Source organism: Ctenopharyngodon idella, chromosome 16 (assembly GCF_019924925.1).
Source record: "Ctenopharyngodon idella isolate HZGC_01 chromosome 16, HZGC01, whole genome shotgun sequence".
Taxonomy (NCBI): domain Eukaryota; kingdom Metazoa; phylum Chordata; class Actinopteri; order Cypriniformes; family Xenocyprididae; genus Ctenopharyngodon; species Ctenopharyngodon idella.
This window is the reverse complement of record NC_067235.1, coordinates 23,833,102-24,079,433: the sequence shown is the minus strand read 5'-3', so window position 1 is coordinate 24,079,433 and position 246,332 is coordinate 23,833,102. Positions and strand designations below refer to the sequence as shown.

The window sequence follows — 246,332 nt, the reverse complement described above, 5'->3', positions numbered from 1 at the left end:
ATCAGCAGGTCATTATATGCAATACCGAGAAAACATTAAAAGTGAAACAATTTCTGTAAATTCAGTGGTCAAGTGCTCTCACATCTCAATTTTCCTTGTTATTATAGCCATTTAACTAGTGGCTGGTGTGAGCAATTCCACAAATCAATAAGACTTTACGAACATATATAAGTGATGGCTTTTTTTAGAAAGGAAAATTGAAAAGATAAAAAAGGAGATTTGGGGAGAATCAATGAATATGTAATTATCAATACAGATTACGTAATCAGTTACTACCCATCACTGTGCAGTAGGGTGTTAATATAAGCCGTACCACAGCTTTTTATCACTAAAATGCATCCTTAGTCAATACTCACATTATTCTATAGGTGCATGATGATAAACAATGCAACAGATACACATTTACAAGTTGGACATACATACTACACCAAAAATTGTTCAAATTTGGTTTAGTTGCTACATCAGCTTTAGCTTTGTTACGACACAAGTTATTCATCTCTGAGCCATGTTTCCCCTCTCCTTTCTCTGACAGAGAGAGATTTTGGGGAAACTCAAGCAGTAAGACCCTTATCTCAAGGCACCATGCATAAAAACGAACCATCTCTCACCATGCAAGAGCACTACATCATGAAAAAAGCTGCTCGGTAGTTCGTACACGACCACAGCCTGGGGTTCGAGCCAGCTGGCTACAACAGGCGGTATTAGGAATGTTGGGTTTAGTTATTCAGTGCCTAGCGTTGATGATTAAAGAGACCCAGGCAATGGGCAAGACCTACTCTGTGTGCAAGCGTTAAAGAGAGCAAGCAAGAAAGGGGGCTGAGGGAAAGTAGAAAAATGAGTAAGAATATAAGAGAAAATAAAGCGTTCACTAGAAACTTCCTTCCTTAGGATTGTCTAGTACAAGCTGTATCGCTGTAGATATGCTTTTGAAGTTTTTTTCTTTTCTCTGTTCTGAGATCTTGGAGCCAGAGCTGTGTTAGTGCGGCTGCGAGCGAGGCTTTCTTAGGCCAACTAAAGCGACTGAACGTCTGCCGTCTTGCTGATACATATTCATACCTGTGAGCTCCCCTCATGAGAGAACGGGCTTTTGAACCTGCGTCTCACAGATGTGCTCTCAAGTCTCAGACAACCTGAAACTATGACAGGCTACAAAACTTCCAGGAAAAAAAGAGAAATTATAGAAAAATGGCTGACTATCTTCATATCTCAAATGAATTGAAGACGCTTGCGTGCGAGGAAGGGAGAGGATCAGTAATCTCGCTGGCAGATGATCATAGTGGGTCGAAAGGTGTGGGGAGATGTTCTCACTGATCAAATTGAATTAGCGGTTCCTACGGTGAGGCTCTGACAGCCTCTCGCTCAAAGATACCACTCGTCTGTTCTTGTGATGGAAAGACTGAGGAATAGGATTGAGGGACAGGAGAGTAATAAGGAAATTAAATGAATTACTGAAAGTTTGAATATTCAGTCTTTGGCTAGTTGTGGTTTTAATATTAGTAACAGCAATGTTTCAAAGTTCATGTTAAAATTCAAAAGTGTGGAGATTTTTGCAATAGAATGCTGCAGGGATAATGTATTTTTGTAGACCAAAGCTTGGATACGAGTTATCATTTTAGCACTTCCAGTTCCAGTGTCCTGAAGTCAATGGGTTTTTTTTAAAGGGTTTTTGGTTAAATGCATGAAATAAGGTCTGTGGTTAACACAAGCTCAAGATATTTTCACATTCATTTTCACAAGCTTTTAGTGGTCTTGAAAAAGGAAGTTGCTAACAAGTGGCTAAATATGACTACAGGGGCTGTTTGGACATTAAATGTCATCACACCGAACAGGAAAACAACTAAAAAATCTTGTTGTGTTTATAACCGTGCTCTTACAAACTATTCTAACTCAAACTTTCAGGGAAAATGTAATTTTAAAACAGACTGAAATTGTTGTTGGAAGCTTAGTGATGACCTTGTCTTTAGTTATGCCATGTATTTGTGGTATTACCCTGCTAAAAAAAAAAAAAAAAAAAACCCAGTTTACTGGTTTTAGCTGGTTCAAAATGTAATCCCAGCTGGGTCAAACTGGTCTTCAATGCCAAAACCCCCTCTAAAACCAGAAGAGCGGCAAACTATTTTTGACTTGTTTTCCAGGAAAAGAGAGGCTAGGGAGAGGCTGTAAATTATGAATACATGTACAGTACTGCTATAGCTAATTTTGTCCATTTTTAAGAGTAAACTGGCATTTAGATGACTTCAAAGCTAATAGCCATGGCCTAAAAACCATAAAATTGATGAAAATGACAAAATGAGCTCAAAGGCCATAAAAATGACATCCAGCATTGTTACTTATCCCACAGCATTTCATCACATTGTCATCCTAACTGACCTCTGACTAAAGAAGCTGATTGGTGGATTTGGTTTGAACCACTAATCAGAGGCATTCACTGAGTTATGTATGAGAAAGGGGCTGTAAGCTAGTGTTGGTCCGTGCGTGCATGCATCCGCCTCTGATTAGAGTCTGATGGAGACCCCGGGGAGCTAATCAAAATGAAAGAGAAACTGAATGAGGGAGAGTGCGAGAGAGAGAATGTTTTAATCAGAGTTTTTATTTTGGTTGATGGTGTGTGTAAATCATGCCCTGGCCTGGCTCTCGAAACATCAGTGGAAGTCCTGGTGATCAGAGCTGTGAATGAATGCCTTAAGTGGGTATTTTTGCTGAGGGGAGAGGAGTGGGGGGGCCGGGGTCCTGGGTTGCGCTGGTTATGGAACATTAGGCACAGCGCCTGAACAAACAACGCCCGCGGTCTGCTGAGGTTTGTGTTCTCCTGCTTTCATGGGCACCTGCTTCAGAACAAACACAGCCCAAAGTCCTGGCTCTTAAAGATTCACACAAAACAAAAGGCTTACTTTCTACTTTTCTAGGAATTAAAATGTGTATTTTTTATAAACCCTTTTATTCATTTTGTAGCATTTAGCGTAAATAGGAAGAATGGTATTTTTGTACTTAAGACAGCAACAACCCCCAAATCAGGTGGTTCAAGGCAAGCATAAACTGTTAGTAGGCCTATATAGCCTACCTTAAAAAATGTTAATTCGGTGAATGTAATAGAAGTAGGGTGACCACCCCTTCCTGCTTTGCGTTGTACCGCACAGCATTTTCACTTCTTGTCATGCACGTGGCATATTGAGAAAATGTCCCGCATTTTCATCAGTCTGTTGGTTTTTAATTATCATAGCCTATTAGGAAAACGTGCGTGCGTTCTTTTGCCTTTTTAAGAAAGCATTTTATTTATTCTTTTTGCTGCGTAGTTTTTCACCTATATTTAACAGCGCTTCGACAGAAGTATCCTATCCACTGGTTCAAAAGAAAGGAGTAAACATGGTCACTAGTAGGTTGTGACGGCCGTCAATCCAAATGTGGAGCGGAGTTGGACTTGTTCAGAACTGTTTCCAAAATAGGGTGACCAGACGTCCCCGTTTTCCGGCGAGAGTCCCGGTTTTTGGTGTTCTGTCCCCGACTGGAGCTGTCCCAGGAAATGTCCCCGTTTTACAGTTCGTTCAAAACAACCCGCAGATACATTGCAAAAAGACCGACGAGCATACAGCAGCCTGCTGGAGAAATTGTGTAGTGATCATGTTCACCAACAGAGGGGGCTGTGCAGCTACACTTGGTCGCGCGCGCGCCGCTACTTCATGAGGAACTTAATCTGGATCTGGATCTGGACCAGAGCAAAGCGCTATTATCGTCAAATATCAAAATAAACATCATTATCGGTTTCAAGGTAGTAACATACTAACTATTCATGTTAAACTAATACTGTTTGTATGTTTTATAACAGGGCCTCAACAGGGTGCGAGATTGTTTTGCACAATTTTAAACGTCCACAAAAGTTCCGCAGTCACAATGCAGCAATTTCCACACACACACGTCTTAACTACGTGAAGGTACACTCAGATATGAATAAATAAAAAATAAAATAAAATCATGCACGTACTTTGTGCTTAAAATGAGTCTAAAATGCAAAGTAATAGCCTAGTTAAAAATAGTTAAAACAGTTTTCAATTTCTGTATACAGTAGCTAAAACAGCTTGTGAAAATTAAAATATATATTTATCTTATATTTATGTTGTTTTATTTTTGTAATGTAATGTGCTTTTGTAAAGTCATACTAATGTTATAATAGGCATATTGTTTTGAACTGCTTTTACAGTGGTTACTATTAATTGTGTAAAAGTTTTTTTTTTTTGTGAATTGTATTAAAACCAGAGCAAAAATCCTAACAATAAAACTAAATCATAATTATTAATGTAATAATAGCCTATAAGGAACTAACAACAATTAAAAACAAAAACATTCAAAAATTTTGGTGATATCTTGACCACTCAAATAGGAAATGTCCCCAGTTTCCATTTCAGAAATCTGGTCACCTTATTCAAAAATAGTTATCTGCATGATGCCTGCTGCCTTTAGGGTCAGTGATGTTGAATTTAAATGACATGTAAAATAAAGACATGTTATGTTACATTGAGATGTAATGGTGTTTTCTGGAAGGGACTAAATAATAAAGTATTTTTATCAGCTGAAAGGCAGAATACAAATTTGGTTTGTTTGATGGTGGTCACCCTAAATAGAAGGTTTAATTTATGTCACTTCTAAGAGTATATTTTGTTTTGATTTAGTTTTCTTTGTTCTCAGTTCCTTCCTGAATTCTTGTCAATTTCCTCGTTTGGTAATTAGTCCCATCACACCTGTTCTGTTTCAGTTCATCATCCTGTCTATTTAAGCTCTCAGTTTCCTGTGTTTCATTGTCCGGTATGAGTGTAGTATTAAGTGTAGTTGTTATTCTATTTCTCCTACGTGTTCCCATTTCTGATTAAAAGGCTCTTTGTTTATCTCTGACTTGTGCGTGTGTGACTACACCTTACAACGTGCTCCAATATACACATATTTTCCCCACAATAAGCTGATATTTTTTTCCCCACAAGAGCCTGCAGGCAGATCAGTGGGTAAAAGCTCTGTAAAGCTTTGCAAATCTACATTTGCACTGACAAATGAAACAGGGAATCAGTTCTGAGAATAGCATGTTTGACAGTATTTAGTTAAAAGCGAAAGAAAAGTGATCAAAGTTTTCCACCTCAAGCGTTTTTGAGAAATGAAAGCCTAATCAATATCCATACCGCTCTGCTGTGTGTCGAGGGCTAGCACTAGCTTTGTACCTCTGAGACCTGCAGGACTGCATTTGTGAGGTCCTTTGTGTGCTGCTATTGCAGAGGTAATGGTTTAGCTTTACGTTATTGCTTGACAGGAATGTGCTGCTGTATCCACAGAATTCAATTAGGAAGCCGAAGCAATTCCACAATCACTACACTGGCCTTTTCACCCCTTCTCTCCCTCTCTCATTAGTTCCCATGTATGTTTCTTGTTGGTTCTGTTGCTCTCTCTCGCTTCATAATTCGCTAACACACACACACACTAATGTTGCAGAACATTTCGCACCCGTCCCTCCTGCTGATCCCTCCCTTGTCAAATTAGCTCCCTTTTGTTTATGTGTCATTTCCCCTGTAATGTTGTTGGGTTCAGATCCATTTGTGGCATCCATATTGTTTTCTTAATGCAATTTAGATCTGACAAACAAAATCATGCAAATTTAACCATTTTTCAGAGCAAGCGAGAGTGATAAGAAACAGGCAAAGAGAAAAAGAGAGGAATGTCTTTAGTCTAAAGCTTTCCTCCATTTTCAGCTCTTTCTGACAAAGTGCCACGTACCCAACTTTCAGTTCTGCATCATTAAACCTCAGAACCAATTTACTGCTGAAAGTGCCTAATCACAAGGATAGGCCTTTCACTGCTACATAAATCACATGTCAGGAGGTGCTTTTCATTTTTCATCAGTCCTACTTTTTTTTCTCCTTCACTCAAACCCTCCCTTCCAACATTCCTGCCCTTGTGTTTTTCCTCTCCACACTGCAAATATAGCTTGTTATTTGTTATTTTTTAGTTCTATCAATTCAATTACACAGACTGAAATGAGAAAAACCAAACCACATTTAATCATGTTCGGCCAATTTTTCACATTTACCTCAACAAAATGGTTACATGTTTTTTAACATGAACCAGCTTTTTTTCATGTACAATATACTTGCATATTACACTTTTATTAGATACAATTTGAGCTGATAATTTTGTTTTTATGTCACGCATATGCACAGTACAAGAAAAAAATAATGTGCATTGTAAAATCTAACAAGTTAACACGTTTTATTTGAGGAAACTGATTGCTTTCAACCAAATAAGTAAATTACGGGATTAGGTAAAAAGATTAAAATCATAACTACATTAGCTCAGTTTTTTTATACAGTTAACAAATATAGCTAGCAAATACACAGTACACAGGCTCTACCCTTCAGCACAATGGTAACCCCCAAAACTCCAACATGACAGAAACCCCTTTAAATCTCAACATAATCTAATATTAATCACTAACAGATATACTATAATGCTTAATTCCAATTTTTTTCTCTTTATACAGGCTAAAGCAAAACAAAATGTGCTGTAGCTCAGTTTATGTGTGGGATCAAGGTTTGAAGGTTAAATGGAACGCTATTCTCCGTGACTCAACAATAAATATCATAGGTAAGACTAATGAAAACTTTTAACACAACTAAAAACACTATTACATACCACCAACAGCTAAGCCTTCAATTTTTGCTGAGACCTATATAATATTCAAGTGCATGAGCCATTGACCATTTCCTAAACAAATAGTGAAGAAATCACAGGCAGAACCTCAAATAAAAGTAGAAGTAAAAGTGGAAATAAAAATGTATTTAAAATATAAATGCTTTATAATGTAAAGAACATATTTATTAGAAATTATATAAAATATATTTATGAAAATATATATTAAAGATGAGTTAAAAACTAACATCAAATTTACTTTTATCTTTCAATGTGTCTTCTTTTTTCCACACTTGTCTCTTTCACCCACATGTTGTCTGCCTAATCTTCTTCATTCTCTCTTCGCCTGCCTTCTTTCATCTGTTTAAAGTCTTTCTTCCTGCATTCTCTCTGCTTTGCTTCACATCTATCAGTATTCTCTCATTACAAGGATTTTTTCTCTAAACACTCGGCAGAGATTTTGTTTGTCTCCTGTTTGTGGAAGATATATTAAGTTTTATCCTCTGCAACTCTCAAACAGTTTATGCTTTTTATGGAATGGAAGCAAGTTTGTTACACAACAGTGACACACATGATCTACTTGACTGTGACTGTGGCTAAACGAAACGTGGATAAAACACTATTAACCAGATTTTATCTCAAAAAACATCTCAACATAATTTTCCTTCCTGTTTGTGGGTAAACAAAGAGAGATGTCTCTCTATTGCAAATGTTGTCTCACTTTTTTCATGCTGTTTTTCATCTTTCACTCCAGTGCACAGGCTTTTATCATCATCACTATTATTAGGGCCCGAGCACCGATAGTGTGAGGACCCTATTGTAATTGCTCGGTCAATTCTTCTTCTTCTCCGAAATGAATCGCATTTCTGAGGGCCTAAACATGCTCGAAAACTCATGAAACTTTGCACACGCATCAGAAGTGGTGAAAATTTACGTCTGATATAGGTTTCAGAATTAGGTGTGGCAAAATGGCTCGATAGCGGCACCTACAAAATTTCAATGAAGCGCCCTTCGTGCTACATTTCACGTACAGTAATAGAATTCGGTAGACACATGTAACAGCCCAATACCTACAAAAAAGTCCCTGGGTGCAAAATCTGTAATCCCAAAAGGAAGTGAGATATTTTGAATTTTCTCTGCAAAATTTTTGCAGTTTTTGCCATTTCCAAAACAGAACTGTGCGTGCAAACCTCAAGACCTCAAGAGGCATGCTAGACACTGCGGTCTTTAGCATTCTTGTTAGCGCACCCGCCTCCTTTGCCAGAGACACCGGTTCGAATCCCACTCGGAGTGGGTGGAGAAGAACCGGTTACAAAAATACATCCCTGGCTACATATTATTACATAAAACAAAAGTGAAATTACTATCTAAATCAAACAATCAATCAATTAGTAATAACAAATTGTTGATTTATTGTTGTCCATATGTGGTTTAAATAACATACTGATATCTGGAATAATGCATAGATACTTAAAAGTGGGCACAATTTCAGTTTTACTTTTAGTAGGAGATAACTTATTCTGAAACATTTTAAAATCATTATTTTAGCTTCCTCTAGATAAAAGAAATTTTAAATGAGCTAAGTTTGTAATATTTAAAAAACTATTAGTTCTTTTCTAAGGCAATTTTCATTTTTCTCTTTGCTCACAGTCATCTTCTCACATCTCTTTCTCTTCATTCTCTCTTGTGTTTTTATTCCCACTAAAGAAATGAGCTGATAGGTAGAGGTGAGGAGAGGAGACGCAGAACAAGGGCTGTGCAAACGAGGGAGAGAGGGGGCAAAGTGATGGAGGAGAAAGGGGGACAGGCGAAGGAGTGAAGAAAGAAGGGAAGGAGAGATAAATCACATTGTCACAGAGTTTCCTGCTGTCTGCAGATGACTGATTAAGTCATTCTCAGAACCACAGCATTGGGGCCCTCAGCATGAGCACCATCTTTCCCCTGCATTCTTATTATCCTCTCTATAATTTACTACTTATTCGTGTGTGTGTATGTGTGTGTGTGGGTGTGTGTGTGTTTGTGTGTGTGTGTGTTTTCTGCGCCACACCAATTGATTACTTCGCCCCTTGCCAAGCAGAGGGAAATAAAAGATTATTTCTGAAATCATATTTGCACAGTTTACCTGGTTGCTGATCAGCTTCCACTCTGGAGGAGACTTTTGAAGCCTGTAGTCCAGGAAGAACATCTAAAAAAAATAATTTCCACATGCAAAGGTGAAGCTTTGAGGTTGAGCCTTGGCATATTGCCCTTTCTGCACTGGCCTGGTTTTAAATTGAATTGGCAATATAATTCAAACAGAACTAAAAGCTCTACTCTCCTTAACACCATTCAATGGAGTCATTGGTCCTCATCTGAGCTCCACTGGAGAGCAGACGGCATTGGACCTGTGGTCAGCGAAGACATGTCTATAACAGCTTGTCTGAATGCATCGTCACAAAGAGACAAAGCCTTTCCGAGTGAAAGATGATGCTTCAAATGCACTGCTGGAGAATTAGATTACTGAGGTGTTAAGGTGAATAAAAACTGTACTTCAAAAAAAGTAATATTATTTTCACTTTAATAAATGTACTCAAGATTTTTAAGTTGGTTGTGTCAGTTAGACATTTAAAGTCATTTCTTACATAAAAGAAAATGTTAAAACAACTTTAAAAAGTTACTAGGGCCCTTATGATAGATGTGTTATAGGAGGCACAATCCAATCAAATTAAACTTAGCATAAAAGCAAAGAAACGAACCACGTCAAATTTACTTAAAATTAAATGAAATAATTATTTTTTGTATAGCTGTTTTCACATTGAAAATTATTCCAAAGCAACTTTAAAAACAAAAGTGCATTGCAATCCCCTGTGGCAGGCCAGAGGCCACAGTGGGGAAAAAGTCCTTAAAGGGGGAAGAAGAGGACGAGACAAGGACGAGAAGAGGACGAGATGAGAGTGAGACGAGGACGAGATGAGAAGAGGACGAGATGAGAATGAGACAAGGACGAGAAGAGGACGAGATGAGAGCGAGACGAGGATGAGATGAGAAGAGGACGAGATGAGAATGAGACAAGGACGAGAAGAGGACGAGATGAGAGCGAGACGAGGATGAGAAGAGGACGAGATGAGAGCGAGACGAGGATGAGAAGAGGATGAGATGAGAGCGAGACGAGGATGAGAAGAGGACGAGATGAGAGCGAGACGAGGATGAGAAGAGGATGAGATGAGAGCGAGACGAGGATGAGAAGAGGACGAGGATGAGAACAAGTCTCATCGACCAGAGCGAGAGAGCAAGAGCAGGCAATGCGCATTCGGCTTTACGGAAGTCGTCGGCAGCCCTACACAGGACTTGCTCGAAAAAGATCACATTGTTTTTAGACCACAAAATCAGCGATGTCACCAAAGAAGTGTGTTTTTGGTTGTGAGGGAAAGATAACCATGCTTCCCAAAGAATCCAGTGTTAAGTGGAGCTGAGAGATTTGTGCTCACGCATTACATTGATGCACACTCGATATTTGTTATTAAAATAACCATAGAAACTGATAGTTGCAATCACTTTTTTATTGGTTAAAATGAATGGAGAATATCTCGTGTTTTTCTGTGGCTGCTCGAGCCCTCAGGATTGGCGCTTATGGTTTTATAAACAAGGCCCAGTTCTACGCTGGATTTATAGATCGTTTGAAACTAAAAGATGGAGCGGTCACAGCGATAATGATCTCGGTCATGAGTCGGAACCGCAGGTGGTGAGTAAAACTGCTTAAAATGTCTGTTTTGTTGGCAATAGGCGCCTAAGTGCATATAATGTAAAAAACACGAACGTAGTGAATTCATAAATTCATTATTCATCATTCACTATACGCTATATTCATTATAGTGATTCAAAAGTTATCCAGGGATAATGCGATGGTGTATTGTGTGTGTTTAAATACATTTGTTTAGCTGACCATTGATAGCTTGCAGGCGATCGCTAGGCAAAAGCTGCGCGTGCTCTGCTCACACGGCATGCCTCCAGGCGCTCAGCTGTTTTCGGAAAGACTCGGTACAGCGTATGTATCTTTTATAAATATGATAAGTTCTACTTAGTTCTACACAACTAAGTTAGGTTCATACAACAAGACTACAACAAGTCCATTAACAAATAATAGTTTGTTGAACAAACTTAATCAATTTAGGTTCTTGTGTCAGAAAAATAATTTGTTGAGTGAACTTAAATAAATTAAGGAAAATGTTTCCATGAAATTGAAATAATTAGTTTGGACTGATTTATTGTGAACAGCTAGAATCATTTTTTTGAGTGTACATATTAGAACCTTTTTAAACGGTACCTTTCTAGTGAAAGCTTTTGTACCGTTTTTTTTTTTTTTTTGAGAGTGAATGAACAAGAAATTTGTTGATTTACGTGTGTACAATGTATCTGTCATCAGGGAGCATGAGCATTAACACACACACATAGACAGACACACAATGCCTTTGAAACTTCAGCTGCTGTGTGTGGACTGATTGTCTGCCTTTCGACACATTATATGCTGCTTTTCAATAGCAAAACCTTTTCATCTCTTTCATTCACTCATTCTTCATCTCTCTCTTTCATTCTCATGCATTTTTTCCTATTCTATTCAAAAGACTCAAAGATGTTGTAATTTCACAGAGATTTGGCTGACCCTGGCAGCCTTTAGGGAGGCAAGAGCCAATGTTCTATGGCGGATATTGAATTTAGACGTGTGGAGCTCCACAGACTGTGAGGGGGGAAATAGCTCCCCACATCTCATTAGGCACCGCGATCCGGATCCAAACACTGAGCTGATAGAGCCAGTGAACACATCAGCACCTTATCACCATGTAAAGAAGGGTTTCCTTGATACCAATGCGGTTTTTCCCGGAGGTATCAGGATCATCTCACGGGCAAAATGTGAGGACAGAAAAAACCAAATGACATTCTTCTTTGTACTAAAATACTGTGACAGAATGTACTCTACGAGCAGTTGCTTCTGCATCTATCCTCAGTGGCCACCAAAATTTCTGATGTAGTGCAGTGCATGGAAATTTTGAGAATTTTATATTGCAATTTTATATTATTTATTTAAAAAAATATCAGTTTCATGTCTATCCTTCTGTTCAACTGGTTGAGGTTGATTGGATTTAGAAAGTAATTAGTAATAAGTAATGTAATACTTTTTAGAGAGCGTAATTAGTGCAAGGTAGTATTGAATAATTGTTTTAAATGTATTTATTATTGAAATTATCTCATCATTTGGCAATGAAATTGCACTTTTTCTAAATGGCCTATTTATTCATTAGACTAAAAGCCCAAATATGTTAATGGCACTAAAATTGGAATTTAATTCTTTACAATTCCCATCCAAAGTTATAACATCCTCTCTTTATCTTCACAAGCCTATGACATTGCATGCATAAGCAGTTAGATTTATTAAACTAGACTGTTGTGAAATCTAATTTTCATGTAGAGGGGGATCACATTAGAACCCAAACCACAAAGTGTAGCTTTAAACCTTTTTAATTATTTTGATTCAGTCAGATTTACTAAGTGTGTTTGTGTGCCTGCTAGTGCAAATTGAACTTGAATTAAGTCAGACATCTGTTTTCAAACAATACGCATTTCACTTGATTATGTTACTTCATAAGAGCCTACATTTTACGGTGGTCCAGTAGTGCGCAACACAACGAAACACAATGAAATAAAGCCACAACACAACGGAAACAAGCCACAACACAACGGAAATGCTCCCGACCACTAGGGGGGCTCTCAGAGCTCGGTAAAGTTAGTTTTCCTTGCCACTGTTCTATAAAGTCAACAGTCTTACAAAGACATTAATACCATGATTAGTTTTAAGTATGTAAACATTGTATATCGACATATTAATTCAAAATCACATACGTGCACAATAGCTTCATTTTTATACCTGTGAATGATTTGACGTGCTACCACAGTGCATGATAAAGGGAACGTCTGCCAATTCCACCAAGAGGTTAAAACGAATAATTTGTATTCATTACAATTACTTTGTTTTAACATTTAAAAACAGACATGTTCAAATTTCAAAGCTTGTTAGTTCCTGTTAGTAAGACTGACTTACTACAGGTGACATTTTGTCAATACCTACAATCATGTACTTACAATAAACAATTATTTTCAGGAGAAAAATCACTGTAATTCACCAAAAGGTTTTGTTTTTTTTTTTTTTTTTTTCAAAGGTTGTAGTAGCGACCATAACGTGAAATTGTGCCAATACCTCCTTTTATGTATAGTACACAATTTGTTTTTATTAAAAAAAAAAAAAAAAAATTTACTGTAATTAAAATTAAAATAAATTGTGTAACCACTTAAAGGGTTTTTTCATGTTCCAGTGCTTGTAGTAGTTTCCTATTGGTAAGACTGACTTACTACAGGTGAAATTATACCTCCCTGTATGTATTGTCAAAATGTCACCTGTAGTAAGTCTTACCAATAGAAACCTACTACAAGCTTTGGAATTTGAACATGTCTGTATTTAAATGTTAAAAGTAATTTTAATGAATACAAATGATACGTTTTAACCACTTGGTGGAATTGGCAGACGTTCCCTTCATCATGTGCCGTGGTAGCGCGTCAAATCATTCACAGGTATAAATATGAAGCTATTGTGCACGTATGTGATTTTGAACTAATATTTCATGTCGACATACCGTGGTTATATACTATAAACTAATCGTGGTATTGATTTCACTGCCGATTCTATAGAACGTTGGCCAGGAAAACTAACTTTACTGAGCTCTCAAGAGCCCCCTAGTGGTTTCCGTTGCGTTGTGGCTCGATTTTGTTGCGTTGTGGCTTGTTTCCCTTGTGTTGTGGCTTGATTCCTTTGTGTTGTGAACTTACGTTTGCTTTTTAAATTTTGTTGTGTTGTGCACTACTGGGCCACTGTACTACATTGCAAAATATTGTGTTGATAAATAGGTTTATTGTCCATTTTCAACATGTTTGCTGCTAAGTTTAGTGCGCTATCCATGGTAGAAATAGGCTCAGCATCGCTGAATACTGTAACCTGTAATATGAGTACGATGTGAAACAGCGTAGGACAGTTCAGTCCACTTACACACACAGCTGTGACTTCAAATGACATGGTTTATTACATTAGCCTCTTTGAAGCTGCTAATGTGTCATTTTGACATGATAATAGCTGGCAGATATGACATCGCTTGAGCAGCTATTAGTTTCATTGTGCCGCAGGTATTTGTGCCTAATAACTGTAGTTTATTTGTGTCGCACTGTCTGAATGCATTTTTTTTTTTTTTTGTCCTAACCTATCCATGCAATCATCTCCCTGTCAGCCATTTCTATGCACACTTGTGATTTAAATACCATTTCGCTGCCAGTTGAATTGAATTGAACGGAAAATCACATTAAGCTTGATGTCTAGCTTCACACATACACACGCTTTTGAATGTCAGTTTCTTTTCTGGTCAATACTCACTTTGCACCATCACATCTCACTTATTCTATACTACAATACATCATGGCAGTTGTCAGGTAAAAAAAAAATACTTCTCTTTTTCCACTCTGCTACCCAGCGACATTTACAAAACGACCAGGCCGAATGGCCCATTCAATAGCGTTATTTATTGAGATCAATCAAGCTCATTTAAGCTTCACTCAGAGCCACAAAACTCATTTAACTTTCCTTTGGTTCCCTGAATGTCAAAGTGAACAACAACCATGCCCCCCTCTCTGCTGCTCTGCTCATGGTCTAAAAGACTTCGAAAGCGTTTAAGGGATTAGACGTCTTGGCATTCAGACAGTGCCGATGAAGAACGTCAAACACGCTTTGAAGAGTATAAATATGATCTGTGATTTTTTTCAATCTCCTGATGAAACACCCTCATAAATGTGCATCGACAGACCCATATTTGTTTTCAGTGGTAATAAATTTTGTCTGTAATTTACGAGACAGAGGAATCATAAATTTTTGCAACTGCCATTGTTTATTGTTCTAATTAAGTAATGATTCAGGCTTTTTTATCCATTTGATTTTTCTGTGGTAACTATCTAGCAAACTTTTTTGTATTTTCTTTCAAAGTAACAGTGTGCTGAAGTACTTTCTTCCAAGACTGCAAAACAAAGGCAGCTGAAATATTCCACTTCATCATTTTAGTCTGGTAGAATTAATTAATTTGCAAATGTATTTTCCCCTAATTAAATGCTTTATCTCCTCTGTCTACCCCTGACACACATATGTCCTTCTTCCAGGATTCCAGATGGAAGAAGAAAGGCAAGATGTTGACAGCCTTGAGGAGGGAATAGCATTCATTTTTTAAAGACACACATGCAGAACATAAAGCAGTGATGAAGAGATACAAAAACGCTTATGCCAGCTTAGTAACCATGAATTCAAAACAGACCATTCTTAATTTTTATGGAATTATAAAGGATTTTTCTGTGCACATCATTATTTTTTCATTATTTGATCTTTAATCAAAATAACTTCCCCTCCCTCTTGAAACAACATCTCCTTTCTTCTCACGTGTTTACTGGCATGAGTGCGGAACAATCTGTCACTCACATGAGATCACACAATAGCAAACCAAAATGATCCAATCGATTTGCGATGGACAAGTCCCGCCCTACATTTTTTCTTGTTCAAGATGTACAATATATGTCACAATAAGGAAGAAAAGACTTCTCTACTACAGTGTATGTGACCCTGGACCAGTTATAAGGGTCAATTTTTTTGAAATTGAGATTTATACATCATCTGAAAGCTGAAAAATAAGATTTCCATTGATGTATGGTTTGTTAGGATATGACGGTCAGTTTTGTTCCTTTACGAGATTTCAATGACAGTCGGTTTTCATCGTCAGTCATTTTTGTTCAGTTACGAGATCTCAGTTCGGTTCGTTTTGTTCTTTTACAAGATTTTAATGACGGTATGTTTTGATCCATCAAGATCTTTTTTTCCATTGTGAGATTTCAAAGACAGTCAGTGATGGTCGGTTTTATTTCTTTACAAGACCACAATGATGGTAGTTTTTGTTTCTTTGTTCCTTTACAGGATTTCAAGGACGGCAGACTTTGTTTCTTACCGAGATTTTAATGACAGCTGGTTTTGTTCTGTTATGAGATTTCAATGGCGGTCGGTTTTATTCGGTTTACGAGATTTCAATGACGTTTATTTTATTTCAGTGATGGCCGGTTTTGTTCGGTCACGAGATCTCAGTGACGGTCAGTTTTGTTCCTTTATGAGATTTCAATGACAGTCGGTTTTCATCGTCAGTCAGTTTTGTTCAGTTACGAGATCTGAATTCGGTTCGTTTTGTTCTATTACGAGATTTCAATGATGGACGGTTTTGTTCGGTTACGAGATTTCATTGACGGTCAGTTTTATTCGGTCATAAGATTTCAGTGATGGCCGGCTTTGTTCGGTTACGAGATCTCAGGACAATATTTGGCCGAGATACAACTATTTGAAAATCTGGAGTCTGAGGGTGCAAAAAAAATCAAAATATTGAGAAAATCGCCTTTAAAGTTGTCCTAATGAAGTCCTTAGCAATGCATATCCACTCACAAAAATAATTTTTTGATATATTTATGGTAGAAAATTTACAAAATATCTTCATGGAAGAAGATCTTTTCTTAATATCCTAATTATTTTTGGAATAAAAGAAAAATCGATAATTTTGACCCATACGATGTACCTGTATTGTTGGCTATTGCTACAAATATACCTGTGTGACTTATGACTGGTTTTGTGGTCCAGGGTCACATATAGTAGGTGAAAAACAGTATGTGAAAGAGTAGTATGTCCAAATGCACAGCATTCATAAAACAGTTGGCAAAAAGTACCCGGATCACATGGCGAGATTCTGAAATGCACTGGACAATTTACTATCCCATGAGGCCACAGGAGAAGAGTTGGCAGTGAAGCGATGCAACTGATGCTTTAGGTCACATGATAATGACAACATGATGTATGTATGTACAGATTACATTCATACAACACTCATTCAAACTACTTTTTAACAGCCTCAAAGTACTTTTTCAAAAAAGCAGTTCCTATTCAGAGGGTACTTAGCATAAGATTTCATTGCTAACACAACTGCATTTGCAATTGCGTTTTGGGTCATCCAAAGATACTATACCATGGAGCTCCTAAAGTCACTTTATAGGGGCTCCATAGACAAGACAGTGACCAGTATTAATTAACTGTTTTGGCATTGATCTAGTTATATGGAATTCAATTTTCACATTAGAGTGAAAAAAATACAGGTCATTGCAAATTTTTATTTCTCATAACTGCGAAATTTACAAGAAATTGCAAGAAATTATAAAAACTTTATACTCGGAATGTGACCAGATGTGATCTAGTACAGTTGTAATGTTTTATCTCTTATTTTAAACTATTTATTCATTAATTTACTTACTTTGAGTCAGGAAAGTGGCTTCCATAAGCTGTTCCCCAGCAGCACAAACTGGTAGCCTGGATACGCTAATTAAGAAGCCTGGGAGGGACACCAAGCACACCAGAATCCAAAACACAACATACATATGCTTGTGTCCAGCAGGCTTTTTTCAGCAGTTAATGTACATCATTTTGCACATTTTTCTGTTCAAAAATGCCTCTGAGGCTCTGCTTTTAAGAACCAATTCAACTGCAATCAGACACAGGGACAGTCCTTTCAGCAACAAAGGTGAGAGACACAGTCCCTGAACATTGCTGCACACAGGTGCAAAAGAAAATGACAAATATGTCCTTGTTCATGCCCTTGTAGAGTCCAGAATACCAAATCCCCACACTAATTACATGTCAAACTATAAGACTGACAACTCTATTAGCCTGTTTTTGTATAGCCAGAGAGTATATGGAGTTGTCTCATACAGATGAATGGGCTGATTATAAATGCTTGTCACGTATATATGCATGATTCAAGCCTTATGCTTTCTTTGAAATTTCTGAGAAGCCACACAAAGTAAAAATATGTTTTTTAAAATGTCATCTTTCCATGTGTTTTTTACAGTGACTATGGAAGTCACTGGCAATATCTTCATACTCATAGCATGTTTGGGCTCATTGTTCTTATGGCTTCGTTTTGTGATGTATTATGGTTAACTGTTGGGACAAATAAGTTCCAGGGTGTCTTGAGTATCACATTACTGTATGTAACAATTTACTTTTTATGTGTTCAGAGGCATTGCCAATCCCTTAAAGCAAAGGACCAGACGGTTACTGCAGAGAGCTACACAAACACCAGTTTAAACAGGGTTTTAATTAGGCTTCTCTTTATTCAACCTCTTCATTCCAATAATAGTCCTTGAGGGACACCATTAAATTGACTTTTAATGTGTGTGTTTAAAAGAGCAAACGCTAAGTAAATCTTTTTATGAACAGCACCGCAATGGTGTGTCTGAGAATGAGATAGTGACAGATATTGAGTAAAACGGATATTTTAAACATTCAACTGTGAAACAGATTCATTACCCTATTCCGTATCGCATATTATAATCACAGTTATTAGTATTACTTAGAGGCTTTTATAACTACTGATTTCATCAGATGTGTAAAAATAATGGCAAGCTGAAATGAGAACGAATCCTAAGAGCTTACATTTGGCCTGAGGACACTGAGCACATTGAAACCCTCAAGAAACCAATCAGCGTCCATGAAGACAGTGCAAACAATGGCAATAACCAAGAACATTAAAATTTTAACACAGTAATTGAAAGAGGAAAAGCAACAACACGACCGTAGAATCTGATGTTTGACGCTACAATACAATCTAACAGAGCCAGACTCAAAGGCACTGACATAAAAATAAGAACATACAGTATTTCCAAGACTTTCCATTGTCCTCATCAGTAAAAATATTCTCAATGTTTGCACAAGGCTATTGAAGGTGACTAAATAATATACAATGCACAGAAAGTGGCAACTTTTTCATTTCAGACTATGTGTCAAAGTAGAAATTTAACAAAGTATTTAACGAAATGCATCCACTTGTATAAATAAATGCTTAAAGGGGACATATCATGAAAATCTGACCTTTTCCGTGTTTAAGTGCTATAATCGGGTCCCCGGTGCATCTACCAACCCAGTAACATTGTTTTGGTAAGCCTTTCTCTGCAAGCATGTAAAAAAACGAGCCGCTCAGATTTCGCTTCCTTATAGGAAGGAGATCTTATTATAATATTACCGCCCCTTAATCTGCACGTTTCCACCCACAGCGGCACCATTTTGTTTTTGCAAGCGACAACAATGTACCAATTCTAAAGCCATGGCAAAAGTTTGAGCAAAGCATGCTAACTGTTCTGTCGTTGGCTGCCCAGACGAGCACAGAACACTATTTAGGCCATGTTGTGCTGCTTTAAGCCCGGAACACACCAAGCCGGCGGTCGCCAGTCGGGCAGTTTTTGTTCATCGGCCGAGTAAGTTTTCTCAGTGTGTTCCACACCGTCAGCTGAAGTTGGTCCTCGTCAGCTTTTTTTCGGCCGATTCGACATGTTGAATCGGCGTCGAAGCTCGTCTGATCATTCTGATTGGCTGTTCAGCTACTGCCACCTACTGGTACGGAAAGGCATTTATTCTTACGCAGGCGCAGAAGGGACGTGCTACTTGGCCATCGGGTGTCGGTTTGGTGTGTCAGGGCAACTTTGGACCCAGACGCTGCCGACGTGAGCCAACCCCGCAGTCTGCTTTCGTTGCCACTAGTTCGTCAGCGTCGGCTTGGTGTGTTCCGGGCTTTAGAGAAGAGGAAGAGTTGTTGTAGTGGAGTGTTGTTGCCATGCCGTCATTTTAGGCTGCACTGCTTCACAAACGAGGGTCAATTTAATGCTGCATTTGCACAAAAGATTAACATGACGGCACAGGCTAGTCGATGAGTTGAGTCAACTCCACAGCAACTACATCAATTTATTCACTAACCATTCAGAAACGTCCAGTTGCATTCTAAAAGTTGTAACTTCTTCCTGAATCTTTCCATCAGTGTCCGATTCCAGTTTAAACAATGTAAGGCTGAACACCGTTACTGACAATCGTCATTTTGGCTGCGTGAGATTCTCCAGCGTTGTTGTTGTTGTTGAGCAACCAAAGCGTGAGCTGTTAAAGCTCTGCCCTCTTCCGGAAAGCGGTTCAGGAGCAACAGCTCATTTGTATTTAAAGGGACACACACAAAAACGGTATGTTTTTGCTCACTCCCAAATAGGGGCAAATTTGACAAGCTATAATAAATGATCTGTGGGGTATTTTGTGCTGAAACACAAATTCCGGGGACATCAGAGACTTATATTACATCATGTGAAAATGGGCATAAAAAGTCCCCTAATGCATTTTGTACTGAAAAATATTTTCAAAACCCCATCTGGCAATGTTCATAAGCAAATCTCAAATTAGAGGTCTGTAGTAATTATAAAACATATTTCACAATTTTTGCTTCAAGAGATTGGTCATTGAAATATATAAATGACAAATGTTTAAAATGTTCTTCATATTATTTTGGATGCTTTTTAAAAAGTGAATATAAGTTGTAAAATATAGAGTCAATTATTTATTTATTTATTCATTTTTAAAAAATTTAAAATTGTACCCCATTGTACCAACTACTAACCATGCTGCCAAATGAAACCCCACTAAACAATTTGTTACTGAATCTCCAACAGGGCCAACCAACTCATTTCCTTGTTTCTTCAGCCCTGCTGGCGGTAATTGATATTTACTGTGAGCTGATGAGTGACCATTAGTGTTTCATCGATTAAAGGTGGAGAGAAGACATGTGAAAATCTTATAATGAGACAGCCAGACAGAAAAAATACTGTTTGTTTGAGACAGAATAACGCTGGCAATATGTAAGCATTCAGACGCACAGTAGACTTTTAGTCTCATACTCCTGCATATTAACGTTTCAAGTTAATAATTAAACAAAAAAAGGAAGAGTTTTCACTCCACTTTTCATTTAGCAGGTATTGGATTTTAATTTTAAGGAAGATTTACGATTAGGTTTTCTAATCCTTTTGGGAGCTGCCATGATTAGCTTGGTAATTAACTCTTTGATGCAGTTTCCGCCTTGAGATAGCACTACTGTCTGCTTAATACACTTTGTCGATTTAGTTATCCGGTTGTTGTGATGACACACGCATCGTAATCCTTTAATCCTTAAAATATTCATTCTTCCCCCAGTTCTAATTAAACACTAATATTTGGATTAATTGGAGGTTGTCTGGGTCTCTGCAGAGATAAAAAGGGAGCTGTGTGAGGCCTGAAGCTAAATATGTGCGATTGGATGTTTCAGCGGTTGCAAAATCTATTAAATTGTGGGTTCTACGGACTGTGGTGTGTTAGCTGGTGACATTATTCCCAGAGGGATAGGTCATTGTCCTTTAATGCACTCATGGTTATTGGTTGAATGGTAAATAACACATTACATAAAGAATATGGAGTTTACTAGAGAGAAAATGTGATATTGAAGTCTTATTTTCATATTCTGTCATGGAGAGATACAGCCATACAATTTCATGCTGTCACAAAATGTGAAAGGTGAGAGATGTTTATTGTATCTGTCAATTTCAACTTACCATTGGATTCTGATTTCCGTCAAATATGCATTGGCTTGGAATGAGAGCATAAAACAAATATGACACATTCTACATTCATGAGAAGGGCCACTGTCATCGACTGTCAGAGCAGAATATAAAATTTACTGCAAAAACATCCTTCGGTGCATATTCCTCATATTTTCATTGAAGCGTGTGTGTGTTGAGTTTGGACACTTTGTTTAGGCTGAATATTCACCTCTTTCCTGATGTAATTTAAAGGCTGTTACATCCAAACAAATGGAAAATACATTGAGTATTGTGGTGTATGGCTTTATAAATAGAGAGACAGATGGCTACACCTTTCCCTGTCTGTAAAAACAAATCTCCAATAAGCAGAAAACATTACAGTTATAACACCGCCACACTGTCTTTGGATTAAAATGGGCTCGGTTGTTTGTGTGCCTTTATTTTAAACTGTCTATGATATGATGCATTGTAATTTGACATCTAACATGTTGCAAGAAATTGGTCCATTTTGTCTATATCGAGCTTGGCTTGTGATGGATGACTGGTTGATAATAATTAGTTTCAAAACTGCACTGACCACACGCATGAGAGAATCAGTGGGGGTATTTTTCTGTTTTTGTTGACGTATGCCTGTGACAGAGATTCTCCAGGGGGCTGGAGTCAAACCAAAGACTTGTCAGTAAAGTTCTCAGAGCATCAGCTCTCCTGCACTCCTCACCTGCTGCTGCTGGTTACTTAGAAGAGCTTTCCTGTGGAGAGGAGAGACGGAGCAAATCCCCGTGTCAGAGCTGCGATGTTTGACACGGTTTCATTTCAGAAAGCAACACAGAACACAAAGAGTCTTAAAAATCCTGCATGTTTTTCTCATTTACACACACAAAAAAATTTAGCTAAAAGCTTTGAAGTTTGAAAAAAAGTTTGGCTTTCACATGTCAGAAGGCATGTCAGAATACAATTAAACTAAGTACATAAAGACATTTAATTTACCCATGCTGTATGCTATTATTGTAATATGATAAATGAAACATGAAATGACAAAACTTTAATGTACATATTTTTATATATGTAGATAAGTCAAAACAAATCTCTAGACATGGCAAGATTATGAAGGATGCACATGAGTAGATGGAACTATGTAACCACGCACCAAGCGAAACAAACAAGCTGATTTGAAAAATAGTTATTTTAACTGTAAAACGCTAAAATTTGATTGGTTAGCAGTTGGCGACAAGTCACTGGCTGCATCTGAATATGAATACTTCCCTACTATATAACAGGCAAAAAAACAGTATGTGAAATTAAGTAGAATGTTGAAATTCACAGTATTCATAAAAAAGTAGGCAAAAACAAAAAGCAACTTAATACATCAGGCAAGATTCTGAAGTATCCAACTGGCACTTTGAGGCCGGGGGAGAGGATTTGTAAATAGCAGTGAAACGATGCTGGTAGGTCACATGGCAATGAAAACATGACGAATGTAGTATGCCTGGATTACATTAATACCACACACATTCAAACTATATAGAACTCACATTTTAACCGTTTCGAAGTAGTCGGAGCCGATAGCCTGGTCCCGGCTCTGGGATCTTTCCCTTTCCTGATCCTGTTCCCCTCTCTCCCATTTCACTTCCTTCAGTTCTCTATACTATCCTATCTAAATAAAGGCAAAAATCTGGAGAAGAAAAAAAAAAGAAGTCATGAAGTACTTACTTATTCAAAAATGTGTATGCAATTTTGAATGCAGCCACTGTCTTTATGGGTGAGTCATTGAATCATTCACTCAACCGATTCATTCAAAACACAGATTCATTCAGGTCAACGAAAGTTCGCTATCACTGTGTTGCTAGGATAAATTTGCTTTGGTTTTCAGTAGGAAATATATTCGTTGGTGGATGAAAAATTGAAAAGTATATGGCAAAATTGTGTCGAAAATGTAGGTTACTTAATATTACCTTCTTGTTTATTGAACAGTTTTGTTGTAACTACAAGCAGTATCACATTCAGCAACACTTTTAAATAGTGTTGATTGTTACTTAACATGTCTGAAATTAATAAATGAGTTACATTACAATTATCCCTCCCCTTTCTCCTAGTTTCCATGTAGAACATATAGAATTTTTTCCCCCTTCATGTCACTAGTGCCTTTTATCTATCCAGCTCTTTGTACTGCCATTTTAAGGAGACAAGAAAACTCTTGGTTCAAACCCTACTAAACGTCCTTAATACCAGCATCATGACTAATGCTAAAAATCTCTTATTTCTTACTGTCTCTCAGCTCTTCTCCTCCTGATCCATTCCGCCAGGTGCTTCCTTTTAAGAGCAGCTTTGAGAGGAAGTCTTTACAGGATTAGTGTTCTCTGTTCGAGCAGCCTGACACTTGCTGAGCAATTTCCTGAATCTCTGTTTTGAGAATGTTCGAGAAAGTTCACAGTGCTGACTACAGGATTACGCTGAGACCCGTTCCAGCCAGGAGGCAGCGCACAGGTAAGCCATTCAAGAACACCACTGCACTGACAGGGAAAATGTCACAGGAAAACAGGTGCAATATTTTTTAACAGCATGAATAATTTAAAATGGTTTCAAAAGATGTAAAACAAAAGGTTTGTCAAGCACTACAGCTGTGCTTTATCTCTTTATAAATTATTTCATTCTTAAGCTGTTCTCTACAAAGACAATGGCAAACTTTGATCTCTGCAATGACAGTAAAAGTTACTACCTAATGCGCATATTTAGTGCAAGAATAACCCTTGTGAAGAACTTTAATGCAAATGAAGCTATAGAAAGGCAATAGTACTCCCTCTACTGAGTCAAATGACCCGTGTAGCAATTATTTTTATTTTAACTGCAAGGTCAAACCATTCTGAACTTTTAAAACTGTCATTACACAACATAAGTTACATCACTCAGTTCTCCCTTCATTTCTCAGAAACATATGGCTCTATTTTCAAAAGATAAATGACAGAACAACCTTCTTTTTTCATAGTCGCATACCTTCTAAAACTGTCATAACATATTCCCCTAACAATCAATCCAAGCAAATATCTATCTAAAAGGGATGAATACTTTATCTAAGTTTTTAAAAAGAAGGCCACAGTAACTCATTTTAACAGGCCATTTTTAAAGTGGCATTAGTGATTGGAGCACTTGCCATTCTTTTTATTCACACAAGCAATAAATTAGCCACATTTATAATGCTGACAAGTTTCTTTCGCACAATTGTGTCTCCAAAAAGAGACACTATGTTCCGAATAACTGCATGAATAATAATATAATGCACAAGGCCACCCAGACATGTTTTTTGTTTCTGTTGAACACTTTATTTCAGAGAATGATTGCACATTTTGGACCTTACTTTTTTTTTTTTTTTAAATAGCATTCATGTGGATTTATATATAATTCATGGTATCATTAACAGTTAGAAATATTTAAGTTTCTTTACTGGAGGCTGCAGTCAGTATCCTTTATACTCATATATGTCTTTAATTCCATTCCAAATAAAACGTAGATTTTTACACCCAAACAGAAAATGAAGAAAATCTTGTCTGATACTTATTAGGACAACATAATACCATTAAACTGACAATTAATAGGTATAATCTGCTTAAAGCTAGCAGATTTCAACAGATATAGCCACAATGTGTTTCATTCACATTCAGAGCAGATGCCAGGGTATTTTAAGCATATATTTCTTTGCAATACACGGACATGACACAAAGTGAATATTGAGTAAATAAGTAGACACAATAATATGCAATGAATGCTGACAATTCTGAAAATGCATAAACAACCACGTTAGTATGATCTACCAGCCATACAGCGATGAAGCAGTTGGCCAAATATTATCAAATGACAGAAGAATTTACACTAAAGTACTATAAAGTTTGATTAGAAGAACACCATTTGACTTTATAATAATTTGAAAAGATACAGAAGGCATACATTGATTTCATGACCACTTAGTGCCGCCATACATGATTATGGTATTAAACATGCCCTGCCCTCTCACGGCTTTCCCATCTTAAACAATCCCTCGTAATTCCAGTCCCCTGTAAAAGGAGCCTCAATTAATTATACAGTCTTAGTTGGCCTGAGTAAAGTTGAAAACATGAATTATTCATGTGTAATTTCTTGAAACACTGTGTGTGAGGGAGAGAATGGATACAGTTTGAAGGGCCAACTCAGTGTAGCAAGACCAACTCCGTCATCTTTTGAGGCTTCATTCAGTCTCATTCTGTAACCTCGCTTTGTTCTCCTTTCACAGCTTTCATCCTCTTCCTTGACATTTCTCAGCTTTGCCCTTTTCAGTTTCTTCATTTTTCGAACTTTTCCTTGTCATCGTTTCTGTTACCTCTCTGTTCATCCTTTAGCATGAGTAACCTGCTAAAAATATCTGTAACCTGTCCTTTTTGTTTTATCAGATACATTATGATTAAAAGAAAATTAGGCCATTCTGAGGCTAGCCGGGATAGTTACAGTACAGAAAATGCATACACTTTGATATGACCTTTGACAAAAGGTGAATTTTGAAAAATCACATCTTTTTCCATATTATGTCAGCTTATAGTAAACAAAAGTAAAAAAAAAAAAAAAAAAAAAAACAGCATAAAATTAGTCCATACTACTATTTTAAAGTCTTCTAAAGCAATACCTTTGTGTGATGAAATGACTAAAATTAAAGTCATTATTCACTACGCATTCAGGTTTGAAATGGCAAATGACAGGATTTTCATTTTAGGTGAACTTGTAACACATTTGGCCTACTAAGTTCAATAAATCAAATGTCACTTTACAGTTCAAAAAACTCTGTGTTTAAATACAAAAGCAAATCAATTTAACTTCTATTGATTTAAGAAAAAACAGAAACCAACATTTGTTGAATAGCTATCAAATATAGGCTATTATTAAATTCAATATCAAAAACAACAAAATACAAAACATATTTTAAGGTCAGAAATACTAATGAAGATGGATAGAGTTGTACTTGAGCAAAAAATATACCCCAGAGCGAAAATAGCCACTTCAAGTAGTTTAGATGACAAACGATGGAAACGACTCACATTGATTATGTATCTATATGGGCGAATATGAGTCAAAAGCAAACATCCTCCCAACGGTGAATGATAAACAGGAGCATCAAAGCCTCTGGCTGTATGAGGTGCTGTTGTCTGAAATCTGCCTTCACTCACTTCATCTACCAGAAACAAGAGCCTTGCAGTGATTAAAGTGTCATTGTTATCAACAGTAACTTGCATTAGCATTGCTTCCTCTTGCCGTGCTTCCCCTTGATGTTGTTTGTCATTTATTTATTTGTTTGGTTGTTTGTTTCTTTGTTTATTTTTTGAAATATTGTGTTGTGGCATTTCATTTGCATATTCCTCCTGAATGTGTGCCACTTTGCCTACAGCAATGTGTTGTGCAAATGTATCAAATTTTAATATTCTTGACGCTAAGGGGTCTGTGCATTATGAGAGTACAGATACGGCAACGGATTTCCAGATGAATACATTTCCACATTTCTACATTTGAAAAACAGACCCTAGTGCCCTCTACATATTTCAGATATATATTGCACACTTGAAAAATGTCTTTGTGAAATATAAATGTCACCATATAATGTTTCATTGTAAAAAGATACATAAGATATATATATATATGAAAAAATATATTAGATACAAAAGATTAACACCCTTAAAACAAGATACAGTTACTTGCTTAAAACAAAAATTATACACATTTAATATGTTGTTTTCTTACCCCTAAACCAATAAGACAGGATAAAACATGATATAATATGGATTATATAAAATATAAGAAGTATTCTCTGAAAATAATAACAATAATAATCATTTAATAAATAATAATTATTTGATCTTGTTTTAAGGATGTTTTGATATTTCTACTATAGACAAAACCACTGGTTATGAAAATGATTTACACAACTTTGTAACTTCCCCCTCTAAAATTCACCTCATATAGCCGTTGTGTATCTCCAAGCTGTCGACTAAAAAAACTTCATTTTCCTCACTGTCATCAAATTCACCATCTAATTCATCTTCCTCTCCTCGTCCCTGCGTCTTCAGTCTGGTGTTTGCTCTGTCTTCCTCCACCTTCCTCCTCTCCGTCACCTCTTGCAGCACCTGCATGTCCATCTCATCACAACCTCTGTTTGCTCCAATCATCTCCTGTATCTTTTCCAGAAGCTCTCTGACCTGGTGGTTCTCACCCCTGGCCTTATTATTAAAAACATGATACCTGTTTCCACATCTGTCAACAAGCCACTGCAGAGCTTTCCCTTCACATTCAATATGCTGCTCAATGGCTCGGTCTCCGAGCAGGTCCCCAAAAGTGAACAGAATTATACTGTGATCCCAAACTGTGGAGCCCAAAAGCCTCAAATGGTCCTCCATTGCCTTCAGCTCCTTCTCTTTAAAGGAACAGTCGACGCGAAGGACCAAAATGAAAGCTAGCGAACCAGAAGTGGATAGAGACAGACTGTGTGTGATTTCATCTTTATTCAGTTCAGGAGTTTGTTCTATGGGAAGATTCTTCCACCAGCCAGGGGTGTCTATGATGTTGACCTGCTGTCCTCCAACCTCTCCATGCCTCTGAACACACCGGGCTGTTCTTCTTGATCCAAACACCTGTTGGCCGAGGATAGTGTTCCCTGTTGAACTCTTCCCAGCTTCTCCATAACCCAGAAGCACAAGACAAAATTCTGAGAAATTCTTTTCAGTATCTAGAAAAAGACATGAAAAACAACTGATTACTATTTGATCTTCAATAAAAGCCACACTTTTAGGAACAATTGTTGGCTGGTTGGTTAATGTTTTAACACCATGCCAACATTCTTGGCTATTTTCATGGTGAATAACAAGTTAAAATTAATATTAAAAAAAAAAAAAACCCTCCTAAATGGATTTGGGGATGACTTAAAAATGGATTCGAAAGTGTTTGCTGAATAATATAATTTCTTAAGACAACTTAAACCACATTTAGGAACAACATTATATTGCAGGGTTCCTCAAATCTGGCCCTGCAGAGTTTAGTTCAGACCCTGATCAAACTCACCTATCTGCAATTTTCTAGTAACTCTGAAGACCTTGACTAGCTTGTTCAGGTCTTCCGACTGGTTCTTCTGTGGACTTAAAGGCTTTTGCTGACAAACGGAAGTGGTGTTTAGCAGTTTCTGCCAATGAACTGGTATTTCTGGATGGGATGATGCTGAGATTTAGCATATTATGAAGGGAAAATATTTCGCTCAATATCCTTATCTCGTTTAGCTGCTTTTGCATCTGAACTCTTCATCTGTAATCTGTCCTTTTTGTTTTATCAAAAGAGAACCAACTTAAACCTCATTTAGGAGCAACATTATATTGCAGGGTTCCTCAAATCTTGCCCTACAGAGTTTAGTTCAGACCCTGATCAAACTCACCTATCTGCAATTATCTAGTAACTTTAAAGATCTTGACTAGCTTGTTTGATTAGGGTTGGAACTAAACTCTGCAGTGGCTCTCTAGGACAGGATTTGAGGAACCCTATTGTCACGCTGTGGTTATACGAAGCGCACAATGAATGGAGTTGTAAACAAAAACAGTCTTTATTATAACCCAAAGGCAAACACAGGAGAACATTGGAGAACACAACCACGAAAACACTGAAGATCCAGGACAAAGAACTAGAGAGAACTCAGGACTTATATACAAACAGGATAATCAATGTAGAAACTGAACTGGTGTGGGGAATTAATTAACCATAGAAACAAACTAGTGGCGGGAAAATGAGAACAATGGAAACAGGAACTAGAATTAAACAAAAACAGAACAGAACATACACGTGACAGTTATATTGTGTATAAACAGGTCTGACAAACAATGCTTCTGTCATAAGATTTGCTAAAATGGGATTTGCTATCGGAGACATTGAGCTGTGGTGCTCGTGATTGATATGAGTTTGAACTCAACCTGCAACATTTACCAATCCAATTCCTCCTCTTCCTGTCACTTCATGTCTCTCCAATACAAGATTAAAAAATAATAAAGTAAAAAATAAAAAATAAAAAAGGATTGCTGTTATTAAATAAGCTGAAGCCATAATTCAAGGACTTTCAAGAATTTTATTTTGATAACAAATATTTGCTTGAGGAATATGATTGTGATGTCAAATGTTTTCTAAAATGAGTTTTTCCCCAACAAGATTTGACTCTGTGCTAACATAAACAAAACTATATACATGACTTAAAGCTCATTATCAAATATCACAGTCTCAAAACAAGCACTCAGACTGAACTCTAAAGCTCTGCATAATAAATAATGCATCTCGAATGACACAGCATTTCTTTGATGCACACTGAACTTTGAGCAGACACGGTGACGCCAAAAACTTTCTCATCAAAACTAAATATTATTTTTCAAAGATAAACTGAGACCATAAAAAAGCCACAAAAGAATAAACTCAGTTTGCAATTTGAACCCTGTAACCCTCCTCCTCCACCACCACAATATTGTATGTACTGAAATACTTTCAACCTGAGTAGCTCTTATCTTTCTCCGAATCATTCCTTTGTCTTTTTTTTTACTGATGTGCTCTTGTTCCTTTTTCAGATGTAATTTGCTGTCAGTTGTGCACAATGAGGCATGTGCTAGACACACCAAAAGGGGAGTGTAGAGTATCGCAAATGCAGTGGAAACATCAACAATTAGGCCTACTTGTTGTGTGTTTACGCAATAAAAATGTTCATAGTTGTTTCATTTTTTTCACTTTCATTTGACATTTCTCCCTTATCTGTTTTATTTGTTTGAATTGTGCAGCACTTTAGGTCAGTTTCTGTTGCTTTTAAATGTACTGCTCTAATAAACTTTGACTTATCTTGAATAGAAGCATTCAGTAAAATCAAAGGAAGCATTATTCCCTTTATAAAATGTGTTAACAATTAAATAATAATGACTCCCTGATGTGAGATTTTTTTTTTAAAATCTATTTGTAAACAATAAAAGTTAAGGTAATATAACTCTAACTGCAATTTTAGTAGTTTTCTTATGTTTATTTATGTATTTATTTTACTATTTTTTACTAATTATCATATATATTGGGATGTTGTTCTGTATTTTGTGTGGTTCCTTTGAATAATATAACAAAATTTAAAATCTAATTCAAAACTTGGATTTTTTTTTAGGAAAATGTAATGACTTCGCTTTTCTGTTGCTGTGACTTAGTCTTCATGGGCTGTTTGTTGATGTATGGGCTACTTTATCTCATTGGATATCCTGTTTTCCTTAGAATTGTCAAATTACAGAAGTAAAATGGTTTGAGATCTTCATGTTGACTTTAACAACATGCATTCGAATGTGTAAAACCAGTCTCTTACCCTTCATTGAACTCTTCATCTTCCTCATCTGTCTCTGTTTCTTTGCTCGTGCCTTTGCTTGCTTTTCTGCTGTTTTCCATTTCTGCTTCACTTCCTTTAGAGTCTTAGGGTCAATTTCATAATAATGGCCCCTATTTTGTGCCACCATCTTCTCTACATTCTCCAGCAGGTTTGTGACCTGAATGCCATCATTCCAGTTCTCATTGTTGAGGACATGATATCTGTTCCCACATTTCTCAATTAGCCATTGTAGAGCCTCCCCTTCACTCTCAATGAACTCCTCTACAGTCACATCCCCCAGACAATCTCCATGGGTGAACAGCACTACGGTATGAGCCCACACACTCTCTCCAAGAAGCTCCATGTGCTCCTCCACTGATTCCCTCTCTTCTGCTGTGAATGACATGTCTACACGTAGGGTCAGCAGAAGCACGTGTGGACCTGGTGGACATAGAGACATGCTGAATAAAAGTTCCATTTTATCCAGTTCAGGAGTGTCAATCACTGGGAGAGACTTCCACCAGCCTGGAGTGTCCACTATAGTCACATTTCTCCCGTTCACATCGCCTTGTCTTCTCGCACACGTGGTGGTTCTCTTCGAGGTGAATGTCGCCATACTCAAAATGGTGTTTCCAGCTGAACTCTTCCCAGCTCTTCGGAAACCTAACACTATCATCCTCATCTTAGAAATGTGGACTTGCTTGTGACCTGGTAAAAAAACAAGATCAATTAACAACAAATTTCAACATTTTCTGTCTAAACTGAGAATAAAGGGATAGTTCACCCAAAAATTACTATTCTGTCATCATTTACTCACCCTCATGTCATTCCAAACACAAAAGGAAGACAAAAGGAGAATTTTATCATTGATGCCATTAAATAAGCTGCATCAAAAGATCTCAGTGATGTTTTTTTTCAATAGAAGTGAGAACAAAAGGTATTGTGCATCAAAACTATACAAACTTTTAATAATTTGAATCATTTGACACAAATAACTTGGAACATTTTCAAGATGATGTGTTTTTATCATTTTGTCAAGTCTTTTTCACTTTCATTAAATGGGAAAAATTTACCCTTTTGTGTTACATGGGGGAAAATCATACACATCTGGTACAACATGAGGATGTAAATAATGTCAGAACTGTAATTTTTAGAACTATCCCTTTAAAATTGGTCTGTATTCATTAAACGTTTTTAAGAATAAACTTTTTTTTTAACTGCTATTTTCTTCTTATTTTCTAGCTTAAGAAAAAAGTTAAGAATATTTTGTAATGCCAAAAACTTTTCTTAAGAATGTTCTAAAGACAAAACTTTATGTTCTTAAGAATAATTTGAGAACTTCTCGAGGAATCTGGCCCTTGGTTCTTACCTTGCCGTACAAGTGGAGTCCTCCATTGTTCTTGTAACATCTTCCTCCTCTGGTTTGCTCTCATATATCTCTTCGTCATCATTCCTTCTACCTCATGCAACCATTTTCTGTCCATTTCAAAATGACAGCCACTGTTTCCCACGACCATTGCGTCTATTTTCTCCAGTAGCCCCGTAAGCTGTGTACCAGTAGCTCTCTCAGTGTTAAGAACATGATATCTGTGTCCACATTTCTCCACTATCCAGAGCAGAAGAGACTCCCCTTCACTTCCAATGTGCTTTCCTAGAGCTTGTTCCTGTAGCTGGTCTCTATATGTGAACACAACTATAGTGTGATTCCAGACTCTCTCGCTCAGAAGCTCCAGGTGTTCCTGCGCCGACCTCCTGTGTTTTTCTTTGAATGAAGCGTCGACACGGATGACCAGCAGAACTGCATGGGGCCCAGGAGGACAATGAGCTACGCTAAGCACAATCTCTTGTTTTTGAAATTTAGGGGTTTCTTTTACAAGGTAGTTCTTCCACCAGCCCGGCGTATCAACTACAGTGACCTGCCTTCCGGCAAAATCTCCATGTGTCTTCACACACTGGGCTGTTCTCCTTAGATGAGGCTCTGCACGACCTGTTATTAGGTTTGCCAAAGAGGTTTTCCCTGCTGCTCTGTTTCCCAATAGCACAATCCTCAAATCAAAGAGAAACCGGGCTCCTGCCAGTAAGAGACAATGCCTTCTTATCAAAACATGATTTCTTGTTCCCTGCTGTATACGGATCTAGAGATTGATTGTACTTAGATTTAAACCTTTCTTAAATCCTATTAGAAAAGCACCAAGAATTTAAATGTGTGAATCAGGGTACTTACCAAATTCACTTGCTTCACATGTAGCCATTGCTGCACTTTCTTATTCACAACCCTCTCTAAAATATTTAGAAATAATGTCACTTTTGGTTTGAATTAGTTACCGCACCATTTAAATGATACAAGAAGGTTAATAAAATGACTTCTGTCTTCAACATTGTATTAATGTGTTTTTGTGGCACCAAGATCAAGCTAATGGATGATGCTTTTAAAATGACAAGATTACCACCCCATACATTTACAGCGCTTTTCAACAAGCTTTTAGAAGCCATTAGCTATCTGCGAAAGAATGAATAAGTGAGGTGAAAGAGGGAAAAAGGTTTTACCTTTGTTCTCATCACAGCAGAAGAGCTGACAGTGAAATGAAGAATATTATTCTTGTGTGCACAACAAATATGAACAAAACTGGTTAGTCTGGCTGAACAAGTGACTCAAGATTTTTATAGTTTCTTATCAGAAGGGGCTGTGTTTCCATTACATTGACCAATTTAGATAGATCTATTTATTAAAGCCTATTGTACATATCCATCCTGGCTATTGTGATGAATTTGTGATCATAGCTGTATGTATGAGTGAACTATTTTGATTATTTAATTAGCGACAGGGAAGAAGTATCTTAAATCTTTCTAGCATGTTATATGTTTGGAAACAGTTCTTTTAACCCTAATGTGATTAAACTAGTTAATACCAATATTAACTATTGGTATTAACTATTTTAATCACAAATCACTGGTCAGGAAATTAGCAAGAATTGCACAAATACTGTAGATAAAGTAACTTAGCATGGAATAGCCTTGCCCGACTTCTTTTTGCAAACATCTTTTTACAGGAAGAAGAGTCAGTGTTGCTCCACTCAATGTTAATGACTTCAAACAGTTCATGAGTAGTTGAAAAATGTCTCCTAGTTTGTTTGAGTTTAATGAGAGACCAAGTATTCACTATAGGGTTCAAATCTGAACTTGAAAAATAACATCTGATCATTCCTCTTTAGATAACAACTATTCATTTGTGTGAAGCAAGCCATTCTGCAATATTTCCCTGTACTCATCAAAGCATTAAATGACTTTTCACAGTGAAGTAGCTCACCAATACCAGCAGCTAAAAAGGCTCCTCATACAATGATAGCTCTTCCTCCATGCTTCACTGTTGTAGAAATGCATTTATTATATTTCTCACCAGACTTTCCGAAGACACAGCTCTGGAGCATCACCATTGCAACTCGTGTTTCATTGTGATTCATCACTCCACACACAACTTCCCTTTATACAGTTTGTGTTAAATAAATTGTTGTTTACACCATGAAACTGCAAAATAATACATGAAATGCCCATATTGCAAAGAATGTCCGCACACTTACATGCACCAGTGCTCAAACAAGTGTCTTCAAATAAAAAAGCAGTTTTACACGCTTCCTTGACGTAGATCACAAAAGATGAATAGATATGTTAGACAGAAAAGAGAAAGGGAGAAATGAGCAGAGGTTGTGCGAAAGATGACTCATGGACAGTGTCAGAGAGTGCTTGTCTTGTTTTGATGTACAATACCGACGCCTGAGATCGGTCAGGGACAGATACGGCCGTATCAGATTTCACAGAACTAGAGGGGGAATGCAGAAATTGCTTATAACCTTGAAAAGACAGACCTTGAGAGAGAAAGAGAGAGAATTATAGTGCAAAGGAACCGTACAGTGAATCCTTTGACAGCACTCTGGATAAAAAAGGCTTTAAAATGTTGCAAAATGAGAAAGCTTTGTGCCGATTCACAACACTATTCTTTTGCAGACTTCGCCTGTGGTTTTTCCATTTTGGACAAATTTTTATGTAAATATGAGATTTATCACATTTTTTATCAAATTATAGATGATTCATATGGTCTCAGAGGTCCCCTTCAGTCTATAAATCTAATTAGCACTTCTGCACCCTCAGCCACACAGGACTGATGTTTAGTTTGAAACAGAAGATCTGAGGCTTTGTTTTTCAGTCAGTACAAGCCATTAAAGTTGCATTTAGCTCATACATCATTATCACTGTTATCTGCATCTCTCTGTGGAGGATTACTGCTAGTAAAACATGAAAAGTGAAGGTTAAGAACACAATAACAGAGATTAGAATCATTCCTTATCTCTGAGGAACTTGCCGGCTTAAACAGAGCTAACTCGCTGTTTATATGCCCGTGTATCAGGTAATTGGAAAGTTCTGCTCGGCTGGAACCTGCGCCGCCTCCAGTGATGTTGGTCACACTTATTTCTCTCTCGTTCTGTAAGGAAATAAAGCCTCCGTGGGTGCGCAGCCTGAGCCCCGATAAGGAGAATGTTAGGAGGGCTCATGATGGTACTCGGATTATACTTCCACAATCCCTCTATCTAGACTTATCTGAGGACAAACTGCCTAGAAAACCTCTCCAAAGCCTGGCATCTTTTCCATTCAAATTCTTAGGATTGCAATATGCCAGAGGCTAATCTGTGCCCGGATCTCTTTGCTGTGAGATTATTTTCCCACACGGATGAATGTGAATTATTCAAAGAGATGAGGCAGATTATTTGGGAGGGAGACTGGTTGACATGCACTTTAAATTCAGCTGTATTTAATCTGAATCCACTTACTTAGTTGCTTTAGTTTGAAGAGGTTTTGGCATGCCGTGAGCCCCCAAACCACTTATTTAACTTCTTAGAGTGATTTTCCTGCCACCGTTGCCATCGGCTTGATGAACTGAACTGAAGGAGAGTTGATCTAAGCTAGAAACAAAAGCCTGTTCTCTTGAAAACAAAAGCAGTTTTTTGGAAAATTAAAAACTTGAGGTAATGAATAAACAACAGCAACATAATCATTTGATTGTGGATACTGAAGAGTGATAATCTGTTTGCAGCAAAACAAAGAATCTCTCTAAACTGTTTCTGCTTAACAAGAGCACCTTCATTTGACTAATTCGATTTTCGCTCCCTCCCTTCAATCTCATTCTCATGCCTTTCAGGAGCAAAGACGAAGCTATTGCTGTTTTTGATAAAGCGCTTCTGTAATTAAAACTAATGGTTACATTCGCTGCTTCAACTTAAAAGAGAAGACTTCACTAAGAATAAAATATTTAAGGTCCATACAGTAATGTCTTATCTGCACAGGCTCCATTCCTCTTAGCAAAAACATTAATTACCTATACAGTGTATAATTGAGTTCTATAGAGAAGCTTTATGAAGTACTTTTGTACTTTAATGCAGTTCTGCTTTTAATAAATGAGCTGCATGTTCATTTAGTTCCAGAAAAAAACTGTGCAGTCAGTAAACCCCGTACAGTACGCCATAACAGAGTTTCTGACACAAACCCAAAAATATCTCCTATTCCAGCCGAGCTCTCATTAGTCATTGGAGTTGTTATTAATGTGCTTCAGCCTTTCTACTCAATCCTCCATATAACCCGCGGCTGTGCAGTGATGGTGACGAGTAACAGGGAAAACTACGCATGGCACTTTCCATAAATATGATACAAAATAGTTTTTTTCTCTTTTTCTCAACAAATGGTGCTTAAAGGTATAGTTCACCTAAAAATTAAAATTCTGTCATCATGTACTCACACATTTGTTCCAAAATTGTATGACTGACTTCTGTTAAATGCAAAAGATATTTTGAGAAATTAAATTTTTTTTTTTTTTTTTTTTTTTTTAAATCCTCACAATGGTTTGGTTACAAACATTTTTTTTTTTTAATCCTCTTTTGTTTCCACAGGCAAAAAAATGAGGGTGAGTAAAGCATGACAATTTTCATTTTTGGGTAAAATTTCCCTTTAATCCTCTGGGGTCGACGAATACGCCGGCGCATTCTCTCACATTTTTTTTTCTTATAACAGCAGAAAGAATTTAAAATACTTTGAAATGTTAAAGATGTTTATCATCAATCTAAATTTTTGAGCTGATCCATTTTATTTTGTATTCATTTATATGAGGTTTACATAATTTACCAAAATTTGACATTTTTGAACCCAGATTTTTGGTGTAAACTATGCCAGAATGGGTTACAACAGTTACAAATTTAAACTAAGTGAAGCTGTCATTTAGTTGGGGCTAAACTGTAGTTTTTAGTTAATGATTAATTTCCCATAAATCTAAAAATATGTTAACACTTTATAATAAGTATACACTAATAAAGTACTTAAAAATCATTAGCAAACTAGTTTGTTATTTATATATAGTTTATATATTGTAGTCTCTACTTACCTAGTTCTGGCATGAAACTCTGAATAGCGTAGGCTGATCAGTGGTTATTTCATGTATATGTGCAGCAGCAGCATAAAAAAATTTATCTAACACTTTATATGAGCTAATTAAACAATTATTTGGTTAATTACAGTGGCAATGAATGAACTCACTATTTATAGATAACCTATTGCTATATTAACAATGTAGATACTACAATGAATTAACTATAAACTAATAGTTTGTTAATGATTTGTAAGTACTTTATTACTGTATACTTTACTGTATATCAACTAAACTAGCTCCTTTTCGTGCTAGGTAAATTTTATGTTAGATAATACATTATCAGACATACCTAACAGGTCAGAGAATAAAAACATGGGTTTTGTGCCTCTACTGCTTTTATAAGTCATAGGTCACCAAAGTTTATTGTATTTGTGGAAGAAGCCACATTACAGCTCATTTATATGTCAAGAGTAAAAACTCCTACTGCAGAGTAGCTGAACATACTGTAGATTAAACCTGAGCTTAGATGAAAGATTTTAGTAGTCTTGCCCTTGACACTTTTACTCTACAGCCCTATTTCATAAAGCAATTTAACATGTTCTCAATGTTCTTCCTCACACTGCTCTCCCCGGTGGAAAGCGTGTTCCCATCTTAAGTGCCTTTCCATTATTCTAAAAGCCCAAGTGTAAAATCGACCCTTCGAAGAATGAGGGGACGAGTCAACAAAACAAGAGAACATATTACCCATAAGGCATAGCATGGCATCACATTTTTCTCAAAAAACATAAAATTGACAGGAAAGCTGCAGGAAAGTGAGAATTAATTTGTTCAGCGATGACAACCGAATATACAAACATACACGGCAGCTGGTTTTGTCTGATTCAAGCATGCTCTTTTTTCATTACACACAGTGTTATGATCAAAAAGTGATGATTCTTATGACATTTAAGCTTTGTATTGCCAAATCCAAAGCGTAAATGGATGACTGGACTTTCTAATTGAAATCACGACCAGCACAAGGCTTGATCTTGACCCTCAGGAAGACTGTTCACTCTAAATGTATCATGGAGACTGACCTGATAAGTGCAGACACTGTAACTTCACCTGTAAGTTAGCTCTACTATTTAGGTGACCAATTTATCATCGATCTTCCCATTTAGCTGTTGTTGTCTGGTGATTTTCTATAATGGAGCTTCCCATCATGGCCTTCACGGTGTAAGAATAATATAAAAAGGAGGTTTCATCCATTTTGCAGCCCCCACACAATTATTCGTCTTTCAGGAATTATTAAACGTCACTGAATTATCAGTACACATAAGATATCTCAACCTTGACAGGCTTTAGCAGAAATGCTTTTCATTCATTGTCATGCTTTCTGTCATTTCCCTTCTTGTCAGTGTTTCCACTGAATTATTAATACACCCACATGTTCTGTCTGTGTAAAATGTCCTTTAAAGGCATGTGTTAAAAACTAATTGAGATATTCATAAACCCAATGGCCTTACAAGACCATAAAGTAACTGTACAAAATACAATATACAGTATAAACACTATCATGTCTAGACATATCGTAATCACACAAATTACACTTTTGGAAATGGTACTGTATACACACTGTTTCAAAGTCTGGAGTCAGTAAGATTTTTTTATATATATAAAAGTACTTTTATTCAACAAGGATGCATTATATTGATCAAAAGTAACAGTAGAATTTTACATTTTTACAAAAATGTACTATTTCAAATAAATGTTGTTCTTTTGAACCTTCTATTTATAAAAAAAATCCCCAAAATGTATCACTGTTTCCACAAAAATATTAAGCAGCAACTGCTTTCAACAAAATGTTTCTTGAGCAGCAAATCAGCATATTAGAATGATTTCTGAAGGATCGTGTGACACTGAAGACTGGAGTAATTCAGCTTGATTTAAGTACATTTTAAAATATATTAAAATATATAAGTTATTGAAAATTGTAATAATATTTTACAATATTACTGTTTTCACTGTATCTTTGATCAAATAAATGCAGCCTTTACAGACATGAGAGACACTCTTTCAAACACACAAAAAAAAATCATACTGACCAAAAATTTGAAAGATACTGTATGTATAAGAGAGATTATACTCTTTTTATGGGCATATGTCAGTGTTACATTAAACTTTTTGTAAAAAAAAAAAAAAAAAAAAAGAAAAGAAAAGAAAAAAAAGATAGTTTAGTCAAAATATAACTATATTTCATCCAAGCTCACCATCTTTGAGAAGCTAGAATTCCATAAGCTTAATTAAAACTTGAGAATCTTCATTAGGGCTGGGAACTGGCAGGCCTCATGTGAACGGATTATGAGATTTGCTTAGAATTCAAAACATGAAACCAAATGTCTCATTTGAACTCAGGAGGCTTGTTGTGGCAACTCTGAAATATTTGATGTGAAAAAGTGCAGCAGTTCATAAGAAAGGTTCTCTGTAAAGGCTGGAAGACAGACAGAGAGCATAGGAAAAGACAAAACAAGCAAACATCAAGGCTCATTATAATAATGTATTGCGATTGTGGCATTATTATACCACATTTCTGGGGTCTGCATCAGGATAAACAAAAACTATTTTCCCACATCCATTACCAGAATGATCCTTAAGTTTATCATTAGGCGAAGGACATTAACAAACACTCAAGTATGTTGAGAGATGAAATGTCTTCCAGCTAGTGGGTTCATTGTGCAGATTCTGGACTGACTGATTACATTTTCACAAGACCTCATCTAATAATGAAGTCAGAAAGAGAATGATTTCACACTATCATCATCATTTCAAGGAAACATAAGCATATACAGTATATGGGCATTTATCTGTTTGTTTTTAAAATACTTCAGTCCCTCAAGACGTTTCTTATTCCATATAGCTACAAAACAAACAAGATAAAAGAAAGTGATATAAAATGAAATAAGTGTTGTATGGAATTAGAAATGCCTTTATTTCTATTTTGACATCTTTAACCCTTTGTAAGGCTTATAAAACAGCAGACATTAATGAACTAAGAAACACCATCTTGATCAGTGTCTTGATCGTTCAGTCTCGGCATGCAAAAAACAAGGCAAACAGAAAATACATCCCACTTTAGTCAGATCAAACTCAAATAGAAAGGAAGAAAAGGTGGAAAGTATAGAAGACTATTAGAATAAACAAGACTGAAAAGCTTCCAGTCAGTGATCCATGGCATCTTCTTCTTCATCACTGCTTTGAATAAAATCATCCGCAATGTCTTCTAGAGAAGGTCCAGCTTCATCATTATCATCATCATCATCAGCAACCCCATGCTCTTCACCACCCAGCTCTGCTAACAGCTGCTCCGTATGCTCAAACATGGGTGCGTCCTCACAGCGCAGCTTCACATAGAGCTACAGATTGGAGGAAAAAAAACAAAAAAACAGATCTTATGATTATTATCAGAGGAATAGTGGCAGTGTTTGATCAGAGAGAAAAGAGAAATCTCAGCTTTGATTCCAGGCTTGGCATGTTTTACAGTGTGAACATCAAGTTGCCACTAAATCAAAACTTTCCTCTGTGCCACCCCTATATATTCATCTTTTATCTAACTCCTCTTTTCTCCATCTTTCAAGGACTCTGTCTCTCTTTCTCCCTCCATCTTTCTTCAAGAAGGTCCAGTGCCAGCAAAGTCAGCTGGCAAATTCCACAAATTAGTGACTCCTTTCCAAGCTCAAACGAAGCAAGCTCTGCATCAGTGGGAAATTGTTCAGCAAGTGACTGAGTGCTTGCCAGGAGAGGAAGAGAATTCAATCCCCCCACTGTCTCAACTCTTATCACTGTAAAATATCCCCCGAAAGAACATGATAAAAAACCAATTCTCGAAGAGACGGCTAAACAATATATCGCCCCACACTTTCTCCCTTTGGTTTATATAAGAAGCTTGCTGAGGATTTCATCCTGTTTCAACAGGAGAAGCAGTACAATTAATACCAGAACATTTTACATTTTCAGTGCAACTGCCAAATGAGTGAGTACAAGGGATTAATCAATGATCAATTAACTGTCATTTTAATCAATTGTAGCTTATTGGCACAAATACATTCAGACATAAGCAAATGCAAAAAGGAAGCAGGCTCAACATAATGAGTGTTGCATAGTTTATCTATAAATAAAGACTGCATTCACTGCAAATGAAGTGATAATGTATAAAAGAACAACATGTCAACAAGAAACATCTGAAATGACACCATGAAGCAGTATGTTATGCAATGTATTCACATTACATGTTGTTGTTTGACTTAAAGGGTTAGTTCACCCCAAAATGAAAATTCTGTCATTAATTACTCAACCTCATGTCGTTCCAAACCCGAAAGACATTCATCTTCGGAAGACAAATTAAGATCTTTTTGATGACAGAATGCTGTCAGAATTCCTTCCATTGACTGCCTTTATAACTACCACTTTGACGATTCAAAAACTTCATAATGAGATCGGAAAACTAATCCATATGAATCGAGCAGTTTAGTCCAAATTTTCTGAAGAGAATCAATCGCTTGTTATGATGAAATGATTTAGCCTTTTACTCGCATATAAACATTGATCAGCGAACATAAGCAGAAGCTCAACCTAACCTGAATAACACACAAGAACAAACCTCTTCCAGAAGCTCGATGTGCTGCGTAACACACGAGAATGAACCTCACTGATTACGCAGCACGTTTGAGCTTCTGGAAGAGGTTTGTTCTTGTATGTTATTCAGGTGTGATTCATATAGATTAGTTTTCTGATCTCTTTATGAAGTTTTTGAAGTGTCAAAGTGGTAGTTAAAAAGGCAGTCAATGACAGCCAATCAGAATCTATCCTGCTTTAAAGAGCTCCAGCATTTAAAGCGGCAGAACGACAAAACTGCAGCACGCTTACAATAAAGAGAATATTATCATGCATTGATGTGACTGCTAATATAGTTATCATTATAGTTATAAAACGGTTAGTTCCTGTCCTTGATTCTGATTGGTCAATAGCTGTTTTATTCACAATAAAACACGGCTATGACCGCTTCACCCAACGGTTCTGTGTATCACTACACAACACCCTTAGCAACCACTTTTAGCAACGTAAACTGTTCTCAATTGATATTGTTCATTGAAGCTTAATGCATTATGTAGAAGAGTATTGTGAGAAAGAGATCGAGTGAGCGAGTTTATTACCTGCATTCAGATTTAGCATTTTCCTTCAGGTCAGTCCTATGTTCATAATAAAATATCTGTTTAAATGTCCAATGTATTATCCTGTCTTTTTAACAGTTAAGGGGTTTTCCTGTGACTGACAGCGCTAGTCAAAGCATTTGTCAGTTGCGTCTTGTTCCGTGTTCACAAGAATTCAGACTTTTCAATGTAAAAGTTTTCGCTACTGACTGACACACTCATAAAGACAGTCTTTGCCACCATCTAATGGCGTAATAATGTAACTTCTGTTGCTGTTCACGGTCAGGGACTATTTTTTCCGCCAGAAGGAACGCTTTAGTGAAAGTTTACTTCATGAAAGTTGCATTGATACATATTTTTGGCTTTAATATTTGTATTGTGTGGTAACCGTTTTCTAAAAGCAATAAGGTACTTGAGGCTAGTGCTGTATCATGAATAAGTCACGGCTGAAGGGCGTTGTTAGGCACAACGCGAAAATTAATAAAAACAAAATATAAAAATAAAAAGATAAATGCGTTATAAAAATGTAAAAATTTGGCTACATGCACATTTGAAGTTATCTACATCGGTTTTACTGTATAATTAGTAACAATTCATCAACTTATTAATTTTAATGAGAAACAATTATGAATCGATTATGAAAATTCCTAAAATTGAATAACAAGCAGTCATGATGTGAGATGAATGTGGTTAATGATGGTGAAGCTAAAAAGGGCATAGACGCCAGACAGACTTGCACCCAGTCAAAGAGCCACACAGAGATCTTACAAACTTCCTCAACTTTCAGAAAGCGTCATGTGAGAATGACTAATGCACACTATTTTTTTTAAAGGTCATTCCTTATGAGGTTTTAGCAGTGCGTTTGGGGTACTCTTCAGTGAACTGTAATCATACAGATGCAGAAGTTCTGTCTACTCTAACAACCAGACTTTAATTAAGAAAGCAAATTTCTTATTAATACATGAAAGAGCAGTCATTTAAAAGGCTGGAGAAAGTGACCCCACAACTTATCAACCTCTCCGCTGTTCTTTCCTCTTTTTCCTTCTTTTTATTTAATGAGTTTTAGCACCATAGAACCTTATTTAACTCCCTCAGGAGTGGAACCACAGAGTCCTTCACACTCACAGACTAACCAGGTCATCTCACACACACATGCTGTCAGTGGGCAGCCGGTTGCTCCCTTATATCACCCTCAGAGCCGTGGGAACGGTCGCTAAGCAACAGCGAGTGGCGACGGGGCTCTCTGGGCCTCGTGGGATCTCATTTACAGACCGATCATAAGACCTCAGGAGAGTCTGAATCTCCTACCTGCTCTACAGATCTGACCTTCACACACACGTGCACAAACATTACAACCATTGGCCACACAGGTTTAGTTAGACCCATGAGGGCATTTTAACACAATGTTGATGTGTGTGCATATACTGTCCAGCCTTTTCGCTCCCGGATATCAAGGTTAATTGTGACGATAAAGCAACACTTACACATTAAACTCACATTGGCTCACAGGACTGGAACATTTAAATGTCTTTTGAATGATTTGTTATATACTGGTTAATGCATAACCGGAGTAGATATAGCTACCTTGGATGGTCATTGCGACCGTCATGGTCATTCCAGGTTCAGCTCTCAAATTAATAGACCAATTTGTACCAGGGCAAACATTTCTAGGTAAATGTACCATGCTTGGTTCTGAGAATTAAAAAACGCACTTTACTAATCATTAAAAAGCATAGTAAATTTTTAAGCTCTTATGAAAAGGTACTAAAAAAAAAACCCAAAGTACTTTTTAAATGCTATTTTGGGGAGCATATTCATTAGCTCTCCAATGCTCTCATTAGTCACCTAAAAAGTGACTAAAATGAAGTGATTGAGAAAAAGAGGAAGAGAAAAATCAGAATAAATTATTCATAAAAAATGACATTAAAATGTATTATAATTGCAGTGCATTTATACAAAAACGATAGCAATAGAACAACGGTTGGAAAAAGCACCGCATACAGAGACTGACCCTGTACCACTTCGCCCACTCCCTCTGTGAATAAATAAATGAATTGAGAAACACTTGTGCCACAGCTCCTGCGATTTGGATTCACAGATCTGAGTTGTGTTTATTTAATCAATCTAGAGGAGGACGGCGCTCCCTCTAATGTGTTACCTCAGCAACAGCCACCATCTGGAGTTCCACCCTGTAATTACTGAGACCTGATCTCCAGTCTCGATAAGAGTTACACTCCATCAGCCACTGATACACACACACACACACACACACACACACACACACACACACACACACACACACACACACACACACACACACACACACAGAGTGTTAAAAACACCTTCCACAAACCCAAAGTCCACCCGTCACTCACTCAATCTCCTCATTTTTATGTCCTTTAATAAGCTCTCAAACATATACACAGCAGAAATGTTCCTTCTAGAGTGTGTGTCTTCCACTTCTACCTTCTCCACTGCTGTATTTGTATGTTTTGAAATGGCAGCTTTGCAGAGGAGCTCTGTTTAGGTGGGTTATTTGCTAAAGGAATAAAGAAAATAGGCTGGAGGTGTTGATGGTGTGTGTGTGTGTGTGTGTGTGTGTGTTAGAAAGAGAGAGAGAGAGAGAGAGAGAGAGAGAGAGAGAGAGAGAGAGAGAGAGAGAGAGAGAGCGAGCAGAAAAGAGTCTGCGATCTCCTGCTATGGCCATCTTACTCAATTGGGAACCAGTACAAAAAGAATTTCACACCTGGCTGTGCAACTGATGCCAAACCATACACACAACCACACACACACAGGTTTGTTTCGCTATCTTAGTGAGGACATTCCATAAGCGTAATGGTTTTTATACTGTACAAACTGTACATTCCATCCCCCTACACTACCCCTAAACCTACCCATCACTGAAAACATTCTGCATTTTTACATTTTTAATAAAACATTGTTTAGTATGTTTTAGAAGCCATTTTAAATATGAGGACTCATGAAATGTCCTCATATTTCATGTTTGTCATAATACCAGTGTAATACCCATGTCATTATACAAATTTGTGTTCTCATAAATCACAAAAAAAACAGCGCACACACACACACACACACACTTATATATAGACATTTCATTTTTTTTTTTTATACAAACTCATTCAGAGAATAAATAATTCCAAGACGTCATCAAAGCATTCAATCAAACTTAAATATCCAAGTATGACTTCTCTACCCTCAAATACAATGCAGAACTTCACTGTGTGTGTCAGATGTAGTGCATTTGTGTGTTAAAAGCAATGAATGTGAATGTGTTTGTGTCTGTCCTTCCCTCTTTCTCTGCCTTCTTTCATCATTCAGATTACCATCAAGGACTCCTCCCACTGTCCCTAAATCACTCTCTTCAGGCCGTATCTCTCACACTCATTCTGTACCTCTCTCCTCTGATGAACTGCTGGGCTGAACTGACTCCTGATCCACAACTGACCTTACTGTCCAGCTGACAGATAGTCATTTATATCTGCACAGTTCACACAGACACACACACACACACACACACACACACACACACACACACACACACGTACCTACACATTCTTTTCCTCCCTTGCAGGCATATACACTAGTGTTTTCTGCACCACTAACCTACAGCAAAAGAAAGTTTACCTGAGTTGTGACTTTGCAGTCTGAATTTAAGAATATAAGACATAAAATGCAGCACATATACTTCTGCGCAGGGATTTTGATTTTTAATGTTTCTGAAAAAATCATCTGAACAATCTGATTCACTAGAACGAATCAGACATTTCAGAAAAGTATTTGAGTTTGGGCTGCGAAGGACCATTTCATTTCTTGTTCCGACCTCTAACTAGACATCATCTTGGTGAACAAACCAAATAAACTCAGTCATGAGTAAATGATTCATTCATAAATAAATAAAAAAAACACCTACTGCTGTAACAAATGTACCTGCAGAAGGAGTCACTGAATTACTGAAATCTGGTGCTCGAATGATAATATGAAGTTAAACCCAACAAAGACACATTTACAAAGGAGTTCTGTTGTAACAAATGGCACTTCAAACAAGTAAAGCATATTACAAAAATATTATTATTTCATGTTCATTGTATTTAAAACAGATTTCAGTAATTAATATACAATTAGCATATCCATGACTCTCATTCCTCTGGTCCTTCACAAACCCACACCTAGCATCAAAGGAAAAAGGTCAACTTTCAAACACTTCCATGCATCAAAACGGGAAAATATGAGTGCAAAAAGAGTGATAATAAAAGGCAGGATAGAGCTTTCAGTGTGAATCTATAGATGAATAAGTGCCTCCAATCCCTTGTGTGTGCTCGTGTCTAACATAAGTGATTTCTCTAAGAGCACAGTGATAACACCTTCCTTTATCTCAAGAGATGAGAACAGCTCTTAATACATCATACTACAGTCCTGAGCTAAAAGAACAAACACACAACACACTGAACAAAAGACGCTCTGCGGCTCTCACTCAACTGGAAGCGCTGAAATACAAGCAAACCGACTGGAAAGGTTTCTAGAGTAGATTTATAATGCATCAATTTACTATAAAAGTCATTGAGAATTTAAATATTTCACAGCGTACAAGACAAGTGTACAAGATTTTTTTTTTTTAAACTTTCATAAAAGTCTACACAATAATGCAGCACAAACATCCTAGAGAGCATTTTCTGATGAATTTACATACTAGAGATGTAATTATTTTGGACACGTTTTCAGCTACACTTGAATGTGATAGGGAAGAGAGACAGAATGGGATCAGGAAGTGTCAGAGAACATGGGCTTTGATGATTACAAAAAGTTTAGACCTAAGGAAAAGAAAACTGGTAAGAACAAACACCTATAAAGCAATGCTTGAAACAGAGCAATTAATACAGGATAAAAATAAGTGAGATCAGCAGAGCTTTCCTTAGTTGTTGTTTGCTGACACTTCAGTGAATCACATATTTACTTGCTGGTGGTTTAAAATTCCACCTGCTTTCCAAACCTTGATAGATAAAAGATAGCCAACAAGACCAAAGTGGATTGGAGAGTTCTTGAAAATGATCTTGAACTTAGTAATTGGAAGAGGTCCAGACTGTTTTAGGAAGACACACTGACAATAATACACTACACTTACTGTATTCTAAGCTATATTCACACTAACATCGATTTACTGCTGGTTGTCAAAATTATTTGATATATATTATATATATATATATATATATATATATATATATATATATATATATATATATATGGCCGAAACGTCTGCTTTATATGTGCTGTTTCGTAATGAAAAATTTAAATTTTATTTAATAATAAGATAAAGGAGTGCGGATATTTTTTTTTTTTTTTTTTTTTTAAATACTGCAATTTTCATGGATCTATGTATCCTGAGTTGGTAGAGCAGTGATTTCATCTTTTTTTGATATATCTAAAATGTTATAAGCAGTTTGAGGCTGTTAAAATCACAGAGGGGGCACCAAACGTGGCACTTACTAGAATATTTTTATACTGACATTTGACCACTGCGTTGTAAAACCTGTAAACAATGTGAGAGCATCTAATAGCTGGCTTTGATCTAAAACATACAATCAAATACACGATTCACATCACCTGCTGTCTAACGCTCTGGTGTGTGTGAAAAACAGCTGTGGGTTCAGATGTCTTCATATCTACTGCACTCAGTAAAATGACACAAAGCATCTATCAACACAGCTGCTGTACATCTAAACATGGAGTTGAGAAAAATACATGTGAGGAAATACATAAAAATACACACAAAAATCACAGACAAAATCTGCATAAAGACACCGGAGCTTGTTCCTGTCTAAAAGCAACACTTGCATCTCTTCCAGGAATGTTATATTCACTCAGATGGACTGGCAGAAAATAGCAGACCTGAAACATAATTTGACCGGAATGTGAAAAGTGTGTGAATACTTGCTCTTATGCACATTAACACACAATTTTTTCAACTGCGTCACTGTGTGTGTGTTCAAGTGAATGTGTTTTTCATGTGCTTTTCAAGATTTCAAGAGCTGCTGGTAGTTACAGACAGAGCAATGACACGCTCAAAACCGGTCATTTTTCAACGATGGCTGAACGAGACGCTTTACTAACGCTGAAGTAACATTGTGACACACAAGATCTATATTGCCATATAGAAGAAAAGTTGATGAAATGCCTTCCGAATTTTTCTTTCTTCAATTTCCCCTTGAGAATCGATAAAGTGTGACTGTCTATTCACAAAGCCAGAGGCTGGAGCATATATGCATCATAACATAAGCATCATAAATCATTATATGTAAGATTATTAATGGCTGAATATGTGGTCATACACTCAAAGCTCAATCAATACTGTCCAGATCAATACAGGACAAGGGATGGAGGTAATGAAGAATAAAAAGAGATGTACTGAGGGATGAAGAGAGGAAGAAAAAGCTGATGGAGAGGAATAAGAAGTACTGACATATAGAAAGAGAGAGAGAAAGATACTAAAGAATAAAAATATAAAGGTACTGACGAAGACAGGACAAGCCAACTCATTAAAATCCACTAAAAGTGATTTGTCCACTAAATCTCATTCAGAGATTAACAGAAATGCATTGTGGCCAAACATTTGATTTTGCAACTGCTATTGTGAAGCAAACAATGGAAATTCACTACAGAAGTTCAAAAGTCTGGGGTCAGCATTTATTTGATCAAAAAAACAGTAAATACAGTAATATTGATAAAAGTTTATTAGAATTTTAAATAACTGTTTTCTATTTTAATATAATTTTAAAATGTAATTTATTCCTGTTATGGCAAAGCAGCCATTACTCCAGTCTTCAGTGTCACATGATTCTTCAGAAATCATTCTAACATGCTGATTTGGTGATCCAGATCACAAATTCGAAATGATCTGTTAACAAATTGAACTGATCTGATTCTTGAGATCGAATTCCTCACTGACTTAATGGTCTAAAAAAAAATTAAAAAAAATAAATAAATAAATAAATCGAATACATTTTGGTTTTTTCCTCCCACAATGCTAACATAGAAATTCAGAAAACTTAGAATATGGCCCATGAGTCATATGGACCACTTTATGAAGCCTTTATGGTTCTTTAGCATACTTTTACAAGCAATTATTATTCATTGTATTTGTGTCATTCAGGACTGGAACAACATGACGGAGACTGAATATTCAATTTTGGGTGAACTAATCCTTTAACACCAGGTATAAGCAGCAATAGATCTCGCCTGACCACTTGTGATCAAGTCAGCGAGGAGGATGTTAATTGCAGGTATATTTCCATAGAGACAGAAAAGAGAAAGAAAAAGAAAAAGAAAAGAGAGTTAGCAAGGAATAGAGGGATTAAAGAGAGGTAGTGAGGAATGGCACAAGAGAAAGAAAGAGAAAAGAGAGGTAGTGAGGTATGGACAGGGAGGGGAGGTGGGTACTGAGGGATGGACGTGTAAAGAGCTGGACATTGAGCAGAAGGCAGAAAATCAATGGTGAATAGCGGCTAAAGTGGAATCTGAACTCTGCCTGAAGTCATAGAGTGTGACGGAAGAACGAGGGGAGAGTGGAAGCGAGGAAGGGTGGGATGAAGGTAGAAAACAGCAATACGAGCGCAGACACAGAAAACAAATCCGCAGTAGGCAGAGTAGCCACAAGCTAATTAAAATCAGGAGCAGGGGGAATCAATCGATTCAGGAGAATAATCGAGGCTGTAATCAAGAGATTAGCTCAGGAGCCATCAATTTCTTGCAAAAAACTTGATAATGATCACTAAAGCAGAGGCATGAAACTGAAGATTTAAAAAAAAAATTATGAAAATACATTTTAAAGTTGAAATCCACAGCAGGCAACAGCTAACAACATAATCTTTCAGAATAAAGCACTATCAGACGGGACTAGTTTTCCAGGGGGATGTTAGAGAAATTTCTCACAGGAGCACTTTGAGATTTTAACGCCATGTCCATGTTTTTCTCACACAACCACAGTAAAAATTCCAGAGCAAATTACCTACTGTCCACTTCAAGGTTAATAATAAATAAATGTTATATCAATAAATAATTCATTATAAAACATATACGTTATATGTGATGCACGCAAGCACAGCAGATGACCTTCTGTAAAAGCCACATCTAGAAAACACACACTCCCACACAGAGACACAGTCACAGTCACAGTCACAGACAACAGGAGATAAGAATTGTAACTCGGAAAACTAGTCGTGTCTGAATAAGGCTTATATCCACATTTTAGGTGAATTGTACAATTCATTTCTATATTTATCCAAGAACACCTGTTTTCTTGACTTTCCTTAAATATATTTTTAAGGTGTTTCAAATTCTGTCCATTCAATGACAGTTATTGTTCAAACTTCAAACCAACACTGGACCCCCCTTGACACCCAGATCAGTTTTTTCAAAATATCTTTTTCTGTGTTCTACCGAAGATGGAAACGCATTTCAGTTTTACAGGTTTAACAAAGCAATGATGCACAAAATAAGACTCTCTATGATGCTACTGAAATATTTTGTTCCCAAAGGATGGAAAATCCCAGATTTAATCAACAGTTTAGGCAATTCTATTACTAAAAGTTGAAAGGTTATTCCTTTCAATACTAAACATTATACTAGCAACATTAGTCTAACTCAGTCATAACTGGCAGTATATTTCATAGCTCAGAAAGATGACCTTCTAAAAGGCTAATTAATAAATAATTACTGTTTGCTTTATTACGGCCATATTAATGACACAGCTAACAAAAGCTTGGCTGATATGGGGCACTGATTAAAGAGCAGATGAATAATTGAGACGTTAGCGAAAGTAATTAAATATTCACAAGTCTGAACCAAAGCCAAGAGCATGACTTTCAGGTCTTATTTACATATTTTGTGTTCATGAGCCAATTTTTGCTCTCAATTTGCTTTTAAAAAATTTATAGAGCAGCACAAACAGAGATTTTTCTTCATAGATTTAAACAGTAGACAAACTCCAAAGACCTTATAAAGTCATTCAGGATTATGCGGTTGGAGAGATAAACTATCAAATGACTTTGAAATAAAATAGCAAGGGCTCATTATTAATTGGATAATTATGTTTTTACTTTTAAACTTTTATATAAAACATAGCACTATGTTTTATATAAAACGTAGCACTTTATTTAACAGTCATGTTTCCCATGTAAATACTCTGTAATTATTATAGTAATTGCAATAACTGGGTAATACTAGGTACTAACCCTGAACCAACTCCTAAACCTAACCTTAACCCATTTAGTTACCTTTACATTACCCATTATTATATATTATATTATATTATATTATATTATATTATATTACCCAGTACTTTCTTAGGTAAGTACACTCTAAGTACATACTGTAAAATAAAGTGCAACCAAAACTATAATAATCAAACCCACAGTATTAAAGACTATGTCATTAAAAACCATGCCATCTTATCCCATAGGACAAAGAAATACAGAAATAAATATGGAACTACATAAATAAGACAAAAAATATGGAGAAAAAAAAAGCAAGAATAAAAAGAGAAATATATAAAACTCTAAACAAATATAATATATTAATACAGAAACAAATTAATAATGGAACATACATAAATATATATATATATATATATATAGCAATGATATTTCTACAAATGTTTTTACATGAAGTGTTAGGTGGGACAGGTCAGAGTTTGTATTATGTCTCGCCTGACTGTCTGAGACCTTGACAAGTTGCTAGGATCGATAAGAGCACTGAAATACATATCTCCTGCTTTCCTACTGGCTGACCATAACTACCTGTCAATAGTGCATTCTGCAATAACATTAAGTAACGAAAGCCTGTGCTTCAGAGACTCAAGGAGAGACATAAGGATCTACAGGTATACGTGAGACAGCAGGTGTGTGTCTGGCCTTCCCAATTCATCTGAATAGATCATCAAGGACGTAGTAAGGCATGTCTTTTCCTCTCGAGAAGAAAATGAGAGGCTGCAAGGTGAAGCAGAGGGAATGAAGGACAGATGACGATAAATCCATTAGAAACGAGAGAGACGCAGAGACAGAAAACCAATGGAACATGCAGCGACCAAAGGTTTCCTCAGAGAGAACCGAAGTCAAGTAACAGTGGAAGAGATGGCTGAGGCAGAAATGGAAATGGGGAGAAGGAAGAAAAAGAACAAAAGGGGATGGTAGAAAAAAAAGAGCTATAGGTATTGTCATACCTCACCCTGCAAGCTATTCCCTCTCTCATTTTATTTCAAACTTTGGCTTTCATTTTCCATTTCTATAGCACTCGGACACCAGCAGAGTTTGAGAAATTTCACAGTAGAAAAAGAGCTGAAAAGAGCTGACGGCATGCTGAGAGAGCCATGACAGATGGAAAAAATGAGAAGGGACCAAGGGAGGAGTGGAGGAATCAGCCAGGTAGAAAATGTGTGTGTGTGTGTGTGTGTGTGTGTGTGTGTGTGTACTGTATGTAGGGGAGAATGAAAACTATTCCAAGATGAAATCAGATGGCCTCATCGTTTCCAAAAGAGCAGTGTGTGTACAGTGCAGCAGTGCAGTGTGTGAGCTCTACCTTTTTGGCCTTGCTAAGACACGTCCAGGCTGATTTTCTGAAGTTCACGCTGTTGTTTGTCGGGTCTTGTTTATCCAGCTGCAAATAAAACAGCCATCCCAACAAATACCACACCTGAGAAAGAAAGAGAAGACATTACATACATATATATATATATATATATATTTATTAGGGGTCGACCGATTTGTTTTTCAGGGCCGACGCTGATACCAATTATTACAGATCAAGTAGACCGATAACCGATATTTTGAACTGATATATATGTCTGGTGTAAAAATGAAAATTATTGTCAAAATTAAGAATAACAAGGGCTCTGACAAAAACTTTCTTTAAATGCTTTTAAACATATCTTTAATTCTGAGAACTGTTAATAATATTAAAAATAATCCAATATAAAATAACTCTACATAACCTTAAATGTATAAATTAATGTATAACTATATAGATTAATCCTTATTAAAGATTTTCTTTTGTTGTTTGATTGTGACAAGCAATAGTAGACAGTAGCAGGTTTAAAGGCTGCTGTCTGTTTAAGATAAAGGAATATACTGTTACACATGCTGTTCATATTAACTAAAGACAACCGACTGTGCTTACACATAGACTCGCCAGGACGGGCATTTTAACATAACAGTGTGTGTAACTGAACGTTTATGTGTAATAAGTTGTGAAAAGTAACTCAATCTGACATTTGTTGCGAGCAGTTTGAAAGGTGGCTGTGCGCGTGCATTGGCTGAGAGCGCACTGACTGAAGACCGTCTCTTGAGCGCGCGTGAGTACTATATGGTTTAAAATGGCTTGTATTTTTGAATTGCCATGACTTAAAATGATGTGCAAGTGCCAATTCTGTCAACTGTTCGAAACGCGTGCTAATATTGCAGCATACAGCTCACTTGCAAAGCAAACTCAATGTGGATACCACGGATGTGAAGCCATTTGCGCATTTTGAGAGAGAGGGAGACTCGCTACCACTGAATCACTCAAACTGTTTGTGAAACTACGTCTCACATAAAGTTTTAAAATAACTGAGCTGCTCTGATAATCTGTTTGGATGCGTGATCACTGAAGCAGCTCCAGTTAGCAAGTGCTTTCAGTGTGAGTGCAAAACTTTCCATGCCTTCAGCATTCTGCGCTGATTGGCCGGACTCGCGACTCCCAACAAATCAGATGGATGGTGGGCAGAGCTTGCTCTAGGCCACAGAGTGGTGCATTCAGACAGAGGTGGCTGAATCAGAGCCAAATAGCGCATTTCAAAATTAAATTATTTTATTGGCAAATCGGTTTTGAAAATGACCGATACCGATAACCATACAAAATGCTTAATATCGGGGCCAATAATCGGTCGACCCCTAAAATATATATATATATATATATAGGTCTTGACATTAACACCTGCCAACCTGCAAAATGCGGGTAGATTTCAGCTGTGGAGGGTAAGACAGCCACTCCCAGCTCGTCGTATCACAAAATTACAATTCAATCACAATTCTTTATCGATTAACTTGCTGTTAGTGAAGGCGGGATAGGCGGAAACGTGCTGAATGACACACAACAGAAGCGCTCTCTCCTTGCGCACGCGGTCAGTTCTCCTTGCGCCTGAATAGTCAAATACACGCACACACAGATGTCAAAATGCCCATCGTGGTTATGGCTTAAGTGGACGTAAATAAATGTATACATGTTAAATAAACCTATGTATCTGAAAAAAAATTTATCTATGTATCTTTTTTTTATTTTATTTTTTTAAATTTACTATTTGTAATTTGCTTCTTTGTTCTTTTTATATAGCCTAACAAAAATAGCTTATAAAATTTCTCATATTATGCTTATATTGCCCACCTGTACATACCAGCTTATATATAATGTAGTCTTGATTTGGGTGGTCAATCTGCATTTGAAATTTTGAAAGGGTTTTAAATCTTGTAAATCAAAATTGTGGCCAGTGAAAATGCTGAGTGGCTAGCAACTTTGGAAAACCAGTGGCTAGTGAGCAGAAAAGTTTTATATATATATATATTATATATATATACATACACACACACACAGGTGCATCTCAAATTAGAATGTCGTGGAAAAGTTCATTTATTTCAGTAATTCAACTCAAATTGTTGAAATAAATTCAATGAACACAGACTGAAGTACTTTAAGTCTTTGGTTCTTTTAATTGTGATGATTTTGGCTCACATTTAACAAAAACCCACCAATTCACTATCTCAATAAATTAGAATACTTCATAAGATCAATAAAAAAAGGATATTTTAAACAGAAATGTCAGGCTTCTGAAAAGTCTGTTCATTTCTATGCACTCAATACTTGGTTGGGCCTCCTTTTGCATGAATTATTGCATCAATGTGGCGTGGCATGGAGGCAATCAGCCTGTGGCACTGCTCAGGTGTAATGGAAGCCCAGGTTGCTTTGATAGCAGCCTTCAGGTCATCTGCATTGTTGGGTCTGGTGTCTCTCATCTTCCTCTTGACAATACCCCATAGATTCTCTATGGGGTTCAGGTCAGGCGAGTTTGCTGGCCAATCAAGCACAGTAACACCATGGTCTTTGAACCAGCTTTTGGTACCTTTGGCAGTGTGGGCAGGTGCCAAATCCTGCTGGAAAATGAAATCAGCATCTCCATAAAACTTGTCAGCAGAAAGAAGCATGAAGTGCTCTAAAATGTCCTGGTAGATGGCTGCATTGACTGTGGACTTCAGAAAACACAGTGGACCAACACCAGCAGATGACATGGCAGCCCAAATCATCACTGACTGTGGAAACTTCGCCTGACAATCTTCTCAAGCCTGCGGTCATTCCTTTCACTTGTACACCTTTTCCTACCACACTTTTTCCTTCCAGTCAACTTTCCATGAATATGCTTTGGCACAGCACTCTGCGAACAGCCAGCTCTTTCAGCAGTGACCCTCTGTGGCTTACCCTCATTGTAGAGGGTCTTGACACATTGCCCTGGTCACCACTGTTGTAACTGCTGGTGATTTGTCACACTGTGGCCCTGCAGTCACTGTGAACAATGTGCGACGCACCCCTCTGGCATCAATAAGCTGCGGACAAAACACTTTTGATACGTAATCACCACAGAGGCACGTGAACAACCTACAAGGTACGCCGTTTCCAAGATTGAAATTCCGGGGCGCCCTGCCATCACAATTTGTCCTTTATCAAACTCCGATAACTCGGCAGCTTTTCCCATTCTGACACTGAACAATGACCGAAACCCGGTCCTTGGGTGGTATATATACTGCTCTGTGAACTGCACCTGCGGCACCGTTCGGTTGCCAGGCGCGCTCATTGCTCCAGGCTGGGAGTGGTCATAATGTAATGGCTCACTGGTGTGTGTATATATATATATATATATATATATATATATATATACGTATATATACGTATATATTGGGTAAGTTGCCTAATATATAGTTGGGGTAAAGGGTAAAGATTATACATGGAATGGGATTATACATTAGTATGTTGATTTCCTCCACCCTCATTTGTATTCATGTTTTCATTTGAATTGTAAATAATTCCCATATTCCCCAATGATTCCAAAAGAGCAGTGTTGGAATTACTCCAGGATCAGGCTTTGTAAATACTGGCCTATTGCATAAATTGTGTATAAACTGGCACACTTTACCCCACTCTTGCCTACAGTAAATACATCTTGAAGTAGGCTGCAAAAACATGAGAGACAGTCAGTCAGCCACTTGTAATTAACAAAACAAACCTAAAGCACTTCCCATGCTCTCTGTCAGTGCTATAAATATTTTATTTCAGGCAGGATTAAAATAACCTTATTTTGTGGCAAACAGAGAGGGAGAAACAAACAATCGGGCAGCTTTGTTTGTATCCTAAAAAATGAGAACACTGAATAAAGGGAAGTCAGACACAAATGGGCTGTGGGGAAGAATGTGTGTGCATGTTATTGTTGTGCTGTGTTGAAGTGCTCTCCACTTTATCACCTACTGTTACACTCTATACCCTTCTCTGATGTCTCAATAACACACCACAGAGAGTTCAAACATCTCTCACTCCCACTCTCTCTGTCTTCTTCTCTTTCACACTCTATGACTCTCCTGAGCCGAATGTTCAGAACACTCTGTAAGCGCTCTCAATCTGTCAGATATCTATTAGAGAGAAAGAGTGTGTGGGTGTGGGTGTATACGCATGTGTGTTTGTGAGTGGGAGTGGACTGGTACACCTCCGTCCTGACTCTTCAGAGTGTAGACTATAGGAATGGGAATCAAAAGGATTTAACGTTCCAGTTCCGATTCTGACTTATCCTTCTTTAAATCGCCAGTTGGAGTAGGTGATAAAAAAAAAATCTTAAAAATAAAATAAATCAAATCTCTGAAAGTCACTCTACAGTTTCATATTCATTTGTTTAATAATGTATTGGCTTCAGTTTGGCTCATTAATTATGCATCAACTCTCAGGATGTTGTTTGTACTGTATAAGCTATTTTTAATCAAGTCTGAAAAGATCTGAATGCCTTCGAGCTTAATAATGCTTTTTAATGTATTGTGTGGCACCAAAGCAAACCATATTTATGTGGCATTGGGTCGTGGGAGAAAAATGTGCTATATATGTGTGTGTGTGTGTTTGTGTGTTGGTCCATCAAACAGCAATGTGTAAGTATCTCAGTTTTAGCCACCCTAGCATTGTGTTCGGAATTTCCCTAGCTAATAAAGTAAAGTGAAGACCAAAGCATTTTCACACAAACATACTACTATTTCAGCAGGATATAGCACCATAAATTATGAATCCAGCCATCTGAGACAGTGAGCAATGCATCAAATGCTGGTGTCAAACATCCGACCAGGTGGAGCCTGTAGGATGGGGCTGATAATGCACAACCACACCACAACAACTGGAAGTAAACACCTTGTAAGTTACAAGTAATTTATTTTCATATTTAACATTTCATAATTTCAGTTTGATTTATCAAACTTTTATAACTGGTTCTAAAATGAGTAGCAAAACTACTACCATTTAAAAAGGATAAAAAAAATAAAATAATACACACCTCCACAACCTCGTCATCCTCTTCTAGAAGATCCTCTAACACCTCTGTGGCCATCTAAAAAAAGAAAGCAGCTCCTCATTTACTGAAATATGACATGTAACTTATGGAAAGTGAATGGATTTTTAATTACAAATAATTCCACAACTGCTCAAAAGTCTAAAGACTAAAGAAAAAAATAGTTTAAAGGAAAAACGTTTTTGCATAAACAGAAAAAAATGCATAAAAAGAAATTGAATTGTGACATTATTTAGATGACATTTAGCATATCCTCCTTCATGCACCTACAATTTCCAATTATTTTTCATTTAATGGGAATATAATGATTGTAATACAATGATTTATTTAAATCAGCATAGATTATGGTAGCATCTGTTATATTATTTAAATGTAAATTTAAAGGCAGTATATCTTTTTTTCATGATGGTGATGGGAATTGTTTGTCAGAATGCAAAAAAAAAAAAAAAAAAACCTAATGGGCTTAATTTTTTAAAGGGTGGGATTACTTTACTTTACTCTCCTTATATCTTTTTTTTTTAGATTTACCCATAGTCTGAGTCATAGTCAAGTGCAATAATCAAGTGCAGTAACTGGATCAGGAAAGTCTGTTTATATTTGGCTTATGGTCAATAGCACTCTTTTTGCTGAACTTTACGTGTTGACTGAACTCTGCTAGCCAGTTCTCAAAGGAGAGAAAAGTGCTTATAATTTAATGATTTTTTTTACTGCTTTATCACCTCAGTTCTTATGTTAATTTGTTTAACACAGTCTTTATCTCTCCTTTGAGAGCCTGAGATCTTCATTTCCCTGATCGTGTTATTGATCTATCTGCTGTCAGCCTCTGCCTATCAGCTTAACCCATTCACCCAGAGTGTTTTAATTAAGTGTCATCAATACATCAGATCAAGAGCTGATGGACAAGGTCAGTTAAAGTCAAATATTGGGCTATAAAGACACTTCATCTCAAAGTCCTTGGGCTTCAAAGAATCAAATATAGATGAGAGCTGTATTCAAGTGCATAGCATTTAAAGTGCCCCTATTATGCTATTTTAAAGGTTCCTAATTTTGCTCTGAAAGTGTCTTACAATAGGTTTACACGCATCCAAGGTCAAAATCCAGTTTAATTTTCTTATAACATACACAGCAGCATCACGTCTTTACTCACAGTGCGTGAAAGGTTTGATCAAGGATTTGGTCTCTATAAACCCCTCCTTTCTGAGAGCCTACTCTGCTCTGATTGGTCAGATGGCCCAGTCTGTTGTGATTGGTCTACTGCTTACAACGCATGTGGGAAACAAAATGCCCATTACCCCATCTGCTTGCTTACCGTTTTGAATATCAATCATGCTGATCACGTTCTTTATTCCACTCCGCTCATGTTACTATGAAAATATTTGTGCATTTGAGTGCTCAGGTAAGATGACGTAAAATTAGAACAACCTTCTGTCTGTGCCGTCATGACTTATTTGCTTGCTTTCATAACTTTTGCTTATATTCTCATGAACTGACTCGTTTGCTATACTGAACAGCCAATCAGAGTTCTCTCTCTCTCTGACGGCCCAACACCGATTCAACATGTTGAATCGGCTGAAAAAAAGCAGACGAGGACCAACTTCAGCCGATGGTGCGGCCGACGCACAAAAACTGCCCGATGGCCAACCGTCGGCTTGGTGTGTTCCGGGCTTTACAATATCAATTCAAGCCCACAACCTCATCCTTTGGAAGTGCAGGCAAAGTGGATTTGCTTTCGCAGTGCAGAAAACAGCGTCTTCTCGATATATCAACAACACAAACCAAACTCTTCCAGGCCTCAGCTACAACTTCAGTGTTTGAGGGCAGGTCAAAGTAGACGTTGTTCGTCGGCAGCCAATAAAGATCATAGGCATTATGTAAATTTATTACAAATTTTGTAGGTTCATGCAAAAAGACTGGAATTACTGAACACTCATTTAATAAGGCAGTTCAGAATAAGTTCTTTCTTCTGAGAGACAAAGGCTATGTTTCCGTCACCCTGTTTTTATGCGTAATTTGAAGTATCGTATCAGAAACGGGTGATGGAAATGCCAAATTTTGAATAAAAAATACGCTCACTTGAAGTGGTTTTTGACACGAGTTAATGCAAATAATGGGAGATGGAAATGCATTTGCCAAATAAATTCTGACGTAGCGAACATTAAACCCATGTGACTAATCATAATCGGCTGTTTCTGTTGATCGGTTCCGTGTTGTAACAGAAAACTTTGTTTGATTCTGTTATTGAGCATTAATTCTGGATGTACTGGCACACATTGTATATGTGTGTGTGTGTGTGTTTGTGCAATGCATTTTCCCATCGGGGCTTGCCATGGATAGGGGCATGCGCACTTTTGTACTCGAGTTTCTTATTCATAAGTGTTTAGGCGAACCCTTCACGAATGCTCGGTCACAGTGTTTTATTTATTGTTAGTTACCAGGTTACCAATACCACCGTCATCCGCTCAAACAACTTGATGGAAACACACTTTATATGCATTTGTCTTTTTTTGCAAACTTTGAAAAGATTTGCTTCACGTTTGGATGAAAACCCAGCTAATAACTGCATTTGTCGTGCACTTTGATCTTTGTGAATTTAAAAGGTCTGCGGTGTTTCAAACAGCTATATTACACAGTACATGAAAGGTAATTTCAAAAAAAGCAATCTGAAAAATAATTATGACCGTACAACATGACCCAAGCTATCACTTAATTCTGTATTGTCCATTGATTTTCTGATACACAATTGCAAGTGCAGATTTTTCCTCCATAAAAATCATTCAAAGGCAATTGAGAAATGTCCAGATCTGCTGTGATTTTTAGACTTCCCAACTTTTAAATGGTACTAGAGCTCCTTGTAAGTTTCCCCTGATCGATACACTGAGACAGGCTCTCTTGTTATTCCCTCAGGAGGGTCATGGTTTTGGCCAGGGGCCACAGTGACCCCTAAAGCCTCTGTGAACTCGGATGTCAGCTACTCTCAGCATCCCGCACTCCTCTCGTCCCGTCACACTCACGCCATCCATTTCAACCAGGGCCAAAGAGTCAAGATCAAGCTCTCGTATATGTACGTGGTGAAAGGGAGGGGGAGAAATAGAGAGAGCGAGAAAGAGAAAGTAAAGCAGGAGAAAAGTGAGGACAGATAGAGCACATCGCTCGATGGATACGTAATTTAAAGGACTGACCAACCAATTTACGATCCTGCAAGGCCATAAAATTCAGCCTGGACTTAATAATAGCACATTTAATGTGACACCTCTGACAATTCCAATCTAGCACAACCACACTCGCCCGCCTATCTGTATCTGCTTTTGTGTGTGCGTGCGAGTGACTGTGCATGGCAGAAAGACAGACTGTGCGCAGGAGAATTTATACTCCAAGCCAGGCTGTGTGAACGCAGAATACACTAAAACACACATACTGGCTTTCGCACCCGAATTTTATAGTCGCACCGTTTATCAAAGGCAACATGGCTGCCACTGGGAGCTAAAAACTTCACTTATATTTAGCCTTTTGGAATGAGGAGGAGCCGAGATAATTACTTTAGGGATTGATGCGCGCATTCTCTCTCTCTCCTTAGCCACATATCACTCCCCGATGCCGACTCGGAGTTCTCAGCAACAGATAAAAGGGACGGATAAAGTCAAATGCTCGGCTCAGAGGAAAACTGCTATGGGGTACGCGGGATTCTCCATTTAAGAAGTTCAAATTGAATGCATAAATCTGCTTGAACGTTTCTTAGATACATACACGATTACTGACGTCTGACAGCAGCTGGAGGACCAGGAGTTGGTAGCGTGCCCAAGCCCCTGTGGAGGTGTACAGCCCCTGGCAGTGTCTACGTTAACACATAATCTGATGAAGATGCTCAAGAGAGGTTTAAAAAAAAAAAAAAAAAGAATGTTTGAAGCAACAGTAGAAAAATAATACCTTTTGATTACCTCCACAAGGTACTCACTCTTATGTCGTCCCAAACCCGTAAGACTCTTCGGAACACAAATTAAGATATTTTTGATGAAATCTGAATTTAAACCACACATAGGCAGCAACATCATTGTACCTTTTGAGGTCCAGAAAGGTATTAAAGACATTGTTAAAATAGTTAACATGACTACAGTGGTTCAAACTTAATGTTATGAAGCAATGAGAATACTTTTTGTGCACAAAAACAAAACAATAATGACTTTATTTAACAATTTGAACTGTTGTCATACTCAGTTGACGTAGTGAACGCAGTGCAGGGCTTTCGTGTTTACATCAGAACGCCGGCTCAGTATTGGCCGACGCTGTACACATGAGCATCACGACGCATGCGTGTGACGCTGACGCAGGAGCCGGCCAATAATAAGACGGCGTTCGGATGTAAACTACGTCAACTGCGTATGACAACAGTTCAAATTGTTGAATAAAATCGTTGCTGCCTATGTGTGGATCAGATACCCTAGGACTTCATCAAAAATGAGTAAACTAACCCTTTAATGATAGCTTAATGTTGATTCAGTAATAACTTCATTGAAGGATTCGTCAGACTAATTTAAATAACTTCTGGTTATTGAGTCTTTTTGACTGATTCACTCAAAAGGATTGGTCTCAAAAGAATTAGACTACATCGGTTGCACTACATGTTTTTGATTCACTAAAAAGAACTAGCTCATTAGAGTCATTGGTTTGTGAATCACATCTTGGCATTTTAAGAATCAAATCTTCAAAGTACAAGAATTACATTTGAGAGCTATGGCAGTGGGAAAGATTTTCAGTGTTTTAACCTGATCCATACACACAGCTGTTGTTTAGCTTCAAAAGACTTGAAATATAGCCTGTGGTCACCATTCACTTGCATTTTATGAAAAACAGCAGTGTCAACCTTCTGTCAAACATCTCCGTTTGTGATCTACATAAGAAAGTAAGTCTTATAGGTTAGGAACGGTATGAGGGTAGGTCTTTTCCACAGTTTCACAAAGAATTCTCTTAAATTCTAATAAATACCTTTTTTCTCTAACCGCTTTTGTTGGCCTGAAAATTAAAATCTGTGAAAGGGAAATGTTGAATAACCCTATTGTATTTGTGGGGCTGTAATTGTCAGGTCAAATAAAGGTGTTGTCTGAGTGAGCCTGGAATCAGAAGAATGCAGCCATTAATATTAATATGTTCATACTTGGGAGGAGGCCTGTTCATTCAAAAGTGATTATTTTCTCTTTCACCCCCTGCTTATGCCTCCTCGTAACTCCTATCACTTTTTCTTTTCCTATTTGTCCGTCTCTCTTTGTGCCTTAAATTACACATTCATTTGTGTCTAGCCTCACTAGCTGTGCTAGTATTTTACTATGTTTGTTTATTATACTCACATACTTTACACACATGCATGCCTAATGTATATGGACAATCAAGTCATCTATAATCTAACATTTACTTTAATTCAATGTATGAATTGGCTTGCACACACACTTCTTTTTTAAATTAAGACATACATGAAGAACTTCAGGTTTATAGAGCTGTGATGTTATTCAAATATTACCTAGAGCTTAGTTATAAACCACAAATCTGTTAAATTAAGTTTTGGCAAACATTCACTCTCAAGAATCAGTACGAAGCATCCAAGGATGCACCATGAAGTTTTGCAGTTGTAGAAGTATTTAATAATCCATCAATCTCAAAGGAAAATGGTCTAACAAAATGAAAGTATCCCAGCTGTGTAAAAGATTCAATTGTGGGTATAACAATGTCTGGGGAGATGCATTTGGAGGCAATTATATTTGGAATCAAATCTCTTGAATCCATTCACCAGAAAAATAATGTCCTTCAAATTCATTCAGTGACCTTTCCTGCTGGCCAAAAAAAAAAAAAAAAAAAGTTTTCTTCAGTGCCGTTTGGTCAGCAAGTCCTGAATGATATCCAGTGCTGACCTAATCTTGTTTTGAGTCTGACCAAATTCCTTACTAAGTTTAAGAGTTAAGAATGGTTTACTAAGCATTTTTCACCAACAGACGAAGCAGACATTTGACATTTTCTTCCAATTTTCAACTGCTGAAATTTTACCGAGCTACAGAAAAAAAAAAAATCACTACAAATCGCCTCAAAAAAAGAATTGTCAGTTTATTATGAATTACTAATGAATTACTAATAATATTATGAATGACTGTGAGTTGAAGTATTCATTATAATACTAATTTACTCCCATTGTGTTAAAACAGGCACAAATCCATTGCATGTCCAATAGACCACTTGCAAATAAAGGAATACTTAACCACAAAATTAAAAATCTGTTCTTATTTACTCACCCTAATATCATAGAGAACCATGGACGATTAATGTTTTGAGATGCCAAACAAATATATGGTTTTCCACAGCTGTCTAGTGTTGTATAATCTATTTCCTATAAATGCACCCTAAAGCAGCACACAAAAACAAAAGATATGCTTGGTTGCTTTAAATGTCCATCAGAAGGTCTATTCCAGTCTAAATGGGTGATTTACGGTCAGAATGAACTGCAATGAGGACCAGATATTATGCCACAAATCAAAAGTTTAGAAAATATCATTCACTTAAAAGGATCAGTAAAAAACAAATCACTTCTGATGATCAAAACAAATCTATTCTAAATGTATTCTAAACTGTTCTAAATTCCAGTGGCATACCACACTTCAGTGTCGGTACTCAGAAAAAAAAAAAAAAACAGATCAGAGAAAGCTTTTACTTATGCAAAAATGAAGAGAGTTGGGATTAAACGGTGTATAATTAAGAGTTTAATGATGTAACAGGCTGTTAAGTGTTTAAAGTTGGTGGTATTGATTCTGATTTTTGAGGCCTTTACAGTAGCTGCGCTATTGATCTGACTAAGGTAAACAGCTGTAGTGAAGAAACTATTTTCTCATGGGAATAATGCCTTGAGTAGGCTGCAAAATATGAGCATTACAAATTCTGATGTTAGACAACATGAGTGATACTGTTATAAAGGACATCCACAAGTGACTAAAAAGCCAAATTACAAGAAAATACAATGGATCTGTGTGTGAAAATGTGCATTCAATCTGAGAACTAAGCGACGAAATATAGGCCAAAATATAGATCTGCCGCAAAAGAAGACAATATTCTAAATTGCTCACTTAAGTTTAATTCGGTTGTCTCTTTAGCGGCACACCGGGCTGACCCTGGATATGAAAAAGCCTATTGTCTGACTCTGTTAACCGCTGGCCCACACAGCCCTTCATTATGACATCATTAGCCAGAGAAGACCGCAGCTCTTCTAAATGACCTTTAGAACAATGCCGGCCAATCAGTCTGTCTCAGAGCCGCAGAGCTGGCCTGTCACGAGAAATAGCGGCGGGCAACGGGCCGTTAGTGTTAGTCATCTCAGAGAGCATTTTAAACGAGCTGGATATGATGACATGCTTTGTACGAAGGCACGCTCTGACAGATCGTCTTGTGTGGACTGGAGAGCACACAGGAGGAGGAGTGATGCTTTTTCTTGTCTTCTAACAGAGGTGAAATTGCTTTTTACCACACGTTTAAGAAAGTTGAAGGTGAGACTGGGCATTTTCTCTACATCTCGCACATACACGATTGTTCTTGGTGTGTGTCAGTGCAGCAGCAACAGCGGTATTGATTTTCAAGAAGTGATTGCGAGTGGTGAAGGTCAGGGTACAGACGTTAAATCAGACGGGGCAAGAAAAGAAGCCAAGGAATTGCTCTACACACACAGGTGTAATCACACATAATCCTTATGGAACCGGAATCCTATTTCTATATTCTACATATCTGACTTTGCCTTTAGAGGATGATACTTTGTGAGTGACATAATGGAGACGAGAAAGCGGAGGTTGAGGATATAGATGTGAATCCTGTTCCTGCAGATGCCACACGACCGACATAGTACAACAGCTCTACGTTCAGAAGAAACAGACCAACTCTGCTCTATTTTTTAAACCTTCAGCAACACAAACCCCTCAACAAGTTTATTCACTCAAGGCAGTCCATCTCACTGAAGTCACACTGTACAAGGTTCCAAACAAATCAATAAGAGGATTAGTATGTTAGACCGACCCACTGCTTTCCGTCAGTCTGTTGACTTATCAATAATACGGGAACGCTTCACCCGTGATGGGGCGGCTCGGGTCTCCGCATCCGTTTTCAAGTGTCAGATTGATTCCTGCTAATGCAGTGTTCCATTCAACTTCCTTGCTTTGACAAGTGCAACAGAACATCGCTTGAAGTCAGACTTAGAACTTTGATTTTGTAGAGCTGTGGGTGTATGACGCCATTTGAACGTGGTGGCACTAAGGGAAATATACACTGTAAATTATAAAGACTCACTCATTTATTAATTTCATATTAATGTCAATGCATGCAGCACATGATAAAACCTGTTTAAAGAGGTGTAACACCATGTCTGTGGAGCGTTGTCCAACAGCTAAAAGCTGTGTACACTGGACACGTTACAAAGCATTTGTCCTTCGTGTCAGTACGTCATAAATAGAACGAGGCATAAGTTTAGTGTTGGAGATTTGCGCTGCATCCAGTGTAGACAGAATCACTGATTATAATGGGTTTTATTGGGCAAAGTGAAAAGTCTTTTTGGATATGAAAAAAAGAACTTTCACCTTTTCTTTTCTTTTTTTTTTTTGCCATTTGTTTGTAGAATGGAAGCCCATTTCTGCTACATAAGAAAAACAAAAATCAAGTCAAAATTGTGAGATAATATGTCATAATTAAGACATAAAAAATAATTATGTATAAAGCTATAAATTATGGCAAAGTGTCAAAATTATGATATAATTAAATGCCATTTATGTCACTACGACCTACGTTTTTCCTGCCGGTGCGACTAAATTTTGTTATAAACACCACATTGCGCAACTGATAAGAGCTGCCATTTCTGTTTCATATGAGAAACATCAAATGGCAGACGAAACCATAGTGAAACGAAACACTGCTACTCATTTGAGCTGTGCAGTATGGATCATTTATCAGCTCGCAGCAATAATAAACAGCGCATCGTGAGCTGGTTTACTCACACACTGATCTCAAGCATGTGACACAGTTACTACACAGCACTGGGAGATCCATTGAGAAAGTGTTTGAATTCGCCACAGAATTAATAACATCGCTGCGAGATCTACTGGGAAGCATTCAAATTCAGCACAGAATTCTCTGCTTTGAACCACAGATATCAGATCAAACAGTGCTGACGTGGAAACCTGGAGAAACATTGTGCCATGAACAAACAAGTTAAGGCTCTCCAGTGCACAAATCACCATGGATTTAATGTAGTAACGCTTACTGAAACCATGGTATTTTGGCAGAAATAGTCGAATGCTTTTACATTATTCATTTCAGGGTTCATGCAAACTTTTGAGAGTGAAATTCAAGCAATTTTCTAGGACTTTTTAAAGTACTTCACACTTTTTCCTTCACTTCAAAGCTCTAAATATTATCCAATTTTAATGTTATTTTTAATGTGATGATTTGTAAAACTAAAAGTGAAATTACCACTAGATGGTGACTTATTGACTCCCTAATATATGGAAAAGTAGGAAAAGTCACAAAGTCTCATGAAAAACAAAAACTTCTTCAAATTGTGACTGAATTAAACAAAGCATTAAAGAGCGCCCCTTATATAATCCCTGAAGCTGTCAGTCAGTTCAGTATGGTACATTTAATAAGAGTAGAATAGTTAAATTTTTCCCTATAAAAATTATGTTTTTGCACGTTACTGTTAATAAGTTAATTTTATCTGCATCTCAATTTAAGCTCAATGCTTTACTGTCAATATTTCCAATTAATAAAAAATATTATTAGTAACTGCACTTAATGCAAAACAATAGTAATATGATTAAATTACCTACCATAATAAAAAAATTAAAATTTGTGTCATAATTACGATATACTAAAGCATTTTTTTTTTTTTTTTTTTTGTGGCGTAAAAAAGGATTCCATATTCCAGGGCACCTTGAGTACACAGGAAAAATGTTTCACCCTTTCGCTGTTACAGTAATAAAAAAAATAAAAAAAAAACAACATTCTAAGAGGCTTCAGTAATGTAAAACAGTAAGCTTTCCTGCTGATAATTGTATGCACCTGCAGAAGAAATGCTTGTATCCTCCACAGTTTGGTTGCTAGGAAACTTCTTTATGGACGGTTGAACACTTACAAAGCTAATGTCGCATTGTTTCATTATCATATGAAAGTCTGAGATAAGTAGGAATATCCCCCATCTGAGTTTCATTGGAATGCAGCATAACAGACAGAGGGGGTGATCGACATGGATCTGCTTGTAAAAGAACAACCAAGTGCTGATGTAACCGCCCATACACTCACAGGATAGAAGTCATTCTGACCACTTGTTAACCACATGCACACGCACATCAAAAGCCATGGACAGGTTGTCAGGTAGCAGGTTATCTAAGTGAGACATTATTAAACCCTCATTAGTGCTGATAACACTCTCATTCATTCCCTTGCTCATGCACACACTCCTTTCCCCCTTCTACGAGGTCAGCAGCTGTCTCGGTCTCTGTAGGGCCTGTCTGAACGTAATTAAGATCTGCTCGTTAAGATGTTGCTCAGACCAGTAACACTGTTGGCATAGCGACCGCCCACTGAGAAGCCGTGCTGATCGAAAACCTCTTAGTGATATCATCTCAGCGTGATGTCAGTGACTGAAGATAAGAGAGTGATGTCATCACTGTACCCCCTGACAGAGTTCCCACAGCTGATGAGTTAAATGTCTGTGTGTTGCTCCATTCCCGAGCCTGAGGTGAGGAGGCTTGAAGGTCAAAAGCGTTAAATGATACTACATGATTTGACAGCCTGACGATGAACCTTCACTACAACTCACATTCCTTCAGTGTGTTATTTTAATCATTAATAGGACAATTTGAGTGAAAAGTTGAACCAAATAATTTTACAATGTTCAAATTATATAGAGATCAGAAATTAGAAAAAAAATGCTCAAATAGAAAATATAAATGACAAAAAATTCATAAATGAAAACCTAAAAAGTACACCATTTTTTAATAAAATACAAATATATGAATATAAATAAATTAAAATATGTATTATAAACAAAGGCTTGCTTACCACGTCTGACTTTATTTAATAAAAAATAAAAAAATTAAAAAATAAAAAAAAAAATTAAAAAAAACAGTAAAAACAGATATATTGTGAAATATTATGGCAATTTAGTTTTCTTTTTAATATATTTTAAAATGTAATTTATTCCTGTGACGCAAAGCTGAATTTTCAGCATCATTACTCCAGTCTTCAGTGTCACATAATCCTTCAGAAAGAATGAATAATTCTAATATGCTGATTGGTGTTCAAGACACATTTCTTATTATTATCAATCTTGAAAACAATTGTGCTGCTTAATATTTTTTATGGAAACCGTAGCCGTGTTTCCATTACCCTTTAAATTGCACAAATTGAAATTGCGAATTAAAAATGTGCCCAATGGAAACACGTCAATTTCGCAAAAACTCCCATATACTGCAAAAAAGTTTACACGCTCGCATGAGGTGGTTTTTCAGGCAATTCAAAAAGGTCACCTGCCGTATGTAAAATTCGATCATTCTTTAAAGAGGGTGCGGTATGTTTGGACAGAAGACGAGAGTTCTTCATTAAACTCATAAAAGACAAAAGTATTACGGGACTACTGGATTCTAAACAACAAAGAAATGGCACAATTTGAATTTATCAAGACCTCGAAGCAGATAAGAGGGAGAAACAGCCAGAAACACCTCATACGTGGCCACTCCCAAGTATATCCTTGCCATAAATGCTTGGACAACATGCCTATGTCTCCTCTGATTAAAAAAAAAATGGCAAGTGCAGTGGCTGGGATATACATAAACTGGATAAAATGGATTTACACATTGTTGAAAACATTTGGTATAACGCAAGTAAACAAGTGAACAAAATATATAACTGTGCTACTGTTTTTTGGATATTTTATTGCAAAACTCTTACATATTGTGCCTTTAATTTCTTTATAAAAAAAAAAAAAAAAAAAATTCTTACTAACCACAAAGATTTGAACGGTAGCCTATCTGTAACTCTGAAAGTAAGGAACAGAATGAATTGATTTCATGGTTTTCTTACCTAATGTTGATACTTCAGCATAATGCAAACTCTAATGCAGGGCTTGAGAATCATCCAGACCTATTGTGTTTGGAGCAAAACATCCACTTACTTTTTCTTTAGGTCTACAATATGTTTCTGAAAGGGTTGAAAAACATCTTTCTTTCTAAGCTATTCAAAAGCTTTAGCCATTTGCAATAATCTTTTTCTTACTTTAAATCATTTTTGCTAAATGAATGGCACTTTTATTAGTCTCGCATGGTGTAACTGTACAAATCAAACATATGAATGCATTCTGAAGCAGGTGAGAGATGAGGTATTAAACCATCAGCCAAAAGTGTTTTACAACAACTTTATAGTTGGCGCAAGCTTGTCTCTAGAGTTCCTGATATCAGTATGACAACTAAGACTGCAGCAATGATTACATCATGATTTGTGAGACTGATGTGGAGATTTACTCATAATAAACAGAGAAAGTCCAACAAATGTAACATTTTACAGATGAGAGAAAGAATAAGCAACAAACAGAATACAATATTCTGAGTTCTACATCCTCCCAGGATCTGAGGATGACTAAATTTCTGATTTGTAAGAGCGCGCAGACGGTATTGCTAACAGTTGTCGGCGGGAGCGGACAGTCTGAGAGTTGTTTTTAATAATGCATATGTAGTGCAGGGAAGTCCGATGGATTCTCGCAAATCAATTCTTTTGAACTGTTTGTTTCAGTGAATTGGCATTGTGAATTGATTCATTGAGTGTTAACATGAGTCTTTTCTCTTTCCATAAGAGCATCAGTGGATGGTAGAGCAGATACGGACAGTGATGAAAGAAAGTCAAGTCAAAAGCAGGTGAATGAAATTAAAAAACAGACTGAAACTCAAAACTTAGCTCTAGACAGAAACTCTAAAAATGCTGCCGATACGAGTAGAGAGAACACTGTGATATCGTAATAATCCTTTTAAGAAGAGTGTTGAATGGCACTAATGTTGCTACTTTGATCCTCTATAAACACGCTGACAGACAATTAACCTCCACTCAACACTATCATCAGTCAACACTGAGCAATGGCATATTCTTCCCTGTTGGCAACGCTGAGCGCACATCTGCTCGGATGTCAGGTGGCGATGACTCCTTGATAATCTCATCTTTAGGAAAGATTATGGGTTCTTCCTGAGATTTTCTGCCTCTAATTACAGAATTTTCCAAACTGAATGAGCTGGCTCTGTTTCCCTGGTGATTAAGACTTCATTGGTGGAGTGTGATTTCACTTTGCATGAATTGAAGGGAGTGCTGAACTCGATCCCAATCGAGAACGTAAACAACTATAAGATAGAATAATCACAAGGGATTGATAGCTGATTTTTGTCAGTGCTGTGCTCAAGTCCCATCTGCTGCCCTAAAAAAATTGACTTTCAACATGAAATAAAGGCCATTCTCTATTCATCCTACAACACCTGCTAAGAAGCTAGTCATATTCCAGACCACATCATGAACTTTAATGTAGCCTGAGTTAGGGACAAATGAGAGTGAATGAAACTTGTGTATGTAAATACTGTTCAATTTATGGTCAGAGTTAGAGTTTTTTGTAAGCAACTGAATCTTATATTATTACAAAAGGTTTCAAATAAATGCTGTTCTTTTGAACTTTTTTTCCATTTAAGAATCCTGAAAAAACTGCATCATGGTTTCCACAAAAATTTTCAACATTGATACTAATACTATGAAATGTTTCTTGAGCACCAAATCAGCATATTAGAATGATTACTGAAGGATCATGTGAGCCTGGTTTCTCCCAAGGTTTTTTTTCTCCATTCTGTCTGATGGAGTTTGGGTTCCTTGCCACTGTCGCCTCTGGCTTGCTAGTCGGGGACACTTAATATTCAACAATATTATTGATCTGACTGCACTGACGCTGTTGTATGAGAACTGAACTGAGCTGGACGATGAAATCTTTTAAATATATAAATAAAGGTTCAGATTTGACTGAAGATTTTTGAACAGCAGCTTATAGACACTTTTTATGTACAGTTTTTTCAATGTTCCAGTCCATGTATCTCAATGTTGTCACTTGTTTATTTGCATTCCCTCTTCTCTCTGCTTGTTTATGAGTCATAGCCATGTCATGTAATAAATTGGCATAAACACCAATAAGGTGTTATCATGCAGCACACATTCTCTGGTAGTTTTAATGCTCATAATAGGTGTGTGAACATGTTTCCAGGCTGACAGTAAAAGCTGGCATGCTTTTAGAGAGGACTGATAAGCTGAAGAGGGAAATACTGTTCTTTCAATTTTATGATTTAATACTTTTCTATAAGCCATTCAGCAAACCCTCCGACAGTATCTGAGCTATATGACTATAGCAGCACACATGATTGAAAACTCCATACAGTATATACAGTACCAGGGCTCACTTGCCCTATTAGACCAGTTAATTGCACACTTAACCTCATTGCAAAATTAATTAGATTGTTATTGAAAATTCTGCAGATTTAAATGTCACCAAGGAAACATTAAGGACTAATTGTAAAAATGATTTGTGATAGTGCTGGAAGAAAATTATAAACAAATAACTATTATTGTTTGCCAGCAAAAATGAGTTTAGAGCTGTTATGGAGTTACATTATAGCTATATAATTTTCAGATAATATTGCAAATGATAAACCTAATAAGTTATTTATTGTAACTTCTTTGTAAAGAATAAACTCTGTAAAATAAAAATAAATGATTTTATATATTTTATAAAATCTATGTATTTATTTTTATAATATTTTTACCATGTGAAAAAAATGATAACTGGTCAAAAAGGAAAAATAAATATCTTTATTCATAAAGATTTTTAATTCATAAAGATTTTTATTATAAAACCTTCATTATTATTTGTACACATTTAAAAAGCTTCAAAGTTGGTCATTAATTATGTCAAACATGTCTCGTACCATAACTGCACAAGTTAGCTTCAGAACACAAAAAGACAATTGCAATTATCTCACCTCTAGTTAAAAAATAAATAAATAAATAAAAATGAAAGAATGGTGTCTGAAAAAAGATAGATCACTGCCGCATAGAATGAGAGTGACTGTAAAGAATGTAATAGCCAGTTTTGGCCATTTGTGAAGTCAGAATCAGACTTTGAGAAGAGATAATAAGGCAGAAAGAAATCAGAACGGGTCAAGACCAGCAATCTCCAGACTGGAGACTGAACATCCCAACCACTCAACCATGAAGCCGGCCTTTTTAAAAAGTTAGCCATTTTAATGATTAGAATAATGCCTTGCCTTCAACTTACACAGACAAATAATTTCAGATGTCAGACAGCCAATCAAGTCTTAACCCTAATTCAAAGTTATATTAAAAAAAGAAAAGAAAAAAAAAGATTAAAATGTGAAAAGGAGCAAAGATACAAAGGAGGATAAGACTGTCTTCTAGAAAGAGGGTATTAGAAAGCAAGACATCTGTCGCTACTGAAGCAGTAAAATCTGTCTCCACAGTGCCAGGCAAAGAAGATCTGTCATTTCCTTTAGACGGACATTTATATACACTACTAGCTGAGGCTCTCAAATCTGTATTCACGCAATTGTTCACATCAGAACTTCCACCAAGTCATGACATGACCTCTAATTTTTCAGTAAACAAACTGACACCTTTTTGAGTACAAGCTTGAGCACTGTAACTTGTGATATATTGTCAATTTGCCATATTTTGCTTGATATCAATAAGATAAATCAGAACCCTTCAGAACCCAGAAGTTTTCATCTTAAAACTTCTCACAACTAGAAGAGAGGAAGTTCAAAATTGACTGCTGAATTAAGCTTGCCTTCAAGAACTCGATCATCTATACATGCTTGCTTTGAAAGCATCTTGTTTTTTGTTGATTGAATGTTTTTTAAGCATGTGGAATAAAATTGTAGTGTGTACAGTCTGAACAGCATATAAAGATGCAAAATGAGATAAAAAGACCCCCCCACAACCCTCAATAATGTCCTCTCTAGAGATGCGTCTATTCATACTTCAGTCAAATTGACAGATTAGGAATTCAGAACAAATTTAATCAGCTTTTGTCTTCTTCGCTAGAACAAACAAACCAGAAGTAATGAAATGATGGAAACACATGAAGACAGATAATTATGTGTTAAGTTGATTAAGGATTGTCCTCATACTGTTTGATTAACTGAAACTTTGACGTGAATCATGGCAACAAAAAGCAACAGATGCTGCTTTTTTTTTTCTTTTTGGTAAATTAATTGGGTCTTGTTGTAAAATGTTGTGAAATAAAAGGTCAGAAGGAAGAATATACACTACATGACAAAAAAGCTAGTGGACACCAATTTCTAATTAACAATTTTTTTCTAGTCCAGTTACACCAGTGAAAACAGATATCAAAGGCATAAAAAATAAAAAAATAAAATAAAATTCTGTTATCATTTACTAACCTCATGTTGTTCTAAACCTATATGACATTCTTTCTACTGTGGAACTAGGGCTGGACGATTATGACCTAAAATCAAAACCTCGATTAATTGAACATTTTACCCTAATGAACGATTATTTTGTTTCTGATTTTTTTTTTTTTTTTGCCCATATAGTTCACTTACAAGGTTTGTACTGTAAATTTGCTTGACTATTAAAGGTGGGATATTTTTTCCTTTTGAAAGAGTGATCTGACATAACCGCTCACTTTCAGCAGTTATTTTATCTATGGTTCGTAACATTTCTGGACGGGGCGGCAGGACATCCCCTCATATTCCACTAAAAGGCCTAAAGGCACAAGCGTGGTGGCCATAATGGCAGAGGGCTCAGGCATGGCGACGGCCATCTTGACCGAGGGCTCAGGAGCGGCGGTCATCTTGGGACGAAGCTCAGGAGTGGATAGTTTTGGGTCCTGCAGATGGACGGAGGCAGGCTGACTTCAAAGCTGACCTGACCGATATAAGTGCTGGGTCTGCCACTTTGGCCAACAGGTCAGTGCTGTTAAAGACCCATTTACGTGTTCTGGGAAACACAGGAGGGCAGAAATGGGCCGATCCATTGGAGCGGTATGTGGAGGGTACCGGCGTGGGGTGAGCTGGTGAGGCCACGTGTGTTTTCAATGGGGCTGGATGAGGAAGATACTTTTCTTTCTTAACTTCTTCAACTTCAAAATTAGAACCATTTAAATAGAGAATAAGATTAACAGACTCGACTAGAGAGAAATACTAAGCAGGTTCGCTATAGCGAATAGTATCCTCATCCAGACCCAAGCGAAAACACACAACGAGAGAGGCGTCAGGCCAGCTCACCCGATGGGAGAGCTTGAGAAACTCCTCCACGTATTCTCCAAAGGACGACCACTCTGCCTCAATCCCCACAGACGGTCCTCAGCCAGTATAGTGTTTTCAGCTGCAAGATCCATATCTTTTAGGTCTGTCCTTCTGTCACAGGTCGCTGGTTGCAGCACAAAGGAAGATATTCAGGATCTTGATGTAGCAGCTTTTTCATTCAAACAAACTCAGAACTGGGAACAGAACAACCAACATAACAATGACGAGGACAGACAGAGAACTGAAAGAAATACAGGGTTTAAATACAAGGCCAAACAGGGGAGTTAACAAGATAATAAATAAGACACAGCTGGGACAAATTAACTCAATGAGGGTAACCATTGAAACAAACAAGTGGCGGGAAACTGAACAAAAGAGGACATGTGACAAACAGAACATGGTGCAAAACAGACAAACATGTGACAGTCGGTTAGAGGTTCTGAATTTTGGTTTAGATTACTTTTCGATAAATCATCCAGCCCTATGTGGAACACAAAAGAAGAAATTTTTTAAAATGTTTCAACTGATTTTGTCCATACAATGAAAGTCAGTGAGGTCTAAAACAAACAAGTGGCGGGAAACTCATCAAAAAAGGATCTGTGAAGCATTTACAGTATTAACATCTTGTCCAACAAAATATAACATTTAATAATATGTTTTTACTCCAAACTCACTTCTGTGAGATGATGTGGCTTCTTACACAGAATAAGGCAGCTGTGTGTTTATTAGTCATGTTTAATCAATCAAAGCGTTTCAATGTTCTGTTTATTCAGCTACAGTGATATAAAGCATGTTATCTTCTTCTGTGGGGCATATTTGGAGTTTCTGCGCTAGAACGCCCTCTGGCTTTCAGATGGAGAAGCATACTGATCTCAGAGCCGTACAGCTCTGACAAGCTGCGCATAAAATAATCACAGCATTTGCCAAATCGTGTGTGATTTGATCGCAATAAATCGTGCAGCCCTAGGTGGAATGACATTTAGACGAGTAAATGCTGACAGAATTTTCACTTTTGGTTGAATTATTTTGTTAATGTATTTAATATATAAATCTATCTAACAGATCTTTTATGATATGGAAGTGACGATATTATACATTTTATAATATCTATATAAATAGATTTATAAATTCTGGCGAAAGTTTTACATGCTGGGCAATTTTCTTTGATTTTTAGATAGTTTACAGACATTCCACAGTGTGGAGGAAAGTACTGTCTTGCACCAGAATGCCCGCTAATTACTGGCTCTATATCTGGAGGCTGACATTTAGATATGTAAATACCTCTTATGTCATTATTCTCTCTTGAAGTGATGGATGGACAAGTATCTGCCCATTTGTAGCTTTGGTTCCCCCAGGAGCAGACAAAAATAGGGAAGTCATGCATCTGTCCTGAAGGCACAGGTCAGCCTAGCACTCAATCTTTAACAAGGCCTATTATTTAAGGTTAATTAATGTTGTGTAAAACAGGAGAAAAGGCCAGTGTGTGTAAGCAAGTGTTTACACTTACTTATTTTGGTCAGCAAGATAAATTATGACCTATATAGTCAAGTTATGACAATGAAGTCTTTCTGATTGACTAAACAGAACCAGTTTATTTGTTTGTAAATGCATTATATGGGTCACACTGTATGTTTTTGGTTCACACACCAAAAAAAACAACAAAAAAAACAACTGCAAATAAACAACATTATTAGCAAATTCTTAGTGAAATTCCCCTCTGTGAGATCTTAACGCTTGCGCGCACAAGCTCACACACACACGTATATTATGCATCAACACACGACAGGCATATTTATGACCTTCTAACGTGATAAAAAGATTAAGCATCTCTAATGAAATGTGATAACAGAAGACTCAAGTGTGACAATTTCCACAAGCTGCAGCCTGCGGAAGTCCATACTTAACACAAACAACACTTCTTTTACCATCCAAATTTAAGACATACGCATTCCCTGCCAGTGGCATGTTGTAAAGTTGATAACATGATGCGATTAACATCTAAAATAATCTTATCTTGGCAGAAACATGATTATCAAGAGCATGCTAACACTAGCCCATGGGCTGGTTAAACAGGGCTATGCTTCAGTACACCACTTTCTGACATCCTTATAAGAACATCTTTTTTTATCCTTCAGCAAAAAGAGGGAAAAAGACAAAAATACACCAAGGCACACGGCATGGAATAAAAACAAAGCAGCAGAGTGGATCGAATCATTTTTCACTGTAACCGGACATGCATATTGCGTGTATGTGCACTAAATCGGCAATGTGAACAGGGTGCTCAGCCATGGAAGCACGAAAAAAACAAAACAAGCCAGAAACAAAAACATTACATTTTATATCTCACCATCACATTTTCTATGACAGGAGCTGATAAATATTTCCATGGTTCTGCACAGTTGAACCCAGTGAAATGGAAAACATAGTGGAATATCTCTTTCGATCTAGTGCCGAGGCTGTTAAGAGATTCAAAATCGCACAAATTCACACACAAGAGATTTAAAGTCCTTCTGATTTTTAATGAGCTTCAGTTTAAATGTTAAACACCTCTCATAACTTCAAAGACACAAGCTGTTAACATTCAGGCATATCCATCAATGCCCTGTCAAGAAATATTATGTTTATTGATGAAGCACTGATAAGCAATGATTAACTGAGCTATAAATAGACAGTATTGATAACATAAATCCCTTTGTCCATATGTTTAGACAACAAAATGTGACTGATGATCTATACGTTCACTCACACCACCACCCACACAGAGCAACTCAGACATCTTTTTTCTTCCAACACACAGACTTAGAAAGTGGTCCTTATTCCCTCTACAAAACGCTCTGCATTGTGGGCTCATCCATAATGGATTTGGATTGTGGAAAGATGAATGAATCTTTAACCTTATGACGCAGCCCCCTCAGATCAGCTTTACCCTGTCATGTATTTTTCATGGGACCACAAGTTGTTTTATTTATCTTTGTTTTTTAAGACGGGGTCCTGGAGGCCAGGGACACTATGGAGGTTCAGGTCATCAAGAGTAAACATTCAAACATTCGCGCTCACATATATGTTGTTCAGTACAGTTGGAAGTTGTGAGAGGAGAGTCAACAAAACCTGGAGAATTGGGATTTATTAAACGTCATGCTTTATAGACCTTCAGCCCTTCCTAACGATACTTTGAGAAGGCAGGCGGGTCCTCTCATTGTCGTATTGTGATTTATAGTCTAGTTAAAACCAACAAAAAGCCTGCAAATACACCAGCTCATGTGATCTCTACAAGGCCCTCCATGATTATAAACCTCTACCGGTGATGGTTATGATTGAGGAACGAATTTATTATTCTAGTTAGTAATGTCTGTCTTTTTTAAGGGACAAAAGAGTTTTAAAATGCGTCAGCGCTGTAATCAAAGTCCATTTATGGTAAAGTAAGTTGACTTGGTAACACCCCGGGCAGCTACTTCTCTATGAAGGTAATATGCAAGTATATCATGTCACTCTCAAAAAAGGACGGTTGGATGGATATAGGACAAACATGATAGATTTTTGATGCAATTTTAGGGGAAGTCAGGCTCCCAATACAGGACAGTCTAACTGCAAATTACATTCTCACCTAACTTTTATGACCTTTTCAAAATATCATCTTTTGTATTCCACAGAAGAAAGAAAGTCATACAGGTTTAGAACAACATGAAGGTGACTAACTGATGACAGAATTTTCATTTTTGGGTGAACTATCATTTTAAAGCACTGCTGCATGTGTGTTTTGGATTCACACTGGAAAGGAAGCTGATACACTATATTGACAAAAGTAATGGGACACCCCTCCAAATCACTGAATTCGGGAGTTCCAATCACTTCCATGGCCACAGGTGTATAAAATCAAGCACCTAGGCATGCAGACTGCTTCTACAAACATTTATGAAAGAATGGGTCGCTCTCAGGAGCTCAGTGAAGCGTGGTACCGTGATAGGTTGCTACCTGTGCAATAAGTCCATTCGTGAAATTTCCTCACTACTAAATATTCCACTGTCAACTGTTAGTGGTATCATAAAGTGGAAGCAATTGGGAACAGCAACTCAGCCACAAAGTTGTAGGCCACGTAAAATCACAGAGCGGGGTCAGCGCATGCTGAGGCGTACATTGCGCAGAAGTCACCAACTTTCTGCAGAGTCAATAGCTACAGACCTCCAAACTTCATGTGGCCTTCAGATTAGCTCAAGAAAAGTGCTTAGAGAGCTTCATGGAATGGGTTTCCATGGCCCAGCAGCTACATCCAAGGGTTACATTACCAAGTGCAATGCAAAGCTTCGGATGCAGTGGTGTAAAGCACGCCGCCACTGGACTCTAGAGCAGTGGAGACGTGTTCTCTGGAGTGACAAATCACGCTTCTCTGTCTGGCAAACCGATGGACGAGTCTGGGTTTGGCGGTTGCCAGGAGAACGGTACTTGCCTGACTGCATTGTGCCAAGTGTAAAGTTTGGTGGAGGGGGGATTATGGTGTGGGGTTGTTTTTCAGGGGTTGGGCTTGGCCACTTAGTTCCAGTGAAAGGATCTCTTAATGCTTCAGCATACCAAGACATTTCGGACAATTTCATGCTCCCAACTTTGTGGGAACAGTTTGGGGATGGCCCCTTCCTGTTCCAACATGACTGGGCACCAGTGCACAAAACAAGGTCCATAAAGACATGGATGAGCGAGTTTGGTGTGGAGGAACTTGACTGGCCTGCACAGAGTCCTGACCTCAACCCGATAGAACACCTTTGGGATGAATTAGAGCGGAGACTGCGAGCCAGGCCTTCTCACCAACATCACTGCCTGACCTCACAAATGCGCTTCTAGAAGAATGGTCAAAAATACCCATAAACACACTCCTAAACCTTGTGGAAAGCCTTCCCAGAAGAGTTGAAGCTGTTATAGCTGCAAAGGGTGGGCCAACTCCATATTAAACCCTACGGATTAAGAATGGGATGTCATTAAAGTTCATGTGCACGTAAAGGCAGGCATCCCAAAACTTTTAGCAATATAGTGTATGTCAAACAGCCTGACTAACTGAAACATTTGTAAAACTCTTTTCAAATAAATTATAATAATAAAAGGTCACCACTTCACCTCCCACTGAATTCTGCCATCCCCAGATCACCGTCTGCTATGCTCATGGGGGAGACGACTCCAGGTAAAAAGACAGATACATAAGGGGCTCCAATTTGCATCCCAAAAATGGCCAATCATAATGTTTATTAATATGACATTACCTTCTCTCTCTTTTCCGTCTCTCCCAATGCCTTCTTTCTTTGTCTATCACCTGCTGGGCAGGAGAACATGTGTCACTCAGCATGGCGGCACACCAAGTGTGCGAGAGAAGACTTGCGGGCACGCACACACACACACACACAGTCGGAGAGAATTTTGTTTCGCGCCTTCAGCAGAGCTATTTATTGTACGAATGAAGGTGTGCGAGCACATTTACATGTGTGCGTACTTCTCCAAGGATATCTGAGAGGCCACTCAAATGGCATTTATTGCTCTCCGCTCTAGAGGTGAAGTGCTTTCAATCTGCACTGAGAGAAAAGAGGCAATTATGAAAGCACAGAACACATTAGAATAACCATCATGTTATCATCAGCTCAGCTCAAACAGCAGGCAAGAGCTGTGACCCTTCTCCTCTCGTTTGCTTTCATCTCGTGCTCTCATTTGCTTGTGTTCCTCTGCGTATGATAGGCGGCGTGTGATGTGCTTTCTGGTAATGCTGTTGAACATCCACTATCTTTGTTTTCAATGGAATGCTCTAAAAAGTAATCTGAAATGGATGTGCGGCATCTTGCTTTATGGAGGGGTGAGACCCTGAGCAGGAGTCAGTCAATTGAGCCTCCACCAAATCTCCTATGACAAAAGCAGAGCGGCCAAACACACAAACACTCACACACATGCTCGCGTCGGCCAAATTAAAAATTGATCCTCTAGGCTTGAGGTCTATTTCATTTTTTTGCTCGCTTCCGTCCTCAGTTCCCCTTCCCATTTCTTTTTTGGAGTGAAAAACCGCTGGAAATGAGGATGGATTAGGTTAGTACACAGAAATAAGAGAAATAAAGCCACACAAACATCAGTGTGGGAAATTCAGGAAGTGCCAGATGAGATGATGCACACAATGTGACATCAGGCTGATATTAAGAAGCAGAGTTGGGTGATGCATCAAATGTTCTCAATATATTCACCATGATTTTGCTTGCAATATTAAACTAAGAAATGCTGTGGATATTTTAATGTGCTTTTTTGCCTAAGTTTTCTAAGACTGTGTAGTTTAACAATCCTTCTTTGTCTTGCATCTCTAAAACTAGAGAGTGTTAAGACAGATGTTTTAATACATTCCCTGATTTAAACTTCAGCAAAAATGGCTTTGGAGTTGGTGAGTTCATTTCAATGAATCAGTTCTGGATCAGTTCAAAACTTAAAATTGATTTGAAATGATTCATTTGAGTCATTACTCAAATGTCTTAATTTTAACAAAATTAATTTTAATTTATTCCAAATAATTATTATTATTATTTTTTTTTTTTTACTTTTTTATTTTGCATTTCAAAATCATGCATGCATATAGTTTCACTATAATTGACTACAAAGGCTGATTGGTTGAAACAATGGCCCCTCTAAATAAACCTTTTAAATATTAAAGGGGTCATGACATGGATTTTTTTTTTTTTAATTTTTTAATCTGTTCCTTGAAGTTCACTAGTTAAAATGTTAATAAAGTTTTTTTTGCACAAAAAATATATGCGGAAAAATTATTATTTTCAATCTTCATCCTGACCCTCTGTCTTAAATGATCTATTTTTAAGGGGTGGCTTCTTTAAAGCTTGTCAATAAATGGCCACTGTTATGATTGGCTAACGTCACTGCATAGGAAACAGTATTAAGACTCACTTGTTATTACATGTGAGTAAGTCTTTCGAAAGCATTATCCACAGGGTTTGATATTAACACCCACCAACCCACCAAATGCGGGTGGATTTCAGCAGTGGCGTGTAACGCAGACACTCCTACTAGCCACTTTGGCAGGTTGAATTTTATATATAATCAGAGCTGGGTAGGTTACTTATGAATTGTAATCAGTTACTGATTACAAATTATGACGAAATTTGTAATCAGTAATATAATCTCTTAGATTACACATTTTTAGTAATGTATTCTGACTACTTTTGGATTACATTTAGATTACTTTTGTGCTAACCCTTATTTGATGTCACATATATTGTAGGATAATCTTGTACTATTTTGACAGATACAAAGAAAAAATATATTCCAAAAAATATATTCTATTCACCAACAAGAGCCTCAACAGATTATTTTTAAAGTGCAATGTATGGACAGTTAATACTAACACGTTAGTGTTTGCTGATATTAACACTGAATAAAACAAAATCACATCTTATGATTTTAAAACATATTTACTTAAAATTAAGTAAATTTAGAAAACAGCAAAATTACAAAAACAAATATTGAAAAACATTAAATTCATAGCACTATCACTTCTTCATCAAATATTTAATCTATATTTCATATATTATTATTATTATTATTATTATATTATTATTTCATATATATTTCATCTATATTTCCCCCTCACAGTCAGAAAAACTCATGAACGTAGATAAGCGGCAGGTTTATTATGAAAAAAAATTTAACGTTAAAAAATGAAAAATTAGGAGAATCAATGAATTGTGAACAACTTACTGCCATTGTGTAAATAATATGTAATCATGTAATCCATAAAAAAAAGTAACTGTAGTCTGATTACGATTATTTTAAAAAGTAGTTTACTGTAATTGCAGGTACTTGATTTTTGGAATCTGATTACGTAATCCAGATTACAAGTAATCCATTACTACCTACCTCTGTATATAATATACACTTTTTTTTTTGAGAATTGTAGACTTTTAAAAAGGCATCTGAAATAATAACTAAGTGCAATGTAGTGTCGTCAAAAATAAATACTGATGCTGAAATATCTGAAACGCTTCCAATACTCTACTTTTCCGCAGAACAGATGCACAATACCAGCTGCGCTTTCTTATCTCTCCAACAGAAAGTTGATACACAAACCCACCTTCCCTCACTCACGTGTTTCATTTGCTGATGAATATTGTTGGTGTTACAGAGTTTGAATTCTGGCATGGGATTGTGTGTATAGCATAAAATTTTACTCATTCTTGCAGATTTTGTGCTCACACCCAAAGTGCGCGCACATAAAGCCAACTTTCGGTACTAAATTGAGGTATTTTTCACTGCTTATTGCGCATAAACAGTCATATACACACAAAATAATGCCAAAATACTCTTGGCGAGTATTCACATACACACAGTCAGTTATGTTTTAAGTGAACGTAAACTGTTGAGAAAGAAAACCCATGTGTAACAGTAAAATGGGTCTTAAAGTGACAACAGCCTAATATAGGCTATATATAATATATATTATATATTAATATAAAATATCTATATGGCAGTTTTCCCCAAGGGAATCAATGTCAAAATTGTGACCAGTGAAAATGCTGAGTGACTAGTAACTTTGGAAAAACACTAGCCACTGTGGCTGGTGAGCAAAAAAGTTAATGTCAAGCCCTGATTATCCATATAAAACCATCATTTACAGACAAAGCATTATGAAATAATTTACTTAAGGTTTATGATGCAACTGCTGTCAGATCCAATACAGTTGGCTGCTTCAACAGTTTCTTTGCGAACTCTCTATTATACTGTGCCTTGTTTACAAAACAATCTGCAGTCAAATTTTCCTAAACAAACATATCCAATCCTCCAACGCAATCCGGGACGCCATTAAAATACACCATCCACTTGTTTCCGACTCTGGGGTCCTTCTGAAGCTTGTACAGAGAAGCAAAAGAGTTGTTTAAACTGGATGAGTCAAAGCAAATGTTCTTTCACTATTTGTCCTCTTGTCAAAAGACTCAAGTGCATGGAGTATGACAGAACTGAACCTGATCTGTATACTCCATCCAGTGTAGACAGCGTCAGAGAGTATTATAATGGGCTTTTCATGCAACACTTACATCCAAACCATGTAGGCAAATCCGTTAAGTGACTGAACACCAGTGCGCAGGGCCTATGGTGTGATGATGTAATATTATTTGTCGATATCTTGCTCTGGAGGCAGTCATATGCAAATGTATTTGACCATATGATGTCACAGATCCCGCTATATCAAAACAAGCCATTTTTGGAGCTTGATTAAATAAATGCTTTGTATAAAGAGAGAACGTTTTAAGCTTTGAAACTTGCAGGATGTTTTAATGGTACAAAGACCCCTTATTTGTCATAAGATCGAGGCAAATTTGATTTCTCATGTCATGACCCCTTTAAGATATCCATCAAACATAACCAAATGACTGAAAAATAAAGATATTTATTAGTTATCTCACATAACCCAATTAAGAAGCCCTGAAAACACATGCAGATTTAAACAGATTAAACAGACTGCTAAGACACGCACAAAACATTTAAAAGTCAGAATATAAAGTAAATTAATCAATAATAGGACAAACATCTGCTCACATACTGTATGTAACCACTGCAGGAAGACACAGCGAGATGGATGCTTTCAGATACACATGCATACAGACGATTTCAGGCTCAAACATGGCAAGAGAAGCAGAAAAGTTAAGGATACAGTGGATTAGTCACGGATGAGTCCACAGCAGTGACAGTTTTACCATGGTGACAGGTTTTTGCCTGAGCAATAGGTTGTCGTGGTGACAGGTTCGCCACGGTGATGGTTACCTGGCGACAGGTGAGCACTCTGCGGGGATTGGTCCCTGGGGGTTGGACCATCCAAGCCTCGTTTATCACTGACGCACACCACATGGAGTAACAGATGCCTGAATGTAGACAGCAGTGGGGAGCAAACGTGTGTATGTGCGGGAAAAGGAGAGCAATGAAAGCAGTGGCAGAGCTTGCTTTCAAAGAGCTTTATGTGAGAAAGCCAGTGTAATGTGCAAACTTGATAAATTAAATATGAAGTTTGCTATATCAAAATAGGAAATTTCAACTGGCCTCAAATTATTTCTGGCATATTTATTTATTTAGCTAAAGCTGCTTTTTCACAATGTACCCAATAGCCTTGACTGCTTAATTGGCAACGGGTGTGCAGTCAAGGCTGACGCATTAATTTACAGGACCCCCTGCCCCTAGACCAATGAGTAAACTACATCAGAGAGGACCTACACCATGGGGCTCCCTGATCATAGGGCCCGGGACTACACTCCTGGTTGTCTCCCCATGTGCATGTCAAGCACTGACTGAGCACTGAAAGAAATGATAAACCTTTACATAATCACTTTAAAAATGTTTATAAAACGGTTAGTTCCTGTCCTTGATTCTGATTGGTCAATAGCTGTGTTTTATTCACGATAAAACACGGCTATGACCGCTTCACCCAGCGGTTCTGTGTATCACTGCACAACACCCTCTGCAACCACCTCTTAGCAACGTAAACTGTTTGTTCTCAGTTGATATTGTTCATTGAAGCTTACCGTATTATGTAGAAGAGTATTGTGAGAAAGAGATCGAGTGAACGAGTTTATTACCTGCATTCAGATTTAGCATTTCAGGTCAGTCCTATGAATAATAAAAAAAAAAATCTGTTTAAATGTCCGCTGCAATATCTTGTCCTTTTAACAGTTAAGGGTTTTCCAGTGTCTGACAGTGCTAGTCAAAGCATTTGTCAGTTGCATCTTGTTCCGTGTTCACAACAATTCAGTCTTTTCAATATAAAAGTCTTCACTACTGACTGACACACTCATAAAGACAGTCTTTGCCGCCATCTAATGGCGTAATAATGTAACTTCTGCTGCTGTTCATGGTCAGGGACTATTTTTTCTGATGGAAGGAAGGCTTTTAGTGATTTCACTTCATAAAAGTTGCACCAATACATATATTTTTTTTTCTTTAATACTTGTATTGTGTGGTAACCATTTTATAAAAGCAATAAGGTACTCGAGGCTAGTGCTGTATCGTGAATCATATCAGAATGATTTCTGAAAGATCATGTGACACTGAAGACCGGAGTAATGATGCTGAAAAGTAGGCTTTGTCATCACAGGAATAAATTACATTTTAAAATAGAACAGTTTTTCAATAGGAAAATTGTAATAACATTTCACAATATTACAGTTTTAACTGTATTTTTTAATCAAATAAATACAGCCTTGGTGAGCAGAAGAGACTTCTTTCAAAAAAACATTAAAAACTCTTACAGATCCCAAAGTTTTCAGCAGTAGTCTATGTCAGCAAAAATGTCTTTAGTTTATCTTTCCTTAGTTTACGTTAATTTTGGTTTATCTTTCTTAAAGGATTAGTTCACTTTAAAATGAAAATTACCCCAAGCTTTACTCACCCTCAAGCCATCCTAGGTGTATATGACTTTCTTCTTTCTGATGAACGCAATTATATTAATAAATATCCTGACGCGTCCAATCTTTATAATGGCAGTGAATGGAACGAACGAGTTTGAATCTCAAGAAAGTGCATCCATCCATCCATCATAATGGTACTCCACACGGCTCTGGGGGGGTTAATAAAGGCCTTCTGAATCGAAGCGATGTGTTTGTGTAAGAAAAATATCCATATTTAACAAGTTATAAAGTAAAATACCTAGCTTCCGCCAGACCGCCTTCCATATTCAACTTATGAAGAAAGTGTAACGCCTCTCACAGTTCAAAACGCTTACACTACGTCCTACGCCTTCCATATTCAAAATGTAACTGACGTGACGTCTGTTACGCTTTTTTCGTAAGTTGAATAAGGAAGGCAGTCTGGTGGAAGCTAGATATTTTACTTTATAACTTGTTAAATTTGGATATATTTCTTACACAAACGCTTTGCTTTAGAAGGCCTTTATTAACCCCCCAGAGCCATTTGGAGTACACACTACTGATATTGTATGTCATTTGTTACTGTTACTTAATTGAACAATTTTTCATTATACGCAATTGAAAACAGTTGAAATTGGGAAAGAGATGAGAGGCACATAAAGTATGTGATGTTTGTGTTTTGAGTGCATTTGAAGATGTTTATGAAATATGAGAGACTTGAGCTGGATCTCTCTGAGTGTGTGTGTTTCAGTGTGTTCCTATAATTGCTCTTAGATCCCTCCACTCTTTTGTCTAAGAGCAAGATCCGTCTTTCATTTCATTTCCTCCACTTCACCACAAATTTGAGTCTGCAGCAGGGCTAAGCACAAATCCTCCAAAGCCGACTGTGTATGTGTGTGCGCAGCCATCTGAAAGCCAGCGAGACAGGAAGAGAGAGAATTCAGCTGTATTGCAGCATCTCAGAAGCATTGATATGAAATAGAGCTCTGGGACACCAACAAGGTTGTCCAAACACAGCAAAAGTCACTCACACTAATGAAAGTTCCTGCACCAAAATACAGCACTTCTTCCTGCAAGACATCAGCACCTCAGCACACCCTATGTGAGTTTTACAGGTGTAAATATGCTGAAATGGCTATATTTTCTACTAAGTTAATTGTTTTTACTGATTTTTCAAATATATGCACAGAAAAATGTCTAAATATTGAAAGTCATTGGGGTCCAAAGTTGTTTTGATCACACTGACTTTCATTGTATAGAAAATATAAAAAAATAGTTCTTTTTAAAACAAAACAAAAGAAAGTAAGTCATACAGGTTTTCAACAAAATGAGGGTGACTAACTGATAACAGACTTTTCATTTCTGGGTGAAATATTCAAAGTATATTTAGCAACATATATGAGATTTTGATTTAAATTCTATTTTTGGCTCATATCAATATTCCCTCAGTTAGGAAAATCATGATGCCGGTGAGACCCTCATCAGAGTTCTCCTTCAAGAAACCAAGCATACGGACTTTAAGGACGATCACCTCAGTGTTTGACTCCTTTTTTGGCACGTGGACTGAAATTGTGGTGCGTCGTCTTGTAGACATAACATAACATTAAGTTATAAGGTAAAAAAAACTCAGAGACATTGCCTCAAAGTGTGTGTGTGTTGTTTGTTTTCTATTCCTGAGTGAGAAAGAGAGTGGAAGAGAGAAGCTAATAAGGCCAAAGGAAGATGAAACATGATGCTAACATCAAATTAACCCACTTAAAGCAAGAGATGGCCAAACACTCTTCAATCCAGCCAGAAGGGTTAGATAGATAGAGGGGAATTTAATTAGAAAGAAGTGTGGAGTCATGCGACAAACCAAATTCAACCAAGTAGGTTAATTAGGAGCACTTGTTTCCTGTCTTCCTTTCCTTCTGTCTCACACTTTCCTGTATACTCCTGTATACTAAACACTCGCAAATACACTCTCAAATGCACCATATACATGTAAACACAACAGCAAAGTCTGGCATCTACAAAATGCTGTTGTGCATTAAGTATAAATTATCTCACTGCACAAACCATGTGGGTATAGAGTATATGAAAATAGGCAGAATAGAAAACAATGGGTCCAACATAAGCTTAAAGACAATAGAGCTTGAGTGACAGCTCTATTCTAACCAATCTCTGATGAGAATGCATGCCAATTACAATGAGGTTTATGAACATGCAGTAACAATGGCAAACAGTCCTACAGACTGATTAAACCACCCGGTCCATTATCTCCAACACCCCAGACAGAAGCTAACACCACATTCACTCAACTTGCAGTGAGCGTGTCACTAAAGTATTTCATATATTTACTTTTTTTTTTTTTAGATTTGAAAAAAACAATTTATAATTAATAAATTAATGCATAATAATAAATGTTTTTTTTTTTCTTCTATTCATCAAAGACTCCTTAAAAGGAGTGCACAGGTTTCCACTAAAAATATTAAGCATCACAACTGTTTTAAACATTGATGATAATAATAAGAAAGAGCACCATTATGTATTGAGCACCATTATGTGACACTGAAAACTGGTGTAGCCTAATGGCTGCTGAAAATTCAGCTTTTAAAATATTAAATTTGAAAACAGTTATTTTAAATTGTTTAAATTTTCCACAAAATTACCCTTTTTTCATTTGTTTTTTTTTATCAAATAAATGCAGTCTTGGCAAGCATAAGAGATTTCTTTCAAAATCATTTCAACCTTACCAACCACAAACTTTTGAATGGTAGTGTATGTTCACTATCCAGACAGAATATACAGAATGTATGGTTGTATAAATCAATAGTAGCATGCTTGTTTATTGTACTGGTCTCACAAATATTGTAGATCTGAAGCTTTTTTAAGTAAAGTCATGAAGTTGAGGGTCACTAATATTTCCTGTTATCACTAAGTCCCACAGAAAACCACCTAAATAAGTCAAATCACATTTTATAATTTTTTTTTTGTGTTACATTCATAATGTTAGTCAAGGTTTCTTGCACCATAAACAGTCATAATCTATAAGCATTTTTCCGGTTCTCTGACCCGTGCTATTAGTGTGGGTCATCTTGAACCATTTTAGACACAGTTTACTGCAACTTAGCATCAACTTTTCAGCCTGAAAGTTCTTGCCATTCTGCACAGATTTGATTTTGGCACCATGTCTCTTGCACAAGCTTACAACGCACATGGTGTGTCTCTCACACATCATATCTCTCACTCAAAAACTCAAATTATGCCTCTTAAGCCGTGATTTGTCACATAGGGTCAATTTACTGTAGTAACAGCTATGATGGATCTTCAAGTGCTAACAGCACTTTGGAAATTTTGCAGTACTGTACCTTCAAAAGGGATAGTTCACCCAAAAATTGTCATCATTATTTACCCTCATTTCATCCCATACCTGTATGACTTTCGTTCCTATGCAGAAAAAAAAATAGAAAGTCATACAGGTTTGAAACAACATAAAGGTGAGCAAATGATAGCAGAATTTCATGTGTGGGAGAACTGTCCAATTATGGATTTTATAAAAACTCTTTTTTTACTCACTAAATAAGTAACAATGCTTATAAGCAAATGAATCTCAGCTATTACAATAATATGCAGATCAGGATAAACACTGACGAAAACAAACTTGATGCAAACATTAAATTATCAAACATTAAATCTTCTTAAAGCAATAAATGAAAATGATTGACAAAAAAAGAAGAAGAATGAAATACTCCATGAACCCAAAATTGGGAGTTTTGTGGCTTTTAGTTTAAGTTAATACCTCACATCTTCTAGTGTCAGGGTTCTCACACCTTTCAACCAACTTCTTTTCATGACTCTTCCAAGGTGTGGATATCGATTCTGCTTTCATAAGCATATCCAATATTTTTACCCAAAAATATGTTATTTAGAATGTCATCATTAATGTCTCAAATGCATCTTTCCTCTTTCAATAGGAAAATCATTAACACAGTAAAATAAATGTGCAGGTCTTTCAAGAATGAAAGAAGACAAAAAAAGTTTTTCTCATCATCTTTTTTTTTTTTTTTTTTTTTTGCTTGGTTTGAGTGATGTAACAATAAAAAATGTCCTGTCATTGTTTCCCTTGAGATTCCAGAAGTGGTGGGAAAAAGAAAAAGAAAAAGACTGCAAGTATTTTCTTTGTTGCTTAAAGGATTAGTTCACTTTCAAATAAAAATTTCCTGATAATTTACTCACCCCCATGTCATCCAAGATGTCCATGTCCTTCTTTCTTCAGTCGAAAAGAAATTAAGGTTTTTGATGAAAACATTCCAGGATTTTTCTCCATATAGTGGACTTCAATTGGCCCCAAATGGTTGAAGGTCAAAATTACAGTTTCAGTGCAGCTTTAAAGCGTTCCACGTGATCCCAGACAAGAAATAAGGGTCTTATCTAGAGAAACCATCGCTTCATTTTCTTTACGTTTTAACCATAAATGCTCATCTTGAACTAGCTCTCTTCTTATTCTTCTCTATTAGAATTCCAGCAGTGCAGACCTTCATTTCTTTTCAACTGAAGAAAGAAGGACATGGACATCTTGGATGACATGGGGGTGAGTAAATTATCAGGAAATTTTTATGTTAAAGTGAACCTGATTAAAAAAAAATGTCCAGTTTTAAATCTTTTAGAGAATTCGGCATTAAAACCAGTTAATAAACCAGTATAAACTTATAAAATCAAGATCTCTTATCCAGAATTACATTAGGGTCTTCACAAATGTTTAAACATGTTTTAAACATTTACAAATGTTTTAGAATTACAAAAGAAAGACTACATTATTCTGAGGAAATGTAAACACATGTACAGCCAAAAAGCCTTGCGAAGTGAACACTGGATCACTGGATAGCAGGTTCTGGAATATTGAAAATCAGAGAGATGAAATTGCACAAAAAGCCTGCCATTCACGGCCAGCACAAAGGAACAGACAACACAAAGCTTGTTGTTGAACACGCTCTCACTCAGAATTTGAAAGTGGCGTAGCCTCTTGTGACGATCAAAGTAACACGATTCAATGTCCTCTCTATTTACTTTCCTAACAAACCGTCACAGGACGGTTCCGCACAGACAACTGAATGTATGATAAGCAGCCTGTTTGCAGTATCAAAGGTAGACAAAGGAGCTTTCCTGTCAGAAAATCAAGTCACGTTTTCAGGAGAAAAAAAAGAAACACCAGCAGAAAAAAGATAGAGAGATTTGTAAGAATGACAGTTCATGGCTCTTCAACTCTCTTGATGATGAAGAAAATTCAAATGTTTGTACATATACGTCCGCGTGAATGGTTCAGTGTGTGGTTTTGTAATCAAAAACAAACTACTAATAATGGAGAAATAAAAGAGCTTTTAGTTGAAAGGTCCAAGGTCGAAGCCTTGAGGGACATTATAATAAGGCAAGTGAGGACAGGCAGAGGGAGAGGCGGATGGGTGTGAAGACAAGAACAGCAGCCAAATTAGAGAAATTAAGAAGAGGAAGCCAAATGTCAGGTCAAACATAATTAGACTGGGATGAGAGAGAGGGTGAGAAGGATGGACAGAAGAAGCGAGAAAAAAAAAAAAAAAAAGAGATGCTCTGGAAAACAACATGCCCAGAATGAGGAGTTTACAGCTCCACAGGGTTTTATCCGCCGTTTATGATTAATTTTGGAATGCCTGGAAGTGTGACAGCAAACTGCAAATCGTGTGAAACATGAAAAGAACCAGTGGATTTACAGAATCAAATTATTAAAATCAATAAATGTAGTTAACTATAAGTGTATAAATGTTGATAATAAACATCATAGAATGGGGGGGTACAAAAAAATTCTATAGTTGTTCTCAACCAGGTGGGGCCAGGGGCCACTAGGGGGCCTCAAGATGACTTAAAATGATTTAAAATAAATATTTTTAAAAACCATTATCCATATCAAGCAAATCACCAAAAACAAAAACTGGAAAAATTGTAGGGTCTTCGAATATTGTTGTGAACAATGGGGGGCTTTGCTGTCAAAAAAAGGTTAAGAACCACTGATTTCTAAAACTTTTAAGAGTGCATTAATTTCCTAGAATTCGCAATTTTAAAATTACCTATTTTTCCATCATTATTTTTCCATATGGGAATAGTGGAACAAAGAAAGGAAATGATACCAAAAAGCAGAACTGAGTATTTTCATTAGAGGGAATAATTAATTAGAGTGTACTGATGGGAGGCATATTAGGGGGAGGCCTGATGAAATCCTTATTAAGCGAGCGCCATACTGCAGGAGATAGCACATGCCGGGAGGCGTGGATATCGGCTGCTGTGATTGCCATCGTGAGCCTGTGCCCAATCCTTCACTGCTGATTGGGCAGAGCTCAAGAGGATTTTTCAGAGTGGAAAGCGTAACAAAACACAACGAATAACTGCGCACAGCCAGACGACTGATGTCAAGCATTTTCTGACAGAATGCACAAAATAGCCGGACAAAGTTTTCCCAGAAAATGAAAATTAAATATGCACACCATACACTGGTAATTTTAATGAATAATGAAAAACTACAAACTGCTAGCAAGAACTGCAATGCTATAAGCACAGTGTGAGAGACACATTTTTACTATGGCTCTTATTTGTATTATTTCCATTTACTTTTTACTTTACTTGTATCTTTCATTTTTACTTGTCAGTTACACTATATATTAAATGTATGCATGTTGGTTTGCACTATTTAAAAACCCTTTCACAACAAATGACACAAAAAGCAAAACAAATTACAGATAAGTTCTATTCAATCACAAAAGCAAAGTGTTTAATGCAAATGGAAAGAGATACAAAAGGACAGCAAAACACCAAAAAGCTAAATAGTTTTTAAATGCTACAAGTGAATTTGAACATTACAATATTATAATGTATAATGTATAAGTATAAAAAATGGATATTCATTTTGAAATGTAAATTAGTGTTATACTTGAAATGTAAATTAGTGTTATACTTACTAATAATTAATAATTATTATAATTATTTGTGTTTTTAAAGGTTAACTTGAAGTAAGTGCTAGATTACAGCAAAGGTATCAAAATGTAAAAACTAAAAAGAGCATGAGCATGGACAACTAAATACCTAATGTTGAACTGGATGGATGGATGGATGGATGGATGGATGGATGGATGGATGAAGAATGATAGAATGATTGACAGACAGAACGATAGAAATACAGAATGATAGAACGATGGATGGATGGATGGACAAATAATGAATGATAGAATGATTGACAGACAGAACAATATAAATAGAAAATGACAGAACGATGGATGGATGGATGGATAGATGGATATGGTACAGATATATTGTGCATCCCTACTTATATCTTATTACTATAAGAAAACAAACAGAAACAAACAGACAAAGAAAGAAAACAAAAGTTACTGATCTTGTTAACAACTCATGAAAGTTGAGGATGCACAAGTGTATTGAGTGCACGTACGTGAAAGAGAGCCAGACAGAGAAAGAGGTGCAAGCACCAAAACACAAATATAAAGCAATCCAGCCTGTTAACTGCTTTTAGAGAAGCGAATGTTTGATCTCTCTTGTCCCTCCATTGATGGAGGTAATGATTAAAAGACAGCAACAGACCAAGAGCGACAAACACACAGGACAGATACCACAAAGCACCCCCTCTCGTTATCTGCTTTTAGGATTGTGCATGTCTGATCTTTCATGGCCTCTGCTGATAGAGGTATTGATTGAGAGAGAAAGAGAATCCTGTCCTGTTGTTCTTCCAGATGTGCTGCGTGTCTCACTGCAGTTCTGTGCTGAAGCTGTAACAGGTCACACACGTGTATATCAGCATGTCTTTCTGTGTGCGTTTGTGTGTGTGAAACAGTACAGTCTCTGTTCTCTCCTCTAATTCAGGCTACGTTTTCTTTATTCTACTACTCCTGCTGAGCTCTGGCGCTTCTACATGCCCTCCCTGACCTCTGCCGGCAAGACAAATAGATTTCTCTCTACCTGCTTCTAAACATACACTCATACTAACACACACAGACCTTATTAGGATTATTATTGATGCTCTGTCAACACAGCGACTAAAATACACTAAACCCCACAACCCTGCACACTGTTCTTAACTAAATGCATGTACAAAAGTGTGTGTGTATGCATGTGTGAGAGAGACGGTTAAAGAGAATAAGTCAGAGAGAGAGAGAGAGAGAGAGAGAGAGAGAGAGAGAGAGAGAGAGTTAAAATTAAACATTAAACAAAAGTAATAAGCAAAAATTAACTAAATATATATGTAACAAGTAAATTTACAAGTAAGCAACTAATTAAAAATATCAAGTGCTATTTTTCAGTGTCTCATGCACAAGTGCCACATATTTCAGATGCTGCATCTAATTGAAAAAAATTACACTGCAGAATTAATTAAATGGAAGAAAATTTAACATGTCAAATTATCATCAAGTAGTAGGGTCATTGACAAATAAGGTTTTTAAAAAAGCGTAAAAAAACATAATGGAGATATAATTCATTTTGAAGTTTTATTAAGTGTTAACAATGAGATTATGTGGTTTTTATAATCAATTAACACTGCTTTTGTCATTTTTTTACATGATGAACAAAATTTGTCACCAAAAAAAACGGTTTAATCAAAATTTCAGTTTTATCGAATGACGATATTTTCAAACAATGCTAACAGGCTCATCTAGCTAGCTATCTAGTTAGTTTGCTAGTTAGCTAGCAAAAGGACAATCAAACATTTTATATTTAGTACAAGTTTTTAAAATATTAAAACATTTTCCATGTTTTATAGCGGTTGTACCGAATGACCTGATGTTTTGGGACATGCGTATGAGCAAGTGAAAACATGAATTTTTCAGATAGTTAAAAGAGAGTTAGTTACTTTGCTTCATGATCATGTGGTCCTTTGCAGGTATCTGAATGATGTCACATCCTGTCACATGATATTGACCACATGACTTGATCCAAAATGGTCCCTTTATATTGCGTGATTTTTCCCCCAAATCAGTTCACCGCAAATCCCGCCCTGGAGCCGATTCTAAACATTTCATTGGCCATGTCAATCACAGTAACGATTACCTACACCCAACATTGATCCCTAAACCTACCCGTCACTGTAACCTCAGCCGATGAAATTGGTTGCAGGGCGGGGAATTCCGCTAAACTGTTTTGGAAAAAAAAGCACTTCTTTATATTGGTTACTCCGAATGACATCAATGAAATTTCCGGACATTTTTTCTCATAACAAAGCAACAACTTCTACACGTAATTTTAATACCATTTTGCACTATGTTGATGTATGATGTTATAAAATCATGCCAGAATAAAAAATATATACATTTATTACATTTTAAGATATTTTAATCACAAATGAATTGGCTGTATTGGCCTTTGGACGGTTAAACCGAATGACCTTTTGACACTTCAAAATCTTTAAAATACCTTTATATGTAGCAAAACCTTTTGGATTCAATAAAATAGATCTAGTTTACATACTTTGGATGTCATATCTTTGTTTTTTTATTATTATTAAGGCCTTTGGACAAAAAAAATGACCCATCACGTCATTGACGCAGTAACAGATATGCTAATGGTACAAGTAAATTTACAAATGTGCCACTTTGAAAATTAAAAAACCATTACCATTTCCATCGGTTACAATCATTATACCATGGTATTACCACATTACTCTGGTGAAAAGGGATAGCGTAACCACTGTACATGCTATTTTACTGCATTTGGTATATACTTGACCTACATACAAACATGCTGATGTGGCAGGTCAGCTGGTCCCATCTCATATAGTTCATTAGTCTGCCATGGACATATAATGTCAAAAAGAGCTTATAGTTCAAAACCATAGCAGCACTTCCTCAACGTAGGAGAGAAAATTTTGAAAGTCAGCTTTTGACTTAAAATAAATCATGCTGTGATAAAAATAAAAGTCTCTCTTCAGCCTGCAGCTTAAACCACAAACTGCAATTGGCTCACCTTGATGTTAGAGTTACGCTCATGCTACATTATATCGACTCAAGAGTTCTTAACTACCAATGTACTTCCTGTTTCCTACAAGCACAAGTGTCAATAATAATTATTAGACATAAAGGGTGTAGATGAAAAAATAAAAAAGTAATGTTTTACACTATTAAAAATTACTAATCTAATATCTGAAAATGGAACATGAAAATAACAAATATAACAATTTATAGATTTATACTTAATTTTGAGTAGTAATTTTTTTAATATAAGCTTTCGACCTAATTTGATTGAAATGTTGAAATGTTGTAAGAGAGAAAGAAAGAAAGAAAGAAAGAAAGAAAAGAAAGAAAGAAATAAAAGGTTTTACTGTGTAAAGAGAGGGAGAATAGGGTTGGAACATGTTGCTGGCTGAATTCAAACCGAGTCATCCGTGTGGTCACCAGGGCTCAATGTGTCATGAATATGTGAACAGACAGCTTCAACATGCCTTTGCCTAGCTCTGAACTGAAACAAACACTCACAGACAAACAACAACACATTCCCTTTCCACTCTCTCAGACGCACTGACTGCAAGAGTTTGATTTCAGCAGCGGTGGAGCTGTCAGCCGCGTGCCGCAGCTCTTGTGACGCTGGAGTAGAGCTGAGCTCTGACTGACAGTCAGGAGAGAGCAGACGCTTGCTGACAGGACTCCAAACAAAGGGAAGTGTCAGTTTGCTTGCGTGACATGCCGGCAGCTTACACGTGGCAAAGAAAAGCTGAAGATGAAGCACTCGTGCCAATTTAGAAGCACTGCCAGTCTTAGGAGATTTTAATCTCATCCATGAGATATCAATGAGAGGCTGTCAAAGAGATGTGAGAATATTCATCCGTGCTCTCTCTCTCTCTCTCTCTCATACACACAAACAAATTCTGCATCACAGAGATAAGAGCATTAGCCCATTGGGAAGACACCTTTTACACAGGATTACACAAATTAACGGCAAATTTCATTTAACAGATTCAACGTGGCACACAGACTTCAGAAGTGTTAAACAACAAAGTGCCAACTCCTGTCCAAAGACAGAATGACGATAAGTACAATGCAATGTGACAGCAAAGTAAGTACATTTAAGTATGAAGTCTTTAAATCATGTCTGAATCTCTGAACGATCATATTTTACACATAATTTCACATGAAATGGCACAATAATGTCAGTAACCATTAGAATATTTTAGGTTTTCTTTTTAACCCTAAATGTTGAATTAAAAAAAAACAAAACAAAAAAAACATGGTCAATTAAAGGTGCAGTCAGTCAATTTATGTTGATGTTGTGCTGGTCAGTCCCTGACTTATTATTCTAATGATGTGGATGCAGCATCAAGCAAAAGATCTGATGCAATTAGAAATACTACTAAGGATAAGGATAAACTTTATTTGTCCCCGAAGGGAAATTTGTCTTGGGCAAAGTGCTACAGTATTACTCTGACCATACAATAACATGACACTTAAACAAAACAGATAAAAACATACATTAAAACACAACAATATATAGATATAAAATACAAGATATGTAAAGTACAAAACACAGAAAAGTGCTAAAGTGCATTGTTCTTGGTAGAATTAAGCAGTTTTATCGAAGCAGGAACAAATGAAAGCTTCAGTCTGTTAGTTTTACACATTGGCATTCTCAGTCTCTTTCCTGATGGCAACGGCTGGCATTCGCTAAAAGAGGATGTTCAGAATCAGTACTGATACTTATTGCTCATCTCTGTCACTGCCTACACTATGCACAGTCAGACATGATTCAATCCAATTATCAAGGTGTCTAATAACGAGATAAAGTTATTAGCATTCAGCTGGTCATGTGATCGTTCTCCGCTCCACCATGTTTAAAGTTTATGGCATGCCCAACTCGGAAACTCGGGTATCAAAATTATCCCAGAGTTTCCCAGTAGTAAATATGATTTGAGAGTCCAATTTCTGACTAGGAAACTCACATTTACAATAATAACAATAGGATTAAGGATATGGATTTAAAATAAATAAATAAATAATAATAATAATAATAATAATAATAATAATAATAATAATTCACACAATATTTTTTTTTTTTAGAGCTTAGCATAACTAGAAAAATGTATATTCATCATACTGTCTATGGAATTATAAGATTTATTAATTCACATGACTTTTCCAGGTCTAGAAATCACACTATTAAAATAAGGATTAGGTTTTTCAAGACTCTGGAAATCTTGGTTCATCAAATAAAGTAAAATAGTTGTTGAATGGGTTAAATTACAATAAGAAATATTTCGATTTTAAGTTGTTTTGGCTTCTTTTTAAATCATTTTAAGTGATCTCAGAAGTTTGCCAAGACCCCTGGTTGAGAACCAAAGCTTTATTTCATATGATTGTATATGATTTTTAAACATTTGTCAAAAATACTGTTCAATTTTGTGTGTTGTGTTTGCCTTTTAATGTGAATTTTGACAGTACAATCTATCCCGTTTGCGTACTATTGATGAAAAATTATAATAAGCTTGCAGAAATAAATGACACATTTACAAGTTTATGAAGTGACAGGCTTATGCGACAAAACTACATTTCCTGCACGAGTATGATAAAATACAGATCCAGCATCAATTACACACCTAATGCACATTCTTTCATCTCCATTTTGTTAAATTAGTACTAAATGCTTCCTGCTGTCTTGAGTAAAAAACATGAAATGGCCCAAACGTGCCCATGTTATTCCACTCAAAAACACTTTTTCTTCACACCGTATTACATCTTTCAAGCTCATAAGTAGAAACTTCCCCGGAGAACTTGAAGGCAGCCAGTATGGCAATGTTGGGATATATATAACATCCGAAAATTGCATCTTAATAGCTCATCAAAAACGCTTTGCATACAAATCATCCTGCAAAGCACAAGCGGTAATGGCCAATATTAGACTACATGCGACACACCTTTCAATACGTGAAATAACAGGAATAATTTGGTGCTAAATGGTCTCAAATTCAGCTAAAAGTGAATGTTGTTAAGTTTCTGCAAGCCGAATGAGGAGCCAATAGGGAAACAAAGTTCCTCCTAATGCTATAAGATGGAGAAAACCCAACACTGCGCTGTATTTCTAGAGCTGATCTTCTCAGCATTCACATCAAAGGCAAAACAACTCATTAGAACTCTTTGAATGACTGACAGGTCTATGTGAGAACAAATGGGTTTCCATGACAACCAGTCAGTTATTGGATGACAAGGGCACCATTGACAGAAAGATTAGAGCGAACTAGAGCCAAAGGAATACACACAAAGCTAACAACAATCAATGGGGAGTTTCACACAAACACACACAAACCCAATAGCACAAACAAATACAGGTCATTATCTTAACAGATTAGACCAAACACATCCAAACACAATCTCTGAAAAATAATACTTATCGCTCGCTCCTTTTTTACCACTCACACACATTCACATTATAAAAAACAATAACAAATGCATTCTTTCCCTCCTTGTCTTTATCTGCATACAACAAGCAGCCACACATGCACACACAACACAGGCCCTCATCAGCGGTGGTTCATTAAGCTGGGTAAACAGAACATTAATGATTCATTAGAGCCAGCGCTGTTTATTAGTACACAAACTAAGACAGACAGAGCCTGTCTTATGCCCTCTTCTCAGACATATTTTGTATATACACACAAACACACTCAGCTCAAAGCACTTCTAGACAGACATCCCAGTAAAACAATGGAAAAGCCCATTCAGCAATAAAGGAACAACACCTGAGACCAAGTCTCGTCTAACAAGACTTTTGACTATCAGCATAAAGTCTGGTCCACATTACATCTCATTTTGGCCTGTCGCCCACTTAAGACAGCAAAGGAACATCTGAGCAGCCCTCTATAATGTGAGTAAAACATTCGCATATGCGACTAAATCTTCACTCTGGGCGACTAAATAATGTCTATCATTAGCTAATAAATTCTTAGATTTTACTCACCAGTGTGTGTGTTAGAGGTGAAGTTGAGCATAAATATATTTTCACTCGCTGAACACTGAGTGCTTGAGAGTTTTGCTCTCCGTCAAGCGACCTGTACTATTTATATTCTGCTCAATAGATGCACAGCGTACCTGACCTGTATTTGACGTACCGCAAACTCTTGTGTGAAGGTGCACAACTCGCCGTTGCTTTGCTGAGAGTACCGTGTTTCTCACACACACGCAAAGAGAGAGAGCGTCTTACACACCACGCAGAATCGATAAGCTACATGTAAACTATATTCTTTGATGCATTTTCCTGTCAAAATAACATTCACTTGGAATTATTCAGCTTTTTAAGAACATGCAGAAGAGATGCCGGGTTCTCCGGTAGTGGGCGGAACTAATGCGCAAACGGCAATCTCATTGGCTGGCGCTCATCTATTAACGTCCCTGTTTTGATTTCAGCAAATCAGTTCGAGTGAACGCTGACAACGTGATTAACATTCATGAACCCAGCAGCTCATCAATCCTTAGTGCGTTGTATATTGTTATTAGTAGTATTATTATCTTTTAATAATAATTATTATTATTATCTTTATTATTATCTAACCCCAACAAGGGTTAGTTCACCCAAAAATGAAAATTCTGTCATTAATTACTCACCCTCATGTCGTTCCACACCCGTAAGACCTTCGTTCATCTTCAGAACACAAATTAAGATATTTTTGATAAAATCTGATGGCTCAGTGAGGCCTCCATTGCCAACAAGATAATTAAAACTTTCAGATGCCCCGAAAGCTACTAAAGACATATTTAACACAGTTCATGTGACTACTGTAGTTCAACCTTAATGTTATGAAGCGACGAGAATACTTTTTTTGTGCCTAAAAAAAAAAAAAAAAAGACTTCCACAATATCTAGTGATGGGCGATTTCAAAACACTGCTTCATGAAGCTTTAAATTATCTTGCTAGCAATGCAGGCCTCACTGAGCCATTGGATTTTATCAAAAATATCTTAATTTTTGACTTTTTGAATTTTTGAGAATTTTCATTTTTGGGTGAACTAACCCTTTAATCACCACCACCAGTCTTAAGTTCAGTTAAAATGACAAATATGCATTTATACATGGCTATCAAGTTTTCTAATTACTAAAATTCTATCATTAAATAGTGCTTGATAATCATAATATCATAATATAATGAGAGGGTTGCTGAGTGCATGTAAAATGATTAACCAAACTGTTTTTTTGTTGTTGTTGTTGTTTTTAATGTGAAGTTTAGGGTTGGGTATAGCCAGATGTTGAGGAAAATTTCAAAATGTTTTCAGTCATTTTAATAGGAAAAAAAAAAAAAAAAACAACAACCTAGAACTCATCTTTCATCTTGAACTGTTTCGGCCAGGGGCCACATGTATAAAACTATAGATTTTATCCTAAAAGTGTGGGGGTTTTTTTATGCACAAAACTTTTCAGATTTGTAAAACAGTATATATGCCAAAACCTTGTGCAATTTCCTTTTTAGAAATCCTACTCAGCGGAAGATTGTGCATACATGCATCCTCTCTCCGTCTCATCCCCAAAATAACCATATATGGAGCTTATAATGCATAGTTGCACTATGCATAACCTCATTTGCATTCATCATCTCCATTTGCATATTATCATCCATGAGATACCACCATGTTTAATGGTGACATTATAAAAATATGATACGGACTGTAATTGCCATTTGGGCACAATACATTGTTAAAAATAATTCTTCATTGTCTTGTTCAAGAATAATTGCATAAAATACTTTTCAGAGTAGAATTATTTTCATTCATTCACACTGGCTAAATAATTTTAACTGTTAAACAAACCAAATATTTGCAGTGTTGCGAATAAAGTAAACATATTTTAGGATGATATAATTTAGGATCACTGAAAACTTAACAGATACTTATTTTTGCAGTGTATTGTGTATTATTGTCTGACATCAAGACGTCACGGACACAAGGTATGTGTATATGATAATCAGGTAAAACTAAAACAAATGTGACATAAAAAAATAGTTGGAATACTGTAATGGAAACTTTACTCAATCCTTTATAGAAATTAATAATTAATAATAATAATTAATAATTATTTGTATTGTGGAAGATTTCATAACTACAGCATTATATGGGAAAAACGATTTTTTTCTCCATCGACAGCAACAATAGCCATGTATTCTGACAAATTACATTTTTTGTGAATGAAGTGAAATTATGAAATTATGATTCATGAGCTGAGAAGCAAAAGACAGCAGACAGGGAAAAGAAAAAGTCCATTTAGCACTGTTAAGAACACCATCAGATACTGGTAAAACTTCTACAATATTATAATAATATATTTGCAATCTATATGCTGCTAGCAAAAATGTATTCTGTCAAACTACACAGCTACTTTTAAAAGACTGTTAATGGTAAAAGATGCAATTTTTTCCCCCAGTGTAGTTAAGCCATCCAACTGAAGCACGCTAACCAATCTTGGACCTGTAAGCCTGACACTGCAGTGTACTGTGGGTCTCATTCTCACTTTGGTCAGGTGGAAATAGAGGCCCTGGCCTGTCTAAACAGACCTGACCCAATGGTAATATAAGGCTGGACTGACAGCGCAAAAAACGGCTCTGGGAAAGATTTAAAGCAAGCTCGTGTTCCCAGCCCAGCCAGAACGTTTTGTGTATGAGAAAATGTCTGGGAAAGAGCTAATGGCCCATCTCAAGTCTGCTGAGACTATGTGAAAAGGTTACCACACACACCGTTAACCTCTTTCATATGACCTTATGACAGGACATATTCTTCTGATCTCTGAATATGACTTATGAGGGTGTTACACACCGTGCTCAGGAGCACATACACACATTTGCACGTGTGTGCATCTATGCATGAACACAGAAGAACACATTAATCATGAACAATGTTATTAGCCTAAAATGTCCCACAATGCACAAGCCTGCAAATGTGCAGGCTAATAACAATAATATGTCCCACAATGCAGCAGGCCTGTGCATTTGCAACCTAACACACACACATCATGTCCGTTTCATCTCTTTTGATCGCTTTATCCCTGCTTGGGCTCTGGTGCTGTGTTAAAAAGCAAACAAGCTTTCTTCCCCTGCAATCACTAGAGACCGGGCAGACAACGAATAATTAATGATTAGGGCCGGCTCGTTTTAGTAACGAGACTTCACTGGGACCGAATATTCAAATGAGAATTTATGACTCATCAGCAGCTTCTAATTAAGCTCGATCGTTGCATTATTTATCAGCTGTTTACCACAATCGCTGAGAGTGTTTGTCTGTGGATATGACTGTGGTTTATGCATCTACCTAGCAAAATAATTTCAAATCATCAAGACAGTTGAAGCTGAAGCTTTCATATTTATATAAAGTGAATTTAATTAACTTACATATTCACATAATATGGGATGTTAAGGTGAAATAAAAGCTGATTTTTGAGTGTGATTACCGAAATAGCATGACAAAAAAAAAAAAAAAAAAAAACTTGGCACAAACTCCAACACCTTTTTTTTTTTTAAAGTATAATTCACCCGAAAATTAAACTCATTTACTCACCCTTCATGTCATTCCAAATCCATATGAACTAAATTTCACTCTGTTCCACACAAAAAGATTGGACTACTTCAGAATGTTCAGTATAGACGTTTTTGAAAATGGCAAACAAATCGGTACTTTAATAGTACTCTTTATATCCTTTTTTAAGCTGAATTATACTTAATTTGATCTTGCAGACAAAATAATGAAATAATCCTATTTTTTATAGATGCAAAACTCTCTTTTGCATATATTGTCTCTCTCATTCTCTATTCTGAACTCAAACAATGAATGAAGAACTGAGCAGCAAAAGGTTAATTTCATAGCATTTATTGAGTAGAATGTCAGAGCGTTTTTTTGTTGTTGTTGTTGTTGTTTACAGTGAAAGTGAATGGGGACAGATGAACATTGATTAATGATTTGATTAAGAATAGAAGATTATAAATCACTGGCATGTCAGTATAACTGTACAGCCCTTGTTGTCTTCAAACATTTGATGAGCTCCTTAAACTCAAATTCAAAGTTAAGGGCTCCCTGCAGAAAGTTCTGATTAAAGATACGAGATACGAACAAACAGCCTCTGGCATCTTTAGGTCAATGTGCTTGAAAACTGAATGCATATAAATGTGTATATGTGTGTGTGTGTGTGTGTGTGTGTGTGTGTGTGTGTGTGTGTGTGTGTGTGTGTGTGTGTGTGTGTGTGTGTTTTCACATCAAATGGTGCATCACACAAACCTCTCAGCTCCTTCCAAAGCTTTAAAGTCATATCAAATAACAGTTTGATTTGTGCTCAATAATTCAGTGTCAGAGCATGATGAACATTTCATTCTTTTCATTAGCTAAAAGTTCCTCTAACCGCTGCTAAAAGTGTCAGCCAATCACTCCAGCTTAGAGCTGAGGAAAAGCATTATCTCAATTAGAGACAAGCTCAGAGTGGCATTAGACTGGCAGTGAGCTTATGAGTCTTGCATGAAGGGATAGAAACACACAAGCGCATGACTCCAGGGTCACTGCAGAGACACTTTAGAAATCTCTCTTTATAGTTCGCCTTGCAAGCAGGGGTGAAAAAGTTTTATACTTGGTTTCATTTAGTTTAGTTTTGAGCCAGTAATTAAAACACCACCGCAAATGCATTTTCATAAAGAGACGCATCTAAAAAGAGAAATACAGAGAAAAATAAAGTAAAAAAAAAAAAAAAAATGAAACAATAAATATTCAAAAACAATTCTTCTCAGGAATAGAGTAAAAGGCAGAATTTTCATTATACTCTGAAAAAGTTTATAAACAATGAAATTTGAGATTTTTTTCCCACATCCAAACTATTTTAAAAATTTGACTTGGCCTCCAAAAAATATTTTCAGATATTCTCATTATTATCTAAATATTTTATAATTTTCTTCTAACAGCTAATATTAAATTCCATACCATTTTGTCTAAAAAAAAAAAAAAAAAAATACAACACTAAAAAATAAAAAATGCTATAAGTGAATTTAGGCATCACGACATAATTTGGCCATGGGACCCACATTTTCCCAAGGTCATTAAGCCACGGCCCAATTCTTTAGGAATCTGAACCAAGCAAATTTATTTCTTAAAAATGTTAAACACACACACACACACACACACACACACCGTCCCACTTTACTTAACATGCACATAAATTGTAAGAATATCACTAACACTGATGAATAAAAAGTAATTATAAGATTAGGATGCAGTCCCAAACTAGTTGGAATGCCACTACAGTCATCAGAAATATTGAATTGGTATGTTGGGTTAAGGTTACAGAAACTACAGTTACCATGGTAAATACACAATACTAGCACGAACTATTAATAAAACACACTGTATGAACACTGTTCCTGATGGTTAGAATGAACATCATGCCTGCATTCAAATCCTTCCTAGCTGATACACAACACACCAATTACGTAATTTACTGGTACTATTTAATGACTTGCTAATTAACAATATACAACGCTGCATACTCGTAATTTTAAATGCAAAAACATGTGAACACCGGCCCTAACAATTACGAAAATAACGTTAAGATAATGACACTGACACATAGCCTGATAACATTATCTCATATGATCTGACAACAGATACTGAATCAGGACAATGTGAAATGCAGGACAGTAGATGGAAAAAAAGCAAAAGATCTAGAGTCGTGTTTTTTAAACACTGAAGATTTTTAACCTGAGCGCCGCATTTTGAGCGCGCCGTGTCACAAGCCAGATACTGCAAAAGATGAGTGTGTGCTTGCATAGGAAAAACATTGGAAAAGTAGCGCAATGGAATGGAAAAAATGCGTTCTGTGTGATAAAACAGCACAGTCTTTGCAGAAGAGTCAACAGCTTTCACGCACATCTTTCAAAATTAAAGTCTCACATAAAATTGTTGTTGTTTCTTTGACTCCACACTCTGTGACACACTCATAATGGTTTTGAGACCCACGTACAGTATGAAAAAAGGTATATTCGTCTTGAGATTTGCTAAAGATTTGTTAACATTGTTATTTAATTAATAGTGTTTTTAAAGATTAACTTTAAGTGAAAGTTAGATGATGGGCATTAAGGCAATCTAAATGTAAAAATCTGATTTAAATTTGTATAATTTCTGCACCTCTAGCAGTACTAAATTGCAAAAAATATTGACAGTTTTCAAACAGGTTTCTCAAACACTCCCATCAGCTGCCATTGGTCAGCCAATACAACATTCCCACCCTAAAACCATGCCATGATCGAGCCAATATTGCTGTATCGGGCAGGCTGAAATGGCCAAACAAGCAGAGCAATGTTTTGATATTTACTCGGAGATGTAAATCATAAGGATCTGTCTGTAATCAAACACAAATACATTTCTATTATGCAACCTTATTAGATCACGACAGCAATCACATCAGCTGAATGCACAGAACTACTAACACTCTCACTGGAGGGATAGGAATTAAAAAAGCTAACACAAAACTATAACATATTCTTAATACATGAAGATTTGACGAGACAATTTAACAATCTAAGAAATAACACAAAGTGAACACCAAAGATGGCCTTTGCCTTAACACACACACACGGCTTCCTTGCTTCTAAAAATACTCCTCAGTACTCTTTTTCAGCCTCCTGAGACTGACGCAAGGGAAAAAGAGTATCTTCCCAAATTATCATTCTTATCAGCCGTTCTGGATTATTGATGACTCTCTCCGAGCTCCGACACACACACAACAAAAGAGCGGAATGAGAAAGAGATGGAAAAAAGAGAGAACATTATTTGCACCCAGCAAAGATGTGGAAATGTGTTAAAGCCTTAGCTTAGTCTCTAAGAGACCGTCATGTGCTCCTTTACTCAGAGGAAAATCACTATAGAAGCCACATCTATAGCTGCCACAACGTTAATCCTGTACAAAGGTGTCCTGACATCAACAAAATCCTTAGAGTAAGAAATTCTGACAAGTAGAAATCATAGAGTAGCATAGCATAGCAAACCAAACCAAAAGGTTGTAGGCTCAAACCCCACGAGATGAGCCATGAACTCCTTTGTGTCCTGTATTAAGTACTTTAAATCACTTCCAAAAAAGCCAGCTTACTGACAAACTACTGCTTAGACTAGGGATGGGCAATGTCAGTCCTGGAGTGCCGTGTTCATGTAGAGTTTAGCTCCAAAACTAATCAAACACACCTGAACAAGTTAATCAATGTTTTCAATATTACTAAGGATACAGTCAGGTGAGTTTTTTTTTTTTATCAGTGTTGGAGCTAAACTCTGCAGGACAGCAGCACTCCAGGACCATCGTTGCCCTTCCCTGGCTTAGACATATACAGTAACATGTCATCGTGTCAGCTGAAAGGGATAGACCCAGAAAATTCATTCAATCACAGTCATGTCGTTCCAAACCAGTATGACTGACTTTCTTTCGTGGAAGATAAAAGGAGAATTTTTTTTTAAAAAATGATCGTGATTTTAACGGTAAAAGACTAAAAATGCTACGGTGAAAAACAGTTAATTGGTTTACATGTTTCTGTACTATATACGGTGAATAACTGTAATAGATCTAACCTTACATTTAATGTAATTTTACAGTAATATACTGTTAAATTTACAGTTTTTGGAGGTGAAAAATAACAAGTCATTGTATAATTTACAGTAAAAAACTGTATTGACATTCCCACAATTCCCTGTGTGACACTTGACATTTGATGTATTTTCATTGAAATAACGGTTTCCTCTTAGTTTTTCTTAGTTTTTTCTAATCCGTTATGTACGTTAGGGTTTTATGTTACATCTAATGTTGTTAAATTAATGTTTATTGCATTTTTTTTTTTCAATTTCATGTGTGTTACCATGATGGTGTTTAGGGTTTGTGTGAATGGCACTGTACCTTCTATATATTAGTATTGTCCTTCTCGGCTTTTGGAAAAGCTGCTTGTGATGAACTTTGATTCATCATGTGACTCATCACCACTGTGTTTGGTGGTTGTCAGTGCATTATGAAACAGATATTAGTACTTCAATAGGTTGGTAAATTAACATTATATCAGTTAATGAAATACGTTTTTTTACCTTAAATTTAAGTTAAATCTGTAAAACCTAAAATGTTGCTACCATATTTTTTATGGTAAATTTCTGGCAACCACAGCTGCCAGGTTTTTTTACTGTAAATTTGATGGAGTTTATTTTACAGTGTGTAAAATAAACAGTTATGAACCATTATTATTACAATATAAACCTTTAAATTATAGTTTTGAACTGTAAAATAGACAGTAAACTGTTTGCTGTCCCGTAAAACCTAAAATGTTGCTACCATATTTTTACAGTAAAGTTCTGGCAACCACAGCTGCCATTTTTTTACTGTAAATTTTACAGGGATTTTTTTTTTTTCAGTGTGGACTCTCTTTTCCAGGTAATTACAAAAAATGATGATTGGAGCTTTCAAGATTCAAAAAGGACACAAAAGGGCCAATAATAATAATAGTATTTTTGAAAGAAAGTTTGTATGCTCAACAAGGCTGTATTTATTTGATCAGTAGTACAGTAAAGCCATTAAAATAACTATTTCTATTTAAATTTTATTTTAAATTAATTTCTTGTGATGACAAAGCTGAATTGTCAGTAGCCATTATTCCAGTCTTCAGTGTCACATGATCCTTCAGAAATCATTATAATATACTAATTTGCTGCTCAAGAAACATTTCTTATTATTACCACAGTTGAAATCAGTTTTTTCTTTTTAATATTTTTGTGTAAACCGTGATGTTTTTTTCAGGATTCTTTGATGAATAGAAAGCATTTCTGAAATAGAAACATTTTGTAACATTATAAATATATTTGACACTTTCGATCAATTTCATGCATCCTTTCTGAATAAAAGAATTTAAAAAAAAAAACTTTTGAATGGTAGTGTAAATAATAACAATAATAGTCTTTATGACCTATATTCCAAGCCTTCTGAAGTCATAAGACAGCTTTTGTGTGAGGAACAGATCAAAATCTAAATTGTTATTTACTAATATTATTATTACCCTTGAGTGAGCTGTGAAAATCATTCAGATCAGTTTTGTTAACTGAATAAAATGATTCATTAAAACATTTGATTCATAAGTATAATTTGTTTATGCATCAGAACAACATTAGGTTGAGTAAATGATGACTGAATTTTCATTTTTGGATGAAATATTCTTTTATATAAACTGACACAAATATGCCCCAAAAAGTATTTGGTCACAAAAGCCACAATTTGGATCAATCAGAATTACTTCTATTTCCATTACAGAATAAAATAAAATTAAATAAAAATCAAGTGAAATCTGCAAACAAATGATGTGAGAACCTTTCTTAGCCATTTTAGTGAATTAGTTTTAACCAATTTAGGTTAACCTAAAAATCAACCCAAACGAATACAGGTATTTTATTTTGTTATGTAATGCAATGACATTCATTAAATTAGGAGCGTCCAGATACCTTTTGAGGTCACTGTACAATGAGTTGCAGGCCGCTGAGTTCACAGACAAAAAGTAAAAAAAGTCTATTATTTGAAGAAGTGGACGGTATGTGGTCATTAGCTCCAAAAGACTAATTATCACAGGGGTCTGGGTGTGTGTATAACCTTGTGTGTGTGTCCCTGGGGTTTGAGTTTCCTTTAAATATCTCCCTCTTTAGAGATAATTAAGTCCACTGCTACTGACATTAAACAGTACCTTTGTCACTTTGTTCAAAGGGCAAGACTTCCTTCTTCTCCCAACCACTGCATTTTATACAACTATGCCTCTTCGGCTCTCTCCATCCCTCCCTCTCATTCTACTGCCCATGACTCTCTTCCTCTCCTCCCTCTGTTCAGACCACTGGCAAAGTAAGACATCAATCTTGTGCTGTCACAGAGTGTGTCAGGCTTTGACCCAGCTGGAGTGGAGCAGGAAAAGGCCTTGCTAATATTGAGTTAGTTCATGCAGCATGCATTGCCACTACACACACACACACACACACACACACACACAAACACACTCTCCCGAGTCCTCAAAACTCATTTTGAATTGCCACTGTCTGACAGTTACATACATAGCCAACAAAACTAATATTGAATGTGCTCATGCAGGACATTACGCCAAGAGAGCACATACACCTTCTATATCTAATCTATAAAGCAAGCAAAACATTCTACCCCTACAATAATAATAATAATAATAGAGCCTTCCTTACTTCCTTACTTCAAAGGATAACATGAAATAGAAAACTCACTATTTTAAAGTATTGCAACATTTTACCTTAATATACTGTCAAAATATTCAAAAATCACTTTTTTATGTTTTTAGGAAATATCTAAAAATAAATGCCAATATATAAAATTGCAGTTTTAAACATAATTATAATATTTTTGTACACTGTCAATAATTTTTTTTACAAAAAAATGCTACAGTAAAAAAAAAAGAAAATATCTGGTTAACTGCAAGTTACCAACCCATAATCGGTTTAACATCACATTACATGCTTTTTTAGTGTAAAATACTGACAAAATTTTGGGTTTTTAAAAAGTAAATCTATAAATCACCATATAATTTACAGTGAAAAACACTTAATCAGTTAATGAAATATACCGTTATAAGTTGCAAAATATACAGGCACTATTATGCCACCCCGTAATACTTGAAACATTGTTTCCATTTTTTTTTTTTTTTTTTTTTACCATAAATTTTAAATTTAATATTGTGTATCAAGTGTATCATGACCCAGATATCAATAGATATGATAATATCATAGAACGAAGTCCCAGCTCACTGTGTCCGACTGAACAGTGAAAAGTAGCTTATGACATTATTAGTTAATTATGTTTTAGTTAATATTTTTATATTATATGTTAATATTAATCTTATTCATTTTTTTATAATTGAATATATTTTTAATTGATTATTATTATTATGACGTGTACTAAGGAATAATGTGAAATATGTCTAAGAATGTTTATTACGAAAAAATGTTTATTTTGAGCAATTTAGGCTTCATTTTCTGTGCTGAATGTTTAAAACTGAACTTTTACACCAGCATCTTTAGAGCTTGGACTGCCTCTAGATATCTAAATTAGCCCATCCTTCTCTTTCTCTCTCTGTTTAGAAGTGCTCACCTTTCCCAGCTGTCCAATCAAAGGGCCTTGCTGCCGGGGGGCCCGGCTTCTGTCTAAACACCCGCTGTCGCAGAGACGACCCTGCAACCTTCGGCATCATTTTGACAGACAGCCAGGTGACTGGTTTTAATATTAATATGTCCCCCGTGCTGAGAGGAGATTCTATTTGTGTTCGGCTAAGGGAGAGCAGATGCTTTTTATAAGTCAGGCTGCAGCACTCAGTCCTTCACTGTCTCCTCAGGATGAACCGAACAAATCTAAGTAAGTGTGAAAAAGAACTAAAGAAAAGTGCACTCCCCACAGCTGTCAATTTATCATTCTCTCTCTCTCAAACTGACTTTCACTTTTACAGCATCTCATCCTGGTCCTGCCTTATTTCATTCTGTCTCTCGACCCTGTCATTCTTTCTCTTTCCTCTTCACTATTATTTAAATTCTCTGTTCTCTCACATTTTCCAATACCTCTCTCCGAGTGCTGGACAGGTGTCAGGACGTTCGCACTCTCTGCACAAAAAGAGTCTTACTGCACACTCACACTCAACTGGAAAGGTCACAGTAAAGTGCAAATAAAATACCATTCCTGCATTATTCAGAGGTCACCTTAGCACTGATAGAAAAGGAGAAAAGAGTTTAAAGGGAAACAAATCTATAGTCTTAGCATTAATAACTGTCGACGCAGTGTCACTCAGAACTCCAGAAGAGCTGTGGGACTCCTTTACTGATACAATAGACATAACTACTGGAGAACAACACTGGAGAACTATACAGTTCACGTCAACTTTTGAAAGGCTGTGTCTCACAGACAAGTGAGCATGTTAGGGCATCATTGGAAAGCTTAAATCCATCTGATGACACTCAGAAATGCTGTCTATGTAGGCAGCTCACTAAGTTTTGGAATAAAACAATAAGCTGATAATTATTTTCATATTATGACTGATAAGCGATAAACAGCCAATTTTGAAATGCTATACTAGAGATCAGAAACAAATTAAAGACTTTATCATTTAGATATTAATAATATTTTTTTTTACTAAGTACAATTAATAAAGGCCAGTATTACCAATACCACTACTGCTACTGATACATCTATCTTGACTTAAACACATTCGATAAATGTCACATTTAGCTGTACCTTTTATATTGATGTATATGATGTTTCTGTCTCTGTCAATATCATCATAATGAGAGCTGTCAGTTCATTTTCCCCCGCTAAAAGGCTTTTCACACTGCGCTTAACCCCAGGTTATCGTCATTCTAAACACGACTTTTAACCCTGGGTAAAGGAATGTTTCACACTTGTAATTTTTTTGAAGCGGGGTTAGCTCTGCTTTTTACCCGGGGTTATGAAACTCCGCTCCGGAGCAGGGTTAGCACCGCTTTTGCGGTGTTAACCCATCATTGCAGTGCCAAACTACAGTGTGAAACGATGCTGTGTTAGAATGTTACAGCTAGACGCTTAGCAAAACGGACAACCAAACGCGTACTCATATTTGCCTGCTTTGGGCAGTCACGGGAACGCTGCGCACTGTATATAAACAGTACATTCAGCGTTTGAGAGGGAAAATGTCAAATGCTGACAGAAAACGTGACAATTTGAGTGAAGAAATGACCGTTTCATTCTTACCTTTATTGTCCGATACGTTCATTCAGTATAAACTCAATAGTACAGTCGGCAATACGAGTTGAGGATGCACATTGCTAGAGCTAGCCTATGTAAACAGGTCGCATGCTACGTTTTTCCAATCATTGATACTGACACAAATATTCAAATAAGAACGTTAATCCATGGTTTAGGAAAGTACAATGTGAAACGTCAGCTTATGAATACCCAGTATTAATTATTAACCCCGGGTAAATTATTCAGTGTGAAACGTGAAGCAAAAAAAACCCAGGATTCCATTTACCCGGGGTTTGGAATGACCCAGGGTTAACTATTTCAAGTGTGAAAAGCCCTTAAGTTTATTTTGCGCATTAATTTTCACAATAAGAAATTTTGTATCAGAAATTTTTATGATACAACGTCAATGTTTACTTAAGTTAATATTTACTTAAGTATTTACTTTATTATTATTATTATTTTTTTTTTTTTTGCACTTAAACCTTTTTCGCTTTGCATAGCTGGTGGGTGGAAACTTACGAGGTATAGCTGATTTGTTCAACTCACCAGCCTCATGGCTGCTACAGAAATAGACATAGACAGACCATTAGACAGTAAATAATTGTCCCCGCTGACAATTATATAGTAATACACCACAGTGGGTGATGGTTTACTCTACAGCTGCAATAGAGCACAAATTAAACCTTCTCATTACACACAACACTGACAGCTTTAAGCCTGTTTGTTAGACATATAGCTAATATTAGTGTACTTGTACAAGATGTATTCTATAGGTCTTTAAACTTGCTTGCACAGCAAGAACAGATTGTCTTGGATTAAACTGTGCTAACACACTGGCTACAGAATAGATCCAATGCACTATTATGAAACAGTTTCTAACCCAATAGCTTGAAAAAAAGCTCATCAGTTGAATGTGTATACGACATCCCCACCACCGCTAAGATCACAAAGAATTACTGACAGGTACTATACGCTCCACTTCAACATTCAGTGGACGCTTCAGTTCGGCCTGGCTGAGAAGCGTTCAAGTTGAACATTCTGAAATGTGAATTCTCTATTCTAGGAGGAAACCGACTGAAACATTTGAAATGTTCTTTATAAAAGTGTTGAGCTAGAGCACTGTCCTACCTCATACTCCTCAGCCTCGATCAGCAGTTTGGCTGTTGTTATTCTGGATTCATAAGGCGGGATGTTGCTCTAAAACACAAAAGAATAAATATTAACTGAAAGGTAAATTACTGAAGGGTAATGAGGGACTTGATGATGTGAATTGATGAGAAAATGATGAAAATTGATTTAAAAGACTCATTAACGATTAATATTAAAAGATGGATTAGAAAATAAGTACACTACCAAAAGTTTGGTGTGGATAAGATTAAAATGTTTTTAAAGAAGATTATTATTATCACAAAGGCTGCATGTATTAAAAAACAGAAATATTGTGATATGTTATTATATTTTAAAATAAATATTTTCTATTTGAATATATTTTAAAATGTAATTAATTCCTGTATTGGCAAAGCTGAATTTTTAGCATCCATTACTCCAGTGTCACATGATCCTTCAGAAATCATTCTAATATGCTGATTTGATGATAAAATCACATTTCTTACTATTATCAATGCTGAAAACAGTTGTGCTGCTTAATATTTTTGTGGAAATCATTATATGGTTTATTTTAGGGTACTTGGATGAAAAGAAAGTTCAGCATTTATTTGAAAATCTTTTATAACAACGTAAAAGCCTTTAATGTCACTTTTGATCAATTTAATGCATTCTTGCTGAATAAAAGGTATTAATAGGTATTAAAAAAAAATCTTACCTACTCCAAACTTATGAAAAGTGTACATTGTTTATTACTGAATATCGTTTGCCTTGTGTCTTCTTCTAAAGCATGTCTATGAACAAAATGCATGTTCAACTAAACAACAAAGATCTGCAACCTCAAACAATGCATCTTGTGCAGAAGAATTAAAGTTGATGTGTCAGAAGTATTGTCAGTGTTAAAATGACAGCATGCCACAAAATGCTTTTGATAAACCTAATTTTTTACTCCGAAAATTGCTTGAATCTGGCAGATATGTTTATTCGTGACTTTATTTTAAATTGTATAGGTGTTTGAGAGAACTATTTTAGGATAGAAAAAGCCAAAATGTCTACTAGCATTTGTCTAATGATCCATTAAACCGATAAAAGTTCTGCATATGACTGATTTTCTCAAGGTCTCATTAACACTATTTTCTATTTCAATATATCATCATACCATCAAGGCCACTTCACCTCTTGTGTTCATTGTAGCCTGTCTGTGATGTTATCAGGCTCATTATTGTATAGTATATATTATCACAATCCCTTTCGTCTCTATACTGGATAAATGTTTACAAAATATCAGCTATGTAAAAAGAGTTGATGAGAGTGCTGAGCCTGATGCTTCAAACATTCACATACTCTCCTACCTGCCAGGATTTTCCAAACGTCGCAAAGCTTCATCTACATATCACAAATTAATGTCTAGTGCCAAGCAAGTTCCCTGAAATTTTAACCAGTAGAAAAGTAAACAAACTTTTATAAATTCCCTCAACGAGTCAGTTCAGGTGAGGCTTGTTTTTCTGTGGTTTCTTCAGCTACTTAACAGATGACTGTGAAAATTCATTTAGACACACAGAAATGAAAATATGTTTTTGAAAAAGCATGAAACTTGTAGCCTTGAGCAAAAAACGGTGTCAGTGGAAAAGCATGGTCACTTGATGGGGAAGCTGTCTGTGTGTGTGTGTGTGTGTATGTGTGTGTGTGTGTGTGTGTGTGTGCGTGCACACGTATGACCGCAGGGCCAGCCATGCGGCAGACTGCCACAGCCTTGGCCTAGCTTTGAGAGAAAAATAAAAACATAAATAAGCTAGTTTGTTTTCTTTCTTCCCTCATCTTTCCCAGACTAAAAACTTCTTTAAGTGCAGTGCTATTTCCTTCCTTGCAATCAGAAAGAGGTCAAAGGAGAGGTCATGATGTGTCCTATCTTTATCTCTCGGTTGCCTTTGGAACACAAGCACCTGTGCACGCACCTTAGTCTGATTTTCTTCCTCCTCCGTGTCCTGTGCTGCACTCGCCAAAGACTCTTCCTTTTTCTGTAGGCTAGGTAACCATGACGACACGCTCTTCTTCAGGTACTCACGCCCCTCCTGCACAAAGTATGACAAAATAAATTTGCAAGAGCCTCTCTAAGTATTCTGACTGCAAAAATACAGGTACATGGTACATGCCTCAGGAAGAGGTATAGGATGAGACTAAGTAAGATGGGATGAGAGGTGATGGGATGAGATGAGAGAAATTGGATAGGATATGAGGAACAAGGAGGTAAAATAGGAAGACAAGAAGTAGGATAGGACAACAGGAAGCTCTATCAGATATGGGAAGTGGTATAGGGTCAGAGGAAGTGACAAAGTAGGGTAACAGGTAGTGGTATGAGATGAAAGATAGTAGAATATGTTGAGAGGATGCAGGATAGGATGAAAAGAAGTAGGTTAGGGAGAGCGAAAGTAAGACAGGATGACAGGAAGTAATAAAGGATGATAGGAAGTGGCAATGAATATGATGCAAAGAAGTAGGAAATAGCTTGGGCAATATCACATGAGAGGAAGTAAGATGGCCTGAGAGGTAGTGGGATGGAATGAAAGAACTCAGAACAGAGGAAATGGGAAAGTATATAAGGAACTAGGAAGTAGAATAGTATGCCAACTAGGAAGGAATACAATAACAGGTTGTGGTAGGAGACGAAAGGAAGTATGACAGAATGAGAGGAAGCAGTAAATGATAAGAGGAGGTTGAAAACATTAAGAGGAAGCAGGGTAGATTGAAAGGAAGTAGGTCAGGTTGATATAGGATGATATGATGCAAGGAAAGTACTAAGCATGGGCAAAAAGTGGTATAGAATGAGAGGAAGTAAGATAAGAAAAGATGAAGTAGTATAGAATGAATGGAAGTAGTAAAGCATGAGAGGAAGTGACAGAAGGTAGGTTTACAGGAAGAAGAAAGGAAGTAGGAAAGGATGAGGGCAAGTAGTAAAGGATGAAAGGAAGTAGAATACATTGAGAGGAAGCGGGATAGGACGAAAGGAAGTAGGTCAGAGTGAGAGAAAGTAAGATAAGATGAGAGGAAGTCTTACAGCATGAGAAGAAGTGATAAAGGCACTGTATATGATCCAAATAATAGGAAAAAAGAAGTGGTATAGGATGAGAGAAAGTAGTAAAGCATGAGAGGATGTAGGAAATAGCGTGAATAAGATGGTTCAGGATAAGAGAAAGTGGTAAAAGACAAGCGGGAGCAATATAGAATGTGAAGAGAGAAAACAGTTTCAGAACAGAGTAAATAGGATAGGATATGAGGAGGTAGAAAGCAGAATAGGATGACAAGAATTAGGATAGGACAACCCAATGCTCTATAAGATGAGTGGAAGTGGTATAGGATGAAAAGAAGTGACAAAGTAGGATAACTGGTGGGGGTATGAGATGAAATGAAGTAGGCTAGGATGAGAGGAAGTAGTAAAGGATAAGAGGAACATTGAGGATGAGGGGATGAGAGAAGTGGTACTGTATATGATGAAAAGTAGGAAATAGAATGGGCAATAAGAAGGAATAAGATGAGAGAAAGTAAGATAAGACAAGAGGATGTCGCATAGAATGACAAGAAGTAGTAAACCATTAGAGGAAGTAGGAAATAGCATGCATAAGAGGAAGTTGTACAGGATTATAGAATGTGGTAAAGAACAAGAGGGAGCAATATAGGATGAGAGGGAGTGACATAGGATGAGATGAAAATGTACAAGCATGAAAAAGGTTGAGGTTAGAGCACACAAAGAGACTCAAGTTTATGATTGTCAAGTTCTACTGTCAGCTCTCTGAAGGGAAATGGAACTGTCTTCTGAAGTGAAAATACCCACAAACTTTGCAAGCGGTTTAAGCTGCACACTGAAGCTCAACTCAGAGGGAAGCTCAGGATTAGTAGATGTGCTGGTCTTATGTCTGTTTGCCCCCTAATGGTTCAGTGAGGAACTGCATTGAAGCGAATGTGTTTGCACTAGTAAATCTGTCCCACAGTGGGTCCTTTTCAATAAGCTTGTTCTCCTAATGGCTTATAATTCATTAGCTGCAACCTAACTCTCTCATCTGTTATCTTTGTCTATTCCTCATACAAAAACAAGCATACATGCCCAAAACCCATTTCTCTTACTTGCTCAATTCTCTTGCACACAATTTTATCCGTGTCTCCTTCTCAGAAACACATGACTCAGCTTTCTCAGCTGCTCTCCACCTACACTAATTATGACTGCATAATGCCCCGCTGCTCAGAACACTTTTCTTCAGTGAACCAGCGAGACGATGAGGGAACTCTGGGTAATTCACTCCACAGATGTCCTGTTGTACCTCAGTTTTCTCAATGCTGAACAGGTAGCTGGCCATCAGCTGCAGAGCCTCAGGGTTGTGTTCGTCATACTGTAGAGCTTTATCGATGGCCTCTTTGCAGCGGTCAGCAGCGCCCTCCTCCATGCTGTCAAACAATAAAAAGTTATATTTGAAGCACATAAAAATCATTTAGTGTTATTAAAGGGATAGTCCACCTAAAACTGACACTTTTGTCATCACGTACTTGTCTGTTGTACACAAAATAAGATATTTTAAAGAGTTTTGTTAACCAGATGACCAGTTAACAGGTAGCCATTGACTTCCATGGTATTTTTTTCCTACTATGGAAGTCAATGGCTACCATCAACTGTTTGATTCTTTAAAATATCTTCTTTTGTGTTCAACAGAAGAAAGAAACTCATACAGGTTTGGAATAACTTGAGGATGAGTAAATGATGACAGGATTTTCATTTTTGGGTGAACTATCCCTTTAAAGTTATTGTCACTAACCATGTGTATATACATTTTTTGGTGTAAAAACTTGTGTGCAAATGTTTTCACAAAGAAATTATTATCAATCAATAACTTTGATTTAACACTTTAATTAAACTTACATTTATTTGAAAAAAAAAAAAGAGAGAGAGGTAGCAGGATAGGACGAGAGGAAGTGACAAAAGATAAGGATAGAATAGGTAATATAAGGTGAAAGGAAGTAATGTTGAGAGGAAGCAGTACAACATAAAAGGAAGCAGGGTATGGGGAAAAAATGGTGTAGGATAAAAGGAAGCAGGGCAGGATGAGAAGAAGTGGTATAGGATAAAAGGACATAGGATAAGAAAAGAGAAAGCAAGGATGAATGAGAGGAAATAGGAAGCAGTATATACTGTAATAGGAGGAAGTAGGATGAGATGAGAGTATATAGTAGAAGTATAGTAATTATACGAATATAAGAGAGTACAGTAGAAAGTAGTCAATGATAAGAGGAAAATAATCAAGCCAGGATGAAAGGAAGTTAAATATATATATATAATAATGTTACCACAAAAAGCATTATAGGAAGAGTGGAAGTAAGATAGGATGAGGGAAAGTTGGATTGGGAGGAAGTTGTGTAGGGAGGAAATTGTGTGTAATAACCTGTATAAAACCCTGTTTGTGAACACTTTCACACAAAAAAGAGGGTTCATTAATACTGTACGTTCATACTTAATTTCTGAACAAACTGAAACCAAAGATGAGATAAAACAAGAATGGATGATGTTGTACAATAGGAAGTATGGGTAACACTTCAGTATAGGGAACATGTATTAACTACGACTTTTCCCTCAATAAACTCCTAATTTACTGCTTATTAATAATCAGTAAGTTAGTTGTTAAGTTTAGGTATTGGGTAGGACTAAGAATGTAGAATAAGATCATGCAGAATAAGACATTAATATGTGCTTAATAATAATTAATAAACAGCCAATATTCTAGTAATATGCATGCTAATAAGCAACTAGTTAAAAGACCCTAAAATTGTTACCTGACTGGATGAAATAGAATAGGATTAGAGAAAGCAAGCAAAGATGAGAGGATGTATGAAATATTACTAGAAGAAGTGGTATAGGATATATACACACACACACATAAGAATTTCAGTTATTTTTTAAACCATTTCAGAGTAACAAACATTGTGTCTTGTAGCTTGATCTGGGTACAATTTCTGCAAAAAATTACAAGTTTGACCAATAATTGAACTAAACCAGAGTTTCCACAGCACCCAAGGGCATCCACACTACTGAAGAAAATATTATTTGTTAGCACGCACACTTTTTTCTGCTCTTGATTTTCCAGTTATCGCCTGCAGCAAACATCTCCTGAAACAACACACCCCGATACACACATACAGCTAAACAGTATATCAAGAGGAAAGACACGGAGACATACTGTACTTTGCTAGAGGCTTTGCTGCTGCTGTACCTTCATAATGTACATCGATGTGTGAAATGGTATGGTGCTTACATATAGTCAATAAACCTGACCTTTCCCTGGTGCTTTGAATTTCAATCTCAGGGTTTGAATGAAGTCACGCTATGCCAAGTTCCTCGGCAATCAACACTAAGCGCATCTCCAATCCAAATCTACATTTCATCTCTCTCCTACCATTACCCCCATCCTGAATTCCCAACCCTCTCCCTCTCTCTATCCCTCTATCAACCAGTCTGTGATTGGATCTTTTCTGCAGGCCTCAGAGCAGATGGGCTCCAGTCTGTAGCGTCCCAGGTGTGTGTGTGTGTGTGTGTGGCAAATCATGTCATCAGGTACAGAAAGCCAAAAAGGTTGAGAAATGAAATGAGTGAGAAAGGCCAGAGCAAACAAAGATTGGCAGAAGTTGAATAAAAGCCAGCATACATCTGTGTAAAAAAGGAAAGATATTTACCAGAGATCTGTGAAGAAGATCTCAGCGATGGAACAGAAGGCCACAGACACCTCTTTCTTTGTGACGGCACCCTCAGAGGGGAATGCGGCCGCTCCAAATGCACTAGCCTATCAGGCACAGATCCACATGTGACAATGAGTTAAAATAATATTCATACTCTTATTTTTATTACATGGAATACAAAAACAAGTTTTGTTCACCCTAGTAACCACTAGCTCAAAAACTCCAAAAAGGACAAAAATAAATAAAGAAATAAGGAAATCACCATAAGAATCATGTGCTAGATTCCAATATGATAGCTTTGGGTTACCTATCCCTTTAACACACAATCAAGATGTTTACTAGATATTCACAGTCAGTTATCATATAATGCAAATTGACAAATGTCTGTCTATAACAATAAATAAAAATACAGAATATCACTCGACGGCAGTGAATGTCAACCAGGGCACCCAGGCCCAATAGGAGTAGCCCAACTTAGAATAATTTAAATTAATATATTATTATGATTATTATTACAATTAATATTGCTATTAATATATTACAATAATCTAACTTAATTAAAATGCTAAAAAAAAAAAAAAAAAAAAAAACATGCTGCAACATACTGAAACCATTTTTTTTCTCCACTCCAAAAATAGAAATATATTAACTATAAAAAAATATTAATATATATTAATTATTATATTAACACACTCAGTTTTATGTGGCGCCTTTGAAAATTGTGTTGGACATTGGTAGTCAACCAGACTGAGAATCACTGCCCTACAAGTCTTCATTGTTTGTCTTCTTAAGTTTTACTGCCATCTTGTGCTGAAAGATTGAACTGAACATTTTACACTAAAGAAATCCAATAGCCGCTTCCTTTTGACAAGTCATTTAGACCAGTGCTTTTCAAGCCTGTCCTGGGGACACCCCGCCATTGCACATTTTGTATGTCTCCCTCATCTCACACAGCTGATTCAACTCATCAGCTCATTAGTAGTGACTGCATGACTTGAATTGGGTGTGTCCAATAAGGTAGACGTACAAAATGTGCAGTGGCAGGACAGGTTTGAGAAGCAATGATTTAGACTACTAGGATGTATGTCTCACCCATGCGGTCCCAAAGCTCAGAACATTATTCACAGAATCTAAATCCAATACACAGTAATGTATGCAGGACAGGAACAGCTTGTGTGGTCATTTCAATTGATTGCAGTTTGCTTTGATGTAAAACAATGTCTGTGACCAACTGGTTGTCAATAGCTCTTCACCTACAGGAACAACACGCATCTGTCCTTCTGTATATTCCATTTATCTGCCCTGTATAGACAGACACAAACATCACACAAAGGCCTACGATGAGACTGGCTCAGCATTGACTAAATGCTTCCTGCTATTATGTCAGTGCTAATTCCGTTCCTTCCAGAAAGCACTACTCTGATTCAGCAACTAACTTAATCAATGCAAAGAAAGTGCTGTCCACTGGGGAAACACACCATAATGACAGAATGCATCCATTATACATTAGCTAAAAGTCTGAGGGTTCAAAACAAAATTCATTTGTATCTTAGAGAGTAAAATTCTTGCTACTCACTGACTCAACTACTCGTACTTGAGGTTTCACATGTAGTATTAGGTACCTGCTTTACTGTAGGTCACCGCAAATTTCATAATATAGGCTAGACCAGGGCTCTTCCAGTGAATGATTCTCAGGGTAGGTTCATTTTTCAATGACAACTGACCATATGCACAGACTGTTTTTAAGAACTTCCGCTATAATATAAGCCAGCTGGAAAATGTCACTTTTTGGTGTGTCGGAATCTTCAAAGTCCTGAGGTAGCTTTAACAGCATCAATAGTGTAATACTTAGTTTATAATCAGAATATAGTCCCTTAAATAGTTGGGCCTAGCGTTAATTTTAGTTATTCAAATATAAGACGACATATAAAAAAAAGACGTGTTTCAGTGTTCTTCAATTCAATTCAACTATCAGTTTTCATACTTTTGTGTGAAAACAGTTTCAACACACTGTAAATTAAAGATTAATTGCGCACTTGAATAGTTAGATTCACTAAATAAAATGTGAGTTTTCACAAGTGTGCCAAAATCATTGAGTTCACGCTGCACTGACTGATAGCTTCTCTGTGATTATAAAGGGAGAGCGTGGTGCTCGCTTTCTGCGTAATTCATTCACAAGAAAAGTTGTTTTTCATACTTCACCTTGACAAAATGTATTTTTAAACCTAGTGATTTTATAATGTTTAATATTTATTCAAAAGCGAAACTGAGTGAAAAACTATTACAGGAAATGGCTAATATGAGTCAATAAATGTTCCTCTGCTGCCATCTGCTGGTTATAGTGGTAATTAATATAATTAATATGGTAATAAAGGTCTTTTTTAGTTTTAAATAAAAGTGTTTTCTATCAAATGTTGAATTTCCTACATCTTGAACCATTCGGTTTTACAAATGGGGACAATCTCTGAAGGATGAACAAATAATGTTTTTGGTCATTACATTAAAAATAACATTTGAAGTGCTGGAAAAATGTTGCGTGTGCGTGTCTAATTACAGATACTGTGTTTCTTATTCAGACGTTCCCATTAGCTTCGTCTTGGTATTCCAATCAGTATAACTGATTTATTGGAAAATTAGGCAAGTGTGATAAATTAAAATATTAAAATATAGTTAAAATATATAGCATTATATTAGCATATAAGCATTAAAATATAAATACAACTGAAAAGATCAAGTTGGCTTAACAAAAAACAAGAAAGTAACCGTGCATATGGTCAATTTCTGTAGGCACATAAGGTATTGCAATTAAGAGGTCTTTGAACTAGTTGTTTGAAAAAAACATACAAAACTGCTATCGAAAACAAGTACTTGTATAATTGGATACACTGAGTTGAAATACTCATTTACAAACATGCAGTATAGCCCTGGAGACAACTTTCCTGAAAAGTATCCCTAGTCTCATTGACATTTTACTTGGATTTACCTGCAATTTCCTTTGGTAAGAAAGCATCTGCTAATAACATGTACACTTCCGTTCAAAAGTTTGGGGTTGGTAAGATTTTCTAATGTTTTTGAAACAGCATAATGTTTATGCTCACCAAGGTTACATTTACTTTATCAAATATACAGGTAAAACAGTAATATTGTGAAATGTTATTACAATTTAAAATAACAGTTTTCTATTTTAATATATTTTAAAATGTAATTTATTTCTGTGATGGCAAAGCTGAAAATTCAACAGTCATTACTTCAGTCTTTAGTGTCACATGATCCTTCAGAAATCATTCTAATACGCTGATTTGTTGCTCAAAAAACATTTTTTTTTTTTTTACAGTTGGTTGTTCTGCTTAATGTTTTTTTTTTTTTTTAAATGTGATACATTATTTTCAGGATTATTTGATGAAGAGAAAGATCAAGAGCAGCATTTATTTAAAAAAAAAAAAATTTTGTAACAATGTAAAAGTCTTTAGTGTCACTTTTGATTAATGCAAATATTACTAATTTCAAACGTTTGAAAGACAGTGTATTAAAATGTGTAAATTAAACAATCAAGTGAATCGAAAATTTATTTTAAATGCATGTACTGTGTATCAGCATTGTCTTGCCTCATTGGTGTGTTTGTCCATGGTGTTAAGCATGACCTCAGTTCCTTTACTGAAGTACTGTACAGCCTCCATGCCCGTGTGAATCTGCCCCAGGTACATGTACTTACTGTGGCCCTCCTCTGGACTGAGCTCCACCGCCTTCAGATACACGTGCATTGCTGTCAAGGACTTTAACACACATATACGCTCACACTCTCTTTAACAACTGGAAAAATAAGACTAGAAGCTCCATGTGGACAGTACAGATTACATATATACACAACAGTATTTCAAAAGAGTGTTTCATTGAACTATGGTAGCACAGTATGTGAAAAAGATATCTGTTTAGCTTTCTCTACATCTCCCAGCTCAGCACAGATGTTCCCCAGCATGTCCAGGATGGTTAGGTTAGTTGGTTCAATATCCAGCGCTCGCTGACAGTACAGCCTGGCCATGTCAAAGTCAAAGTTGTCTATACACTCTTCAGTCTGAGAAGAACAGAGAAAGTACACTAGTGAAATCTGAAGACAAGATCTAATATTTAATTTGTTAAACATATCCATTATATGGCAACATATTACCTTTTCCAATAGTTGATCAACAGTGTATTTTTCAGCTGTCTTCTTTTTGGCCCTTTCCTGCATCTTTGCTTTCATTCTTTCCTGAGGTGACATCAAGGCACCTGAGCCAATAAATAAATAAGCTGAATACTAAAAACCAAATCAAACCTGGCTACTAAATTACTTTAATGTGAATAAGTCTAGGTTAAGAACAGGTATGTATGTTAAGTACAAATTTGTCAACCCTTCTTTTTCTTCCAAAAAAAAAAATCACAACAAACGCCACATGGCACATGAAACACATTGCATCGAGTGTCATATTTACCGTTACCGTTGTCAATAAACCGTTATTGTCAAAACAAGCAGCGGTGACTATAAGTGTCCAATCTATATAGCTAGAAACGGGTTTAATTGATGTGGGATTTTACATAATATGTATTAAAGTGATAATTTTCATGAACTAACAGCAATACCAGATTCCTTAAACTGACATACCTCCATTTGGTTTGGTGTCTTTTCTTTTAGCTTTGTTTTTCTTTTTAGCTTTTGCTTGTCCGCCCATTGTTGCTAGATAAAACCTGTGTATTTATGTTACTTTGTATACAGAAGAAAAGACTTCTCCACTTGGAGGTGAATTCACTTGCCTGCGTGAAAGTACGCATGGGCTGCCTACAACGTGAATCAGATGGATTGACTTCCTGTTAGGTCACAAACCACATCTTTAACAAAATAAAAGTCTCCAATGATTTCTGATGCGTCTGTTTTTGTTTCCCACGAAACTGATTCTCTTGTCAATGTTCATTTCTGCATAAAATGGGCCACATTACTATATTAAATAAGAAATAACAAACTTAGAAAATAATAGTTGAGGTATGTTTAAGGTATGTTGTCTGGATTTAATATTGCGTCATTTGCGTGTAAATAACAAAGAGAAATGTTAAATAATTTTCAACTAGGTCTACATATATTTATATGATTTATATGATAATATAATTATTTATATGATCTAAAAGTTTTTTTTAAATGAAGTATACAAACTAACATCTTAAAAGGGTGAAAAATTGCACTGCGTCAAAAAAAAAAAAAAGAAATGAAAAAAATGACCATCAGGACGGTGTAAGCAAGAAAAATGACTTTTTGCTTGTTTATTCATTCATTTCTTATTATATTTCATTGCTAATTTATACACAAAATGTGCTCACAAACTGAAGAAAATAAGGTTTTTATCCTAAAGCAACATGGTGCCAGGGGGTTATATGTAAATATGCAGTGTTTATGTATATTTACCATGTATTGGCGGTAATATCTAGGGGAAAACATTGTTTTCTGACCATCTATTATTCACTGCACACTTTGTAGGCTTAGAAAGTAACACTGTCGGCAAGAAATTACTATAGCCTCTGTGGGTGCGCCTACTTCACAGGTATTTTAAGAATTTATGGCTGTCTAATCTCTTTCTTATATAACATTGCTTAGCCAAGATTACTGTATATTCAAGCTCAGCCTCCGTATTGTAGGCGGGCAATGTCACAGCGTTGCCGTGTGATTGATGGACGAAACAGCCAATAAAATCTTTCCCTCGCTCGATGTCACCAGAATCTTCTCGATTTGAACCAATCTCTCACAAAGTCGAACTTGAGGTGGAGGCACGTAGTAAATAAACTGAATGGTTCATAGAGCACTCTGCAGTTACCACAGCGAGCAATTTACATTGAAATCTTCAGTATTTCCTCTGGGTGTTGTCGAATTCAGTTGACAGTCGTTGGTTACTCTTAAAATAGGCTGTCGGAGGAACGAACTAAACGTTTGTTTTTTGACGTTTAGGTAATGTAGCAAGCCACAGACCGTATGGTGAGTGAGTTACTTCAATGAGGACATACCAGGCCTGTCCAGTTAAATAGACAGAACAGAAACCTTGAATTAAGGAAGCGAATACTGGATAAGACGTAAGATAACATTAATTCCAGGCACAAATTAAACCCTTATGAGGTTAACAGGGCGGTTGTTGTGTGCTGTCGTTAGAGGCTAGAGAAGCTAACGTTCTTTCAGGTTTTTGGCGCGAGCGTTCAATCATTCATCGCTCGCGGGACAGTTTACGCACTAGTAGCGCATCTGTGGCCAATGCCACCTGATCACCAAAGCAAAATCTTTTAAGATTCAGCGGAATACAAAAGCAGGCCAGGACGAGTGCGCTAGCCACGTCGCGTGCACTACAGTGGTTAGCTGTCACAAGGATCTCCATCGGTCTTGATGCTTGGTTTGAGTTAATATCAACGAAGATCCAGAGCAGAAATGTCAGATACGAGTAAAGAAGTGGTGGATCTGGTGTGGGGCAGACCCAGTGGCGGAGGAGTGCCTGCATCCCTCTTCCGCAGGTGGTCTCAGGGTAAGCGATTGAGAGCTATTGATGTTGTAATAAAGGCTGGAATACACTACACGACTTTAAAAATCGGAACATATTTTAAAACACAAGGCGTCATACACACGTCGACTTTGTAAAAGGTTAAAGAGTAAAACTGAACATCATACAGTAAACGACTGAGGATCACGCTTATCCAGGCTTTTCTAGTTTTTCTGGATCGATAGTTTCCCTGAAAGGCAAGCTTAAAAAATTGAGCAAGTCATGCTGTGTATTCCAGCCTTAATGCTGACTCAAATTTTGTAGTTTAAAGCTCATTTTGAAGGATATTCTGTACATCATCCATTACTTGTGTTGTAAAAAAAAATCAGCAGTGGTCAGCAAAGAAGACCTATGCCAAGTCCACATTACTTCATCCTGACTGCTTGCCCAGTTGAACTGTGATGAATTGCTTAACTGAGACTTGTGGCAATGACTAAGTTTTTGTTCACTGCATTTCTTTCTACAGGCTTTGTGTTCAGTGAGGCTGAGCACTCTGCACTGGAGCAGTTTGAAGGCGGACCGTGTGCTGTCATTGCACCTGTACAGGTATTCACCTTTCCCTCAAGCCTTATTATTTCTATTAATATCTTATGATGATGTTCAGTAATGAATTACGGTATGTCTACACCCATGGCTTTGTATAGACCACACACAAAAGCTGCATTGTAGTGATTTAGAATACAGGTTGTTGACATATTTTTAAAAAATCAGGGGGAACTGCAACCTTGCTGAACCATGTACTTGTTGTTGACATCATACAGCACTCTTCACTGCTATCATCAAAACACCAAATGAAGGAATATCATTTGGAAGAATGGGGTTGCTTTCTGCCAGTAGAATTCCAGAGCAGAAAGTATGCCAGGGTGAATTGAAGTTGTTCTGCCAGCACATGTTTACCTTAAGACACTTCATTTAGGTTTTTCCTTTAATTTGTCACCTGTCTTTTATTTATGTCAATTTATATTTTATTTGTATATATTATTTATATGTTAAGGCTGGAATACACTACAGATATTTGATTCCATCTAGTCAGAACATATCAAACATGTGTGATATTTTAAGACAATTTTAGAATGCATATCATTTTATAATTATATATTTTTATGCGTCTCCTACTAACTAGATGCTTGCTTCTGTGTGATTTTGTTGTGGTCGAAACTACTACAAATCTGGTAGTGTATGATCCTCAATTGTTTAGTGTATGATGCCCGGTATTTCTCTGTAACCATTACAAAGTCAACATGTTTATACAGTTTGCGTATGATGTACTTCTCTATTCTCGAACTCTGTTTGTAACACTGTGGTTCAGTAGCTTATACTGATATTAACGTGTTGACATGCTATTTTGTCATTTTGTTTCTTATGGCTGGTTAAGTGGAGCCCAAATGATTTGTGTGTTTTGTTTGTTTTATTCCTTAGGCTTTCCTGTTGAAGAACATTCTGTTTAACATTGAAGGCTCAAACTGGAAAGATATCTCAGGTTTGCAGTGCATTGTTTAAGAGAATTATAAGAAAAATCCACCTTGTTTCCACTTTTGGGTACTCAATAACACCCAGACCCAGCATCTCAAACCATTTTAAGGATACGCTGATAATCTCAACCTACTCTAAATCCTGGTTCTGAACAAAAGTCTTTGTAGTGTATTCTTTTCTTTGATTGAAAAAGAGCTTGTAAAAATAAGTGGCCTAATAAGCATGAACAATAAACATAATGTGAGTTTTGTTGCAATATGCCAAGTTACTTATTTTTTTGGTTTCTTAATATAAGTTATTATGCAGACTACACAAAAGACACTATAATTTTATATTTAGATGGTGCCAGTACATAAATTGATGCATTGTTATGAGTGCATTTTAGAAATATGATGGCATAAAAGTGAAAGACATCATCCTGAATCTTATTCCAGGCACATAAATATATTGCAGTCTTACTGTGTGCCTAAAAGTGGAGAAAGTGGTGATTCACAACAATGTCTTTATATAAATATTTATAGATCACTTTCAAAGGAAGAAAGTTGTGAGACTTTGTGTCCTTTTGTTTTATAGCTAAAATGATTTTTTTTTTTTTCCCTCCTCCTGTTGTCATCTCATTCCTTTGTTTTGATCATATTTGACATTCTGTGCTCTCATAGTATGTTGTGTACATTTGGTATCCTGCTTGGAATGCTGCTTGCATCGTCATAAATGAAGAAAAGAACAGTCATGTCCTAGCAAATTACACTTTCCTTTTCATGTTTGTCCCATATATTTGGCTGACACAGTTTATAGACAGAAGCGGGACTCGACAGTAGAAAAAATCCTTAGCGTTGAGCCTTGGAGAAGGATTTTCTAGCACAAATACTCGACAGACCCAACATGTCTGCTAGCGGCAAAACTTATTGACTCGCTTAAGGCCTGGGTATACTTCATTTTCTACGTTCCGCTCCATCTCGTGCACAGTCTTGTCCGCATGGCTTTTAAAGTGCATTTAATCACGGACAAGCGCGGATTGGATGAGTTTGACGTGCGGTATGTGCATATTGCCACCTAGTGGTCTTATCTGTCTCAAACATTCACCGTACGTGTGCGCTGTTTTATGTGCATCATCTGCGGACCCTCCCTCCGGACAGTGCGTGGAACAAGGACAGCCAAATTATACTTTGGCCTTTACTCTTACACCATGTCTACACCATGGTTGCGTTGCAACAGCTTGAGGCTGTCTTCATTGGACGCTACAAAGCAACCGTTGCAAATCCATTTGTTCTTCATGTCAGAAGTAGCATGAACACTTGAAGGTCCTGTCCCAAATGGCACACTTCAAATGCACTTACGGTCTTGTGGACTTACAATGCCCACCGCGTGCATGTCATCATAAAGTCCATGTGACCACAGGGTGTAATATTTGTTATTTTAGATTTCAAAAGAGTTCTCACAAGTGCCTCCTTTGAGGTCAATGTGCACACTTTTGCTGAGCCCGCACTGAAGTGAGTTCAGCAGTAGACTTCTTCCTGACAGTCAAAGCAGTGTTATGTCATGAAAGTGTGGACTCAAAGGAAGACAGCAAGTGTTTAGGATGCCATTTGGAACAGGGCCAAGTGCGTCAGAAATGGAACAGGCATCAGTTTACTGTCTGATTTTTGTCGTGTCACGTCGTGCTGCATCCAGTGTAGACAGCATCACTGATTATAATGGGTTTTATCTGCTTTTGTCTCATCGTGTCGTGCCGCTCGTGCCTGGTGTAGACACGGTGTTAGTCAGTGCAACATCTTTAATGCAGCTTAGAAATCAGATGCATGGCTTGATGTATGTGCTGTTTACCCATACAGAGGAAGAGCAGCGGACGGTCTTGTGCTCCACCCTCAGTGAGATCCTGGAGTCAGCCTGCCTAAATAAGACACATGCATTTCACCTGGCTACCTGGCCTCGTGCTAAAACCACAGACAGCAGTGACATCACAGACAGCCACCCAGAGCCCGAGTCCAGCCAAACTACTGACACACCAAGTAAGATAATTTGTAACAGTCTTTCTGGATGTTGTACAGATACTGAACAATGCCAGTGTTTGAATAATACCTAACACTGATCCGTAATGTTTGGTATATTTGAACTCACCTTTAACAGTGAATGCGTCAATTAGATGATTTCAAACAGCATGCTAGTCTGAACTTGCTGAGATGTCTATTCTCATTAATTTTGTATGATCTTACATATAATTTCTCTGGACTGTTCTGTCTTGTTAAATGCGTTTGTGTTTTCGCATGGTGTGTGTTTAGCTGCTTTGGCTGCTGAGGAGCTTGGCTTTGAGAGGTTTCACAGCGTCATACAGTAAGTGCACAAACTGTCTTTTCACACAGCATCACTTGTTTCTCTTTGCTAATGTCTTCTCTGGCTTACCCCTTCTCCTTGTGCTACAAATACACAAATCTATGGCAGATTACTTCAGTGGTGCAGATGTAATTACATTTAAAATGAAATCGGGGTCAGCTTAAAAAAAAGAACTTCAGGCTAAATTGGTCAGTAACTCATGACATTGTACCTACAGTAAGGATCTTCCCCAATTAACAGTCACATTGTGGTTACTCCGTCCTCAGGAAGAGGACTCTCAGGACTGTTGCAGAGTTGAGAGAGGCCGTGTTGTCGCTGTACGACACCTGGAAGAACAAATTTGGAGTTCTGCTCTTCCTGTACTCTGTCATACTTACAAAGGTATAACTTTACATTTCCAGCTCCTAAAAGGTCTTCATGCCAATTTGTTTGTTCCTTTGAAACAAAAATAATGAGACTTTCTTATCTACAATACCATTGGGGCCTGTATTTTTTTTTTTTTTTTTTTTTTTAATGTTTTTGAAAGAAGTCTCTTATGCTCACCAAGGCTGCATTTATTTGATCGAAAATGCAGGAAAAAAAATGCAATATTGTGAAATATTTTTACAATTTAAAATAATTTCTATTGTAATGTATTTTAAAATGTAATTTATTCTTTTGATGGCAAAGCTGAATTTTCAGCCTGATTACTCCAGTCTTCAGTTTCACATGATCCTTCTTCATTCTAATATGCTGATTTGTTGCCCAAAAAATATTGTTTATTAATATCAATGTTGAAAACTGTTGTGCTGTTTTATATTCTTGTGGAACCCGTCATGCATTTCAGGATACTTTGATTAATAGAAAGTTCAAATGCACAGCATTTATTTTCAATAATGTTTTGTAACTTTACAAATGCCTTTACTGTCTCTTTAGATCAATTTAATGCACCCTTGCTGAATAAAAGAAATCTTACTGACTCCAAACTTTTGTAGAGTACATGACAAATTTTGCCCTAGTTGTATGGTATTTGCTAGCTAGCTATGCTCATCCATTATGTGTCTGTGTGATTGTACTTGTGCTGTAACTTCTAAAATTTTTTAAGGGGATTGAGAACATAAAGAATGAGATCGAAGACACCTCTGAACCTCTGATCGACCCTGTGTACGGCCACGGCAGGTAAAATGCATGCTGAGAGATCAAGTTCTTTACATTATCATTTCTTAGACTAATAGACAGCTGTTTTTATTGGATTGTAACATTGTAGATTGATCTTGTGTTGCTAGTATAATGCTGGTTTTTAGCACTCTATTTCAGCACATTTTAACTCTGAAATTCTGAATCTTATGTATTTAGGTATACTTTAATGTATATTTTTAGTCATTGCTGACTATGTCATGTTGATCTTGCACATTATCAATTTCTTTCTTTTTATACTTTTAGCCAAAGTCTAATCAACCTGCTGGTGACAGGTCATGCCGTGTCTAACGTGTGGGACGGTGATAGAGAATGTTCTGGAATGAGTAAGCTTCATATTTTTGCTGAATAATAATCTATTGATGTACTGTTTTAAATCATTAGATTCACAGTAGGGAATCAGTTGTTCTGCTGTTGCAGACCACTTGGTGGCAGCATTATCTTGCTCAAGCTTTAGCACACTTAACATATGCCTGCTGAGAGTATAAGAATTACAGAGTTGCTAAGGTCATTAGATTTCAAGGAGTGTTTTATGTTAGACTGTTTTGTTTTTTCATACAGGGAATTTATTTATTCTTTTATTTTTGTGTTCTCTAGAGCTTCATGGCATCCATCAGCAGGCCTCTGTTGGCTTCCTCACACTAATGGAGTCACTGCGCTATTGCAAGGTGGGTATCTACTCATACGCACCCTCATAGAACCTTACAGTATAATTCATGTGCTATAGATGGTGTTCCCACTATCTGCAGTGTTGATAAATCTGGAGACCAATTTTGGCATGTGTTGTGTGAAAGATGCAGAGTGTCCAAATGCCAAAACTCACAGTTTGTTTGTGGGTTTGCTATTTTCCAGCTGTACATTTCACAGGGAATTTGTGAAACGTAACTGCAACATAATAGCCTACTAAAATACTGCCTGTGACATTCATCACTCTATATTTTACACAGTTTTGGTTCTTGAAGAATTTTTATAGTGAGGAAGAAACTCTTTCTCTGGGTTTGTTCTCACACACAAAACAATTATGGAAGCTCAGCATTGGAGAAGGGAAATTCTGCTGTCTTTACTAGTTTTTGGATTGTTTTTACTAAGATATTAACTTTTTTCTTTTTTTCTTTCACGCATCACTATGAAACTAATGCCATCTAGCACAGCAGATCTCAAACTTGTAAAACTTTTTTATTAACAGAAATGATGAGTATTGAGATATTCAATTAATGAACCATAATTCATTTTGTTAGTCCAGAATATTCAAGTATTTGATTCTGTGTGTTCTTCAATAAAAACAATAGTTATTGAGGTGAAAAGGTGTTTTTTTTTTTTTTTTTTTTTTTTATAATATAAAAATTATTTAATATTTTAATAATTTAATTCAATAATTTTAAGTCATCTTGCAGCCCCCTTGGATATTTGCTGAGACCTTTAATTATCCAGATAATATTCAGTAAAGTATTACCAGTTCTTTTTTCAGAAGTTAAATAGTTCCCTTCTCCCTAAAGCCCAAAGTATACTTCAGCTGTCTGAGTTCCGTGACAGTTCACGCACTGTCCACGTGATGTAATTGTCATCATCGGGAGGGTCCGCGGACATACACACATACATCACATGCGCAGAGTGAATGTTGAGACAGAAGAGTCCACTACACACAGTTGTGATGTATTGTGCCGTAGTCAAAGAAGAGTGCATAATGTTTGATTCAAAACAGCCCGCTGTTCTAAGAACAGTAAACAAAGCATCATGTAATTCTCCATGGTTTTTGTTTTGGTTCTTGTTCTAAACTTTGCATGCAGTGGTGGATCTGCTACTTTTCTTCTATCTTTTTGAGGGAATGTCTTGTAAATGACATGTCTCTGCGCTGCCTTTTGACGTCTGGCAGAGTATAAAAAAGCAATTGTATTGCACGTTTCGAATGCGTCCATTTGCGATTGAATATACTTTGAAAGCTGTGCGGACATGACTGCACGAGATGGAGCAGAACGTGGAAAATGAAGTATACCCAGGCCATCTATTCTCATGCTAATGTGGTGCCCTCTAAAGCCCAAACATCTGAGATTTCAGCCAACAACACCTGGCACACACACATCCTGTAGGAATGGCCCTATTGTTTTAACCTGTGGATAAAGTAATTAAGAAGCTGCTTTATTTTGAATGGCACTGTGCTAAGCAGAGCTTCAGGATATGTGCAGTGAGTTGTGTTTGGAATAGATGAACGCAGGAATGTATCGCCTCATATTTAGAACCATCTGAGCCCCTATCACAATATTCATGATCTTTTTAATCCGCACACCCCTGGATCGCCTCTCCACCCAAATCTGCTGCTGATATTCACCTGTTGAGTGATGTGAGATGACTGTGAGGGCTTTTGGTGTTTGAATGCACTGCTGGAGATGGAGCTGTAGGCAGAGTAGTCAGAGGTACACTTTGAACTCTGTGTTCTTGAATTTTCTGCAGTTTTTTTTTTAAACTGCTGATTTGGTTTTCATTGGTGGATGTGGTTTTTGTATGTAGGGAACCTTTTTCAAATCAAGAGCCATTCATGTGCACTACCGTTCAAAAGTTTTAGTTTCTTGAGCCCTGAATCAGCATATTAGAATAATTTCTGAAGGATCATGTGACACTGGAGACTGGTCGTAATGGCTGCTGAAAATTCAGCTATGCCATCACAGAAATAAATTACATTTTAAATTATTTTTTTAAATAGGTTATTTTTAGTTGTATGGTAGTAATACAGATTTTACTGTATTTTTGGTCAAATAAATGCAGCCTTGCAAGCATCAGAACATAGATAAGGCATAAATTTAATACAGTGACTGAAACTGCATTCACCTTTACATTGTGGAATAAAAAACTAATTTATTCTGTACATGCTTGTGAAAAACATCAGAGAAAAAAACATTCAATAAATTTTTTGAAAGGGAACAATATTATATTCATTTATTAATTTTTATTTAAAGTATATATGTTATGTTATTTTATGTTCTTAATATTTTTTTCTAATTTATGAAACAGTTTCTATTCTTTTTAAATATATAGACAGGGTTTTTTTTTTTTTTTTTTTTATATTGCGTTGTCAAATGGCCTTGCGAACCTTTTCAAATGGTCTTGGAGGCCATATATAGAAGACTGGATGTTCCCTACCCCTGATGTAGATCATTTACTACATGTTTCAGTGTTCACATAATTCACTCAACATTGATAATCAGTTATAGTGAACATTCTGTCATAGTGTAAAATGGTTTCAAAACATTTTTATCCATTCCATAACAAAGTTCCAAAATAAGCCTAATGATTGAATAGTTGGCTATTCTTTGTGTTACCAATCATCTTATCACAGTGAATCAACCTGTTTGTGATGGTTCTGGAATTTGGCTGGCCAGGCCGTCATGGCATCGGTATGGAGATTGGCGCTCAACCACTGTTTCTTTTTTTTCTGCTTTTAAAGGTTGGCTCTTTTCTCAAATCTCCAAAATTCCCTATTTGGATCCTTGGCAGCGAGACTCATCTCTCAGTATTCTTTACTAAGGTGAGTTAAGAAAATAATCTCCTTTCTTCCTTCCTGCACTCTTCTACTTTTTCTTTTTCTTATCTGAAACAGTCTGGCAGTTTGTTTTCTTTTATTTCGTTATTGAGCGAAGACTCAAAAACACAAGAATGTGCTTGCAAATAGATTTAGTGCTCTAGATGTCTTCTGGAAGAGAAAAGAAGAAAGAGAGAGGGAGTATGGGGTGGATGATGAGAGGCAGAAAAAGGTGTGTCCTGGCCTCAGCCCACGCTGCATGCGGTCAGCTTTGGCACTCCAACATGCTCGCATAAAGGGGTTGCTAATGTGAGGTGTATCTCGGGTTTCTATGTGGTTGCTATGCTGTTATGGGTAGTTTCTCACTGGCCAATATCAAAAGAGCCCACTCCAAGTCTCTAATATTGTTGGCCCCAGATATAGCCTGGGTCCCTCTTTCGTATATTTTTTGAGCTGTGTTATTGTCCCCCATTTGTCCCTCACACAATCTCAATCCTAAATGACAACGATTCGGCTATGTCTATTAAACCTTTGACAAAATCACACCAGAACATTAAAATATGTGTTTGCGCTGCCGCTGAGCCAGAGAAGCAGTTATGTTATCTAGGTATAAAACAGCTTCACAGTCATTTCAACCACACAGTATCGTTATTTCCATTTTACAAATATTCAAATTATCACAGAAGTACTGGGATAAAAGTTTATAGTTCGGATATAAACACTGATGTCTATGGAAGCTATCAAAATAGAGCAAATTACCTTTTGAAAAAGTAACTTGGCACATCAAGTAATGATTATCAATTACACCATTACGCCATAGTGGCAACAAGTGACTGTTGTATTTGTCATTGAATAATTCATTCATTGTTCAGATTTGTTCAGAAACGCTGATTCATCCAGTAATGAAACAAGTGAAGTCTTTATGAGTGAGTCATTGAATCATTCATTCAAACCATTTTTTAAAAAAAAATAATAATAATTCGCATTAATTAAATATTTTAAATAGACTGCAGCAATTTACATTTTGTCAGAAATCAAGATAGAGGAACAACTGATCATAGCTGTACAGGGCTTTTTTTTTTTTTTTTTTTTTTTTTTTTTTTTTTTTTTTTTTCTTCTTCATTTTTCCTTTGCTGAAACTTCCTTGTCATGGAGAGCACAGCTCATGGTTGCTTAGCAACAGCAGACGCTCCCAAGTGCTTTGGAAAGGAAGGCAAAACGACACGTTTTAGATGTGATGTGAAAAGCCCCTATGGAAGCTATGGAATGAAAGAATAAAAATATCTCTATTTTGAGGTTTTTTTTTTGTTTGTTTTTTTCCCGCAATTCCAAAAAAGAAGAAAATTTAGAATTAAATATAAACTCAATATTCTGCCTTTCTTAATCAGAATTGTGAGTTAAAGGCCGAACTCTGAATTGGGAGATATAAAGTCGCAATTTTAAGAAAAATGTTATAGGTTAAAATATTATTTCATGCTGTAACTTTAGGGATAATACATTATGCCCCCTATGAACTGCATGTGAATATTATGAAGATCTATTGTTTACATCAAATTTATGCTTTAATAGTAGGGTAATGCCACAACTTGGCACCTGCTAAACGTCTTGTAATCCTCAGAGGCATCTCTATCATTTTGTTGCTGGAGTAATTCTGTGTTTGTGTCTCTCTCGTATTTACTACTGCATGTAGTAACTTCACCATGAGTATATCGAGGCCTTAATAGCACACCTCAAGCTGCATTCTTTGTGGTATCCTTAATGTCTGCAGCACAAATGGTTTGGGTCAATTTATGCCCTGAGGTTTAATACTTGGAGATAAGGGTTCATTTAACCCTCTGGCTATAAGTATAAACAATAGAAATAGTTTTACTTGGTGTTTTTTATCATATTGCTGTTGTCACCTTTTTAATAGTCTCCCTTAATAATTGTAAATTGGTACTCCTCATGGCTTATAGCTTTATTCTATTATAGGAGAGCAAGACTTTTTAAAACCCCCTGGATTACAGTGTTTACTGTGTTTTGTGTGAGTGCCCATGTGCTTTATCCCTTTACTCAACAGAGGAAATGCTTGTTTCTCATAAGGGTTTCCACCTGGAGGCAAATGAGATTGACAGCGAGCATTAATCATGGTCTTACACTTAAGGCCATTTACTGTCAGTACATTATCCTCATCCGGAGTGTGTGTGTGCCAAGAGAGGGTGTGCACTGGAGACTCTTTTTATCCATGATTTGTTTCTTTCCTGTTTTTTCTGACATTGATGGAGTATTCTTATCATTATTATTATTAATAATATTTTAACTTTAAACTGGCCACTTTTTTCATATACTGTAGATCCGTTATAATCAGAAGATTTCACTAATTGTCATTTATTTATTTATTTATTTATTTTTTGTTATAGTTTTTTTGTTTGTTTTACTGTTAAAGCATAATGGGCCTGGACCAGCAATGCCTTAATGTATTTGACTGAGTCTTTCTGGATTGATGTCTCTTATTGTGATTTGAGCTGCAGGATCGAAATCCTTAGGACTAACAAAGGCTCATCTCATACTTCTGCGCATAAATCACCCTTCATTTTTCCTGTGTGTAGGCTGGTAGTACTGTGTGTTATAGTCTGTTAGTATAGTAACTATATAGTCTGTGTAGAAATTTTCTACATTAAAGCTTGGAAAGTAAAATTTATGTTGTCTGTCTCATCTCTCATTCCACGCTGGAATGAATCATTACATGCTAATAGTTTCCCCATCCTTTGCTCCTGCTTTTCTGGACTCCTCACTTTCTTCTTGAGTTTCTTAGATCAAATCAAAACTAGACTCTATCTGTTAGCCCCATTGTAGTCAGATGCTATGTTGGGAAGTAACTAAAAGCAGCAGCGCTACTACATTCTTTAGTAGCATATTCTTTAGTTCAGTTGCATTCATAATATAAACTATATTATTCTATCAAGTAGCATCTTCTGTCTGATTTAGCAAATAGCAGATTGGTTGGTTGGTTCAAAAATTTGATTCATGTAGGTTGTCCCTTAAAGGGGATCTATTATGCCCCTTTTCACAAGATGTAATATAAGTCTCTGATGTCCCCAGAATGTGTCTGTGAAGTTTCAGCTCAAGATACCCCACAGAGATAATTTATTATAGCTTGTCAAATTTGCCCCTATTTGGGTGTGAGCAAAAACATGCCGTTTTTGTGTGTCCCTTTAAGTGCAAATGAGCTGCCCGGCCCCATTTCCAGAAGAGGGCAGAGCTTTAACAGCTCGCACTTCAGATACTCAGCAACAACAAAGCTGCAGAATCTCACACAGCTAAAATGACAATGGTCAGTAATGGTGTTCAGCCTTACATTGTTCCCGAGTCAGCCATTGATGGAGAGACTCAGGAATAAGTTACAACTTTTAGAATGCAACTGGATGTTTCTGAATGGTTAGTGGATAAATTTATGTAGTTGATTCAACTCGTCGACTAGCATGTGGCGTCATGTTAATCTTTTGTGCAAATCCAGCGTTGAATTGACCCTCGTTTGTGAAGCAGTCCAGCATAAAATGATTTGCGCAAATATATAACACTTTACTGACTTTCCTCGTCACATTTCCTTCATAATTAAAATTCATCTACGGTGCCCTCTGACTCAGATGCAGAGAGTCTATGGAGACTCTTATGTTCGGTTATTGGATATACCAACAAACATAACAACTCTTATGTAAGAGTAGGGGGAAATCTGGAACGGCGTGTTTGAAGAAACTATTTATGATTTATGGGATTATAAAAAAAGAAGTGAGGGGATTTTTACCATTATTGGCTAAAAGTGAATTTTGTGTAATAGGTCCCCTTTAATGTTGCCAGAAATCTCTGTGCTGTATTTTGAAAAATAATTATTCAATGAAATACTGCTATTTATCATCATAATACAGAACTCTTTAGAATTTTTGTTTGATACCTGTATAATTGACCATTGCCCCAGGCAAACATCAGTTTAATATCACTCTGTGGTCTCTTTCTTCTCACATAATACAATAATTCCAACTCAATTCAATATTTCATGTATATTATTTATATATTTAGGAAATACTTCAACAGAAAAGAAAGCTGTGCTTTTAAGAGCATTTTATGGGGTCTTTGAAACTGATAGCTAAGTAGCTTGAAGCTTGACAAACATCAAAGTTCAAAAATCAGTTTCTCCAGCACTGCTCATATATAGATTTTTTTTTTTTTTCCCCTCACTAGCTTATTGTGATGGCTCTTATTAAATAATTTTGTGTATAAAGCAGCTTGGTGGAGAGCTATATCTGTAGCTGTTCCAGTCTTCTCTTCATTCAACCTACAGCAGATTTCACACATTCTCATACTCATAGCTGCTCCATTCCCATGAGCTTTAGAAGATCTTACTGATTTAAGGGCCTGTTACTCTCTGCTCTCTTGTACAAACAGCAGCCCTGTTCAGTACGTACACATACAAAATCAGTTTAACCCTTATGCTCTCACAGGGCACCCACTTCTCTCTCTCCACCTTCTCTCTGGGGATGATTAGCGGGAGCATAGCCTAAGGTGAGTAATGCCACTATTTCCGGTTGGAAAGCCGATCTCTTTCCCCCTAGAGCTCAGGGTCTCTGTGTGTCCATCTGGTTTAGTTTTCCCGCTGGAGTCACCAGAAGAGTCAGCCACTCTGCCAGGCCCTCAGAGAGGGGATAAGCTCTCAAACGACAACCCAAAGAGCAGCTGTTAACAGGAAGCCTTTGGAGTAATTGTGTGTAGCTTGCATTGCCTAAATCTCTGATAAAATTCAGTTAATTTAACTGTTTTTTTTGTGCTGCAACAGCCTGGGTATTTGTTTTGTTTGTTTGTTTGTTTGTTAAATGGACCATTAAACCATATCAGTGCTGTCCAATATTATATATTTTATTTTTAATATTTTTAATTAATATATTTCATTTGTTCAGCATTTGTCTGAATTGATTATTTTTATATTTCCTTTTTATATATATAATATATAAATATAAAAAATATTTCCTCCTATGGCTTATTATCTATAAATGAGAATGAATATGATCAGTATTATAAATAACTATAAATTGGCGAATATTATAAATCTGTAATAGTTTAAGAGAGAATTTAAACACTATATATTAAAATAATTTGAAAAAAAAGTGGATAAAATTAAATATCTAATTTGGTTTAAAATTGACAGTAAATTATATAGCCAATATATCATGTATCCATATATATATTATATGTAGCTAGTGATGGCTGGTCATTATGTGTGGAGAATTTCAGATGGTTTTGCGGTCTAATTTTTGGTGGCAGTTTGACTGATTTCCTAAAAGTTTTTGTCTTTAAAAAAAAAAAAAAAAAAAAAAAAAAGATTTCTTGGGGATTTGTGTTAAAAGTTTTTTGTAATGTGTCATGGAAGGTGGCTTTTTTCCCTCTCTCTGTGTGCGCGAATGAGTTGGGTGTCTCTAATGACAAGTTTTAAGCCTGTCTCCCAGCGGATCCATATTCCCGTTACCGTCTTTGTTTGTCTCTATGTCTATGCTTTTAGCTTCTAATAGGGTTTGTGTTCCACTCTTATCTGATTTACGTGCACACAAAGCAGCAGACACTACACAAATGACCTTTTACAGAGGTCCTGAGAGGGCCACGGACACACATAGACACAGCAGTGGACACTAAAGGAATGATCTCAAGTCCCAGTAGACGGACAGCCACACACACCCTGAAGACAGTGAGTAATGGAATAGCAGCTTTTAACGCAGCACACTGGTAACTATAACCGTGTAATGCAGAGAAACACGATCCGTGACTACTGAACCACAGTACCCCTGTTTATACCAAATCTGATGCTTCACTTGCTCACACACCCACTCACAAGGTGATAATGGGTGTACTGGTAATGTGGCCTGTATTGGACACCAAGATGATGGTGTACCTCTTTGAACACTTTCACTTTTACCTCTCCTCTTAAACCTGCTTTCAAGCTCTCTTCTTTGATTTGAGGTGATGAGCTTCACATCCCTTATTTCCTTACATCCTGCTCTGTCTCTCTTGAGGTCTTTTGTATCTAAGTATGGGATGTTAACCTTCTTCTTGTCCCTTCCTTCCTTGTTCCACTCATCAGACCATTTTCTGTCTCAGCTCTGATGAGGTTAACATCCTCATCTCTTTACTGATCCCTTGGTCCTCCTCTCCTTCCTGTCCACCCTTCAGGGGCCTGATCCCTTCTTATACCCACAAACCACTACAACCGGCCCTTAGCTCACAAAGTTGTTTTCGTCCAGTTTCCAATTCGGCCCCCTGCTTGGAGCAAAAGACTTTGTAAATGATGGCGCTACAAAGTTGGGGAAGTTCATGGCTCTGTTCCAAAACATGAGCTACCTATGGAGAAAGTATTTTGAGGCATCATGTGTATGCTCACAAAGATTGACACGAAGGTTTCATTTATCCTTAACAGAGAAGGCAATCTCATAATGCAGACTCAGATGAGCTTGGTATAAAAAAAATAAAAATAAATAAATAAAGGCAAGCTGGCAGGCAAAGCAAAAAATGTTGATTATAAATATTTGTAATTCCTTTAAATTATTTAATTTTTATTCAAAAAGTATGTCTTTTTAATAAATGTATAATGAATGATTATTAAAATCCTCAGAGACTTATATTCACGATGTATTCATTTTTTTCACCCTTTACATGCCTTTAGTAGACCATTAATTATAGGAACCATATCGTTTTGGAAAAAATTGCATTGCATAATTTGGAAAAACATTGCAAAATTATAATATTTAGGTTTTTTTTTTTTTTTTTTTTTATAAATACACTTAGTGAAAGTTTTGACACACAAATGTATTTGCAACCGTAAGGATGCAGTCATGAAAAGTTAAGAAATGTCACCATTTAAATACTGTAATAAATATTCATATCAAAGCATATTTTAAATGCAATGTAATAATTTTAATACTGCTTAATTAAAAAAAATATATATTGTATCACTGAGACAATGAAAAACTGCTTGCGTTAATATGATGGTTATTATGCATTCTCCCCCCTCCCGTTGTTAAAAATTGTGTCAGTGTCAGCTACTGTTTATTTTTTGTACATATATTTTGTGAAAACTGGTTAATTAATTGCTTTTTTACAAATGTTACAGTTCTACTATGCTGAGACTTTCAATTTGGGTTAACATTAACATTTCAGGCTAAAATATTGATAAAAGTAGTGCTGTAAAGTGAAGTTGGAATAGGTAGTTTTACCTTTTATATGTAACTTAGCAACATTGCTATCATCAAACTATTAAAATCAATGTGGAGCATTTTAAACTGCTCACTTATAAGGTTCAATGACAGTTAGGATGTTGCCTTAGAAGGCAACTGCCAGTGTAGGCAATAGAGAGTCAGCTCACTAAGTTTTGGAACAAAGCTTTTTGAGAGGGGGGGAAAAAAACCCTGCAATGCTGGTAAAGTCGTCTGGTGCACCCCAGTGCTCTGTCATCTTCTGCTAATTTACTGACTCCATGCCCCCAAACACAAACACACGCTTTTATTTTTGTGAGTCCCACAGGAGCTCACCTCACTGCAGCAGTCATGCTTCTGTAGAGCCCTGCTCTGCTACCGCAACAAGCTCTCGATCTTTTGTACCGCCACGCAGGACCACCGTGTTCTCACAGCATTAGCGCAACAGTGAATGTGAGCCGAAACCAGCACAGGCTCTGATTTCTGTCAGCCTGAAAGACTTCGATCATCACATTCTTACATGTCCTCCATGAAAGGATGGCACTGTGGGATATACATTAACATGTGTAAAAGAACAGAATAGAAAGGAAGGAAAATAATATAGCTTAATAGATTCCCGTCTCATCAGACACTGTGTGTGTTTCCAGTTTCATCAGACAGTTGTCTCTCTCAGGCATTGTGCTGCTTGACATATCATTAATCATTCCTTTAGTGAGATCTGATCTATTACACATGCTTCAGCTTTGTAGTACCGCACTTACGCACACATAGAAACACACGCAATTATATGGGAATTAAATACAACCTCTAAAGGCCCGTTCACACCAAGAATAACTATAACAGTACCTAAATTGGCGTCCACACCAGCAGATGGCAATTTTCTGTTTATTATTTATGTCAACTGCCGCTCTAAACACTCAATCTAAAGTCGTGTGGATTCTGATTGGAAGTCATTCTGAAAGTGATTCCAACAATATCGTTCATCTGCGTCTTTAGTCATTGTAATTGTGGTGTTGACTTTGTTGTTCTCATAGAATTAAAATGATTATTAAAACTTTACAGTTATCATTATGGTTGTCTTTGGTGTGAACAGGCCTTTACAATCATGCATATGCCATCATCTGTCTTGTCTTGGTTCTAATCTCTATCAAGGCTCTACATGGCTGTATAGCCAAACATACACACACTATTTTGTACCCAAGGGGCTCGTAATACATGCAGGGCCTCACATCCCCTCTTAACCCACAACAATGGCCTCTTTAGCAGCCTCTCACTAACACTGACGCCTGTATAGGGAATACTTCACCAACAAAAGACATGGACACAATGAGAGAACGACAAGGAGATGGGCAGATAGTGTTAAATGTAGAAACGGACAGACCTTGACTTCAAGAGGGAGACGCCAGAGGGAGTAAAGAGTGGATGTGATATTCTAGTCTCCGACCCAGCCAGCTCTGACATATCGGGTGTCTAAACCGCTGCTGTCTGATGCTGGTGACATTTCTGTGTAGTGGAGAACTTCAGAGCAGATCTTACCTGTAGTTTGAGTTACAGTGGTCTGGTAGCAGTAAGTGGTAATGTGGCTAATGTAACAGTGTAATTGTTGGCACTGCTTTGATGTTGGTTAAACACTGTTCTTGTTGTTCGTAGTTCGACTGGTGAGAAGACCTCCATGAATGGATTTTCACCTTAAAACGCATGAACCTTTGCATCTGACCCAGACTCTTTCAGAGATGCCAATCTTTCCTTCAAGGCTAATCTCATTTGGTTGAAAGTTTCAGTGACAACAGGGAGTCTTTTACAAAACATGGCCAATTCGGAATTAGGTTTGTGTTGTCTGAAGGGGCATTCACACTGATTTAAATTGCAACAGGTCACTAAGTTGCTCTACTGTTGGTTGCTAGTCAACTGTCTGTTGCTGTCACATGATCTTTCAGAAATATTTCTAATATGCTGATTTTTATGGGGGCAGTTGTGGCCTAATGGTTAGAGAGTCGGACTTGTAACCCAAACATCACGGGTTCGAGTCTCAGTCCCGGCAGGAAATGAACATCACTCCCTTCCACTCTTCCACTCCCTTCAATCACTCCCCGAGCACTGCAGCAAAAATGGCCGCCCACTACTCCAAGTGTGTGTTCACGGTGTGTGTTCAATACTCACTGCTACACACAGGATAGGTGAAATGCAGAGCACAAATTGCAAGTATGGGACACCATACTTGGCTACACGTCACTTTCACTTCACTTTTTTGTAACAATGTAAAAGTCTTTACTGTTGCTTTTGATCAATTTAATGCGTCCTTGCTAAATAAAAAAGAAGAGAAATTTACTGACCCTAAATTTTGAAGGGTAGTGTATGTCTTTATTACTTGCATATGAAAGCAATTTTCTCTTAGCTACTTATTGCTTACTCATGAGATTTTAATAAATAAGGTACGAGAGGCTGTGCTGTATCGTGAATAAGTCACGGCTGAAGGGCGTTGTTAGGCATGACGCGAATCTTTAAACAGATTTTTTTATTATGAACATAGGACTGAATGCAGGTAATAAACTCGCTCAATTGAACTCTTTGTCACAGTACTCTTCTATATAATACAGTAAGCTTCAATGAACAATAACAATTGAGAACATACAGTTTACGTTGCAAAGAGTGGTTGCTAAGGGTGTTGTGTAGTGATACACAGAACCGTTGGGTGAAGTGGTCATAGCCGTGTTTTATCGTGAATAAAACACAGCTATTGACCAATCAGAATCAAGGACAGGAACTAACCGTTTTATAAATGGGATTATACATGGGAGTATAGTAATTATGCTATACGTTTTTGATTCTTTGATTTTTAGAAGTCATGATACCAACAACTAGCAATTGTCTTGTCCCGTTAGGACATGGTGAGGTGAGCATCACTGTCTACAATCCAATTGGTAGTTGTTTCTTTGTGTTGCTACTCATTTGGATAAACTTGAACTTGAACTATGCTCAACTCAAGGCACCTAAAATAGCGCACTCTGATGTGAAAATGAATGATCAGTGTTGACATGAACTCCGCTTTAGTTCCTACTATAGTTAAATTGCAAAATGAATTTGAGGGCCAGATGGAATCATCTTAAATCTGAATTTAACCTCAGGATTTTTACCTTGCTAGAGCTGGAATGAATCAGACTGCCCTGGGGTTTGTGTGGATGACAGGAGTGTAAAAATACTCAAGTTCAGTCTAATGTAAAATCTCACATCACCTTTTAAGGTTAAACAGACAGTTTTTACTCTAAACTTTCTAAAAACAGATTTGAGCACATTATCGACATGTTCTCTTATCCCTCATCTACATATGACTTACTTTATCACAGATTTGATACTTTATTTAATCATATGACTTTCTTAGAGTTGAGGTTAAGGTCTCTCTCTCTCTTTCTCTCTCTGTCGTTATCATTTTTTGACTTTATTTCTCTTCAGCTTGCTGGGTTGTATAAGCAAAGTACTTCATCCTTCACATTTGCAAAGAAAACACTGCCCATATACAATCTTAAAGTGATTCTGTGTGTGCATTCATGAGATTCGTGTGCAGTCTCATGGATATTTCTGAAGCTCAGTCATCTGCATCTATTGGCTTTTCTTGCACTTGTGTGAGAGCCGCCTTTCTGATCTCCATCTATGGCCTCTGACTGTTGCCTTCTCCAAAGTGTGTGTGCATGTATTTGGGTCTCAAGAAAATAATGAAAGCCAGACTCAGGATTCTTTATATGAGACTCTGCCTCACAGATATGTTGATTAATTATGCTCGCTGAGCCTGTTTATAAACAGGCATATATAATATCACCGTATCTAAGTGCACAGAGCACGATTGGGAATATTACCGATGCCCTGACAGAAATGCTCAAGGCATTTGGCCAAAAACACCTATATAACTTGACAGTGCTACTTTACTATGTGTAATTTAAGACCGTGTTAACCTCGTTTTAGCATTCAGTATTTCAGTCTTTTTTTTTTTTTGCCTATTTAGTCAATACATGAGGCTTTATTTTCTTTGTGTCCCTGAAACCCAAAGCCATCCAGAATAGCAGGTCTGTGTGGAGCATCCCACTTCAGTGTGGCTCCACGGGTCCATCTGGGTCAGATCACTCATCGTGCAGAACCATCCTGCCTCGAGCTGAAGTCTTTACCCAACTTGCTGCTCTGTAATTCCCCTCTATTAGAGTGTGTGTGTGCAAGAGATGGAGGGACGCTGACTCAGCAGGGTTGATTACAGGCCTGGTTGCGTTGTTGTGAAGCCACAGTGTAAACATCAGCGGAACAGCATGTTGTTTTTGTCACCAGGGGTCAGACTTTATAACAAGACATGCACTCATTCGCTATTAGCATGGAGCCACAGTGCGTGTTTGTGTGCGAGAAAGGTGAGGTGAAGGGTTTATGTGTACAAATACGTGTCATGACAGATATACTTGATGTCAGTGCACACACACACACAAAATAAGTATGGTATTTGCAAGCATGTTGTGATTTGACCAACAAAACATTTTGCTTCATTGGCATTCTCCACAATGACTGGCTTACTGTATCTTTGTTATGCAGTTACTGAATCAGCATCAAGTTATCATTACTTTCAATGATATAAAAATACATTTAAAAATGATTTATAAGAACAGTTTTACACAGGAAATGCACAGAGTAGATTTGACCAGTTAAACAAATAGCAATTGAACTGCGAGGTTTTTAAAATCAATATTTTTGTAAAGTACAGTACAAAGTTACAAGGTTTCCCATATAATTTACAGCATTCGCTAAAAGAATTGCTTTCACATCCAAGTAAAAAGGACATTATACCAGAGATGGAAACTTGAGTGTGAGATTTGGACTCAAGTCGTACTTATATCGCCAAAAAAAAAAAAAAATAAAAAATGGACTCGCGACTTCTCTTCGACTTATTGGCCTACAACGAGGCTGCAAAAAAAATGTTAAAAATAAAATAAAAATAAAAACACCATTAAAGATAAACTTAAATTAGTCTTGATTCCAACCTATTTGACTGAAGTTTTGGTCTGTTCCACTCATATCTACCATATGGCTTCAGAAGACTTGAAGTCATATTGACTACTATCATTGATGGTTTTTAGAGTCGTTTAGGGATTGAGACACGAATACTGGAGTGGAAAATTGCACTGTTTCTAGACACATTTTGAAACTTTTAACTTGAGCACCATGTTTTTAAAATGCCTTGTCATGTGCGAGATGGTGCAAGATGGCGTCCTTCTGGCGCATGTTTACATAGGAAAACAATGGAAAAGCAGTGCAGTGAAATGCAAAAACGCTCTGTGTGAACAGCCCCTAATAGTGTTTTTTTGGCCGTTTTTCTCACTTTGTGTTCAACAGAAGAAAGTTATGCAGGTTTAAAAATTTTTAAAGGGTTTAGATCTTTGGGTGAAATCTTTTGAGTTTGTCAGATTGTTTTACCCATATTTATGGTGCAATTAAACTCTTAAGAGTTCATTGCAGATGTCTCCCCATCCACTACCTATTGTAACTTCTCACTTGTATTAAGTACTCATCCATTTTTCTCTGTCTTTCACCACTGCTGAGCTATTTGCTACTGTTATAAGTAAAGACTAACACATCTTTTTCATTACTTGAGGAATGAGGGTTTATAACTCCACATGGCCTCAGGCAAGGGCTCTGAAAGTTTAATTTCATTTTGACAACCTGCCATTCGACCGGAAAGGTGTCCGGTTTGTCAGTGTGGAGTACTAGCTCAGATTGTAGTATGTTAAAGCAAACAGTATCCAGCTGCACCTTCTCCTTGTCATCTACTTTCTCAGTCCTTTGTACCTTCTTTTTCTTTAGCGTTTTATCTCCTCTGTTGCTGTCCCTCTGTCTTGGTGTGACTGAGCTGTATATTTACTCTGTGAAATAAGAGGAGATATTTGTGAGTGTTGCACTGAAAGCATACTGTGAAAGTACACAGCCTGTGTTTATGTCCACTCTTCCATGACCGTGTTTGTATGTTCATTGCTAATGTTTGTTCTATTTGATTGCAGTAAAACACTTCATATTTTACTAGACTGTTAGAGTTTTTTTTTAATAAAAAAACAAACAAACTCTGAGCGGTTCTTGCCTGTGCAAAACTTGATGCTAAGGTGTTGTGGGTGATTGCTAAGGCATGCCAAGGTATTCTTGGTCCAACAGGCAAAAATTTTATTTCTGATCATATCAGTAATAGCTCATCTCTCAACAAGCCACATGATATGAGGCATCATTCATGTACTTTGCCCAAACTGTAAAGCTGCCCCATTCCATTTAATTTTTTCCAAAATTCTGTTTTCAATTTTAATTTTTCTTGATTTAATGGTTTAGTAAAATATTAATTAAAAACGTGTAATTAATTGAATTTATTAAACATATTATTTATTTATTTAAATTTAATCAATAATAGGACACTTTCCCAAATTCCATGTTGTTTTTATTTTCAAAATTCTGTTTGGGTTTTTCTGGATTCTGCGTTTTTATGATTTAGTACAAATTTGTCATCAAAACTGTTAAACAAATGAATTTGTTAAACTTTAACAGTTTAATCAAAACTAAAATGTAATCAGATGAAAATACAACAGTTTGTTTAAAACAAAACATTGCATTTTTTTTTTTTTTTTTTTTTTTAAATTTGTTGACAACTGTGCCTCTCATTTACTCAGAACATGCAGACTCATTTAAACAGCATTCAGAGAGTATTGATGAATTCCCACGCAGAGTTTTGATAACTTGACCTTGTTCAGTCAGCATGAGAACTAGTTAACCCCATAATCCCATGCCTTCCCATCTAATAATGGGAATCAGAAAGTGTGTGAGTGAAAGACAGATGACGAGAGTGAATGTGTTCAAAACAGCGGTCAGATTAAGTTTGCATTACTAGATAGGCAACTACCTTCTTAGTCACCATCCTAACTGAAATGGCACAGATTTGAAAATTTCTGGTTACTTAGTGGTTAACGAAACTAAGATTGAAATAGTACATTTTTTAAGTAGGTGGGGATATTTTGTTGATACTTTGGAGGGCATGATATTGCATACTTACATCATAATGAATGTTCAAATGCATCTATGATTCCTAAAAATGCTGTCTAATTACGAATCTTGATTCCTATATGAGGCTAAACGACACTGAACGTTATTGGAATGTACAGATGGAAAACTCTATGAACTGTTTTAGCTCTACGTGATTCAGCTGTGCATGCTGACTTTGCATATTCCAGCTTGAGTCGTTTTTACACACACACACAGATGTGTTTTGTTGTCCCAAGTCCCTCAGGCAACACACATTAATGGGGCAGTGATCCCGCTGTAACTCAAACATGAACAAACACACATGGATCTTGGTTTGTTTTCTATTAATCAGCGAAATGTGGGAGAGAGATAGAAGATTGTTTTCATTAAAAGATCTGTAAGATTGCTTGATGGAAGGGCAGTTTTGTCATTTATGAGTTTATCTCTAGATCATATACACACACCCAAAACTTAATCACAGACTCAGTCTCTTCGCAAATGCACACACAAACAAAATTACGCAAGTACAGTTGTAAATGTAAACATTTTTACTGTTATATTTCAGCAAGGGCCCTTAATGCACACTGTATCATCGGTTCATGTCTCCCTGTTCTTCAAAGAGATTGTGTGAATGGTCACACTCAGGCCAAATGAACTCCACGCTCCCTCATCCACTCCGGAAATCAACTTATGAACAGCTTATCGTTGTCTCTACACATTAAACTTGGAATAATAGTATTTTAGCTAGGGTCAGACTGCCAAATTGGCATTGGACGATGTCTACAGTGAAACATCACGATGGACAATGACATCGGGGTGGGCGGATTTAATTCATTGGAATGAATTAAAAACGCTTGCTCTGCTCTGCGCCAGTGGACTTGCACTGTTAAGGTAGCGCATGTCTAGAGAAAGAGAGAATGTGCACTGAGCTGGGAGGGCTTGAATATAGCGCGTTTGGCTTTAGACAAAACTACTAGAGGATATAGCGCTGAAATATCATTACCACAAACGATCCTTGTTTGCTTGTGGTGTGATCCACACCACTGTTTTGGCGCGCTGCTCACTTCAACTAGAAACAATAAAATGGTGCCACCGTTCTGTCTCGTGGTCCAGATGGAAACAAGACTGGGTCCGGATGCGGTGGTTTAGTTTGTGTAAAACAGTAGCCTGTAATTTGTTTGCTGTTTTTTGCACAATAAAATCTTTACTGTTTAAATTGTGTTCATTTAACGGTTTTGAATGTATGCATTATGTAATTATTACCTAATCAGAAAAAAAAATATTTGAAGTAACTGCGCGGAAATTGAAAGCATGCCTTGCACTGGGCGATATAGTGTGATTAATTAAGATGTTTTTTGTGGGCGGAGGTAATCACGATGCCGGGTCAACATTGTGATGTCTGTCAGCATTGGCGATAGACGATGCCATCGTCCAATCGGCCCAACCCTAATTTTAGCATCGCAAAAATGTCACCCATACCATAATGCTCATTTCTATTTCATATTTTTCTTTCTCTCTCTAGGAGATGGCTTTGGTTGCCCCCGAGTCTCCATCAGAGCAGGCCAGAAGAGTCTTCCAGACATTTGACCCAGAAGGTAAAATTATTAAAAAGGAAGCATTTGATCTCTGTGTGTGTGTGTGTGTGTGTGTGTGTGTGTGTGAGCGAGAATAAGATTACAAAAACTCAAAATGTCAACTCAACCCCAGCAGCTGAGTCAACTTGTCTTTCTCTGAGTGGAAGATGAGCTGTAGCTCCACAAAACACAGAACAAGTTTATTATCTCTGCAGCTTATTAGACAGTGCAAAGATCCAATACTTACTGTGTTTGTTTATATTTTACTGTAACTGCAGATGAGGGAGAAAAGAGTAGGAAATGGAAAAGAGAAGGCCAAATTTGATCTGATGCTAAGGTGTTATTTCAGCGGCGTAAAAGAGCAGTGATGTTGAAGTGTAAGGGAGTGAGAGCGTGTTTTGAGGATCAGATATGTACTTCGGTGGCTACATTTTTAGGTTTAAGGTTAAGCCCTCCATTCTTTTGATGACTCTCCCACAGTATCTCTTTACACAAGGACAGATATCAGTCATAAAGACAAGACGACACATTCGCACATTCACTCACATTCACCAACATACGGTTTCACTGCCACTATTTAAACATGCTTCAGTTGACAAGCCAAACCTTAGCATAGGAAGTACAAACAAAACAAGACATTTCATACAACTGATCTTTGACAGAGATCCTGGCATATTAACATAATTCAAAAAGTATATGTCTCTTGATACAGTAATATAGCTCACAAACAAACTAAAAAATATGTTCTAACCTCTCAGGTTCTCATCAAGCAGAAACTATTTTTTGTTTATCTATTATTGTCCCCACATTTCTGTAGTTTTCCCCATATTTATAACAAACCTGCTAATTACTTTCTCTCTAGTAATGATTGCAGACTAAATGTCACTATGTCTTACAGTATATGATTCATGACCAGCAGTGATTTGTTTGTGAGCAGTTCTGCTGAGGATTTTTGGGGAGGATGGTCTCACGTGATGATTTATCTGTTAAGATAGTCGTCGTGCTCAAATGGCAAAGTCAGCAGTGTAGCTTTATGAATAAACCCCTGATGCTCCCTTAGTCATATGTAGTGCAGTATGTCTTTGCCTGTATATCCTGTTTGTGTGTTTTTTTTTTTTCTCTTCTTCCCTAGAGCTTTTGCCTGAAGTTATATTTTCCTCCCCTACTTCTTCTCTGATATTTATTGCTGTTGTATTAAACCTAAGACTCCTGGTGATGACAGAGAATAGCTAGAGAGGGTGTTTGATAGAATAAACGAGAACCTAGAGCAGAGATCGCCCACTGCTCTGTCTCATGTCATGTAGAAGAGGTTTCTGTGTGTATATATATATATCACTGAATGTGTCAGAGTAAGAACGCAAGTCGTCTTCCAAAGTTTTGATTTAAAGAATCTAATTTACAACACACATTCAAAGTGTCATCAAGAACAAGATTAGATGTTCTTGCTTGGCATCTTTTCACCTTTTGACGTCGTAAACAACATTCCTGTTCCTCGCGTTAATAAGAACAATACTATCAGTGTGTGTGTGTGTGTGTGTGTGTGTGTGTGTGCGCGTGCGTGTGTGCGTGTGATGAGAAAGAGCCTGTGTATTTCATCTCAGTTTCAGTTACTAACACTTTGGATGTGTTTATACTAACTCTAAACACAGAAATGAGATCTTTCCCATGCATTTCATTTGTCCAATGAAGACAAACACTTGCATAATTTCTCAAGCATCTGACTGTGTGATTCTGTAGCATGGTGTTATGCTAAAATGATAAAATAACATTAAATCAAAATTAACCTTGTTTACTTTCCTAATAAATGTCCTTCATCTTATTATACATTATTAATCAGTGCAAAATGAATCAACCAATCCACCGTACTACATTCCCCCCCCACTGAATATTCTATTTCACTCAGAAATACATCACATTATGAGTAAAATTGGTTAGACTTTATTTTACAGTGCCGTAGTTACATTGTAATTACTCAAATAAATACTGAGTACTATTAATTATCTACATGTACTTACTATAGCGTTACAGTTAGGGTTAGGGTTTGTTACTTGTAATTATGCATAAATTACTGTTATTACTATAGTAAGTACATGTAGTAACGTGTAACTATGGCACTGTAAAATAAAGTGTTACCATAAAATTTTGTGAATACCATTTTTATGTCTAGGGCTCCAACAACTGATCGATTAAAATCAATTATTATGGATAATGAAAATGATTGACAATGAATTTGATTATCGATTAGTCGCATCTTAGTGCTGTGCGATTTTAGTCAGGGTTTTTTTGTTTTTGTTTTGTTTTTTCATCTGATTAATCGGAAAAATAATTAACAGATTAATCGACTATCAAAATAATTGTTAGTTGCAGCCCTATTTATGTCAATATAGACACTATTTTAGCCAAAGTTCTATTTAGCGCACTGTTCAAAACGCCTGACTGTATCTAATTTCATGCCGTGGTACAGATATTTATTGTTCTTAATCCAGTCACTCCAGTCTCCACTGGAGGAGAGAGTTCATTTTATAGTGAACGGAAAAGAGTTCGCATACCAGCTGCTCTGCAAACATCCTGTCTGACACTTGGAGACCAGAGAAGAGGAAAAACAACATACAGCACTCGTCCATCTATTTATCAGCCAATGTCTGGCGTGTGTTTTGCACAAATGTGTGCGTGGTCTGCAGCATGGCTTCGATTAGAGAGATGAAACTCATGTTTCATGTTGGGCGTAAGACACGGGCAAACTGTGTGGGTGGTGATCAAGACTCTCAGAAGCTCTAACCATCTGCCTCTTTCCTCTTTCTCCTCATCTTCAGATAATGGGTTCATTCCAGACACGCTGCTTGAAGATGTCATGAAAGCCTTGGATCTCGTCTCCGAGCCAGACTAGTAAGTTTATGTGTGTGTTTGAGTGCGTGAATGTGAAGTTTTTGATTATAAAACAGATCATTACAGTCCTGGGTGCTGATTGGTTAGTACACTGTTCTAGCATTGCTAAAATACACAAGATAGTAACTGTCATTACCTTTTAAAATAATGTTTAAATGTTAATATAATTAGATATATTCAGCAGCTCAACTGTTTTAAACATTGCTAATAAGAAGAAATGTTTCCTGAGCACCAAATCAGCAAATTAGAATAAATTCTGAAGCATTATGTTATACTGAAGACTGGAATAATGGCTGCTGAAAATTCAGTTTTGTCATTACAGGAATAAATTAAACTTTAAAATATACTAAAATAGAAATAGCCTTTATCAACATTTTTTAAAAATCCTACTGACCACAAACCTTTGAACAGTAGTGTATATAATATTTTTATTATGTAGAGTAAGCATTTTTAAAGCAACAAGCCACTGTAATTTACAAAATATAGCACATCATCTTGTACTTTGCTTAATTCACACACGTGACATTTGTGTCATAAAGTGATGTGAACAGGTTTGTTCATATTACAACACCTATGCCTCCTCTCTTTGCACAACTTGTTCACATGCCACTAAAAAAAACAGACTCATGTAGAGCAGAGAAGAGAAATGGAGAGTAATGTCCCTTCCTTCATCTAAAGCCCCATTTAAAGCCACTCACCAGAGTCCTTTGAAACCTTCACCTCTTAAACAGCCTCCCAGTGAAATCTGAGTGATTTCAAATCACCTGCTTTCCTTAAATCACATCAACCTTTGACAGCTTGAAAGACAACTTTAGCCTTTGTTACATGAACGTCAAATTGACAGAATAAAGTTTAGGTCATGTGTTTGTTTTTACGCAGCACCATGTTCTGTCTAAAGCAGTTTAATCAAGTGTCGAAGAGGTCTAAACCCTGCTTTGGCCTCTTCTGAAACTACATACAACATAATTAGCATTTTGGCAAATGATTATTGATTTAAATTTTTATGTGCAAGTTAAAGTGACCTTTGATTGCATGAGAGAGCATTTATCATCCTCTTATTACTGAGTTTGTGTGGGAAAGCATTAGTAATGTTATCAGTCTTGCTGTATGACTTTAAAAGGAAAAGTCTACCCTGTTTTAACATCACTGAGGTTGTTTTTGTCAGATTCCAAGCATTACTCACTGTTATATGTTTAGTATCTGAACATAATTCATCATTATGACTACAGCCTCAGACAACACATTTCACTGTTCTAGGATGCAAGTGAGCCTTACATGCCAAAAACATGCAACATTCGCACACACAACAAGCTATACCTCTCATGATCCCCCATTTTTCTCTCTCTCTCTCTCTCTCTCTCTCTCTCTCTCTCTCTCTCTCTCTCTCTCTCTCTCTCTCTCTCTCTCTCTCTCTCTCTCTCTCTCTCTCTCTCTCTCTCTCTCTCTCTCTCTCTCAGTGTGAATTTGATGAAGAGTAAGCTGGATCCAGAGGGATTGGGTATTATTCTGTTGGGTCAGTTTCTGCTGGAGTTCTTCCCTGATCAGGTATTACACGCACCTGTGTCTCTCTTTCATATTGAATGTTCAAACATGTTTACAGTGACCAAAATGACCCTCCAGAAGCTTGCGTTCTGAAAATGAACTGTGTCTGGTGGTGCCATCCACAAAATCATTTTCATGGACCTTTACCTTGGCTGTTCCCTTATCCATTTTGAAGAAATGTCTAAATATGCATCTTTTTCGTCAACACTTGGCCAATTAATATTAACACTTTCTAATTTATTTCACTTCTATCTTTTTTTTTTCTTCTTCTTCAAGTAAAAAAACCTTGCTACATGTATTCTGAAAGACCTACTGGGACTTGTCACAGCACTTACATTTTGTTGATCTTGTGTTGGTTTAACTGCTTCTACTGTTCTCCTCATTCGTAAATCATTTTGGACAAAAGCGTCTGCTAAACGATTAAATGTAAAATGAGTGAATATTGGCTCATTTGGCTTTCAGACAGTCAAAAGGTCCACGTTCACACAGCAGCAGTATACAGTTGTCAGTCCTGTATCTGAGTCCTTAGTGTGGTTACGTTTGCCCACAGCACAGTTATTTACAGCAGGGGTTCCCAAACTTTTCAGCCCACAACCCCCAAAATAACGATGCCAGTGACTCGCATATTAACGGATTAGAGCGTCCGGCAGAGCGTTCCAGGAGCGGTGCGTCTGCAGCAGTGCAGCGATCGTTTCCGCACCGAGTCTATTTTTGCCGTGCTGCATTAAAACGACAGCGCATTGTTCGCATTAAAATAAACATGTATTGACGCAAAAAAACTAGTAATTTCACCATAGATGCATATAATTTAAAGTCTCTGTTACACAGTTTACACATGGCTTTTTTGCCTCGGGTAAAGCAAGGAAAATGACAACTTACCAGGCATTTAGGTGAACAAGGAGACATAAACGATAGCACTCGTCTCTTCGTGAAGGTGGAAAAATAAAGTTCTTTATGACCTGAGGGATTGCTTGTAAAAACATTTAAAAGGAAAGAAAAGACGAGAGTCACCTGTTTTTGTCTATTTTAAGTTTTAATTTAAAATGTTTGTGATTTTAACATAAAGCTTACGTTTAAATGTTTTGCTGCTTGGGTGAGCAACATAATATATAAATCTAAAGTATTACTTTATATAAATATAAAGTAATGAAATAAATAAAACGTTTAAATGTAGTGCGTTTAAACGTGACATCTATGAAATATAGTGTATACAAAGAGAATCACAATGCTGACATGCCATGTTCAGTAACAACTTTTGGATTTGAAATAAAAATAAGTAAATGTTGTGTTTGTGATATACAGCCATGGATCAGTTGCGCACGGTGGTGCTTCTCTGCTCTCCTCCGCTGGCCTCCCTGCGTTATCTTTTTTAGTCAATATTAACCAACGTTTCAATCCAATATGCTGAAGAATACAAGAGAAGTAATTACAAATATACTATGTATTACTATGTATTATACTAATAATACATAGGCCTATTATTTTGTTTTGTTATCTTAAACCCCCAACATGTCAGGTGGTGCAACTGTCCGAACAAATGAACGGATGAGAAAACTATTTAAAATGGTGTCTTAAAAAATTTGAACTTGGCATCAATTTAGGTTTGAAACATTTCATATAAACAAATTTTATAAATATAAGTATAATATATACTTAGTTTTAAAGCTGTTGAAATATTTGAAAAACTTTTGTCCAGCAATTTGAATGTCAGGGTGGCACAACTGCAAACATGTCACTTTTATTATGAGTTGACAAGGTAATAGTATACATGATACATGATAATGCATGATCCAGAGGACCCCAGCTGATCCTTGTGGCAGAGTGAAAAGGTTTTGTAGATCTCTCTCAAATACTGGTAAAAAACTGCTAATATCAAGTATGGGTAGGTTGGTACACTTTCCATGTAAGCTGGTAGAACTACATACTAGTTGTACAGCCTGACATAAAAACAGTCAAAAAATGAATTTAAATGCTTTGAAATGTTATTTAACAACTGAAACTTGTTTAAACACATTGTTCATGACTCAAATATATGCATTACATCCGTTTTGAAAAGATTTTTTTTAAAAACACTTTTTTTTTTTTAAGCTTTATTTGTCAATGACCCACTTCCCTGTTTGGGGGGGTTCAATACTTAATTTCAATGCTTCAATAATTACATAATAATTAATTCAATAATTAAAGATTTAATGTTTAATGAATTAACAGCTCTAGTATATACAGCTATATTTTAACCTTTTTTTTTATTTATTAGAGCATATTAGAGTAATACGCCATTAACATGCTAACATCAAACTCTATTGGAATCAACTGTGAGTTGAGTATTTGTGTGGTGCACAGAATGTAGGGAGTTTAAAATCAGTCCCTTTTAAGGTTTATTGGTTAGGATGCAGGAAGGCAGCTCACTAGGTTTTGGAAACAGGGCTAACTCTCCTATCCTGGCTATCCTGCTGTCTTTTTTTTTTTTTTTTTCTCTCCTCCTTGATTTTTGCTCTTGCTCAACGTTGTTTGCTTTTTCTCACTGTTTTTTCATTATGTTCAAATAAACCTACAATCAGCCCCAGATTAAATCTATGTACATGTAGCCCCTCAAAGAGAGAGAGGGAGAAGCTGACGGTTATAGTTGGCATGGACTTGCAGCTCCACTGCTCTATGTTAAATAGATTAGGGCTTTAGGGATGCATACAAAAAAGGCCTCAATTTACCATCAAATCAAATACTCTAACCCTATTTCAGGCCCACTAAAAAAAAACATGCACGCACTCGACTCACTGTTGTAGTTTTGGCAGTGAGGCAGGCATGTGGTATGGGGGCTAGACAGAGGTATTTGGCTCCTGTCAAGACTCTGTGCTGGGGTTTTGCTGCTAGTTTGAGTTGGTCTGCAGAGTTCTGGCACCGGTTTGTAATCGAGTCTATTCAGCAGCTGCACGGGGGGGGTGTGATTGCTTTGGACTTAAAGCAATGTATCTCAGTGTGCTGTCAGCATTGAGCATGTCATTACATCTAAAACCATCCACTGGACCGTTGTTTTAAGCTCTCTGGTTTGAGTTTATGGCATGTGTTGTGATGTGTTTGAGCTGGAATTGGACGTTTTGGTTAAGTTGTCTTAATTCATGGAAATGTTTTTCTGGTGTCCTATAGATGGAGTCAGATCTAGACAGTATATGTCACAGTGTATAAGGACACATAGAGCTGTTTGCTGATGTTCCACAGACCCGATGATGTACATGTCCGCACTGACACGTGTCGTCTCTCTTTTCCAGGATTCCGTGATCCCAGACTCATTTCCTGTGTATCACTATAATGGCCTGAAGCAGTCCAACCACAATGAGAAGGTAAGACACACTACGATTGCTTTCTAATGCCCACGCATGCATGCACACTTTAATAACACACATTACCCCTGCTGGCATGTAAGCCCTGGTGGGTCAGTCTTATCCTGTCTGATTCCTGGGACATGATGTTTGTGAGCCACCCCGTCCTACGGCCCACACCATCAAGTCCTCTCAGCCTCCTGAAACCCAAACTACCATTCCAAGTCTTTCCTGTGAGTGTCGACAGCTTTCGAGACTGGGCAGAGTATATTGAAGCCACAAAGACCTGAAACTGTTTCAATATACTGATGTCTCATGCTCTCTCTTCTCTTGATGTGTGTTTATACAAAGTCAAACCAGGCAAGATGATTTGCATCATTTAAAAGACACATGGTCAAATGCATTTTAGTGTAATATTATTTTCAAATTGATTTTAAATTTTAGTTTTGTTTTTTCAGTGAGTTTGTTAGTCACAGTTCAGTTTTATTTCATGGTCTCATTTCTATTTAGTTTTAAATATATTTTTGTTTTAGCAATTATAGCTACAGGAATAACTAAACTAAAAGTTGTCATCATTTACTCACACTTGTATCGTTCCAAACCCATGTGAGACTTTCTTTTGTGGAACACAAAAGGAAATATTTTAAAGAATGTTCTCCATTGGTTCTCAGTGTCTCCAGTATTAAATTAGGAAAACCAGCTAGAATTTTTTAGTTACCTTTTAAAAAGCAAGGGGGACTATTTTTGTTGCTGTTCACATTTTTAGCAGTTGTTAAAATTTAATTGATAAGTATTCTATAACTTTTTTTTTTTTTTTTTTTATACGATAACTTTTGATTTTATTTGATCTAATCTTTTTTAAAATTTTATGTCCTCTATATTGCAACTGGTAGTTCTTTTCTGTGCTTTTCTGACCATTGTGAACCATTTTCATTTTCCATGCACATCCCCATAAAGAGTGCTGATGACATTTACACATGCCATCTTTAAGCAATAGAGAAAGATGCACCCCGACCACCTCATACATTGATTTATCAAGGAGTGTGTGTGACCTATGCTTCTTAGCGGAAGTGCGTGTGTGTGAGAAAGAGATTGACAGAAGTTAAGGGGTAATGGGTAGGAATTGCCACATCAGGCCCCTGAGGACACACACGTTACTCTTCATTACTCTGGCAAACGCATTAGCAGCAGCAGTAAAGTGTGCAGCCTTTGTTGTTGAGGTTTCCTCTGTGCCACTCGTTTATTCACAGGGGCCCTTTCTCAGGAACCAAACACCTTGCAAAATGTAAGGAGCTCCTGGCTGTAACACGGACCATACTGGCATTTGAAGCCCAGATTTCCTTTCTGCTCAAGTAATATAATCATCCAAAGGGATCTGCTCTCATTCTGTCTTCCTTCAGCACTTCTGTTTCATGTCACATGTGCGTTCTGGATTTTTTTTTTTTTTTTTTTTTTAAGAAATTAATTAGCAAGGATGCATTAAATTGATCAAAAGTGGCAGTAAAGACATTTAGAATGTTACAAAAGATTTCTATTTCAAAATGTTCTTTTGACATTTCATCAAAGAATCCTGAAAAATCTATTACAGTTAACACACAAAATTGAGTGCCAAATCAGCATATTAGAATGATTTCTGAAGGATCATGTGACACTGAAGAAGACTGCTTTGCCTTTGCAGGAATAAATTACATTAAAAAAAAAAAAAAAAAAAATATATATATATATATATTAAAATAGGAAAATGTTCTTTTAAATTGTAGTAATATTTCACAATATTACTGTTTTTACTGTGTTTTCGACCAAATAAATGCAGCCTTGGTGAGTATAATTTTTTTTTTTTTTTTTCCCCACAGGATATGAATGCTTCACAGAATATTCCTTGTTAGAGTTTTAAAGTCCCCCTAAAATCAAAATTTAAGTTTTCTAGCTTTTAGTATGATTATGTTAGCCTGTTATGTTATGAATAAGCTGGTGTGTTCCAAAACAATGACAAAATGTGCATTTAGTAGATATAAGCACTGAAAACTTTCTCTCATTTCCGCTAAAATGGATTACGGATTTTCATGACATCGCGCAAATTACGTTGACACATTGAATAATGCTGCGCATTCCAAGGCACTTCAGTGGGCCTTTAAGATCAGTTTTCTAGTTATGCTCAACTAGAAACTGTGAACTAGAAATGCACAACAAGACATTGTGAGTGAAATCTCCAGGAAATGTGTTTTAAAATCATTACCCAATAATAATAAATGTTTTAAAGTGTGGCACCAATCAGTTCTTGATGTGGTACTTGTTCAGTCACTGCTTTTATTCAATCCTTGTGTATAGAGTCAGACTGATTATGCACACATGCATTTGTTTTAGTTTGAACATACAAAAATATTTATTTTAAAATATATACATATAACTGAACACAAAGCCAAGCTGACCAACAGTAGACTATTATCTTTGGGTGAATAGGCCAAAAAACCTTCAGAACATGAAATCTGTCCAGCTAGTGGAAATATTTGGATTATTTCAAGTAAACATACACGGAGTGTTGACAAGTTTTATGAAAGGCATGTTCTGACTAACATAGATAACCCCGCTGTTCCACACGATCACAGTTGACTGGCAGCCATGATGAATGTGTGCCTTCAAACAAGATGTAGCGCTTTATTGGGCCTGGAAACGCCTGGTTATGGTTTACAGTCAGCTAGAAGATGTCACCCTTCCTTCCATTGCATTCTACTGCCAAAACCTAGAGTATGGCTATAAAATGAGGAATGATGGGGTTGGGTAACATAAGCTGCTTGAAAAGTATAGAAGTAATAGCAGAAGTATAGTAAGCTGCTTTCAGGAAGTTTGAAGATCCTCAAAATTCAGATCTGAAAACTTAAAGTTCAAGAGATCATCTCTCAACTTCTTCACCTGCCTATTGGCTACTTTTGCTTTTGTAGCCAGAGAGCATCAATGTGTGTTTTGATGGATAGTTCTCTTAACTCTGGGAAAACCGATGAACGCTCATGGTTGATGACAAAAGCAACTTTTTTGCTGAAACACAGGGTTGAGCAGGGGTTAGTTGGCCACTTAGAAGAAAAATGACAAGTGGAGTCTTGCAAGTGTGTGATGTGCTTCCCAATGACTTGGACAGAGAGACTTGTGCTGTCAGCATGTCTGAGCCTCACTGCATTATGGGCTGGTAATGTTGGTGTAGAGATGTTTGTGGCTGCCACCAGAGGGAGTGCCATAGAGCTTTATGGCTTTCACCCAAGACTGGGTTGAATTAGGTGATGCTAATGAGCTCGAGAGAGGAAAAAAAAAAAAAAAAAAAAAAAATGTTGATTGGTCAGTGATGATTGTCTGTGTGTGAAGGGGTGTCTCGGAGGTTGATGATTGCGGACAGCACAGCTTAATTCCTGGATTTAAAGATCATCAGGACTCCATGGATCTCTCATCACACTCAATACTGGCACCATTAGACCTTTTGAAACACACATGCTGCCTTTATATAAGTGAATGGATTTTCAGGTTTCACTTGGTTAACACATGTAACATGTATAACAGCAACACAAAATGTTCAGAAAAATGAGGGTGCATGTTTATCGTGACACTTTGTCAAGGGCAGATTCCTTCCTGGCAATATGACGCCCTCCATATGGAAGCCATCGACTGTCTGATGTCATAGCAGGAGGCCAGGTCGCTAATGAGACTCATACAGAGAAAGAAACACTGGCATTCCCAGAAACGGGCCAGGTTTTATTTAGAAGGTCAGGAAGTGACTGTATGTATGTAAATGTGCTGCATGTTCACCTCTTGTGTTTTTCTCTACCAGGTGAGTTATGTTGAGGGCACCGCTTTGGTCATGGGTTTTGAGGACCCCATGGTACGTACAGACGACACCCCAGTTAAGCGCTGTCTACAGACCAAATGGCCCTACATCGAACTCCTGTGGACCACAGAAAGGTCACCCTCCCTCAATTAACCTTTATCTCTCACCTTTCACCTGCCAACCTCTGGCTGCACAGCCCGCTGACTTCAGGAACGCTCATAGGACTCCTCACTTTCTCTGCACTGCATTAAGGAGGCCAACACGGGGCCTGAAGTTCAAATGAGAGACGATGCTCTTCGCCTGGCACTCACACAAAGCCATTTGTTTGGGGGGGGGTGGGGGGGGGTGGAGGAATTATGCGTTCTCTTTTGCCATCTGTTGTGTATACCAAATGTATTTGCTTTTGCAGGTGTTAATTTTTTTTTTTTGTTAACTTTCTACATGATTTTGTTTACTGGTCTGAAATGATAAACCTTTGAATTAGCACACCGACTGTGATGATCTTATGAGTAATTTATGGAATTATTAATATATATATTTTTTATTTATAATTTCAATGTTAGTAGTTGTGAATATTTAAGGGATCATTTGACCAAAGCCTCTTGTTGGACATAAAGTATTTGTGTTTTGTCAATGGTCAGCTAAGGAGCGGCCATGTTCTGCAGCGCTCGGTCCTGAGAGGAAGTCTGTTTAGACAGGTTTACAAAAGAATGCACTACAACCCCATGCTGGGCACCAAACGACAGTGGAGGAATAGGGCAATTTTATTATTTAAACTTTGAAGTAACAACCCTCCAGGAGGGACTGTGGAATGACACTATGATTCTCTGCATGAGAGAGAAGAATAACACAGACAAACGCTCACCCTTTATTTATTCTGATCCTGATGGTTCACTAAAATAAACACTTTTGTTCTTCACATCTGGACTGTGGTGTGTTTGTTTTGTATAAGATGAAATGTTCCTGACTAAAAGATAACTGAAAAAAATTCTAGCACTTTATTTTTTATTAATTTTATATAATTTTGTTTGTCTTTCATGGTTTCTTATGCTAGCAGTAGCAGATCCTGGCATAGAGCAAAAGCATTAGGAACTTTTAAGCGATACCTGTGGATGAAAAAATATCTTTTGCATAACTTGAACTCAGTATTTTCTGGCATGGTAATTGTCTACAGGAAAATTGCTTACTTTTGCTGTTGTCAAAACTACAGGTAAGTGACAGATAAGTGATATGTTGTATGGCACAGTGTGGAAGTGTATTTAAATCTATCGAAGATGATATATCTGTGGTAGATGTATATAAACCAATAAAACGGCTATGCATTCAATCATAGATCAAAGTATGGATAATATTTATTTCCCAACCCATTTCTTATGCTCTTAAAAGCACAATATGTACGATTTTTGGATTAAAATATCCAAAAACCACTAGAACAATGTTATATATTTTGTTGACTTGTGTACTTACATTATACCAAATACTTACATGAATGTTTAAATACAGAGAAATAAGCAATTTTAACAAGGACGTGTCCATGCATCGCTTATCGATGACATCATACCCCACGTTACCCTCTGTTTCCAGTTTTATTTTGTAGTAACCATAGTAAAAAACAAATCATGTTATATAGCTCAACACAGTAAGTCTTTTTAAATCTCGTTTTCTTGATATACAGCGAGTACCATGTTTTACCATGCCTAATATCAATCTAGCTTACTGCAGTGTGCAACAAGCGTCTCATAGCAGCTGCCGAGCGAACGCTATAACAAATTTCAACACAAATATATCTAATGATAAAACAGCGCTGCTTTACGCCACATACGAATGACCGGAAGAAGGGACTGCGGCATAATAAAAGTTCCGCTGCTCTCGAGACGCGTGTCGTGCTCGATTCATTATAAATCGCTCCAGCGGCCTCAGTTCTGCTCTCACTGCACTCGGTCCTGCTCTGCTTCATACTACAGTAACGTTAATAATCTCATCCATGAACGTGATTTCTGCCCGAGTCCCATCCCGATTCTTTTCCACCGGCTGTAGACGTGAAGACAACACCTCCCGTGATTCCGTGAAATCAAGGCGTCATCAAGCTACGCCTTTGTTTTAAATGAACGACCTCTTTTTTTTAATTGAGGATTATACATCATCTGAAAGCTGAATAAATAAGCTTTCTAATATTTGGTCGAGATACAACTATTTGAAAATCTGGAATCTGAGGGTGAAAAAAAATCAAAATATTGAGAATCACCTTTAAATTTGTCCAAATAAAGTTCTTAGCATATTAATATCCGCTCACAAAAATAAATTTTTGATTATATTTACAGAAATTTACAAAATATCTTCATGGAACATGATCTTTACTTAATATCCTAATGATTTTTATTTTTGATAAAATAAAAATTGATCATTTTGACCCATACAATGTATTGTTGGCTATTGCTAGCTCATGACTGGTTTTGTGGTCCAGGGTCACAAATGACTTAGTGTTGCTTAGTGATTTTTGTGTTTCTTCACTACGACTGTTGATTGGTTTACTTTGTCTTTTGAGCTGTCCCATCCTAAACTGTTGAGAGGGAAATATTAATTCTCCAGGCCAATTACTGACAATTGTGTCAACTGCTCATGATCAGTGTTTGTTTTGACTGGTTACAGAAGTTTACATTAGATTTGGGTTTTTAAGGATGTGATTGTTGTGGCCCATACAGTCCTCGGGGTCACAGATCAAGCTGCTCTGGTTTCCTCTGTAAAGGTCAGACCAACAGATAATTAAAAACGTTCCCACTAAGGGTGCATGTGACATATGGAACACATCTTTCATGGGCCAAGTGACTTGCCTAAATTCCACATTATTACAGAAAGAAATAAAAGCGACATTTAGTGGAACCAAATTTTTCATTAAACTCTCAGCGAAACGACTTGGCACCACATCAAACAAGCAATATTCAATGGCAGAGAAAATAAATTCAAAACAAGATGCAGAATACAGGATACAAAGCTTTTATTTGCCAGAACGTGTCTATTAAAGTCTTTCATGCTTTAAAGAATATCAGTGGGTCTGGGTCAGCTGGGAGCTATCAGACCTTTGTTGCGTCATCATAAACAATCTTAGCTAAAATGATGTAAACGTTGAAGACACTGTAGTTATCGCTCTGTAAACATTATGAAGTGCACACTGTAAGGGATCCTGTTAAGGCTCACCATGATAAAATATCACTCCAGCCAATCCAAGACAAGTGTATATATTATAATGACTTATTATCAACATAAACTGGTGTTTGACAGGTGCTTCTATTCTTGGTTAGATGATGCTAATATTGATGACTGTCTGGAATATGAAAACATAGAGGATTTTATATATCACAGCCAGAGTTTATCAGTTCTTGGCAGAACAAAAGTTCAAAAAATCTTTATAAATGAAGAGAAAATGTGGAGGAGAAAGTATTCTGGGATGGTTTATTTCAAACATCACTAAAATAGAAATAGAAAGTGACATCTGTGAAACAGAAAGTATTTGGACCCTTAAGCATTTTTTTAAGTTCTCTGATCCTTTTTTTTTATTATTGAAACGTGATTGTCCCTTTTACTAATGGTTATTCGGTTTTAAAGAGTTAGTTCACCCAAAAATGAAAATAATGTCATTTATTACTCACCCTCATGACGTTCCACACCCGTAAGAACTTCGTTGATCTTCGGAACGCAAATTAAGATATTTTTGTTGAAATCCGATGGCTCGTGAGGCCTGCATAGCCAGAAATGACATTTCCTCTCTCAAGATCCATTAATGTACTAAAAACATATTTAAATCAGTTCATGTGAGTATAGTGGTTCAATATTATTATTATAAAGCGACGAGAATATTTTTGGTGCGCCAGAAAAACAAAATAACGACTTATATAGTGATGGCCGATTTCAAAACACTCCTTCCTGAAGCTTCGGAGCGTTATGAATCAGCGTGTCGAATCAACGTGTCGAATCAGCGATTCGGAGCGCCAAAGTCACGTGATTTCAGCAGTTTGGCGGTTTGACATGCGATCCGAATCATGATTCGACACGCTGATTCATAACGCTCCGAAGCTTCCTGAAGCAGTGTTTTGAAATCGGCCATCACTATTTAAGTCGTTATTTTGTTTTTTTGGCGCACCAAAAATATTCTCGTTGCTTTATAACATTAATATTGAACCACTGTACTCACATGAACTAATTTAAATATGTTTTTAGTACATTAATGGATCTTGAGAGAGTAAATGTCATTGCTGGCTATGCAGGCCTCACTGAGCCATCGGATTTCAACAAAAATATCTTAATTCGCGTTCCGAAGATGAATGAAGGTCTTACGTGTGTAGAACGGCATGAGGGTGAGTAATAAATGACATTATTTTCATTTTGGGTGAACTAACCCTTTAATAATAAGCGAAAGTGGTTGTAGTGAATGTGATATAGCAGGTTATAAAGGTTTGTCACTAAAAACTCAATGCAAAAAAAGGGCACAGTTAAGTAGTTGAGACCAAGATTTCCATCATATAAAGAGCTTTACAGAACACTGGCTTGTACAAGAGGACAGAGCAAAAGAAGCTGTTAACTCATATAAAGCACATCTGGAGTTTGCCAATAATGTGTAATAGTAACCCAGAATGAAAGGAGTTTGTAATCAGATGAGACTAAGATTAAGCTTTTAATCAAATATCAAAGCGATATATGTGGTGCAAATCAAACTCTGTAGACACTTCAGTCTGCTAACAAGTTCAGGAAAAAAAAAAAGAAGTTATTTTTACAGTAAGAAAATAATCCCACAAGCCAAATTAAAGGAATATTCTGGTTTCAGTACAAGTTAAGTTCAATAGACAGCCAATGTTAATTATTACAAGCAATTATTTTGACTTGTACCTCATTTTATCCATAATATTTATTATTAAAAAATGTAAAATCAAGGTTATGAGGCACATATAAAATGGAAATGAATGAGTCCATTTTTGAGAATTTACAAGCAGGAATTTGTATTTTGTTTTTTAAAGAATTTGCATAAATTCTTGTTAAAGCTTGGGTTTTATTTGACCTGTAAAATTGCTCCAGTCATTTTTAGTCATTTAGATGTTATCATGGCAACAAAGTTGTAAAATTGGATGGAATTCTAATTTATTCTTTCTTTATTTTTTTATCATATCACATTAAAATAATTTCAAGTTTCAGTAATTGTAATAAAAATACCACAGAGAAGAAAATGACTGTGTAGTATTTATAATCTGTGAAGTTCTAGTAAAGCACTGGTTAAACGTCTTAATATTTTTGCAAGACATTAACCCCCGGTTTCACAGGCTTAAGCTAGTCTTAGACTAAAATGCTTGTTTGAGCTGTTTTAACTGAAAGTAACTTGTACATCTTAAAATATGTCATTGTTTTGTCTCAAGATGCACACCTGTAATGTTTTTTATAAAAGCTACTTAAATGCCCTAATTGAACTAAGGCCTAATCCTGGCTTAGGCTAAGCCCTGTCTGTGAAACCAGGGCCTATGTAGTTGCTGTGAGTCCACATTCAGTATATACAATCTCTGCCAAATCATGCTTGTGTTTAATGAACATCCATGCTGTTCAACCAAGAGCAAAATCAACGATGCGGGTCAACAGGTCATTGGACGATGCATCAATTTTTGCAGATACATATATTCTTTTTTGCATGTTTAAGCTTGTGAGCCTTGTTTTAAAATCCAGTTGTTTCTGGACCGTGTGATAAAGAGTCTGTCTGGCTCTTTGCCTTTCAGAGCCTTAGAGGGGAATTCAGAGAATGTTCTCCAGCTCTCTCATTCCTCCTGGAATGAGAGAACAATACATGGACCATGCCTGATCTATTATTTTTCATGAAATATGTATGTTAGATATGCACCCTTCTCATTGTTTACAAAAAGACTTCAGAGGCAGCTGAGCTAAACATGTCACTTCTGAGAAGAGAAGCGGGTATCGACTCACTACTGTGAATGTGTTTTATTAGACCAGACAGAGTGATGACAACAATCTGAAAGATCCAATACTGAATCCATTATTGTGTGTGCAGAATCGAATCATCATGCTTTTAGTTCTGGGTTGCACAGACAACACTATATCTAAGATTGTCGCCAATAATCTTCACCAGGACCCAAACATGGACAGCAGAGCAACACTTCAGTCATGGCTGATGCATGTGCGCTGCTATGGAGCTTTTTATGTAGTTCACCTGGTTTTCTTTGAGAGAGGGCCAAAAACATACGTTATCTCAACATCAGTAAGCTATGTAAGGAAATGTTTTGCTAGTTCTACTGTGGAGTGCTTTATAGTGACCAGGGAAGCAGTCTTGATCTATATTTTTGAGAGTTTTTTTATCTTTGGTTTTTTATCTTGGTGCTATAGCCTACAAATAAATGTGAACTGAACTGAAATGTGAATTCTTTTCAGGCACACAGCTTCTGATAGGACTCGTGATTCAGTGCCTGACTTCCGAAAGTGGACGTACATAATTGGTCATTTATCACATGCTGATGCTGATTGGCTGATGGCACCACAAGAAAGCATGCAGTCCTTCACTATGGCTCTGTCCCAAATGGTGTACTGATTCTCCTTATAAATGGTATGTTCTTTTGGCTTGTATTCTCTGTGTACAAAAGCTTTTGTGTAAAACATAAGGTCACCATTTTATTATATTATCATAATTAACATGCAAGACAATAATAATATCCACATGGTATACACCCTATAGCAATTTCAAATGTTTTTGAGTGGTTTTCTAGAAAGTGTGAGATTGTTTACAATGTGAACTTGGAGCACAGACTGTTTGGTGATCACAGGATAGGCGGTGAAGGGAATGACTTCATTTAGACAAGATTAAAACTCTGACATGCAGATGGAGAGCAGAAGCAGTCTGCGTCTTGCTCTCAGATGTGAACAGAGTGCCTAAATTTAGATTTGCTGCAAGGAAACAGGTCAAGAAGGATGTACGATTGTAGGTTCTCTTAAAAACACCCGCACCGTTTATTTTCCAAAGGTTATACTTATCGCGCGCGCGCGCTTCGTACAAAAGTTTAACTTTGGACGTCTGACGAGGATAATTACCGTTCATTATTCACAACCGGTGTTAAAATTGCGTAATTAAAAGCATCCGCTGTAAGTTTGACACAAATTGAATCAACTTTATCGAGTGGCTAATATGGCAATATAATTTTTTTTTTTTTTTTTTTTTTTTTTTTTTACTTTGATATAAACTATTATCTAATTAAAAATAAAAGTCATTTTTTATAAATAATATCTGACTGCCATTTTTTCATATAAAATTAAAAAAATATATATTTAACAAAAAATTAGGCTACCTATACAAATTGACTTATTTTGAAGCCAAGGATTATTAAATAAATATAAAGACAGAATGTGTGTGTGTGTGTGTGTGTGTGTGTGTGTGTGTGTGTGTGTGTGTGTGTGTGTGTGTGTGTGTGTGTGTGTGTGTGTATAGAGAGAGAGAGAATTTTAATTAAATATTTCATGCTACATCAAAATAAGTATTTTCAATTCTTTTTTTTTTTATTTGTCTAATTTGTGTGTATATTCATTTGATGTGTGTGTTTCCATAAAAGGAGTTGGCCGGATGCTGTGTGATGTGGTGCAGGAGTCCGGTCTCGTGCGCAGCTCATTATAATGTTTAGTACGCAGAGAGCTCGCGCAGAGAAAGGCGCGCAGCTTGCTTGAAGGCAGCAGCAGACGCATGGAGCGCGCACACTCAAACTTATGACAGCTGAGCACGGACATACCTTACAATCTGTCTTCACATCTTCAAATCAAAACATTTGGATTACATTTGGAGAAACTGGGCTGAAGCCATGCATCCTTGGTTATTCCGCGTATTTTCTCGTGGGTTTTTGCTCACTTTTTCAATTTTTTGCGAAGCTGCTGGTTTTAACCTGGATTTAGAAAAGCCAACGGTTTACAATGGACCAGAAGGAAGTTATTTTGGATACTCACTGGACTTTTACCACCCAACACAGGACAGAAACGCGTAAGTGGGATAAAAGAAAAAGGAAAAAAAAAAAAAAAAAAACTTTTTTGTTGTTTTTGTTTATAAAATTAACAAGCTCCCAAAGAGAAGCATCTTGTCATAGGCTATATATCGTAATAACCACTATCTCACTGGTTATGCTTACAATGTTCGAGGCATTTGTCGCAGCTTTCTTATTGTGTAAAAAAAAAACAAAAAAAAAAACACTTTCAGCACCACCAAAATGGACCAATGAACTCAGACGTCTGAAGTTGTTATTGAAGTACATTTAATTGGAATACTGAACTAAAATAGGCTAACTCACATTTGAATTCATTTTCTAAGGTTCATATTGTCACTTTTGATTCAGTAGGATGCGGTTGTGTGTAGATTTATGTCTTTCTCTCTCCAGCATGTCGGTGCTGGTTGGGGCTCCTAAAGCGAACACCTCTCAGCCAGGGATTGTGGAGGGAGGAGCGGTGTACTACTGTCCCTGGCCGGCATCAGACCCAGACTCCTGCCGCCAGATCCCCTTTGATAAAGCAAGTAGGTACCCTCATGATTTATAACCCTGCTTCAACTAATGCAAAATGATCAGAGCAGTTTCCATTGAAACAATTTACCCCTTTGAGTTATAACAATGTCGTCTTAAATAGCGTACCTTTTTATACATTCATTATAAACTCGTACATTTAAAATAATGTGAAAATAATTCAGAAACACACTATATTTCTTTATCGTATTTATTAACACAGCTTTTCTATATCATGCAACATCTTTAGAGTATAGGCTTCATAAATTCCTGTTACTCCAATAAAAAGATCAAAAACCACATCCAAGAAAGAGTTAATTTCACCGCATATGGTTTGGTTTAAAATTTCAGGAGCGGAGTAATTACCAGAGAAAGGCGCGTAACTTTACCTCAGTGCGTAATCTGCTGTAATTTCGACGTCCATTAGGCGCGTCAATTCTTTAGGTCACCAGAACATTTTATCTATACGTTTGAATTTCTTCGTTCACTATTTCCCAATAATTTTGTACTGTTTATGTCGTCTAATTCATTTAGTGAGGGAAAAGGTGTAGATGATGTCTGTATATTGTGCAACTGAGTCAAACTTGAAGTGCCAGAAAGGGGAAGATTGCTGTCACGTTTAGATAGTTTCTGTCATCTGTGATGGAGATTACAGGGGTGTTTATGATATTATTGGACTATTTTTAGGAGCCATGGCTTGCCGGTAAATGCAGTCGTCGGTTTTGGACTCAGAAACACGGCATGGACTTGAGACAGACTTGAATGAAGCGGAATGTGAGCGCTGATGTTTCTTCACAGTCTCGTGGTGTTATTCAAAGCATTCTCTAGAGGGAGCTTTGGTCGCAGTATTTATGTGCTGTTCCTGGTTCTAATATGGGCTCTTATTAGAATTGGCTTTGCCCTCCTAAATAAAGTTAAAGAACCACGCGACCAGTGCGGTCCGATTCTCAAACGAGTGATTCATATGAGTCGGTTCAATAGTAACTAAAGAACATGCAGGGCGAGCAATGTAGTGCGATTCACAAACAAATGAATCAAATGAGCCGGTTCTTTTTAGTGAATCAAAACATGCAATGCAAAGAGTTTATTATAGTGTATCAATAACTGAGAGGGTGAACCATGAGAAAACAGAATCGACTGTCTTCTATATGTTTAGCATTCACATTTAATCAGACTACCTCCGGGTCTACAATTTCAAAAATGAAATTGATGTTTGAATTGATTTACATAGCTTTGGAATAACTGATGCTGAAATTGCTTTTTAGATATTATTATTATTATTTGATTATTACTATTTGATTGCTATTTTGTCAACTTTTTGTTTTGTAATTTGACGTTTGTAGGGAATGCCACTGGGAAGCACTGTTTGCAGATCAGGTACTGGTAATATGTTATGGAACAAAATGTCCCCACAAAGATAGCATAATCCGAAAAACTTGTCCTTTTGAGAACATTTTTTGGTCATCATATGGAAAACGGTTTATAAATCATACAGAATGGTGTTTTTTGAAAATGTAAAAATGCAGAAAGTTTTCTGTGATGGGTAGGTTTAGGAGTAGGGTTACGGGATAGAATATACAGTTTGTACCATATAAAAATCATCATTGTCTATGGAATGTCCCCATAAAACTTTAAAACCCAGCGTGTGTGTGTGTGTGCGCGCGCGTGTGTGATAAGCATCAGTGAGGAATTGTCTTTGAAATGGATTGTCTGTTGGAGATGAAAGCAGTGGTGCTCTGGTTTAAGATTTTTGGATTTAGAAGGAGCCTGATGGTGATGAGGTGAGAGAGGCAGAAAGAGATAGAGGGTTAAAGAGCTGTGAACACAAGGGAAATAAGGAAAGAAATCAGACCCTGTCGACTCAAGGGAGAGCAAAAGCGCTGTCTGTTCTTTGTTAGTGTCTGAGAAAACACGTCATGCATTTCCAGCATCTACTCCTTCAAGAGCGTCTACTCAGAACACACACGTTTCCAGATTCATTAGTCACGTTGTTTTTAACACACTTGACCTTTGATCCTGTGCGCTCTTCCCACTGTGGCCCTTAGAGCGCTCCATGGGGGGCATGGCACGTGTTTGTGCGACTGACATTTCTGATGACAGTCTGTGTGTGTGTGACTAATGCAGTCCTGACTGAGAAGAGTTAATTCATTAGATACACCAGACAGGGTCATGTACCAGTGGACCTTGTCTTGCAAGTTTTCACACAATTCTCACACACACAACTTCATAGTTATATGTCCAGGTGTTCTAGAGGTCTTACAGCAAGAACATTTTACAGATTTTAGGTAAAATTGTATTGGAGCTTTCATTCATAACAGGAGGAATCATTTACATCAAATATATATTAATGCAAAAGATCTCTGTTTACAGCAGATCTCTGTTTACACCCCCGGCCTGTTTCATACTTTTGGTTTTGAAAAGTATCATTGTTTATGAATTGGAAATGCATGAGCATGTTTGTATTAAGAATTGGTGCATGTTTATCTGTTTACTGTTATTTTGTTCATCCAGTCTGCTGATCTCCATCAGCAACACTGACTTCCTAATGCAGCATGAGCATATTGCACTTATAGGCTTGTAAAACATAATATCAACATACACAAATTGTAGCTAAACCTTCACATAATAAGATGAAAAAAGTGTTTTGGCATGAGGACAGTTTGCATACTAAGTTTTAGTGGTGCTTTCCTGTGCAAAAGTCGGTTAAAATGTTGATTTGTGGTTGCTGTTCTGGGTGGTTTGCTATGGGTTGGGTGTTCCCAGGGTATGTGTGCTATGTGGTTACTACGATGTCATTTATTGTTGCTATGGCATGCTGTGCAGGTAATAATGTGTTCTGGCTAGACCGTTGATATGAAGTTTCTGTGGTATTTTTGCTGGTTGCTAAGGTGTTTCTGTGCAGTTTGGCTGTCCTAAGTCAAAAAAAAGTGTACACCCAAGTCTCAGATATGGCTCAGGTCCCTCTTTCAAAATAAGTATACAGAACTGTATTGCCAGGTGAATATCGTAAATCAAATTCTTTAGAAAAGGAGTAGCAGACCTGGCTGCATGGTTTAAGGTATCATACACATTCATAGAGGAACAAGCTACGTCCCAAACCTAATACTTTAAGAGTGGTCTGATTAGCAAAATTTCACAGAAAGGCAAAAAGGGTTCATTGCAGCACAGCTCATACAGGAGTCACTTTCAAACCAAGCAACTTTCTGTTGGTCAAGCCAGTTAATTCACTTGACCAAATTCCTAATCGTGTAGATTCCTATTGAATCAACACGATCACTGAATAACTCTAAATGTGACTACACCTTTAGAAATTTGTCAATTATAGGATCCAAATTACTTCAAAACCTTGTTAATCAAACTAAAGTATAAGATTTACATTTAGCGTGAAGAAAAAGGCCCATAGTAAAGGCCTGAGAGATGGTGAGAAGAAAGCAGAGAAGTATTAAAGTTGATGTGTTTTTATGAGGTGTAGACTGTACCTTATGGAGCTCTAAACAGGCCCAGCTGTAGTGGGATCTTTTCTGGATCGCACAGAACTCCTGTAGATACAGATCCACAGAATCATGTACATGTGTGTAGACACTCTGAGAGTAAAACGACCCCCTGTAGATGTGCCTTCACATAAACAAAAACACTCATTTAAAACCAGGCTAATTTGCTGTTTCATGGCTCATATTTTTTGAAAGTGAGTATATTGGCTCAAGTGCTCGCAATGTCTTACTCAGCTGCCTGATGTTTTCTGTTTATTATATAATGAAGTCCCTCTCTCTGTTTTTCGTTGACTTTCATTCTTCCTCTCTCTTTTGCCTAGATAACAGGATGATTAAAGTGAATGGGACACGGGAGCCTCTAGAATTTAAATCCCATCAGTGGTTTGGAGCCACAGTCAGGACCCACAAAGGCAAAGTAGTGGTAAGTGATGCTCAGGAACATAATCCGTTTAAAGACCATTTGCAGTCATCCTCATGCTGGACGCATGCTTCCGTACATTCATGGATGTGGTTGGAATATAGCTGCCCATCAGTGGGTTTAATGTTATTTAATAGCACTGCATTAGTGTTTCATTCATGAATGCATGGGAGCCAGAATCAGAGTTTCATTCATGAATGCATGGGAGAGTTGTTTTGGGGAAATGTTTTGATAGGCAATGTGGCTCTGTCCCGTTACTGAGGAGATTTTGGAAAATGTTGATTTGAGGTTGACCATGCGAGGTGAAGAACTGCTGATGTTTGAAAGAAACAGGCCAGAGTTTTTACATGAGGGAAGGCACGGTGCCCAAATGTGACTATTGTTCTCCAAACGATCAAATACTGAAACATTTAGCTCTTTTCAGAAAATTACACAAGTCGGAGATTTTTTTTCATCTCCATCCCCAGCTCAGTCTTAAGGAGCTTCTTTATGTTCATCTTTATGTTTATGTTCTACATCTATCAGTGCTGTAATTTACAGTAACATGGTGCTTGTGTGTTTCTGTAGGCCTGTGCTCCCCTCTATCACTGGAGGACAGTGAAGGTCAGCAGTGAGATGGATCCAGTGGGAACCTGTTATGTGGCTGTGCAGAACTTCAGTGCCTATGCTGAGTATTCACCTTGTAGAACCAGTGAGTAGATTTCTCACACACACACACACACACACACACACACAGAGAGAGAGAGAAACAAACAGTGACACAGAACCAGTGAGCATGCAGGTAACTTTAACTAATTGCAAATTTGAAAGCATGTTTTTTTTAAGCTTTAGATCAGTTCCCATCATGCTTTGGGGTAGGGAAGCACCACAAAGTCCAATAGTTCTGTTACTATGGTAGTTGACTTGTTGGGTCTGGGTCTCCTAATTATTAAATTTTCTGTTCACATTTGTGTTCCAATGTTGTGTGCGTGTTTAAAAGTTTGGGATGAGAAAGAAATCAATACATTGATTCAGCAAAAGTGACAGTAAAGTCTATTACATTGTTATAAAAAAAATCAATTTTAAATAAATGCTGTTCTTTTGAATTTTCTATTCTTCAAAGAATTCTGAAAAAATGTATCACAAAAATATTAAGCATAACAAATATTTTCAACATTGATAATAATAATACTTTTTGAGCAGCAAATCAGCATATTACAATGATTTCTGAAGTATCATGTGACACTGAAGACTGGAGTAATGATGCTGAAAATTTAGCTTTGCCATCACATAAGTAAATTACATTTTAAAATATATTAAAATAGAGAACAGTCATTTTAAATTGTGGTAATGTTTCACAGTATATTACTGTTTTTACTGTTTTTTTTATATTTGGTCAAATAAATGCAGCCTTGTTGAGCTTTCATAAATATTAAAAAACTATAAACTGTAATGTTAAATTGTACTTGGAATTATTCAGGACTTAAAATAGCATGATCCCAGAGTACCTTATGTTCACAAAGTATGTTATAAGTGTACCGTGCTGGTGCTGTGGACATCTGAGATGGTCTGTGTTCATTTAGCATGTTCACATACAAGCAAAAATTCTTGCATACTGCCCTGACATGAATCAAGTGCTGCCCAAATGCTGACAGAAACTATAAGCCAGTGGGACATGACTGTTCGTTGCAATGAAAATAGCCGACTAGTTAAAATTAGTAGTTGTGCCAGCCCTGCTTTTCACACAGAATAACAGAACAGAATAGAACGGACTGCCCATTTGTGCCAGTTGGCATGGCAATCATATGCCCTGCTGTAAACAGAGATCAAAGGGGAAACTCACATGTTTGTTTTGATGTAATTTCTTGCTTATTTCCTGTACTTTGAAGTCTCATTCACAGTTAAGGGTAGTTGATAAATTTACTCTGATTTCTTGCCGTCAAATCAGATACACACATTTTCTTAAATTTACAGACACACACTGAGACAGTCTGTATTAACAGTTAGTGTAGAGTGAAGTGGTATATTAATAATGATAACTGTGCCTCATCTGTTCAGAGGGAAAATTATTTTATGATATATGAGGCCATAATGACTGTGAATTACTTTCCAACTCTTTGTCAAACAGTTTGAAGTGCCAGCCATCTCCCTGGCAGGTCAGTTAGGAGTCCTTGCCAAGGCGCAGGGCAGGGACGCTCTGCGTTGATATTATCCAGCTTGTGTTCGCAGGGGACTAGCCACACATGCATGCGTATACACACACATTTGCAAAGACAGTAGTGTTGAGTAAGTGTGAGGAATGAAATACTAGGTGAAGTCTGGCAGAGGAGTGAAAGAAGAGAAACAGGGATGGAATGAGAGAGAGAGTTTATTGTATTCCAGAGAACATGCTGTGTTGCAGTCGCTAGGATTTGGAATTTGTTATGCCTCATTAACTCACCCCACCTACTGTACAACTATTATATCAACACAGGACATAACTTACTGTACTACATAATATTTTCAGTTCCTAGATCAACATCCTTTTTTTCTTTTTCTTTTTTTTTGTCCTGGAGCAAGATTCCTATCCTCCAATTAGATTTTAGGGTTAGATTTTGGCCTGGACTTGGGGTTTAAAAATCATTCTTATCAATTAGTTGTCTTCCTCTGATTCTAGATAGAGGTTGGTTATGGTTGGGATTGATATTAATCATAGGCCATAGATTCAACTTCATTTTATAATGAAATTGGGACAATTTGAAAGATTTGCTGAGATGTGTGAATGAAATGCCAGTGGGCTTAGCTCATGAATATGAATTATATTATGCTTAATTACTGAATATATTGAAAATGATTTTTTCACAAAGTAAGACACCCAGAAGAATGCCAGCAACCAAACAGACCCCGTCCCCCACCAACAACCATAGCATTTATTTTTCCTACTATGGTAGCAAATGGGGGGTGAGATCAGCCCGGCCACCGACACCCCCCACCCACTTGAATCGTTTCAAGTTTACATATGACTTCTGACCAGAATTTATTTATGTATGTAAAGTTCCAGAAGGAGTGAATATAATCATCTAAACTATTTTGACAGTATGTACATACTGTATATTAGTATTGACATGGCCCATCTGGAACAATTTACTTTTGGTGAAATACACACAATATAGTATTTTAAATTGTATCAACTTGTATCTCTCTAGAATTGCTAGATATAACAAAAATATCTTTGCAAAGTTCTAAGTCAGTATATTCAGAATGAAGATTATTCCATTTAATTGTTGGTAGTTGGAGTTTATAGTATCTTTGGAGACAAGAATATTATATATTTGTGATAGTGATTTTTTAAAAGGTAAGGATATTAATTTTTCAAAGAGTTCATGATTAAAATTCACAAAGGTATTGATATTAAGTGTACTTTTTATAGCCTCCTTTAATTGTATATATTGGTAGCATGTTTTTTTCCCGGAATATTATATTTCTTTTGTAACTTATCAAAAGTCATAAATGAATGATTTTCAAAAATATCTCCTAGATTTGATATTCCTTTCTCTTTCATTTTCGGAAAGGTGAACGGCTTTTTGTTGATGATAAACATGTTGTTCTATATCTTTCCATGCTAAAACTAGATCACTAGACCAATATTTAATATACTGTAGCTGTGTTGCTAAAAAATAATAATAGAAATGTGGTGCATTTAATCCTCCCAAAGGTTTGGGCTTCTGTAAAGTAGTGAGTTTAATGATCAATACATCCAAATTTAGACCTCATATTTACATTAATCTCATTCAAGAATAATATGAAGTGTGAACTTGTGAGCTTTCATTGAATCACATCATCCATTTACAGAAGTATTTTACAGATTTGTCTTCAAAGTGTTGAAACTTTATGTACTCAGGCATATCTTAATGACTTGTATTACTGAGGTTCCTCTGATCTTTGTAGATAACCCGGACCCCGAGGGCCAGGGCTTCTGCCAGGCGGGCTTCAGTGTTGATTTCACTAAGGTAACAAATCTCCCTCCGTAACCATGTCTGTGTATTTCATCTTTATGATTACTTCCTATGTGACATCTTGTCCTTATTTTTTTGTTCAAAATCTTAAAACATTCACTTTTCTTCCATTTTTAAATGAAAAAATTACTTTTGGACCCCACTTTATATCACTTTGACCCTTCATCTAATCAGGAAGAGGGCTGATTCCTTTATGTTCACGCCTTATTTCTTTAATCTCTATGACTCACTCTTGTGTGTAACATTTTTAGCACCCACCTAAAAAGTCTTTCCTGCTCAAAAAGTGCAAGCAAACACACAGAAATAAACAAACACATTTTTGAGGTCTGTGTCCTCATTTCTACCTTTTCTCCTAGTTTCTCACTAATTTTTTCTCTGTCTTTCAGGAAGGGACTCTGGTTGTGGGAGGACCAGGGAGTTTCTACTGGCAAGGTAACACACTTCTCCTCATTACTTTCTTTTCGATCATTCCATCCTTTTACAGAGTCTCTCTAAGTGAGATTGGCAGACACAAGTCTCTCATATCCCAGACTCACAGTCTCACAGGAGCCCAAGAATCTCAGCTCCATCCAACAAACTGACCAGGCTGACCCTTCCTCCACCTTCAGAGCAGAATAACAGACACTCAGATGATGACACGTCACCTCCCATGAGCCCCGTTAGCAAAATAATCAGGGATTATCTCAGTGTGTTAGCGCTACCATTCCTGAGCCTGTTCAGCCAATCAGAGCTCAGCGTTCTCTCCTCAGTGAAGTGCTCTGTCATAGTTCACTCATCACAGATGGGTCAGTGATGGCGGTAATACAGCGGTTGTGATAATAGAAGACAGATCGAGGTCAATGAGCTGCTCTCTCTGGTCAGTGGCTTTAGTGTTGGCTCACAGTTAGAGCTGTAATCATCGCTTTTAACCTCCAGTGACTGCAGGTTAATGAACACCTGCACTTCCTCACTTTTAGCCAGCATTATACATTCTGCTCAATTAACAATGAAGTACATTTGAAGAGCATAAACATTGCTAAACAAATGCAGGTGTACAGATCAAGATCTGTACACCTGCATTTGTTTAGCAATGTTTGTGTTGGGGATAGCAAATAGCCAAACAGCAAGTATTTGGCTATTTTGAGACCGTCAGCATCCACTCATCTGGCTGATTAACAAGTTGAGTTGATTCAGTATCTACTAACAGCTTAATTAATGCATTGAATTTGAATTTTGGGTCCCAATTTATATTAGGTGGCCTTAACTACTATGTACTTGCATCAAAAAATAAGTATAATAATGTACTTATTGGGTTCATATTGAATTGCAAAACAATTTTGCTGCTATTGAGGGGGATACGGGTAAGGTTAGGGAAAGCTTTGGTGGTATGGGTAGGTTTAATTGTAGGGGTAAGGTGTAAGGGATGGGTCAACAGTGTAATTATAAATGTAATTACAGAAATTAATTACAGATGTAATTACATGCAGGTGTTTTTAAAATATAAGTACAATGTAAAAACATGTATGTGCACAATAAGTGCATTGTATCAAATGATTAATTTAAATGTAAGTACATAGTATTTAAGGCCACTTAATATAAAGTGGGACCAAATTTTGAGCAAATATTGCATAAAATACATGTTTATTTAATTTCTGCGTTTTTAAAAATTTTAAATCAATAAAGTCTTGAAATTTTTATAATGGAAATATGTTTAATAAACAGTCTCTCTTAGTGCAATATCTATAAAATAATTTTATCAATTATTGTTACAGTTAGTAGTTTTTATTCCATAGTCATGAATGACTGAATAAGTAATAGAAATGATGTGTCAAATCCAAAAGGTGTGGGAAATCTTAGGTATTGCTTGTAGAGAGAGCAAGAGAGGACATTGCAAAAATGTGTGGAATGGATGTTTGGCCCTCACTAAATGAAGCACAGCTAAATATTTTGTGGCCGGATGTATATGTGATTGTTTGTGTCTGAATTTGGATCACAATGCTAGATGTTGATTGTTGTGTAATTGCAGTCGTATGTTAAGACATGAAAACATATGAGCTCAATCATTAGACCCCCCACAGACTGAATTGTTACAGTCCTTAATAAATACTAATAATAAGGGGTTCCACATCACATCTCACATGTGTTATTGTTTTTGATTGTAATGGAGAGATTGATGACTAGAGATGGGACAAAAATCTAATGTCAGACACATGGCCTCTCTCTCTCCTTCTGTCTCTCATATAGGCTACTTCATGCTGTGGACAAATACTAATGCATTAGAAGTTATGACCTGCCACTCGCTTTCTCTCCTCTCCTCTTTTCCCACGATCAGTCCATCTTAACCTTTGCCTTTCATCTCTTTTTTTTTTTTTTTGAGGAAAGACAACAAATTGTGAGGAGAAAAAGTACCACATGTTGTGTCATGTGTCCACAAAACAAATGCAAGTTAATAGAGACACATGTACACAGCTAAACACACACATTAAGAGAGATTAATGGTTAGGGTTCAGGTCAGGCTGTAGCCTGGTAGTAAATGAGAATAATGTGTGTATTGAACTTGAACAACAAAATGAGAGAAAATATCTCTCTCACTCTCTCTTTCTTTTGCTTTCTTTATTCAACATGTCAAATCTTAATTTGTGAGGCGTACTCGTGTCTGTGTTATTTTCCTCAGAGCTTGTGTAATGGCCCTGTGGATGGTTGCAGAATGACAAATCTGAATTTTGTTAAAGCATTACAGGGAGGTTTTGACACAGTTTGGAAGATAAATTGTGTCCCCTTTGTTTTCATTGTTGTCTTTCTGCCATCCTTGGACCAAAACATCAGTTATTGGGTCATTCTACAATAGCGCTGGTGTTTCCACTGGAAAAATCTTTTAAATATGAAACTTATCAAACCTATGTGACCCTGGACCACAAAATCAGTCATAAGGGTCTTTTTTTTTTTTAAATTGAGATTGATACATCATCTGAAAGCTGAATAAATCTCCAAGATCATACATTGATGTATGGTTTGTTAGGATAGGACAATATTTGGCCGAGATACAACTATTTGAATATCTGGAATCTGAGGGTGCAAAAAAAATTCAAATTATTGAGAAAATCACCTTTAAAGTTGTCCAAATGAAGTCCTTAGCAATGCATTTCCACTCACAAAAATTTATTTTTGATATATTTATGGTAGGAAATTTACAAAATATCTTCATGGAACATGATCTTTACTTAATATCCTAATGATTATTGACATAAAAGAAAAATCGATAATTTTGACCCATATGATGTATTGTTGGCTATTGCTACAAATATACCCGTGCGACTTATGACTGGTTTTGTGGTCCAGGGTCACATATTATACCTATCCTGCTATATTAAAAATGTTGTCCTTTTTTTATTCAATTCAAGGTCACACTAATTAATCTTAGAATTTAAAAACAAGTTAGAAAGATATTGCAAAAACAAACAGCTATCATTAGTCTCAATATAATTGTGTAATTATTGTAGTTGAATATGATAATTAACCATCAATATTTTTAAAAATAGTTTTAAAAATTAAGAAAAAAATGGCGTAAAATAAAAAAACAACTGATCTTTTCAATTGAAAGAATGTCACATAGAAACTGTGACCTTGGTCATGACATGACCTTTAGTCTATAGTTTTCTTTCATTAAAATTCATTTTATGAAATATTGCAGTAACATTATTGACATTAAATGACAAATGCTTATATGTAATTATTATTTTTTATAATTTATTTTGTCCAATTGTTGTCCAATTATTATGTCCAAGGATATATTTTATCTAAAAATCTTTATTGCTACTTATATTCCTATTCTTCTAGTGCATATGGTTTTCTGTAGGAATTTTGTGCATTACAGTTTGATGTTTTGCCATCCAAGAATGAGTAACGACATCTGCCACCACAATTGTACAATTTAATAAACGTCAACACACATTAACACAAAATCAGTGTGTGAAAATGAACAGAAATGTGTATTTGTGTGTTTAGGTCAAGTGATCACTGCAGGAGTTGCAGAAATATTGAACGGCTATTCCCTGAAAAATATCCTGCGCAAAGTTCAGGGAGAGAAGCAGACTGTGGCTGCATCAGACACATATGATGACAGTTACCTAGGTAAGAGACATGTCTGTGTGTTTGCCTTTGAAAGGTAAAGATGCTTTATGGGACACTAGCGATTTGCTTGAGGCCATGTTTATGGGTCAGGGGAACCAGCCCTCAGTCAATTTAATAAACACACGTGCACATGAACACACACAAGCTTTTTTTGTGGATGTTGAGGTAACCTTGACCCTCTGTCCCATAGCTCAGTTTGGTGCTGAGTTTGTGCCTACTGATAACATTTCCATCTGGAACTACAGACCTCAACCCACATACACACACACAAATATTCCTTGAATACAAACTTAAAAATAAGTTTGTCGTGTACTGTAAGTAATCATTATCACAGCTGGACGGTCATAATAATAGTGCAATCAATAATAAAATGACGAGATAAAGCCAACATGAGTAAACATTTTTAACTGACCCACTTTGGTTATCAGCATCAACTGTTTCTCTGACTGTAGTGTCTCTGGTTTTCTAACGTTCTCTCTCTGTGTCTGTTAGGGTACTCTGTAGCGGTCGGAGAGTTCACAGGTGATTCAGAACAAGGTAAGAACTTCCTATTATGCTTTTTTACCCTTTCATTAGTATGTAATGTTACTGTTTGAGCATGAAAAAGTCTGCAAAGTTACAAAGCACAAAGTCCAAAGGGAGTTATTCTCTATATCAGTAAGCACTGTTTCTGAACTCTCTGAAACGTTTTCTTCCTGGAATGTGAAATCTGCGGTTATGGTAAGGGGTATGAAATTTTCAAAACACGCTCGAAACAGTTGACCAATCACAACACACTGGTCCCGCTGACCAATCAGAGCACATTATGCTTTTCGGAAGGAGGGGCTTGATAAAGAGGAACTAAAGCCGCTTTTCCACTGAAATTACCTGGAACAATTTGTCCCAGGAACTTATTTTTCCCCCAAACCTGTTGCTGTCTGCGTTTCCATCGCGGTCTAAAGTACTGTGAAGATTAAGTCTGGTGACGTAGGATTGCTTGCTACTTTCCAGTTCCTGCTGGATTTTGTCCTCCGCATATAAGCTTAATAAACCCTGAACCTCATCGTCGGTCCATCGGTCGTAGATTTTGAACTACATTGTTGATTCAAATAGCAAATGACTCTTACTGCACGCACCGCAGCAGACTTTTAAAAATGGTGGTTGAAATAAAATGCTGCGTGAACTCAACCAGCATGTTCAGCACCCAAGTCCTGCCCCCAAAAGTTCCTGAACGTACTATCTCGTGAGCAGGGACTTTCTGAGGGGGGGATTTTTTTTACCTGGAACTTCGTTTAGACCCTGGTCCCTGCGGTCGAAACACACCAAGTTCCACCCCAAAGTCCCTGGGGAAAGGTCCTGCGGTGGAAACGCGGCTTAAGAGAGGGAATATGCCCAAAAAAGATAATTCTGTCATCATTTACTCACCTTCATGTCATTCTAAACCTATATGACTGACTCACAACAACAACAAATATCGCATTGTTGTTGTTGTTGTTGTTTTTTCCAATAAAGAAAGTCAGTAAACTCCAGTGTTGTTTTGGACCCCATTGACTTTCATTGTGTGGACAAAAACATTCTTCAAAATATCTTCTTTTGTCAGTTTGTCACATGTCGTAATGCTCGGGTTGAGTAGCAGATCTCTATCTCAGACACATAAACAAACCATTGCATCTTTTGTAGAGTTTGAATACACGTGTATGAGAGAGAGAGAGCTCTGTCTCTGTGTGTGGTTGTTGTGTGGATTTGTTGCTTGCTGAGCTTTGATCGGACCCTTCAGCCTCAGACCATAATTACAGAGCCCTCACAGGATTCTGTCCCTGACATGCCACCCAGTGACAAACAGCCTGTCTGCAGTCTGTCGTCCCTCTCTAACACACACATGTGTGCACCCACATCAACTCATAAGCAATCATTAGCATACCTTTCCATCAGACAGTACTGTTCTGCAAAACCATGCATCTTACTTACTAACCGCCCACAATCCAGCTTAAACACTCTAAAATCTGGTATAAAATCATCTTATGTAAATGAAAGTAAATTATTATGGCATATTATAGATTGACCTTATTGACAAAAGTACACATTTTATTTTAAAAAGATGTTTGTGTGCATTTTCTAAAAAATCCTGTTAAAAAACCCGGGAGCTGTGCTTTTATTCACATTAAAAAAGCACAGTGACAATATTTATGATATTAGGATGGCATTTTGGTGTGACTGTATATTTAACAACTTATAACTGTATGTTTCATTAAGTGATATAATATCAAAATACCTAACTTCCAAAATCTGCTTTTTACCTTTAAATGTACTGATAACCTCCATAATAATACAGGTGGAACAATAGAAAGCCACTTGATGAATTGTTTAGCACCATTTTTTGGAGGTACATGTGCTCTGTTTCTTGATTTGCGCAATTCATACGCTAAAACAACGCGGACAGAATGCACAAATAAAAACGCTATCAGTGGGTTCGGTTCATTCTTCCCAGAATTCTCTCTCTGTCTCTGTCATACGTATGTTCTGTCTGGTCTGGATTTGTGGTGAATCCACAGAGAAGAGACATGCTGATCTCTTTTTGTCAGAGTTTCATAAATGGGCTCTTTCTGTGGCATACGTTGCGGTCAAAAACGGCGGGAAATTTGAGGTTGTGGGGGGAAGGGTTGAGGACGAGCGGGGTGTGATGGGTCCCTGGCAGTCTGGGAGACTTCGAGTTAGAAACGAGGCAAACCTTTGAATAGTCCCTCTCCGATCTCAGTGGGTGGGACAGATCTGACAGACAGCCACAAACCCTCCCACCACATCACTATCTCCAAGATCATCCATCAGGCCTCAGACAGCCTCTGTCTCCTTCACTATGTGTCTTTCTCCTCTCTGTCTCTCTCTTCTAAATATTTATAATAAATGAGTGACTGACATGGTGTTGACAGAGAAGAGATTTACAACACTCACAAGTCTCACCTCACTGTTTACCCCGAGATGCACTAGATAAGTGGTTGTATGTGTGTAAAACATTCACTCATACACGCTCTTCTCAAGACAGGAAAAGTGAATGTTTTATTATTGTTCTGTAGTGAAGAACACCATTTGTTTCTTCAAACTGTGCTAGTCTAAAATATATAAACCTGCTGGCACATATGTAAATATCTCAGGTATGTATTTTGTATGATTTTCTTATGTCCTCTATGCAGAACTGGTAGCAGGGGTTCCTCGAGGAGCACACAACTTTGGTTATGTAAGTATACAGTCCTAAACATACTTTGTTTCCTGTGTTTCTATCATGGTAAGAACAAGAATCAAAGGTCAGAGGTGAAGGTCAAAGGGGAAGGAAGAATGTGAGAAATGTTCAAGAGGTTATCCGCTTCATTTGTACTAAAATTTAAACATTTATTAATTCAAATAAACAAAGAAAAGCTGTATGTTTTGCAAAGATGTATTCTGGTAAGAGTAAAGCCTCTAAGTCACTTGTGTAAGTGGATGCGAGTTTCTCATCTGGATGTGATTTCAAGTCTTAAGAAGGAATTCCCAATTAGGGCTGTATCATCTAGGATGTAGGGGTGTCCTCTTTGGCCCTCAATTAAACAGAATCATATTCAGCTGGATGGGTGGGTTGTGAAGCAGACAGTGAATTTGGGACTTTTTTTTCACTGGATGTTACATTTTTGGGTATTAGCCATATGTGGCTTTGTTTGATTTAGGATCTCGGTCATACGTGCCCCATAAAACATCCACTAAGATCAATCTGGATGTAATTATTAGAGTGCTAGATGCCTAACATGAGGAAAATCACTCTGGTTTTGGGTTGAGGACAGGCATGTGGTCAGATACACAAGTCCTGCAGTACATCAGGGAATAATCCAGAATCATGACAGTCTGTCATGAACGTAAAAAGTATTTTATGAGCAATAATATAATCTGACTTTTTTTTTTTTTTAGGTGGCTGTGATCAATGCAACAAACTTGACGTTTATTCAGAATTTTACTGGAGAGCAGGTGAGCGACTGTCCAACCTTTAATGTGTTTTCAATACTTCTACAGCATTTATTAATTAATGTTCATCTCAGCATTTACTAATATCTGTTAACAGTAATTAATGCACTGTGAACTAACATGAACATTTTTATTAACTTGCATTAACACGTTAATAATATCTATAAGAACATATTGCTAATTTTTAGTTAATGCATTAGCAAATGTTAACAAATGAGACCTTATAGAAAAATGTTACTGTTTTGTTTCGTAGTGCCTAGTTAAATGGGACTAAAAGTAGTTTTTGAATAAGACACAGATCTTTTTTAAAGCTTTTTGATTCAGCAGAAGATATTATAGCAATTGTTATAGCAGTGCGTCCCATTTATTTCTTTGTGTCCCACTTCAGTTTCATTTGATTTCATATATAATTGTTTCTCACAGATGGCCTCTTATTTTGGATACACCATTGCAGTGACTGATCTAAATGGAGATGGGTAAGTCAGCTTGAACAATGTCCAATGACTCCCATGCAAAAGGTGGTACTAATATAAGTCTGTTTGCATTGAGTTCTTTCTTAATAAATCTGAGATTTATCCCCATGTGTATGACTCAAAATTGCACATTCCATAGTCATAGTAACTAGGTGTTCCTCACGGTCTGTCTGCACTGAAACGAGGCTTTCTTATCTGCCTGTATTATTTATTTTGAGCTAATTTAATTTGCCAGCTCTTGCTGTATTTAGTTACAAGGTGTATTCAGAGCTTTATAGGACCATATAAACTATATAAATAGGAACATCAGTTTTTTTTTAGGGTTTGGCTTATTTAGACTCATGCATTACGTTCTGGTTTACTTGACCCTTGTTTAAATGCTCGCATCATCCAGGGGGGAAATTTGATATACAGTATATAAAATTTGTTTCTAATTTGGTCTTATGAGGATACAAAACCTTGCTGACACTTCAGCGCCAAAGCTCCTTCTCTTATGTCTGAAATTCTGACATGTGTTTATGCCATTAAATGAAAGGCTTCCTTACCAACAGTACATAGTTGAATACACAGTAAATCAGCAGTATACACAGAGAAAGAGCAGTTAAATGATAAACCAGCAATGACCAACGCACAGAGAGAGAATTACAGCTCATTACACTTAAAGCTGTTGAAATGGCTCATTTGCTGGAAACTGGGCCAATCAGTCTTTAGTGTTGAAGTCAATGTATCGTTTTTGTTATTTTGGCTACCAAATGCTGAAAAGTATAAATCACAGGGACTTATTTTTAGATATCAAATAACACAACTTGATTCTATCTGTTATCTTAGATCTGAGAAGTCTGAGAAGTACAAATGTGAACGTTTCATTTCATTTTATCATGGAATCACGCCACCATCTTTGTTGGTTTTAGTCCTGGTTATTCTCATAATATCATTTATGGACCTCTAAAAATGCAAAGAGGTGTTTTTATCAAATTTGTGAATTTATTTGTGCGCACACAGGCTAGATGACGTGCTAGTTGGAGCCCCACTCTACATGGACCGTGAGTTTGAGAGTAAACCACGTGAGGTGGGCCGTGTATACTTATACCTGCAAGAGGACGTGCTTCTCTTCTCCCCTCCCATCACACTCACTGGAACGCACATGTTTGGCCGATACGGAAGTGCCATCGCCCCTCTTGGAGATATCAACCAGGATGGCTACCTTGGTAAGCGTTCATGCTAATGCACTTGTATCGTGTTGTATTGCGTGCTTTTTCAAGGCTAGTGAGACAGAAGTTACATATACACCCATTTCCTACTTGCCTTTTTTGTGTAGGATATCCTGTCTCTCTATCACACACAATGATGTTCAGTTTTAATCCAGTCAGGAAGTGTAAAATTAGTGATTTGGTGCCCTGTCTGCATTTTCCTGTGAAGAGTTGGGTGTGAACCACTCTGCTGTGTGTGTTTTGTCGAGCCTGCTGATGGAGGTCACGTGGTTCATATTTATACTGCTGGTCAACCAATATTATTGCAAAAAAAAAACAAAAAACTTAACATTCAACAACAAAAATCATGTTTGTCAATAAATATTTAAATAGTTTTAAAATGTATATTAAATACTGTATTCAGTGTATGTACAGAGCATGAACACTCTATTTTGGCAAAAAAAAAAAAAAAAAAAGTAGTTTTCATCAATCTTTCTGAGTTATGACACCTAATGAAATTCTTCAACTAACAAACTTCGAGTTAGAGGAGCCTATTAATTTGTAGCATAAACAAAGTTTGAAGTTGATTACTCATAAAAACTAAGTTATTCCAACTAGTTTCCACATAAACGGAGTGGTGGCCATGTAACAAATTGATTTCATCTATTTCAGTTCCAATTAAGAGCTAGCATAACACATGCTAAATGTAATTTTCATCTATTTCAGTTCCAATTAAGAGCTAGCATAACACATGCTAAATGTAATTTATTAGCATGTGAATTTATCAAACAAGTAAGATATTACTGGTCACTGGCATTAGCCCAGTCATTGTTCATAGAACAACAAGTCAAACATAACAGCATTAAACTCTAACAGGTCTTTTGCTTTACTAAAAACACATATAAATAACACTTAATTAAAAAAATTATTCTCCTTATCCATAAGCATGCTGGAAACAAGAAATTCACTGCGCAATTTCCAAAGTTATCAAGACAATTTCATCACTACAACTTTTAAAACATTTTTAAATTACAAGCAATATTAAAGGGTTAGTTCACCCAAAAAGGAAAATTCTGTCATTAATTACTCACCCTCATGTCGTTCCAAACCCACAAGACCTTTGTTCATCTTCGGAACACAAATTAAGATATTTTTGATTAAATCAGAGAGGTTTTTTATCTCCCATAGAAAGCAACGAAATTACCATTCTGCCATTTGTAGAATTTTACCGTTGTCATTCTCCTACACAGACACTTTGCAGAGCTTCCAGGTTCTACGTCCGAACGCCGGCTCATTATTGGCCAACGCTGTTCACGTATAAGCACCACGATGCAGGCGTGTGATGCTGACACAGGAGCCGGCCAATACTGATTCGACATTCTGACGTAAACAAGGAAGCTCTGCATTGTGTCTTCAACATAAACTGTGTAGGAGAATGACAGGGTAGAGAAGAAATTGTTGAATAAAGTCGTTATTTTTGTTTTGTTTTTGTGCTCAAAAAGTATTCTCACATCGCTTCATAGCATTGAGGTTGAACCACTGTAGTCACGTTGACTATTTTAAACGTGTCTTTACTACTTTTCTGGACCTTAAATGTGGTCATTTCATTGCTTTCTATGGGAGATAAAAAAATATCTCGGATTTCATCAAGAAGATGAACATGATGTTCAAGTATCTCATGATACTTAATGACAGAAATTTCATTTTTGAGTGAACTAACCCTTTAAGTTGATCAACATTATTATGTCAACAGAATTCAATTTATCAAAATAATGTTTGCAACTTAAAAGGTTTAATTAAATCAATACATTTTTATGTTTCATGTAATTAAGTTGTGGTAATAGATCCCCTAGATTTTAAAGTGTAGAAGTCTGAACTGCTGGCTGTATTTATTATTCAAGAGTTGTTCAAGATTGTTGTTCAATTTATTGTTCAAGAGTTCCTCAGGCATCTGAAGTGAACCAGGTGTCCAGGGGTGGAGTCCAGACTGAACTAATCACCCACAGATCATCTTTATCAGTTCAGACAGATTGAGTTGGGTTGGGAACAAAAAGGGTTTTCTGTTATACTGATCACTGTGTGTATGTGTGTGACTTTACTGTGCAATCTATGAATCAGCTCCATATGTTACTATAACATGACCTGATATGTCACTGTAATTTTAAAATGACACTTGATGTGGATGAAAGTAAGATGAGGATATGATATATATATCTATGCATGATATGCAAGCCATCTGATCCTCAATCAACAGACACTGATTTAAAAAAAACATGTTGTAATATTAAATGAAATGCCAATGTGCTTAGAGACTCAGATACTGTATATAATTTGTCTGTGTGTTTCAGAGAAAAGCTAATGGTAACAAAACACTTTAATTTATGCAGGGATTCACTTTGTGGATTATTTATGTGCCTTGATTCACATTTTCTGGCTATGTAAAAGTATCGCATTATGAGATGATGTTGCCTGGGAGTTTTGGAGAATAATGACTTAATCAATATCTTATATGGTCATAAAGAATCTGATATCACACACGGCATCTCTGTTACACCAGCCATATGGCTGCGCTGGAGTGATGAAGTGACATTTCTTACAATGTCTCTGTGTGTTTTTGTGCCTCTGCTGTATGAATTATTCTGTCATATAGTTATTTGCATAGCTAGTTGAGTCGCTCTAGCTGCTGTGCTCTGAGCTTTGTTTGTTCAGTTTTGTTGCTCATGTGCCTCCAGATTTACTGTTTCCTGCTTTCATGCGAAACAACAGTGTAGCAGTCGAACACTGACATACAGAGCAAAGTGAGATCCATGAAGAGTATCCAGTGAGAGGCATCCCTTATGTTTGTGTATACAGTTTGTAGTGTCCTGTGACTCAGAAAAACTCAGAGTAGGTTTAGACTTTAAAAACAAAAAAACAAACAAATCCAACCTGGTTTAGATCAGGTTCTGCGGGTTCACAGCGCTCACTACAAACGTTCTGCATCAACTTAGGGTTTGATCTAGAGATTATATTTAACTTTGGACTGCTTGCATCCAAAAGTGTGACATCTGCAACAAACAGCCAATCACATTAAACATGAAGAGCATAACTTTGATTCACTTCTTGCGAGAGATTCAGCACAGTTCACTTATCTGCTGAAGATTAAGAGATTAAGAATAAGAAATATCATGAATTGAAACATTTACATGGCAGGAAGTATCTGCAGCTGCCACAAGAGTTTGAGATGGCACATAAAAGCAAATATCTGACAATATATGTGTATGTATATATTTATACAAACACATATAAAGTATATTCACACACTATATGTTTAACAGCATTTAATTGCCCTCATTCTAATGAATATTAAATGATAAATTACATATAAATGGTTGAAACATACTGTATATAAATCCATTTATTTAACAAAATGCATATATGTTTATAATTATAATTCCATTAGGGCCAGAAAATGAGATTAGTCCCATGAGCATGATTTTATAATATATGTCTGTTATTTTTGGACCCAGTGGTTTCTTATGTCTGTAAAACGTCTGTTTCTCTCCGCTGTGGCATGTAGTGTATGTATGCAGTCGATTAAGGCCAAGCCACACAATTAAGTATCTTGTAAAGTGTCATAATGAATTCTCTCTCATATATATTATGCAGTTCTTTTTCGTCGACCATCAGGCTGTTAATGTTGGGGGTCTTTGGGCATTTTGCCAGCTACTGTGCCCACTGCCAGAAAACAGGAAAAGGAAATGATCAAGAATCACCAAAAACACGCGATGGATATTTATAGAAAGGAACTCGCCCAAGAGAAACAGTGAAACAGAGCATTATTACATACACTGACGCACGTGCAGATACACTCTTCCCACTCAGAAACACACACACACACGGTGGTCCGGTGGACGGAACTGAGTGCTTTCTTGTGGTGATGATTTTATTTTTCTAAGTGTAATTAAACTTTTCTTTCCCCTCTACCTCAGAATAGTTTGCTTAGCTTAGAAGATTTCCATGAGCACACATTCCTCTCAGATCTGTCATTAGTCATGGGCTCTCTCTCTTTCCTGAATTTCTATCCTTTTGTCCCTTTGTTTTTGTCCATTCTTTGGAGTTTGTCAGATATTTTCATAATAGAGTGAGGACATAGATTAGGGACATTCAAAGTCCGGCCTTCGAGCAAAATACAGCTCCCTATGAGGTTATCAGCAGACAAAACTATCCTCAACAACACTGTTATTGTCTTTGACAGTTCAGTTGCAGTTTCCATGTCTACACTGTTGCAACCAAACAGGACAAAACTGCTTCCTTTATAATCAGAAAGGTTGTGTGCACTGCAGGTGCTTATCATGTGACCGTTCTACATCATGCCACTTGCTTGCAGTGTAGACAGTGACATCCCACTTCGTGTTAATTCCTTGTTATATGCAGGGCTCGATTTAAGGATCCCCCTTGTTGAAAAAAATGCATCCCCTCTGTAAAGCCACCATCCCCCCTTACCATCCCCTTTAGATTAACAGTGTTCTGTATTATGTAAAACTTATCAGGTAAACGAAATTTTAAAATTCAACTTTGACTTTATTTATTCAAATCTAAAAAAATGTATACTCACACTGTATTTTAATGGGAAGATCTGGAGTTAGCATACTGGAAGCATTTATGAATGCATTTATGTTTAAGTAATATGTCATAATTAAATTCACATGGACTATATTGTGTGAAAAGGGTTTCCAGCACATATGACTATTTTCGTACATATGACTGGTATACAATATACAATAGCTGTGATTGTTGGTTACTGAACACTTTTAAACCAAATGAAACCCATGTATCACTACTATTACCAGATCATTCACTGGCCCCTGGTCATTTTCTAAAAGTGGCCCTAAAGCAAAGTAATGTGAATATCCCTGACATAGATCTTTATAGAGCTTATTTCCTCAACATCCCCGTAGTCGCTTTGTTTCTCTGCCTTTCTGCCCCTCAGTGGGCATCTCTGTCTGGGTCAGCATTTTTCTGTTTCTTCAGTTTTTTCTCCTGTGTGTGTGCCGCTGCCCAAATGTAGGTTAATGACTTGAGCAGTGCTGCTGGCAAGAGGAACACTTGGAATAGATAATTCTACCCTGGAGATTTATTGGCCATGCAGTAGTGGACTTGGACTTGTGCTTGTGCATGAGCCTGTTATTGTTCTGTAATAGTCCCTCAGTGCCGAGGAGAAAAGAGCGGTCGCTCCCTGTGGAGCTTTGTGTAAATCATCAGTATTCTTTTCAGCATCCTCCTCTTTTCTTCTGCTTAAAAGCATCTCTCTGTTCCTCTCTACCATAGCCAACATTGAAATAATCAACAATAAATAATAAATGACAAAATGGAGCAGAGCCAAATGTATAGCACTTAGTGTGAATCTTGGTTTTCTGGTAGGTATGAAGCCTGTTTTTACATAAGAGTAAAAACAAAATACAACTTTGTGACTTTATTTATTCAAATCTAAATATCTGACACTTTATATCTCACATTGCGACTTTATATCTCAGAATTGAGACTTTATATCTTACTATTTAGAACTTATATCTCACATTGCAACATTACTTCTCATTGCAACTCAGTATTGCAATTATAGCTCACAGTTGCAACTTTATATCTCCCAATTGCGACTTTATATCTCAGAATTGAGACTTTATATATCTCACATTGCAACATAATATGAGATCTAAACTAGCCATTGTGATATATAATGTTGCAGTGTAAAGGCAGGTGCACACTGTGTGATTTTGGCCACGATTTGGTCATCTGAGACAAATTGTGAGAATCCTAAAAGATTCCTATAATCCTAGGCAAAAATCTGTAGTCTTTGATCGCTAGTTTGACATGTTCACCAACAGCTGATTAATGACCACTACGATCAAATTTTACCTCTGACGAAATTCTGGCAGTGTCAGAAGATTTGGCGCACAGTTCTGCAGTGTGACTTCTCCTACGACAAACGTCAAATTGTCTTTTTTCAAGATAAGCCGTGATCAAAATTAACGCTAGAGATTTCTTTGTTAGCCACCATTTCAGTCCCGCGTGTAATGCAGCTCACTGTCACCGAATGTGTGTGAGTTGATGATGTAAATCTCCGGACAAGTTTTCAAGCACGCGTCCGTTTTTAACGCGTCTTGACTGTCGTACAGTCTGACATATAGGACAGCTGAGATCCCACAGTGTGACATGAGGATCACGTTCGTACAGTCTGACAAGCAACAATCGTAAAGGACTATTATGAATCAGTGTGCACCAGCCTTAAGATATAGTCTCAATTCTGACATATAAAGTCATATCTCACTCTTCGCAAGTATTTGTCTGAATTTTATATCTCAGAATTGAGACTTTATATCTTACATCTTTATATCTTATATCAGAGAAATATATATCTTATATCACTTTATATCTTATATCAGAGAAATACTCACGAGTGTGAGATATGAGGTCTTAATACTTGAGAGTATATCTCACAGTTGTAACTTTATTTCTCATAATCGTGACTTTCAAATTTGTAAATTTATCTCACAATCTTTTTTATTTATTTAATTCAGAAACAGGCCTCCATAGGTAGGCTGTGGGTAGAAACAAATAGGATGTACATGTTGTCTAGTTTGTGTAGTGTAAATGCTGTTATTGATGAAATATGGTTTCTCCATCTCTTTCTCACTTAGACGTGGCAATAGGGGCTCCGTTCGCAGGGGAGGACCGTGGTGGCAGGGTCTTCATCTATAATGGGCAGAAATCTGGACTGAAGTTACAGGCATCTCAAGTGCTGAGAGGCGACTGGGCCTCATCCGCCATCCCAGCAGGCTTTGGATTCACCCTGCGTGGAGATTCTGACCTCGATAACAACCAGTACCCTGGTGAGTAAAGAAAAACCTTCAGTCTCTTCCTCTCCCTGTTTACGCAAGTTTCTGTTAAGACAATCATGCTTAGGAACTGATGTAAGCCAGGGAGATTAGATGTAGGAGGAATGAAAGACTGGATGAGGAAGAAAAAGACTGGACTGAGACTTCCAGGTTGAGTCACTTTGTTGGTCAGTCCGCTGGTCATACAAATGTGTTGCAAGAATTTCCACTCATTCTTGTTCTTTTCTTTTGTTTTTCTTTGCCTCCTTTTACTTTGGAATACTGTTTTGGCATATTATTCTCATTACTATGTTTATCATGATTTATTCATAATGTTTTTATTGAGAACAATCTTCTACTGAGTATGATGACACTCTGACACTCTCTGCTGTCTGAACCACATCAAATCACGCATATATTAATGGATGATGTTTCTGCTTGTTTTCATTGAGCACACTGATTTGGAGTTTACCTGAGAAGGTCAAATCTTATTGAACATTTTAGATACATTAAAGTCGATTATTTTGAGACTATGGAGATAAACATTTGCAGGTGACTGAACAAGCTATTTGTAGCCTATGTGTGTGACAGAGATGTTGACTGGGCTCCAGATGAAGTTTTAAGGCTTCAACTCTTGTTCCTCAGACCCAGGTGTCTCTGAGTATCTGTGAGAAGAAATTATCAGGAATTTTAAAGCAGCTACATAAATGTTTCAGTAAAATGTTTATTTGAATTTGAAATTATCCCATCTAGACTTCACATGGTGTTTGTGGATTAGTTGATATTGAAATGAACTGTCTGAGTGAATATCCAGAGCTTTTAGAAGAATACGGATCTGCATGTTCTCACAATCCATCACAGCTGCGCCATAATCTTGTTTTGACTAACAGAAACATGAATTAACTGATTCACTCACAGAAATAAAACTTCAGAAACACCCAGCGTGTTTCTAACACCAAACTCTGCTGTAACGCCTCAAGCCCATTTCAACAAAAACAGAGCGGTGTGTTCATTTTTTCTGTCCTTTAATCTCCTCTTTCATTTTTTAATGGCATTGTACAAAATCATCAAAGCAGATGCTGTCACATGCTTTCTTTATAGACACAGGAAGTCAGATGGTTAGGCAGCTTATATGCACATGTGTGTCGCACGAGTGTGTGTGGGAGTTTGTTCTTTTATGGCGACAGGATTGTCATCTTAAATATGCTCTAATAAATGTAGATCTTTTCCATACACGAAAACCATAGATGGATGGTAGAACAATCACACACAGGTGTACATACACACACATAATGATGTTGAACAGACCCAGAAAGCCAAACGAAAGACAGAAAACAGGTTTTCCTGTCTCTTCTTCTCAGAATGGATAAATCGCAGCTTTTTAGATATGTGATCTCAGTAATCCTTGATCTTTGTGAATGTTCTTATCGGCCTCTAAGTATATCAATGAAGTGTGTGCATGTACATTTCTTCAGATATTTATCACTTTCATCAGTTCATTCTGATTAAAATTGCTTTTGCAAGATGCTTTGGATAAAGGCATCTGCTAGATGAATAAGCGTAAATGGGGCATGTTGAACATTTTATTTTAATCTTTGAAGACTGTCAATAATGTTAGTTATGGTTTTTACATGACCATTTTATACCTTGTAGATTTTGATATGTAAATAATCTCTTTTATGATTTCCTAACATCTAAGCAAACTCTATGTAAACCGACTTTATGTTCCAGAACATGCGTAGATATGTAAATGTAAGCACTCTTATATTAATGTGTTGTTCGTTCTAACATGTTCTGAATCTGAAATATTATTTACAGCTTAGTTTTGATAAATGGCCTTGGTTGATAGAGGAAGTAGCTCTTTGTTACTTTGTGTCCGAAACCAGTTACAGAAATTTTGTAAATTGCCTGATTTCATTTAATCTGTCATTGTACTGGGTAGTTCGACCAACTATGACTCATTGGGCCAAAAACCGCGCTCCTCATAATTGTATACTAAAGGGATGGTTTACCCAACATGAATTCTGTCATTATTTACTCAACCTCATGTCGTTCCAAACTTGTATGATTTTTTTCTTCTGTGGAGCATATTTTGAGAAATGTCTCAAAAAGTGTGTTTTTACATAAAATGGAAGTAAATAATAACCAGAACTTTTTGGTTACCAACATTCTTTAATATATCTTCTTTTGTGGTCTGCAGAAGAACGTCATACAGGTTTAAAACCCATTAGCGTGAGTAAATGTTGGCAGAATTTTAATTTTCAGATGAACCATCCCTTTAAGCATCAAATATCAGTGCATCATCTCATTTGAAACGTGCATCTTAAGAGTCTGTTCAACTGAGGTTCCTCAGGGCTCTACCCTTGGGCCCCTACGTTTTAGCTTGTATTCGAACAATCTGTCCCAATGTAAATATTCAAATGTATGCAGATGACACTGTAGTTTATGTAGAGAACAAGTGGTGCTTAAATTATCTTCTGTTATGAAAAAAATATATGACTGACTTACTCAGTGCTGTTAAACGCTAAATGTTCAGAAAACTGCATGCATGTTTTTACTATTAAAATAAGGAAGATGTTTAATTGGAAATTTTAGTTAATGGTGAGAAATTAAAAAATGTGCCAAATTTTAAGCCTGACATTTGAGAAGCATGTCTGTATAGTGACAAATAAGTTTTTTTTTTATTTATACGGAATCAGCTTTCCACAGATGCTGCTAAAGTGGTATTTTCTCATTTTTAATATTGTGTATCATCATGGTCGGTCGCAAAATCTACTCTTAAACCTTTACATAGTTTATATAAAAACAGACAAGAGCTACTTCAAGAGGTTATTATGACGTGCAGTATAGAGCTGCTTTTTCTATAAGAGCTGTTCATATTTGGAATACATTACCAATTAACATTAGACAGTGTCCTACTCTTATGCAGTTCAAGTTACAATTAAAAATATGGCTAAAGAAGAGCCAAATATGTGATAATTGAATTTTTTAATACTTCAGTTACAGTTACAGAATTTTTTATAATGTATTGTGCTTGTATTTGGATTGCTAGTTGTATTTATAAATACTAGGTTTGATGGTTTTATCTAAGTGTGCTACACCATGTATTCCTCCTTTTCTTCCCAGGGACAGCAGATGTAATTTAGCTCTGTAGCTAATTCTGGGGCAGTCATGTACTGTCCATTGCACCTGTGTAATACATTTTTAAAATAATAATAATAATAAATCTTCTAATTGGCTGTGATTTTGTCACATTGTGCTGCAGTTTCACGTTTAGTGTGTACAAACTAATTGCTTGTTGCTGGAAACTTGGTTGACAGAGTGTTTGAATACGTCTACATAGATATTAGAACTAAAATTCAGTTTTTCTCCTTACATGGATGAAATCATCACACCTGGATATCTTCTCTGTTTATATGCCTTTTCCTTTGTGGGTGTGTGGTTTGGGGTTTATGTGAGGGTTAGAGTGAACTTTGTGGTTAAATGCAGGGTTAAAGTCAGAGGTCAAGGGTCATTCATCATGACCTGCTTAAACAGCAGTGGAGATTACGTACTCCACATTTCCTGCCCACCGCTTCAGGCATCGTTCTCAGATAGAACACAAATAGACATACATTGCACATTTAGAAACAATTACTTAATTAATTTGAGAGAAAACTCTCAAATACCAAATACACTTTAAAATACCAAATTATAACATAGAAGAACAAAATTTGCCATTCTAAGAATAAAAAAAAGGAAAAATAGTGGAATCATAGTTGCAATCAGGATTCCCCTTTCCACTATATTTCTACATTATGTTCCTTCCCAAAACATATCTTATATGTGAAACTAATGTTACATTCAGGACCCATTAGAAATGTTTTAGGAACTTGGGTGGGCACCATATAAATATGCATGTACTAGCAATCCGATCAAGAACATTTCCATCCAGACATCCACAGGGAGGAGTTCGGTTCCGATGTTTTTTTGGAGGGAAAGAGATTGATGGATGCGTGATTGTATGTCAGGTGAAATGAGAGAGAAATTCAGAACTTGAGGTAAAAGAAAAGATTGCATTAGTTGGCTGTGCTCCGGCATTTCATTGGCTAGAGGATGAAGATGACTATAACAGACTCTTAACCTTATTAAAGTTCAAGGGTTTGAGCTTCTTCCATCTCCTCCCTCCATCATTCCACCTTCTATTAACCTATTCATGCGGTTAAGACCCTTGTGTTGTGGTGGCCGGAGGGTTCAACCTGAATATTTTGAGGTTGACTATTGCAGTGCACACACACATTTACACCTCACTGCCATTCTGAAGAAGTTGAGCACTCAAATGGACTTTCCAGATGTAAGAATGTAATAAATTGAATTATTCTGTCATTTTCTTTGCCTTTACAAGATGAGAGCTCAGGCCTTCAGGATGTGTGTGTGTCTGTCAGTCGGTGTTAGCGCGTATGTTTCTGTCCATTGTGTTCGAGGTGTGTTTTCTGTCACAATACCAAAAGCTGCTGACTCTGGTTTACAATGGGCTCTTTGCCAGGGGTGTCTCATTCCTGAAGGCAGGACCTGATGGAAAGAGAAGCCAGTGATCGACCTCAGTGAAACAGGAATCAAAGCCGCAGTCTCTGAGCACTCATTAGGGTGCTGGAGCTGTTCTGGAACATTCCTGCATGTGAGTCTCTGAGTTTGCCTGACTGCAAGCATCCCTCCAGGAGCGATTTGTACTCTTCCTTCCTATTAATGCTTTGTACAATTCAGAAACTAAGGAGAATGGTCTCTCGCTCAAGTTTGATTAAAGTCTAAATGAAACCAACTTGTGTAAAGGTTAAAGTTTAATGTTTACTTATTAGAAAATCTATACTTATCACAAAAACTCTTTCACCATCAAAGAAAACTATATGTCTAATATTGTCTGAGTGGGTGTCAGAAGCAGCTCTTTTGCTATGGTTTATGTTGGTTCAATTATAGTTTAATGAGATGTCAGAGATGAATAGATGGTTATAGCTTTAGCAGAGGCCACAGAGGAAGCAACAGACTACTAACACACACACACACACTCTTCCAACATTTCCACTGTTCCATCTCAGGTAATGGAGGTGTGGTTTGTTTGCACACTGACTTGAATATTTGGTGATGTTGTCCATGACCAGGTTTTGTTTTGTATGATCATTTAAAAAATAAAAATCTGGGGGGTATGCATTTAAATATTTTCTAAAGACAAATATCTGACATTTTCTTTATGCTATTTCTGCTACCTACATTAGTTAAATAAAGGATTTTGATGCTGAGTAGGGCTATGTAGAGAAACAGGAAAGATTTGGGAGGAAAGAGAAAGAATGGAAGAATATTTTCTATCTTAATATATTTTGAAGTGTAATTTATTCCTGTGATGGCAAAGCTGAATTTTCAGCATCATTACTCCTGTCTTCAGTATCACATGATCCTTCAGAAATCCTTCTAATAACAAATGATTTGGTGCTCAAAAAACACTTTTTTAAATTTTTTATTATCACAGTTAAAACAGTTGTGTTGCTTAATAATTTTGTGGAAACCAAAATACACTTTTTTTTAAATAGAAGCTTCAAAGGAACATCATTTATTTGATAATAAATAGAAATCTTGTGTAACATTTTAAATTTTGGTATTATCACTTTTGATCAGTTCATTGTATCCTTGCTAAGTAAAAGCATTAATTTAATTAATATATATACAGTCAAACCAAAAACTATTCAGACATTTTTGATATTTTTGATATATTTTTACTGGTGGGTGCAGGACACTATAGTTAATCTATGTAAGTGAGGATAGCAAAATAAAGTAAACTGTGACATATTATACCCAAAAATTCTTCATACAGTGGACTACCAGTAAAATTGATTAAAAAAAAATTTGGAACCAAAAATTATTCAGACACTTTGACCTGACCATGTTTTGCTTAAGTGTTATCTGACATAATTAAGATAATTTTTTTTCTGACACAGTTTAACTGATCTTGTCATATTTTATTACCTTTTTTAAAATTATAGTGAATAAACTGTATTAATTAATGAAATATTCAAGGTGTCTGAATACATTTTGGTTTGACTGTATATATATAGAGAGAGAGAGAGTAAAAGAGAGTAATAAAAATATTAGCTAGTTTAATCACAATATCACAATTAAAGGGATAGTTCACCCAAAAATGAAAATTCTGTCATCATTTACTCACCCTCAAGTTGTTCTAAACCTGTATAAATTTCTTTGTTCTGTTGAACACAAAGGAAGATATTTGGAAGAATGCTTGCAACCAAGCAGACCCCCCCCCCCCCCCCCCCCCCCCCCCATTGACTACCATAGTAGGAAAAAAAATACTATGGTAGTCCATGGGGGGGCGAGATCTTATCCCTTTAAGTGAACATAGCAGATGTCCTTAACCTTTGATTTAAGCAGATGTCATCATATTTGTCTTATTCCCAAGTGCTTTATTTTCCTTAATCTAATCAAAATATGTGAAACAAAACATGTTTTCATTGTTTTTATCATTTTGTAAAATCCATTTAACTACTCCTAAAAATGTTTCATCTACCAGGAAAACAGCAGCAACTGCATGAGCAAGTATTAGCAATCAATTACTAATGAATTCTGTGATGTTTTGTGGCATTAGTTGGTTTGTCACTCAACATTAGATTTACAAATTAGTGATTATCACACTGTTTTTATTAAACCTTGTCACATGATTTTTGTGAAGGCCCTGATTCATTTAAACTACATTACGATTTTTCCACTGCATCACATTAAAATCTCATATAGGTTGAAATTCAGGTTTATCGTGCCCACCTTCATTAAGAGAGAGGGAAACCATTCAGCATGCTGTATTTACCTTTCCCTTAATCAGATGTGGCTCGGTGCACCTCTGAGTAGAATGAGATTAAAGCTTCACACGTTCTCCGTGGCTCTCTGGGGTTTCTCTTTGGCTCTGTTCAGGGATGGCAGATGATGTAAGATGCTAGACTGGTAGAATGAGAAACGGGTCGACGAATCTTTGATGGAGACTGCTGGAGGCCCAAATCACTTCCAGCTGCAGTGTGCTTTGAAGCTTTATGATCCAGCCACTCGTTCTCTTTCTTCCTCTTTCTCTTGCAACACACATTTTTCATATTTTCATATATATTTTGCATACATATTTTCATATCATATTGTGTCTGTCCTGCGCCTCTCAGTATATTTCACTGTCTTTACAGATTTGCTGGTCGGTGCATTTGGAGTAGGTAAAGTTGTGGCCTACAGGTGAGACACTTTAAATGCACCATATTATACAACATTGTCAATTACAAATGTTGAAAATTTCATATTTTATATTTTAAAATGTTATATTATACTTATATGAGTATATGTGACATGCACCCATCATAAGTTGTAACTCGCAATGGGTCAACTTTGGTTTTGAGTTTTATGTTTCTTAGCTGTAAGAGTGTCGTTCATCTTCGGAACACAAATGAGGATCTTTTTGATGAAATCTGAGAGCTTTCTGTCCCTCCATAGACAGCTATGCGGCTACCACTTTGACGCTTCAAAAAGTTCATAAAGAGATCATAAAACTAATCCATATGAATTGAGTGGTTTATCCAAATTTTCTGAAGAGACACAATTGTTTTATATGACAGTTTGAATTTAGGCTTTTGTTCACATATAAACATTTACCTTACCTGTTATTGATGTCTTAATTATTTGAAATACGTTTAAATAAAAAGTCTGAAAATTGTTTGGAATCTTTCTAGGCCATTTTGTATGTAATAAGAAACAATAATTATGTCATTAGAAAGCATAGACTATGCTTTTTCATTCAATGCTACAAAATCAACATTTTTAGGGTCAGAGATAATAGATAATTTTTTTATGTATTTTATATTCATTTTAATATATATATATATATATATATATATGTGTGTGTGTAAATATATATACAGTGGGTACAGAAAGTATTCAGACCCCCTTAAATTTTTCACTCTTTGTTATATTGCAGCCATTTGCTAAAATCATTTAAGTTAATTTTTTTCCTCATTAATGTACACACAGCACCCCATACTGACAGAAAAACACAGAATTGTTGACATTTTTGCAGATTTATTAAAAAAGAAAAACTGAAATATCACATATCACACTTCTGATCATCCTTGAGATGGTTCTACACCTTCATTCGAGTCCAGCTGTGTTTGATTATACTGATTGGACTTGATTAGGAAAGCCACACACCTGTCTATATAAGACCTTACAGCTCACAGTGCATGTCAGAGCAAATGAGAATCATGAGGTCAAAGGAACTGCCTGAAGAGCTCAGAGACAGAATTGTGGCAAGGCACAGATCTGGCCAAGGTTACAAAAAAATTTCTGCTGCACTTAAGGTTCCTAAGAGCACAGTGGCCTCCATAATCCTTAAATGGAAGACGTTTGGGATGACCAGAACCCTTCCTACAGCTGGCCGTCCGGCTAACTGAGCTATCGGGGGAGAAGAGCCTTGGTGAGAGAGGTGAAGAAGAACCCAAAGATCACCCTGGCTGAGCTCCAGAGATGCAGTCGGGAGATGGGAGAAAGTTGTAGAAAGTCAACCATCACTGCAGCCCTCCACCAGTCGGGGCTTTATGGCAGAGTGGCCCGACAGAAGCCTCTCCTCAGTGCAAGACACATGAAAGCCCACATGGAGTTTGCTAAGATGGTGAGAAATAAGATTCTCTGGTCTGATGAGACCAAGATAGAACTTTTTGGCCTTAATTCTAAGCGGTATGTGTGGAGAAAACCAGGCACTGCTCATCACCTGTCCAATACAGTCCCAACAGTGAAGCATGGTGGTGGCAGCATCATGCTGTGGGGGTGTTTTTCAGCTGCAGGGACAGGACGACTGGTTGCAATCGAGGGAAAGATGAATGCGGCCAAGTACAGGGATATCCTGGACGAAAACCTTCTCCAGAGTGCTCAGGACCTCAGACTGGGCCGAAGGTTTACCTTCCAACAAGACAATGACCCTAAGCACACAGCTAAAATAACGAAGGAGTGGCTTCACAACAACTCCGTGACTGTTCTTGAATGGCCCAGTCAGAGCCCTGACCTAAACCCAATTGAGCATCTCTGGAGAGACCTAAAAATGGCTGTCCACCAACGTTTACCATCCAACCTGACAGAACTGGAGAGGATCTGCAAGGAGGAATGGCAGAGGATCCCCAAATCCAGGTGTGAAAAACTTGTTGCATCTTTCCCAAAAAGACTCATGGCTGTATTAGATCAAAAGGGTGCTTCTACTAAATACTGAGCAAAGGGTCTGAATACTTAGGACCATGTGATATTTCAGTTTTTCTTTTTTAATAAATCTGCAAAAATGTCAACAATTCTGTGTTTTTCTGTCAATATGGGTGCTGTGTGTACATTAATGAGGAAAAAAAATGAACTTAAATGATTTTAGCAAATGGCTGCAATATAACACAGAGTGAAAAATTTAAGGGGGTCTGAATACTTTCCGTACCCACTGTATATAATCATTTGTATGTATATATAATATAATATTTTGTATATATGCATAATATATATACTAGTTTGCAGAAACACACTTATTCTGGCCTAAACTCACTTACAGCTTTCACTACACTCACATGTTTTCTTAGTTAGAGTGAATGGCACAGAAAACACCTGTGTTTGAGGTTTAGCTGGAAGGAAACCTGATACATATGAAGTTGTTTTTCTCTGTTCCATGATACGATAGTAACATATTTTCAAATTGCATAACAGACTAAATTGAAATGTCCGGCTTCATAATGCATTCATGAAGAATTGTTCAGCTGTAGTTGACAGGAGTACAGTCAGCGAACATTATCTACACACTTGTGGCATGTCTGGTCTGAGTAGTCAAGACTTCGATTGGGTGTTTCAGCTCAGGTTTCCCTCAGAAATGTTTCAAAATAGTCCCTTTTTCCTGCCTCAAAGCCACCAAAAACACACAGACACATTAACATGTCCCAGCACACACTCTCACACACAAGCGGTGTGTCGGTGTCAGTGTTAAAGCGATTAGCTGTAGTGGGCTCTGGTGTATTTGTGTAAGCTAACATTTCCACTGTTAATCCAGTTTGAGTGCTAGTCTCAACAGACTGAATGTGAGACCAGAGCAGAACAGAGACTGACCTCATGCTAAGTTCTCATTTACTCAGCCTGTCTGATGTTTTATTAGAATAAGACTCTGAATGTTTAGTTTCTGTAAGTGATTCTTTATGTATTGAATGTTCATTCTATCTGACATATTTTACTGAAATAGGTGTCCTAAGAAATAACTTAAATTATCTTTTTTTTAGCAATTCGGAAATGCTGTCTGCTTGTTAGTCATTTTGAATATTTAGGTTTGCTGATAGAGAGAGATTTTTTGTGTGTTGTGGAAGTTAGCAAAATGGCAAAAGCAAGGAACAGGGCTAAAATTGCTCACAGCACCATTAAAGTCACAAGAAATCAAAATTTACACTCTTAATGCATGTTCCTGGACTTGCTGTAAATGATTCATAGATGCATGTTATTCTACATAAAAAGATAAACAAATAAAAATACTCTTCATTTGAAACTTTACTTTTCTGCTGATATCATTTAGGCAATGTGAGCTATTGGATGTTAACCAACAACCAAAGAGCTATATATTTTGTTTTAGGAAACTTATATTCTCATTTAAAATGGCCACTTTTTATGATCCAATCATTTCGAGATGGACAAAATAGGATAAAGGTCTTACACCAAATCTTTTTCATTGAATATCCTGTTTCACTCTAAAATGCGTCACATTACAGAAGTAAAATTTTACCAACTGAAATTCACATTGACATTGTTTTAAACAACTTTAATGTGTTCATAATGTGTATGTGTAGCTCTGAATTCAGCTTCCAGTTCAAACTCACTGCCACAATACAATCATATCAGTTAAATCAGTAATTTTGTATTTATTTTTGTGATATTATTCCCACTGTATTGTCTCTCAACAATGCTAGGTCAAGGCCAGTGGTCACCGTGAACGCACAGCTGATTTTGATGCCCAGAATTCTCAACCCTGAGGACAAGTCCTGCCGCATGCCCAATTCTGATAACATGGTAACCTGGTAAGTGTCAACTAACTATTTATCCAGTGGTAGTTACTGAAATATACTCTTAGCTTCTGACACAAAGAGTGACTCTTATGTACTAAATGCTCATAAAAGAACATTTGAAAGTTCATGCTTTGATTTATCTCTTCTAGATGAAGTGTTCAGTTGATGGCACAGATATGTTGATCTTTAGTCCTGGTTAAGGGTTAACCAAAGCAGTCTGGGCCAAAGAGCTATGGCTGACTGGGAGGTTTTAAATCCATGTGGTCTATAGTACCACATTACAGCAGTTTTTTTCTTCTCTGTGGTAAAACTAAGTGTTTCTGGAAGTCTCAATACATTCTTCCAAACCACACAAACATACACACAGCCCTGCATTCTTACCCCGTATGTGAATGGACATTGTGTCCAACAAGCAGTTTTTGGGCTCTGTGACTGTAAACATACCAGATCTGTTTGGCTGCTTGGGGTGCATGTGCTTGTGTGTTGAGGTTGGCATAAGGAATAAAGGACTAGAGGTTTTGGAGAGACAAACGAAAGAACTAAAGTGTAGAATTCTGCAATAACAAAAGAGTAGCTTAGTAAAATAAATGTACAAACTGTGGCTGGAAATAGAGAGAGACGGAGAGAAACATTGAGACACACAGATGAACACAGAGAGAAACGGAACAAGACAGAGAAGAGATCATAAAACGATTTAGAGGATAGAAACACCACCATGGTTAAGGCTGAAAACCTCTGTCTTTCTAGAGTTTAATATGTTTCATTTTGTTTTATATTCTTCTGTATGTATATTCTTCCAGCAGAAATGAAACAAATTGTATGAAATTAGAAAAATGCAAAATAGAAGTATTTTGGGCCCATCAGTACATAATAAAAATAATATAATATAATATAATAAATATAATTGTTGTTGTATTATTATATTATATTATAAAACATAATTTCACTAGCCAACAAGGACATAAGTATACTGTACATAAAAAAAATATGATAATAATTAAGAATTTTATTAACTATAAATTATATTTTTGATGTGTCAAAATTTTTGATTTGAGTTCAGTTTATTTGAAGGCAGTAATGCTTTATAAATGAAGGTTTACCAATAAAACAGCATATGTACATGCAGAGTGTAAAAGTGTGTGTGAATGACTCGTGTCAAACCACACATACACACGGGTGCCATTAATACTCTGAGGAGTGGGCAGTAATTACAGATGACAGATGGGCTGCAAGGTTGGAAGAGTTCCAGTAGGGTCAGAGCAGGGGTCGGGGGGTCAACCTCTGGGCACTGCAGTGTTTGCATGTGTTGTAGGCCTGCGTGATTATGCGTCTGCCCTTGTCACGGGGGAGGAGAACTAACAAGGCATCATTAAATTAGCGGGGCCACTTCCTCCCCTAAATATGCATACTCTCTCCCCTTCCTCTCTCACTGTACAGCATGCACATGACTTCTGCTGTGCATTTTAAAATACACCACTACCTGGAGGGGTCATGGCAGGGTTTGCATGGTTAGAGCACAATGCACAATGCTGGATTCCATCAGGCATGGCCTCATGGGTATTTCGTGTTGTTCATGAGGCACAGCATCCAGCTGTTTATCGCTAATTTAAACTCAGACACGCTCAATGCTGTCTAAGTGTGTTTTTTAGGGGGCCTAATGGGGTGTTTCTGATTAGACATATTTGGGTTATATGGAATGCTATGCATCGGATTGGCCCGTTGGGCCATTAAGACTGCAGTTGTGAGTCCCCGAGCACAGATATCATTACACGTTCAACATAACGGAAATACAGTTATTGAGCACCAGCTGGAGAGGTGCGAGCATGTTTGAATAAGTGTTTTTCTGCGCTCTCACCTTACAGCTTGTGTGCGTGTGATGTTTGTGATGGAGTACCATGTTTTAAATCCTCAGTCCTGGTTGTATTTGTGTTTTTTTGGAAATAAAGGGGTATAGGTTTATACAAGACCCCTATGGCAACAGAACTGCCGTCTTTAGATTCCAGTAAATACTCGGGACATCCTGTGCTGTGTCTGTACGGGATAAGAATGTGTGTGTGTGTTGATGTTTGCATATTAGACTTCATATAAATAGGGTTTTGAAATGTTCTTAGAATATTTAATGACAATAAAGAGTGTGTATGAGATCTTGAAGAGTGAAAAAGTGTTTGTCCCATTTTTTTCTGCCAGGAACAGGAAGTCATTCTTGGGCCACTCTAATTGTCGGCCTCTATTACCAGATTATTAGAGTGTGGGAGGGATAGAGAGATGAAGTGAGGAAAGGACGGAAGAGGCAAATTCAATTAAGTTATTAAATATTGAGGAGCACAGAGTCCCTCAGCGTCCCACTTTCCATTCAGCTCCATGTATAAACACTCCACCCTTATTAACAGTCATCTTCCTCTCTTTTGTTAATGTCACTTTATTTTTTTCATTTTTGGCTAAGTTCTTCTGTACTAAATGTCTGTCTTACTCTTTCTCTTAGTCTGTCAGTAAATGTGTGCGCTAAGATCTCTGGGATTGGTATTCCTGATTATGTAGGTAAGTGCATTTGAATCTCTTTTAATTAAATGCATTTTGTTTCAGTAAACTAATGGAGTCTTATTAACAAATGTGTTGAGGAAATGTATTGTGGAAATGGATGTGTTTCTCCATATTTTAAAAATGTAGCCAATCATACACACGACTTCCTGAAAACAGTGAAAATCTCTCATTTAAACTGGTTCCGGAAGCATTTAATTTTCTCCATAAGCCAAACAGCTCTAAACAAATTACAAATTTTGATTCAAAGCAGAAAAATGTAAAAGTAAGTACACATTACAAGGTACTTGTACCTAAAAAACAATGTACCTATTAACATTCTAAGTGAACCTCAAGGAACATATTAAATAAATGAAATAAAAATCCATGTCATGACCTCTTCATTTCAGAGCTTCTAGTGTATTTTGAATATTGTTTATATGTAAGTCAATTTCTATATGGAGAAAATGAACGAGACTTCCAAAACTCTAATGTTGCACAGGCAAAACAAATGATTTTGTCATGCAGTATACATTTTCTCTTGATGCTTGCTAAGATGGAGACATTTTATTGTTTTCACTTAAATGCGTTGTGCTCAGTGTGAGTTTGTGTCTCAGCACTTGTTGAACATCTGTATGAAAGTGAATTCAGTAATGGCCAAAATGGAGAAGGTGCCAAACTCAGTTAAACCAACAGGCAATAAAATCCTCTTTCCCAGCACTTCTGAATGCAGCCCTGTTAAAACTCAGTGCATATGGTTTTGGAGATGATAAAGAACAGGTGTGGCTGTGAACGTTCCTGTGCCTGAGAGAGTGTGTGTGAGGTGCACGTTTGTTGAAAGCACTTTTTGATTGTTGTTCAGAAGCCCTAGTCATTAACCTTAGGAACGTGTAATTTTTATGGTCCAAAACCTGTTTGGTCCAAGCAGAAATTGCAGGAATTAGACTCTGTAAAGGTGGAACTAACAATAGCGTGTCTGTCTTTCTTTCTCTCTCTCTCTTTCAGCTCTGACAATGGACCTGCAGTTGGATTGGCTGAAGCAGCGTGGAGCAGTTAAGCGAATCTTGTTCATGGACACTCACCAGCACCAAAGAACCCAACAGTTAGTTCTGGGTCAAGGGGACCGCCAACATTGCCACAACTACTCTGTTTACCTGCGGGTAAGCCTTATAGTCAACACGCAGCACAGAGCATTGCTGAACTGGCCTCATTCCTCATGAAAAATTCTTGTTTTATCGTCACTACAAATGAACCCATGGGAAAGTTAATTGTGAGCCAAACCAAGCTTCTAGTACAACACTGCTCATCTGGACGGAATAAACGATGTCAGAACCCCTCCGTGAGAAAGTGTCGCAAAAATGAGACCAAAAATTCCGTCGGGCCGAGGTGACACAGCCAGGAATCAAATGCAATCTTAAGTGTTTCTCTGTGTTTATATGATAACATGCCATGGGAAATACTTTTATTTGCCAGCTCAATTTGAACTATGATCAAATCTCAGACAACATGACCTTTATTTATCATTAAAAGAATAGTTCACCCAAAAATGAAAATTACCCCATAATTTACTCACCCTCAAGCCATCCTAGGTGTATATGACTTTCTTTCTTCTTCAGCCAAACACAATCAGAGTTATATTAAAAATATCTTGGCTTGTCCAAGCTTTATAAATGGGAGTGATTGAAGGATGAGTTTTTGAAGTCCAAAAAAGTGCATCCATTGATCATAAAATATACTCCACGCAGCTCCAGGGGGATTAATAAAGGCCTTCTGAAGCGAATCGATGCATTTGTGTGAGACAAATATCCTTATTTTAAACTTTATAAAGGCACGACATCCATGCGCATTCGACTTACGTCCAAAAAGTGTTAACTTCCGCAACTTAGTACACAATGCCATGACATACTATGCTATGTCCTACATTATAACGCGTAGTACATCATTTCATTGTGTACTATGTCGTGGAAGTTACCGCTTTTTGGACGTACGTCGAGTGTGTATGGCTGTCGCGCCGGAAGCTCATTATTTTCCTTTATAAAGTTTTAAATAAGGATATTTGTCTTACAAAAATGCATCAGTTCGCTTCAGAAGGCCTTTATTAACCCCCACCTCCTCCAGTCACTCCCATTATAAAGCTTGGATGAGCCAGGGTATTTTTAATATAACTCTGATTATGTTTGGCTGAAAGAAGAAAGTCATATACACCTAGGATGGCTTGAGGGTGAGTAAATTATGGGGTAATTTTCATTTTTTATCGAAGTAAGCTAACCCTTTAAGGTCATGATTTTTACAAATTTAGTTTGAGTAGCAGTTCACTAAGAAATTGAGAGAACATTTGTAATCTGTAATAATTCGTTTGGATTCGTGCAAACAATGCATATTTTGATGCAGCAGCCTAACATACTTTATCACAGCCTGGCTGCTTTTGTGTTTATAAGCTTTTCCTTCACAAATCATTGTGCATTTCTGTTCAAAAACATAAACATACTTTCTCATTTTCTCAAATCCTTGTAACTTATTAAATAACTGTATTTATTGCCCTTGGCTCTCTAAAGCAAGCATGCTCATACAGCAGCTGTGAGTCAATAAAACAGACTGATGTCAAAGGACGAAGATAATCAAAAGAGTAGAAAGTGTAAAGTGAAACTTGTAAGTTCTGTTTGCAATCCACCACTCTCTTTTTTTCTCTGATCCTTCTCTGTTTATGTGTAGGATGAGGGAGAGTTTAGGGATAAACTGAGCCCTATCAGCGTGGCACTGAACTACAGTCTGGACCAGAACTCCCCTCCACCTGGCCTACAGCTGCGGCCCATTTTAGATCACTATAGCAAGACCTTCCACCATGAGCAGGTTTGCACGCAACATTAGTGTTTAGTGAGAGACTGCATGTGTGCATCACATTAAATTAATTAAATTATGATGGCATGACATGCAGGGTTTAAAAGAGAGTTTAAAACAAGACAACATATTGTTGTCTTATTTAAACAGTAAACAGTTAATTACAGGAAAAAAAGACATAAGTTCAATTTAGTGAACAAACAAACCCAAAGACGGAAAGAGAAGATTTTTTTTTTTTTTTGTCTCCCTTAGGCAAACATCCTGTTGGATTGTGGGGAAGACAACATGTGCATCCCAGATCTCAAACTTTCTGCTAAAATGTGAGTCCGTGGGTCTGAAAGCATACATGTGTGTGCCATTGAGCAACTGTTTGTATATTTGTTATAATTTATGTGCTGTGTTGTATCATGCATCCTCTGTTTATGTTTTAATAGCATGTAGTTCCTTGATTTGGCCTTATATATATATATATATATATATATATATATATATATATATATCTAGACAGCAAATGTGTTAACATTAAGAAGTGATTTTTAAATGCAGATTTCATCTTTTTTTTTTTTGTACAGGGACCGGACAGAACTTCTAATCGGGGATGACAACTTGCTTATGTTGACCATTAATGCCGCCAATGAGGGAGAGGGGGCGTACGAGGCGGAGCTTCACGTGACCCTCCCACCAGAGGCGGATTATATTGGTGTGGAGCGCAGACGTGAGGTAAACAACATTACACTCTATCTTTTTTTACATATACTGTATGTGTGTGACATATCGCTTTGTATGTGCTTATGTGGGTTTCGGTAGCTGATTGGATGTAGAAGATAATAAATACTTTACTTAGTGAAAGCCCTTTGTATGATGTCTTTCATTTACACTCAAAAAAATAACTCTTTGAACGAACATAAAAAAATCATGGAAAGGATTTCCACATGATTAAGTTGCTTTATTTCAGCATTATGCAATTCTGTTATTCCAATTTAATGTACTTACGTTGGGTCAACACAACCAACTTAGTTTTTATTAACATTAAAGGTTTATTTTTACTCTATGCAAAATCCTTGAGCTGTGACAAAACAACTGACTAAGGAAGAATCTATGTAAAATAGTTATGTCCAACTTACTCAATTCAATCATGGACAGTGGTTCCACATGATTGAGACAAGTAAAATCCAATAGATTCAACCATGTTAAATTAACTAGAATCAATTGTGTTCATTTAAAATAAAATAAATAAAAAGCAATAAATAAATAAATAAAAAATAAATTGTTTTCATATACATTGATTTTTACAATTAATTCTTCTTGTTTAATTTTGTGATTTACATAACTTTTGTGATGTTCTGTGTTAGAAATCTAGATGTGATACTGGATGCATCCTAAATTGCCTTAACCAAAAACATTGTAAAGCCTAAATTGATCATAAGTCCATTGGTGGCAATGATTTTACAATCAACATAGGCTTACAATGCTTTTGGGAAACGCAACCCAGAGCACTACCACAGTGATTACTTTCTTATTAAAGTAATTTGAAAGTTTGTTAGCAGGTCCTCAACCCAAGCACAAGTGCAACAATTCACCACAATGGTAACCCTAAAACTATTAATTAACAGAAACTTTTAAATACCAACATAATAGAACAGTAAACATTAAAAAGTCTTTCCATTTTCTCATCTTCCTAAAAACTGCTTAAAATAACACTTTATTTCAACATTTACACTCCTAGTTCAGCCCCTTTGCAAAGCATGATGGGAAGTGAAAATCCTGTTTGATTGAGTCCTGGTTGGGTTTACTTGATTGAAACATGTTATTCCAATATGAAAACATTAAGTCAAAGAGTAATCGTTTCAAGTCAATTTAACATGAATCAATCACATTTAAACCAGAAACCTGATACAATGGCGTTGAATCAAAATAAGTTGTTTAACAGCATCAAAAAATCATTTTTTTCAGTGTATAATTAATCTGATTATTGAAGGTTTATTTTAGTCTCAGACTTTTGGTCTTTCTATCTATCTATCTATCTATCTATCTATCTATCTATCTAATCTATAGATCTCGGGGCCGATTAAGCATTTTTTTAACTGATCAGAATCGGCTGCGACACTGGCATGAGAACCAATGAGGTCTGTTCTAGCATGTCACGCACGTTTAAGCTTCCGTGTTTTGCATATTTGATGTGCACTTTTGTAACAAATCACTCAAAAGTAATTTATTTTTATCTGCCATCAGACTATCTGAGACGTCGTTGCCATAACGCATTGCTATGGGTTGTGTCTTGCTTCAGACGTGACTGAGAGACTGGCATTCTGACACTGCAAGCTTCATGCTTTCAATATAATAATAATATTTTTTTTTTTTTAAATCCACCTCTTTTCCCCTTTTTTGTTGCAATTATCGGTATCTGTATCGGCAGATACTCAATATTCAATGACTCGGATCGGATCAGGGGCAGAAAAACTTGATAGGGACATCCCTAAAAAAATACTATGGAAGTCAGTGGCTACCCATTTGGTTACCCACATTCTTCAAAATATCTTCTTCTGTGTTTAGCAGAAGAAAGAAATATCATATAGGTTTGGAACAACTTGAGGGTAAGTAAATGATGACAGAATATTCATTTTTGGGTGAACTATCCCTTTAAGACAAAAACCTTTACATTTACATGGATAGCTTGTATTTCTTAATGTTTTATCACATTGCACCTGGTTATGACACATTGTAATGTGAACTCAGTTCTTGTGAAATATCAGATTTTCTGAACGGCTTTAAATCCATCATGGTGAAATTCTAAATCTGTAATCCATTCTGACACAGAGTTAAAAACACAAACATGAGTGCTGCAATGTCTTTGATGTAGTAATGAGGCAGGAATGCAGTGAATGTTGATCTAATTATGGCTAAGGTTTCTTATTAAACATAGTCTAAAAAATGCCCCATGCCTAGGTGTGCTCTGTAATGCATTGCCGAGATCTAACAGACTGTTTATTTCATTTCATACAGTCCTACTTATCTTCATTCATATATTCTGCTGTCATCCCGTTCATGCATCTCTGCAAACACACTGCCTCTTCTTGCATGAGACACTGGTGCTGTGCGGCACTAGCCGCAGAGGATCTGATTGCTCTCTGTCTGTCAGTTATGAGTTTAACAGATGCAGTGTATAACTGGTAATTGCAGCGCGTGTTTGAGAGTGGCTTTTAATGCAATTTGCACAACTCCATTAGCTGCTCTTCTGGGAACCAACTGGTTACGGTTTGACTCTGTTTTGGTGAGAGGAAGTGGTTGCCAGAGGAGGGAGATGGAAGAAAAGAGAGACTGATGTAGGGGGTTGATGAGATGACAGGGGTAGGGCCTCAGTGATGTATGATGTGATTACTATCAGAGAATTCATCATGTACTTTCTCTCCCTCGTTTCCTTTCCTCCATCCCTCCCTTGACCCTCCAGAGATAAGTTTTCACTGGATTATGCTAGTTATTGACCAGGTTTATTATTGCCTGGTTTTGTTTTTAGTGATGTCATATGCTTATTTTATTTTATTTTATTTGTTTTATTTTATTTTATTTGTTGTTGTTTTTTTATTTTGTTTTACTTTATTTTATTAAATATATTTTAGTTAGTTTTTTGTTACTTTTATTTTTACAGTTTAGAAGTAATGCACAGTATTTATAGGTGTAATATATACCTTTTATAGGTGTATAGTTTGTTATTTGTATGTTGGAAGAACATCTTTTTTCCCTACAATAAACATGCAATTTATTTTTTAAAGATTTATTTAATATAATATTTTAATATTTCAAATAATTATTAAAATGTTTTTTGGAGGTTCTGTTTGTGTTCCTCAGACATTCAGCATGTAGTTCTACACAGCAGCTATTATAGATTAAATAATGAAGATCTGAAATTTTTCTCTTTCTCTCTCAGGATCTTCAGAGGCTGAACTGCGAGCACAGAACAGAGAATGATACCAGAGTTGTGGTGTGTGACCTGGGAAACCCAATGGTGGCTGACACAAACGTAAGAGAGCCATGTCACATAAACTCTATTGATATGATGTAAAATATACAGTTTGATCCAAAAATGAATGAATGAAACATACGCTACAGTAGTACACTGACATGAATGCTTCGCCAATGTTTTGTGAGTATGTAGTACATACTTACATTTCTTGCATTACAGTGACAGTAACAAACCTCAGTTGTCAAAGGAGCGATAGAGTTTCCTTCAAATGTCTGTGCCATTAAACCAGATGTGTTATCATTCAGGTAACAAACTATAAACCTGTCAACAGTCTAACTAACTTAACTAACTTGCTCAGTACTCTTCATTTCAAACTATTGCTTTTCTTGTACAGCCACCATGACAGACGTCAGACAACAGACTGAAAAAAAAGATTTGTAGCGATACTGAGAATGCAGTATGTACTTGCATTGCATTATGAATTGCATTCTGATGCATTTTTCAACACATAAAATTGGGCTTGTGTTAATTTGCTAGTGCAGATTTTGTATTCTCGCGGACTTGCATATGTTGGCCTTAGCTTGCACTGAGAGCTTGAATCCCTCAGCGCATTAACATAAATGAGCAGGACAGAGGTAGGAGGATTTTAGAGGGTGAGAAAAGGGTAAGACAGCATATCAGTTTGCCCTTTAATAGCCAGATATTTATCAGTGCTGTCAGCTTACTGAGACTTCAAGTCCTGTATGAGACACCTGCAGATGCATCACACACACACACACACACACACAACTCTTGGTCACCAAAACAGGATGCTGAAATTTTGAAGGAGAGAAATCTTTTCAGTAATGAAACCAGAGATAAGTTCATTAACACTATTTTTTAATTCAGCAAAGACATTTTAAATTAATCAAAAAGTGACATTTATATTGTTACAAAAGATTATATTCATCAAAGAATCCTGAAAAATATATCACATTTTACACAAAAATGTTAAGCATTGATAATAATAAGAAATGTTTCTTGAGCATCAAATGATTTCTGAAATGTAGCATTGTCATCACAGAATTAAAATATATTTTAAAATATATTACAATAGAAAACATTTTAAATTATAGTTAATCACATACACACACACACACATATATAAATATATATGAAATCACAATATTACTTTTAACATTTACTGTATTTTTGATCAAATAAATGAAACCTAAGATATTAAGATGTGTTCTCAGAGAATATATTTTAACTGTTTATTTTTCTTAATATCTAAACAAAAATTAATTATTTGTTGTTTTCAGGATAAACCTCACTACATTTTGATATATTTGTGCTGAAAGCAAAATATTATTATTTGTCATTTTTTTTGCACTGTAAATTTTTACTGAAAATGACAAAAACACTGATTAAGGAAATATTTTTTTGCTGGGTATCATTTAATCAACCATATATCCAGAGGAAGGAAACCATGTTCCTCTCTCGGTGTGTGTTTGTGTGCATGTACGTGCCTTCACTAACCCAGATTTTTTTTAAGACTGCTTGTCTACTGGCCCCACGGACTCCCAGGAATCTGTTGTACAGATGTATTCATTCATGTGCCATTAAGGACACGCATACGTCTCCTGCTGAGATCAGCATGTATGTTCACTAAAGAGAAAACACACATGCCTTACGCAGAACTTTTCTTGCACAGTCAATAGCTTGATTTGTGCATTGTGTGATATTTTTTCCTTCTCCCTCTCTCCTCTCTCTTTCTTTCCTACCTCTTTCTTCCCAGTTTCTCTGTCAGGTTGATTTTGAACATTGTTAATGAGAGTACAGAAAACAAAACAGCGGGTTGAGAGAAAAAGTGGAATGATGGAGTGAGTGTGTGAAGGGAGGGTGTAAACACATTGGGACAAAGTTTGAGGTTCAGTCTAAACACGTTCTCCATCTATTTACTAGTCACCATGACAACTCGTCTCCAGCCATCCCAAATATCTCAGCCTGGGGTGCAATTACATTGGTTACAAAACACACTCTTGACCTGTCACAACACACTCCCAACACAACATCCTGCCCTGCATCTCATATACAGGCATATACACACAAACAAACACACACAGCCGTGTACCTGAGTATGTCCAGATCATCTTTACATTAATTTGTGTATTTTAAACTACATATTCATGGTTGGTGTTTTGTTGTTGTTGTTGTTTGCTATTTCTACTAGTTGTAATAGCTGTAATTTGTGAACTCTAAGGTGACATTAGTCCTCCTCTTCACCATCTCTGTTTCTCACTCCATCAGTTTCCCATTTTCTCAAAGCCCTCAGGGTGAACTGCTCATTAGGCTCAAGTCCGATTTATTCATGCTTCATCCCTTCAAAATCAAAGTAGGGAAGATTACTTGAGTATATTGTATCATTATCCCAAATAGATGTATGCAGCTGTTAAGGTTATTTTGGCTGTAGAAGAAATTTTGTGACTAGGATAGATTTCCAGACGTAATATATTTTGGAACATATGAAGAAAACCGAGGTCTGTCCAACTACAAAAAATGGCTTGATGCATCTAAAGTTCTAAAGCTGGCCGGATAGAATTACCGGATAGAAATTCTGTAAAATAATGAATTTGAGTTGCGGTAACTATAGTCCGCTTTGCAGAGAGGGTTTTTAATGGACTCACTGTCTTTGTGAATCTGTGTGCAGCATTCATTTCATCTTGCGCATGCTAATTGGATACAACATGTCCACTGTTGCATTAAATATAGATTTTTGTGCAGTTAATTCTAATGAACTAAATAATATAATCTGATAAGTGCCAAAAATTACATGATTTAAACCAATTTTCATTCTTATATACATAAGTATTATTTACTGTATTATTTACTTTATTTCTTTCTTATTTTTCTGAGAATTCATTTTTACATTGTGTATCACACACACCTGCATCTTTATTAGCCAGTTTACTCCCCTCCTTTTCTGTTTGTTTGGATTGCAGTGCTTGTTAAAGCCAAGGCAAATTGAAATGTAATTTGTCAGTAATTTGATGCAAAGCTGGTAAATGCTTGGACTCGAGCAGCGCCAGCTCTCTGAGAGCGGAGGCAGGGCAGAGTGGTTTATTACTGTGTTTACTACAGCAGGTCAAAAGATTATGTTGCTCATAAGCTATAAATCAGAGCATCACAACTGAATAGGCAGAATATTACCTGCGGATGGACCTGCGGTTTTAAAATGGTATTGGTCAGTGTGTGTAGGCAGTTGGCTGGATACTCAGAGGTCTGTGTTATTATATGTCAAACTGGCCTGTCATCTTGGTGGATTGTGGGTTTGGAAGAGAGCTTGTAGAGAAATTCTGTGGCAGCATGTAGAATGTCAAGGGAGCAAATCATGAGACAAAATAAATGCCTCACACAGAAGTAGCCTTATAAAGGTGAAGTGTGCCTCTTTTTTGTTTTTGGTGATAAAATACTTTCTTCTATCAAAGCAGTTCATAGTATTGGCTACAGATGACAAGCACATACTGTACCTTGTATTTTCCAATGTTATTTTAGTATTATTATATAATTTATTACAATTTTTAATTAGCTTAATTTAATTTTAGTTTGAGTAATTTTATGTGCTTTATAAGTTTTTGTTTTTTAATATATTTATATATAGCTGTAGGCTAATTTATTTTTATTTCAGTTTTAGTAATTTTAGTAATTCAACTTCTGTTAAACTTCAGTTTCTAAAAGTCTTTTAAGTTTAAGTCATTTGTTGCTGTTGAGGATGCTTAGCATAGAAACTCTGATTAGCATGGTTACCGTTAGCATTGACTAGTTTGTCTGAATAATGACAGATGAGGAGTGAGGCAGAAGGAGAGGTAGAGTGTTTAGCAAAAGTCATTTTGTGTTCAGCCAAAAATAAAAATGCCATCATTTACTCACCCTCATGTCATTCCAAACCTGTATGACTTTCTTTATTCTGTGGAACACAAAGGAAGAGAGAGTTGTTTGGCTCTGTGACCTGTTAACATGTTCCAGATTTGGAAGGAGGGGCGTTGTCATGGTGACAGGCTGTGTCATGGAGCCTCTGGAGTTAAACCCACATGGGCCAAATTATCATGGCACCAGCAGAGCAGGGTGACATGGCCACAGATCCCCCATCTCACACACATACAACAAGCAAACTAAGAGACCCGTCATGAACTCACACTTACAAAACACTCACACACTGCCGTCACTGGCGTCACTAAACAATCGTACCACACATGGAATCAGCGCGAGGCCTGTGATCAAATTCAATACATTTTTTTTTTACAATTCTCTTTTTTTCCTGTTTTCTTTTTCAAAACTTTCCAAGCTATCCTCTCATAGCCCATAAAAGTAAGTCATAACCATGTGGTGCAGCTCATTCATCACAAATATGCCATCACAAGACCAATGTGCAGAAAACATGTTAGTCACACCACCTCAAACGGTCTGGGTGCCACAAACAGTTCCTATATGAGGAACAGCAGAGTACTGACCGTGTTGTCTGAAGTAGAAGCTTCCAGTTGTATTGTATTTTTAGAAGGAAACAGTACAAACACATCTAGCTCAGTCAACTGACTGTGAAAGGAAGATGTGATGAAGGCTCTCCTGCACAATCGTTGAGCCACCAAATAGGGCACCAATAAGCCACCAATAAAACACTTTGTTTTATAAAGTGTTGGGAAATTTTGATGAACGTGCCTTTGCACATACACATTGGTTGTCACATCACATCAGTTGCTAATATCCAAGTCAAAACTAAAACAATTATTGACGTTACAGTTAGAAATGTCTAAACATCATTTTTCGATATAGAGTATGCTACAGTTTTTTTAAAGTTAATACTCTTTTTTTTTTTTTTTTTTTAAAGAAATTAACTCTGATCAATTGCAGCCTTGCATGGTGAGCCTAAGAGTCTTCTTTCATAAACATTAAAAATCTTACCCACCCCAAACTTTTGAATGGTTGTGTATGAAGTGTGTTGTACCTAGTGCTCAAATGAACTCATGATTACATTTCATGTAACATATTCATTCCTACATCCTCCACTGTCAGACTCAGGATTCGGTAGGTCTGGCGATGAATTTATTAACCAGTAGGTGAACAGCAAACAAGGCTTGCTAGTCCAGTATAGTGTTGTCAAAAGTACAGACTCCAGTACCAAGTCGGTACTGAAATTTTAAAAATGTGACGATACCAGCATTTCCCCCTAGCATTTTTTGCGCTGTTGAACGTATTCTTAAACACCTTTGATTGGCCAATGTGTTCACGTGCTTAACAGATATGTTTGTGAGTCTTGCTGTTTATTGAGTGCTTACACAGATACACACGGGAGCGTTTGAAAGCAGGCATCTATCAGTGGATCCATCTATCAGCGGATATATTAGGGATCCGCTGATATACGGATCCGCTGATAGACACCTGTTTTCAAACGCTCCCATGTGTATCTGTGTAAGCGCTTGGTGAAGAGCATCACAGATGTCTATTCACAACATGTTTTTGAAGCGTTGATCATTGTAGCCAAACTCAGACATATCTGTTGAATGCGTGAACACAATGGCCAATCAGAGGTGAATCCGCTCAACAGCGCTCAAAATACTCGGGGGAAATGCTGGTATCGTCACATTTTTAAAATTTCATTACCGGCTTGGTACCGAAGTCGGCACTTTTGACACTAGTCCAGTAGTAATTATATTTAGTAACATTAGTAACACTGGGCATTTTCTGCCTTTATTAGATGGGACAGTTGAGTAAAGACAGGAAGTTGACAGAAGAGCTACTGCACGGAGGGCTACCCATAAAGCCTTGGATCTTTTGGCTCTTAATTATAATAAAACAAACCTGCAGTTGTTTGTCATATAGTGATTTCCTTAAGTGAAGTGTCTTGTATTCTGTTAGTCTCGCTAATGTGAATCTTGTTATTTATATAATAATGGATGAAATTCCCTAGTAGTTTTAAAATAACAGTGTAAATGTCTTTTGTGAGCCATAAATGTGAATGACTCGCCCCATCTATTGCTCTCTTTCAATGAAGAGAGGAGTTTCATGGTCTGTAAAATAAAATGCATTGAATGAGTTTATTGTTTTACTGACTCCTACCTATTTTAGCTAATGTCACATTAGGGTGATATAAATTCACAGAATTTGGCAACAGTTAATGGCTTTAGTCTCTATCCACAACACCTCATATTTTCCAGACAAATGAAGCGATGTATTATTTCTTAACAGAGTGGGCTGATATTTTGGGAGCATCCTAGCGATACGCTTCTGATGACACTGTAAATAACAGACTGACAGGCTCATCTTTGACTTACGTTGTTCTTTGTTTTTAATCATGCAAAAACCAGCCATCTTCATGCTTTCTGGATGCACTCTGTCCAGCTTTGCTTGGTCAATCTGTAATCCATCTGAATAAATACCAGTGCACATATGTATTCAAACACAGTGCTTTTGATGTGTGTGTTTGTGCTGTTTCAAATGGAAACTGCATCTTATATTTCATTCCTATGTTGTGAAATGCACTTAATCAAACACACTTGAAGAACTTGTGCATTTTTCTCATGTTATATGCTGTATTCTGTTCTGAGTTTCATTAAAACTTTCGATTTAGAGTTATTGTCTCATTAGTGTAATTAGATGATTACTGTTGCCACAGAAACATATGAACCAGCCCTTGTAAACTCCAATCTCAGATGAAGTCTCATTTCTCAACACATGTATGAAGTTGCGGAGATATGATCTTCATTTGTGATTTACCAACTCTGTGGGTTTTAAAAAAGGACTCAAGACCACAAAAAGGGGCTCCGTGGCCAGTTCCCCTCTTTAAAGTTTAACAGCACTTGTTACTCTCACCCGTCTGTTATGAGGGGGCTTTGTAGTGAGGAAGGTTTCCGCCTGGGGAAGCTCATTTATGGGGCTCCAGAGTTAGCACATAGCCTTTAGCTAAAGGACTGGCCTTCATTAACCATCCCAGCAGCCATTATCAGACTTCTTCTAATGAACTACTCCATATGGACACAGTTACAGCCACAGAGAGAGAGAGAGATGATTGGTGAAATTTTACTATTTGTTTGTGAATGAAGATTTCAGTGTTTAGACTTTGTTCAGCAGAGCAGAAAAACTACAAAGGTTAATTAATCAAAGAAAATGGCTTTATAAAGACTTGTTTTTTAAAAGCTGACAGGCTTTTAACTGTATGTAAGGACAAATTGCAATTATATAAATACAATAAATATGGTAACATTTTACAATATGTTAACAATAGCTAATATGATAATGCAAAAGAATAATGAGCTATACTAACAAATATTAACTGGTTGATTTCTACATATACATTTTTAGCATTTCAAGAGGCCTTTTACACAGAATGCGTTTTCGTTTAACCATTGCATTCACATCTTGCATCTTTTGCAGCCTCTCGCACATGACACGCCATTCTAAAAATGCGGTATTCAAGTTAAACTTTTAAAGGTCTCTAGACGTTTCTCTTTTTTTCAGTCCACTGCACTGCGTCTTGTGTTTTTAAACGTAAAAATGTGTGAATAGCCTGCCAAGTTGTATAAATTACCATTAGCAGATTTAGCACTCTGGAATACTTGTTTCTGATTGGTCAATCGTGATATTCAGCAATCGGTAGAGATGTGTTGTTTATGAGTGACTTGTTTATTTGTCACATGACAAATGAACAGAAGACTCGGGAAGTGAACTACTCATTTATGTTTCTCATAATTTATCTTTGGCTGCATTATGATTTCCTAATACAAATATGAAGATTTAACATTTTAACTAATGAATAAAATGACTTGAATACAGATTTGTGCATTTTTCTGCACAAGATTCAAAAATCAAGTAAGTAAAATAAACCAGTCTTTACATCACTAGTGGTCAGATATCTTCTAATTAGGGATGCACCGAGACCAGTATCGGTATCAGGCCGATACCAAGCTCATGTACTTCCCCCGATACCAAGGACCGATACCTCACGTGACGTAACTGACAAAATTTTCTGTGCACAGAGACACTGGTGGCGACAGCAGAAACAATGTCAGCCTCAGGGGTGTGGAAATACTTCAGAATTAATGATGACAACCCACACATTGTGAACTGCATGCTAATCGCACTGAATGACAGACAAGAGGCACTCTCTCTCATGCGCACTCTCTCTCTTTCTTGCATGCAATCCCAGTTCTCTCAGACAGTGCGCGATCAGTTCTCCTTGCGCCTGAATGGTCAAATGCACAAATAGTTGTCAAAATGTCCATCGTGGAGTGTTTCACATAAATGCAGTCGGTTATGGCTTAAGTGGGCGTAAACAGGTGGGTGAAAAAAGGATATGTGTCAGTATATTACATCCATGGATTCTGTCTTAAAATGACAGTAGCCTAATTAAATACTTGTCTGTCATTAATGTTAGTAAAACAACAAAAGATAAATAAATGTGTGTGAGTGTATATATATATATATATATATATATATATAGTGAAATAAAATTACTCATATCATGGTCATATTGCCCACCATGACAAATCTGGTCACCCTAGGTTGTTTACATTGGTTCACAGTGTTATGTCATAAACATTTGTTCTGTAATATTTGTTTAACACTTTTGAAAGGCAGGTTAAAAAAGACTTGATGTTTGTTTTTGTTTTTTATTATGGCTTTGGTAATTATGCCCTTTGAAGGTTATTGGACACTGTGAAATTTTTGCCTTAAGTTTGTGACAAGCACATAAAAATTATTCCTTTTTTCATTGGAGTAATAATAAAGAAGCTGTCCTACATTAATTAGACTCACTGTGTTGTGCTTGGAAAACTGCCACATCACCAAAAAAAAAAAAATAGAAATTAATAAATGTATAGGCATCGGTATCGGCGAGTACCAGAAAAAAAATACCGGTACTCGTCCTTTGAAAATGGTATCGGTGCATTCCTACTTCTAATAATTGCTGTATATCAAACCGCTCATCCCGGACACGGTATATGAAGTTGGAGCTACTTGCATGTCTGTCATATCACGTTACTATACATACTCACATTCACATTTCACACAAACTAGCGCTATCTTGCATATCAGTGGTTTACTGTAATGAAAATGATCTCAGATGACATTATAAATATTACTGTAATGTTGGTGCAGTGTTCATCTTTTTTGCTTGGGTGATTGTTTAGTATATTGTAGCTGACTGCCTTTTTTCTTCATGGAAGCCTTAAGATAATATGAAGCTAATATTTATAGCTATAATTTTGACCCAAATCAGTATTTCATGTCCATTTTTATTGATTTAACGAGTTACATTTGTATACTTGTAGTTTAATAATTTTCATGTTATTTGTTGGGGGTATAAGAGCAGTGAGACTATCCAGACAGACCCCATACTCCTCCCCCCAGCATGTAAGACGGCACAGTGTTAATTGTGGTGGGTTTTTCCTGTGTGTGCCAGTGGGGGGAGAGCTCTATTCTGTTTTACTGAGCACTTACAGATGTCCCTTAAGCTTTTGATGTCTTCATGTTTTTCCCTTTCTTCTCTCTCTCTCTCTCTCTCTCTCTCTCTCTCTCTCTCTCTCTCTCTCTCATTTTGGCTTTAGTTGTCGGTTGGTTTACGGTTTTCTGTACAGAGGCTGGAAGATGCCCCTCCTACCATTGGTTTTGAGCTGCAGATACACAGGTACAGTAACTATCACCTTTCATTTCAACCACATCCCAGTTCAATTCAAGTAAGCATAATGTATTCTCACAGCAATTATCTTTAACTCACACACACACACACACACACACACACACAATCATTTGCATTTCTGGCCAAATCATTGTCAACACCCAAGTCCTTACGTTCCCACTGGTCATAAACTTATAAAGTGTGTAAGTGTGTCTGAGAAGCAGAATGTGTATGGCTAACATTTCTGGTCCAGGTATTCCCTATGTTGTTGGGTCCAAATGTCCCCACAAGGACAGTAAAACAATTTTTGGCATTGTGGGGACAAAATTTTGGTCCCCCTGAGGGAAATGGTTTATAAATCATACTAAATAGTTTTTTAAATGTAAAATTACAACATGTTTTCTGTAAGGGCTAGGTTTAGGGGTTGGGGATAGAATATTCAGTTTGTACAGTATAAAAATCATTATATCTATGGAGAGTCCTCATAAAGCACAAAAACTTAACATGGTACCGTAACTTCATAATTTCATGTATAGGTCTCTCGCACTACTCAGTTGTGTGTGTGAGAGTGAGAGAGAGAGAGAGAGAGAGAGAGAGAGAACAAGGTAAGTGGTGCGTGTCACTTTGATGTATGTTTTGGGGGGTCATTTTGTAAGCTAGGGCCCCAAATGTTGGTCGTTATAGAGCCAGACTTTAGAACAGGAAGCTGAGTGTTGATAAGATGTCCTTGGATGGGTCACAGAAAATGGATGGCATACTTTAAGAGACTCTGTTTGTCTATGTGTGGGTGTATGTGGAGAAAAATTGCAATTTTGTATTTATATACTGGGGTTTTTTTTTTTCTTTTTTCTTTTTTTTTTGGGTCGTCTGCTTTTTCATATTTAGGGGTGGGTCATAATGGTTAAATCATCCAATAGCCAGCTAGTCAAATAATCATTCATTTTATAAATAAATGTATTATTATTATTACTTATTAACATGATTTTTTTTTAAATAAAAATTATTTTTAAATTTTTTCACTGGCTAGTCAGTTTTGGAGCTTCACAATGCATATTATTCAATTCAATTCACATTTATTTATATAGCGCTTTTCACAATACATATCGTTTCAAAGCAGCTTTACAGAGAAAGCATGTCAACATTACAATTTAGAGTAATCTTTTATCAGAGGTGGTTGTGTCCAATTTTTGTAATTTCAGCAATGTACATACACAAATCATGCAGTTAGCTAACAATGTATTAATTTACGGTAGAAGCAATGAGCTCATGGAAGTAATGAATATAATATTGCATTATGCATTTAGCACAACAATCGCAATCACACTGTTTCCTCCCCACTTGGTTTGCATGTCCTTGGCCGTGTTCTGTTAAGCACAAGGGTGAAGCGTATTTGTTATAATAACACTCCTCGCTGTGATGTTACTCACACATATGCACAGGGAGGTTTTTATGAGCACATGTTAGTTTTGGGGTGTTGAGATGACTGCCAGGCTGCTCTCAGTGGAAGGGATATTTCCCTAAGGGTTTAATCTCTGAACCCTAAAGTCTCAGAGCAAGGTTAGGTCAAACAGGAGGGTGAGTCTACGTATGTGTATGTGTATGTGTTTTCGCCTGCAAATGTGAGTGTGCACATGTAATATGTTTGCACTTAAGTGTGTGTGCTGTATGAATGCATTTGTGGTGTGTGTCTTATCTGTTTCGGTATGTGTGTCTCTAGAGAATAGAGAAATTTTCTGGTGACTAATGTTAGCCACATGTTCCTCTGCCCACTCTGATTTTTCACCTTGAGACAGAATAAGAGTGAAAGACAGAGAAGGGGGGGAGAAAGCTAGAGATACAGAGAGATAGAAGCCAGGTGTCATGCAGCAAAAAAGATGTTTTGTCTTTCAAGTCTTCCACATTTGTGTGTGTGATACATATGGCTCTGATGGTTGATTTATTTTTTTAACTTTTAAAAGTAATATAAAATTATGTAATTATTAATAATTATAAAAAGTACACTACCATTCAAAAGATTTGTAAAGGTTTTTGAAAGTAGTCTCTTATGCACACCAAGTTGCCTTTATTTGATCAAAAATAAAATTGCACTGTATTTATGGTAAAACTGTGATATATTTTAAGAACTAAAATTATTTTCTAACATTAATATATTTTGTAACATTATAAATGTGCTTACTAATACATAATGTAACTTTAAAACAATTGAATGCATCTTTGCTGAATAAAAGTTCATTTCTGAGCCCAAACTTTTAATATATAATTTAAACAATATACTTTATGAATTATTCTTTTTCTACTTTATGTTGGTTGGATTCTGATTCTCTCAGGATGGAAATGTAGGTGCTGGAATGAATGTATCACATTTCTTGATTCGTGATTTAGTATTTAATAAGTCCTGAATGAATGAAACAAAATCTTACAAGGCTTCAAAGATTCTTCCGTCTCCTTGTTCCTTTCAGTCAGACAGTGAGTTTTATGGCATATAGTAAATATATCATTTTTGTGAGCCCGTTATTCCACAAGATCAAAGTTACAATTGTCAAACTTTTTATGTTTTTTTTTATGCATACATCCTCTCCTTTGACTTCTAGCTTCCCTGGAATTATATATATTTTTTTTTTGCTTTTAAAATTTGCCTCTATGTTTTTAACAGCTGCATAGTTACCAGGGTGACATTTAATAAGGTGTGCGTCACTGGCAGATATATTAGGACAGAATCTGAGATTATATAGTTTCTATAGACCAAAAAGAGTCCCATAAGTATTTAAAATACAGTACATTGTCTAATTATCTTATAATTACACACTTGTCACACAAAATTTGTAAACCAATTTTAGGACTTTAGTTTGTATTTCTTTTTGTGATTTCGCACATTTGGTACACTCTAAAAAATGCTGGGTTAAAAACAACCCAAGTTGGATTGAAAATGGACAAACCCAGTGATGGGGTTGTTTTAACCCAGCTGTTAGGTTAAATGTTTGCCCAACATGCTGGGCAGTTTTATTTAACCCAACTGTTGTTTAAAAATTACTATATGACTGGTTTAAAATGAAATCAAAATAATGACATTTATTTATAGGTTGGAAATTAAAAATCAGGCACATAATTACTAGGCAACAATAATAATCAAAAGGTGAACATTTATTAATAAGCAATTTAATAAATGTTCATTAATTAAACATATTAATAAATGTTAATTTCCAACATATTTTGGGTTCATTTTAAGCAAGCAATTCAGTAATTTTTAAACAATAGTTGAGTTAAATAAAACTACCCAGCAGGTTGGGCAAACATTTAACCCAACCACTGGGTTTGTCCATTTTCAACCCAACTTGGGTTGTTTTTAACCCAGTATTTTTTAGAGTGTAGTGTGTCAACAAACATCATGTCCAGATTTGTGTTTGTCCACACACTCCAGGTGAAATTCCTTTTTGTATAATATTTGCGTTCATTGTTGTGTTGTATGAAATGAGACAGAGTGCCGTCTAGTGTACCGGTGTGTGTGTCTGGCTGGTGGTGTTTCTGTGGTTTCCACTCCACAATGACTGGCGAGACAGTTGACTCAGGGAACTCTAGGACAGCGACATGCTCAGAAGAAAACAGTCTTGTTCCCTGTTCATCCTCTCATCCCCTCAAAGGACAGACACATTCACAGAACACAGATGCTCCCTGCCTCAGGCTCACACATGGAACTGTTCAGTAGTCTGAGACACTGTGGCCAGTTCACTAAGACCTTCTACAGAAGAGCCTTACTGTCTCATAGTGCACATTACATAACTCTGTATGTTACTGGCACTTTATTTTATATCAAAATGTTACCTTGATAATGTAGCATATAATGTTTATGGAAGTAAAGATTGTTGTTGCACATAAATGTTATTTTGTTTGTTTCTCTGAACAGCTCTAATAAGGACAACTCAAGAAGCGTTCCAGTGAATTTGACTCTAAGCATTGCGGCGAGAGCACAGGTGGAGATCAGAGGGTAAGTGTCTCTTTTATCTGTCTCTTTCTGTCTCACTGAGCAGAAAATGAGCAGTCCCTCTAAAAAATGCTGGGTTGTTTCAACCCATGTTTTAGAGTCTAATTTTAATAAAAGAACCCAAACTGCCACTGTTTGCCTGTTCAGAGAGATCTGGAGAGGTTATTCACCAGGCCCATATTGATTATTAAATACTTCTGTTCATTTAAAATACTGTCTTGCCATAAGGTCAAAGTGAAGGATAAATAAGGCATATCATAGAAAATAAGACTAACATCTGTTTTTATGACATATTAGCCAGTAAATATCTTACTTTCCCTCTGTCAAATGTTTTTTCTTATTGAATATCCTGCCACACTGCAAAATTAAAATGGATTTGAAATTTGAATGGTGTTTATTGGAAAATATTTATGAGACTGTACATGCTAATAGTTTGCATCTTACAGTACCTGCTTGAAAATCTTCTCTCTGTTTTCCTCAGTGTGTCTCACCCAGCTCAGGTTGTTTTGCCTTTCCCTCGATGGGAACCCAAAGAGAAACCTGTGAGAGAGGATGACGTCGGCCCTCAGGTTCAACACATATATGAGGTACGGAATAAACAGACAGGAAAACAAAACATATTTGGTAAACATGGAGATCCTCAGAGACAGGAATAGAAGAAGAGATGTATGGAAAAGTATGGAACTGTCATGCTCTGTTAAATGGCCAACAAACATTCAAAACTTTGTTGTGATCAAAGGGATCCAGATCAGTAGTAATCACTTTTCATAAAACACACTCGCAAACACACGCATACAGTACATAGAAAGTAGACATACAAGCATGCCACAGCTAATCACAGCTGATGTACAGCAGATCTTATCTTTAACACACTGTGAGTGAATTTAATCCATATTTATATGGAAAACAGTTTAACTTTGTGACTCAACGTTACTTTTTTAACAACCCAATTCTCTCTCCAGCAATAAAATCTAACACTAATCTATTATAAGAAATAAACCACAATAAATTTTCCTCATGGAGTGTAGTGCATTCAGCTAGCAAAAACCAACTTCTGTAAAGCTATTTATTTGTTGTTTGTTTTTGTGTAGACTCCTGACCTCTTTTTGCTATGAGTGGGCCTCACTAAACACCATCTGTCCTGCGGCTATTAATTTTTTAATTGCCTGTAATGTTGGCCAGACGCTGTACAGATGGTTTGTATTAGAAGCAGCTTCAGCTCTGCCATGTTCAGTCCAACCGCTAATGCTAATGCTAGCCCAGAGTGTTTGATTTAATGTTTATCAAATTCTTGTACATTCTTCCATATCAAATGAAAATCTGATGATTCATATTAAAAGAATTTGGCATCAACAGCACCCCTTATGGAAATTTACTATAGTTTTTCACTATAGTAAAATTTTGAAAGTGGTATTTTGGAAGAAACATTGTTTCATACTGTAAGGGAATCTACTTTATTTTTATTAATTCTAAATGTTTTTAGGATATTGGATATTTAATTGTCCATGCATATTTCCTCTATTTTAACATTCTAACATTCACTTAAAGTTATTTTGTCACGTGTGGCTGCGGTGAATAAAGCACACAACAATAGAAATACTACAACAACAGTCTTTAATGTAACTCAGGAGTTACAGGAGAACACAATAAGGCAAACACAACCACTAAACATTAAAGTCCCCCTGAAATCAAAATTTAAGTTTTTTAGCTTTTAGTATTAATATTTTAGCCTTAAGGTTATGAATAATTTCCAAAACAATGACAAAATTCGCATTTAGGAGATATAAGCATTCAAAACTTACAGTCTCTCACTTCCGTTAAAGTGGATCACAGATTTTCATGACATCACTGTGCACATCAGCTTCTCATCAAATCTTCTGTCCAATCAAATGCTCTCTAGAATCTGAAGTCCCGCCCCTCCTACACAATGAACAGACGCTGAAGCTGCAGCTGAAATCTGTCATTTGTTCACACATTTACTAGTTTCTATATGGTGAATGGCACATAGTGCACTATATAGGGGATAGGGAACAATTCAGACAGTGTAAATATGCTTTCCATTGAGGTGAAAGAAGTCCGTTTTCACATTAGTGTCATATGTACCGCCGCAGCGCAAGCAGTCTGCTCTGGTCCAGAGACACGAGAGCACAGAGCAGATCATATCACCCATTTTTCGGCTATAACATAAAAATAATTGGAAATATATCAAATATATAATGGTATCAGCCATAATTTCCTTATTGGTGCGTCTCTATAAATGTTTATAAGGAAACTTGAATATTTTTAAATAGATTTAAATGTATATTTTTAAGTTTGGTAATTTGAAGTTTATGCTGGTTTCTCTTTTTGTTTCTCTCTTCTTTTTCCCAGTTACATAATAAGGGTCCAAGTTCAATAAGCAGGACTGTTTTGGAGGTGGGCTGGCCCAGTCAGTTCCATGAGGAACACCTCCTCTATGCCCTTCAGATCATTACAGACGGACCTGTTCACTGCAGCGTCAACGGCTCCCTCAACCCACTGGAGCTAGAGGTAAACTTACTCTCATCTCTCTATCCTTCTCTGTTTTTTTTCCCCTCCCTGAGGGTGTCCTTTCTAAAGAGAGCCAGTTCCAGAAGAAAGAGTCCACATCCAAAAATTTTTACACTGTTTCAGTAAAGTCAGCCCCCTGACAAGATCTTTCCTCATACACAGAGCCAGTTACTTGAATGAATGTTTCTTTCTCCATCTGCATCACAAATCTCTCTCTTGCCTGTGTCCCTATAAATCTCAGGTTTCTGTGCTTTTAGTAATGAGTCTCAAATAAATGTAAAACTGCGACGGCTGAGCCCTGCTTGTTTTTGATCAGAGGGTGTTGGACTAATTCTGACCCCACTGCTCTCTTGACTAGACTTTATTATCGCTGTTCAGATTTCATGTGCAGTCATTATGAAGTGTCACAACGTCCTCATGAAGCCTCTGCGCATTGTAACTGATCTGCATTCATGCTGAGTTCAGAATTTTAACCACCTGGACTGATATTAGAGCTCTCTTCCTGTGAACTTTAGAGGAGAGAATTATGCTTAACCAGAGTTTTGGCCCTGAACTCTATGTCTGCTTCTCTGACCACATTCACACAGTGACAACCGCATTATATAATACAAGTGACTGACTTTTTTTTCTTTCTTTTTTTTCTTTTTTTTAACATTTTAACCTAAAATACTAACTACACATACAGTAATTGTATAAATAAAAAAAATAATAGAAATACGAAATATTTAATTAGTGTTTTTCTTTCCTTCCGTGTGACATACATTCAGAAATCATTCAGTGCTGAAAACTGCTTTGGAACAATATTTATTTTGAAAAGTGGTTAAAATTAAGTTAAATTAAATTGAAAATGTTTGTCTTCAGGTTTATACAGATAACATGACAAAAGTTAATACAGAGAGAATATTTTTCCAAAAATCTTTTAATAACTTGCTTATTAATGCCAGTTATTTAATTTTAGAACTGTGTTATATCATTTCATGTATAATTATTGTATCGCTATTATATTTTAAAATTTATTCAATTCATTTTATCATATAATTTTATGTATTTGGGTGCCCTTGGCAAAAATTACTAAAAATAATACTGGAATAAAAAAAATATTTTATTTAAATAAAATTAAATATTTTTTTAATTTTAAGGTTTTTTTTGTTTTGTTTTTAAATAATAATAAATGCACATACCAAAATTACTCAAAATTTAACTGAAAATTTAAGACTGAAAATATAAAAATAGTAGCTAATTAGAAATATTAATAAATACTATAATAAGATTTCCTACACACAGCAGGTTCCATCTAATATTCATTTTTCAATTCCTCTCCCATCTCTTGCATGCTTAGACCTCCACTCTTCAGGACACTCCAGAATTACTGGGCTTTCTGAGGAACAGCAGCGGTCCAACTCGCCATAGACGATCTGTTTCTACAGCCCAGAGCTACAGCAGCAAGACACTGGTACGCACATACACTCCCACCAGAACCACAAACACTCTCACAAACCACCTAAAGCACATGGCTGCACGCCCTGTGGGAACACTCTCATAGATGTGACAGATAGATTCTTATGTTGAACTTGACATGTGTTATGGGGACCTGTGTTAACCTCAAAGGGGGAGTTCACCTGTAAATCTCATAACAGGTAATTCATATTATGCTTATTGTCCTGCTCTCTCGAACTGTCTCTTTAGGGAGTGTGTGTGTGATGTGAGTGCATGGACCAGGTGGTTTTGATAATCTTAGTCCATCACACCTTAGGCAGTGTGATAAGACAGGGCAGAGGTCATGTCCTATGCACATACACAAACAGTTGGCATTGATACTGCATACATACACACCATCACTCAACTCTTTAAATGTGACCACTAAAATCACTCAAAATCAAGTGTGAGGCTTTTAAAACATACATCACATCTGCAGAGGTACAACAAGGTGAAAATGCTTATATTTTACATTTTTCCAATTTGACACTTTGTTTTTATTACAAATTGTATTATCAGCAGAAGAATTAAAGTGAAATGTTGAATTGAAAAATTTTTAATTTTATGTCTAAATGTTTCAAAATCCTAAAACCTGGAAAGTTTATTTCCAGGTTTCATTTAGATGTTGAATCCCAGATTTTTAATGTGGTCTAAAACTTTTGAGGTCACTGTACATACTGCTTCCACATTAATGTGAATGATGTTCTCTGCTTTTTCTTTAGAACTGCTCTAATATCAGCTGCCTGATGGTGGAGTGTGTCGTGAATCGTTTGGATCGAGGGCAAAGCGCAGTGATCAAGTTCAGATCTCGTCTCTGGGCTCACACCTTCTTACAGGTACTTTTATCACACAAATATCCTTAAATTTCGTGCTAATCGACTATGGAAGTCTTGTTGGTTAACATAGTTAAAGGAATAGTTCACTCAAAAATGAAATTTCATCATTTACTCAGCCTCATGTTGTTCTAAAAAATCTATGACTTTCTTATGTATTACATAAAAAAAGAGAGAAATCTTTTTGTTTGTGTACATACAATAAAAGTCACTGGGCTCAAAATGGTTTTGCTTGCCAACAGGTTTGGGAAAAAATGGTCAAACAATGAAAGTCAGTGGGTCCAAAACAACACTGAACTCCATTAACTTTCAATGCGTCGACCAAAAAAAAAAAAAAAAAATTCTTAAAAATTTTATATTCCATTCTGAAGAAAAAATAAGGCATACAGTTTGGAATGACATGAGGAGGAGTAAACAGAATTTTGACAGAATTTTCAGAGTGACAGAATTCATTTCTCGGTGAGCCATCCCTTTAAAGTCCCCCTGTAGTCAATAATTTTATCCCTGAAAACTCATCTTTGATCACCAAAATTACACATTTAAATGTTTTTTCCTTGAAAAAAAATAAATTCGTCATGCCTTAAAATTACTTGAAAGTAACTCTACACCCTTGCCTCGTTTAGTATACCCGGTTCTATGAATATGCTAATTAACCCCGCCTCCACTCACTCGCACGAGCTCAGAGATCCACTCGTTGATGATCACACGTTGACATGATTGGTTACAAGGCAGTTTCTGATGTCAGAAACACCAGCGATTTCAAACCGCGTTTTTGAGATTGTCTTTGGTTCGCTGCAGTTTTAAGAAGAAAATACTCAGCAATTGTGTTGACTTATGGTTTGTCTTAAAGCATAATAAAAACACCACATAGACATATAAACAACATTAAAAGCTTGATTTTCACCACAGGGGGACTTTAAGAAACCTGCTTGGAAAACCAGCATCCAAAGCACAACATCTGCCGTTCTTTTCAACAGGGACACAGTGTATGTAATCACAGAGAAGGATGCAGCATGGAATCTACTGTAGTGTATAAACATTCACAAACTGTCTCTGTGCTTTTAGATGTTATCTTCACAGCATCCCTGTAAAGTCCAGCTGGTGATTTTCACTTCTTAAATCACTGTATGATCAAAGACTCTTATTAAGCTGCGTTTACACTGACTGTGATTTGCAGCAACAAAATGGCCGGCAGTGATTCATTTTCAATGAGCATTGGCTATTTGAGGTGACATGAGCGACTGTGGCTGATGCAACAAAGTTGAGCAGAGTTCAGCTTTTATGCCAAATGCACAACAACATAATTTCAGCAACTACCAATGGGAGTGCAGACAGTGAAGCGTAAGAACAGTGTAGTGTTTTATCGGGACAGTTCACTCACTCTCATGTCATTCCAAACCTGTATGACTTACTTTCTTCTGTGAAACACAAAAGAACATATAATGTTTAAGGTTTTTGTTTGTTTGTTTTTTTGTTGATACAATGAAAGTTCTTTTCATTCCAAAGAAAGAAAGTCATACAGGTTTGGAACAGCATGAGGGTGAGTGAATGATGACAGGATGTAAATTTTCAGGTGAACTATCCCTTTAACATGGTGTTCATGGCCACCCTTCCTCTCTGAACACGACCAAGTGTTTAACTCAACCTCAGATGTTAGGCTGGTGTCACAGGAGATGACATCACCAGTCTAATTAGACACCTCAGTCATGTGACGCCATAAACCCTGACATCGTCAGAACAAAATGCTTTCATCTCATCTTCAGAGGAACGTCCACAGAATCCAGACACATGTATGAGAGCACATACGCTGGTGTGTCTGCAGGACAGTAGTGCTCTTTGCATGTGTGTGTGTCTGTGTGAGTGATCCTAGTTTAAAGGAAGTGCTTTAAGTTTTTGTTTTGCTGCTCTTTTGACCACTGCTTCTCGTTAAGCCTCATCCATGCTGAAGCCATTACAACTCAGCGCCCCGTCAGACACCCGCCATGTGCGTTCTGTTAATGTTAATCTGACATTTTCCTCTTCGGCGAGGGGCCGGCCTCTGTCCCGCTCACTCTGAGATGTTTCCATGTGTGTTGTATTTATGCTAATCCATTGCTTTCCTCTGGCAGAGACGGAATGACCACTACACGCTAAACTCCACAGTGTCCTTTCAAGTGACGGCCATGCCTTATCGGATCAAAGCTGATACACTGCCACACCAGAGAAAATCAGTGAGTGATCTAGTGTGTTTGGGTGCAAATAGAAGAAAGTAGAAAATACATAGTATTTTAAATACATAGTAAAGACATAGTACTACCATGGTATTTTGGACATGTACCATGTTATTCTTAGAAGTACATTGAAGTACCATATAAATACCATGGTACTGAAATTCATGTATTAAAGTACCATAGTATCACCAACATTTACTGATGCAATGCGCAGTACTTTTTTGTAAGGCTCTTTATGTGTATTAACAGCATTAAGGCTTCTTAGCTGAGTGCTATAATCAAATCATAACACCCCTACTGTCCAAAAGGAAGGAAATTAAATAATTAAGATAAACAAAACATTCTTAAGGAGCTTTTGTTACATTTAGTTTAAAACAAGACAAAGAGGTGAGAGATGATAAGGCAAAGTAAGCTGCCAACCTGCTTTATGTGTGCCAATATCAGCTACATCAGTGGTAGTAAAATATTAATGACTTCTGTGTTTGTGTGCTTGTGTTTTTAAGATCGGCACATTTGTGGTGTGGGCCATTCCTGATGTTTCCTTTGCCATTCCCCTGTGGGTAATAATTTTGGCTATACTGCTGGGACTGCTGGTGCTGGCTATGCTTAGCTTAGCAATGTGGAAGGTAGGTTGACCATAACACACAAACACACACACAGTCTTATACTTACCTCCATTGCCTCTACACATGATGCTGTTCTGAACACACTGATAATCAGTCACAAAACTACCATCCAAAATATTGGGGTTTGTAAGATTTTTTGTTGTTGTTTTGAAAGAAATTATAGGTGCAATATGTAAGAATTTTGCAGTAAAATATCCAAAAACCACTAGGCCAGTGTTATAAATTTTGTTCACTTGAGTACTTACAATATCCCAAATGTTTGCAACTATTTGTAAATCGTGAGAAAATTGCAATTTTAACCAAGGCTCCAGGACGTGTGAGGAGTCGCCTGCCAATGGCGTCATACCCGCGTTATAAAACCGGTTTCCGGTTTTATTTTGTAGAAACCATGGAAACACCAAAGACGCTTTAACATTTACATGTTTTAATAGACAAGGGATCAACTGTTTTGATATAGACAGAAAACTAATTATTGTTATATAGCTCAACACGTTTAGTCTTTTTGTTTAAACCTAATTTTCTTGATTTTTTGCGAGTACCATGTTTTAGCATGCCTCAGAGAAAAACACTATTTTGTCAAGTAGCTAACATAGCATAATCAGATGCAGCTTTATTTTTAGTAACAGTGATACAGCATTTTCTCCATCATACAATACGTTTTAAAATAATTGCATGCCCATTTATCAACACAAGCCATCCAGCATTTAATATGATATTCTAAAATCGATCTAGCTTACTGCAGTGTGCAACAAGTGTCTCACAGCAGCCGCCGAGCGAATGCACAGAGTAACGTTATAACATTTTCAACACACTCAAATGTATCTAATATGATAAACAGAGCTGTGTTACCTCATACTCATGACCGGAAAAGCGGAAGCAGCGCCGGCGACTGTGGCATGATAAAAGTTCCGCTACTCGCGTAATTTCTTCCCGAGTCCTATCCCAATTCTTTTCCACCAGCTGTGATGTGAAGACCACATGTCCCAAGATTCTGCGCTCAAACTTGGCATCATCAAGCTACACCTTTGTTTTGAATAGGCCTCTAGCGACCTCTAGCAGACAGAAAATCTTACATTTTGCACCTTTAATACTTTTATTCAGCAAGGGCATTCAATTGATCAAAAGTGATGGTAAAAACATTTATAATGTTACGAAAGATTTCTATTTCAAATAGAAATTTTAAATGCTGTTCTTTTGAACTTTATATTCATTAAAGATTTCTGAAAAAAATCATCATGGATTCCACAAAAAAAATATTAAGCAGCACAAATGTATTCTTTCTTTCTTGAGCAGCAAATCAGCATATTATAATGATTCTAAAGAATTGTGTGACACTGAAGACTGGAGTAATGATGCTGAAAGCTCAGCTTTGCCGTCACAGAGATTAATTACAATTTAAAATACATTCAAATAGGGGAAAAAAGTCTTTTGAATTATATTAACATCTCACAATATTATTGTTTTTGCTGTATTTTTGATCAAATAAATGCAGCCTTGGTAAGCATAAAAGACTTCTTTTAAAAACATTAAAAACAATCTTGCCAACCCCAAACAACACAACACACAGATTAATGAAAAACTTAAAGGATTAAATACATGTTGTGCATCACCTCTGTATTTCAGATGAGGTTAACAGAGGAAATACATGCTCTCAAAGTATTCTATGTATATGTTGGCATTAGTCTTCAAGAACAGCAAAATCTGTCTGTAACTGCGTCTCTGCTTCAGTGAAATAGCAAAACAAAGGAACTACAGGGGGTAGAGAAAGAGATGGCTGTTAGAGATAGAGTGAGAGGAGGAGATGGTGGAGGAAGTGGAGAAGGGGGTTGGAGGAAGTGAAGTGAAAAGAGGTATGGGGAACATTGAACAGCTTGATGAAAATTGGCAAATCAGATTAACAGATAAAGGAGAGGGGGGGCTGGGGGGAGGACTGTTGCAGTTGGGCAGTAATGAGCCATTTTTGATATTATCAGTGTTTTGTCTACAGGGCTGTTCTCAGGCACTTGATTGGGTCCCTATGGAGGAGACGTGCCCTAATTGGCTAACATGCACAAACACACACATATGCATTAAGAGTACTGAAGAGTGATGAATGTGCGTGGGTGCACAAGAGGAAAATGTCAATCAGATGCTGAGAGGGTTTTTTTTTTTTTTTTGAGCAGCTGAGGCTCTAGATTTTAGTTTAACAAAGACTATTATACATTTTATAGATAGTGTCACATATAATGGATTTGAAAAGTGAGGAAAACATAAATGCATTCAACTGAGAATACAATGTAATTGCTCCCTCTTGTGGTGAAATGGGTTGTTGACAAAGTGTTAATGAACTTGATCAAAATCAACATTTTAAATGAAAATGTAGACATACATTATATATTTAAAATTATATACATGTATATATATATATATATATAATTTAAATATAAATTTAATTGTGTGTATATATATATTTGAGATCACACAATTTTCTAATTTAATGTTTAATTTAAAGTTATCTTATTTCAGGAATTTTGCTAATTTTCTATATCACTTTTTTGCTTTAATGACAGCAATACTTGTGTTGCATGACATCATCACAGATTACATTTTCACAAATATATTTATATACAGGTGCTGGTCATATAATTAGAATATCGTGAAAAAGTTAATTTTTTTATTGTAAATTATTTTAAAAAATGAAACTTTCATATATTCTAGATTCCCTACATGTAAAGTAAAACATTTCAAAAGTTTTTTTTTTTTAAATTTGTTGATTAGAGCGTACAGCTCATGAAAGTCCAAAATCCAGTATCTCAAAATATTAGAATATTTACATTTGAGTTTCATTAAATGACCATCCCTACAGTATAAATTCCGGGTATCTTTTGTTCTTTGAAACCACACTAATGGGGAAGACTGCTGACTTGGCAATGGTCCAGGAGACAATCATTGACACCCTCCACAAAGAGAGTAAGTCACAGAAGGTCATTACTGAATGGGGTGGCTGTTTACAGAGTGTATATCAAAGCATATTAAATGCAAAGTTGACTGGAAGGAAGAAATTGGGTAGGCAAAGGTGCACAAGCAACAGGGATGACCGCAAGCTTGAGAATACTGTCAAGTAAAGCCAATTCAAACACTTGGGAGAGCTTCACAATGAGTAGAATGAAGCCGGAGTCAGCGCATCAAGAGTCACCACACTCAGACATCTTCAGGAAAAGGACTACCAAGCCACTTCTGAACCAGAGACAACGTCAGAAGCATCTTACCTGGGCTAAGGAGAAAAAGAACTGGACAGTGAACAGTGGTCGAAAGTCCTCTTTTCAGATAAAAGTAAATTTTGCATTTCATGTTGAAATCATGGTCCCAGAGTATGAAGGAAGAATGGAGAGGCACAGAATCCAAGCTGCTTGAAGTCTAGTGTGAAGTTTCTGAAGTCAATAATGATTTGGGGGGGCCGTGACGTCTGCTGGTGTTGGTCCATTGTGTTTCCATCTGCTGACAAGCTTTATGGAGATGCTGATTTCCTTTTCCAGCAGGACTTTAGCACCTGCCCACAGTGCAAAAACCACTTCCAAGTGGTTTGCTGACCATGATATTACTGTGCTTTATTGGCCAGCCAATATGCCTGACCTGAATCTATGGGATATTTTCAAGAGAAAGATGAGAAACAGTCGATCCAACAATATACAGATGATCTGAAGGCTCAATAGTGCCTCAGCAGTGCCACAGGCTGATCACTTCCATGCCACACTTCACTGATGCAGTAATTTGTGCTAGGAGCAAGTCATTTGCTGTAATATGTCCTGCCGATCAAGTATTGAGTGCACAAAAGAACATACTTTAAAGAACTTTAACTTTTCTGTTTTGCAAATCCATTTTTTGATTGATCTTAGGAAATATTCTAATATTTTGAAATACTGGATTTTGGACTTTCATGAGCTGTACGCTCTAATCATCAAAATTAAAAAAAAAAACTTTTGAAATGTTTTACTTTACATGTAGGGAATCTAGAATATATGAAAGTTTCATTTTTAAAAATAATTTATAATAAAAAAAATGAACTTTTTGATGATATTCTAATTATATGACCAGCACCTGTATATATAATATATATTTCACACACTTTTTTCATTAGTTATCTAAAATTAGTTATCTAGTTAATGCAAAATGTTTCACACACACACAAATATATATATATATATATATATATATATATATATATATATATAAAGGTGGTGAATTACGTAACACTGCATTCACTGCTTCGGTATGTCAGCTGAGGAACTGCGTCTAGGAGTTCTTATGATTACTGCCCTGCTGCTTATAACTAAATGTTTCTGATTTTAAAGGATATTATATCAGTTCAATCAGCATATCCATAAATAGATCTATTTACTTGATCTCCAGTGAATGCAGTCCTCTGAATCTCTGGTCTTAAATGGGTCATTGTCTTCAGCCTCTAAGTGTTTTAGCAGACAAAACATTGGAAGAAAGGAATCATGTCTGTTATCCCAGGGATCACATTCTCATCCTCTGTTCTTTTTCTTTTTTTTTCTTTTCCCCACCCGCCTCGTCCCACCTGCTCTCCTTCTTCAGTGCGGCTTCTTCGATCGGGCGCGGCCACCCAAAGACGATGACGTGTCAGACCGCGAGCAGCTGACCGCAGAAAAATCCACAGATGCGTGAGAGCAGAACAGATGAGAAGTATGAATAAAGAGGCCATGGGATGCTTCACCATGAAGACAGTGGAGGAGTTGTGTTCGAAGGTTTCGGTATCTTTGTAGAAGACTACAGATCCAAGCCTCTAAATAAACTACAGCTGCCACACTGGACTGCGATCTGTGAGCTGGGCCACAGTACCACTCAGAAACTTTCATAAAGCTTTATTTAAAATGGCAGAAGATCAAGAACTCTGATAGAGCTGCAATATCCACCGTGTCCAAAGAGCCACATGCCAGTACAAGACCAGAGGCTGACCAATACAGTCCCAAAGATTAAGATCTCACTGACTGATCAACTCCATCGACTTCCTGTTAGGTTAAGATGAAACACAGTGATTACATCTGACAAAAATTTGTTTAACATTATCAATGGAACTTAAGATAATGTGATCTCAGTCACCAGCTCAGCACAAGATCTGGATCATTCCACAATACACTTCACATCGTATGGCCACATACACACTGCAGCTAAATATAGATCCACTCCTCTTTTAGGTCATTTTCTGATATTTCTTTTGTTTTTATATTTAAATATCTGACACCAAACAGTTTAAACTTTTGGCATCCATGTTTCATGTTTACAGCAGAGAGATCCAAAAACATTGTCATGATTATAAGCAGTCTTGGGAGTGACTCTGTACACACACAGAACAGTAATCTAAGGGAATCACTCCCACATTTGTCACTCCCAAAACTTTGCAGTGTGTGTATGGCCATTTTAAAATTTTTACATACTGTATACAAATCATTTGTCACCTACAGTATGCACATTATGTTTTGTCATAAAAGAAACTGAATTTTACAGATAAGAATGCAGCTCATTGATAATGATAAAGGTGTAGTAGTAAATTCTGCTATTTGTGGCTAACTAGAATCTTTATTCTTAAAGAGCCGGTGCTTTGCATCAGCCCACAATGTAGTTTCACAGCATTGCCTCATATGTCTACATGCCTTGTCAATGATTGTACTGATTACATATTGATGCTTGTAAAAGAATTCAGTTAGTACAAAGGTGGGGGGAGGGGGAATTAACATATAAATTACATGTGCAATAATGGGACATTTTTGAGTTGATAATTTGTGTGTACACTGGCTCCAAAATGTTTAAAACCTGAGGATCAGGTTGTTTTGTATATAAAGTTAAAATACTTATTTGTCAGGCTGACGTGAATATTTCATTTCCAAACTAAAGGGAACAAAAATATTTTGTCTTGCAGCACTCTAAATGCATAGCTAGATAATGTTATATGAAGTAGGCAGATTTATTTCATCTGTTGGGAAATCTTTTTTTTTTTTGACTGCTGCTCTAACATGTTGGATTCAGACCATGTTAATGAGAAAACAACAGTTTGTTTGTTTCATATGGATGTCTTTTTTGTTTGTTTTTTTGTTTTTTTTTTACCTCAATCAGTGCCCACCAGTGTCTTTTAATATATGGACTGATAATACAAGAACAGTTTTCAAATAATCTTAGTCATTACAAAACCACGTCTTCTTATATTTTCTCCTTTGGAAAGATATGATCAATGTTTCACTCCATGAATGATGTATTGTGATGTGCACCCCTGTCTATTTTACACAGATCTGAAATTAAAATGAAATTTGAAACTATGTAGCCTATTTGAATTGTTGCATTATTCTTCTTTTTAATTGTACAAAGTGAGGCGCGCGCGGGGGGAATTCCTTTAGATGGTAGGCTACTTTGTATAACCGAATTTCTTTATTTCGCTCACGATTCAACATGTCTTGGTGTTTGTCTTATGGATTGTTGGGTAGTTAGGCCACAGAATATACACTAACAAGAAGCGACGCTCAATAGAACGTTCCATTGAAACACCGGCGCCCAGCAGCAGCCCTGCGTTTCCGCCATTTTGGGGTGAAAGCGAGTCGGCAACCCACTAGTTTCTATGGCAATATCAGCTGCTTTGTTTAAAAAAAAAAAAAAACGTACATTAAAGCTGAAATCCAACCTGAATGATGACAACACAGAATAAAATACTAACACTAGTGATTATCAAATCCTTTTTACAGTTTATTACACATGTTTAAGTCTTCCACTTTTTTCACAAAACCTTTGCTCTCTAGAAACCCAGTCAGTTTGGGTTAAAATTCTTTAAAAGGCTTATAAACAATGAATTATTACCAACATATGAAATTAAATTAAGGACATGCATCAGAAAAATTATTGGGAATGTTGGACAATAAATACATGAATATAACAGCTTGATTTTGCAGTGTTGTCTGTCCATTGAAGTAAAAGTGTCCAAAAGTGTGAATTATGCGATAACGGACACAGCAATGCATCATGTATTATAAGATCGTTATGTTTGTAGCGTGATCCATTAAAACGTACAATAGCCTATTTCAATTCAGACCTAGATACTATTACTATTACTCCACTATGTCTGAAATATATTGTTCGCTGCAAACATGATGATCTTACATTTATTAATTATTAATTTACTATTAATAAATGTATAAAGTTGCATAAAATGGAAATACTCAATAAAGTAGGCTAACTACATTACCTCAGATGGCTGAATGGTTGGATTGCACAACTGGTCAAATAAAACATATATAAGACAATACAACATTTACTGTGGGAGCCATACAATTTGGTGACTTAATTTTAAAAAACTGTTCTATTGCGCTTCTGATTTGGCAGTGAAATGTGAAGATGTGAAGGATATGGTCCAGTTAGTATTTTCACCCCATAATGGCGGCCGCGCTACCGGAGCGCCATCTAGTGGCTGTTACCCAAAAAGTATCAAAGTGTCGCCTCTTGGGTTCTAAGCTCTTTGGTTAGGCCCACTGGCCACAAAGTCAGATGACACGTAACTTGTATTGTTTTGAATGGGAGAAAGTGTAACGCGCAATATGGCGGAATAAGTCCCGCCTTCAAAATAAGAGCCAATCGCCGACTGGTAAAGTCATCGCGTCACAGCAGCAGCCGTTAGAAGCACCGGTTTCTATAGAAACAGTCAGACGCGCGCCTCCCAAATGAGGCACAAGAGACGCATTTAGGTCTGCACATGCGCATTAGCTTGATCCAGCCTAAAAAATACAGGGTTTTTTTGTCATGATTCGAGCGTTTGGAAAAAAAATTATGAGACAGATGTTGTCAGATTTCATTGGTGATTTCAAATATGAAATTTAATCCAAAGCTTGGCAAACAGCTTTGGAGAGTTTCCTCATTCAAAGAGATGGGAGTTGCACTTGCATGCCCGAGAGGCGTTTCAAAGATGGCCGCCGAGTGAAATGACTTGTCTTAAAGGGACTTTGCTGATACGCAAAGCTCTTCTATCAGAGCGCGGTAAAGTTAGTTTCAGGTTCCATATTCGCCTAGGCTGCTTAAGGAACCGTCTGCAAATCCCACTCAGTGCAAAAACAAAAGAGGTCAAAGCATTCATTCGAATGATTTTTACAATGTTAGCCTATAGTAAATGGCTGATGTGTAGACTG

The 246,332-nt window shown here is 36.7% G+C and overlaps 4 protein-coding genes across 8 annotated transcripts; 2 read left to right on the top strand and 2 right to left on the bottom strand.

The window, feature by feature from the left end:
• Nucleotides 1-24,315: 24,315 nt before the first annotated feature.
• Nucleotides 24,316-39,271, bottom strand: LOC127497583 (GTPase IMAP family member 8). 2 transcript variants are annotated; one of them, XM_051866125.1, is made up of 5 exons: nucleotides 33,098-39,271; nucleotides 32,775-32,830; nucleotides 31,920-32,621; nucleotides 30,551-31,258; nucleotides 24,316-27,922 (listed from the first exon to the last, which is right to left on the bottom strand). In XM_051866125.1, exons 2-5 carry the CDS (start codon nucleotides 32,800-32,802, stop codon nucleotides 27,150-27,152), a joined length of 2,211 nt encoding a protein of 736 aa, XP_051722085.1. In that variant the 5' UTR covers nucleotides 32,803-32,830; nucleotides 33,098-39,271; the 3' UTR covers nucleotides 24,316-27,149. The 2 variants fall into 2 exon arrangements, with proteins under 2 accessions (XP_051722085.1, XP_051722083.1); XM_051866123.1 differs by having other exon boundaries at nucleotides 32,775-39,271.
• Nucleotides 39,272-39,903: 632 nt separating this feature from the next.
• si:dkey-12j5.1 (uncharacterized) lies at nucleotides 39,904-125,932 on the bottom strand. Of its 4 annotated transcripts, XM_051866129.1 has the most exons (11): nucleotides 125,713-125,932; nucleotides 125,239-125,339; nucleotides 124,999-125,145; nucleotides 124,679-124,828; nucleotides 121,071-121,177; nucleotides 118,673-118,796; nucleotides 116,315-116,431; nucleotides 114,384-114,452; nucleotides 57,759-57,812; nucleotides 52,733-52,846; nucleotides 39,904-40,351 (listed from the first exon to the last, which is right to left on the bottom strand). In XM_051866129.1, the coding sequence occupies exons 1-11, from the start codon at nucleotides 125,777-125,779 to the stop codon at nucleotides 40,157-40,159; spliced, it is 1,245 nt and encodes a 414-aa protein (XP_051722089.1). In that variant the 5' UTR covers nucleotides 125,780-125,932; the 3' UTR covers nucleotides 39,904-40,156. The 4 variants fall into 4 exon arrangements, with proteins under 4 accessions (XP_051722089.1, XP_051722092.1, XP_051722091.1 ...); XM_051866132.1 differs by lacking the exon at nucleotides 57,759-57,812; XM_051866131.1 differs by lacking the exons at nucleotides 39,904-40,351; nucleotides 52,733-52,846 and adding an exon at nucleotides 54,922-55,335.
• A 907-nt stretch (nucleotides 125,933-126,839) lies between these two features.
• mindy3 (MINDY lysine 48 deubiquitinase 3) lies at nucleotides 126,840-164,398 on the top strand. Its single transcript, XM_051866128.1, has 15 exons — nucleotides 126,840-127,603; nucleotides 128,085-128,164; nucleotides 129,038-129,098; nucleotides 130,924-131,100; nucleotides 131,371-131,422; nucleotides 131,689-131,803; nucleotides 132,507-132,580; nucleotides 132,845-132,924; nucleotides 133,196-133,266; nucleotides 136,038-136,118; nucleotides 151,875-151,947; nucleotides 154,740-154,812; nucleotides 156,270-156,357; nucleotides 159,618-159,689; nucleotides 163,483-164,398. The coding sequence occupies exons 1-15, from the start codon at nucleotides 127,510-127,512 to the stop codon at nucleotides 163,630-163,632; spliced, it is 1,341 nt and encodes a 446-aa protein (XP_051722088.1). The 5' UTR covers nucleotides 126,840-127,509; the 3' UTR covers nucleotides 163,633-164,398.
• Nucleotides 164,399-171,134: 6,736 nt separating this feature from the next.
• On the top strand, nucleotides 171,135-244,481 carry itga8 (integrin, alpha 8). The gene is made up of 30 exons (XM_051866122.1): nucleotides 171,135-171,487; nucleotides 171,879-172,012; nucleotides 175,810-175,910; nucleotides 176,475-176,598; nucleotides 179,814-179,875; nucleotides 180,268-180,313; nucleotides 183,866-183,991; nucleotides 184,484-184,528; nucleotides 187,159-187,202; nucleotides 187,904-187,960; nucleotides 188,381-188,433; nucleotides 189,433-189,638; nucleotides 196,298-196,489; nucleotides 203,680-203,725; nucleotides 207,454-207,561; nucleotides 210,032-210,087; nucleotides 211,072-211,226; nucleotides 212,779-212,916; nucleotides 213,157-213,224; nucleotides 213,477-213,624; nucleotides 216,830-216,922; nucleotides 226,444-226,523; nucleotides 230,416-230,496; nucleotides 230,975-231,080; nucleotides 232,864-233,022; nucleotides 234,362-234,475; nucleotides 235,221-235,334; nucleotides 237,440-237,541; nucleotides 238,045-238,167; nucleotides 242,746-244,481. Exons 1-30 carry the CDS (start codon nucleotides 171,312-171,314, stop codon nucleotides 242,833-242,835), a joined length of 3,147 nt encoding a protein of 1,048 aa, XP_051722082.1. The 5' UTR covers nucleotides 171,135-171,311; the 3' UTR covers nucleotides 242,836-244,481.
• Nucleotides 244,482-246,332: the final 1,851 nt, after the last annotated feature.

Coding starts and splice junctions, on each gene's coding strand:
- LOC127497583 (XM_051866123.1), bottom strand. CDS start 32,802: ATGGCTACATGTGAAGCAAGTGAATTTG. Junction 31,259..31,919: donor GACTCCACTTGTACGGCAAG/GTAAGAACCAAG, acceptor TTTTTTTACCAG/GTCACAAGCAAGTCCACATT. Junction 27,923..30,550: donor GATGAAGAGTTCAATGAAGG/GTAAGAGACTGG, acceptor GTCTTTTTCTAG/ATACTGAAAAGAATTTCTCA.
- si:dkey-12j5.1 (XM_051866129.1), bottom strand. CDS start 125,779: ATGGGCGGACAAGCAAAAGCTAAAAAGAAAAACAAAGCTAAAAGAAAA. Junction 124,829..124,998: donor ATGTAGAGAAAGCTAAACAG/ATATCTTTTTCA, acceptor ACAGCAATGCAC/GTGTATCTGAAGGCGGTGGA. Junction 118,797..121,070: donor ATCTTCTTCACAGATCTCTG/GTAAATATCTTT, acceptor ATTGTTTGACAG/CATGGAGGAGGGCGCTGCTG.
- mindy3 (XM_051866128.1), top strand. CDS start 127,510: ATGTCAGATACGAGTAAAGAAGTGGTGGATCTGGTGTGGGGCAGACCC. Junction 128,165..129,037: donor CTGTCATTGCACCTGTACAG/GTATTCACCTTT, acceptor TTTATTCCTTAG/GCTTTCCTGTTGAAGAACAT. Junction 131,423..131,688: donor AGGTTTCACAGCGTCATACA/GTAAGTGCACAA, acceptor CTCCGTCCTCAG/GAAGAGGACTCTCAGGACTG.
- itga8 (XM_051866122.1), top strand. CDS start 171,312: ATGCATCCTTGGTTATTCCGCGTATTTTCTCGTGGGTTTTTGCTCACT. Junction 189,639..196,297: donor CAACCAGGATGGCTACCTTG/GTAAGCGTTCAT, acceptor TTTCTCACTTAG/ACGTGGCAATAGGGGCTCCG. Junction 235,335..237,439: donor GGGCTCACACCTTCTTACAG/GTACTTTTATCA, acceptor TTCCTCTGGCAG/AGACGGAATGACCACTACAC.